At 38.2% G+C, this 279617-nt stretch overlaps 6 protein-coding genes across 11 annotated transcripts in view; 2 read left to right on the top strand and 4 right to left on the bottom strand.

Annotated features, from left to right (window-relative positions):
• Window positions 1-21794: 21794 nt before the first annotated feature.
• Window positions 21795-73403, top strand: BEST3 (bestrophin 3). Of its 3 annotated transcripts, XM_081309472.1 has the most exons (10): window positions 21795-22033; window positions 23732-23900; window positions 27232-27326; window positions 27782-28015; window positions 39790-39944; window positions 41238-41315; window positions 41422-41574; window positions 45177-45257; window positions 46505-46656; window positions 58193-73402. In XM_081309472.1, the coding sequence occupies exons 2-10, from the start codon at window positions 23749-23751 to the stop codon at window positions 59103-59105; spliced, it is 2013 nt and encodes a 670-aa protein (XP_081165598.1). In that variant the 5' UTR covers window positions 21795-22033; window positions 23732-23748; the 3' UTR covers window positions 59106-73402. The 3 variants fall into 3 exon arrangements, with proteins under 3 accessions (XP_081165598.1, XP_081165599.1, XP_081165600.1); XM_081309473.1 differs by lacking the exons at window positions 21795-22033; window positions 27232-27326 and having other exon boundaries at window positions 23763-23900; XM_081309474.1 differs by lacking the exons at window positions 21795-22033; window positions 23732-23900; window positions 27232-27326 and adding an exon at window positions 30999-31137 and having other exon boundaries at window positions 27898-28015; window positions 58193-73403.
• A 28908-nt stretch (window positions 73404-102311) lies between these two features.
• On the top strand, window positions 102312-111907 carry LRRC10 (leucine rich repeat containing 10). The gene has a single exon (XM_081311795.1). It carries the CDS (start codon window positions 108159-108161, stop codon window positions 108993-108995), a length of 837 nt encoding a protein of 278 aa, XP_081167921.1. The 5' UTR covers window positions 102312-108158; the 3' UTR covers window positions 108996-111907.
• A 1239-nt stretch (window positions 111908-113146) lies between these two features.
• On the bottom strand, window positions 113147-132932 carry CCT2 (chaperonin containing TCP1 subunit 2). The gene is made up of 16 exons (XM_081311794.1): window positions 132750-132932; window positions 131827-131901; window positions 131672-131737; window positions 130876-130987; window positions 130283-130359; window positions 130068-130180; window positions 128874-129076; window positions 125634-125734; window positions 125150-125277; window positions 123486-123589; window positions 119518-119637; window positions 118902-119030; window positions 118405-118508; window positions 117892-117991; window positions 116005-116146; window positions 113147-113419 (listed from the first exon to the last, which is right to left on the bottom strand). The coding sequence occupies exons 1-16, from the start codon at window positions 132750-132752 to the stop codon at window positions 113389-113391; spliced, it is 1608 nt and encodes a 535-aa protein (XP_081167920.1). The 5' UTR covers window positions 132753-132932; the 3' UTR covers window positions 113147-113388.
• An 8624-nt stretch (window positions 132933-141556) lies between these two features.
• FRS2 (fibroblast growth factor receptor substrate 2) lies at window positions 141557-270042 on the bottom strand. Of its 2 annotated transcripts, none has more exons than XM_081309161.1 (8): window positions 191384-191478; window positions 189909-189951; window positions 157727-157821; window positions 153796-153887; window positions 150631-150817; window positions 149700-149858; window positions 149190-149353; window positions 141557-147399 (listed from the first exon to the last, which is right to left on the bottom strand). In XM_081309161.1, exons 4-8 carry the CDS (start codon window positions 153859-153861, stop codon window positions 146449-146451), a joined length of 1527 nt encoding a protein of 508 aa, XP_081165287.1. In that variant the 5' UTR covers window positions 153862-153887; window positions 157727-157821; window positions 189909-189951; window positions 191384-191478; the 3' UTR covers window positions 141557-146448. The 2 variants fall into 2 exon arrangements, with proteins under 2 accessions (XP_081165287.1, XP_081165286.1); XM_081309160.1 differs by lacking the exon at window positions 157727-157821 and adding an exon at window positions 269667-270042 and having other exon boundaries at window positions 141558-147399; window positions 191384-191479.
• Window positions 245153-245640, bottom strand: LOC308658929 (non-histone chromosomal protein HMG-17). The gene has a single exon (XM_081311877.1). It carries the CDS (start codon window positions 245561-245563, stop codon window positions 245291-245293), a length of 273 nt encoding a protein of 90 aa, XP_081168003.1. The 5' UTR covers window positions 245564-245640; the 3' UTR covers window positions 245153-245290.
• Window positions 270043-278562: 8520 nt separating the features above from the next.
• YEATS4 (YEATS domain containing 4) overlaps window positions 278563-279617 on the bottom strand; it is a 108544-nt gene continuing 107489 nt past the window's right edge. The window contains exon 8 of one of the 3 annotated variants that reach the window (XM_081311813.1): window positions 278563-278777. In XM_081311813.1, the coding sequence (XP_081167939.1) occupies window positions 278703-278777 (75 nt within the window). In that variant the 3' untranslated portion in view covers window positions 278563-278702. The remainder of the gene's footprint in view (window positions 278778-279617) is intronic. The other 2 variants (XM_081311811.1, XM_081311809.1) reach the window with 2 other exon arrangements.

Raw genomic sequence — 279617 nt, 5'->3', positions numbered from 1 at the left:
TAGATATAACCAATTAAACATGACTTAAAAAATAATTCTGTTCTTGGTAGGGAAATCCTACTGCTTGAAAAGAAGAGTACCAACAAGATAATTAAAGCTTGTCACCAGAATTTAACAAGTCCACCAACAAAGAATTGTCAGGTGGTGGTGGTAGAAGTTGCATTTGCTACAAGTGAAAGCCACTATTTTGTGACCTAGAACAAAGCCTTGTATTCTAAACTTGTCTAACTTTCCCCTAAAGTAGTTCAGAATCAGAATAACAAAACTTAGCCAACTTTTATTGCAAGTGTGAAGGAGGAAAAGAGTTGACATAGGCAAATGATATGTATTTGTGTAATATTTATTATCCTGGTATTATGTACCAAAAATGTTCTAAGTGCTGGAAATTCAGTAGTGAAGTAAAGAGACAAAAATCTTCTCCCACATGGAGTTTATTTTCTAGAATTGGGGAGGAGTGGGTTGGGAGAAATAGTAACCAAAAATATCAGAAAATCATTTTATCCCTTAATTTTCCAGCAGGGCCATCTCTGAAAAAACTTGTCAAAGCAATAGAGTTCTGTCATTTTCTTCCCCCATCATTCTTTCTAGCTCCCTCTGGTTCCTTTTGCATTGTATTTAGCAACTTCCCTTTACATCCCTCCCCAAATGACTTACTCTGTACCATGTGTGTGGTCAACTGAATCTCCATTTTTTCTCAAAAGCTCTCCAGATGAGTCTGATGATCAACAAACCTGCTTTAGTCCAGTTCTCCTCATAACCATCAGTTGGTGTCATTTTCCCAAGACTTGCTCACTGTGTTCAATTTTAATTTATTTTCAGAACATTTAATTCTAATAACAGTTGTGATGGAAATCCTGGGCTCCAGAGAAGGCTGGTAGAAAAGATCTCCTGGGATTTTCTCCTCCCCACCCTCTGAAGATGTGATCATTTGTAATGTACTTATTTTAAAAAAAAAGTATATACACATATCTTTTGAAGGTTGAAAGGAAAATAGTACCTTATATTCTTTATCATATCACTTCTTGTAAGTGTTTAATATATTCCTGTTTATTTTTCTATGTTCTGTTTTGTAGCCTTAAAAAGTGTTTCAAATATATCTGAATGTACAAAATAAGAGTAAATGCCCTACATGGGGTGATGCTGCATTATATATAAAACTACATGCATATATTTTTAAAAAAGGAAAAGAAAATATCTCCTGGGCAGATGTGCCTTGGGTATCTTAAATTAACTGGATAGCTTTCTTTTTCCCCTTCAGGTAGAATCATTATCAAGTAATAGATATGTGACTGATTAGATCAAGTAAAACAGCCCACAGACCTGTGTTTATAGGCAGCCAGGGTACTTTCTGTCCCTTTCAGTGCAGATGCTAGCTCCTTCTGTCTGCCTGTTGGCTGCCCCCACCCTGCCCCACTCCTAGTCACACCTCCGCTCAAGAGTGAGCTTCCAGATCCTACCACTGGCTCCTGATATTGGTAGGGTGACCATATAATTTATTGACTGAACCAGATCAAATCTGAAAGAAAAAAGGGTGGCACTTTGAATAACTATACCAGGATAACAGGTGTAAACCAAAACAGTCCCAAATAAACCAGAACCCTTCTTATGACCCTAAAATAAAAGATGAAAATTGAAAAAGCTGAATTGTACTTTGTTATCTTTCCTGGTGCACTCCAGATCAAGTTGCCAGCATGTACAAATGTATCCTACTTCACACAGAAGAAATCCCAAAAAGTTGCTTGTTATGTAAATAACATTTCAGATACAGAGTTAGCTAAGGAAACTGCATAAGGAAAGCTAAGGACATGTAAAAGGAGAGAGAGAGAGAAAGAAAAGAAAGAAATCTTGTCACAAAACACCTTCCCCTCTCTTATGTGAGATTGTAAAACATAAATTTTCTGTAATGCTTTCTTTTAAATGGCAATATAACATTGGCCACTGTTACATACAGTAGAACATTTAATTATTGTAGAAACCCTGTGAAGGGTTAAAATATAGAGCACACCCAGATGGTATCTGCCCCATTAAGGTATCGTACTAGAATAGATAGAAATGCCCACACTAGCAGCATTGAATATTAGTCTTTATTCATATCAAGGTTGTTTTGTTTTTTATCATTTGTAAAACAACATATGCTCATTGTGAAGAAAAAGCCTGAAAAATATAGAAAAGTAAAAAACAAGGGAAAAAAACATAATCACCTCACCAATAACCATCATTAGGATTCTGGTTTATTTGTTTTTCCAAATAGTTGTATTGTTTTTTATGTTTTTTTGTTAATGAGTTTAATTTATATCACTATTTGCGGACGACATGATTCTATACCTAGAAGACCCAAAAGGGTCTACAAAGAAACTACTAGAACTAATAAATGAATTCAGCAAAGTGGCAGGATATAAAATCAACACGCATAAATCAAAGGCATTTCTGTATATCAGCGACAAAACTTCTGAAACAGAAATGAGGAAAAACACTCCATTCACAATATCCTCAAAAAAAAAAATACTTGGGAATCAACCTAACAAAAGAGGTGAAAGATTTATACAATGAAAACTACAGAACCCTAAAGAGAGAAGTAGAAGAAGATCTTAGAAGATGGAAAAATATACCTTGTTCCTGGATAGGCAGAACTAACATTATCAAAATGGCGATATTACCAAAAGTTCTCTATAGGTTTAATGCAATGCCAATCAAAATCCCAACGTCATTTCTTGTAGAAATAGATAAAGCAATCATGAAATTCATATGGAAAAATAAAAGACCCAGAATAGCAAAAGCAATTCCAAGCAGGAAGTGTGAATCAAGCAGTATAGCGATACCAGATTTCAAACTATATTACAGAGCAATAGTGACAAAAACAGCATGGTACTGGTACCAAAACAGGCAGGTGGACCAATGGTATAGAATAGAGGACACAGAGACTAATCCACAAAGTTACAACTATCTTATATTTGATAAAGGGGCCAAAAGCATGCAACGGAGGAAGGATAGCATCTTCAACAAATGGTGTTGGGAAAACTGGAAATCCATATGCAACAAAATAAAACTGAATCCCTTTCTCTCGCCATGCACAAAAGTTAACTCAAAATGGATCAAGGAGCTTGATATCAAATCAGAGACTCTGCGTCTGATAGAAGAAAAAGTTGGCTCCGATCTACATATTGTGGGGTCGGGCTCCAAATTCCTTAATAGGACACCCATAGCACAAGAGTTAATAACAAGAATCAACAAATGGGACTTACTTAAACTAAAAAGTTTTTTCTCAGCAAGAGAAACAATAAGAGAGGTAAATAGGGAGCCTACATCCTGGGAACAAATTTTTACTCCTCACACTTCAGATAGAGCCCTAATATCCAGAGTATACAAAGAACTCAAAAAATTAGACAATAAGATAACAAATAACCCAATCAACAAATGGGCCAAGGACCTGAACAGACACTTCTCAGAGGAGGACATACAATCAATCAACAAGTACATGAAAAAATGCTCACCATCTCTAGCAGTCAGAGAAATGCAAATCAAAACCACCCTAAGATACCATCTCACTCCAGTAAGATTGGCAGCCACTATGAAGTCAAACAACAACAAGTGCTGGCGAGGATGTGGAGAAAAGGGTACACTTGTACATTGCTGGTGGGACTGTAAATTGGTACGGCCAATTTGGAAAGCAGTATGGAGATTCCTGGGAAAGCTGGGAATGGAACCACCATTTGACCCTGCTATTGCCCTTCTCGGACTATTCCCTGAAGACCTTAAAAGAGCATGCTACAGGGATACTGCCACATCGATGTTCATAGCAGCACAATTCACAATAGCTAGACTGTGGAACCAACCCAGATGCCCTTCAATAGATGAATGGATAAAAAAAATGTGGCATTTATACATCATGGAATATTACGCAGCACTAAAAAATGACAAAATCATGTAATTTGCAGGGAAATGGATGGCACTAGAGCAGATTATGCTTAGTGAAGCTAGCCAATCCCTAAAAAAAATACCAAATGTCTTCTTTGATATAATGAGAGCAACTATGAACAGAGCAGGGAGGAAGAGCAGGAAGAAAAGATTAACATTAAACAGAGACATGAGATGGGAGGGAAAGGGAGAGAAAAGGGAAATTGCATGGAAATGAAGGGAGACCCTCATTGCTATACAAAATTACATATAAGAGGTTGTGAGGGGAATGGGAAAATAAATAAGGAGAGAAATGAATTACAGTAGATGAGGTAGAGAGAGAAGATGTGAGGGAAGAGGCGGGGGGATAGTAGGGGATAGGAAAGGTAGCTGAATACAACAATTACTAATAGGGCATTATGTAAAATTGTGGATGTGTAACCGATGTGATTCTGCAATCTGCATTTGGGGTAAAATTGGGAGTTCATAACCCACTTCAATCTAATGTATGAAATATGATATGTCAAGAGCTTTGTAATGTTGTGAACAACCAATAAAAAAATGAGTTTAATTTAAAATTTGGTATAACTATTTTATACTTGATTATAATCATACTACTTATAAATTTAAATTATATTACATGTATTTCCCCATATCATTATAAATTATTTATAAGCATCGTTTTAAATAACTGTATGTAATATACTGTGTGGGGAACATCTTGTCTACTTAACAACTATTCCCTAGTTTATAGGGCAGTTAGGTTGTTTTCACATTCTTATTATTACAAACAGTGTCACAATGAACACTTTGTACTAAAAGCATTTTCTGTAGCTCATATTGTTTCTTTTATTTTTTAAAGAGAGAGAGAGAGAATTTTTTAATATTTATTTTTTAGTTTTCGGTGGACACAACATCTTTATTTTTATTTTTATGTGGTGCTGAGGATCGAACCCAGCGCCCTGCACATGCCAGGCAAGCATGCTACCACTTGAGCCACATCCCCAGTCCAGCTCATATTGTTTCTTGAAGCTAGGTTGCAAAAACTGAAATTTCTCTTAAAACATATGAACATATTTAACGTACCTGTTACATATTAAAAATTGCCTTCCAACAAGTTTTTTAATACAGTTTACATATCTATCAACAAGGAAAATGACCCTTGTTAGAACTGAATATTTGCATAGAAACATGATATTTGTTTTTTTTTTTGTTTTGCATTTCTTGATTTATCTAGAGAAGCTTAGCTGTTCCCATATAATGGCTAGCTAACAATATTTTCTACTGCACAAATCTTCATATCAATTGTACATAGAATTTGTTACTAAATGTACAAATTACAAATATCTATAACATACCTGAAACAATTCCTTATATTCCAACTTGACAAAAACAAATACACCCATTAAGAATTATTGCATGGAATGAAAACAATATACATTTTTTAAAAATATGTATCTTTTAGTTGTAGCTGGATCCAGTACCTTTATTTATTTAATTAATTTATTTTTTGTGTGTGGTGCTGAGGATTGAACCCAGGGCCTTGCACGTGCTAGGCGAACAAGCGCTCTACTGCTGAGCCATAACCCCAGCCCCTAATATACATTTTTTCACAGAGAGAACTTCAAACATAAGTATATAAGCAACAAAGTAATGACATTTGTGAGATCTGATATTAATTTCCACACTCCGAGCAAAGGTAAAACCCTAAGTGTTGAGGCAACTAAGGCAGAGTTCTCAGTCCTGGTCGGCATGTGTCATATTCTGTATTCATAGTGTGAGTTTCCTGAATCCCCTCCTCTGTGTTTTAATGTTATCTCATGCCTCCTATTATAGAACCTGAAGCAGATGTTACTACTATCTTTACAGATGAGAGAACAGGTTCACAGAGACATTTGACTTGCTCAAGAGTAGTAAGAAGTTGAACCCTTCCTTATTTGAAAACCTCATGTTCCTTCCACTACTGTTTTTTCCTGAAGTCATACAGATAAGGCATTCAGGCAAAGGAGGAAACAAGGGAGCTGAAAAATTAAGTTTTAGATATGCCTTAGCAGACTGTACTGAGCTCCAGTAACATAAAAGCATTTAAATTAATATAAATTAATGTAAATATCTTTAAAATTTTGGAACTTACCCTAAAGTAGAGAATCTTAATATAGAATCCATGGATCCCTAGAGGCTGAGGGTATAAATTCAATGGTAGAGTGTTGCCTAGCATGCACAAGGCCTTGGGTTTGAGCCTTAGCACCACAAATAAAATAAGATAAAGTTGCATGGATCTTTAGTAGGTTCAAGGATGAACTCGGGGCAAGGCGGGAGGCATATCTATGAACCACAGACATGGGGTATATGAATATGTGCATTTTGAAAGGGAGGTGATTTATACCTCTCATTAGATTTAGGGATTTATAATCTAACAGTAATGAAATATATAACTCCAAAAAGGTGATGATTGCGGAAGCATGAAAAGAAATATGCATACGGATGTTAATCAAAGCATTGTTCAAGAGAGTGAAAAATGGGAAATAACACAAAAGGATTTCAATAAGGGAGTATTGATGATTGTCATTCTGACTGGAGTGAGATGGAATCTCAGTGTAGTTTTAATTTGCATTTCTCTAATTACTAAAGATGGCAAACATTTTTTCATATATTTGTTAATCCATTGTATTTCCTCTGTGAAGTATCTGTTCAGTTCCTTTGCCCATTTATTGATTGGGTTATTTGTTTTTTTAGTGTTAAGTTTTTTTGAGTTCTTTATATTATCCTGGAGATTAATGCTCTATCTGAGTTGCATGTGATAAAGATTTTTTTCCCATTCTGTAGGCTTTGTCTTCACATTATTGATTGTTTCCTTTGCTGTAAAGAACATTTTTTAGTTTGATTCCATCTCATTTATTGGGTCTTGATTTTACTTCTTGCACTTTAGGAGTCTTATGAGGAAATCAGTCTCTAAGCTAACATGGTGGAGATTTGGGCCTACTTTTTCTTCTATTAGGTGCAAGGTCTCTGTTCTAGTGCCTAAGTCTTTGATCCACTTTAAGTTAATTTTTTGCAGGGTGAGAGATAGAGGTTTAATTTCATTTTGCTACATATGGATTTCCAGTTTTCTCAGCACCATTTGTTGAAGAGGCTCTTTTTCCAATGTTATGTTTTGGGCACCTTTGTCTAGTATAACTTATGTATGTGGGTTTGTCTCTGTGTCTTCTATTCTGTACCATTGGTCTACATGTCTATTTTGGTACCAATACCATGTCTTTTTTTTTTTTTTTCACTATTGCTCTGTAGTATAGTTTAAGGCCTGGTATTGTAAAGCCTCCTGCTTCACTCTTCTTGCTAAGGATTGCTTTGGCTATTCTAGGTCTTTTATTTTTCCAAATGAGTTTCATAATTGTTTTTTCTATTTCTATGAAGAATGTCATTGGGAGTATTGAGCACGTATATAAAACACATATGATATATAACATGTATAACATATTTTTGAGTAAAAAGCAGGCTGTCATACTGTATGTGTAGTATGATCTTATTTATGGAAATAATATGCATGTATTTCTAGGCATAGAAAAACAGACCAAATGTTAACAAATATTGTCAAGGACTGGAGATGTAGCTCAGTGGCAGAATGCTTACCTAGCATGTGCAAAGAAAAAGACCTGGGTTTAATCCCCAGTACCACACACAAAAAAAACTTATTGTCATGTGAGGAATTTGGGATGTTTGTCTTTCCTTTTTAGAATTTTTAATTTGTTTGAATTTTTACAGTGGGCATGTTGTCATTTTTTAAAATAATATTTTCTTTTTAATTTTTTTATTGGAACATTATAGTTATACATTGTGGTTGGGTTCATCTTGACAAATTTGTACATGGATGGAATTCTGTTCTTGTTCACGTTCCTCCTCTTTTCCCTCCCTTCTCTTTCCCCTTCCTTGTTCTCCTTCTTCCACTATTCTAGGCTTCCTTTTTGTTCATTTATTTATTCATTTCTGATTGGTTCTTTCTACTTACATATAAAGGCAAAATTTCCTGTGATATATTTATATATGTACATAGCATGATTTTTAAAAATTTATTCTGCATTTCCTTTCCTATCCTATCCCTCCTCTCTCCCTCTTGATCTCCTTCTATTCTACCAATCTTCCTTATCTCTTTATGATATCCAGTCCTTCCTCCTCATTTGCTTTATTTTGCTCTAGTTTTCATATATGAGAGAAAATATTTGACCCTTGATTTTCTATGACTAGCTTATTTCACTTAGCATGGTGTTCTCCATTTTCATCCATTTACCCACAAATGCCATAATTTCATTTTTCTTGATGGCTGAGTAACACTGCATTGTATATATAAGCCACAGTTTCTAAATCCATCCATCTATCTATTTATCCATTCATAATTTGTCTGTTGTGAATTGTGGTACTATAAACATTGAGATGGCTGTATAAATGAAGCCAGAATTAGACAGGCAGATAGGTAAGGGTCAGATCCAGAGAATGGAGGAATTGAAATATTAATTCCTTCAGAGCCCTTCCCCCACCCTTATCAAGATAACCTGCCCCTACTCCAACCGGTTGCTAAGGTAATCTGTCCCAGGAATTGTCCTTCCCTAGAGGGAGTTGTAAAAGTTGTTAATTAATGCACCCGGGTTCCCCTTCCTGCAGGGATCACTCCACCTTGGCCCCTCTGGCCCATCAGCTTCTCACCTTTTGCCCATCCCACCAGCAGGAAGGAGAGAGAGAAGGTAAACAGAGCAGGAGAAAAAAGGATGCCTAGGACATATAAAAAGGCAGAACGTGCTCACTTTATGGGACACCAGGATACCAGCTATGGCCCCCTTCTCCCTCCCAGGAGAAGTCTATGTTACCCCTTTTTAAATAAACCCTGCTTTATATGCTTGCCTCAGCGTGCTTCTCTAATGTTACTCTTCAACATGTGGGGAAGCAGGACTTATCACTGGTAACTGATGGTATCATGGCTATAGTATGCTGATTTTAGGTCAGCATACTATAAATACTAAGGAGTTAGAAAACTGGGTCAGAATGGTGGCTCCATTCTTAGTTTTTTGAGGAATCTCCTTACTGCTTTCCCAAGTAGTTGTACAAGTCTTCAGTCTCACCAGCAATGTAGAAGTGTCTCTTTTCCCCACATCCTTGCCAGCATTTATTGTTTGTGTTCTTGGTAATTATCATTCTAATTGGAATGAGATGAATCTTAGTATAGTTTTGATTTGCATTTCCCTGATTACTAGAGATGATGAACATTTTTCATATTTTTGTTGGCCATTTGTGTTTCTTCTTTTGAGAAACATCTGTTTAATTCTTTTGTCCATTTATTGATTGGGTTATTTAGTTTTTTGGTGTTAAGGTTTTTCAGGGCTTTTTTGTTGTTGTTGTTGTTGTTTATTCTGGATAGTAATCCTCTGTTAGAGAAGCAGCTGGCAAAGATTTTCTTCCGTTCTGTAGACTCTTTCTTCATACCCTTAATTGTTTCCTTTGCTGTGCAGAATCTTTTTAATTTGATGGTATCACACTTATTGATTTTTGGTTTTATTTTTTGAGCTTTAGGGGTCTTATTGAGGAAGTTGGTGCCAGCACTAATATGATAGAGTACTGACTTTATGTTTTCATGTAGCAGTTTCAAAGTTTCTTGCCTAATTCCTTTGTCTTTGATCCATGTTGAGTTGAGTTTCACACAGGGTGAGAGATGGAGATCTAGTTTCAATGTGATAGTGTTTTCAATAATCTAAATAATAGTATTTAGAGAACCGTATGGAAGGCGGAACCATAATTGGCAATGAATAGTAACTTGAAAGTTATTAACCTTGAGGTTGGCATCATGAAGGCGCTGCAGCTCTCCAACTAGACAACAGAGTGGGAGGAATCTTAAATAAGGCTGACCCAGAGTAGCAATTCCTGTGTCCTAGTTTAAACATGTTCAAAGGAAAGTGATAACTGGTCTTGGAAGCTTCTGGTTCCATCTAGCTCATTGTGAATTAGTTTGTCTGTGAAGATGCAGAGGTCTGTACAAGAATAAAACCACATGTCTAAGAGTAGAGACAATTGCATATTATCACTCGTGGGTGTGCCAGTCAGCCTGGTATGCAGCACAACCAGTTCCTGGAAAAGCTTAAGGCTCATCATCTGAATCAGATTAAAATCTTCTTTCTCCTTAAGTGGACAAAACCCCACTTTCCACCTTATGTTTAAAATGTGAAATGTTCATTCAAGGAATTCACGCCCTTCTGAGAAAGATTATGTACACATACATTTGCCAGGAGAAGTGCTACTCTTTCTATATCTCTTAATGGAAGCTCTCTGGTGTGCTATCAAAGGAATCTGCCTCAAAAACTGCATTTTGGGGCTGGGGTTGTAGCTCAGTAGTAGAGTACTTGTCTTGAACACGTGAGGCCCTGGGTTCGATCCTAAGCACCACATAAAATAAGTCAATAAAAATAAAGACATTGTGTCCATCTACAACTTAAAAAAAAAAAAACTTCTGCATTTTTTTTTAAGAGAGAGTGAGAGAGGAGAGAGAGAGAGAGAAAGAATTTTTAATATTTATTTTTTTAGTTCTCGGCGGACACAACATCTTTGTTGGTATGTGGTGCTGAGGATCGAACCCGGGCCGCACGCATGCCAGGCGAGCGCGCTACCGCTTGAGCCACATCCCCAGCCCAACTTCTGCATTTTCAAAAGGCCCCTTTGTTTGGTGCCCCAAAAGTTTGATGCCCTGAGTTAGGTAAGTTGAATGCAAGACATACCTTTCTTTTATCAAGTAGGAGAAGGACAATTATGAATGGTAAAGCAGATTAATTCTAGGAGAGAGCATATAAAAGGAATTTATGGGTCTGGAAACTTATTCTCTTAAAATTATCCATACTCATATACCTTCTATGCTTACCCAGAGATATGTGTACACAAATTTGAATAACATTTCTTTAGACACCCCCATTCCTCACAGATACGGAAACTGAAGCCTAGTGTAGTGACCCGGGCAAGACTAGAGCCTAGGTCTTCCAACTTGCAAACCAATGAGTTTTCAACTCTACCATACTTCTATTGTGACCTTGTGTTAAATAATTTTACTTCTTAGAGCCTTATTTTTCTCATTTACAAAATAAGAGGGGTGGAATAGGTGATCTCCATGCTGAATACTTTTCCTTCACTCATCCAGATCTACTAAAATTCCCCACCCTACACTAGACCCATACAAGTGAATATGTTTAAACTACAATAACAGGCTTCCTTGATCTCTGGCTTCTGATTAGGTATAGTCAATCACGGAGTCCCCAGCAAGAGCTTAGAAGGCAGAAGGGGAATAAAATTGAACTATTTATTAACTAGCTCCCTTGCTTGGATACTATGGATTAGTAATGTCCTGTCCTGAAGTCACAGAGCCTGTCTGGCATTCTTTTCACTCAACTGCCCTTTCTAGGTTTCGGTAACTTCTCACTCCCCTCTCCCATTCAGACATGGGGTGGTAACATTTTTTCAGATAATTCCACCCCAGTGAATCCATACTGGATCCTCCCATGCACTTCCAGTCCTGCCATTTCCCTGTTTATCTTTTCTCTGTGAAGGGGGGAGGACCACAGGCAGTTCCACATTCTCAAAGTCCTTCCTTAAGCCCTTAAAATTCTTTTGAAAGAAACAGTAATGTCACTGTAAATATATTTTCAGAATCTTGGCCCAGTCACATATCAATGCAAATAAAATAAACAAAAAATTTTTAAGTGGAACCCCTTGTTACATTTTTACTTTTATTTTGAAAATTTTTAGACAAAAATGTTGGAAAAATAGTAGAGTTTCCATATACCCTCGCCTAGCTTCTTCTAATGTTAATATCTCACCTAACCTTAGTACCACCATCAAAGCTAGGAAGTTAGCATTGACACACTACCACTTTTTTGTTTGTTTGGCAGTGCTGAGGCTCAAACCTAGGGCCTCACCCATGCTAGCACAGAGCTATAACCCCAACACTGATACAGCATTACTAATTATCCAAATTTTACCAGTTGTCCTATGAATGTCCTAACTGATCCAACATACAGTTGTCATGTCCCTTTAGTCTCCTCCAATCTGTGACAGTCCTCTCCCTTTGCCTTTTATTGCCTTGACCCTTTTAAAAAGTATTGATTCGTCATTTTGTAGCCTCTCAGTTCATGTTTGTCTAGTGTTTGCTCGTGACTTGATTGAGACTATGCATTTTGGGCAACAATATCACAGTAGTGATGTGCCTGCTTAGTGTGTCAGGTTAAGGGTCCATAACATCAATATGACTTACAACTGGAAAAGTTCGCTTCGGTTGCTTGATTATGTGGGACTGGCCAAGTTTCATCTCTGTAATGTTTCTACTTTTCTCTTTGTAACTACATGTATCTTGTGGGGAGATAACTTTGAGATTATGTGACTGTCCCATTTCTCAGCAGAACTTTCACTACTTTTTAATATTTATTATGATTCCAAATGGTGATTTTTTAAAAATATCCATAAGTCTTTCTATATTTATTAACTAAAAGCTGGTCCTTCTCTCCATTTATTTGTTCACATCAGCATAGACTCAAAAATATTTACTTTATTATCTGGCTATAAGCCATTACTACCATTACTTATTATTGAGCTCAACTTGCCCTAAATTTCCTTGGGAGCTCCTTCTGTTTGACTTCTGTGTCAGCTGGACATACCCCATCATTTTTTAGTATTTTCTTACAACCATGGTCTGAATGTGTCCCCCCAAATTCACAAGTTGGAAACTTAATCCCCTCTGTAAGAGCATCAGGAGGTGGGGCCTAGTAAGAGTAGGTGGGTGGCAGAGCTTTGTGAATGGAGTTGTCCTAGTGGGAGTAGATTAGTTATCATGAATGCTAGTTGCTGCAAAAGCAAGCCTGGCTCCTCATGCTGGCTCTCTCAGGCCGCTCACTTGGTGTTGACACAGTACGAAGACCCTTGTCCGATGCCAGTGCCATCCTCTTGAATTTCCCACCCTCCAGGATTATGAGCCAAGTAAATCTGTCTTTATAAATTACTCAATCTGTGATCTCTATAAAAACAACAGAAAAATAACTGAGACACCTACTTTCTGGCACGACAAAATGTTCAGGCTCATCTTATTTTTTCTAGAATCATCAATTCTCTGAAGAACCCTTATTTGCTCAATACTATTATGCATATAAAGTAGTTTCAGAATTGCTAACCCATACCTCTGGGGAAAGCAAATTCACTAACCAGAGTATACTATTTGGGTCCAGTTCTTTATGTCTTTAGCTTTGTGTTTATATAGTCAAAATACTGCTTTCCAAAGTTAGTTGGTTCTTCTCCAACTCCTTAAGTATGGTTATGATATTCATTTGTAATAGAGTTAAATCAATTTGTTACTGTTTGTGTTCTAATTAGGCTTCTTCTGCATCCTGATTGTTTTTAACTATTTTAGGGGACTGAGTATGTAAAGTATTTCTGTCATTCTAAGAGTCAGAGCTGTACAAAAAGTATATTAAGTCAATGTCACACCCTACCCCATTCCCACTTCCTCATTCTTTCCACCTGTTTCCCAAATAACCAAATTTCTTTTGCACAAGTAATCAGATATAAGTATATTTTGTGTCCCTTTTCTTTCCTGAAAAGTAGCACACTATAGGCCCTCACTCTTTTTTAAATTGACGTTCAATTTACATTAACTTAATAATTTAAAAGTGTAGAGTCCAGCACTTTAAATGTCTCCAAAATAGCATTTATCATATTCACAATGTGGCACAATTTCAGTCTAGTTCCACAACATGTTCATCATCCCAAGAGGAACTTTAAAGCCCATCAAGCTCATTTCCCCCTACCCAGAGCCTCCAGTAGTGACAAATCTGTTTCCTGTCTCTATGGATGTACCTATTCTAGATATTTAATATCAATGGAATCGTGATATATGTGACTTTTTATATCTGGTTTCTTTCACTTATCATAATGTTTTTAAGGTTCATCTACACTCTAGCATGTATAAATACCCCATTTCTTTTCTGTAGTTGAATAACTTTTATCATATGGACATATCACAATTTGTTTCCATCCATCAGTTAATGGACATCTGGATTGTTTCCAGCTTTTGGCTATTGTGAGTAGTACTGCTATGAACACTCATGTACAAGTGTTGGTTTGAATATTTTTCAGTATGTTTGGATATATACTTAGGAGTAGATTTGATGGATTATATGGCAATTTTATACTTCATTTTCTGAATAAACACTAAACCATTTTCCACAGTGGCTGCACCATTTTAAATTCTTAATAGCAGTGTGAAAGGGTTTCAGTTCTTCATATCCTTACCAACAATTGTAATTTTCTGTTTTGCTTGTTTTTATAGCTATTCTGAGTGTGATGTCACATATTATTGTCACTCTGATTTGTATTAACTTAGTAAATAATGTTGTTGAGCATATTTTCATGTGTTTATTTACTATGAGTAGTTTTTTGCACTTTTTTCACCATTAATATATCCTAGAAGTCACTCCCTATCAATTCATAAGGGTTTTTCTTGTTTCTTTTTGTAGCTGCATAGTACTCCATTTTGTGAATGTACCATAGTTGATTTAGCCACTCTCCTAAGTATAGACATTTGTGTTGTTTCCAACATTTTGAAATGACAAGCATTGTTGCAATTAATGTATTGGCACATATGTGGGTTGGTTTTCTTTGTTGTTTTTGGAGGTGTATATGAGTTGTATTCCTAGAAATGAAACTACTGGGTTAAAATATTAGTTTATATGTAATTTTGCTGCATATTAATGAAGTTAGCAAGGAAGAATTCTGATTCTCTTAAATAATGTAATGATAAATAAAAATATGGAAAAAATTCTTAAAAGGGTTTTCAAAGAGAAGCCTAAGAGAAAGAAACAACCACCTGGATTTTTACCATGAGGAAAAGAAACTTGTGTAAAACTTACTCTTTTTTTTTACCTTTTTAAGACAAGGGAATGTTTTAAATGACAAAGTAGCCTTGTCATTACTCAACAGCATCTTATGTTTCTAAAAGCAGGATTTTATGTTTTTATAGGACGGTGTAAGGTGTACTTCAAGCTGAATCCTCTGAGTGTGCTTCATGCAACTCATTTCTGTTGTTGTTGTTGTTTTAAGTTAATCTAATCATCTATGAGGAAAACAGGATGAAGGAGAACACAAGTCATCCCCAAACTATCAGAGTACATAGAGGGTAGTAAAAAGTAACAAAAGGAAGTATACATAATTCTTCATTTACTTCCATTTTTCTCTCACAGATATATTAAAATATATCAGAATGTGTTCTGAGATACCATCAAGCAGTAAATATGAACATCTGCACATCTATACTATTATTTTGCTGCTGGAAGTTGGTCATTAAAATTCCACTAAAGGACCTTTATAATTTAATCTTTACCAACTCTCTTATCCCCTCTGCTAGAAAGCATTCAAGGTCAAGAACTCTGAGGTACCTTATGAGCCATAAGAAAGTCACCACTACTTGTAAACCATCATCATTTACTGTGTCATTCTTCCGTTGACATTATTTAATGTTATCTTAAAAGGGGTGTTGGGTGCATTTGTGAAGCATCATGGGAGTGCTCAGTCTTACATCTGTAATATAGTGATGCAATGGAGTAGTGAAGAGGAAGTGAAAGGAATCAATTTATTTCTGTTTCTATCCATTTTCAGATGTTATATTGCTGTTTCCAATGCAGTAATCTCCTAGTCTTAATCTCCTAAGGACAGTAAAAGAAGAAGATGGAGAAAAGGAAAGGGAAAAAAAGAAAAGAAAGAAGGTGAGAGGCAGTATTTCAGGTGGATTGGCAGGAGAGGGCACTCATACCCCTACCCTGAATTCCCTATTTGAATTAGCAAAGGATGCAGAAACTCAGAAGAAATGTATCACAGAATGCAGGTAAAGCATTCCACGGTATGGAAAGAATGTGAAGTCGGTACTCAAGGGTCTGTCTGTCTTTTAGTTTTTCCAGAGTGCTAAAAAACCCATACCTCATAGGGAAAACATTGCCTTTTAAAAACTATTATATGAAAACAATTTATATGAAAAAGATAGTTTTAATGTCTGAATAAAAATATATGTTCACTTACTTATTCCCCAGATATTTCTGAGTGACTCTAGATGCTAAGCACTTTGCTGGACACTGGATATAAGCCATAATAACCATGGCATGTGTCCTCATGAAATTCACGTTTATGAGAAACAGTGGGAGCCTCTCTGGTCTCTTTTAAAATTTATTCACTCAATGAGGCACTATTTGAAGAACTTTATTTTCATCAGCAAACAAAACCAACAGCTCTCTACCCTCATGGAACTTCTGTCCTAGTAGAATAGAATAGGCAGACAGTAAACACGATAAATGTGCTAATCACGGGGTATATTCAAACCCCATAAGTGGTGTAGAGAAAATGCAAAAGCCAAGCAGAGTAAGGGGATCTAGAGTGCTGTTGGGAGGTGGCGGGCAGGGGCAGTATGTAGTTTTAAGTAGGGTGATCAGCTATTGAGAAGACAGTTGAGCAAGCTTGGAAGAAGTGAAGGAGACCCTCAGATATCTAGAGGAAGAACATTTCAAGCAGGAAGACCCACCATCACCAAGCCTTTAAGCTGCGACTATGCCTGATGTGTTTATGAAAAAAAAGAAAAGGACACAAGTGTAGAAGAGATTAATCCGCAGGTAAGAAAAATAGAAAATGAGAAGACCTTAAAAGAACGTACTACAGGGATACTGCCACATCGATGTTCAAAGCAGCACAATTCACAATAGCTAGACTGTGAAACCAACCCAAATGCCCCTCAATAGATGAATGGATTTAAAAATGTGGCATTTATACACAATGGAGTACTATGCAGCACTAAGAAATGACAAAATCATGGAATTTGCAGGGAAATGGATGGCGTTAGAGCAGATTATGCTAAGTAAAGCTAGTCAATCCCTAAAAAACAAATGCCAAATGTCTTCTTTGATATAATGAGAGCAACTAAGAACAGAGCAGGGAGGAAGAGCAGGAGGAAAAGATTAACATTAAACAGAGTCATGAGGTGGGAGGGAAAGGGAGAGAAAAGGGAAATTGCATGGAAATGGTAGGAGACCCTCATTGTTATACAAAATTACATATAAGAGGTTGTGAGGGGGATGGGAAAAAAATAAGGAGAGAAATGAATTACAGTAGATGGGGTAGAGAGAGAAGATGGGAGGGGAGGGGAGGGGGATAGTAGAGGATAGGAAAGGTAGCAGAATACAACAGTTACTATTATGGCATTATGTAAAAATGTGGATGTGTAACCAATGTGATTCTGAAATCTTTGTAATGTTTTGAATAACCAATAAAAAAAAGAAAAAGAAAAATAGAAAATGAGACCAGGGAGGAAATGGGAGCAAGTCACATGAGACTTGCAGGCCATTGAGGAACTTGGGCTAGTACTCTGAGAAAAACAGGAAGCCATTGAGGGGTTTCTATCAGAGGAATGACATGGCTTTCCTGGCTTACCTTTTGATAAGATCCCTCTGCTTTCATGTTAGAACAAATTGAAAAGGACAGGTGGAGAAGAAGGAAGACCTGTCAGGAAGCTACTAGAGTAACACAGGAGAACAATAATGGTGGCTCTGAAGAGGGAAGGGTAAGGGAGCTAGGGAGAAGGGTTGGTGAGGAGACAGTGTGTTTTGAAAGTGGAGCCAACAGAGTTGCTGAAAGATTGGGTTGTGGTATGAAAGGAAGAGAGGAGGTGAGGATGACCATGAGGTTTTCGGCCTTTTGGAAGGAAAAAGTTTTCATCAGGGCTGGGGATGTGGCTCAAGCGGTAGCGCGCTCGCCTGGCATGCATGCGGCCCGGGTTCGATCCTCAGCACCACATACCAACAAAGATGTTGTGTCCGCCGAGAACTAAAAAATAAATATTAAAAATTCTCTCTCTCTCTCTCCTAACTCTCTCCTCTCTCACTCTCTCTTTAAAAAAAAAAAAAAAAAGTTTTCATCAACTAAGATGGGAATAGTTGCAGGCATGTTTGAGGAAAAGGATCAGTCCAATTTGGGGCCTGCTGGGTTTGAGGTGTTCATGGAGTTAAGAGTAAGATCCAGATTGGAGGTATAAATTTGGAAGTTATGTCAAATCAAAATTTTTATTGCTGGTTCAGCCAATATGGAAATTAGTATGGAGATTCCTTGGAAAACTGGGAATAGAACCACCATTGACCCAGCTATCCCTCTCCTCATCTATACCCAAAGGACTTAAAAACAGCATACTACAGGGAGATAGCCAAATCAATCTTTATAGCAGCACAATTCACAATAGCTAAACTATGGAACCAATCTAGATGCCCTTCAGTAGATAAATGGATTTTAAAAAGTGGCATATATACACAATGGAATATTACTCAGCAATAAAAGAGAATAAAATCTGGCATTTGCAGGTAAATGGATGGAGTCGGAGAAGATAATGCTAAGTGAAGTTAGCCAATCCCAAAAAGCCAAATGCCAAATGTTTTCTCTGATATAAGGAGACTGATTCATAGTGGGATAGGGAGAGGGAGCCTGGGAAGAATAGACAAACTGTAGATAGGCCAAAGAAGTAGAAAGAGAAGGGAGGGGGCAGGGGGTTAGCTATGATGTGGAATGTGATGGACATCATTATCCAAAGTTCATGTATGAAAACATAAATTGGTGTGAATATACTTTGTATACAACCAGAGATATGAAAAATTGGGCTCTATATGTGTAATATGAATTGTAATGCATTCCACTGTCATTTATTTTTTAAAAATCAATAAAATAAAAAAAATTCATATTATTAAATATGCAGATATATTATTTTAATAATATAAAATTATGTGAAGCAAAAACTGAAGTTTCTCTTTCATTCCCTTACTCCAAACCCACTGCTGTGTCCATCAGTATCACTGTTAAGGAGCTATTATGTGTTATGAACCTAAAAAGTTGTCTGAAGAATGTTCAATGTATCATATTAGAGAACTAGAGTCAATAAGTGTTTTATTCATTTTCACATGCATTTCACTGCATAAGAAAACATGTAAAGACATCCATGTTTATGCAGAAAATTTTTATGTACCTATGTCTTCCCTTTACCCACACAATGATATAATTTCTATCACCATCTACCGTTGGTGGCAAAGTAGAATGTCACAGCTATTTTACACAATGTATTTAGTTTACAAGCTTCTTCTGTGAAATTGAATTTATATGTAATCTGTTCTATGTTGTAATATTTTTTCTTTAGCAATTTGGAATGTATTTGAGCCAAGCAGTACCATCCATTTAAGAAATGTCATTGATTATAGAGTACAGGATACACTTTCAGCTAGTAATAACTCTCTAGGCTCTAAGCTTTTATCACTAAAATAGAACAAAGTTTCCATAGCTTCCATTAGAAAAACATAACCTTCAGAATTTGAACTAATGCATTGCTGTTTTGTTGAGTTGGCAGTTACTCTATGCAAGAAAAGCAATGATGACTCCTCAAATATCCAGTCTTTTATGGGTTTAGAGCTGAAGCTATAAAACTCAATAATTCTTCTAGTCCTAGGGGTTTGCTATTTCTCCCCTGAAATCAAAGAGAGAATATTAATTGCAGAAGTGTTCTACCCTGTTTGGTTTGATATGGGGCAGAATTCTATATCCAACAACATGTATCAGAAAAACCTCCATACACCTGGGGTGCCACATGACTTATCCCAACTAGCTGCTTGTGATGTGGTTGTTAAAAAAATATGCATCATGGCAGTCAGTAAACAGAAAAACCCAAGAAATCACATAACCTGATGCTTGCTGTCAAGAAAAAATCTTGGTATCATTATTCCACAGAGCTTTGAGATTGCCTCAGGGTTTATCATGTCATTTGCTGTTAACTATAGAGATAAAATATTTTCCACAAAAGTCTAGAAGGATGAACCTTAGGCAAAATGATAACACCCCTCTATAGTGGCATGAGAGAGTATCATTCTGTTTTTTATATGTTGCTTTACTTTTTACTTTTTATAATGAGGTTACATTTAGAATCTTGAAGAAAATGTCATTTTAAATAAAAAATTTTAAAGTTTTCTTCAAAAGTTACATAAGATAAACTGCAATTTGATGTGTTGTTAGATATTTTGAAAAGATCTATAGTGGCTTGCCTCCTCTAAGGAGTTAATTTCTAAATGGCATAATTCCATATCTGTTAGAAATAGCCACAAGAGTCAAAGCTCAACAATGGGAGTTTGTCCATTCAGTTTAATTATTATTGACTAATTTGCATTCAGAATGCTCTTTTCAACCATTAATTAGTCATTCCAGAAAAACAACCTGATAGTAGAAATGAACTTAATTATGTTCGTTTAAAAATGAGATTGACAACAGTGGCTTATGGCGCCTCACAGAGGAGGCGTTCCGGGACTACCACACATCCAATAGGGGATGCAGGAGAAGGAAATATCTTACAGAATACTTCCAACATTGGAATTAGAATTTTACAAAATACTTCCAGCTATTTTGTAATCACTGAAGCTTACATTTGCTCAAAGTCCCCAATATTGATCAGTCTTAAAAGCCTTGGTAAATGTAACATCAGATCCATCCAGATCCATACTTTTCATGGCAACCCAAATAGAGGATGTGCAGCACTGTGTATATACTTTCAAAAATTCCCCCAAATGTACTAACAGAAGGAATATAGTGAGGATGTGATGATAAATAGCAAATACATATTGAATATCCATTATTTATAGGCCTCATACTGAAACCATAAACAGAGATGGGGCAAGAAATCAGACCCCTACTACTCTGTCATTGATCTAATGTACTTACAGTTTGACAAAGAAACCAGCCAAATGCATATAAAACTTAGGAATAGAAAAATAATCATATGTATTCTTGACTTTAAAACCAACATTTTACAATAAAATTTAAAAAAAAAACAACAATAAAAATTTTAAAAAAACAACATTTTATTCCAAATCTTTCTCCATGACAATAGATGTTATTTTAAAGTCATTTTCTTTTCACTTATGTGCAATGATTGGTACACACTACTTTAGAAAGTTGAAAAGGTCTCAGGAATTGGCCCTAAAATTAATTAGTCTATTATTTAAAGAATGCTGCTGAACTGTCTCTTTTAAGAAGGAAAATAGAGGCTGGGCCTGTAATCCCAGTAGCTTGGGAGGCTGAGGCAGGAAGATTGAGAGTTCAAAGCCAGCCTCAGCAACTTAGCGAGGCAATAAGCAACTCAGTGAGACTCTGACTCTAAATAAAATACAAAAAGGGGCTAGGGATATGGCTCAGTGATTAAACATCCCTGAGTTCAATCTCTGGTACCAAAAAAAGAAAAGAAAAGAAGGAAGATAGGCATGTATAATCAATCTATCAGAAAACATTTTGAATAATTTAAAAATTTCCTGGCTAACCATGGAAAGATAATAAGCATAATGAATCAGTGTGTTACTTGTTTCCATTACACTAAGCCATCACATGTGATAATTCTCTATGGTCTTTCAAGACACAGACACATTCTCATATTCATTCTCTCTCTCTCTCTCTCTCTCTCTCTCTCTCTCATATACTTATTGCTTATAATGGAGGAACATTCTCAATACCTCTCAAATTAGTGAAAATCCTGTTTATATTCTTGTCTTCACCAGTTTATGGCTTCATAAGAATGTATTCTTCATTTCAAGTACAAAAAGACTGTTCTAATTCCCCTTTTGGTTGGTAGAATCTCTTCAGAACATTTTGGGGGAAATGGACCTTTCTTCCTTGATCCCAGGATGGAGTTGAAGTGAATCTAACAGACTTAAACAACCCAACATCCTTCACGTCACCCCAGACTTCTCATTCAAAGGAGTATTTTGGGCGGCAGGTGGAGTTATAATTATAGATAGAAAAAAAGCACCATCAGCAGCTGTCACTTCTGTTTGTTCCAGCTATTACTGTCATCAGTGGGCAAATTGGCATAAACAGGCCTCCACAAGTGGAAAAACATTTAACCCTTCTGCTTGTTACACTCTGGATCCTCTCAGTAGCCAGAAAACAGAAAGAAAATCTTACTGTCCATGAGTGAAGGGTAAAACCAAGAGTGCAGCACCGACCTGAAGCATCTCTTCAGGCGGAGCCTGAAATTTGAAGATTTTCTTTCCTGTTGGAGACTCCAAATAAATAGGTTAGTGCACAGATCAACCTATGCATTTTAACTCTGATCTCAACTCTATGTGATCTTAGAGCCTAAATAGAAAGCTGAACTACTAAATGAAAGAAACATTATTTAAAACTACCATAGCTATGAGAACAAATTATGAAATGAGCTTAATGTTTTTTATGCTCCGTTCTCAATGTTGGCTGTGTTCACTTTATACAAATAGACAAGGAAAAGATGGAAAAATGAAACCAGTTTTGTGGCATGAGTCCCATCCTTTCGTAATGCCGAGTACTTAGCCAAAGACCCTGGTTCCTTTATTAAAATCAGTAATGTTGGAAATATTTGTAATTTTTTTAAAGTGCTGTGTCATTTATAGAGAAAATGGGTGAATTAGAGTTGTTTTCCCACGTCTAGATAAAGACAAAATTTCCTTGTTTATGTTGAAACATACAATGCAGCTTGCTTTATATGATAAACTGTTACAGAATTGTGTGTGTGTGTGTGTGTGTGTGTGTGTGTGTCTACTAGATACTTCTACCTGAATGCTCTATGATGTCAGTCTAAGAAGCTCTGTAATACCCTCCTCATAGATTTTCCTAAAAAAGCCAAGATTTCAGAGAAATTTCATTTTATTGCAGGGGATCCATTTAGCCAGTAGTTGAGCAGGATTTTCAAAGTTTAGCTTTTGACCATCTATCTCAAACCCTAAATATTTACCAGCTCAGTGATAAGTGTTTGAATGCCAAAGAACTCGATGAAAACTAGGCTTTGAAGCCCTATTTTCATCCAATCCACATCCATGCAACAGATCCAGGTAGAAAGAACTCCATAATAGCCTCCTTCTTTTCATCTCCAAACAGAAATTCAACCATCCTTAAGCATTTTGTGAGAATTTTCATGGGGAAAATGCATTCTCTTTTTTTTAATTTGTTTTTTAGTTGTAGGTGGACACAATAACCTTTACTTTATTTTTATGTGGTACTGAGGATCGAGCCCTGTGCCTCACGTGTGCTAGGTGAGCGCTCTACCACTGAGCCACAACCTCAGCCGAAAAATGCATTCTTCTTAATATTACGGTTGCCCAAAATTTGGGCTACCTTTGAAGTAAGCAGAGTGCTATGCACTGAAAACACCACCAGAGAGATACTGACTTGCAAATAAAGCCACCAAATTGACCCATCAATTAAGTTCCCATGAAGGCCTTGCTTCTTTTCAAAAATATATCCTGATTTCTAGGAGAGCCATAACGTCCCTGTACAAAGTTTAAGGTGAAATAAGTAGCTCTTTACATACTTTATCAGATAAAGCCCAAACAATAAGTTTGGCCACTAGTTTTGAAAATGTCAGTTAATTTAGCATATCAATACCCTAAATCCTCCTATGGATTAGGAAACTATGTTGGTAATTTTACAACATATCTCATATGCCATATTTATTGAGCAATAGCTATATAGTCTGAAAATAATATTTAGAAAGGCAATTTAAAAATTTTCTAACATAACTCTTCCCAGAGACTCCTTTCCTCCGCTTCTCCTCTAAAAGACCTATCTCTGAGCTGTTGTTTATCCTCAAGTTTCAAATTGTACAAACTAAGAAACGTGGAGGGGAAAAAAAAAGGATATGACTGGCTGGCTACTGGCTTGAGTTTCCTTTGATACACAGATTTATGCCTAATCTTAAACTTAACTTTTCACTTGTCTTTTGTCTTCTTGCTCTTCTAGAAAAAAAAGCTATCCAAGATGACTGTCACTTACTCCAGTAAAGTAGCAAATGCGACCTTTTTTGGATTTCATAGGTTACTTCTCAAGTGGAGAGGCAGCATCTACAAACTCCTATACAGGGAATTTATTGTTTTTGCTGTTCTTTACACAGCAATAAGTTTGGTGTACAGGTACTTTGCCTTGCATGTCTCCTTATGGCCATCAAATATTATGTAAGAATACAGTCTCAAAAATCCAAACCCTTTAATTGCTGCTGACTTTTGCATTATGTAACCTCTTCCTTTGCATGAACATCTTTGTTGTCTTCTCCGAAGGAAAGGGTATTTTAATCCAATACCTAACCATTTTTTAGGATGTTAAACAAACTGTAGTTGTCAGGGTCAAGGGGCTCCCATTCCAGCCCGACATTAATTGGTCATAATGTGATGTGGTACTAGTTGCACTTCAAGAGTATTATTATAGACTTAAACTGGAAGATTTATACTTAAATCCTTACTATGTGATGATTTTGAATAGGCAAAGTCCACAGAGGTATTATTATGTATGCTTCTCAATGATGTCATTCATAGTTTGACGGTGTGATTTGACAGCTTGCTGCAGTTCCATATGTAATTAACATGTCTGTGATTGTGCATATCAGGCAACTTTCCTTCCTTTTGCCTGGAAAGATGAGATCTTAACCAGGATCGTGCCCTTCAATCTTACCAGTGCCCCAACTAAAGAATTAAGGCCTAGACACTAATTTATCTTCTTTTAAAAAAATGTAGTTGTAGATGGACATCAGGCCTTTATTTTATTTATTTTTTTATGTGGTGATAAGGATTGAACTCAGTGCCTCACACTATGCTAGGCAAGCACTCTGCCAATGAGCTACAGCCCCTCCCCTAATTTGTCTTCTTTATACCTTCTGATTTCAGGGCATGTTATGTTCACAAAAGGAGGTATTTATTCTTTGTAACATCACAACCTATGTCTGTCATATTGATAGAAAATTTGAACAATGTCATGTCTAAGAAAACTTTTATGACTAAAAATTATAGCATTAATAAAATTTTATCAGAATGATAAGGGGAAGCTTTATGAGTCTTTTTTAATTAAAAATTGAATGTATACCTTTCTTCTCTGGAGGAAGCTAAAACTTGAAATGAGAAAGCTAAAGATTTTTGAGGCTGTATTTCCACCTTTTCCATATACATCAGTCTATTTTCCCTCTGCATACAGATAGACAAATTTGTGTATCATTGCTCTTATCTACATTCTTCCTTACAGCAATAAGACTCCATTTGGAGAAGAGGATATTAATTTATCTGGTTGACTATTATAAAAAGTAAAATGTGAAGAGCTATTTTGCTGTGTATCAAAACTACCATTCCAAGCAGGTGTACATATTTATGTACATGTTGGCAGAATATCTTTAGAGGGAAAGTCTTACTAAAAACCCCTAATAATTTTTTCAGATATGTTTTACATGATACTATTTTGACAATTTATTTATGTCATTTAAGCCTTCAGAATATGAAATGGTGGAAGACACAATGATGTTCCAAGATAATTATCTCATTAGTTTATTTTTACTAATGTGAGTTTATTGCTGCTGCTGCTGCTTAGAATAGAAAAGTCCTTAGAACAGTTGCAATGTCACCAGAAATGTTCATTGGGCCTCAGCTTCTCCCCCATAGCATACCTATTCCCCTCAAAATTGTATGCATATATTTTTTCCAAAGGCCAAAGAGCATATACATTTATTAACCATTAATTCAATGATTACCCTTCATTTTTTAAAGTTCAACTGTAAAAGTTTGTTAAAGTAGATTGTTTTATCTTAATCAAAAGTTTACCAAGAACTATAGGATGAGTTTGTCAAGAAAATCAAACATATCTGTAGAAAAATGTAAACATAGTTTCATTTTCATGTCTATTAATGACTTTCAGTTTTTTATGAATCCTGTTATAAGCAAATAGTTACACTTGACAAAAATTATAAGGAAGAAACAGGATTCATTGATTTGATTTTACCACTTCCTATTGTCTGAGGAAATTGGCAAAATAATCTCTATCGTATTTTCTAGCTATTTAAATTTTCTATATGACCATTATAATAAATATTTTTCTTTGGCCAGTTAGCTATAATACCAATAATTTTAAGTATGAGGCCATATGTTAAAAAGTTATTTATTTATATAATATTTTTAATTCTTATGACATCCCTGATATGTAGTATTATTATCCCCCTTTACAAATGAGAAAACTGAAAAAACTTAAAAACATGTTCAAAGTCCAAATCTATAAATGGCAGACCTGGGATTAAAACTGGGTTTTGTCTGACTCTAAAATCCATACTTTCCATATTTAAATACTCTTTGACCACTTCTACTTACATATTGGAAAATCATCTGATTGTGACTTGTTGATCATCAGTATGACCCTGATAGGCCTGTCCAACCAGTAAAAATGCCTCTCTTGTCAGCTTCACCTGACTTTAGTAATTCTGTCACCTCCTCTAAAGCCAGGACAGGAACTCCAAGCCCATCTCAAACATTTCTTCATCAATAACAGCTTCTATCAGTGTTCCACCTGCAATCTGATTGGTTTCTCACTGTTACTTCAAAACCCCTCTGCTTTCTGTTCTACTCGCCCAAAGGGGACTTTGACGGTTGTTATAATAGATTTTTCCTGGGGGTCCTTTGTCCTTTGGAACAGCTGCATTCACTGATTTATGCAAATTCACCATGTGTGTGGCTTCTCTTTCTGTATTTTGATTATTATTATTAACCTGCCTTTGGACATTTCTTCTGACTCTGAATCCCCTCCCTGCAGCATAAATATTAATAATGGTTTCATTAGATGAAATTATGTTAACAATACCAGAAAATGAGTTTGGCCAGGTTGGGTCAGATCTATAATAGCAAGGTTAAGACATTGACTAAATGTAATAATAAAAGTTTTCACCTCTGATTGTTAAATCTATTTTGTTTATATTTCAAATAATTGTGGGCTTTAAAATAAACAAATTTCAGATCCCTTGAATTACAATATATATAATCCAAAATGTGCTAAGTAGCATATTCAGGAGAAAGTAAGGTCAAGATATCAAATGTTATTACTTAATAATGATTTAACAGCTAATCCATTTAATCAATATTCTTTTTTTAAGTATTCCTGATGAATAATTGAAAGAAGGGCTATTTTATAATGTACCTTGCTCCAAATCCAGTGAGCCAATTATATAAAACTTTAAAAATATAAAATTTTTAAAATAAAATGGTTAATAAATACCACAATTTAATGGAAAATAATGTTTATGTACTAAAAACTTTAGTACTTGAAACATTAAGCAATTAAAAAGCTTTTGAGCATATCAGCTTAAGGAAAAGGAAAAAGTTACTGCTCCTTAAAAAAACTGAGAATATTTGTGCTTAATTGTTTGCACTTAATGTCACTTGCAAAGCAGGTGCAGAAGTATAATATCATAAAGGGCTGTGCATTTTATTTTTGCTCCAGATTGTTACTTACAGGAGCCCAAAAACGTTACTTTGAAAAATTATCAATTTACTGTGACAGATATGCTGAACAAATTCCAGTAACCTTTGTGCTTGGTAAGTATAGGTCACACGCAGAATGCAGCCACACAACTGTCTCCATTAGGATGACACGGATGACTCTGCATGAGAGTGTTTCTAAGCTGAGAGGCATGCCTGAAAAGCCAATGCTTGCACTAGAACCAGAATCATCCATAAAGTTTGCCTTCAGGGCTGCTTTCGCTAAATTAACACCAAGCAAGTTTGAGGTAATAATTTGCTATTGTAAGCCTTCTCTTCACTAACTCTCCATTTTTGTGATCAGTATTATAGTTCTAATACCCACTTACTGGGTGCCTGACATTACCAGGCACAAGTGACATCTTTTTCTGGAGGTCAAAATCTTAAGGTTTAGATAACTACATATTTTTGTATTCCCAACCCCTAAAAAGGCTAAAATTCTGTAAAAGCATCAGTGTCACCAATATGTCTGCTGCTAAGAAATTGCTTTATTATTTCCTCTTGTTCTACAGGGTTTTATGTTACTTTAGTAGTGAACCGATGGTGGAACCAGTTTGTGAATCTGCCCTGGCCTGACAGGCTGATGTTCCTCATCTCCAGCAGTGTCCACGGAAGTGACCAGCATGGACGCCTTCTCAGAAGGACACTGATGCGTTATGTAAATCTCACATCCCTGCTCATCTTCCGCTCTGTGAGCACGGCTGTATACAAAAGGTTTCCAACAATGGACCACGTAGTTGAAGCAGGTATTGTGAATGGCTTAACCTTCCTCAGCACTTCTCAACTGAGATAGGGTCCTCCAAAACTCTGGGAAAATCTCTTTTTCTTTCACTCAGGAAACATTCATTGTTTATCTATTTTATACCAGAAGCAATTTTTTTAATTTATTTATTTTTATTTCTTACATACATTACAATAGTGGAATTCATTGCAATCATAATTATCCATTCATAGCAATCTTTTTTAAAAAAATATATATTTTTAATCATTCATGGACACAATATCTTTTTTGGTTATTTTTATGTGGTGCTGAGGATCAAACCCAGTGCCTCACATGTGCGAGGCAAGCACTCTGCCACTGAGCCACAACCCCAGCCCCAGATTCTTTTTTTTTTTTTTTTTTTTTTTTATTGTTGGTCGTTCAAAACATTACAAAGTTCTTAATATATCATATTTCACAATTTGATTCAAGTGGGTTATGAACTCCCATTTTTACCCCGTATACCGATTGCTGTATCACATCAGTTGCACTTCCATTGATTTACATATTGCCATTCTAGTGACTGATGTATTCTGCTGTTTATCCTATTCTCTACTCTCTACTATCCCCCTTCCCCTCCCCTCCCCTCCCCTCCCCTCCCCTTTTCTCTCTCTACCCCTCTACTGTAAATCATTTCTTCACTTGTATTATTTTTCTCTTACCCCTCCTTTCATAGCAATCTTAAGAAGCAAAGATGAATGAGACATAGGCCTTGCCCTCGAAAACTTTACTTGGGAGGGGGAGGGGAGGAGGCTGCTTTAAAATAAATTTAAAATAAATGTAACAATCATCAATTTATTAAAAAAAAAACCTGTAATGCTACCATACAATTTTCCAGTACTTTATAGCTTATTTCCTTTTATAGCTATTCATTTGGACCTCTAGAAAACAGATTTGGAGAGATTATCAATTGTCCTGAATTGCACAGCTGAGTAGTGGAAGAGCCAGAATTAAAATTCAGGCCGGAAGTCTAGTTAATACTTTTCCCGAAGCATAAGTAGATTCTGGCAAGAATCAGCAATGTGGGTTTTCATCTAAGCAGATCCTAAGAAATGGCAGTGAAAGGCTGTTTCAGTGTAGATCTGTTTTCTCCTATGCTTCAAAGTAGATACAATTATTCTATCTGGGATCCTGGATACAGTATGCTGAGAACAAATTATGTTTGAGGGATGATTCTCTTTGGCGTGTAAATATTTAGCAAAGGCTCCGTTAAATCAGCCTTCAATAGGGTGAGGATTAAATTAGATAATTCTTGGCATATACAGACAATATAAGAACCATGAGATGATTGATACATTGAGTATGGTCTCAAATTAGATTGCAATCTCCAGTTTTCTTTTCTGAAATGTCCTTGAAAATAGATTTTTTGGATGAAGAATAATATTTGCATTGGCTTGTATTGTTTTGTCTTCTTTTTAAAAAAACAATTAAAATGGGCAAAATACTTTATTTTTTAATATGTATTTTTTTGTTGTAGGTGGACACAATACCTTTATTTTATTTTTTGTGTGGTGCTGAGTGCCCTCAACGTGTGCCAGGCAAGCGCTCTACCATTGAGCCACAGCCCCAGCTCATTTTGTCTTTTTTGATGGGCAACATAAGTAGAGACCAAGATCATAGTGTCAGTGTTGGAATCTTGCTAGCTATATGACCTTATGTGAGTTATATAACTTACCTGTGCCTCAGTTTCCTCATCTATAAAATGGGCTTATAGTAACTTATAATAGCACCTACCTTAAGTACCATATAGGCTAATTATGAAAATTAAATAACTTAATATTTGCAGAGTGTTCAGAACAAAGTCTGTCATTTTGTAAGTGCTGCGTTTCTTGTTACTTTACTGAAATCATCTAAAACAATAGCACCTTTGTCATTTGTGGATATGACATCCTGAGTCTTCTTGATCCACTTTGACCAGAAGGTTGCGAAAGTCAAGATGGAAGTAAAGAAGGAGGGGTGTAAATGATGTTTTTAGGAATATAGAGTGAGATGCAAGAAAGTCACAAGGTGCAAGGAGTTAATGAAGGATTTAAGTGTAGGGATGAATGGCCTGGCAAATGCATAGGTATATCATAATGTATGACTAGAAGGAACTTTTAAAAAGTTAGTTCCCCCTGTCCTCCACATTTAAAGTAGAATCCTGCTTCAGAATGATCAAGTTAAAAATGCTATTTGACAACTTAATTTTTTATCTTAATACCTAAAGAATCAAATATGTTAAGAATTACATATGGGGTTGGGGTGGTAGATCAGTGGTTGAGTGCTTGTCTCACATGCATGAGGCACTGAGTTTGATCCTCAGCACCACATTAAAAAAATAAAATAAAATATATGTGTCCATCTATAACTAAAAAAAAAAATTTTTTTAAATTACATATGGGCTTGGTCAGGTGATGCACACCTGTAACCCCGGCAATTTGGGAGACTGAGATAAGAGGATCACAAGTTTGAGGCCAGCCTTGGCAACTTAGTGAAACTGTGTTCAAATTAAAAAAAAAAAAAAAAATTAAAGAACTGTAGTACCTCAGTGGTAGAGCACTTACCTAGCCTGTGCAAGGTCTCGGGTTCAACTCCCCCAATACTGGATTTAAAAAAAAATCACCTTTAAAGAAAGACCTAAAGACAAATAAGAAAAGTCTAACCCATCCAAATTGATAAGTGTCCTTGGATGAATAAAGGTAATATTTCTCTAGTTTGGATGCATCTTTGGAACGAAGAGAGTATATTCTGACAGGAATCAGATACTGGGCCCATTTCTCAAAAGCAAATCTTAACCTTTTAGTGTCACCTTCATATACAAAGCACCTCAGGAAACCAAGACGGCTGGCAATGGAAAAGCTCTGGGGTCTAGTCAGACATGAACTCAGAAGGCTGAGCTGTGCCCTGGTCTGAGGGGCAAGTAGATAAAGGGCAGCAATTAGATAATGACATAGTTTCACTTCCTTTTGGTGTATTTTTTTTTATAACAGGGTCTACTCCTTTTAAAATGTGGATAGATGTCTGCACAGACTTGTATCCAGGCTTTTTCTCTTTTGAGGGTGCCTGGAATATTGGAATACTTCTTTCTTCCCAACTACAGAAACCCAGACTATTCCAAGGAATCTGGAAGTGAGTCATTCACTCCTTGATATACATTTTTTCCTTGATGTATATTTAAATTCATGTGTCTCAAGATTTAATCCTCTGACCCACAGACCCCTGCATCTTGACTAACCAGAGTTATTTATTTAAAATACATTTTCCTGGACCCCACTTCAGATCTGCTGGATCAGAACTATTGGATGTAGAACCTAAATACCTACATTTAAATGTACTTTCACTTAGGTTAGAGAAGTACTGAATCTTTTCTGGGATGCTTATTTTTTAAATATTTTTACTATAAATAAAAATTATAAATTTTAATTATTTATAATTTTATTTTATTTGTTTATATTTTATGTGGTGCTGAGGATCAAACCCAGTGCCTCACACATGTTAGGCAAGCACTCTACTACTGAGCCACAACCCCAGCCCCTGGGATGCTTATGTTTAAAACTCTTTCTCACTCCTTGTGCAAGACTTCAGCTTTTTATAGAAAAAAAAACCTCATTTCTAATGGCAAAGTAGTGACAATTAAGAAAGATTTAAGATTTTAACCTGGCTAGTGTCTCCAGAGTTATAAAAAGGGGATTTGGGGGCAGCAACCTGGTCAGAGGATTTGAATTAGAGATGGACTGACTGAAGGAAGAAGAGAATTGAGGGAGATGATATGATGCCAAAGCTTTTCCAGGTGCCCTTTGAGACCATCACTAATGACCTCTATAAAAAGCTTCTACTGCTATAACTCCTAAGTGTTTTCTCAAAAGCCTGAAAAAGGGTACAGGGCATAGCTTGTGCCCACAGGAATACAAGGCTTTTGTGTTAGGGAGCAGGGCAAATGTTCCAAGCCACTACTCTCTAAGCTAGGAGAGACACTTCAGAAGCCAGGTCCCTCCAAGCTGCTCCAGGGCCTGCACCCTCTGCCCATGACAACGCTGACTCACCAAACTTGCTGCTGACTCAGAGGCTGCACATGGAGTCTATTCCAAGTTCTCCCAACTGGGCACATGCCTCTGCCACTCCCTGACTGCCCTTTGCCTGTGCCAAGGTTTCTGGGAAGAATAGGAAGTTCAGGGATGGCGGAAAATGTTTGGCAGATGGCCTGACTCCAGAGCCAGGGCACCTGCTCCTGCCTGAGGGCAGAGAGGATTGGCAAATACACCACCAGGGGACCAGTAGGGTGTGGCAAAAGAGGAGTCAATGCTGGGAGCACAAAAATCCTCATCAGTTGACTCCCCTATATAAACTCACATATCAGGAAAAATATGTGTTCTCAAACTTTGGTGTGCATTACATATTGTTAAAATCAATATTGTTAAAATCAATATTTTTAAACATGTACATCCTAAGGTGCCACCCCCAAAGATTCTCAAGTGGAATCCAGGAGTTGGTATTTCTAACAAACTCCTTGGGGCTGAGATAGGTGGTCCTTTGATCACACTCTGAGAAACAATGGACCCTAAAGCAATCCAAGTTTCCCTTCAACCTCTTCTCCTTCTTACTTCAGGAAAGGTTCTTGCCTACATAGACTCAATGCTAGCCAGGAGGAAGTAAATAAGAGGGCCAGGAGAATAAGTATTAGCAGCTTCTTTTGGATCATCTGGCAGTTCCTTGATTGGAGCTAGAGAACCCAGCCACTTACCTGTTAGTCCCCAAACTTTCCTTGCTTTTAAGTTGGACAGTCAAATTAAATTTATTCTGGCAAGTAAAAAGGCCACAACACATGCTGCCAGGAAAATATGATTTACCTATAGGTGAAATTTTACAGGTTAAATTTCTCAAATGAAAAAATGAAACTTTAAAATTTTTGCTTATATAAAAGAAATGTAACAACTGAATTCAAAATAATGTCTATTATGCTGAAAAGTCCCTGAACTAATATGTTACCAATTATTTATCAGAGGGACTACAAGATAGTCTCTGTTATTTTTATCTATTGTTTACAAACCTGTTCTGGAAAATTCTAACTATTCCGATCACCTGCCTTGGAAAATGTCACTCATTCCAAGTCAAGTGCACAATTCCAGACTTCTGCTAATTCAAGTGATGACCTTAGTTGAGTGCATGAATCAAACCAAAACATTTTATCTAGTATTGCACAGGCATAAGGAAAATAAAATAATTCTCTTCAGAATTACTCACCAGAAGCACAAAGATGGATAATAGGAAATTGTATACATTCCCCTAAAAGAAACATTAGCAAAACTGATGTTAAATCTATCATGCATTGCTCATTCAACAAAACTTTACTGAATGTATACTGTATGTCAGGCACCATACTGAGCACTGGGAATACAGGCATAAACAAGAACAGGTGTGGTCCCTGTCTACAAGTTCAATAAAAACACCATAAATCTTGTCTAATAATATTAATCATTTTACAAATATATTTACAGGTGCACTGTATTTCTCCTCTTTTATATATTTATGTATGGCAATTAAACCCAGAGGCACTTTACCACTGATTTATATCCCAGCCCTTTTTATTTTATAATTTTTTTTAGACAAGATTTCCTAAGTTTCTGGGACTGGTCTCAAATTTACCATCCTCCTGCTTCAGCCTCCTGAGTTGCTGGGATTACAGGCCTGTGCCACAAACCTGACTCTACTCTTTACATCTCTACATTGCTTTATTGCCTCTAAAATGGATGATTTCCACCTATGCTTGGTAGCTTATAAGAGTGTTTAGAAGACAGTAAACTTTGAGAAAAAAAAAAGATATCTTTCCTTTTCTTAAAGTCCTAAAATCTTAACATGAAGTTCTTTGAGCTATTTTATAACTCGAGGGAACATGATGAGACTCCACTGGAATTTTTAATGACTCTCGTGATTAACAGACATACAACTAAGCAAGCCGCCCAATTGTCAAGTGGTTGTTGAATTCAAGTCCTGACTTTAGATGCATTGGCTGTAAGCCTAGCCCCATTTGATTTTTTGGCATAGATGCATCATTTAATCTGTGATTTTCTCTAAGTAAAATCAATTGAATTTTGCAGAACATTTCTGCTCTGTGGTTTGTCATTGTCTCCATTCTGCCGCCCCCTTCCACCGCCCCCTTCCACTCCATAGCCTCAGGACTTCTGGGTCTCTAAAATGTTCAACTGCTCTGTGCCATGAAAGAGATGATCAAGGGGACAGTGGAATTCACAGCTGTGCCAGTTTTTCCTGTTGGCTGAACTTTTAGAGGCTGAGTCAGTTACCTCTATAGTCTCACATGATGAGCCCGGAACAGACAGAATGTCATCCTGTGAGTGAAACTTGACTCACCTCTGTGCACTTGCTTCCCACAGGAGAGAAAGCTCAAGGCAGAACCAGCCCTCCTGGAATTCATGCCATGAATAGACAGTCTCACTTAGTCAGTGTATAGAGTTTTCCCCCCCAGTTCTGTTTTAGGAGTGACAGTTTATTCACCTAGTGTTTCTGAAAGTATGATCATTACATTATTAAGGGTGCTTATTTAAATTGCATGTTCCTAGGCAGCCTAAGGAATCTGGATCTCTGGGGTTTAGGAATCTAGGAATGCACATTTTAAACAAGTTCCAGCAGCACTGCAGGATGTTGAAATGCTCAGCACTAGAACAATTGTTCCCATACTTTGCTGCACATTGGAATCAAAGATATCTGGCTCCCACCCTAGCACTTTGGGATTCAATACCATTCTAATGTGTAGCAAAGTTTAGGAACTACAGCACTAGGGCATAGCAATTAATTCTTCCAGTTTCATCTGCAATTGCCTCAGGGCAAATGAAATTCTGGGCCAACTGCACAGGTGAGGAGTTAAAAACACTGATTTTGTGCATGCTATCTCTTGTGTGTATTGTGTAGAAGGCAGTAAACTACCAAATGGGATACTAATTTAAGTACAGGGATGACTAGAGATATTTTGCACATATCAGAAAAAATAAAGGAGTCTCTTGGTGTCCATTCAGCACTGCTACCCCAGAAACTGATTTTCTTCCTCTATATTCTCTGTGCTATGTTTCTCTGTGCTGTGAGCTGTAATTCATTGTTGGGTTAATTGTTAGTGAATGTCATGGTTAACAGACATATACAAACAAGCAAGTCCCCCAGTTGTTAAGTGGTTGTTGAGTTAAAGTCCTGACTTCAGTCAGATTCATTGTCTGGAAGCCTAGCCCCACTTGAGTTTCTGGCATAACTGTGTCATTTAATCTGAGATCTTCTATTCTCTCCCTAAGTAAAATCAATTGACTTTTGCATAATGTTTCTGCCCTGTGGTCACCTTAATGGTTTGTAACCAACATTTTTATTGGGATTGAATGGGAATACTAAAATGAATGGAATGGATTGGAATGGAAGAACACATAATTGTTTCATGGCCACATATATCTTATTGTGGGTTATGGTGGAAAACTTTTGATACACTGCCCTGCAGGATGCTGTGATTCCATCCATCTCAATCTTATTTTGCCTCTCTTTGATTTTCCCAGTCAACAGGCATTTAAAAAGTTCTCCCATTATATTTAAAGGAGATCTATAATTGAAGTGGTGGCTTTGTTGCATACATTTGGAAAACAGAGATGAAAACTAGCCAGGCACGTTGCAATCTTCCTGAACAAGTCATCCCTCTGAGAAGGGCTCAGATGCTGAATGCACAGCTTTCTTTTTCAGAAAGAACCCATTCTGCCTTCAAGTCTTGAGGTGCAGAGCTTTTAGTTCTTCTGCTAACAGAGCCTCTGCTGTAAAAGCAAAATACATCTGTCTCAGCTTCAACCAAGGAAAAATAGGCCAAGTGTACAGCAGACAAAATCTATGATGACTGGAATGTTGTTTGTCAATGTATTTAATTAGTCTTCTGCCTTGAGGGCAATAAAATTTGCCTTAAAGTAGCAAGCAGATCCTGCTCCATAAAACCACAAGTTGCAAGTCAATGCAAACATATACCTACATTGACAGATATAAATATTTTACTCTGCTTAGAAATATTAGAGGTTTTAGGGGGATAGGCAACATGAAAATCACTGAGCAGAGCTGAGCTAGCCAGAAAGAAAAGAGCTACCAAGAGAAATCTAGGCATGTGCAGTAGCAGGATAAAATAGCGATGCCAGCCAGGGCTATGGATAGGGCCTGAGGAAGCATGGCATGGAGACAGACATGTGAAGGAGACAGGGTGGTGGGAGACCAGCCAACTGATCATGCTGCCAAACTGTAGCACATCGATAACTGCAATTAACCAGCCTTAGATAATAGCCCTGTTCTGGGGGGAAAAAAGCACTGGTCTCTGGTTTAATTGACTTCAAGTGCTGATGAAAATATCATTACATTTCATAACAAATGTTCTTTGAATGGATTTGACAATCTAGAGACTTTTTTCAATTGACCAACAATTTGATTTCCAAAGATGGAATTACTTTAGATAAGATGTTTGACCCTTCAGGGAATGACCAAATTCTTCCTGCATACTCTTTAGCGATACATTAACATCTGATTCACAATCTATTTTTCTCAGTAATCAAGAATTTAGGCCAAAAACAAAACCATTAGCTTTCTTCTCTCTACATGACCCCTTCCAATCAACCGATGTCCTACATTGAGAGAAGGGCCTAACTCTTGCCTTATTGTTTGCACTAAATAAACCCTCACTCTGCATATTTGCCTAATGCTTAGAAGCCAAGAAAGGGCTTGCTTGCACAATTTGATCCATACTCCTGAATAAAAAATAACTAGAGACAAAGTAATTCTTTGGTCAAATTACAGAGATTGCAACCAACATACAAGCAGGGTCATTTTTGAAAATTAAACTATAAATCCTAAGAATATATTTGTTAGAAAATTGATATAGAATATCTGAGAATAGGCTTCCAGTTAAAGGAAGAACCGCTGCAACAAGTCTTTCAACATAAAGCCAGGCCAGGTGTGGTATGCATGCCTATTAACCCCAGCTACTCAGGAGGCTGAGGCAGGGGGATCACAAGTTCAAGACCTGCCTGAACAACTTAGCAAGATCCTGCCTCTCAAAATGAAATTTTTTAAAAAAATTGAGGTGTTGCTTATTGGTAGAGTGACTTCCTAGTATTTATGAGGCCCTGGGTTCAAAACCCAGCACCACACTAAAAAAAAAAAAAAAAAAAAGAAAAGAAAAGAAAGAAAGAAAGCATTAAGCCAAGACAGTCAAATTTAGCTGTTAACCTCTTGTAATAACATTTAATCATGCTCTGCAAGTCTTAAAAAAAAGTAGATTATCTGGATCATGTAACAACTTTGAGCTGCACTAAGAAAGAAAAGAATTTCCAAGCTTATTTTCATTTTTACCTCCAGAGAGAGTACTAATTTCTAGGCATTGGCAGAATGTTCCTAAGGTAATCTGAGTAACTTGAGTGTAATCTTAAACTTGTCTTCTGTTGGTAAATATTGTCTTTGTAATTATAACTCTGTTTATTCCAAATACTGAATAAACAGAAACTTCATTTGTTAGGACAGTGATTTTCAAACATTGCTGAATATCAGAATTTCCTGCAGAGCTTGGTAAACATATAATTGCCAAGATCCAATTCCATTAATTACCCAGAAAGACTCAAAAGAATGCTGATACCTGACCTCAGCCTAGACCATTTAAATCAGAATCTCTGAGAATAAAATTAGAATCTCTGAGAAAAGACATTGGTATTTTCTAAAAGTATCCACATGATTCTAATGTGCCAACCTAGGTTGAGAACTCCTGCTATACTGAGTGTGCTTTAGTAGGTCAAGTGGCGCCCAGCCCACTCCATGCTTAATAGGTACCTTTTGTGATTCAGAGAATCAAGTCATTTGTCTGTGGACCTTACTCCTAAAAGCATTTGCCTAGGTCAGGTCAAGGATCAATGCAACTGCACAATTCTGTGCATTGGTGACTCAAAATAGGCATATCTCATTTCTCCTTTGACATATTTTCTATTGTAATAATACCTCTTAAAACTATGTGGTAGGGAGGGATGATTATATTAAAAAAATAATCAGACTTGTAACAGTTAAAGATATGAAATGTGTTGCATTGGATGAAAAGTTGATTTTCATCTGAAGGTATTCTCAGAATTTCATAACAAAATTACATTTCTGAGACAAAAATCAAGTCAAGGTATAGGCACAAGGAGAGTCATACGGTATTATTTTTAGTAGTAAAAAACTAAAAACTATTTAAATATCTATTCAAAAAGGAAATAGAGGGCTGGGGCTGGGGTTCAGCAGTAGCCCACTTGCCTGGCATGTGTGAGGCACTGAATTTGATTCTTAGCACCACATATAAATAAATAAAATAAAGGTTTATCAAATATATATGGGAAAAGGTTATATTGCATACAATTAGCTATCATTTAATGTTACTATTAATTGAGAGAGCAGCCATTAAAAAGAATGATGCTACTTTCTATGTATTAATTTTTTAATCTCCAATAAAACTATAAAAATATACAGCCATTTGTATTAAAAAAAAAACAGGTCTATAGGAAAATCCATGAGATCTCCCTGGAAAGATACACAATAAACCATTTCCTCCAGGGAAAAAAGTGTGTGGATGGGAAATTGAGACTCACTTTCTCCATTAATATTTCTTTGGTCCTTTAGGATATCTGTAGAATTTGAATTACTCAGTCAAAATTTTTAAAACATAAAAGATTAGGAATAAACTATAAACTTTTAAAGTACATTTCTGTGTAAACAAACCCCAATATAGAGTAGACCTTAAATAAATGTTTATGAAACCTGCTACCTTATTCCTCTTCTATTATCAAATCTCTTCTTTCCTTGTGCAGGAGGGAGGAGAAGGAAAAGGCTAGCTGAAGTGTGACATAATATATTATACCTTAGCACCCACTGAGTGTTATGTATGTGCTAAGCATTATGCTAACAAACATCCCGACATATATTCATCACCTCAATTCTACAATATCCCTGTAAAGTAGATATTATCATTACTCTTTCACAGATGAGAAAACTGAGGCTCAGAGAGGTTACTGCAAGCTCAAGCAAACTGTATTTTATACACATATGCACAATTGTAGAAGCACGTTTAAAGTATATGAAAAAATACTATGGGGACTCTTTCTAAAGATATTGAAACATTTATGTATGATTACATAATGTACAATATTACTATAATACAAGCCAAGAGAGAATATTATGTGGGCACTTTACAGTGAAAAAATCTCAAGGGGAAGAATTTGGGAAAGTTTCATAGAAGAAAACATGACTATGTAGGACTTTGAAAGGAGAGGTGAAAAGGAACAGTCACATCAATCATGTGTTTAACACTGTACTAAGTGTTTTATATAAACTACCACAATGTAGTCTTTCAGTCCTAACAATTCTAAGTATTATTGTGCCAAATTTTAGATGAATAAACCAAAACCTAAAGAAGAAACTTCTCCAAATGTTCCAGTCCACATTTATTGTCTCCTTGTCACCTTCTCTATCAGAGATTGACAGCATGTGTTTGGGCACTTAAGTATGCATTGTCTGATATATGACTTGGGTGTTGTGTGCAGGCACGTGCGCATGCTCTAGTGCATGCATGCTCTCATGCACACATTCCTTATCTCTAATACAAACATAAGCTATGTGAGACAGGAACCTGTACTCTACATTCCTTTAGTGTGCCCCTTTGTTATGTTTATATCATAGACTGAAAATATGTTGATGCATAAGTGCTAAGTTTGTATAATATCACTATTGTTATTTTGCATAAAGGTTTTATGACAGCAGATGAAAGGAAAATATTTGACCACCTCAAATCTCCTCATCTGAAATACTGGGTTCCATTCATCTGGTTTGGTAATCTTGCAACTAAAGCCCGAGATGAAGGTAGAATCAGAGACAGTGTTGATCTTCAATCATTGATGACTGTAAGTACATCATAAACCATAAGTTAAAAAAAAATGCCATTTAGATCCCCTAAAGAACCTAGATATAACAAGTCAGACCAGAAAGAATCTGCTTTGTTTAATCCTGGTTCCATAAAATTAGAAACACTGGGGTAGTATCAGAAGCTACAGTGTACAGGACAGAGATAGCATACAGGTTGAATTCAGATTCTTTTAGTGGCTGTTTGGAAGCTGTGTTTCAACAGAATCCTTTGTAATAGGTTCTGTAAAAAGTGCTCCCCCACCCACCCCCAAGTGTTGGGAATCAAACCCAGGGTCTCATACATGTAGGCAAATGCTTTATCACTGAACCACACTCCCAGCCCAAAAGTGTTCCTTGATTCGTTAACCAAGGGCTGCCAAGAGACCTGAAGGATTTAGTGCCCACACAGCATATTTGCAACCCCTAGGATAAAATCTGGAGGAAAAGTAAACCTCCTAAGCCATTTCCCCAAAACTGGACTATCCCAAGCTTAAGTTAGCTTTTCAGGTGTTCCAATTATTCACCTGAAAAAGCAGTATTTTCACTACACAAAAGAGCCGTGAGTTCATCTGAGAACAAATTTACATAAGAACTGGATACATTTGTGCCACAACTGTCTCCTGCTTGGATTAGGCTGAAAGGAGTCCATAGCTTAAAAACAGCTCTCAAATTAAGATGAACTCTTCATCCCAGTCTTAGATAATAATGTATGCTCAATAGAGGAAAAGAATCGATGAAACTCAGTCCTTTCTATGCCAGTTCCTATGCCACACAAAGATGGATTTTTCTATCAATATGAGCATTCAAAAGTCTCCATTTGTAGCAAGGGGAAGATTTAGGATATATTTGCATCTCTTTTCTAAGATCTATATTAAGCATGTTTTTAAATGAGAAGGGGAAAAAATACCCTCGAAATTTGCTAACTAGAAATTACAATTTAAATATCAACCATGGCTTTCTTATCACCACTTTCACCTAATATATGTGTTGGAAATTATGGATCCTATAGAATAAGGGATATTTCTATAAAGTCCTGTCTTATTTTAATATTTTAAAGAATATGTATGTCCAGATGTTCTCACCCTTTTTGCACATTGTTCAGTGATGCTCGTTGCTTGTCATTTTCAGAACTTTCTTTTTGTAGTAGTCTTGGTAGCCAATTTATGAGCCACAGAGGCAATCCCATCACTTTACAAACCCATTTGGAAAAGACATGCCCATGTTATGAATCCCAGTTGATGTTTATTACCATACTCATCATCATATTAAATCATGTTTTGTTTCTGGCTTAGGAAATGAATCGATACCGCTCTTGGTGCAGCCTCTTATTCGGTTACGACTGGGTTGGGATTCCACTGGTTTACACACAGGTATCAAACACTTTGCATGTGATATTTTCTATTTGCCCACCTTGGCACTCTAGCTCCCTGTGGGCAGCTAGCACTGTCCTCTCACTCCAGTTTCTCTCTATTCCAGGTTGTCACTCTTGCTGTCTACACCTTCTTCTTTGCATGCCTGATTGGACGCCAGTTTTTGGATCCCACCAAAGGCTACGCGGGGCATGACTTAGATCTTTACATTCCAATCTTTACTCTCCTACAATTCTTCTTCTATGCAGGATGGCTCAAGGTAGCCATCAGTTTTGGTGCCCTAAGATCCACTCTTAATCTATCATGTTCCAAACTCCACACTGCTCCTATACTGAGTCTTTAGAAAATTATTAATCAGTGAATCAAAGGCAGATATAACATGTAACAGCTCAGATATGTGATCACTTTTCCATCAAGGATTAAAATGACAGAGATGTAGTTCAACTCTGTTGCAGCAGTCTGAAGCAGTTTGTTATGTAAAGAGATTAGAAGGACACTTTTTTATAGTTATTGATTTTTTTTAGTGTCTATTTGTTCCCATTAGGATTACAATAATGTAATTAAAGTAATAACTGTGCCTGCGTTTTTATACCACAATAAGCAACTAGGAAAAGTAAGCAAAGGCAAAGAAGCAGCTTTGGATATCAATCAGATTTAAGCATTAATTGTGTAGTAGTATCTTAGTTCGGCTCAACTCTGTAAATTATTGCTTGAAATCCTACTAGCTGTCCCACACCATTAAGTGCATCCAATTTTCAAAACCAGAACTAAGACTCAGAACTCATCGGAATCAAAATCAGAAACACCAGGATTAATGATGACATTGAGTTTGCAGGAGTTTAAAAACAGGTTAGAGCAGTAAAACAGCTTGTCTCATTGTCAGTGAAGAATTTTATTGGTTTCACCACTTCCACCACTATCGCTGCTCCTCTCAACCCTCCCCAGGTACATGTGTGTAAGGACGAGAGGCCTGATTCTTCCATCACTTTGGTGAATGTCCAAATGGGAAGTATGTGATAGGAAGAAAGTCAAAGATAATGGCATCATTAAGTCAACTGAAATCTAACAACAATTTAAAGGTGACTCATGAAATAGAATTTTCAAATGTCTGGCCTTCCAAACAGCCACATTTTCATGCCTTCAGATTGTAGCAGATTTTTTTTCCCTGCAGAAGTCTTTTCTTTCGTCAGTTTGACTTTTACCCAGGAATAATAAATATGTTAGCATTTCAAATTATACTCCAAGGACTAAAGGCTGTCCTTTACAAATGGCAAAAATATATTTTTAACCAGATGACAGTGATTGTTAATTATTTTTACTTACTTACGAGTAAGAAAGAGAAGGAGAGTTAATGGCTCTCATTTCCCATTAAAGAAAAAAGTAGACTTTGTCTTTATCAACATAAAATTCACACAGGTGGCCCAAAGGTAAATCATTCTTGTGTTTTTTGTTTGTTGTTGTTGTTGTTCTTTCCCTGAGTTTTGCTGAGCTTCTTTTTTTTATGCTTTTTTTTTATTGGTTGTTCACAACATTACAAAGCTCTTGACATATCATATTTCATACATTAGATTGAAGCTTCTTTGCTTTATGTCCATGTAAGGTGTTCAGCTGGCCCATAAAGCAGTAAATGGTTCCTTTCTTCTGATGCACTTTCTAAAATATTAACATCCTTTGCCTAAAAATATTTTTTAAAAATATGAAAAGGCATATTCATAGCTCCACTAAGAGACAAGCAAACTTAACAGAGTGAGTTTTCCCAATCCAGTGAGTTACATTTCAGTTTCTAAAGAGCTGTTCTAGCCTGACAATTCAGATATTTATAAATCTTTTCAAAATGTAGAAAACCATCTGGACCTTCTAGACATTATATTACTCAGTTACTTGCTGAAAATGGAGCCTCTAATAAAGCATATTTTTGTGAGATTGTAAATTCACAAACATAGGTATCATTTTAATAACTGTAGATTATAATAATATACACAGGACTAACACCATAAAACTGAAATTTTATATATATCAAAAATATTTTCAAGAATAAGCAGTGACTCATTTAATTTGAGAAAAACCCCAGGCAACCCTCACAACTCACAATGAAGGACTCTGACACAGCTGTCATTGAGAGACTTACTGACACAGGACACTGCCCTGCCCAGGACTGTCCCTTAGAACAAGGGAGATACACTTCTTTATGTAAGTGGATCTCAACCTGCCCATGCTTTAAAATCTCCTAGGAGTTTTACATAGTACCAATTCCTGGGCCCAGCATCACACTGGTTAAGTCAGAATATTGAGAGGAGGGACTCAGGCATTATTGTTTATTTTTTAAGAGCTCCCCAGGTGATTTTAGTGCGTAGCTAAGGTTGAAAATAACTGCTGTAAATGGTTTGACTTAAATACTAAAAACTTAAGTAAGTAAAGCTCCTATCAGTGGTCTCATTCTAAAAATCTAGATACTAATCAAATGATATATTTTATATGTTTATAAGTACATAATAAGTATGTAATATTTTAAGTATATAATAAGGAAAAAACAATGAGAGAAATAAATTACAGTAGATGGGGTAGAGAGAGAAGATGGGAGGGGAGGGGGGATAGTAGAGGATAGGAAAGGTAGCAGAATAGAACAGTTACTAATATGGCATTATGTAAAAATGTGGATGTGTAACCGATGTGATTCTGCAATCTGTATTTGGGGTAAAAATGGGAGTTCATAACCCACTTGAATCTAATGTATGAAATATGATGTGTCAAGAGCTTTGTAATGTTTTGAACAACCAATAAAAAAATAAGGAATAGGTAAATAATATTTTATATACTTCTAAGTATATGGTGATATTACAAGTATATAACTAATCAAACAATATATTTTATATACTTGTAAGTTTTTCCTATGTAGAGGATTCAATGTAAACACACACACACATTCTCTCTCTCTCTCTCCCCCCCCACCTCTTTCTCTCTCTCTCATACACATACACACACACACACACACACACACACACACAAATCAAAGTAAATTATTCAAAAAAGTAAATGACAAGCAAGTCATTTTAGACATTTAAAATCTCTCATCAAGAGGCTATAGAAGCTGGGCAAGGTGACACACACCTGTAGTCCCAGCACTCAGGAAGCTGAGGTGGGAGGATCCCGTGAGCGCAGGAGTTTTCAGACTAGCCTAGGCAACATAGCAAACCCCATCTAAAAAAAAAAAAAAAAAGCTATTCAGTTCAGGAATATGATAAGAATATTTAATATCTTTCAAACATTCTTAAATGTGATAAGAAACCACCTAAACTTTTTCAACAGGAAATCTAGCTTACTAGATAAATAAGAGCCAATCTAGAGTAAAGCTAAGTAAGCCTCAAATTCCAATTTGATGACTGACTAGCCTGCTCTTTCACTTAGTGGTTATGTCTAATAATTGTGAAACCACCTTGCACTTTCTTTAACTATGACTTAAGTCTTCCTCTGCTGTTTAACTTTGTCTTATCATCCTAGCCCTTATAAATTCCTTGAAAGCACAAGCTATATGCCACTCACATGTTGATGACTCTTCAATATGCACTGGTTTTAGTGGGTGCCTAAACAGCACAAAGCTTCTCTGTGATAGGGCCTTCACTGTCACCAGTTGAATAGACAGAGCCATGTGGAGATCATGCAAACAAAGGAGCATCATTTATGACTAGAGAATCAAGTCTAATATTCTAATAAGTATCTGTCTGGAGAACAACCCACTTCCCTCTAGGCTTTATATTATGAAAGTGACAAAATAAGGAGAGAATAAAATAGGAATCAACTTCAATCTCTGTTCTTAGTCTTCACAAGTATCATGATAGATTTATTCTGTGTTTCCAACTGCAGGTGGCTGAGCAGCTTATCAATCCTTTTGGAGAAGATGATGATGATTTTGAAACTAACTGGTGCATTGATAGAAATTTACAGGTTAGAAGAATTTTTCTTTCCTTTATAAACCTTAACAATAAATCACCTGTGATGTTTCTCATTTAAACAGATTCTGGATGCAGGCCCCTGGACTTCAGAGCATTAGCCACAAATTAAAAAATTTGACTAGGCATATATTATCCTTTTGGAGCCTCACAGGTCCTGGATCTCAGTTCCAGTGAAATTTAGGTAGAATTTCAAATCAATTTTCTCTTTAAGTTTCTCTATCAGCTTTAACCAGCCTCTTCCATCTAGAACAAAGCAGTATTTTAATTCATTTTTTATCTGTTTCACTTGGCACCCAAAGAGGTTAACAGTGACATAAAATAGCATCCAGATACAATCTGATGTGACTTGCCAAACTCACAGCTCACAGACCTCAGCAGTCAGTTGTCCAGCAGCTGGACACTGGGAGCCTGGACCACACAGGCCTGTGTCTCAAATCTGCCTGACATGCATAAAATGGACCCCCTTCTGAGTTTTCCATGAAGAACCAGCATGAGGGGAATGTTAGGCAAAACTCTCCTCAGACTATTCTCTTCTCTAAGTAAAGGCCTTCACTTTGTCCATTTGTTTCAAGCCCAACTTGGCTTTTAAACAGGTTCAGACATTTCACAGAGATTACTTTGTCAGTCTGTTAGGGGAAGAAGTGCAATGCCTGAATCATTCTGTCAAAAATTGGTTCTGAGAGAGTAATTTATTTATGTATCACTCAGTCAAAGCCAAAGGAAAAGATGATTATAGCTTCAAACAGCATAAGCTTGCTGATGTGCTTTTCTAAAAAAAACAAGAAACCAGGGATTGTAAGAAGTGATGTCAAGTAAAAAAGTGTTTATGGGGTTAGCAGAAATGAATACTGAGGCTCTCCACCTTGCTGCACTACTTGGAGTTAGGTGGTTGCTGGCAGGGCAGGCACTAAGATAATACCAGAACTGTGAACAAAGAAGGAAAAGGTGCTTTGCCTCCCTCCAGGTGAGATGCAGCTCCATCCCCGGGCATAAGGACAGAGGGTGGGCAGCTTGACAGCCTCACTTATACCACTGACCAGTGTTCTCCAGTAGTGAACAACAGGTGCAACTCTCTGCAGTAGCCCATGTTGTAGCAAATATATGCTGTAGGCATCTGTGCATCCATTCATTTGGACTATGTCCTGTTGCTCTCAAACTCCAGTCCCCCTACTGAAAATTCTTCTCTTTTTTTATATAGTTCACATCTGATCTGGCCTAACAATATGACGATGATTTTAGGTCTCTCTTTTAGCTGTGGATGAAATGCATATGAGCTTACCCAAGATGAAGAAGGACATTTACTGGGACGATTCTGCTGCTCGACCACCATACACACTGGCAGCAGCTGACTACTGCATACCCTCATTTCTAGGGTCAACAATCCAAATGGGGTAAGTGTGTGTGTGTGTGTGTGTGTGTGTGTGTGTGTGTGTGTGTGTTTAAATCTTCAGTATTTAAAAAATAATGTGATCACTGATCTTTTGACATTGGGGGGGGGGGGGCTTTTTTTCTTTTCTAACCATGCTCAATAGACAAGTCAGTCTCTATCCTTATGTACCATGAGCCGTAAATAAACAGGTTGAGGCCTGAAGTGATTCATGCATAGCTCTAGAATAAGTTTATTAAGTTCAATTTTGGAGAAATGTGTGAATGGGGGAGGGGATTTTATATATATTTGCTAACAGCAGATGCCAGTTTCTAAGAGGCTTAAAGTAAGCATAGAAAATTTAGAAAGTAATAACCCCCTGCCCCCCCCCACTCAAAAAAAAAAAAAAACTGTAAAAAGGGAAAACTTTAATGGACTTTTCATGGCAAAACTTTGGCTGTTCCCTGAAGTCAATCTAAGCAGTTTGTGGAGCAGATTCATGTCTAGTTGCCAAAGTAACCACCTTTCCTTGCTCAGGGTTCTGCTTCTTGTTTCCCTACTTACAGGATATCTAGCTTCTGTCCTACCCCTATAAAGTGTCATTCTTAGCCAAATGTCTAATCTTCAAAAATAATGATGCTTTTCCAAAGGGGTCTGCTTGAGAATCCAAAGCAAAGGGTGACAGAGTGGAATTTCAGGAGTGGTAGCAAATGAGGAAAATTATTTAGGAACTAGGAGATTTGCCTTGGTGTCCTCCAAGTACACCTCAGAGAAGGTTGCCCATGCCAGGCTAGACTTGCTTCTGCTTCTAGATGGCCTTTTAAGACTGAATCTTTTCATCCAGGGTCCTTCCAGGCCAGGTTGCTTATCCTTAGCCCAGCTTATTGCTCAGTCTATGAGTATCAATTTCCTGTTGCTGACACTTGGCAACTTGTGTAACTCCTTCTGCAGTGGCAGAGCTTCATGGACATCTGGCAATCTTCTCAATTTTGAAAATTAATAAGAGATGTTTTTTCTCTGAGTTTGTTTTTAAATAATTAAGCATGCTTTATCCTTCCCCCTACTCCCACAACTGCTGAACGCAAAAATATTTAAAGATCTAACTTGCAAAAGAAGGGAGACCAACACCATTGATAAAATCAGGGCATCATTGTGATGATTCTATTTAGACACCCTATGTTCCATTTCTAATGTCCATTAAGTTGATTTTATATAATGTTTAAAATGACTTTGAGGGATCTCAAGATTTTTATTTTGGTCTATGTATTTATACTAATCATATAATTTTCAATGCCTAACTAAATATCCATGTTCTTTAGAAAATATTAAAATAGGGGACATTGGGGACATGCCTGTAATCCCAGCAACTCAGGAGGCTGAGACAGGAGAATCACAAGGTCAAGGCCAACCTCAGCGACCTGGTGAGGCCCTAAGCAATTAAGTGAGATCCTGTCTCAAAATTGAAAAAAAAAAAAAAAGCCGGGATGTAGCTCAGTGACAAAGTGCCCTTGGATTCAATCCCAAGTAACCGCTTCCCAAAATAATAGCAAAGAAAATATTTAAATACATGTTTCTCCTGTTTGTAAACACAGAAACACATTACAGATTTATAATTTCTTAATTGTAAATTAAGAATTGTAAATTACAGAGATGATTAAACGATATTATAAACATAAAACAATCTAATATAACCATAGAGCATTATTATTATCAGCTATTCAGGTCTTTTATTTGTTGATTTCAAACTGAGGCATAGAAAGATTGAATAAACCTAAGCTTTTTCATATTAAAGTAACCTGGAAATCTGGGACAGAAAATAAAACAGTTGAGACAGAACCAGGAGATACATTAAGATTGCAGCAAAAATATATTAGCTATGAGATAGGTCTGTTTACCAGGATGACAGGGAGGAGCCCAGGTGAAGGCCAAGGTCTGTGAAGAGGTTTTATATGAGATGCCTAGCAGGACTCTGCTAGAACCAACTGACCAAAGAAGCAGTTAGGCAAAAGCTCAGTTGGTCTTGATTTTTCTATGAATGAGGAACATAAAATGGGAGGCTCACACTCCAGAGAAAGCCCTGCAGGAGCACAAATAGGAAAAGACAAGCATTCCCAGAAAGGCCTTTTGGATCCATGATTCGAGTACTCAAGAAAACTTTCTCATCACCTGTGACAGTAAAACCAATCTTAAACTAACTTAAAAGCAAAAAGGGGTTTTTGGGGGGTCATACTCAGAGGCCAGGCTCACTTTGGGCATTGCTTAAAAAAAAAAAATACAGTTAAAAAAAAAAAGCTGGATCCAGAGGCTCCCTAATGTAACCCAGCTGACCACTCCTGTCTTTCTGCTGTGCATTTCTCTCCTCTGGCTCAGTTCTCAGGCAGGTTCTTCCCTTCATGGGGCAAAACAGCAAAATGGTAGCCAGCAGCTCCAAGCTTATGGTTCAGCAGACCCTGTGCAAAGGGCACAACTCCTTCCAACTCTTAAAGCTGCAGTACTGAATTTGCTGTGATTACTGAGTTTGGCTAACATATCTATTCCCAAACTAACCACTACTGATAGGGAGGCACAACTGATTAGCCAAGGCTGGTTATATGTTCATGCTTGATAAGCATATAAAACACCCCTGCTTCTTTTTTATTTTTGGATGAGTAAATTTTTATTTTATTATTCTGTTTAGAGTATATATTCCCAACATACTTAATTCAGAAATCAAAGTCCCTTTATCTTTTTATATCAACACTTCAGATTTGTTGTCACAACTCCCATGACCCAAAAATTCTAAAATCAAGGCAATGCCCTTCAAAAATCTAGCAAAAGTACTATCCAAGGGCAACCTGAGAAGTTATTCTGCCTCATATTTAGCACACTCAGAAGTGACTTTCACATTCAGCACACTATCCATTTCTACTTAAAAAGGAAATTCCTTTGTTCTCAATATTAAGAATATGTTCAAAGCATGGCACTATTTTCTATATATTTAATAGATATATGTAACTGAAATAAAGTTATGCCCCCCTTTTTCTAATCTTAATTACAAATTTAAAATATGTTTTTGCTCATACCTTCAATTGTTTTTCAGAGTTCTACTCTGTGGTAAGTTTTATGCCAGATGCTACAGATAGGCTTAAAAAAATGAAAGAACAGAAAAAAAGCACCTCTTTCTGGGCATGGTGGTACAGGCCTCTAATCCCAGCAACTCCAGAGGCTGAGGCAGGAGGATCACAAGTCCCAGGCCAGCCTCAGCCATCATTGCTAAAAAAATACAGTAAAAAAAAAAAAAAAAAAAAAGATCCTGACCTAATCCAGATCATCATAAGTCACTTCAAAATTCATACAGTTTTTTATTTACTAGCAATTACTCATTAACACAACACTGAGAAATAGAGTACATGAAAATTAAAGACCTGAATTCTCATAACTCCCTTTAATCCTGTCTTGAAATTCAAAACAGCCAACAGTAAAGGAGCAATAATCCCTAAAAAGCATTAGAAGAACACCAACAAACTCTCCATCCATAACAACAGAGGATTCCAAATCCTAGAAAAGACAGCGGGAGGTGCTTATGAAATGGATCACTCAAGTGTGTCCTGAGTGCTTGCTGTAACTAACTGCCTGTTAATCTAAAAGCATGCTCAAGCCTGTAAGCTGTCTGTTTACTACAATCCCATTTAAAGAACATTGCTTTATTGAACTTTTCAATCACTACTCAAATATATATCAAAACCTCCTCACATTTACAGTAATCTTATGGAAGGGCTCCTTGAGGTCAATTAAGGATCCACTTAGTAAAAAGAAGAAATATTCAAAATTATAAGAGTTCCTTCTAGTTAGGAGTTGAAGAATTTATTTAAAGCTTACTTGTTATTGTAAAACTATAACAACTCTATTGGAAATAATGTCATTTACTCATCTGCTTATTCCAAAACTTCTAAGCATATGTAGCAGTAGTATAATTACTTTCTTGTAATTATACATAGATGTACCTAGGGTACACAGAGTTTTTAGAATTGTACTGTAGGTGATATTGGTTTAAATATATGAATATATATGTTGCAGCAAGCAAAGATCATATTAAAATTTGGTTTAATATACTTTTAGGTTGATTTTTTTTCTTCAGTAGTCCTTTCTTAGCCAACTATATTAAAACATTTTAGCTTTATAAGAAAATACAGTCTGATATATATTAGTGAAAGATTGTGTTATAAACTACTAAAAATATCTCAATCTCTGAATCACCAGCTTCAACAAAAATGTATTCTTAGAAAATTGATTTGGTTTTTTTTCCCCTTAACACACCAAAAAGGAAGGAGACACCTTCCAAAGAGAGGAATGTGCACTCGGCTCACAGTTGTAGAACTCCTCTGAGTCTTTCCCAGGCTGATCTGGGGTCACCACTGGTGCTCAGTTTTTACTTTTTAAATGGAATCAGAGGTGAACATAGCTTTATTTCATTTTCTAATGAAACTACCATAGAATATAATAGTATTAGGGTGAGGGTAAGTAAACCTCCACTTTTCTTCGTTTGTCAGCCAGCAAGGGCCAGAACAGTATAACCAAGGTGGTAGCATGAAGCTAGATATGCCTTTTCAAAAGCACAATTGGGGGCTGGGGTTATAGCTTAGTGGTAAAGCTCTTGCCTTGCATGCGTGAGGCACTGGGTTGATCCTCAGCACCTCACCTTGACCATTTGATAAATACTAGACAACAGCTTTGATGGTGATTCTGCACTACAGAAGGTCAAAAATAACAGTGTTCACCTCTAATGTGTTTGAAGAGTACATTTTGCTTTGCTCATATTTAAATGCTCCTCTGCCTGTGTCTCTACCCAGATAGATTCTCGGCAAAAATTATCAGCTCTCTAATTTTTAAGTACACTAGCAATTTTAAAATAATAAACCTGGGGGCTGGGGATGTGGCTCAAGCGGTAGCGCGCTCGCCTTGCAAGCATGCGGCCCGGGTTCGATCCTCAGCACCACATACAAACAAAGATGTTGTGTCCGCCGAGAACTAAAAATAAATGTTAAAAATTCTCTCTTCCTCTCTCACTCTCTCTCCTCTCTCACTCTCTCTTTAAAAAAATAATAATAATAATAATAAACCTGATATGAGAACTCATCATATTAAATATCTTTTTCCTAAATTCCTCATTTCACTTTTTTTAAAATGACCTCAATATTATTGTTTGAATTTAAATTGTCAAAACAAACCTTCAAAAGTAAAGTAGAAAAAGAAAGGCAAGCATCATAAGGTTTCTTCAAACCTTCAATCTTTTTGAAGCTCTATATTTACCTAATCACACTAGAGAAAAGGAAGTTGCTTTGCAAAAGGCTCACTTTGAGGGCTGGGGTTGTGATTTAGCAGTAGAGAGCTTGCCTAGCATGTGTGAGGAACTGGGTTTGATTCCCGGAACCGCATAAAAATAAACAAGTAAAATAAAGGTATTATGACCATCTACAACTAAAAAAAAAATCTCTAAACAAATGCATTAACTCTCTAAGTCATCAGTACTATTTTGGTCTTTCTGTATCTGACACACACCAAGAAGTGTGGAAGTGTGCTGAATATCCTCAGGAGCCAATCTCTGCGGTGGGAAATTTCCTGCACCCTGACCAGCCCAAACTTCTTAAAGAGCCCTTCACTAAACCACTGTTGCTTATGCCTTCAGCTGTTTGTCACTGGCAAGGGGGTCTCTGGGGATTATGGTTTTATTGGGAGCTCAGTGTGTATTTTGAAATGCTGGGTTTGAGTTTTTCCTTAAACATCAGGGGGAAAAAAATACAACCTAGACATCTATCTGTCCTGTAGAAATAATGCACACTGTCCCTCCTAGACCCAACTCTAAGCAACAAGTCTGACTGGCTTAACATTACCTTTTCTTTCTCTCCTTCTCTGACTCTTCTCCTCCTTTTCAAAAACAGCCCAATATATTACACAGCCTTTCTTATTCTTATGTGTCCTGTATGTCTGAAGTGATGATTTACAGTGTACAATAAATGTACACAACAGAGTTGGCAATGTCTGGCAAGTGGTGAAGGTCCACTATTTAGTCAACCCTATCGTCCTTTCCTCAAATATCTCAGCTTCTGCCAGTCCTTATATTCCTATCCATTTACCCAGGGCCCCCAACTTACTATGAAATTGCTGTTAAGTCATCCCTTGTAAGATTTTAAATGTACAGTGATTTTTTTTTTTTTTTTTTTTGGCACTGAGGATTGAACACAGGGGTGCTCTATCACTGAGCTACATCTCCAGCCCTTTCTTATTTTTTACTTTGAGACAGAGCCTCATTAAGTTGCTCAGGCTGGTCTCAAACTTGTGATTCTCCGGCCTAAGCCTCCTGAGTCAAGGGGTTACAGACACGCACCACCACACCTGGCTAAAGGACACTCTAACGGGAGAAGATGGAGTGACCTTCAGGCAGACACTGTCATTTCCTTCAACCCTGCAAGAAGTCAATAATGATTTAAAAACCACTTCTGAAAGTTTGCCAGTCATTGACAAGAGTCCTCTTTATATCTTCTACTGTCCAAAGCTTTTTGGCAGAGGTTACCCTCTTTAAACTCCCAAACAATCTGTAAGGCAAATAAAGTACGATGATCACCAGTTTACAAACTATAATACTAAGTCACAGAGAGGTTACATGAGTCTCCAAAGGTTACACAGTAAGTGTTAGCCAGGGTAGCAGCGATCCTGGCTCCCTAAGCTCTCAAAATGAATCTTTCTGTCTCACCAGAGACAATTTTCCTATTCCATCTCTAAAACGCAATGGCTGTGAGGCATTTTCCATTTATGTCCTTCTATCTCTAATTACCTACCTATCTCAATCCAAATGAGTTCCAAAACATAAAACCTTGCCTTTTTAGCTGACCATCTATAGTATATAGTAATATAATAAGGGTGCTTACATTCCATCATATAATGTTTCTGCTATAGTTGTTTAAATGGAATTATATTTGGATCTCAGAATTGAACTAACCTTTATATAAACTAAGGGCACATTTTTAAATCAAATAAGAATGAGCAGAAAGTATAAAAAAACCTAAAAGAAGTAGAGAAATGAACTACAGTAGGTGGGGTAGAGAGAGAAGATGGGAGGGGAGGGGAGGGGGGATAGTAGAGGATAGGAAAGGTAGGAGAATACAACAGTTACTAATATGGCAGTATGTAAAAATGTGGATGTGTAACCGATGTGATTCTGCAATCTGTATTTGGGGTAAAAATGGGAATTCATAACTCACTTGAATCTAATATATGAAATATGATATGTCAAGAGCTTTGTAATGTTTTGAACAACCAAAAAAAAAAAAACCTAAAAGACACAACCAAGCCCCTCAAATGGGAAATGAAGACTGCCCCTGACCCCCAGCCAAGTACTGAGGATTTAACCCAGGGGCACTTTGCCACTGAGCTACATCCCAAACCCTTTTTATTTTTGAGACAGGGTCTCACTGAGTTTTCTCATACTTGCTATCCTCCAAACTTCAGGCTCCCAAATAGCTGGGATTACAGGCATGTGCCACCATGCCTAATAAAATAAAGATTCTTTTAAAGTATTCTATTATGTGCTCTAAGCTTTAAACCATTTTGTTATCAACCACAGTTATAGTGAAAATCATAACTTTTAGAAAAATTAGGAGGTGGGCATGATGTGTTAGAGATCTTACACGGAAGTATTAAAAAGAAAGGTCCTTTGGTCATCATGCTGGAGAGTTTGACTATTGCTCTCACATGGCATAAATACCTGAAGGACACCACTTGTCACTTCTTGAGATACATTGGACACCAAGTGTTCTTCCAAAGACCCAGACTAAAAGTATAGAAAGTTTTCAAGTCATATTTCTTATCCTAAGCATTAATCAGACTACATGCTTTTCATGTAGCCTTTCCAGTTTGGACACTAATACCATGCAACTCTGTGCCCTCCATTCTCAATCCGTGGCCACCCACTGCCTCTGGAAGAAAGTCCAAATCCATTGGCCTGGCATATTGCTCTTCATAACACACTCCAGGACAATCTTTCCAGCCTATGCTTGATACTGTCCTCTGTGTCTCAAAAACTTCTTTTTTCTTCTTCTTCTTCCTTACTAACACCCTAATTCCTGCCTTATTTGCTCATCATCACTTCCACCTGGTCCCCTGTCCTTCCTTCTCCATTTATCCTATTCTGATTTAGTGGCAAAGTCCAGCTCAAAAACTTACTTTGCCCCAAATGTAATTCATATGCATGCCTTCTGCCTCCTTTTAAATTATAATTATTTAGTATCTAGCACACTAGGTATCTAGTGCAACAAATTGTTGATGGTAGATGATCAATAAATTAGGGGGGGTGTGAAATAAGCAGATAAATATCATGCATCCACAGCACACTCTCCTGAGGCAGGAAGGTGTAAGAGGGTTTCCCTAGAAGGTCTACCCCATGTCAATCAGTAGATCATTAGCGAGAACACTAGCCTCTTTGCCGTTTGTCCATTGCACTTCATTTTTCTTCAGTCTATGAATTAGGAAAGTATTTCTCTCACTGTAGTTGAATGTACATATCCACTATACCAATTTGAAAGTTTTTTCCTTTTGAGTCACAAAGTTTTGAAGTAGTAATAATATAAATTATTTTTCCTAGAAAATTGTGTCGAAGTAGTTAAGGAAGGACTGGGGTTGTGGCTCAGAGGTAGATCACTTGCATAGCATGCATGAAGCACTGGGTTCAATCCTCAGCACAACATAAAGTAAAATATTGTGTCCACCTATAATTAAAAAATAAATATGGAAGGGCTATGTTCAAAGCACAAAGTGGACCACTGCTCCAGTAAGAGTGGGCAACCTTGTCTTGTTCCTAATCTTATAGGAAAAAATATTCCCCTTTACCTTGGTATGATGTTAGCTGTGAATTGCCATATGTGTTGAGGCTGACCTCAAACTCCTGAGCTCAAGTGATCCTCCTGCCTCAGCCTCCTGAGTAACTGGATCTATGATGGGTGCACTTGATCTAAACCCAGTCTGGATCATGGGCCTACACCCTGGCAAGGGAGATAGCCCAAAGTATACATAGATTGGAGGAACTCATGAATGTTATCTCAAAAGCAACAGAACTCCCATCACCTGCAGACATTGGAATCTTCTAGTCTGGGCCCAGTATAAACATTGTTTTCACTGCTCTGCTTGCCACACATTTTAGATCTTCAACAGACTCTGGATTCTTGGCAAGTGTGACTAGAGAGACTGGTGCCAATATGTATCATAGGGCATAGAAAATGTTTAAGGATCACAGTCAAGAATAAAAGTAATACTTCTCTGTTTCCCCACCAATTTAACATAGAACACTGTCTGCTGTGCTTGAGAGACCACTTTGCTGGGGTTTTGGCTCAGATGGACTGGTGTAATTAGTATATTTATCTGTCTTATATTCCAATTAGTTAATCTCCAACTCATCACCATGTATAAACATTATGCTTGGGCTTGGGTTTTGGCTCAGCTGTACAGCGCTCGCCTAGCATGTGCGAGGCCCTGGGTTCAATCCTCAACACCACATTAAATAAATAAACAAAGGTATTATGTCTAACCAAAAAATAAATATTTGAAAAAAAGTAAAAATTAAAAAAATAAATATGTGCCGCAGTCTTGGCTGGGCACAGAATCACGAGCCACCACACAGCTTTGTAGATTCAAACAGCAATTCTTTATTCCCGAACTCACACCGGCCTCTACACACGCTCTGGGGCAATCCCAGTTCTGCTGCCATCCAATTCACCTACTCCACGAGGCTTTCTTCCCAAAGTGCTCTCTGAATCTCACGAGAACTCAACGGGAGCTCAGGCAGGAGGAACGCCCTATTTCCAGCAGCAATAATCCTCAACATCGAACTTCCCTAAAATCCAAGGTCTTAAACTGGGAACGCCCTTAACCCAAGGAGCGGGATACTTCCTCAAACTGCAGGACACACCCTAATCCTGGATCCACCCTCGTCATTGAGCAGGGTCACCTTTCTCAAACACACATGCAAGGTCAACAGCGAAATTAACATGGGGTACGCTGGCAAGGAAATTTCGATGCGTCATTCCTACTTGGTAATGGCCCTCAGCAAATATGATTGTCCTAAATTTAAAAACAAGAAGTAGTTAAGGAAAATAAATCCCAAATAAGTAGTCAGGATCCCAAATGGAGGACAGATGTGTGTCCTATAAAGAGAGATTGCCAGCTTGACCTCAAATCCCAAAGCACATCCAATGTGGCAATGTTCATAACCAACTGTGCTGTCCCTCCTCTGATGTCCTCCAAAGCTAAATGGATCCCTGTGAAATGTGACTGGAGATGTGACCTAATGAAATCCAACGAATAGGGTCACCGGGGCCACTGAAGTATGAGTCTGCGTTTCCCAAGTCGCTGTAACAGAATATGCATCTGCACAGCAGAGGGTGGGTCAGGAGGCTATCTGGTAGCCAAGAGCGCTGCTGGGGCTTTAGAGTAACAGCACGAGGCTGTAATCGAACACCATCCCAGGACACTTACCCTGCTAATCATCTCAATCATCCATCTTTTATTCATAAACACAGGGAACACATTTTCTTTGGTTGCTCCTTTTGCCCTTTCAGGTTATACCTACATTATACCATGGCATATTTTTCTGTTACGTCACATAAAATGTAGCTGGCATAAAGCATCTTGTCTATACCAACACTGGACTGGGACAGCATGATTACTGTTGATCCCAGAGATAGCATGAGTATTTGTCTTTTAAGGGCAAGGATTTAAGTAGTTCCTTGAGCACACAGAGATGTGAGACAACCATGTAATCCAAGACAGGAGTAGACCTTAGTACCAAACAGGCTTGTGTGTGCAAGTGCTTAGGTAAGATGGAAAAAGCATTACAATGTTTGTGTATGGGTCAGTATCTGCAGTTTCGGGCATCCACTGGTGGTCTTGGAATATGTCTCCACAGATAGGGGAGTGGGGCTACTATAAAGTGGAATTTTTCCAGAAACTATAAGATAGGTGATGATGTCATCACTTAGCCACTAAATAGAACATGTGTTCTACATCCTTGTGTTTTTAACATTCCTCAGTTATAATTTCAGATATAGTAAAGAGCAATAGACATAACCTAAATAAACAGGTCTCTTTGGGGTACTCAATAATATTTAAAAGTCCTCAGAGCCTGGTGCAGTGGCACAGGCCTGTAATCCCAGCAGCTTGGGAGGCTAAGGCAAGAGGATCTTGAGTTCAAAGGTAGCCTCAGCAAAAGTGAGGTGCTAGACAACTCAGTGAGACCCTGCCCCTAAATAAAATACAAAATAGGGCTGGGGATGTGGCTCAGTGGTTGAGTGTCCCTGAGTCCAATCCCCAGTACTCAACAACAAATAAATAGATAGATAGATAGATAGATAGATAGATAGATAGATAGATAGATAAAATAGTGAAAGGGCCTCAGACTAAACAGTTGGAGAACCTTGGCTAGACTATCTCAAGTTAAAGTCTCCCTTCCCTATCTCCAAAATCTGTAATGCAAAATGTCAAACCCATCTCCTAACGTCAGAGTCTGCCCCCAATGCCTTCTGTCATTGTTTCAGGCACTCTGAGTCTGACTTCCCTGGCGAGGAGTGGCTGTGGGACTATGAGAAGCACGGCCAACGGCATTCGATGATCAGGAGAGTCAAGCGGTTCCTGAGTACCCACGAGCACCCCGCCAGCCCCAAGAGGAGGAACTTTGGGAGGCAGGCCAGCGACAGCTCCATGTTATTCCCGCTCAGCCCAGCTCGCGACCTGCTGGACGTGCCCTCAAGAAACCCCCACAGAGCTTCGCCCACTCGGAAACAGTCCCCCTCCCTCGAGAGCAGTCCCAAGATGCACTCCAGCATGGGAGAGCTGTCCACAATCAGGGAGACCAGCCGGACCAGCACTCTGCAGAGCCTGACCCCGCAGTCCAGTGTGCGGGCCTCCCCCACCAAAATGCCACAGGTCCCCGAGGTACTGGTCACCAATGCTGAAGCTCCAGAGCCCTCTTACGAAGGCCACCACCATGACTCCGCTACCTCCATCTTGAGCTTAGAGTTCACCGGGGTTCAACCCAGCAGGACTGGGCAGCAGGAGGACCCAGCGGGACTCCTGGCCCCCTCCGAAAAGGGGACACTTCCTCTGGGGCCTATTCCTCAGACTGGTCCAGATAGCGACGAGAGACACCTTTTTCTGTTGGAGGAAGACCCAACTGAGGATAGGTTCCCCAAAAGGTGGAGTCTCCCAGAGTTCCGCGAGTCTAACCACACCTCCCTGGCAAACCTAGGTCCAGATCCCCTGAGCCCCGTGCCCGCTCTGTTGATCCACACGGAAACGTCCTCAGAGACCAGTGGAACCAACTATGGGGTTGGCTCTGGAGTCTCTCCTGATATGCTGTACTTAATGGAAAACCTGGACACCCAGGAAACCGATATCCTAGAATTTAACAACGAGCAAACGGGGGGAATGCCACAAAGTTCTAGGACCTAGTTCTAGCCTAGATTCGTACTTTACCAAAAGCTCAGCATTAGTCCCAGAATACCCAAGGGGCTCGTCTTTTTTTTTTTTTTTTTAAATCACACAATAAGCTACTTAGAACATTGAAGGGCATTAGGATCCTTTTTGAAAACCATGAAAATCAAACAAATTCACATCATCCCCAAATGGCTATCATGGAAGTTATGCACACCATATTGAATTATCCTAACCAATAAGGAGTCTTGTGTAAATATATATGACTTAGAAATTCACAGATTATTATCTTTGGAAAGGGCCTTATAGATCATAGTCCAATCCCCTAGATACAAAATCCAAGACAGATTCTCTCTTTCTTTTCTCTTTCTTTTTTTTTTCTTCCTTTTTTCCTTCTTTTCTTTAACTATAAAGACGGGAGATGGATCAGAATGCCAAAGGCTCTTTTGTATTTACAATATTTTGGGGCTTTCCATTGACCTCACTCCCACTTTTCTATAACTGTTATTATTAACGTTTTCCAATTCTTAAGCTCCATCCATGTTAGAAAGTTTCATTTCTCTTCAATCTTCCTTTTTTCTTTCCCTTTTATTCTGTTATTCTGTTTTTTCCTTTCCCTTTTCCTTGTCTTGCTCCTTCTCCAATGACTCACCCGTTTTACAGGTGAGAGTATTTTATAGTATTTTTTCTTTCCAGCTCTGTGGCTTGCTTGCTTCTTGCCATGGTATTCAAAATATGAGGAACTGGCAAAACATCCTACCAATTAATCAATGATGTTAACAGATCTCCCACTCTTCCAGTCTCATTGTAGAAGGGGTGTTGGAGTTGATGGTGACCATTCTCTCAAAGCCATTGCTGTTTCTTTCTTTTTCTACTCTTTGATCTTGGACACTGGAGAAACTAAAGCCAAGAGGATATGAAACTTGCATAATCAATTGCTGTGGAACCAAAGTATAACATGGCTCAAATCTGTTTAACTTGAACTCTGAAACAAAAAATCCCAATTGTGTCACAATGTGGGACCAGTTACTGTGTCTAGCAGGTAATTTGAAATGAAAGAGGATATTGGAGCTGGCTGGATAATGGGGTCCAGGACTGCATGATGGGGATTGGATATTGACTGAGTCCCTCTTTTAGGGTGGCCATGTGTTGAACCTCCCAACAAGGACTTCCTGAGGCTCACCACTCTCATTTGTTGTCTGATAAAGCCTGGCTACCTATGGTTTAAGAAATAAAATCATCCTAAGCTAAAACTTACTGGGTGCTCACAGTGTTCCAGGCAGTGGCATGCAAAGTTCACAGATAATGTCTCTAATCCCCATAGGAATCCTGTGGGATCAATATACTATTATATTCATTTTGAAGATGAAGAAGAGGTGTTGAAGAAGTGAAGTAATGTGTCTAAAATCTCACAGTCAGGAGGATCTGGCTCAAAAGCACACACTCTTAACCATTGTGCTTCCTCACTACCCTGTGCTGTCTGTAAAGCCCTGAATCTGCCTGCAGTTTGCCTGGCGTTCTACTCCAAGGGAGCTATTATGGTTTAGATATGAGGTATCCCCCAAGAGCTCATGTGTGAGACAATGTAAGAAAGTTCAGAGGTGAAATGATTGGGCTATGAGACTCTTAACCTTATCAACTCATTAACCCTTAATTGGGCAGTAATTGTAAGTAGGTAGGATGTGGCTGGAGGAAGTAGTCACTAGAGGCATGGCTTTGGGGTTTATAATTTGTCTGGTGAGTGGAGAGCTCTCTGCTTCTTGATTGCTTTCCTCTTGATTTGCTTTCCTCCACCACACCCTTCACCATGATGTTCTGCCTCATCCTGTACACAGAGAAATGGAGTCAGTCCTCTATGGACTGAGATCTCTGGAATCATGAGCGCTAAATAAACTTTTCCACCTCTAAAATTGTTCTTGTCAGGTCTTTTGTTCCCAGCAATGAAAAGCTGACTAAAACAGGAACTTTGCCCAAATTCAGTTCATGCTGAATCTCTCCAGCCTTGGAGGACTCTGTGGGTCCTGCCTGCCTAAGTCTACCTGCATCTTTCATGCATTCAAAGAGGAGAGCAACACTCCAATTTTGAACCCTAGCCACAGGCCTCTTCATTTTTCATGACAGAAGAAAGTTGTCAGGATCCTTCTCTCCCTTGCCCCACTCCTCCTAATGTGCAGTGTTATAATTAGCATGTTTTCATAAGATATCCAATCTCAGTGGGCCTTTTAAGCTACATGAGAGCAATGATTTTACTTTAACTAGCTTTTCTCAAAGAACTTAATGGAAATAATATTAGAAGAAATGCTACACATTGGTGATTCTCTATATCAGTTGATAGAGCATTGAGAGAGCACTGACATTCCCAAAACATTACTTACAAACTACGGGATCAAGCCCTAATGTGAGACTTCTAAAAGGCCAGAACCCTATGCTCCTTCCAGTCATTAGCCTCTTCATGCAATTTTCTTGAGTGTTTCAACTTATGTCCTTTCCTTCTCTTTGGCTCCATGTATTCAAATTCAAATAAATTTCCATTTAGCTGCTTTTGAAATATAATCAATTTCATTCCTAAATCCAAGGTGATAAATTATACACAAATCAAATAATATCTTTTGTGGAGGAATAGGAGAGCATTCATTTACCTCTACTTCCATCCTTGCCTTATGCATGTTCATCCAGAAAATTATTTAATTTCCTCAATATTTCTTCACAATTTGAGATGACCTCCCATTTTCTCCTTGCACAGAAAGCTGAATTATGACTTGTTCAATGAGCCCATCTGGAAGAAATCAACTATAAATTCAAGCCAGCAATTTCCCTGAGCAGATGAAGAGATTCTCTATTCATTCTAAAATAAGTTTCACCCAGCACAGACCAAGGTTGCAAAAACAAGGATTTCTTCTCATATGCCTGATTTCATTGCCTATCTAGCTCATTTTCTCCTGAGCACTGAAATGCACCTGGATGCATGGTCCCATGGCCTGGAGGCTCAGTCTTTTGGACTTGACCATTCCAAGAACAGGCTCAGCTTAACTGTAGTCTACAAGCCAGAAAATGCAGTGGGGCCCAGCCCTATTTGTTTCCTTCTCTCCCTGCTCTCCAGAGACATTGCTGCTCTGAACTGGGGTCCAAGTTCATGAAGGTAAAGGCTCACTAATGTTTTCTGTTTTCCAAGAATTTAGAGAAGACTAGTCCCTGGCAAAACAAAGACAGCCGTTCCCTTTCCTTCTTTTATTATCTGTCAGCTTCCCGACTCATCACCTCCACTACCCTGAACATCCATTTCCAACCCTGTTCATCTAAGCTATAGAAAACATTTTAAACAGAATGAGAATGGAGAATGTAAAAATTACCATAAATGCAAAGAAAAGGCTCACTTAAACATATACCTCTTTTTTTTCAATGTTTAACCCCTCTAATGTCTTTCTTCTCCAGAGAAATTGGTTCAGTCTTGAGACCTTTATAGCCATAAAATTTTGCTCACTGAGAATCTGTGCTTCCTGGGCTGCCGTGTGGTATAACGGAGTAAGTACTACACAACCTGCATGGGAATTCTGACTTGAACAAGCACCCATCCTCCTGGATTTCATATTTTTGTCTGTAAAATGTGCTGTTGTCTGGATTGTGTCCCCAGGCCATTGTGAGGCATTGTGAAAGTGGGTGGGAGAAGACAGGGACCACAGGCTGGGCTGTGTGGATGATAGGCAAGATTGGCATTGATCCCCTGGGATTCACCCTGAACTCCATTTGGCAATTTATTCTCTGAGATTCTAATCTCTTTCTTTACGAAGCTTTTCTTCTAACATTCACAGCATTAAGCTTCCAATTTATCAATCCTGTCATTCCCTTTGGGCTTCTTTTTTCTTCTAGATGCTTCCCAACTTCCATATCTTCCTTCTCTCTGGCATATTTTATCATTCCTTCACTCACCATGGTATCCCAGGCCTCATCACAGGGAGATGAATTCCTCCCTAACCAATTATGCACATCCCTCAATGAAAACGTGGAAGTAGAAAAAAATTAATTGCACTTGTTATTTCCACTATAAATCTAGAGGATTTAGAACCCTTGGTTCAAGATTAGAAGACCCTCTTAGGGATTCTAGTCTCCCTAAACCTGGTCTTCAGTCAGCTAATTAGGAATAATATCTACAACTGTTTAAAAAAAAACTCCTAAGCAAATTATAACCTAATTCCACCTGCTCTCCCCCATCACAACCATCTACATGATCAACAACAAACATTTCCTGATGTTCTGTGCTACAGATAGAGAAAGCCAAGGACTTACTCATTTCATCTAAACTGTCTCAGGTAGGTTCTCAATTCTGTCACACACTTTTTGTTTTTCTTAGTTCTATGAACTCTAATTTTTAGAAGTCTTTTCCACTGATATGGCCACTGAGTTGAAAGAACTAATTCAAGAACACCAGGATTGTTCTCTGATTACAAGTTTACAAAACCCAGAAGGATTCCAACCCATTGACAAAGCTTGAGCAGCTTGACCCCAAAGTTCACATCTCTCAACTCCCATCAGCACTCCACATGTGCAGTCAGCTAGTCTCTGGCCATGGAAAGTTGAAAATGAAGAACTTTTCCCTGTAAAATACAGTCTTGAATACCACATTTGCCCAAATATTCAACTAGACAGGAAGTTTTGTTTGTTGTATTTCTGAATTAGTTCAGAAATTGTCCTAAATCTTCCTTTTGCCACACTTGGATTTAGCCAGATAGTTCCCTGGAACCATCTTCTCTGAGCTTCTAGTTTTAGATATTTGCCTAACAGAAGAAGGAAAGAGAATTCTGCATCCTGTATCCTGAAAACAAGAACATTTCTAAACTAGATGTTATGCAAAAATGTTGGTGTTACCCTGGTTCTTTGTGGGCCAGTGGCTCTCAACTAGATGTGGCTTTGCACTCAGGAGACCTTTGGCAAAGTCTGGAGAGGTTTTGGTTGTCATACTGGGGGTGTTCCTGGCATCTGGTAGGTAGAGGCCAAGAGGGCTGCTCGATATCCTGCTGTGAGCAGGATAGACACCACAGCTGTCTGGCCCCAAACAGCAAGCTTAGGAAATCTGATTTAGGCTAAGGGAAAGTAGAAATGAGACAACTATCCAGAAGATTAATGATGGGAGATGAACTACGGAAAGAAATAGAACTTAAGAGAACAGATGAATCCAGCAGCTGCTAAATCCCTATTCCACACACAAGCTGTGCAGTAATCGCCATTTCTCTTTTGATGCTGGAGGATCTGATATCTCAAATTCAGAGAAACTGAAAGATTTGGATTTGAAACCTGAAGTTCACTCTTAGAGAATTCCTTGGATGCTGTTACCAGTAAGAGTAAGTGCCATTGCTGGCATGATAGGAATTTTTGGAGATTGTAGTTTGTTTAAAGGGTGACAATAATATATTCTGCCAAACATTATTTAAGAACCTGTACCAATGAACTTCTAGGCTATAGATAGATAAACAACTGATCCATCTTCAGCTTTTCAAAATGTCTTGTTTAGGACCAAACAAATAAACTGTATCTTCTTGACAGACAATTTGGCACTTTATTTTTTTTTTTATAGGAGGGATTTTTAGTAGAAAATAGTTACAATGGATAGGAGGGGTTTACTTCCTTCTCCTGGGCCAAACTCATAGATTCCCTGGCACATCCAAGACAGTAACATCAAGGAATCCATGAAGTCCTGGATGATGTCACCAGTTAGATCTTTATTCATAGTCTTTCATTAAGCCAATACTTAGTGTCAGGCATTCAGCTAAAGGTGGTTGCCCAGGAAGTTCCACTGCACCCAGTCTCCCTCACTGATTTGCAGGTCTAGTAATAAAATGCCTTCCAGAGTTCAATAATGTTTGCTGCTCTCTGTTTCCTTTCATCCCCAATCCTATTCCCCCTCCTTCTTATTTTAGTTTGCTTAATGTGAAATCCTCTGTATAAACTCTGACAAAGGGTATGTGTGTCATGGTTTTGTGTGTAAGTATTGGGTTTTTTTTTTTAACTATTGCTTTTATTTTATTTATTTGTTTCGTTTTTGCAGTGCTGGAGATTGAACCCAGATGTACTCTACCATTAATGTACATCCCCAACCCTTTTTATTTTTCATTTTGTAACAAGGCCTCCCTAAGTTGCTGAGCCCAGCCTTGAACTTGACATTCTCCTGCCTCAGCCTCCTGACTCGTTAGGATTACAGGTGTGTGCCACCACACCTGGTAAAGTGTTTTTAACTTACTAAATGTTTTCATATTACAGGTCAACTGTCTCTGTTTTTCATTCAGTACTAGGGTCTTAAGATCCCCCAATTGTGTACGTCTAATCCATTGCTTCTGACTGCTGCATACTCCAGGAAGTCTGATATCTTACCCACTTCCCCAATTGCCTCACGCCCTTCTACAGGAGTCTCTCTCTCTTTTTTTTTTTCCATCAATAACATTGTTTATTAATTCTGTTTTTATTTATTCTAGTTAATTATATGTGACAGAATTCCTTTTGACACATCATTCATAAATGGAACATAATTTCTCATTATTCTGGTTGTACATGATGTAGAATTACACCAGTCATGTAATCATATATGCACATAGAGTAATAGTGTCCAGATGAATAGAAAAAGAAAACGTGGTGTATATACATATGGAATATTACCATTAAAAAAGAATGAAATTATGGGATTTGCTGGTAAATGGGTGGAACTAGAGAATATCATGCTAAGCAAAATAAGCCAATCCCAAAGAACCAAAGGCCGAATGTTTTCTCTTCTTTGCAGATGATAATTCATAATAAAGGATGGGGAGGCCTAGGGAAGAATAGAGGTATTTTGGATTAGACAGGCGGGGGTAAAGGGAGGCGAGGGGATGTGGGGATAGGAAGGATAGTAGAATGAATCAGACATTATTACATGAGTCTCTTCCTAAATTCACAGAAGCATTTCTTCAGAGTGTGTAGACCTGAAAGTAGATTGGTTTCTCGAAGAAGCGCAAAAGCATCTTGCATCTTTACTCCCCACCTCAAGCTGACATCACCTCCATTTCTGATTTTTCCAGTCTAACAAGTGTAACATGACACTCACCTGTTGACTAATAGGCATTTACTTATGTGGTCACAGATGCATGTGAGGATTTCTTCCTATGCTAGTTCATTCTTTTGAGACTTCTCTTCTGAAAATACCTTTTCAAATTCTTTGCTCTTAAAAGGAATTCTATATTTTTCTTGTTGATTTTTAAGAATTCCTTTGATTTTCTAGAATGATAGCACACTTTTGTTGGGTTGATACATTGCAATGGTCTTGTCCAATCCTTTGCAGGTCTGTTATAAGCATCCATGGTGTCATTTGTTGAATAGAATCCTTCATTTGATTGAATTTTGTCAAGTTATTGTTTCATGCTTTTGAAATTTTGAATAAGAAATCCTTCCCATCCCTATTGTCATGGTATTTGCCTACAGTTTTGTTCAGTTACCTTTACAACATTAGGTAGGGAGCAGTTTTATTTTTTCCACAGAATTAACCAGTTTCTCTGCAGTCCCTCCTACTAAATGACCAGTTTATAAGTTCCATGCATTTCATGCCAATCAGAAACCCTGGTATGAAACAAATAGCCTCTGAGAGAGATGACAGACAGGATGGTATGAACGGAAAAAAGATGAGCCCTAAACCCTGCAAGCTCTGGCTCCTGCCTACCAAGTACAAACCTTCTGTCTGTTGACTGGCAACTTTTCCCCCTTCAGTGCCCAGGGTGTTTAAAGTCTTTTAACACTTATCTGCACAATAGCTCACTAAAAATAGGCCATCTCTTTTATCAGAGAGACGCTAAGCTACAACAGGAAAGCTTGATGCATAAGGAGCTGTTGCTGAACGAGAAACAGAGATAGTGTTACACAGAGAGTTCAGGATCCTTCCCCACTCAGAAGAAAGCAGGATCAGATCCAGAGACATGGAGTCCACAATCCAACTGCATTTAGACCCCAGATCAGCAAAAATTGAGGCACTACTCCAGGCCAGCACCACTGGGTCTGTTGGCTCCCATCTGCCCATAGAGCAGGGCTTTCCCACAGCCCCAGTACTTACTCTTGAAACAGGCTGTGCTCAGAGATGAGTGAATATTAGGTGTTTATTGCCTGTTCTTAAAAATCAGCTGCCATGTGGAATGGTCACAGATGGTTTCACAAGCAAACTAATCTCATCTTGCCCTCGTTCTCAGTATTCTTCATTGCCAAAGAACAAGAGTTTCTGGAAGGGGCTCTCTCCTGGCTACCACTGATATGTTTATTATTCCTTTTAGGGTCATCAGACCCTAAAAATTCCAAAGGGAAAGCACTCTTAAAGACTAGAAAACATTTTCAAACAAACAAACAAAAAAATCAGTCATTTTGTTTCCCAATTGGGTTCATTCCTGTAATCCCAGCTGCTTGGGTGGCTGAGACAGGAGGTTCACAATTTCAAAAGCAGCCTCAGCAAAGGCGAGAAACTAGTCATCTCAGTGAGACCCTGTCTCTAAATAAAATACAAAATAGGGCTGGGGATGTGGCTCAGTAGTTGATTGCCCCTGAGTTCAATCCCTGGTACAAAAAAAAAAAAAAAAATGGGTTTCAATTACTTTTGTAACTTAACCAAGTGGCAGATTTCTCAATGGTGTACTTATTCACCTCTTCAATGTAGTTTTGCTCCTACTGGTCTCAATTCAGAGACTATGTGCCTCCTGGTACTCTGCAGGGAAAGAAGTTTAGCTGGTGAGAGGCCAGGTGGGATAAGGCCATTATCGTGGGTAGAGTGGAATGCTCTCCTATCTCAGGAGGCAGCCATATCCCTTCCACTGGAATGTGAGCTCCATTCTCTAGCTCTTCCAACCAAAAAAACATTATATGAATGAATGCTTGAAGGAAAGAAAGGATAAATAAATAAAACCTAGGCTGGGATTGTAGTCAGTGGTAGAGTGCTCGTGGCACATGTGGAGGGCACTGGATTTGATCTTCAGCACCAAATAAAATAAAGATATTGTGTCCATCTACAATTAAAATAACTAACTAAATAAATAAAACCAAGTTAGCCCCAGATCCAAAGTCAAGAAACCTGAAGATCTCAATCTAATGTGACCACAGACTTCACTGTGTGGTCTCAATCAAAACTGGACTCTGGACTCCATATTTCTAAAATGAATGGTTAACTTTTGCTTTGACAGCACACCTACTACTAAAATTAGAAGTGTACAGATAAAGAAACTGGCATTTAGTAAAGTGAAATAGTGTACCTATGTCACAGAACTGATAATTAGCAGAGCTAAAATTCAAAACCTCAGGTCTTCACATAAACTATCAGGCATATATATCATTTCCTTGAAGGATAGCCCAACCCTAGAGTATAGATCTCTTTTTTCAAATATTTTTTTTAGTTGCCAATACTTTATTTATTTATATGCTGTGCTGAGAATCCAACCCAATACCTCACACATGATAGGCAAGTACTCTACCACTGAGCCACAACACCAGCCCCAAATATATCTCTTCTTATAGAAGTATTCCACACAATTACACCTGTTCTCCTTGTGACCCCTTCCTTCAGCGGCAACAACCTAAACTTCTGTGTATAACATACAACTCTACCTTGTCACTAATCAAAGCTTCTTTGGCTGCTCGAAGCAAGCCTTTGGATCCAGTGCAAGATCACTGTTCCTTCTTCTGTGTGCACATGTGAGGTTTTTAGGTCTGTGGACTACTCTCAGAACACAGAAACCACATTAAATGTGTGGTGACCTATGTGAATTCAACTGTGTGAACTTGACAAAGGAAAGAGAAACCCTTGTTCACATGCCTAAAGAAGAGACCATCTCATGTCCACCCTTCTCCCTAGGGAACATGTGCCTCAGAGTGAGTAGGAGACCACAGGTGTAAATCTGACTCAGTCAGCCCCGATTCCAGCGTGCTAAGAATGATTCTGATTTTAAAGGCACACTAGAATGTTCCAAACAACTCAACTCCTAAACCCAAGCCAATCATTTCTTCTGCTGCTCAACTGAAAAACATCTACCATTCTTTATCATCCAAGCATGTGGACATCAGAAAAAGGCACTTTATTAGCCATCAGCAGGGTACCTTCCTAAGAAAGTTTTAATGGTCATTTGCAACCTATGAGGGTTCTCATATGAGCTAACTTTTAGGGATTGATGCCTGCATAAGGTCAACATCCATCAGCCAAGGGTTTATACTGGGGGATCCCAAAGGATGCGTTTCCGTGAAGAGAAGTGTGACAGTGGAAGTACTTAAAGCAATTGTACTGAATGTGGTTTTCTTTCTTTCTTTCTTTCTTTCTTTCTTTCTTTCTTTCTTTCTTTCTTTCTTTCAACAAAATAATGTTTACTAATAAGTTTTTTACTTAGAAATCTGAGATAGATGTTCAACTTTGTGGAAAACTGGTATCTGGTGTAAATCTGATTTTCAGATAGCTCTTTTGAACCAGGATTCTCCAATTTACCACCATCTCTCCCACTCCCCATTGCCTCATACTAGGCCTGCTCCATTCACTTGTTGCCTGGGTAGCCCTAGTAGGTTTGTTTTTGTTTTGTTTTGTTTTGTTTTTGGTACCATGGATTGAGCTCAGGGACACTTTACCACTGAGCTATATCCTCAGTCCTTTTTAATATTTTACTTAGAAACCAGGGTCTCACTGAGTTGATAAGACTGGCTTTGAACTCACAATCCTCCTGCCTCAGCTTCCTGAGCTGCTGGAATTACAGGCATGCACCATGGCACCTGGCCCTTCTAGGTATCTTGAGTTTTCAATTCTTTTACTGAAGCATCACTGGCTCCACAGTGAGATCCATAAATGTGGATAGAGGAAATGTAAATGTAGAGAATTAAAGTCTCAGATCACCTTTTTACTTATTAAACTATTACTATAAACTCTTAGCAGCCCCTTCCTATCTCTCAGACATTAAATCTGTATGCTTTTTTCTTTCTGACCTGCCTCTGGTGGAATGTACAGTCTTAGTATTCTCTCTGGCTCCATGACAGTGAGAATCATCCAAGACCCAGGGACTCCCAGCACTCACCAGCCTTGCTTGATCAGCCCTTGGCACATCCCAGATGACCCAGGAATTGCATGTCATTGCTGTGTTATTTTCACCGGAGAAACCTGAGCCTCTTTGCTCAGGTTAGCATGCCCACAGCTGCTGTTCATGGTACCCAGCAGGCTGGTTGACACTTGCCATGGGGAGGGGCAGCCGGAAGCCATCCTGCTATTTCCATCCATCAGCCTCAGGACCCATCAGTCACTCTGAGGTCAGCCCTTAGGTAACTGGCACAGAGCGCTGAACGATAGGGGCAACTGCACAGTCGGGAGATGAAACGTCGTGGAATTTCTAAAATCAGCTTTAATCTCCTGAGGAAAAAGGGCAAGCCCATAGGTGAAGGAAATAGAAGCAACAAACCAGAGTTAGTGAACTCTGTTAGTGTGAAGAAGAGATGGCTGAAAAGAGGATCAAACCCACTCACTGCTGGGAAACAAAGCTTCTAAAAGTTGTGAGGGGTCAGAAGTTGATAAGACTGTCGAGAACCCCCGAGTATAAGAGGCAGGATTGTGCCTGTGTTCCTGAGCTCTCTCCCTGACAGGAAGTGGCTTTGCATTTAGCCAACACAAAGGCCAAAGTCACTTTCCTCAGAATGTACTCCTAGGGATACTCAGGGACCTCTGGGATGCACCCTGAGGTGTTTGAGAGCAAGAGCAGAAAGCCCAGCAATCTGGAAATGACCCTCTCCTTCAACTCTCTCAGCAACATCCAAATGGCCTAGCCCCAGCTTTCTGGGCAATTCTCTGCAGCTGCCCAGCCTCCACTACCCAAGGCTCAGGGTTGATGCCACCCCTGAACACAGCATCTGCATATTCCACTCGGTGTGACCCCAATTAAACACATAGTAAAATTCAAATACGAACATGGCTCCTAGGATTCAGAGCTCTCCAGAGTTGGGGAAACCTAGAACTTAAAACTGCTCGTGCACATGATTCCATCCCTCAGGGCCTCCTACAAACCACAGAGCTCACAAGGGGTTGCATCGGCATCTCTGCCACCCTGCATATGACATGCTGTGGCTGGTACCCATAAGGTTGAAGGTGATCAACAACCACAACAGTTTCCTGCCATTTTGAATATTCCAGGAGCAGAGAAAGCAGAAAGCTTTTGATTTCATTTTACTTTCCATGCTTAAAACCAGACTTCAAAGGCAGCCTAGTCCATCTTTGTCAGGAGGAAAAGGCCTTGAACACACATGATAAGAATGTGAGCTTTGGGGAGCTGGGATCATTGCCCAGTGGTAGAGCGCTTGTCTAGCATGTGTGAGGCACTGGGTTTGATTCTCAGCACAACATATAAATAAATAAATAATAACATCCATAGACAACTAAAAAGAATGTGAGCTTTAGACTCAGATTGAATGGGTCCTGGAGCACCCTTTCCTTAGTACAAGTAATTTAACCTCTCTATGACTTGGTTTCCTTACAGATAAAATGGGAATGGAGTCATATCTGTTATTGTGGGTATTAAATGAGTTCATATAGAGAACCAGGTATGGTGGCACACACCTGTAATCCCAGCAACTCAGGAGGTTGAGGCAGGAGGATTTCTAGTTCAAGGCCAACCTGAGCATCTTGAGCAACTTAGCAAGCTCCTGTCTAAAAATAAATTTAAAAAAAGACCAGGAATGTAGCTCAGTGATAAAGCATCCCTGTGCTCAAAAAGAAAAGAAATTAGTTAATACACACAAAACTCAAAGCACATTGCCTATCATATAACAAATACTTAGTAATGTTTGCTATTAACTTTATATCATCATATTATAAAGTAGTATAGTGATTAAGAGCCAAGACTCTGTGTTCTAGTCACACTCAGGGTGAAACAGTGACAAGTAACCTGATGTCCCTTAGCCACAATTTCATCAACTACAATTTGGCATTAAATTGGCCAGGACCTACCTCACTGGGTTTTTTAAGATATTAAATAAAATTATGCATATAAAAGAAATAACACAGAGTCTCATGCAAAGTTACAGCTTACTAATTGTTAACTATTGGTATTGGTTAACAAAATGGGCCTGACTTTAGAGCAAAAATAAGATTTGAGAATTAATAGTTCTTCCCTAAAGGCATGAAAATTACTATTTTGCTGAATCAAATTATATGCATAATTTCGTAAATTTCTTACCGTGGACTAATTTAGCAAAACATTGTGTAGCAAACTCCGAAAGGCAGAGGTTTCTCAGGAGGCCAGCCCCAGCCTGCCTGCAGGGGGCAGCACTTTAGCATGCTAAGCTTTTGAAACCCCAGAGCAACCCTCCAGTTAAATCCATCTGAAAACAAGGGTAGAATCATGAAATCAAGTTCATCCCTGAGGGTGACCAAAGTTTCCAGATGCATTTGACATTGCCTCTGGGGGAAATTTGGGACATAGGGCTGGGAGTAGTCAGAGCCACCCCTAGGCTTTTGGGGAAAGGGCCTCTCTCTGTAAACAATTTGAGTCAGCCCAAATCAGCATGTCCGCTCAGAAAAACCACAGTTTCACTCTCCAGGCAGGAACTTCTTGGACCAGAACCTGGCCATGGCATACAGAACAATGCCGGAAGTCTCAGGGCACCTTGACCTGACTGTGCTGCACCCCAGCCCCAGTCCCAGACACAGGGAGGGACTTGAACATGAGAAACTTAGAGAAAAAGAGCTCCAAAATCACAGAGGGGCCTGGGGTGGGAACCAATTATTTAGGGGCAGGGATCTTGCATCCTGGGTATAAGGTGATAGAGGGGAAAGTAGAGGCAGGAAGCACCTGGTGAAGCGGGGGGGGGGGGGGGGGGGGAGGGAAAGGCAAAATGGGGAGGTGGGTCCCACATGACCTCCCCTAGGCCCACTCAGCAACCCCAGTGCTCTCCTTAAATTCTGAACAGCAAGCCAAAACACCCCACTAATCCAAGGGCAGGTGTTACAGATCAGGATTAAGAACAATCCCAGCACACACACATTATTTCTTAAAACAATTGCTAATGTTTAAAAACCCTTCCAAATGGATGGCTCACCAAAGTCAGAATCCAAGAAATGGGCAGCTGAGGGTCTCATGAGGGAGGGAAAATGACGTGACAAATTTGAGCGAGTCATCTGAGATCAGGGTGTTGACACAACAATTCCCTCCTGGGTGTATCTGGGGACATTGGTCCGGTCGACAAATGTAAAGTCAAAATTTTGAGACCAAGAAATCTCTGAAATAAAGAGTTGATTGAGCTGTTACAGATGCTGGCTGAAAGATGTTGGATGGGGAGCTGGGATTGTGGCTCAGTGGTAGAGCACTTGCCTAGCATGTTCGAGGCCCTGGGTTTGGTCCTCAGCACCACATAAAAATAAAATAAAGATATTGTGTCCAACTACAACTAAAAAATAATTTTTTAAAAATATTTATTTTTAGTTGCAGTTGGACACAATACCTTTATTTGTTTGTATGTGGTGCTGAGGATCGAACCCAGGGCCTCGCGCCCGCTAGGCAAGCACGCTACCACTGAGCCACAAGGCCAGCCCAACTAAAAAATAAATATTTTTTTAAAAAAAGAAAGATGATGGATGGATGCAGTCCTGAGACAAATTCTCTAAGCCACCAGCATGGCCAGATAGAAACTGGAAAAGTATCCACTGAACCTAAAGGGTCAGGATTTTAGTAATGGAATTTGGGGGAAAAGAAACAAATTGTTTACACTGAAGAAACGGTTTATATTAGCTATGCATAAGAGAGATGGGACAGTGGGAAGCAGGAACAGGCCTGGGATAGGAAACTTGTCCATAAAGAGAGGTTTTTGCTACTTCTTGGCTGTTGGTTCCAAAAACAGAATGCAGTGTGGTACTGAAGTGCGATCTTCAGCATGCAAGAAGGGCAATGTTCAGAGTTTTTGTTTTGATGTTGGGGTTTTTGTTTTGTTTTGTTTGCATTTTCTTTGTTGAATGAAAATGAACTTCTCTTACCTCTTTCCTCTCCACAGTCTCTGACCTGTAACTTAACTCAGAACATCTCAGACTTTTCTGAGATGGACCAGGAAGGGAACAGAGAAAGTGAGGCTGCCAATAAAAGTATAACACAGCAGTAGCCTACGCAGAGACAGGGAGCTTAATACTTCATGTCCATCTGGGGCCCATCAGCTCCAGCTGGTCCTCTTATTTCAAATCAATGGGAGATGATGGGATGGAGAGCTCTTTATTTGCAGGACATCAAGGAACAGACCTCAGAGTTGCTGAGGCTCTAGGCTGTTAGAGTGAATGCTTTTGTTACCAGCAGAGTTGGGATCAGGTTCATATTCCACAGAGTCAAAGAATGAATGCCATGAACTCCATCAAGGTAAGCAAGAGCAGGAATTTTATTTAATGTGAGAAAAAGACAGAACTCCCAACACAATAGGCCTGGGAGAGGCAAATGTGCCATCTAAGTCGTGCAGTCTTTAAAAGGGACATAAGGGAAAGTTAAAAGTTCCTCTTGATTGGTTTCAATTGTCCCCTGGTGGGCAAGGGCCAGATTATGCCATTGCTCACTGTGAGATGGAGATTTGTGCACTATGAGAAACAAAAACTGTTTTAGGACATGCCAGGCATGTTAAAATAGCTGTCCCAGCCAGACACAGTGGTGTATGTGTGTAATACCAGTGGTACAGGAGGCCGAGACAGGAGGATCATGAGTTCAAAGCCAGTGTCAGCAACCGTGAGGTGCTAAGCAACTAATTGAGACCCTGTCTCTAAATAAAATACAAAATAGGGCTGGGGATGTGGCTCAATGGTTGAGTGCCCCCAAGTTCAAACTCCAGTACCCCCCTAAAAAAAGAATGGCTGTCCCCATGCCTGCCTTCTTATTGGCGTTTGCTGTCCCTTTCCTACCCTCCATTGCCTATTTTTCTTTCTCATTCCTCCCCCTCATAAGGGGAATCGGGCAATGACTGCCCTAGCTGCTTCAAGCTGAGAGAAGGTATAGAGGAGTAAAATATCCAGGTTTCCCTTTCAGGGATGATCAGGTTGATCGGGTTCATTGTAGAAGCCATCTTGGAACAACCATTCAGTAACTGCTTCCTGCTTTAAGGAGCATTGAGAAGCAGCAGCAAGGGTTTTCTGTGGCCAGGGGTCCCTGATAGATGTGAGGTTCCTTTGGTCTAAGAGGAAGAGATTTTGTTGTTGGTAAGAGACAGGTGTTTGTTTAGTGAGTGCAGTTTTGATTAATCTCTGAATGCAGCACCCTACCATGGTTAATACCCCATGCACTATGATTAAAAAGTCACCACGGTGGGGCTGAAGCTGTAGCTCAGTGGCAGAGCACTTGCCTAGCATATGGGAAGCAATGGGTTCAATCCTAAGCACCACAGAAAAATAGACAAACAAAGGCATTCTGTCTATCTACAACTACAAAAAAAAAAAAAAAAGTCACCATGGCATATCCAGCTTTGGGTTCTTCCATAGAAGAACTTCCATCCATGTACATAATGAGATCCGGATTGGATATGGGAAAACTTGAGAGGCCTCCCCCAGTTGAGTAATCTATGGCTAAGGGTTGTTGACAATCACGTTCAAGGTTTCCTTCTAGTGATTCTGGAAGAAAGGTGGCTGGGTTTTAATTTGAGCAAGTTTTTACTTGAGCCACTGGCCCTCCTAGGAGCAAGGCCTGGTATTTGAGAAGGCAACTCTCTGAGAGCTATGATCCCCCTTTAGCATTCAGAATTCCTGGAAAGTGGGCTGGGGATGTGGCTCAAGCGGTAGCGCGCTCGCCTGGCATGCGTGCGGCCCGGGTTCGATCCTCAGCACCACATACCAACAAAGATGTTGTGTCCGCCGAAAACTAAAAAATAAATATTAAAATTCTCTCTCTCTTAAAAAAAATAAATAAAAAAAAAGAATTCCTGGAAAGTGAGAAGTGCACACAATAAGATGTCTTCCTAGGGTTATCTTAATTGCCTCAGGGACCAGCAAGACTGCTGTAGTCACCACTTCAGGCAGCCATCCTTGAGATACCATATCAAGCTCTTTGCGAAAATATGCTCCTGGCTGTTGAGCTGGCTCACTCCTTTGTGTTATCACCCCTAAGGCTGTTCCTCCCCTTTTAGTCAAAAACAGATTAAATTTTTGTTCTGTAACAAGCTGAGAGCAGGAGCTTGAAGTAAGGCCTCTTTTAGGGCTTTGAAATCTTTAACCTACTCTGGGCAGCTTTAACATTAGGGCAGCTGTCCCTCAGCATTGGGTTTCTTTGAGGAGTCGATATCTCTCCATACCCAGGGATCCAATGCCTGCACTATCCAGTTATCCCCAGGAATCCTCCAAGTTGCCCTATATTCTGGGAAGAGGGTATCGTCCTATAGGTACAATCCTTTCTTCTCCTACCCTGCAGATTCCCTGAGACAATTGTAATCCTAGACATTGAATCTGTGATTGGCATACTTGGGCTTTCTTTTTTGAGGCCTTATATCCTCTGTCAGCTAAGTAATTCAAGAGCTTTGTAGTAGCCATTTGGCATTCCTTCTGGGTGGTAGCACATAGGAGGATGTCATCTACATATTGCAGGACAGTTACAGATGACCTGTCCTTGAGTTCTGCTAGGTCCTTGGTGAAGACTTGCTCATATAAATGGGGACTATATCTACCCTTGGTGTAACACTGTCCATGTCAGTTGAGATCCACTGCCTGGCTCCTCAAAAGCAAACAGGGGGCTGGGATTGTGGCTCAGCGGTAGACCGTTCGCCTCCCACGTGTGAGACCCTGGGTTTAATCCTCAGCACCACATAAAAATAAATAGGTGAAATAAAGGTATTGTGTCCAACTACAACTAAAAAAATAAATATTTTTAAAAAACAGATATTGTGACTGATTGTCCAGGGGTACACAGAAAAAGGCATCCTTTAAATCTAATACAATAAAGCAAGCAGTGGCAGCTGGGATCTCAGATAACAAAGTATAAGGATTGGGCATCACAAGATGAAGAGGGATGACTGTTTCATTAATTATCCTGAGATCTTGACTAGGCACCATCCCCCACTTGGTTTCTGGACTCCTAAAATGGATGCATTGCAGGGGCTATTACAAAGTACCAAGAGTCCCCATTGTTTAAGGCTTTGAATGATCTCCAGTAACCTCTCTGCCTTTGGGTGCAGGGGTACTGTCCCTGGTGTGGGAAGACAGAGGGGTCCTTCAAAGTTACTTTAACTGGAACTGCACTCTATGCTCACCTGATTTTGCCCTCAGTGGCCCACACTTCAGAGTTTATATCATATTTTAATAAAGGTAGGCATAAGGGGCCCTGGGGTCCCTTGGTGAAGGGATTCAAAATTCCTGGTGATGGAGGCCTGAAGTTTTGAGAGTATATCTGTTCCCAGAAAAGGAGTAGTGCACTCTGGGACTATCAGGAATGCACAAGAAAACATCACCCCATACCATTCACAACAGGGGAGCAAAATGTCTAGCGATAGGCCATCCAGACCCTCGCACAGCCATAGTATCAGAGGAAAGGAGCCCAGGGTAAGAGAGAAACATGGAGAAGTTGGCTCCAGTGTCCAGAAGGAAGCTGACCTTTTGGTTCCCTCCTGAGAAGCATACCCAGGGTTCGTGCATAATAATGGTAGTGATGGGAGGCATTAAGGTTAACCGGGACCCCTTCAGGACTTGGGGGAATCTGGCCCTATGAGCCCTCAAGGACATTCATTCCCCCAGTGATGGCCTTGAAAGATAGGACAGGGCCTTGATGGGAGTCACTCAACCTGTTGACATTCTATCGCGGTGGGCAAAAATGCGACATCTGCAGTCAAGGTAGAGATAAAGAATGTCCATGCGCTTCTGCCCTTTTCAATGTTTTATTTACTCAAATCACTTAAGACAATTTCACATTATAGGTTCTTAATCAAGGGATGACAATCCTTAATGCTGGGCATTGCAATAGACAGAATCAGTTCAAAGCAAACAATTCTAAGTTAGTTCTAAGCATTGCAAACACACTTAACATGACAGACCTATTACAGACATTCCCTCTGCATGCTAAGCTTAAGTGCTAGATTTTAAAGTCTTAAGTCTTAGATCTTAAGTCCAGCAGATGCACATTCACTCAGACCACAGTGACCAAGTCTAGAACCAATAGAGGCTTCTCCCAGGGTGGAGTTGACGGCTGGCTGAGGAGACAGTCATAAGAAGTCCTTTTCTCACCAGAGTCAAGAGGCTGCTGTAGAGTTTGAGAGAAGTGGGGACAACACAGAGAATCAGGCAAATGAGAAGAGTTGGGATGTCAGTCCAGGTCCTCACCAGGCTCTCAGGCTTGTGTGCATCAGTGTTGGCCGGCTGAATGTCTATTCATTTGCTCCAATATTTTCATTAAATCTTAGGAGCTACTGCCCACCCTTTGGGTCCCTATCAGCTATTACCAGGTTTCTTAGTGACATCTTTCATTCTTAGAATCAGGAAATGTGGTTTGATGATTTCCTCCCTGATATCACACTTCTGACTCTTATCAGACATGGGACTTCACCCTGACTCTTACCCGGGTTACGGAAAGTAACTTGCTTTTGTCAGACTATGCCTGATTGACATATTGAAGGGCTCTGTGGCTTGCCTGGTGAGACTGCAGGTTTATTTTAAAATGGAGTTACTTAGGCTAAGGTCCTTCCTAGGTTAAGGCCATTCTTACATATTCCCTTTGGTAATGTCCCTCCTTTCCACAGTTTGCTTTTGTGATTTGAGGTACATCCCAATTACCTCCTTAACACCCTGAAAGCTTGCTCCCTTTAAGGCCATGACTAGTACTTCAACCTTCCTTCTCGATCTACATTCCCTTTCCTTCCTCCCCTCCTGATCCTTTAAAGACAGATGTTGCAAGCCCAAGGATGTCACCTAAGGACTGATCAGGGTCATATGCCAATTTTTATAACTTCTTCCAAATGTCTGGGGTCAACTTAATAAAATTTATCCTTTAAAACAATGTGACCCTCTGTGGATTCAGGATTCATTGTGGTGTACTTTATCAATGCCTCCTTGAGTTTCTCCAGAAAGGTTGCAGGATTCTCCTGATGTATTTCAGATATCTTAGAGTAATTGATAGACTTCTACCTTGACCTTCTGAGATCTACAAGGACCAGAGCCTGATTTCCACTCATCCTGTTCATCTCTGAGATCCCAGTGGGAATCATTCCTAGGAACCGCCAGTGCTTTACATAGATAATTAGATTTACTCCTAGTCTGTGCTGCAGGGGCATGACTGAGATGCATATCATCTCCAAAATGCTCAGCTGCCTTTAAGACACTCTTTTTCATTAGAGGTCAAAGTTTGGTTAGGCAGTAACATAGTATATTTCCAGGTAAGACTGAACACCTGACATAAGTTTTGAAACACCTCAATGTATTTATCTAGATACTCGGAGAACTTCCCTAAGTCCACCTTTATTTGCTTCAGGTCCTGAAGGGAAAAAGGAACATAGACCTTGGTTGGCCCAAATTCCCCTCCTGATATTTCCTGAAGGGGTAGTATGTTTTGTCCTCCTCTTGGGGAGGATGATGGGGGTCCTGGGTAGGGAGGACATGAGGGAGGTTAAGTAGGGATTAGGAATTCTTGGGATTTCTCTGGGTTTTCTACCCTGGCAGGTGTCTCTTTAGATTTCTTTTCCATCATGGCAGCAATCATAGCTGGGTCTGACTTATGCTGCTGACATAATTTGGGGTTCTCCCCCAGACCAAAAAAAGGCCTGAACATAGGGGACCTCAGACCATTTTCCTCCTTCTTATAAACAAACTAAACTGCAAGAGAGTATTAAAGTTTATACTTCCCTCTGGCGGCCATGATTCTCCATTGGACAGTTTGTATTGCAGCCATGCCTGACAGCAGGAGAAAATCAGGTACTTTTCCCAAGTGTCTGTGGATCAAACTTGTCTCAGTTTTTCAGCAGGAAGCCTAGTGGTGAGTGTGGCACTGCCTTTGAGGCTGAAGCTCCCACCCGGATGAGAGAAACAACTCAGGTGCCTGTGCCAGAAGAACTGCCCCCTGTCATAGGGCTGACTCCCTGAACGAGTTTCTCCATGGTTGGCAACTCTAACTCTACATGATTTGCTGGATTTATTGCCTCCTTACCACAGGTCTTTGGTTTCACATGACAAAGACCCTGGGGACCAGACTTAGTGGACCTTACTGGTCTCCCCTGGCTACTATTAATTGACCTTCCAGATATAATGGCTGATAATTAAATGTCTGCTCACAGTGGGATGTATTCCTATATCCTACATCAACAAAATTGGTGAGCCTAGTGAGTATAAACTCTCCTTCTTTCAAGCTAGGTCTGAGGAGACTGTATAAGGTTAGGGTCATCAAGGACAAAGGATCATTCTAAAGGGGTTTTTCATCTATAATCTGAATCCCAAGAGTCCCAGAAGAACAAAAAGGACAGGTTGTCTCAAAGGACTTGCTGCCTTCCTCATGAAAAAAATTGAGGAAGAAGTTAACAGGCTATGAGCCCAATGGGCTTGGAGGTACCCAGCGGGACAAAGTGCAGCTTCCTCCAAGGGTTGGGGATGAGAATGTGTCTCCCTAGTTCCCTTAGGAGCCTCCCCTTCCCTTCAGGTAAAGAAATTGGGGAGTCCTCTGGGGGCACAGAAACAACAACAGGGAATCCTTGGCAAGTCTGCAGCCCTTCAATATGAGGAGGCAGCACAAATCCATTCCTAAAAACCATTCTGCATAGTATATGCCTCTTCTGTGAGGAGGAAAGCACTCAGGAGGATCTAGTGTGAGGGTGGAGGGGTGGGTGGCTCATATGAAGGTGCCAGCCTAGCAGAACTTTGGCTCAGCACCATGATCAACCAACTACCACGGGATTCCCCAAGGAGCTATCGGGAAATGGGGTCAGAAGAGGAGCCTTTGAGAGTCACCAAAGAGCAGTCTCGGTCAGGATCTCACAGTTACCTCCCAACTTTACCCAATCCTTGCATCCAACGGCAGGGGCAGGCCAGTAGCGGGGACCACTGTCTACTTGCTCCACGCACACCCTGAGCCAAGAAAGAAAAGTAAGAAACAGCTCCATAGAGTCCAGTGTGCCTGACCCACAGGGCAGGTGATTGGGAACTACAGAAACTGAGGAACCTGTCACCTGAGACTTGAGACTGGAAGCCACGCTAATCGCTTTGAAGTAGCTGATGGGTGCCCAGTTTTCCTCCAAAGGATAGTGAAGGCCAAGAGTGTTAGGGCCAAATAACTTACCTCTATGGAGGTTGGGGATCCCAGACGAGCCCCTAATGTTACCATCAGGAATCAGAACTCCCAACCATTTCCCAGCCTCACTTTGTTCTTTCCTTTTCTGGGCAAATATTTCCAGCCACATATTTCAGTTCTACCAATGGTAGAAAAGTAAAGCATAAATATTAGTTACTATGTGATGGTCAATTTTATGTGTCAAATAAGCTGGACCATGATGTCCAAATATCCAGTCAAATATTGATCTAATATTTATTTTCATACAACTCTTTATAGGAAAGGTAAGGAGTTAAAAAGGAAAATAGGAGGACTAAAGATGGAAACAAATTATTTTCCACTAAGATAGCACTGGCTCCAGATGGTAGAATTTATTCTACACCAAGAGCTAGGACATTTGGTAAATAAACAAAAAGATAATGTTAGTTGAAAAAGAACCAGGCAAATCAATATCATCTTGCAAACTGAATTCATAATAAAATGTTAGCAATGACTAAGGAACTCAAAGTATGTTTCATCTACTTCTCCGCATTTCAGATGATGACTCAAAGGCTCAAGGCTGAAAAGTGGCTGGCACAAGGACACACTGAGCCCTGGGAGAGCTGAGAGAGAACAAAGTTCTTCAGAATATACACCCCTGCCTCCTACAGTCTAGTCCTACAATTAACCCTACAATTTGAGTAGGTCACAACACCTGTGACGCTGCACTATTGCCCTAGTTCAGGCTGCTATAACAAAATACCAATGACTGGGAGTTGGGGAGCTTGTAAACAACAAAAATGATTTTCTTCCAGTGCTGGAGGCTAGAAAGTCCAAAACTAAGGGGCTGGCAGATTTGGTGTCTGACGAGGGACCATTTTCTGACTTGTAGACTGCATCACCTAATAGTATCACCTGGTGGACAATTTCACTGTTTTCCTTCTTTTAGAAGGGCACTAATTTCATGACAGAGGCCCCACCCTCATGGCCTCATATAACCCTAATCATCTCCCAAAGGCCCGATCTCCAAATACCAAAACACTGGGAATTAGTGTTTCAACATATGAATTTAAGAAGAAAATAAACATTCGGTCCATAGCAATTACAAATTGCAAAATTATTAACCCTCTTTCTAAAAATATGCCACTTTCCCTCTAAAAGCTGGAACAAGAAAGGGATGTGCTCTTTCACCACTTTTAGTCAATATAGTCCTAGAAACTCTAACCAGAGCAATTAGACAGAAGAAAGAAATTTAAGGGCTATGAATAGGAAAAGAAGAACTCAAACTATCCTTATTGGCAATGACATGATTCTATATTTAGAAGACCCAAAAAACTCCCTCTGAAACTTCTAGAACTCATAAATGAATTCAGGAGAGTAGCAGGATATAAGAATAACAACCATAAATCAATTGTGTTCCTCTACATCAGTGGTGAACCAACTGAAAAAGAAATTAGGAAATCTATCCCATTCACAATAGCCTCAAAAAAATTTTTTTTTTGAGTCAATCTAACAAAAGAGGTTAATGACCTCTACAATGAAAACTATAGAATGCTAAAGAAAGAAACTGACGGTATTATTAAAAGACCTTAGAAGATGGAAAGATCTCCCATGTTCTTGGATAGGCAGAATTAATATTGTCAAAATGGCCATACTACCAAAAGCACTATACAAATTTAGTGCAATTCTATTAAAATTCCAATGAAATTCTTCATAGAATTAGAAAAATCATTCATAAAATTCATCTGGAAAAATAAGAGACCCAGAATAGCCAAAGCAATCCTCAGCAAGTAAAGTAAAGCAGGAGACATCACAATACCAGACCTTAAACTATACTACAGAATCATAGTAACAAAAATGGCATGGTATTGACACCAGAATAGACACATAGACCATGTCTGTTTTGGTTCAGAAAAGAAGACATAGAGACAAACCACATAAATACAGTTATCTCATACCAGACAAACATACCAAAAACATTCACTGGAAAAATACAGCCATCTTAATTCATTTCATCACCCTTTTGGCCTCATTTTCTTTTAATATTTATTTTTTAGTTATACTTGGACACAATACCTTTATTTTATTTATTTATTTTTATGTACTTCGAGGATCAAACCCAGGGGCTCCCACATGCTAGGTGAGCGCTGTACCCCTGAGTCACAACCCCAGACCCCTTGACCTCATTTTCATTGAGGTATTATCGTTCACTTTTTGCAAGGAATCAGATTTCTAGCCTCCCTGTCATGCCCAGAATGTGCCGGCAATATGGGGGCAAGAAAACTCTACCTCCCTTTCCTAAATTCAGTGCTTTTCATGGATTATGCCAATCTAGAGAGAGGAACCCTTGGCACTGGCTGGACCAGTGGCAGGGAACCTTCCTCATGTTCTGAACAGAACCCATGCTCTGTTAGGGCAAAGCAGCAGGGCACAGAATAACAGGCCACAACTGGGCAAGCATGCTGACAGCAGTGACTCACCCCAAACTCCCATCTACCCCACACCACTCCTTCTCCTTAGGATCTTGTCCTGTGGCCTTAATGCTTCTTCCAGAGGGCAACGGCTTTCTGGAAAGACTCAGAACCAGGGGAAAAGCAGAAATTTCCTGTCGATTCAGATTGTTTGAGATATATTGTTTTGGGCTAAAGGACTCCTGCGAGAGACTCTTCCTTAGTCTCATCAGGGTTTTTAGAAAATAGGTGGGTGGGTGCCAGGACCTTGGGTCAGGGCTCAGAGATCTTGGGACTTGAGACCCACAGGCACCAAGGAGTTGAAGAGGTTACAATGTGGAATGCTAGGATTCCAAAGACACCCTACCTCCCATCAAACAACTCAGAGTGACCCGTGAGAACCAGAGGTGTGTACTGGTTCAGCCAGTGTACACACCTGGGACTGAGCGCCAGAGATGGTGCATCTGTCCTGTAGGCCATCAGCTGTGGCCAGTAACCCTGTGCTTACCTGGATTCACATCTCCTTATCCACTGGCCCCAAATGTCTTACCATGTCAGAAAAAAAAGATGTAACCACCATCTCTGCTCCCACAATGTCACCCAGCAGCAGCTGGCAGAACCAGTTGTAGTATTCTTTTGTGTGCAATGCTCAGGATAGAGCAGGACCTTTAGCTAAGCTTGATAATGATCACTCTACCTTTATTGGGCCCTTATTATGTTTTATGCATTGGAAGAGATGTGCATGCTTTGTTTTAATCAACATAGCAATCCTGAACTCAACTATCAAGTATCCCAAACATTAGTACTGCTAAATATTCATTAGTTTTACATGGTGACAGATGAATTTGGAAAATACAGATAGTCTAAACTAATATAAATTGTAATTTTCCAAGAAAGGCATTCACATGGAAGAATTTTCCAAACTTACTTAGTCATGGGGCAACTTGGAGTAACTGGGTGTTTTAATTAACACAAATTTGAAGCTTGAGCAGATGGTATACAAGTGAACCAACAGAAAACATGGTGTCCTATGAGGAGTGGTCTAAGAAGCATTTGGAAATAGGTAGAGTTTAAGCCACCATGGTGAAACTCATGCCACTGTCTTAGAAAATAAACACTCATGACATACACGCATGGCCGGTGATTCCTGAAGGTAGCTCTGGTTTCTTCTTAGAAGTGTGGCATCTACTTTAAAACTCTCCAAATAAGTCTGTGATGATATCACAGGAACAAGGAGCTTCATCTGCTTTTCACTCCCAGTCACATGTGCAAGATAGAAAGATACTGAGCCTCTGAGATGTTCCCAGGCTCCCCCTCTGCCATGTATGCCTTCTCCTAGAATATGGAAGGCTCTTCCCTGAGTGCAGCAGCCCATGAAGCCCAGGACCAAAGCCACTAGTATATTGACACCCCAGGACCCGTACAAACTGCAATCTAACCCTCCTTCTGTTTTTTGTTTTGTTTTGTTTTTTAATTTGTGTCCTAAACACACCCTTCTTTCCTTTTCTCCTTGATATCATCAAAATATTTCAGTCTGTTTTCACAGCATTTATACATCTTCTATACAACCTCACAGTCATTCCACCAAATGCCCTTTGAAGAATTCCCATTTGTGATTAAAATATTTCACATCTTTTTAAATCTCTAGTGATTCCGATCAGATTTAAATTGACCATATGTTTAGAACTTGTGACAGACGGGTCAGGTAGGAAATTTCTTTTCATATCATATAATGTAAAGGTAGCTTTAGTTAAACTTAACATTTCCTAAAAACAAGGCTGACTTTGAATATGTTGTGATAACATTATTATAAATCATCATTTATTTATTAAATTATATATACATGAATATATGCAGAATGGTGGCAAGCATGGGTCTGAGCAATATCCAACTTATTCCTTAAGTTGAGCCTTTAGTCCTGTCAGAGGGACCTACTACTGCCCACGTTTCATTTTTGTGAAGAAGAGACACAAGGAGGTTAAAGCAGGAATTATAGCTCCCACAGCATAGCTTCCAGAATCTTCAGTGTTAACAAGGAATTCTTTTACCATTTTTAGAGCTTAATTGCCATTTGTAGGACCATGGGCTTGAGAAGCATATTGCATTTTCAACTGAAATAGCATGAGGCCCATAATAGGGCTGCCTGCTTAGGAACTCTTCAAGAGATCCTTGGAAACATTTTGCTATGGACAAAAATTTATTAGTGGAGCCATGTTATTATGAGACTAAAGCTTTAAAACTGTACAACTTGGAGTTATATAGAATTCTTCCATCCCAAATCATTCTCAAATGCCACAAAAACTAAAATTCTCACAGCTACATTTTACACATTGAGAAGAATTTTTTTAAATAAAATTAACTGGAGAAAAAGGTATCAATTTCTGACCACTAAAGGGAAGGGCAGGAAGAAGCTGCCAGAGCAGTTCTGGGAGTCCCAGAGCTGCAGAGATGCCAGGGCTGGAAGGTGCAGGAAGCCTCCTGTCCTAACCTGAGCATTTCTTACTTTTTGTGTGCACCTGACCTTACAAAATTCAGTGTCAACAGAAACCCAAAGATAAGAGCAATTCCACGTGGGTGCACTATGCTTTTATGTAAGTAGCATCCCCGAGATTTCACATGTCCATTCCCCAAATCCCATGTGTTCACTCTCCGTGATTCAGGTGCAACCAGGAGGAGCTGTCATGGCTCGTCCCTGCAGGCAGGCCCGTCCCTGCCACTGGCCTAGCTCTTGCTTCCCTGCACGTGGGATTATGGAGATGAAGCCACAATACACCTTGAACTCTCCAGTGTCTTGCCAGAGGCATCTTCTCCAACAGCTGCAAACACCATCCCCACACACTTCAGGGAGGGCCCTGAAGACCAGGAAAAGGATTCCTTCTAGCCAAAGTGACCAGCTCAAAGTGAATCAAGTCTACACTGGGAGCATCTCCATCTACACTATGCCAAGGGGAACAAGTCCCCGCTACATTGGCTTAAGGCAAGTGAGTCCCCACCTACCCTGGCTCAAGGTGAGTGCGTGTACACAGTGAGCAGTAGAATGAGGCACATTGTCCAGGCCTTGGAGGGCATGGCTGCTGGGCTCTGGCCCTCACCCTGAGACCTCTCTCTCTCTCTCAAAAACAAAAACAAAACAAAACAAAAAACTGTCTTTTCATCTTTGAAAATCAGTTTTATGATACAATTTCGGGGGGGGGGGAGAGGAAAAGAAATTAAGAATAAATTTCTCCCAAAACATGGGAGAAAGGACAAAAAGCAGGACGGGGGAAGTGTCTCAGGGAAAAGTCTCCATGATGTGTCATGGGGGGGGGGCCGAGGAGACTCTTGGTGGATGCACATGAGCTGTTGCCTGGAATCCTTGCAGAGAAGCCTGAGCCCTGGGCACACCTCATCCCACACCATGTCGTCAGCCTCCAGAGAGCTCAGGGTCTTGTGGCTGTCCCTCAGTTCTGTCTGGGCATTTTCGTTGGAGCCACTCTGTTTCTGGACGCTGTCCCATGGAGGCAGGGTACACAGCACAGTTGTTGGAAGCATTTGGCAATCCTCTTCCTCACCCTCTTCCAACCCCTGCTGGGCACAGGGTCCCGCTGGGAGGCTGGGCTGGGAGGGGGTGTGTCTATGTGGAGGAAGCAAAGATGGATGGCAGGTGCTCTGGCACTTCCAGCACCCTTCTGCTGGGACTGCTCGGCCTCCTCAGGCTGCTGCTGCTCACAGGGCAAGGGAAGGGCACTCACTGGGACACTTCTTGGAGCAGACCCTGGGAAGATCCATAGGGCCTGCCCGCTGGGTTCTCCATGAGGATGAGGCAGGTGGCCATCCCATCATCAGATCTTCATCTGGCCACAGACACCCAGGTATATAGGGGTGGTGACCCATGTCAATCATGAGTTTCATAATTGTGGGAGCCGGGAGTTTGGGGAGTGCCTCACTAGAAGGACTGGGCGAAGCAGCTTCCCTGCCCTGGCTCAGCCATGTGTGCCCCATCACCTGCTCTATGGTGGGCCTCTGTGTGGGGTCCACTGTCGGGGTCCCATTGATGAGGCTCTGTGCTCCCTCAGACACATGCGGGGGATGTCATAGGTTCCCTGTGTGATCAGCTTCTTCAGCTGCTTTCTGCTGGCTGCCATGAATGGGCATCTCTATGCTCCCCAGTGAGCATAGAGAATGACCCCCAGGCTCCAGATGTCTGGGGGTGGAGGCGGGCTTTGTAGTCCTTCCCCTGGATGAGTTCAGAGGCAAAGCATAGGAGAGTGCCCCAGATCCTCTTCAGCTTCTCCCCAGCTGTGAATCTGGTGCTCAGACCAAAGTTGCTCGGTTTCACATTGCCGCTGGCATTCACCATGATATTCTCAACCTTCAAGATGCAGGATACCTTGCTTGTGGCAGTACTGCACGGCACTCAAGATCAGCCTGAACAGTCTGCAGGCCTCCTCCTCCTGCATGCCATCAGGTTACAGGATGAGATCCCATAGCTGTTCCCCACCTGTATGCTCCATGATAAGGCAGATATAGTCAACAGTCTCGATGACCTGAAAGAGCTGGATCATATTTTGGTGGTCCAAGGCCTCCATCATCTCCGGTTCAGACAGGAATGGGAAGTTCAAGGCTACTTTTGCCAGGAACTTCACCGAAACCTCTGTCCCGGTGAGCTGATGGCAGGCAAGTTTCACCTGGGCAAAGCCCCCTTCCCCAATGTCCTGCAGGACCATATAATGGCCTGTGAAGGGCAAGCTCACAGCAGGAGCTCTCCCGCTGCACCACTACACTGCTCTGACTACTCTCATAGCTCATCCTGAACTGGAACAAGGATGCTAGCTAAAAAAAAAAACTAATAATAAACCAAAAAAAAAAAAAAAAAAAAGGGAAAAACCCAAATCGAAAATCCAATATCCAAAGACCACAACCACCAGCCACCAACCACCAACCACCACCACTATCTGGGACTCTGACAAGTCACCACCAAGAGCTTCCTGTACTTACGGACAAAAACCCAGCGGCAGCCACTTGCTTATATGCCTGCTGTTTGAAATTCCCTCAAAATTGCCATTTGTGGGGTCAGAGCAAGAAATGACCTAGTTACACCTGGGTAAAACCCCCCAGTGGTCATCTCACTCTTGGGCTTCCATGACCTTTTCCACTTTCATAATAAGAATAAGAAAGAACTCTGAAAGGTCTTTTGCTTTAAAGGGTCATGCAGACTGATATGTACTTGTTTGGAAATTAAAATTTGTAGGATACTTCAGTGGTCTTTTCATTTTGGTGGGGGTGGAGGGTAGAGGCTCACTGGATTAGACAAAGGGGAATGAAGAGAAGGGAGTGGGGATGGGAGTAGGAAAGAGTAGAATGAATCAGACAGAACTTTTCTATGTTTATATATGAATACATGACCAAGGTAACTCTACCCCATGTACAACCACACAGATGGGAAGTTATACTTCCATGTATGTATGATATGTCAATAAACATTCTACTGTCATGTATCACTAAAAAGAACCAAAAAAAAGTCCCCAAAATAATAAAAAATTAAAATGTGCTACTCTTGGGCTGGGGATATAGCTCAGTTGGTAGAGCGCTTGCCTTGAATGCACAAGGCCCAGGGTTCAATCCAAAAAGATGCTAATCTTTTATTTCAAGAGCCTTGGGTTGTATTTCCAACAAATCTAATAAATGTATAATTTTGTAACCTTGGGACATGTACTTAACTTTAATATGTTTTGTTATTTTGGTTGGTTTAGGGCTTTAAAAAAAAAAGCTTTTATCTTTCACCTTTCTGTGATAGCTCAGGTTCAGTGCCATTTCTTATGGGGATACCTTGACCCAGAAATTCTTTCCATCCCAAGAAACAGTGATTCCAAGGCCCAGACTTTTCTTCATCTGCCAGATATCCAGTGAGCATGGTGTTACGGCAGTGCTGGCCTAGATGCTGGAAGTAAACAGTGAACCAAAGAGACGAAGACCCCTCACTGGTAGAGCTTGCCTTTGAGGAGGGGAATGTCAGACAGCATACACATTAATAATATAGCTTGGTAGAAGGTGATAGTGCTTGGGTGAAAAATACTACACAGTAGGTGCGAGAGAGCATAGGAAGCACAATTTTTGAAAAGATCGTAGATGACGACTTCACCATCTTTGAGCAACAATGTAAAAAACAGGAAAGCAAGTCATGCAATATGTGAGAGTGTTCCAGTAACAAAAACAGTAAATGCAAAGGTCCTGAGGTGAGGGGATCATTTTCCAGTCATCAGATGTATTTGCTCAATCTTAAAAACCTCCCTGAAAAAGGAAAAGTAGTTCCTTCACCAATTGCTGATCCTTGTTGTTAAACAAGAGAATGGCTCCCCCCATTGAGCCTGCTGGGTACTGGCCTAGCAAGCACACCACCTACTGTGTGTGCCTGAGCAAAGATCACTCAGGATCAAAGATAGCTCTAGTTCTGCACACTCTTGTTCCCTGCTGCTAATATTACCAGGTTCTTTGTGACAAAAGTCAGTGGGGGGGAAGCACAAGAAGGAAGAAGGTTGCTGGCTGCAATCAGGCTGTGGGGGAAGTTTCGGAGTTCATCTTGGTTGGGGGTTTTGATGTATAAGCTACAGCTACCAGCCATGACAATTCTATCCGGCATCAGATCCACTCACCTCCGTCCCCAAACAGGCCTCCCATAAGTGTTCACAAATTATCTGGCCCTGTCTCCCTTTCACACCTGGCAATGAACATGTGCAAGCCCTGTCCCAGGAGCAAGATATACAACACTGAAGAAGGTGGACAACACCCACCCTAATAGGGATAACAGCCAGAACCTGGCAAAAAAAAAAAAAAGAACAAGATAATTTCAAGGTGATGAATCTGAAGGGGCATCTTCCCCTTGGGTGATGGGGTTTAGGAAATTCAGAGAAGGTTCTCTGAGGAGGTGCCACTTGACTTGAAAGTTGAGTGGTAGAAAGCACCAGTCGCTGGAAGGGTTTTCTAGATAGAGGAAGGCCCTGATAGGCCCTGCCATAGGTGAACAGAAAGAGGCCAGTGTTCTGGATACAGGGCTTGGGAGGCACAAGGGAGGGAGATCCCGCAGTCCAGAGTGAGGAGATTGGATTTTATTCTAGGAGCAATATGAAGCTGTTGGGGGTTCCCATGCCCATTTCTATGTCTGATCACCTTGTTAATGGATCACTCTGACTGCTGTGTACAGCCTGTTCTGGAGACATCGGCCTGGATACAGCAGTGGAGGTAGGGAGTGGGGGATGGGGCTGGGGAACATGAAGGATACACAGCAGAGTCATTCAGTGGCTCGGATATGAGCAGGCAGGGGAAAGGAGGAATCAGGGATGACTCCTTCCCTCAAATGACTGGAGTGGTTGGGGATGCTGTTTTCTGAGATGAAAAAGATAGAAAGAACCGTAGGTTGGGGTTTGCTCAGGAAGAACAGAGTTCTTGTTTCAGGCCTATTAAACCCCATGCAAGTAGAGAAGTCAAAAGAGACAATGAGATATACAGACAATCTGGACCTTGGAGTTAGATGCCAGAGCTGGATGGGATTGTGGAGTCGTCAACTAGAAGAATGCAGCCATGGCACTTGAAAGCAAATGAAAGACAACCCAAAGGGAAAAGAAAGGGAGAGAGACCTCGACGGATGAGCAATGCTTTATTAAGCAACAGAGGGGCATATGTTCAAGAGGAAAAATGGTAACAGGCTACAATAAGGTTCTGACTTTTATAGGGTTTAGCAAGGCCAGGTCATGGGAGGAGTTGGTCAGTTACTTTTGGCAGGATTACTTTGGCTGAGTAGGGGGATTTGGGCAGATAAGGGAGACTGTGACAGGTCAGATTCCTGAGCTCCCTTTTCCTGTTTCTCTTTCTCTTTTTTGGCGGGGGTGTGTGTGGGGGGGGGTACCTAGGATTGAATTTGGGAGCACTCGACCACTGAGCCACATCCCCAGCCCTATTTTGTATTTTATTTAGAGACAGGGTCTCACTGAGTTGCTTAGTGCCTCAGCAATAGCTTTGAATTCACGATCCTCGTGTCTCAGCCTCCTGAGCTGGCTTGAGTCCCTTTTTCCCCCGAGAGTTTTTTAAGTCTCCATTTCTTTGGGCACTGGATGAACTTGCCCACACACTCAACTGACCCAGGACTCCACCCGCTTTTCACACAGCCTCCAGAGCCAGTGACTAGTCGTAAGAGAATGTCCACCTCTGCCCCACACAGCAGTGTCCTCAGGATCCCACACGGGTCCCTTCCCTATGCTCACCATCCCATTCCACGGAGGTACTGGTCCTACCCTGTATCTCTGCCCTTCTCACCCAGGGGGATATTTTATTTCTGTGGCATGTGCATTCCCAGGAGTGACAAAGTCACTGCTATGGAAAGGCAGCCACTGTGACTCTAAAGTTGGGGTCTTTCTCAACACATGGCTGGCAAGATAAGCAAGAAAGCAAGTGGCATTTCTGACTCCTCACATCTGTCTACCTATGAATCATGGTGTCCCATGAACTCCCACGGCCAGGTGTGCCCTCTGGTGGTCATAGTCACAGTGATTTTGATGATGACCACTAATGCTGACCATTTACTATGAGCCACACTTGTAATGAAAAATTTTACCCAGACTGTCCCACTGAATGCTCACACTAATTCTGTGAAGCTCTACGGTCCTTCTACTGTTTTCCCCGTCCCAGGAAGGAGAAAATTTACAGAGGAGATCGTGCTCCTAGACATCCAATCCCCTCTAACTCCTCACAGTGCACATAAGCCACTCTAGAAGGAAAGGGGGAATTTCAAAATGCTTATTTTTCACTATAAAAGCAGGCATGTTGTATGTCTTAAATGAAAATATAAATGACCAATTATCAAAATCACATTTTAACATGCTTCCTTCCAAACTTTATTTTCTCCTTTCCATATTTTTTTTTGTCCTAGTCAATATAAATATCAAATCTTCACTGTAGAATAGTCTAAAAGATTTTTTTCCTTCCACAGTACTTTCTATTCTTAAGTGTGTTGTCCACAGATTTGAGTTTCAAGGCAGCAGTATTTACTTGGGCATCCAGGGCAGTCTGACCTAGAGCCTGTGCCAGTACTTCCGTCATATGTCACATGTCTACACCACACACAGCCCAGAGATCCAAGGTTGCTATGGAGACTGAGGGCAAACTTGAAACCTCAAGACAGGTCACAGGGTCTGTCCGAGAGCACTGCACTCAGGCCAGGTGTCCCAGAGGGCACGTCTGGGAATCTGTGGCTGTCTCTCTTCCAGCAGAGGTTATTATAGAGCCTGACCTCAGGCTGAGCTTGGTGAGCCCTAGGGAAGCCATACACAAGGCCTGGGATTCTGGGGAAGTGTTACTCTGGACACCAGAGGGATGAGGCTATGTGGCAGCCTTCTCCATGAATCCTTTTCATTTTCTTGCACTGTTTCCTAAAGAATGTCTCTCCTTTGCCAGAAGCCTCTGCTTCTTCTCAATCCCACACACTCCCTGAAGGATGCAGCCCCTCCTGGCTGTGGCCTCCAGGGTCAGACAGCTTTCCAGCTCTGTCACTTACTAATTCTGTGACCTGGGCCCCACCTAGGTTCTCTGACCTGTTTCTTTATCTAAAAAAATATGGATGATGGTCGGGGTGGTAGCTTGGTGGTAGAGTGCTCGTCTCACACAAACACATGTGAAACACTGGGTTCAATCCTCTGCACCACATAAAAATAAAGGAATTATGTCCATCTACAACTAAAAAAAATTTAAAAATAAATAAGGTTGATAAACGTTCTTGCAGAGTTGCTAGGAGGATCAAAAGGACACTTTGCTGAGTACCCAACATGTTAGCAAGGGCTTAATAATGGTGGCTGTGCTAGAAATTTTCTCCATCTAGTGGGCTGGTGAGGGGAGTCACGGTGCAGCTGTTTGTGTGGCAGGTAGCTGTACCAGTCCTCTGGAATGTCCAGATTCCTACATCTCCTTAGTACTGGGAAGCATCAGGGAAACAAGGAGGCTGCCTGAGTGCCCACCTGCTCCACCTGCCTCTCTCCTTGCACCATATTCCAAGAACACAGGAAGGGCTACACCAGGAACAGTATCAATTATGTAAATGCTTGGACTAAATCCATAGGATGCCAAGCATGGTGCTGAAATGGGGTCCTGGAGCCTCCTGCATCACGAGGCTTCCTTCCCCATATGAAAATGGAGAACAATTCTGGTCTCTACCTTGCAGCCCAGTCATGGTATTTAGATGAGATAATATACAAAGCCCTCAGCAAGATAAATGGCATGAGGTTCATTCTTATTATTAAAAATAACTTTGTGGGGCTGGGGCAGTAGCTCAGTGGCAGAGTGCTTGCCTAGCATGTGTAAGGCACTGGGTTCAATCCTTAGTACCACATAAAAATAAACAAAATAAAGTCATGCTGTCCATCAACAACTACAGAAAGAAAATTTTTAAAAATTAACTTTGTGGCTAGGCATGGTGGTGCATACTTGTAATACCAGCCACTCGGGAGGGATGACTATGCAGAGTAGAGAGGACTTTCAGGGCAGTAACAATACTCTGTAGGATACTACAGTGGTGGGTACATGTCATTATATATTTATCAAAAATCATCAGCAAGATTGGACCCTAATGTACACTGGGGACTTTGGGTGATAATGATATCAATCTCCATTGATTGTAACAAATGTGCCACTCTGATTGGATTTGTTAATTGTGGGTGAGTTTGGAGTGGAAGGGATAAAGGCCATGTATGAAATCTTAGAACTTTCTGCTCAACTTTGCCACAAACCTAAAACTGCTCTTAATAATAATAAAAGTGTATTAATTTAAAACAAAATAGGCTTCAAACCCAAGAAGTCTGGCTCCAGAATACACTCCACTAACCCCTGTGCTACACCAACCTAGGCTATAATGGAAGGGAAAATCCAACTTTTGATACAATCTAGAAAAAAAAACACATATATATGAGTGAAGTGAGGAGGTTGCTGGGTTTTAGAATATGGCTGCAGTTCATCTTGCCCACCCTTCCTAATCCATCTGGTAGGCAAGGCTTGGAGGCTGACCCAGCTGTTCCTGCCTCACATGAAGCATTTGATAACAAGCACCTGACGTGTGGCGTGAGGCTGGCATCCCCAGGGCCCTTTGATCTGGAAAACAGTTGTGAGTTATCTGGGCACTGGGAGCAGCTTTATCAGCTGGCCTGTCCCAAAGCTGATGGGGAGGCTCTCCATCTGCTGGTGCAGCCGCAGCTCTAATGCGCTATTTTTAGACAGAGTCATTCCTTCCAGGACTGTTTTTCTGATGAAGGAACAAGGGACTCTGTCCTAAGACATAGGCAATGAAGATCAAGCCACTCCTTTCTGCAGATTTGTGGACCACCCTCCAAAGCATTCAACTAAAGGATTTTGGTTGCTCATTCCCCAGCTGGAGGAACCCAGCATAATAGAGCTTTATGTCCCAGTAAAGGGAACTAAAGACATTGCAAGATGTTGCTCAAAAAAGAGCATTTTGCTGACATTTCTAAGAATACCATGAAAGGTCAATAAAAAGATATTTTTGCTGTAAAGAAGAAAATATCAGCATCAGAAACTGTTAACTTCTTATGACTGTGATAAAATAGCTGTGATAAATAAACTTAAAAGAAGAAAGTTAAAAAAAGAGAGGAAAGATTTGTTTTGGCTCATGGTTTCAGGGGTTTCAGTCCATGGCTGCTTGGTCCCATTGCTTTTGGACTTGTGGTGAGGCAGAAAATTATGGCAGAAGTACATGGAGGCTGGGAAAAAAGAGCAAAAGAGGAAGAGCCCAGGGCCCAGTATTCCCTTCAAGGCCACACCCCCAATGATCTAACTTCCTCCCACTAGGCCCCACCTCCTAAAGGTTCCACCACTTTCCAGTTGTACCATAGGCTGGTGACCAAACCTTTAAAACACAAGACTTCAGGGTACAATTCAGATTCAAACTATAGCGGAGACCAAAGGAAAATGTATATTTTTATATATCATGGAGGAGGATGCAGGAAGTGGGTAGTAAACCAGAAGGGTATAGAGCCAACCCAAGCAGGTTTAGGTCTTCCTGACACCAAGCCAGGAATCTGGATAAGGCTTAGGAACAGGGAGAGACACCCCTAGAGCTAGCTGGTCCAGGCTCAGTGTCCACCAGGACTTCACAAGCATAATGAGACAAACCATTTTTTTCAAGTGCTGTCAGGGTGAGGGAGAGACTCAGGCCCAGGAACCAAGGTTCAAGGACCTGGCAATTAAGATGTGAGGCACCATGGGAATATGGGTCATCCTTTATTCAGAGGTAGCCACAGCCATTAGCCAGCTCCTTTTTGCCCCTATTTAGCTCCCGAGTCTTTTCCCTAGGCCTTTTTCATAATCAGGCCAAATAAAGAAGGCATGCTGCCAACAGGTTATATAAGAGGGTGCATGCTCACAAGCTAATGTTTCTGACCTTGAGTATACACGCTGAATCAGTGTTTCTGGCCTTGACTAACCATAACATAGCTGGTTCCCAGCCCTAGCTACACACTAAAACATAACATAAAACAGGCCACCAGAAGTCTTGATGAGGGAGCCTAACTATAGCCATTTTAGGCCTGCCCAACAAGCACCTTCTGTGTGCAAGATACTTTCAACACATTATCTTACTGACCTCAGGACAACCTCATGTCACTAATCCATTTTGGCAAGTGAGTGAACCGAAGCTCAGAGAAATTAACTCACCCCAATCAATGGCAGAGCTGATATTCAAACTCAAATTTTTGTGGCTCTAAAGCTCATGCTTTCTTGGTCTACTTATGCTGGTTCCTCTAAACATCTTGGGGGTTACAAAAGGAAGGCTGGATCAAAGTCTTTGCTAATCTTAACTTTGTGATCCAGTATTTAAATCAAAATTAAAACAATGTTTTCCTCAAGCACAACCCCTGCCCCACCTACCCCACCCTTAACCTAAATTTGCAGCTAAGAGATACAACATTTGGTGACACCAAAGTCACCCAGTGGAAAGTCCACGTTGCCAAGTTCTTAGGGACAACACTCTTGTTTCCAGATAAGAGAAAGGAGATCACGAGAAGCTAAACAACTTGCTCGATATCACATGGCAATTTAAAGAACGCAAACACAGAGCTTCAGAGTCCCAATCCAGGACCTCCCCCATGCCATCCCGACCCATCAACCTCACTCCAGCTAGGCAGGATTCAACAAGGATTCAAACAACCCTACTGTCCTACAGACCCCAGAAGTGCCATGCCATTGAATTGTTGCCATTCTTCCCTCCAAATGTAAATGAAAAATGAACAAGAGAAAGACATAGCTCATCCCAGGGCCTCCGAAAAGTCCAGGTTGGTGTGTGGCATTTCAGAGCCAGATGTAGTCAGATCCCCAAAGGACTCACAAAATCTACTCATGTAATCACATAACTGCTCTTTCATCATCCTGGCATATAAATATCCCCACCCCACCTCTGAGAGAAGCACTGTGGATGTCTCCAAGTAAAAACTTCCAGCTGGTGACATTTGTGAACTCCTCCAGGGTCCAAAAACTGGATTAAATCCTGAAAATGCAGAAGGAGGGCTGGGGATATACTCAACGGCACAGCACTTGCCTAATATGTGGAAGGGCTTGGGTTCAATCCCCATGTTTTAGTCAGATTTTTTTGCTGCCGTGACAAAAAGACCCAACCAGAACAATAGTAGAGGAGGAAACATTTATTTGCAGGCTCAAGTTTTCAGAGATCTTAGTTCATTGACAGCCAACTCCATTCCTTATGGGCTCAAGATGAGGCAGGACATCATGGCGGAAGAGTGTGGCAGAGGGAACCAGCTCATATGATCAGAAAGCAGACAGGGAGGTTTCCTGCTTGCCAGATACAAATATATACCCCAAAGCCATGCCCCCAATGTCCCACCTCCTCCAGCCACACCCCACCTGCCTCAGTTACCACTCAATTAATCCCATCAGGTTATTAAGACCCAATCATTTCTCCTCAAAACCGTCCTGCATTGTCTCACCATGAGCTTTTGGGGGACACCTCACATCCAAACTATAACACCCCAGTACCACAAAAGAAAAAATGAATGACAGAGAGGAAGCATGAGTTCATGGTATAGATCCCATTCCCCAATCTCACTTTATCTCATTCTAATGACAGTTCAGTAGTATGTGGGGAATGAGAGGTGACAATTAAGAGGAGACAGTGTCAAAAATCAAGGCTATGCCAAGGTTGTCTTATCTTCTGGCTTTGATAATCTGAAAGCACACCAGCCCAAGGTCACTTTCACTGTCCTTATTCCATGTTGTCCCTATACCACCAGATTTTTTGATGGCTCATGGTTACCAAAGTTGTAAGATTCATTCTTCAATTCCAAAAGGTTCTCAAGTGGCAGCTATTTTATTGATGCAAATGGAGCTGATCACAGACTTGGGCAAATACCTACATTCCTTAAAGGTGTGAGATGGCACCAAAGGAGGACTGACAAGAGAGAAAGTCTGGAGGGGAAAAGAATTGACATCTATTAAGTTTCTCCTGTATTTTGAGTTTTTATGGTCACTTAATCCTCATCAATAATAATACCATTATTATTATCCCCACTTAAAAATGTGGGAAGACTTTCAAAGAGATTAAGCAACTTTTCTAAAGCTGTATAGTCAAAAAGAAGAAGGAGGAGGAGGAGGAGGAGGAGGAGGAGGAGGAGAAAGAAAAGAAAAGAATAGAAGCTGGGGCTGGGGAGTAACTCAATGGTGGAATATGTGCTTAGCACACTCAAGGCTCTGAGTTTGATCTCCAGAGAGCAGAGGCGAGGCTGCGCTCCGAGCCCGGCGTCCTCCGCTGTCCGGGCACAGGGCGCTTCTCCCCGTGCACCGAGCACGCACACAAAGCCGCGGCTCACGCCAGGGAGGGATCCGGCGGGGAGTGGACCATGTGAATGGGCTTCGGAGCCTGAGCGCCGCACAGTGTTTTAAAGAAGCAGGATGCTGCCGAGTTTGATCTCCAGCATCCAAAAAAAAAAAAAAAAAGATAAAATTCCAAACTAGTTTCACCTAACTATGGACCCACATGCACCAGGCATTTGGGGGAAGGACTGTGGGTTTCCTGCCTAACCTCCTTTTCATGCTGTTAGGACCCTGGTTGTACTAAGGCAGCAATATGCTCAGCTCCAGGTGATCTGAGTTTAGTATAATCTACCATCCTCTGAAATCACCTCTAGTTAGGCTCTGATGCCTGAGCTTCCGCTCAGAATTCTTTTCCATGTAGAAACCATCTTACACACAGCAGTTGTTAATAACTGGAATCACTGGGCATCACCATATCACTGTTGCTCTAGGAATTAAGCCAACTTTGGAGGCTTGTCCAGGATTCCACCATTCATAGCATTGTTTCCAATGGAAAATGCATTGCAAGATTCACCAGCCTAGCCCCAGCCCCCAACCAGCCAAATATAAACAAGTCTTCATTCATGAGTCCTTTATAAGGCTCAGTCAATTCAAGTTTCACAGGTGCAAACCTAAAACTGCTTTCATAGTATCAATCCTTCACTTATCACAAAGTGCTAGGAATATCAAGACTTCCAAAGGAAATTCTGGAGAGTATAGTTGTGTTTGGGGGTTATTTCCATACTATTCCTGAAAGAAAATCTTCCTTTACTGGAAAAAAAAAAAATCAATTCCATTCAAGAACATAAAATGCTAGTTGTTTTATCTATTTTATGATCAGGGCAATGCAGTTAGTCCCTGTAAGAGGACTAACTGGCATCAGTACCAGGATTTCTCTGTCTTGGCTCTAGACACTTTTTGAGCTAGGTAATTCTTGGTCACGGGGGTCTTTCCTAATGCTTAACAGCATCCCTGGCCCTACTGACTAGAATCATTCTCCGGGTTATGACAGCCAAAACACCTTCACACATTGTAATCATCCCCTGAAGGGGTAAAATTGCCACTAGTTAAGAACCAATGGCAGAGGCGGATAAGTTGGGAGGACCTCTTCCAAGAGGACATTGACAGAGCCAAGAGAATACTCCAATGAAGTAGGAAGTACTGATCTGGGTTCTGAAAGAAAATCTCAGCTTTGTACAGTAGGGAGCAGAGGGTCTTTGGGCAAGGGCTATCCTCCAGGCCATTAAGAATGCTAGTTCTGGGCTGGGGATGTGGCTCAAGCGGTAACGTGCTCACCTGGCATGTGGGGGGCTCTGGGTTCGATCCTCAGCACCACATAAAAATAAAATAAAGATGTTGTGTCCACCAAAAACTGGAAAATAAATATTAAAAAATTCTCTCACTCTCTCTTCTTTCTCTAAAAAAAAAGAATGCTAGTTCTAGGGCTGGGGTTGTGGCTCGGTGGTACAGTACTCGCCTAGCACGTGACGCACTGAGTTAAACCTCAGCACCACATAGAAACAAAATAAAGGTATTGTGTCTCCTTACAACTGAAAAAAAAAAAAAAAATGCTAGTTCTAGGAAGCTAGTTCCTCTGGACTGAAGCAGAATCCCAGCAAAGCCCATTTTCCTGACCTTGGTTCCTTTTGCTCACGTTCAAGTTAAAAAAGGCTGCCTCTCCCACTTGGGCACGTTCTTTCCCTGACTGCACCCCAAGAGTTGAGAGTCAATGGAATTCCTTCAGGGTTTGTTTTCATTTCACTGTTCATTGTTGAAGCTCCTTTTCTCAGAATAATTGTCTTCACACAGTAGTTGTTATTGAACAGATTCCAGAAGTTCAACACTAAAAGAGAATCTAATTAACTTCACAGGATATTTTGGGAGACTTCTCTGATATCCAGCTTTGGATACATCCACAGAGCAGACTCAGCACACACTCATATCGGTAGGCTCAAATCTCAGGGGGAACCCCCAACTCTCCCCCCAGTGTGCGCTCTGGAAAGAATAAAATTGGAGCTTATCCCACCAGCTGCCAAGCAAACTAAATTCTATCCTGGGTTCTTCCAACATTGTATATATCTTGTTAGTGCTTCTAAATAAATTTTGAATTCTTCTAAGAACCACTCTCCTTTACCTCAGAATAATAAATAGTTTTTTAAAAGTATTTAATTCCCAGCGGCTTGGGAGGCTGAGGCAGGAGGATCATGAGTTCAAAGCCAGCTTCAGCAACTTAGCGAGGCACTTAGCAACTCAGTGAGAACCTATCTCTAAATAAAATATTTAAAAAGGGCTGGGGATGTCAGTGGTTAAATGCCCCAGATTCAGTCCCTGGTACCCCCCCCCACCAAAGTACTTATTCATAAATATACACTGTTAAGGCACTGGCTCCCAGCAATTTGAATTTAGATTAGCAAACCGAGAATAGTCGATCATTTGTTCATTCATTCATTCACTCACTCAAATGCTTTAAAAGGACAGGAAATTTTTGTCCACTGTTCAGCCTTATTTGTTGAATAGATGAAAGCCCACACTCTGAGGAACTGTCCTTAGTATTGAGAATACAACAGTGAACAGGACTGGCTCAATCCCTAGCCCCAGGGAGTTTATAGACCATCAAGGAAGCAAGAGAACTAAGAAATAAAGCAATCACAAACTGAGCTAAGAGATAAAATGAGAGAAACTGAGAAAAGAGGCAGCATGTCTAACCCATTAAGTCACAAGTTTTCAATTCTGTGAATATTTCAGTGAAACTGACAGGGATGAATTAAAATAAGTTGGAAATCATAATCTAGAGTTTATACATCTTTTATATATATTTTCACAGTATGTATGGAAACATTTTTAAATGTTCTAATCATTCATCTATTACTCTTCTCAAAAGAATAGAACTCTAAAAACATAATTTTTATTTCAAAAGTTACCATATGTGGTAATTTTGCTCAATTTAAGTTTTTATAGGTTGCCCTACATCTGGGATGATGGAACTTAACAGGTTAAATAAGGTTGCCAGACCCTCTTCAAAAAGATGCCCACTATATATACTGGAAAGTGTTTCACACACACACAAACCCACATTCTATACACACACACACACACACACACACACATATGTGCACACACCACAGGCACAAATATTTTGCTTCAAGGGAACATTTCAGGGCAGAGGGAAGAAAGGACTTCAGTATTTAAAAAATAGTTTTCTGGGTACAAATCAATGGCTACTTCACTAGCCGATTAGTATCAGATTATTTGTTCATACTTGCTGAGGACCTGCATGCACCAGGCCCTGAGCTAGAGACTGGACAATTCTGACATTAAGCCAACCCTCCCTAGAGCTCCACCCTCCTGGAGATTACAGTCTAGTAGGGAAGATGCAAAATCAAAAATTTGCAGAGAACTACTGCTGCATCTGATAAATCACAGTCTAAAGGTCAGTCTGGTGGTGCCACAGATAAGTCTTGACTTTGGCTAGTGAAGAAGGGAGGAAGGTACGGGAGCATTCCCGGCACAGGGCCTGCTGGATCGAAGCTGGGTGGGGAGGACTGCAGGAGGTTCAATGCACTGAGAGTGGGTCCAAGGGGCTAGGACCACTTCTGTCACTCCTCAGAGCCTTTGATCCCCACCTCCAGTTCTTGGCTGATCAGGCCCTGTGCTATTAAGGATCAGATCTCTCTAGGGTCTGGGCATGGAAAATTGGGTATAGGTAGTCATCCAGGTGATATCCCAGGGAGTCCCAAGAGTGATGTGTTCACAGACGTCTGTGGGCAGAGAGGTCTCTGCTCTTCCAATGATTATGAAGATGGTCACATGCATCCATGAAATACCATGGAATGTGAGGATAGGACCCTGATGACTGATAAAATCCACTAGAAGCATTGAACTGTTTTGATTTGCACAGGCTACTCCTTGGGCAGGGGAAGTGGAGGCAACCCATATGCTCAGTAAAATGCTGCTCACACGGACAGAGGGATGGATCCTTTTTGTGCCAGAAAGTAGCTTCCTAGGTAATCATGGTGATGTAACCCAGGGAAGGGAGGAAGCTCTGGAGGAGGAAACCATCACCTGAGACATGCAACTGGATGTCTGAGATTTGTCTGGACTCCTCAGTCTTGGTTGCCAGCTGGGGAGTGCTTACAAGAGGCTTCCAGTGACCTTAGGTCTCCACTATGCAAACTGAGATAATGCAGTCTGGAGAAAGGCCTGGAAGGACTACCTGAGTAATTCAAAAGAGCAGAGAGAGTTGTCTGGAGAAGAAGAGTGGCTAGAAGAGGAGACCAGGCCAGAGAGAGGCCAGACAGCATGCAAGTGGGTTGCAGATTAGGCTCCTGAAGCTGATTCCATCCCCTGCACAGTACTCTGGGAGAGGACTTTGGGGCACCCATTCTGGTTGGATGGGAGACAGAGGCAGAGAACAACAAGTAAGAAAGTCAGGAAGAGTTGCTGGAACATCATAAGAGTAACTTACATGTCATTTTCCAACTAACAGTGATAAGGATTTAAACCGAATTTGATTTTTTGGGGTGTCATATGACTTTTTTAATGCACTATCAAAACAAGGTCCCAAGTTATTTCAGCTTAATAAGCATACATGTGCCTCTCATTGAAAATGTAATACACCCTTTCCAATAATTCGCCATTTGCCAAGCACCAACTTATGTGCTGTCTGTGTTTACGCCCCACCTCAATGAAATTTTATAAAACTCCAGCTCTATTCCAATTCACAGAGAGTGGTTTGATCCTGGCACTTGCACAGTTCCCATTGTTTTCTAATGGCTAGCAGATTCCCAGCTCACTGGCTCTTAAATGAACCCAACATAAGTTAAATAGCCCTTAAGCACAACGAGAGCTCATAGTTAGCAATTCTGTCTGAGACTGTTCTAATTAAGTATAGTATCTCATTTAATCCTCAAAGAAATTCAGTGAGATGAATGATTGAGATGATCCTCATTTTAAAGATGAGGAGCCCAAGGTAAAGGAACTTTATCCAAAACCCTGAAACAAATATGTGGCAGAATCCCATTTCAAATTGTAGAATGCTATTTTACTGCATCTTTGCTCTTAACACTAAATTATACTGCCACCTCGTTAAGAAGACATGATGGTAAGAGTCTGAATTCGTAAAAATCTAAATTATAGAATATAGTAAAAATAAATTATTTTCCTTTTTACCTTTAAAAATCATGGAACCAGGTTAACCAAATGCTACCTCCTAGAAGTCTGTTTTGATGAACTGGTTTCATTTCACTTCAGTGTTTATTACTAATGGTTAATTTGACATACCTTTTCCTAAATAGTACTGTCAACTGCTGATATAGCTGTCACATTGAATGTAACTGGTTTCTTTTGAAAAGAATCTTAAGATTATAAAAATTCCATTCAAGATCTTTTAATACTTTATGATTGTTTAGAAAACCAGTCATGTCCCAGCTCTGGGAGTCATCATACATCCCATATTAATTCTGTTTTAATAAACTGTTCACAATAGTCCCATAGATCCAGGAAGAAAAATTACCTGTGCAAGGTCAGACAGCCATAAGAGGGAGTGGGAACAGGACTGCAGGTTAGTGGTGGAGGACACTCGTGATTCTTTTTGGCTGACAGTAAACAACTCATCTTCCATCTCTGGAGAATTTCTCACTATATAAATCTTGGTGGTAGACAAATCCACTTTTTTTTTTTTTTAGTTATCAATTCTAAAAACGCAACCAATGGGCCCCAGTGGGTTCCTGATTCAACTGTTGGTGATACAAAAGCAGGACATAGGCAAAATCCATTCTGAAGAGGGGCTGGCCGTGGCAGTGGCAGCACCTAGGTTCAGGGGCGATAGCCAGCATCAGTGAGAGGTACAGTGAGAGGCAGAAGCAGCAGGAGTTGGGCCCAGGGCACTGACAATGACACTCTCATAGGATGAGCTCTGATTCTGCAGCTTAGGGCGTTGACCCTAGCTATGGCACCTAAGCTCAGCTGGTTTCCCAGATTTGGATGAAAGTTTCTGCTACACTGAAATTAAGAACCACAACACTAGAACTGCACCTCGAAAAATGTGAAGATCCATCACTTAGTTCTGAACCAAAAATTGAGCAAACACCTTGGTAGCAGGGAGTCTGGGTTAAAAACCAGAAGGTGCAAATGGTCAAATGGTCTGGATGAGACAGGATTGCTTCTGGACTGTTCTCCCAGAAGGCCCAGGAAGTACAACACCACAACACAACCTGTGGGCATTCTTCTCTACATTTAGCATCATGGTCACCATGAACTTAAAGGAAAAGCAAACCACACCTCAAAGCTAACTCACTAGAAAATAAAAATTTATGTAAACCTCACCAGAGCTCACCATGCTCCCAGTTCTAGAGGTTAAACAGCATGGTGAGCTCTGGTGAGGACCTCTTGAAGGATGATATCAAGGTGGCAGCACATCAGGTGGGACGGAAAGAAAAATAACATGGAAGCCCAGGTAACAAGAGACCATTGAATTTTATAAAAACTACTGTTTAACTAATCTACTCCTAGCAGACCTGATTCGCTTCTAAGAGACACCATTAATCCATTCATGAGAGTGGAGCCCCAGTGATCCCTATGTCCCACTTAAAGATTCTCCACCTCAACACTGCCACACTAGGGACCATTTTCAGCACATGAACCTGGAGAGGACAAACCACATCCAAACCATAGCATTTAACCCTAGCTACCTGCTATCTAGGGACTGGCACTAAGGTGCTGAATTAATGTTCTACGTATGGAGGCAAAGTTTGTCAACTGGTGTGACCTAATAAGAAAGAGCTCCACTTCCCTCACCCTGGTAGAACTGGATGTTCTGTGAAAGCAGGGTTCTATTGTTAGTTATTTGATGTAAACTAAACCTCTCTGAGCCACTATTTTCTCATCTGAAAAATTGGGTAAAACATTATCTGTGATAAGAATTCACATAACATACCTACAGCACATGGCCATAGTGCTTAACATTGAGCAGATGCTCAATCAGCTGTTAGCAATATTATCATTTCTAGAGAAAATAGGGCAGCTGCTTCATGATTGTTTGTAGTTGCCATTGGACCATGCTATAAATAGAGGCAAAGCATGGTACTTGTTGAGAGGCTAGTTATTATGATACAAGTTAGCAAAGCAAGGAGAGGGCTCAATAGTCCTTGACATTCAACTTGTACAAAGCCCAAGAACATGGGTTTTGGTCTTCGTCTTGTGAGCAGAAAGTGGGTAGTGACACTGCTTCACCAAGTAGCTCTGTAGAACCACATCATTCATGTGGCTGCTCCTTGCCTATGTCTGCTAAATTTGTTATAGTAAAGACATTGGCAGAGCTTCAACAGTGCGTCCGTCTTCCCTTAAGGTCCAGACATTCTTTCCAGACAGTAGGCAGGCTGCTGGATTGTTTCCTGGACATTTACTTGTTTATGAGCAGTACTGGGAATTGAACCAGGCACACTCTACCACTGAGCTACGCCCCCAGCCCTCGTATTTTTTGTTTTGAGACATGATTTAAGTTGCCAAGGCTGGCCTTGATCCTTCTACCTCAGTCTCCTGAGTCACTGGGACTACAGGCAAGTGCCACTGCACCTAGCTACATTTAAAATAATATATGCCATTATATATATTTAAATCAAACAGTACAAAAGGGTACAAGTGAGCCAGGCGCACACCTATATAACCAGCAGCTTGAGAGGCTGAGGCAGGAAGATTTCGAGTTCAAAGCCAGCCTCAGCGAAAGTGAGATGCTAAGCAACTGTCTCTAAATAAAATACAAAATAGGGCTAGGGATGTGGCTCAGTGGTCGAGTGCCCGAGTTCAATACACACACACACACACACAAAGGGTGTAAGTGGAAAAGTCAGCATTCCTGTCACCACCAAATCTCCAGGCAGATTTCCCACAGATAATCACTGTATTTCTTGCAGATATTTTTATGCACACACAAGAACTTATGCATATTTTTCACAGATGGCAATCATAAAAAACTGTTCTGAATATTGCTTTTCTTTTCTCCCCACTTTATCCTAAATAGCTTTCCAAATCAGGATATGTAGATTTACCTCCTTATTTTTAACTACTGTATTCTTAAGGTACAGTAACAAACAAGCCCTCAGATCTCAATGACTTAAGTTTCCTTCTCATTTACCTAAATCCAATTAGTGACTGAGTGAAGGCGGGCAGGGGAAGGGAGGTGTTCTGCACCTTGCTCTTATTCAGGAATCCAGGATGACCTGAGGCCCTGCCAAATTCAACACATGCTCGGTGGCTTCTGAAGTCATCCCAGGTAGCAATATCTAGCCAAAAAGTGGGGAAAGAGTGTGGAGGAGGACAAGACTTTTTTTTCACAATGAGCCGTGTCTAGAGGTGACATCAAACATTTCTGCCCACATTTCTACTGGTCAGAATTTGAAAATCCCATTCTAGACCAGTACTAAGAAATGTTCTGACTGATCACTGCTTCCCTACAACAGGGCACTACATGAGATAGGAATTTAAACATATGACACAGTTGCACTATACGAATGAATCCTCAATTTATTTAAGCTCTAGAAAGCAAGCATTCTCCGCCCTAACCCCTGCCTTCTGCTTTTCTACTTGTCTTTTCTCAAAAGAAAATTGGATTTTGTTTTGTTTTACAGTGTTGGGGATTGAATCCAGGGCCTTGCTCACACTAGGGAAACACTCTCCACAAAGCGACATCCTCAGCCCAAAGGCAAGTTTTAAGTGTGTAAAGAGATTACCTGGTGAATGAAGAAATAAGAAAATGAGAAAAGAAATAAGAAAATAACACCTGTAGCCACTGCTTTTTTTTTTTTGGCTAGGTATGCAAATGCTCTACCACAATCCCAGCCCCTCTCTGCTTCTTGGGTATGTACCCTGATTCAGGTTTGGTGGGGATAAGAAGAATATCAATTTAAAAAACCTTTAAAGCATACATCCTGGGGCTGGGGATGTGGCTCAAGTGGTGGCGCACTCGCCCGGCATGCGTGCGGCCCGGGTTCGATCCTCAGCACCATGTACAAACGGGTGTTGTGTCTGCCAAAAAACTTAAAAAAAAAAAAAAATTAAAAAATTCTCTCTGTATCTCTTCCTTAAAAAAAAAAAAAAAAAAAGCATACATCCTTTGACCCAATATCATCTTTTTAAAAATATTTTTTTGTTGAGTTGGATACCTTTATTTTATTTATTTTTATGTGGTTCCTCACATATGCTAGGTGAGCACTATAGCTGAGCCAGATGTTTATATTTATACCTGTAGAGTAGTAATGTGGGTGTCTCCCCCACTCCCCCCCCCCTTTTTGCCCCTTAATGTAATCTCTCAGTATTTTAGCATTACAAAAAAACAGCAGTTCTTTTCAGCTTTAAATGGGTTGAGGTTTAAGTGATTAAAGGCAAGTATGTGAGTCAGACTCGGCCTCCCAGACTCTGCCAGTCTGTTAGGTCTATCACCTAACACTCAAGTTGCTATCAGGAGCACTTTTCTCTGTCAAAGTGACTGGCTTTTGTCATGCAATCCTCACTAATAAAGGGAAGGCAGGACAGCCCCAGAGCAGTCAGTAGAACAAACTGCCTTGTCAGGTGAGTCTGTGTGTAGAAGTTCGCCATGCGTCTGGCTCTACATGGGGAACACCATCAAGGCCCTTGTGGCCTTCATCCCTGGTGACCGTTGCCAGAACTATGTGGTCGGAGACCTCCAGGAGATGCCACTGGACAAGATGGTGGATCTGAGTGGGAGCCAGCTACGCCGCTTCCCTGTGCATGTGTGCTCCTTCACAGACCTGGTCAAGCTCTACCTCAGTGACAACCACCTCAATAGCCTGCCTCCAGAGCTGGAGCAGCTGCAGAACCTGCAGATCTTAGCCTTGGATTTCAACAACTTCAAGGCTTTGCCTCAAGTGGTATGTACCTTAAAACAGCTCTGCATCCTCTACCTGGGCAACAACAAACTCTGCAACCTCCCTAATGAGCTGAGGCTGCTCCAGAACCTCCGGACCCTTTGGATTGAAGCTAACTGCCTCACCCAGCTGCCGGACGTGGTCTGTGAGCTGAGTCTCCTTAAGACTTTGCATGCAGGCTCCAATGCCCTGCGTCTCCTACCCGGCCAGCTCCAGCGCCTCAGCGAGCTAAGGACCATCTGGCTCTCAGGAAACCTGTTGACTGAATTCCCCGCTGTGCTGCTTCAGATGCCTTTACTGGAGATAATTGATGTGGACCGGAACAGCATCCGTTACTTTCCCAGTCTGGCCCATTTGTCAGGTCTGAAGCTGGTTATCTATGACCATAATCCTTGCAGAAATGCGCCCAAGGTAGGGAAGGGTGTGCGCCGTGTTGGAAGATGGGCAGAGGAGACACCAGAGCCCGACCCCAGAAAAGCCAGGCGCTATGCATTGGCCAAGGAAGAAAGCCAGGAGCCACTGGCCCCTGCCCTATGTCCTTCTCTTTCTCCCAATTCTTAAGGAGCTGCAGTCCATCAATGTCAAGGACCCAACTGCATGTTCTCAAGATTTCTTCATTACAGTGGGATTATTCTGTGTCATTTGAGGGGTTGATGCAAAGCAATAAAAGAACACTAAGAAGTTTCTGACCAACAGCATCTCTTCCAAAGAAAAACTGTGTGCTATCAGTTTCCTTGGAAACCCAGAGTGCTCATAACTTCTTTGCAAGAAAAAAAAGCTTCTCCAAGCAGTTATTTTGAGCAAGAAAGGCTCACATTTGCCTCTTTCACACTCCAAAAGTGACTGATGAGGCTCATGAAATCCTCAAATAAGGTATTTGTTAAAGAACCCACTAACTGTTCAGGTGATCTAGCCCTGGCAGGACATATTTCTTTACTATGAATGACAATGAACTGTAACAAGGTATTGTTTCTAATTCAGGCCACCAAAAAAGACATTTTTATCTAGCAGATTCACACAAAAAAAGTTGTTTATTGTTACAGAGGCTCAAAACAAAACATTTCCCCTACCATTTTAGCACCTGTTGAAGATCTCAGATGGAGAATTTCTCTTGGGGTTCGTTCAGATGTTACTTTAAACTTAATAGTGTTTCATGCCGATTTCTCATTTTCCCCAAAGGTTTAACTCAAGGTCTACTACCATCTGTTTAGGGAGCTTAGATATCACCTACAAAATAGAACCTCTTTCCTTTGCCATGCAGTCTCACTGAAGTCACACCTTGGGTTATTGTTTTTTTTTTTTTTGTACCGAGGATTGAACTTGGGGGTGCTGGACAACTGAGCCACATCCACAGCCCTATTTTGTATTTTATTTAGAGACCAGGTTCTCGGTGAGTTGCTTAGTGCCTTTGGTTGTTGAGGCTGGCTTTGAACTCGTGATCCTACTGCCTCAGCCTCCTGAGCCCCTAGTATTATACACATGCACCACAGTGCCCGGCACACCTCGAATTTTTGCCCACTACTTCCCTCCCCAAAACCAGCAAAGCCCTTCTGCTTATTTACACTAAGAAACTGAGCTGAATGGAATCCTCCATCACTGGAGAAAAAGCACATCTTCAGAATCATATTAAGTTAAAGGCAATAGGTGAGAAACCTGGCATTTGAACTAAGTACTTTGAAATTTGAATTGCAGACTGTAGAATATATTGGAAGTTTGCCTCTTTTTAAAAAATTTTATTTGTTGGTGGACCTTTATTTTATTCATTTATTTATATGCAGCGCTGAAAATTGAACACCGTGCCTCTCACATGCTAGGCAAGTGCTCTACCGCTGAGCCACAACTCCAGCCCTGAAGCCTGCCTCTTTATCCTCAGTGTATCTGCTTTAGTTCCAGTTTAATTTTTGTAGATAGTTTTTCAACATTGTACAAACCTAGGTATTTGGCCATTATTTTGTTAAATATCTCAATTGCGACCTTCCCATGAATATACAAACTTAAAGAAATTGCTGTCAGTGGGTGATTTAATAAACTTTTCAGCACACTAGGTCAGTTATCTAAACTGAAGCACAATGTATTGAGCGTTTAAGGGGGAAAAAAAAAAAAGTACTTTTCCCATAAAAGCACCTTAACCCAGTAAAGGTTAGTTCTAAAATGAAATAAAAAAGACTCACATTTGCCAGAAATATTTCTTGTTACTACAGAGTTAAGTACCGTGTCACCACCTCCCATCTGTAGACCATCTACAACCCACTGATCAGTCATCCAAGGAACCCTTTTAATCATTAAATACAATAGACTTGTACTATATATAAGTTTTTAGTAATGAGTCCAGATTTCTATTAAAACAGAATTTCTCTATTTTCTTATTCCTAATAATTAAAATCAAATGTTAAAAACGTTTGTCCAACAGAATTTACCTTCTAAACTTTGTACCAGTTTATGGATTAGTTTTTTTTTTTTTTTGAGAGGGAGGGGGGATAACAGGGATTGAACCCAGGGGCACTTAATCACTGAGCCACATCCTCAGTTCTGTTTTGAGACAGGGTCTTGCTAAGTTGCTGAGGCTGGCATCAAACTTGAGAACTTCCTGCCTCAGCCTCCTGAGCAGATTGGATACAGGCATGCCCCAACACACCTAGTGCTGACTTTGTTTTGAATTGTCTTTCTCCTCCCCAGTTTAATGGGCCCACATTTTCCAGTGTAAGCTGCAAGCTACACAGTTATAAAACTGAGTGAAGTCAATTATCCATATAAAGTTCTCACTGAATGAACTTACTATTCTGAGTCAAAATGTTAAAATTATAAACATTTTGGCCTATGGTCAAGCTGTTTTGTTGTTCTAAAACAATATACAATGAATAAATATTTATCAAACTAACAGTTGTGATTTTGCTGTCCAAAAATGTTTTTAGTGTAGATTTTTCAATTTTATAAAGCATGTAACTGTTGTATAAATATAAATATACACAAATACACATACATACATACATACATTTTTCTTTGTTTGGGGGCAGGGATACTAGATATTAAACCAGTAAAGGTTAGCTCTAAAATGAAATAAGAAAGGCTCACATTTGCCAGAAATATTTCTTGTATCACTGAGCTACACTGCAGTCCTTTTTGAGACAGGGTCTCACTAAATTGCTCAGGGTGGCTTCCAACTTGTGATTCTCCTGCCTCAACCTCCAGATTACAAGCGTGCACCACGATGCCCATCTGCCTACTTGTGTTTCTACAACCCTGCTATCTTGGAGATGCTGACATCATTAGATAGTAAAGTAATGGAAAAATACTACAGCAACAAATACAACTTTTTTTATTCCTTAGTATTCATGTTATTATTAAAATGAAAATTTCACCGGGCACCGTGGCACATGCCTGTAATCCCAAGGGCTTGGGAGGCTGAGGCAGGAGGATCTTGAGTTCAAAACCAGCCTCACCAATGGTGAGGTACTAAGAAACTCAGTGAGACACTGTGTGACTCAGTGGTTGAGTGCTAGAGTTCAATCTCTGGTACCCACCCCCCGCCAGGAAAGAAAAGACTTCTTTTAGAACTATATTCTCCCCAGTGCTGGGGACGGATCCGGGGTCTCACACATGCCATGCAAATGCTCTGCCACTGAGCTACACCTTAGCTTTCTTTTAAAACTTGATAATTGGATTTTAGCTTCTGTAAGAGAGATATCAACCAACCTTTAACATACATCCCACAGAAATGAATCAGCAACCAAATTTCCTTTTTTATTTTATACTGTCATGCAACATCACTATTTGTAATTTTATGCTTAAAAAGTCAACTGAACTCAACCTTAACTAAAAGCACACGAGTGATCCAGAAACAGTATAGCATCATAGCTGTGAGCATGGTCCTTCATACCATCTGGGATCAAATCCAGGCTCTGCCCTTACTGGTCAGTTACCACCTTTGTCCCATTTCCTTATCAGAAAAACAGTTTCTATCAAATAGGGCATTGTAAGGATTAAACCAATTACTGTGTATAAAATGAACAGAACAGTGCCTGGCATGTGACAGTAAATGTTTACATACCATATTCTTTTACTAATAAGCACAACACTTAAATTTACCCTAAAATCAGTATAAATCCTTGCTTAAAGGAAAAAGTATAAACGGCTATAGACCACTCTCCACCATCAACACATTTTTCAACTATAATATCTATAGTACTAAATGTAAAAAATATAACCACAACATTGTGTCAAATTCTCCTGGTTTACCTGTATAGAACACACCTAGTTCTTAAGGAGTTCATTTTTAAATTTTAAGTGAATATTCTCTGCCCTTTCCATTATTCTAGAAATCAAAAATCATCAAAGGATTTAAAAATGTAAAAATTGCTATTAAGTTTCAAAGCCAGGCACAATGGCAAACACCTACAGTCCCAGCTATTTGAGAGGCAGATTCTAAGTTCAAAGACAATCTCAGCGACTCATGAAACTCAGCAACTTGGCAAGACCTCATCTGAAAATAAAAAAGAACTAGGAACTGGGGATGGAGCTTAGTGGTAAAACACTCCTGGATTCAATCTCCAGTTTTGTCTTTTTAGTTTTTGTGGTACTGAGGAACCAAACCCAAGGCCTCATACACACTAGGTTAATCATTAAGTGGATCAACTCTATACTGAAAATGCAATCATTCACTTCCGTTAAGCATATTTCAAATAGGTTACACAAAGATCATAAGACATAAGAACTAAGTAATTGTTCAAAATTTTAATGCACGCTACGAGAACTTTTAAATCAACTGAATTGTATGGAAAATGAAACAGCAAATAAATTAGACCCACGTTAAAACAGAAGGTCAGCTAATGTCCAAACTTAAGGATATAATGGGCACAGCCAGCCATCGATTCCACAGGTTTCTTCTAAAGGTTGAAATCTTTCGAATAGAACTTTGTTATGAACTGGTCCAGAGATCAACAGCATTTGGGAATGCTTAACAGGGATGATGATCAGGGACACGTTTCCTGTAAGGAAAAACCATACAATTAAGAAAAATGTCAAAGATGAAAAGCATGATGTTAACCAAAGTTTTATACTACATACAGATAACCAGAATTCTAATTTTATTAAAATCATTAGAACTCAAATTTCCTACAAAGGATGTTTCTACCTCTGACTAACATTCTTCAAGTAGCATGTTATTAGAGGCCATTAGAAAATCTGTGGAACGCAAAGGCCTGTGGATATATGCTATTCTCAACTTCTCATCCAAACACCCTACCTAAGATACACACTCCACACTCTGTCATGTATACCTAAAAAAACAAATTAAAACAAAAGAAGAACATTCTCGAGAAAAAAGGGTTAATCCATGTTTTTTACTAATACATCTTAGGAAATTTTACTGTATTAGATACAATTACTTTTTTGTGTGTTTTTAATAAGGTTGATGGACCTTTATTTTATTTATTTGTATGTGGTGCTGAGAATCGAATCCAGTGCCTCACACATGCTAGGCAAGTGTTCTACCACTAAGCTACAGCCCTAGCCCTAGACACAATTACTTTAACCAGAAGTCCAAAAAATGGCAGGACACTATAACAAAAATATCCCTCACAACTTTTATTCTCTAATGACCACAGAGTAAGGACATATAAGGATCTTTTGAGGAGAAAAGATGATAAGGATACAGGGAAATTTTTAACTTCATGATTCAGAAACACTCTTTCTAAAGGCACAAAAAACAGTAAAGAAAAGTAAAAGAACAGACTCAAAGAACATAGTATTAAATTTGGGTCATACAGAAATAAACACCTTCCAACTCAGTAGTTTGTGGGCAAACTAGGTTCCTAACCATGTCAAAAAAATTTATTAACCAGTTATCACTGGGCACTAATCTGAAAAGCACATTCTCTGGTGGTTAAGAAAAGAATATGGCCAGGCGCAGTGGCATGCACCTGTAATCCCATTGGCTTGGGAGGTTGAGGCAAGAGGATCTTGAGTTCAAAGCCAGCCTCAGCAAAATTGAGGTGCTAGGCAACTCAGTGAGACCCTGTCTCTGAATAAAATACAAAATAAGGCTGGGGATGTAGCTCAGTGGTGGAGCGCCCTGGTACCAAAAAAAAGAAAAAGACATATGAAAAATGAGTTTGGCAAAGCTAAAAGTAAAAGTATTCATGTTTCTTTACTGCAAAAATATACGTTTCAAATGTGGTTGAGGACACTGAGTTATTGTGAAGATTTCTATGGGTAGGTTTAGGCTATGTGATCTTGCACCTGAACCTTCTTCACTTAGTTAAGGAGATACAAATTACCTTGGTTGTCCTACTACCTAAGTGACATCCCTCCCAACCCACTTTTAAATTTTGTTATTGCAAAAAAGTTTCAAATGTAAATAAAAGTAGATTGTATAACAAATCCTCATACACCTTACCCAGGATTAATAATTTTCTACATCTGTTTATTCCTTCTTTATGTCCTCTGTTGGATGCTCTGCATCTTTCCGAACTTATAGGAGTTCTGCAGCACTCAGTTCTTAAAAACTCTTCCCTTATTTACGACATTCACTTGTAGAGACTCAAGCAGTCTCCTGGCTTGAAACCCCTATCTGCCTTCCCTCTTTCTCTCAGTCTTTGCATTTCAGACAAAAGAAATTCATTTCTTCAGGCAAAATCCTTGAAATATTTTTTAATTCTCTTTCCTCTCACACCCTGCATCCAACTCATAATTAAAACCCTACTGGTTCTACTTTCAAAATAGATCCACAGTCAATCCCTTCTCATCACCCTTACCACAATATCCTGGTCCAAACTACTATACTCTCCCATCTCCTTGAACCAATACTAATAGTAAATATGAATGACTAATAACTACTAAGAGCAAGTGAAAATCATTAACTGAATCTTCATCTTTCCCTTTAACCCTTTCCCTTTTTTTTGGGGGGGAGGGGAGAGGGCGGGGGAGCACTGAGTAGTGGGGATGAAACTCAGGGCACCCTAAATCACCAAGCTACCTCCCCAGCCCTTTTTATCTTTGAGAGAGAGTCCTCACTAAGTTGCTGACGCTGGCCTCAAATCTGCAATCCTCCTGCCTTAGCCTCCTGAGTTGCTACAATTAAAGGCATAAACCACTGGGCTCAGCTTGTCCTTAACCATTTCTATGTGAATGAGATTTTAAAAGAACTTAAGTTGCTAAAAATAAAACCTATAAAGAAACCTTATACAATGTGTGCTTAAAAATGCCTAAATAGAAGTATACCCAGGACAGAAAACAATGGAAGCTTATTCATCCTGGTTAAAAAAAACATAGGTTATAGGTTATTATAACACTCTACCCTTAGCCCCCAAGCTCCCTGATATTTAAACTTTCTAAATCTGGCTCTTTATGTGCCCTTTCAATCCTGAGAAGCTAGCATAGTTGTTCATGCTCCCTTTCCCAAAAGCTTTCCTGACTTAAAATTCTTAAGAATTGAGACTACTTTAAATAACATAGGGACTCTTTTAACTAGGCAAATATGTTTCTGTGTCTCATTAACTAAGGTATCAAGTAAAAGTGCTCCACTTGTCTCAGTGTTAGTAATTTTTTCTAGAAACTAAAAGTGCTCTGATACCTTGGTGCTGCTTTGATGATGTTGTCCACACGTAGAATCACCTCTGCTGCTTCAGCTGCACTCAAAAGAACTTGCCGCTTCACTTGGAAACTTTCTGTGATACCCAATATTGCCATATCTCCTATGGTACCTTCTTTCATATCTGAAAAGAAAAACTTGTAGTTTAACAACTGAAGTATCAAAACATCTTTAATGATTTATAATAAATAAAATGAAACCCGTTTTAAAAAAAACAGTCTAAGATTACAACACCCAACTACGTGATATAGTTAGCAAATTAGTTCATAAAAGAATTCAGGAAAGCCTTTTTAAAAATTAAAAGATCTAGGGACTGGGGTTGTGGCTCAGTGGTAGTGGGCTTGCCTAGCATGGATGAGGCACTGGGTTCAATTCTCAGCACCATATATAAATAAATAAAGGTCATCAGAAAAAAAAAAAAAATTAAAAGATCTAACCAGGCATACCCATGTTTATAGCAGCACAGTTCACAACAGTTGAATTCTGAAATCGGCCTAGGTATCCATTAACAGATGACTAGATAAAAATAATGCAGTATGTTTTACAATGGAATTTTATTCAACCATAAATAAGAATTCGCAGGTAAATGAATGGAATTTGAGAACATTATGGATGAGGCCTTTGTTCAATTTCCAGTACCACAAAAAAGGCGGCGGGGGGGGGGGGGGGGTTCCAATGTCAATTACTGCTAGGTGCAGTGGCATACACCTGTAATCTCAGTGATTCAGGAGGCCAATGCACAAGGGGTCATGTTTGAGGCCAGCTTCCACAACACAGCAAGATCCTGTCTCAATATGAAGGAAAAAAAAAAAAAAAGAACTGGGATGTAGCTCAATGGTAATGCAACTCTGACTTCAATCCCCAGTACCAAAAAAGAGGCACTTCTATTCTACTCAATTCACCTGTATTAACAGAGGGCAACAATGTCAAAGAACAATTAATTGTACAAAACACTAGGTCACTTACATTAATATTCTCTTTATCTATACCTACATATAAAATTAATGCAGAAAATTTGCTTATTGCTAACTACTATGAAGTCATACACCTGCAAGAAAATTTATAAGTCACCTATCCAACCTTTCATTGTTTCTCAGACAGATGATTAATTGGCTCTCTTATTCAATGACAGGATTATCTACTTTCTAAGATTGTTCCTATAATATGCTGCAGAGCTTATTAGAAATTTTTAATCTGAATTAAATCTGCCTGTTGGCCACTCTTATCTATGGATTAAAGATCTGCCTTCAAGAATGTCTCAATAAATTTATTATAAAATTAGGAATTAGCTAGAATGACAGTGCATGCCTGTAATCCCAGTGACTCGGGAGGCTGAGACAGAGGATCACAAGTTCAAGACCACTCTCAGCACTATTTTAAAATTAAAAAAAAAAAATGGACTAGGGATGTGGCTGAGTGATTAAGTGCCCTTAGATTAAATCCAAGGTATCCCCCGACACACCCATCAAAAAAAAGAAAAAGGAGTTTTAAGAAATCATAGTAGATGGGCTAGGGATATAGATCAGTGGTAGTGGTAGAGTACTTGCTTAATAAGGCCCTGGGTTCAATCTCCAGTATCAAAAAGAGAATAGTAGTAGCAGAATTTACACTTATTTCAGAATATGAGCATTATTTATGCATCATTATATACCAAACTAGTTACCAATCTTCTAACTGGTTTTATACTTCCTAGGTTAATGTTGAGAATATAAAGTTAAATATTTCCCCAGATAAGTTACAAAAGGAACAAAGGAATCTTATACATTTATCATGCAAACTTCTTTTTCTTCTTCCAAAAAAAAAGAAAAAACAACAAACTTGAGATAGACACTTTTGTCAACTACTACAAAAGTTGCACATATTTCTTACCCAGTCCAGCAGTTATATTGCCTTCACTGTGAGCAGCTCGGAGCTGTGCCACCAAATCTGCGCTGTCATAGCCTGCATTGTCAGCTATGATGGTTGGTAACTATGAAATGAAGGAGATAAATTAACTTTACTATACAAAACATTAACTTACTGCTATCTAGAAAGATGGCTTTTTAAAACTACATTTAGAAACAATATAAAATCTGCTTTTAGTTATTGCTCATTAAGGGTATAAAATTCAGAATCAAATTTGAAAATGGTGAATGTTCTTAAAGCCAAGGCAGGCACTGGGGTTGTGGCTCAGTGGTAGAGCACTTGTCTAGCACATGTGAAGCACTGAGTCTGATCCTTTAGCACCATATAAAAATAAATAAAGGTACTCTGTCTACAACTTAAAAAAAAAAAAAAGCCACAACAGTGACCATTTGCTGTCTAGGATGTAAAATGTACTCATTTAAAAATCATCAATAGCCACAAAATTTAAGTTGAAATTTCTCATTTTTACTAGCTTACCATTCTCAGTGCTTTAGCATAAGACTCCATTGCAACAGCTTCTTTGCCTGGTGTTCTACTGGCAAGCTGTGTCACAGCATGAGCCATCAGCATCTCAGAACAGCCTATGAATAAAAATTCCATTAAAATATTGCTAATGTTATCTTCATGGTACTGAATTATTGACTTCCCTTCAGATATTGCCAAGTGCTTTAAAATTAAGTGCAAAGACCAGGCACAACGGTGCATGCCTGTAAACCCATCTAATTCTGAAGACTAAAACTGAAGAATCACAAGTTGGAAGCCAGCCCAACACACAGAGAGGTCCCGTCTCCAAAAAAAGCAGGGATAAGGATGTAGCTCAGTAGTACAGTACCTCCGGGTTTAACTGCCAGTACTGCAAGTGGGGAGAAAAATTGTAAAAAAAAAACCCTAAATGCAAAGATAATACATTTAGTTTCTAAGAACCAAATCATACTTTTATTTCTTAAAGTGTTTAATGTTTTCCAAATTCTTACCTCCTCCATATACTGTTCTAGAATCCTTCACAGTTTGGGCAAGAACACAAAGAGCATCATGCAAAGATCTTTCTGCTTCATCTAAAATTTGTTGAGTGGCACCACGCAAAACAATGGTACAAGCCTCACCTAAAATTAAAACATAATATTCTTATATCATAGTGACAAATTAGTCATAAACACGAAAATTATGCGCTCTATGATTTATGTAGGTGTTGTTTACATTCTTGGATTTTGAAAGCTGATATATTCTGTTACGCATTTTCTTTCCTAACTTATATTCATAGTGATTCTAAAATAGAGAAAACTAAAAGCTGAATATGCACTCTTCATAAAAGGCATAATAAATATGAAGTTTACTTCAAAATATGCTTTTTCAAAACTTTAGGCTTGGGGCTGAGGATATAGCTCAGTTGGTAGAGTGCTTGCCTTGCATGCATAAGGCCCTGGGTTCAATCCTCAGCACTACACACACACACACACACACAAAAAAGATTTTAGACTAATAACATTTTCTAGTACTATAGTAACTTTTTTTTCCACTTCAATGGAGCCTAGAAAAGATTTAGGAACCATAGATACATAATAACAACATACCAAGGGCATAATAACTCACCAAGGGCAACCCCAGAAAAGTGAATGAGTTTATCTTCTCCAATCATGACTTCCTCAATAAGTTTGCAACTTCCAAGCTTCACCAGTTCTGGGTGATCAAAGGTAGAAGCAATTTCTCCACCTATGAACATAAACATTAGATGTGTACAATAGACTTATAAATAATGTATTAACTACATTTTAAAAACTGATTGCTGGGTTGGGGTTGTGGCTCAGTGGTAGAGCTCTTGCCTAGCATGTATAAGGCACTGGGTTTGATCCTCAGCACCACATAAAAGTAAATAAATTGTGTCCATCTACAATTTAAAAAAAAAAAAACTGATTGCTTACTATATATCAGTTACACTATACACTAATTCTTCACATCAACTGTATGCAACAGGTTAATTATCTGATTTGCACATTGCAAAAAAAGAGGCAGGAAGCTAGGAATGTGGTTCATGGTAGACAGATTGCCTGGCATGTGTGAGGCCCTGGTTTGATCCCCAGCACCACAAACAAAAATAAAACAAAGAAGGCATACAGGTTTAGTGATTTATGTAAAGTTACATGGCTAGTATAAACTGAAGCTGAGATTCATATCCAAGTAGTCTCGCTTAGTCCTGTATGCACGCTGTGGGATACTACTCCCCAAATGTTAAATCAAAAGTTAAAAAAAAATTTACCTTTTAAAGTCTGAACTTAAATTCTAATTCTCTTCTGAATCCAATCCAGAATACTAAATTTTATAAAACAATTTCCCAGGACACAATAAAAATATCTGACCAGATATTTCATTTATGTTAACTATTTTGGGGGACAGAGGGATACCAGGGATTGAACTCTGAGCACTCAACCACTTAGTCATATCCCCATCCCTATTTTATATTTTATTTAGAGACAGGGCCTGAGTTGCTTAGTGCCGAGCTCTTTGCTGGCGCTGGGTTTGAACTCTCAACCCTCCTGTTTCAACCGTCCAAGCTGCTGGGTAACAGATGTGCGCCACTGCACCTGACTAACTTTGACAAGAATTTCTGAACTGCTTACAATATGGGCCTTTGATAGCTCTAATTCTCACAATAACTGAAATGTCAAAAAGCCCCAGTAAGGCCTAGAAAAGGGAGAAATGCACACTGAGAATTTCCCACAGCAAAACTTACCGAGGTATAAAAAAGAGTGAATTCATTTTAGTTCTTATGTCTTATTTCAAGTTAATTTCCATCTTCCATGCTCTATAAATTTAACTTCAGCTACTTCCTTTCCTGTCCCTGATCAAAGCAAGCTAGTTTTCCATTTCAAAATCCTTTTTTAAAAATTATGTTCTTTCTCTTTTAATAATGTGGATTTCATGTATTATCAATCAAACCTTCTTTTCCTATTTTTTTTTCTTTTCTTTTAGGGCAGGGGGCTGGGGTACCAGGGATTGAACCAGGTGCATTTTACTACATCCCTAGACCATTTTACTTATTTTTTATTTTGAAACAGGGTCTTGCTAAGTTGAGGCTGACCTCTTGCCTCAACCTCCTGAATCACTGGGAAAACAGACAAGTGCCACCATGACTAGCAATTATTTTACCAAGAAGTGACAAAGAATCTGTTCTAAATTCTACAAATTTATACTCATAATCTATATAATCTTTTTACTTTTGGTTGACAATTCTTGAGACTACTTGTATTATAGATGTGAGACAATAAGTATCTGGGACATCACATCCAAAAATAATTGAACTTTTGGTAAGGTTCATTTCATCTTTCTATATCTGCTTATGAGACATTTCTTGACATTTGCAATAATCATTTTCACACACATTGATACTTAGCTCTGATTATGAGGTCAATTTCACAGCCAGAGTTGTGCTTGTTGCAGTAAATTTTCTTCTGAATATATGTGACAATTTCACGTACTAAGTCCTTATGATATCAATTTGCTCTATGAATTGTGTTATCATCCATATTTCTTATGTCTTTATTTTTTTAAAACATCAGAAATTTATTGGTTGCTCAAAACATTACATTGATCTTGACATATCATACATTTATTTCAAATGTCTTTATTTTCTTGCATTAGAAGATCAATTACATCAACATGAACATTATAGTTTTATGTGTTAACTTACACATCAAGTTTACCATGGCTTATAAAGAACTTTAAAAACAGGTAAATCCACTTCCAAGTAATTAACAAAAGGAAAATGTCTCTAGGTCAAAGGAAGATTATGCCTCTCAAATTCCTAAAAATGGCTTCATATATCATTCCGAGCCAGGCATGGTGGTGCATGCCTATAATCCCAGCTACCAGAAAGGCTTGAGGCAAAAGAACTGCTAGTTGGAGGCCAGCCCAGCAATTTAGTAATCCAGTCTCAAAATAAAAAATAAAAAACTAGGGATGCAGCTTAGTGTTAGAGCATATGCCTAGCATATATGAGGCCCTCGGTTCAATCTCCAGTGCAGGAAGGAAGGAAGAGAGGGAGGGAGGGGGAAGGTAAAACAAGAAATCATTCTGGGATGAGGTGACAAATACTTTCCAAGTTAGTACACCTAATTTCTTCTAATATTTCCAACATTCAGGTCTTCTCAATTCTCATTCCCAGATTCCAAACCAACTTTCCAACCTACTTATTGGACCCAAATGAAATTTAGATGATAAAAATAAAACTTAAGTTTTTCTAGGGCTACTTAGTGACTACTTGTAGAAATCATTATTGCAACAAGAAACAAACAAGAAAGACACAGATTACTATCTGATTTGTAAACACAATTTCTATTTGACACAATTGGGATTATATCACTCAAATCTCCACTCAAGGGTGTTAAGCATACACTTTCATCATATGTTGCTGAACTTTTTATTTCAACATTTATTACTTTCAGAAAAATTTAAAAATTAAGAAAAACTAAGTATACATACTTTACTCTAGCACAAAGTGTTCATTAAAGGTTACTACTGTAACTGTATTACATAGGGTAGAAGCATTCAACTACTCCTTAAGCAATAGTTTGCTTAGACTATATTTAGAAAATTAAACTTATAAACTGTTAAGAAAAAATTTATCTTCAGGGCTGGGGTTGTGGCTCAGTGTAGAGCACTTGCCTAGCAAGTTTGAGGCATTGGGTTTGATTCTCAGCATCACATATAAGTAAATGACTAAAACAAAGGTTAATTAACATATAAAAAAAGATTTATCTTTAAAATAGTAACACCAACAAAAAGAAATCTACAGCCATGGTGAACCTTGTATATAACTTGGCATAGCATTATGGCATTATACATTATTTTGGCTAAGCATTCCTAAATTAGCTGTAAATTCAAAATATAAACTTTTGAACATGAACACAACAGCAAAACTTTTATGTGATGGATCACAGATGCACCAAAATATTGCATAAAATTTCCTTCAGACTGAGTACAAGATGTACATAAAACAAATGACTTTCATGTTTACAACTGGGTCCCATCCTCAAGTTATCTCATTATATATATATGCAAATATTCCTAAATCAAAAAATAAAATCCAACATCTAAAGGGCTTCAAAGTCCCAATCAGACAAAAAATATTCAACCTGTATTAAAAATACTGTAACTAGTCAAGTGTGGTGGTGCACGCCTACAACCCCAGCAACTTGGGGAAGACTCTGGCTCAAAATTAAAAATAAAAAGGGCCTGGGATGCAACTCAGCAGTTAAAAGTAACTAAATTACAAACTTCCAAAAGTATAAATGAGATTTCAGAATAACTCTTCAATAAGATTTCAGAATAACTCTAAAACTCTGAACTCCTTACAGGGATTTCTTCATATTTTCAACAATGAATCACATATAGTAATGTCCAATAAATCTGAGTGACTATTATGTTTATTAGAAATCAATGCCTTTTGGGCTGGGGATATAGTTCAATTGGTAGAGTGTTTGCCTTGCATACAAAATGCCCTGGGTTCGATCCCTAGCACCATAAAAAAAACTCAAAAAGAAATTAATGCCTCTTATACATACCTGTAACAAGGGCCAGGCGCTCTACACCTGCAAAATCTGCATGCTCAATAGCCATGACACCAGCAGCACCAAAAAGCTGTTCAGGATAATTATAAATTAATTGCCTGAAAATAAAACATATAAAACATTATGCTCAAAACTGCTGTTTCGCAAAACAAGCTAAAAAGAATGCAGATATTTTTTACCAGACACACAAATTAGAACAAGTTACCATTTCTCACTTATCCCAGCAAGATGGGAGGCTAAAATAGGATTGTCAAGTTCAAAGCTAGACTTAGCAACTTATTGAGACCCTGTCTCAAAAATAAAAAGGGCTGGGAACATGGCTTAGTGGTTGGGCGCCCCTTAGTTCAATCCCCAGTACAAAACAAAACGAAAACAAAAAAAGAAAGAAAATGTGTTAATTTAGCAGAAAAGCATCAAAAACCTTATTGATGTCCATATACGTTAACTCCTGGTAATCTACAGCAATAAAATTTAAATGTTAAAGAATTTTTTATGTGATTTCATTTTTCCACACTTCAGTTATTCGTGGTCAATTGAGGCCCAAAAATAAAACCAATAGTTTGGTTCTAAATAGCCTACTAAAATCTTGCATTGTCCTTCTTTGTCTTGCCCAGAATGTGAATCACACCTTTGTCCCATGTCTCCACAATGTTTTCTACCTGTCTTTAGTCACTTAGTAGCCATCTAGGTTATTAAATCAACAATCAAGATCTCTCTATATAAGTAACCCTTACATTGCAGTCAAACATTAAGGCACAATGCCTAAGTCACTTCATCTCAAACATAAGCACTGTTATCATAAATCTCACATCATCACAAGAAAGATAAGTACAGTACAATGAGGTACTGAGAGAGGGCAATCAAGAACACCTTCACATAACATGTGAAAGTACAGTTTAACTGTCTTACTTTATTATTGTTGTATTAAGTGTTGTTAATCTCATACTGTGCCTAATTCGTAAGTTAAACTTCATCCCAAACATGTAATGAAAAAACCGAAAACCAAGAAACAGTATCTAAAGGGTTTAGTACTATCCGTAGTTTCAAGCATCCTCTAGGGGTCTATGAATATATCCAACGCCGAGCAGGGGCGACTACTGTACAATGTTCTTCATCTGTGCCACACCAAGTCAGCCAAGAAAGTAAAGATTAAATGTGAGTGACTTCTATGCCTGCTAAGAGTATGTGGAAATCACATCTAATTATGAAAATCTATAATATTAAAAAATATGTACTGTAACAAGGCACAGTACTCCTATAATCAGAGACCAAGGAGGCTGAAGCAGAAAGATACCAAGTCCAATATCAGCCTAGACAATTTTGTGAGACTCTCAGCAACTTAGGAAGAACTTGTCTCAAAATTTAAGAAAGGACTGGGGATGTAGCTCAGTGATAAGGGTTCAATTCCCAGTACCAAAAAAGATTAAAAAGTAAACATAATATGTACTAGTTTCTAAGTAACATTACTAATACAAGTAATTCAATATGAAGTACTTCCATAATTTTTGTGAGGAAAAAATCATTTTTTACATTAAAAATACCATTAATGAGCTGGGGATATAGCTCAGTTGGTAGAGTGCTTGCCTTGCATGCACTAGGCCCTGGGTTCAATCCCTAGCACCCAAAAAAAAGTATCATTAACACATACAAACACAGACCTGTTAATAAAGCAGTTTATTCCATGCTTAAGAATACGTTCAACTTTCTCCTTCATTTTTTCCTTTTCTGCATGTTCAATTTCTGCAACCTTTGCTGTAGAATCAACTCTTACCCGGGAACCAAATATCTAAGACAAAGAAACACACATCAGAACATATACACAGCATCAGTTTTATTAATCTTTTTAAGTCCCACTGCATATTTCAACATTTTTATGTACTATCAAAAACTATGTATAAACCAGGCATGGTGGTATGTATAATCCCAATGGCTCAAGAGGCTGAGGCAGGAGGATCCCAACTTCAAAGCCAGCCTCAGCAAAAGCGAGGTGCTAAGCAGCTCAGAGACACCATGTCTCTAAATACAGAAAAGTACATGTGTGTATATATTCATACACACATTTTAAGCTTTTTAATGCATCTGATTCCCAGCCTGAGTTTACAGCAACCAGCAATTACAACTTCAAGAAAAATAGTTACATACCTTTATTTTGTCTGTATCCATTCCAGTGTTTGCAATAAGAATTTTTGCATTTTCAATTCGCTTTGGTTGATTTACTCCAATTTTTTTATCTAATAGGAATCCTACAATAAACATAATAGTATTAAAAGGCTTCATTTATGAAATGATTAATTCAAAGAATTTATTCAAGTTCAATTTACCAAGCTCCTAGAACCTACAAACCATCCCATTAGAAAAATGATCAAAAAAATCAATTTAGTGGGTTATTTAAATTACAGAAAACATCAGAGCACAGCACAGACAGTAAAAGGTAAACCTAAAACTTTGAAGCTGGTAGTGAAATTTAAAAATAATGGATAAGAGATGAGTTGGATAAACTTGTCCAATCATGTCCCTGATGCATATTGATTTACGGTTAAGCATCAAGCATAAATACACATCTGTCAAATAGAAATAGAATCAGACAAAGAAATACTAGCTACTAACCTAGCTGTGGAGATTTGGTACCATCATATATATGAACTCAGTACTGCTTATCTTTCCAGGCTTCTTTGAAATGAATGCATAAGAAACTTTTCCCTTATTGAGTTTTCTGCTCTTTTCAGTCAAACTATTCACTCAATGGGTCATCATCACAAGGACTAAAGAACTACAATTCCTATTGCACTGCCTGGCAGACAACAAAGAACAGCAGGTGCTTGTGCTACTATCCCTTTTTTCCCCCTCCTTCTAACCTTGTTTTAAATAGAATTCCACTACTTATCAGGTCCTGTTAAGAAATACTAGACAATTACAGAACAAAAGTAACAAAAACAGCATGGTACTGGCACCAAAAAAGGCATGTAGACCAGTGGTACAGAACAGAAGACACAGAGACAAAATAAGTAAATACATAAATACAGTTATCTCTTACTAGACAAAGGCGCCAAAAACATACATTGAAGAAAAGATAGTCTCTTCAACAAATAGTGCTGCGAAAACTGGAAATCCATATGCAGAAAAATGAAATTAAGCCCCCATCTCTCACCATGCACAAAACTCAACTCAAAGTGGATCAAGGACCTAGGAACTAGACAAGAGACCCTGTACCTAACAGAAGAAAAAATAGACCCAAATCTTCATCATGTCTGATTAGGCCCTGACTTCCTTTACAAGTATCCTAAAGCACAAGAAATAAAAGCAAGAATCAATAAATGGTTGCATGCACAAGGTCCTGGGATGGATTCAAACTAAAAAATTGCTTCTCCACAAAAGAAACCATCAGTGAGGTGAAGAGAGAGCCTACAGAATGGGAGCAAATTTCTACCACACACACATCAGGTAGAGCACTAATCTCCAGGATATATAAAGAACTCAAAAAACTTAACACCAAAAAAACAAATAGCCCAAACAATAAATGAGCTAAGGAACTGAACAGACACTCTCAGAAGATATACAATTGATCAATAAATACATTTTAAAAAAACTCACTCCAGTCAGAATGGCAATTATCAAGAATACAAGCAACAATAACTATTGGCGAGTACGTAGGGGAAAAGGCACACTCATACATTGCTGGTGGGACTGCAAATTGGTACAATTAATTTGTAGGAGATTCCTTAGAAAACTTGTAATGGAACCACTATTTGACCCAGCTATCCACTCCTGGGTCTATACCCAAAGGACTTAAAAATAGCATACTATAACGATGCAGCCACATCAATGTTAATAGCAGCTCAATTCACAATAGCTAAATTGTGGAAGCAACCTAGATGTCCTTCAATAGATGAATAAAGAAACTGTGGTATATACATACACAATGGAATATTGCTCAGTATTAAGAGAATAAAATCATGGCATTTGCAGATAAATGGATGGAGTTAGAGAACATCATGCTAAGTGAAGTCAATCCCCAAATACCAAAGGCTGAATGTTTTCTCTGATAAGTAGATATTAATCTATAATGAGGCGGGCGGGGGAGTGCGCCCATGGGAGGAATGAAGGAACTTTGAATAGGGCAAAGGGGAGGGGGGAAAGGGGAAGCACGGGGGGTAGGAAAGATGGTGGAATGAGAAGGACATCATTACCCTAGGTACATGTATGATGACACAAATGGTGTCAACCAGATACATAAAAAATTATACTCCATTTGTGTATTATAAATCAAAATACATTCTGCGGTTATGTATAACTAATTAAAATTACAAAAAAATACTAGTCCTTACATATAAAATGCAATTTAAAAATATTTTTTATTTATTTTTATTTTTTTGATTCTTTTTTATTATTAGTTGTTCAAAACATTACAGAGCTCTTGACATATCATATTTCATACATTTGATTCAAGCAGATTATTTTTTAAAGTAATAATTTTCTTCTTCCCTGTAGGAGAATGCCTACATCTTCTATATAACATTTTGAGAAGCAAATACAACATGAAGTTGCTTTTTAACACCATGCTAAACTGTACCCTCTAGTAAGGGCAATGGCACATGCCTATAATCCTAGTCATACAGGAGGATCCCAATATAAAGGTCAGCCTCGGCAATTAGCTTAACCCTGTCTCAAAAAATAAGGACAACTGAGGATGTACCTCAGTGGTCAAGTACCCCTGGGTTGAATCCCCAGTATCAAAAATAAATAAAAAATAGATAGACAGATCTATAAATCCTATCTATCAGAACATAAACCACATAGATTTGTCAGTTAAAGGATCTTCTTAAAACAAGAAGGAACACTTCCTCAGTAACCTGCTAACTACTAAATGGTCTGACTTATCCAGATCCCTCCTGGATGACACACGTAATACTAGAAAAAGTGCTATTTGAGAGTACCTAATTTTCAGCAAAAGAAAATTACAATTACTCAGGGACTAAGGTTGTGGCTCAGTGATAGAGCGCTTGCCTAGCATGTGTGAAGCACTGGGTTCGATTCTCAGCACCACATACAAATAAATACAATAAAGGTCCATCAAAAAAATTAAAAAAGAAAAGAAAATTACAACTACTCTTCACTAGACTGCAAATAATTTCATGGTACAAAGTGAAATCTAGAAGTTATCAGAAAAATGCAGGAATGGTATAAGAAGATGACGCACACTGTCAGTATTTAACAAATAGATTAAAATGAAAAATGGTTGCAATGTATATGTTCTCAAAGTTAAGTTTTCTGGCTCTGTAAATTGTCACAAATTCCCATTAACTAAAATCAAGACTCATTCAGTATTCAGCCTCTCAGAAGCTTATCCAAACTTCTTTCCCATATTTGGACACCCATACATACCTTCATCTAAGTAAGAATCTGCCAGACTCCCTCCTAGCTTCTTGATGACATGAATCGCCTCCAGATTACCAGAACCTTTCAGTCTGAGAACAGCTTCTACAGCTAATTTGGTAAAGTGATCTTTGTGATGAGTAAGAAGTTTTGAGGACAATGTTGTTCCTGCAATATTCATTAAATCTTGACGGAACTTAACTTCATCAGAACTAAATAAAAAGCAATAAAAGAAACAAAAAGAAAACCAACCCTGTTATTAAAATGTTTGCTCACAGTAGACAACCCTATTTTACTTTTCAAAGTTTATCTAGATAGCCATAAATCCATAGATATTTTTACCCTAGCCAGGTCTCCAAAATTCACAGAGTAGTGAATTAAAGGGTAGGTTTTCTCCACCAAACTGCCCAAGGGGGCAGGAATGGAGGGAGAATCAAAAGAATATTAAATGTACTGGGTGCGGTGGCACACGCCCATAATCCCAGTGGCTCAGGAGGCTGAGATGGGGGATACTGAGTTCAAAGCCAGCCTCAGCAAAATCGAGGGGCACAGTCTCTAAATAAAATACAAGAGGGTTGGGGATGTGCCCCTTAGTTAGATCCCCAGGGCACTCACTCACTCACACTCTCACACACACACAAATCAAATGTTGCCAAGAGCATGGGGAAAAAAGCATTATCACACAATTAGTGTACTGGGAGTATAAATAAAATTTTTTGAACATTTATTTGGTAATGTACATAAAATGCCTTAAAACATGTACTCACCTTTGGACCCAGCAATTGTATAAACAAGTTCCTGGATAACAAGTCTGTCACATTATTTTATAACTAAAATTATCAAGAACACAAATCTCCAACCATAAATAGGTTAAAGAAATTCCATTAGTTCTATATGCAAATGTTTAACTCTATTAAAAGTAATATTGCAGAGATTACTAACACTTAAGAAATGTAACTGTTATCCAACTAGTTTAAAAAGATGCTAACAGACCCTCTACACGATGTATTTGGGGTTTGGGGGCATTTTTATTTTTTATTACATGTAAAAAGACTAGAAACACAAACTTTCACTTTGGTGGCTATCTCTGGAGGCTGATGTGGGTCTGACTGGTGGGTGGAGTGAAGCAGAATCATACTTGTGTATGCTTTTCAGCATTCTTTAGACTAGAATTTTAGAACTGTAGTATTTTGGTATACCAACCCGTGATCAACAGCAGAACTCAACAGAGCTTCTCTTGCAGCCTTTGTGGCTTCTCTCCAACCCGCAATAATGGTCTGTGGATGAATCTTTTTTGCAATTAAAGATTCTGCTTCCTATTAATAAACAGTTATACAAATAATAGTTACAATGGACTTAATCATTTATTCAAAACCATAGTAACAAATAACAAGGCCAGAGTTCTCAGTTGCTCTTACCCTTAGTAATTCTGCTGCTAAAACAGTAACAGAGGTAGTGCCATCACCAACTTCATCATCTTGAACCCTTGACATATCTAGAAAGAAAAGTTAAAATTATTTCTCTGTAGCTTACTAAGTTATACAAAAATACCCACTACCAATCTACTCTCACTAACATAGATTCCTCACCTGACAAATTTGGGGAAGCTTTTAGGTCTGAAATAAAAAAATTTTTACCACTGTTATGGTATGATTATGCCCCCCCTTCCCCGAGTTCATGTGTTGGAAACATAAATCCCCAATCTCTTTCTTGTGATGCTTACCAGCATGTTATATCAGAGCAGAAGGTCCAGACATGGTTCCCAGACCTTGGATTTTCTAGTCTCTAGACCCATGAGCCAAATGAAATTCTATTGTTTATAAATTACTCAATCTGTGGTTTCTGTTATAACAGCACAAAATGGACTAAGATAATCACCAACAATTACATGGCTCTTCTGAAACTGTATTTTAATAGTAACAATCAATTAAAAAGTGTTGAGTATCAGTCAACACAACCTATTAGAAAACATTTCAAAATGTTAACCAAATAGTATTATCTTCAGACTCACCAACTAAAACTTTAGCTGCTGGGTTGTCAACACCAATATTTTTCAGAATAGTGGCACCATCATTGGTTACCATGAGAGAGGCATCTCGTCCACTACTTAAAAGAATTTTGTCCTAAAAAGAACATATTTATTTCAAGTTAAGATATAAATACACCTTCAAGAATGCATGAATCAATCAGTATACTCAGCAGTATACTGCTGACATGTAAATACCTCGGATAGCTACTGGCCATCAAATGTTTCCAATGCATATACCCCACTATCATATCTTCATTATCTATCCCCAGAGGCATTAGAAACACAAGGAGAATCAGACCTCCCTAGATTTGTTTCAGCACTGTGATACAAAACAATGGAAACAACAGAAGCTTCCATCAAGTAAAGTTATAATCAAGCTACAGAATACTATTTGACAGTTAAAGAGGAGATAGTGTATCTACTTACTCTGAAAGGAATTTAAAAGAGTAATTACAGAAAAAGTACACACAAACAGCATGTATGTATGTTATGTCAGAACATAACAGGAAAATACTGAAAAAATGGACATACAAATAACACTGGTTGCCACCAGGGAAAGGCATGGAACTGGAGATAATGATCCAGGACATATTTTGTTCTTAGCAAAAAAGAACATATTTACCGCTTATAAAATTTAAGTCTTAAAAGATTTTAAAAAAAGTTACTAACTATATCTCCAATAAGAGCTTTAAAAAATATTAAAACTTAATTTGTGGCCAGCCTGGGCAAAATTTTAAGACCTTATCTCAAAACAAAAAAATTTGCTATTTTTGCTTACCATGCCCTTGGGTCCCAATGTGCTCTTCACCAAATCTCCAATGGCAATGGCACCAATAAATGATGACTGAAATGAAAATCTGAGACTGTCAGAATTTTGATCATAGAAAAAAAATACAATTGTATTTTTATAAGAACAAGGCAGAATGGGCTTACCAGACGAGCTGTCTCCGCTCTCTCTTCATCAGCTCCAGCCTTGAAGATGTTAACAGGTGCAAGGGAAAGGGATGCCTAAAAAGGAAAATCAAGAATACGGATGCTCTTTATTTTTTGGTACCAGGGTTGAACCCAGGGGCACTTAACTACTGGGTCATATCCTCAACCCTTTTTATTCTGACCAGGGTCTCCTCAAGTTTCTTAGGGTCTCTAAATTGCTTAAGATATCTTTGAACCTGTGATCCTCCTGCCTCAGCCTCCAGAGCTACTGGAATTACAGGCTTGCTCACTGCAGATGAATACCCATACTCTCTAACAATATATATTTTAGTGCCTTCCAATACATATAGAAGTAGGCATCTTAAGAGAATATTCATTTACAGTAATTTTAAAACAAATTAAGCAACCATCATCAAGGACTTACATGAGGACGCCAAGTATAAATAGTTAAGTCAGAGAAATCGAGTGTCTGGGCAAACTAGCGACAATATTAACTTAAGGACGAGTAGTGAGAGGGTGTAAGGCTACTCGTTCCACAACGGCCAGGAGGGCGCCCTCCATCTTCCACCCTAGGGCGGCTCCTTCACGGCCCTCCAGACTCCGCCTCCAGGAGGAGGGCGGCGCTGTGCGGGCACTAGAAACTTCTTCGCTAGGGATAAGACCCGAGTCTCGTAGTCCCCAGACTGTTGAAAGGCGGAACAGAAAAAGGACGCCTCATTAGGCCCATTCCTCCTTCCCGCCCGCATGGAGGAATCTACCGGCTGAACCCGCGCAGGCCTCACGCCGCGACTCGCTCCATGTGCGGTGGGCCCAGAAGACAAGGGCAGCCCGCGACTCTGAGAACACGGAGGGAGCAGCGGTGTTGCGGGGCACGGCGGGGCTGGGACAGGGGTAGGAGGTAGAGAGCAGGAGGCCAGGCTCACCATGGTTCCGAGGAGTTCGGCACACAAGCAAATCCCTCACGCGCCCGGTAGCCAGCAGGGAAAAGGAAGCAGGAAGTGACGAGGACGCTTTATCGCAGGGGGCGGGGCCCAGCTGCGCACCGCTACGGCCTGCAGCCGCTACCGCCGCCGGAGCATCTCCAAGAGTTGCCTCACCGGCCGGAAACGTAGCTCTTCAGTGGGAGGGCGGGGCATCGGCTCGCGCTCAGCCACTGCTGCGCCTACCGCTCCGGATGAGGAAGGGGCGGGACGGTTTGAGGTTGAATTTCCGAAGAACAAAGAGACGCCGCGCCACAGGGGTTGCCACAGCAAAGGAGTTCCACCTCACATCTTTAATTTTTCTATTTTAAAATTTAATCTTTAAGACGGACATTTTGGCTCGTGCCTACAATCCAGCGACTCAGGAGGTTGAGGCTGGAGGCTCGCGAGTTCTAGGCCAGCCTTGACAACTTAGCCAGGCCCTGTCTTTAAAATTTAAAAAGGACGGGGGCAGTATCTCGACGGGAAAACGCCTCTGAGGGTTCAATCTTCAGTAATGCAAAAAATATTTAATCTTTAAAATTTTGTATTAAAGTCATATGTACGGTTTCAAATATTTTATACTAATAATGAAAACAATTGAACTTATTGTTTCTTCTTCCCAGAAGCAGCCACTTTAATTTTTTTTGGGGGGGGGGTCGATATTTACGGACATATTACTAAATGATATATTTATTGTTATTTTAATTTTAAACATTATTTACTGAGTAATACTTATTTACTGAGTATTACAAGGGAGGATTTCTTTCCTTTTGTTGAGTTTTTAAATGTTGTTTCTAATTGGACCTGGATTGCCTAGTAGGACAAGGTCTTAGAACTCAGGCAAAACATTTAATTGTCTTTGCCCTTTTTCCGCATTTCAGGAGTTCGTGCGTTCATTTCTTTTCCCCTCCAACAATAGAGGTAATTCATGTTCTTACATGATGTCTTGATAGAGATCAAGATTCCAAATATTTCAGTTTACTAAAAATAGTTTTTTGCTTTCTGTGAGTTGACCCCCCTAAGATGACCAGAGAAAACTGTGCTTTAAGAATTTAGTTTTCTAGCATCTATGGATACCCACTTTTCTTCTTTTAATCACTCAGCAAGTGCCTGGATTTTGACAGTGAGAGGTTTCAATTTTTAGTTGTTTTTATCCTCAGATATATACTGGGGGTTGGCAAGCTATACAGAGGTGAATCCAACCGTTGTATTTGTATGACCCAAGAGCAAGGAATTTTTTTTTAAATATATATATTTTTTAGTTGTAGTTGGACACATATCTTTTTGTGGTGCTGAGGATTGAACCCAGGGCCTTGCACATGCTAGGTGAGCGCTCTACTGCTGAGCCACAACTCCAGCCCCTGGTTTTTATGCTTTTAAATGGTTGCAAAAAAAAAAAAAAAAAAAAAAATTTTTTCATGACACATTGAAAATTGTATGAAATTCATATTTGGGTGTTCAGAAAGCTTTGTTGGAACACAGGCATAATCATTTATTTTTAAACTGTGGCAGTAAAATGGCAGAATTACATAATGATGAGTTGAGTAGGTATGACAGATTGTAAGGGTTCATAAAACCTAAAATATTTACCATCTCATCCTGTATAGAAAAAGCTTCTCACCCTAGTTACATTATTCCTAAGGTCCAATGTGAAAAGCAGTGTTTGGGGTGGACAGATTATTATTTTAAATCTATCAAGAGTTCTCTATTCTTCGCTAGAATACTTGCTCTTCCCTCAGGCCCCTGCCCCCTTGTGTTGGAGATTGAACCCATGGTAGGCAGTCATTCAATCAGTGAGCTAATGCCCAACCCTTATTTTATTTTGAGGCAGTGTCTCACCACTTTACCTAAGCTGGCCTCAACATTTTGATCCTCCTGCTTTGGCCTCCTAAGTAGCTAGGATTACAGTTACGAGCCATTCTGCCCACCTGGAAATGAATTTTAAGGATCAGATTCCAGATGACATTTCTGGGAATGACAAGAGTCACAATAAGAAACTAAGATGCCTTGCATAGTATTAAAAAGGACTGTGGGAAAATTACATACCTGGAGATATAAATATAGTATTACATCTTGCAGGTGGCAGGTAAACCTAAGATTGTGAATGATGGGGAAATCAATGTCCCCTCCTGTTAATACTTTGGAAGAGTGGGATGAATATGGCATGAAGCACTTGGATGGCACTGGAAGGCAGGCCCTGTCATCTCACAGAACTGAGACTAAAAGCAGTCTATGATTAGACCCTTCAGAATTTGTCTTTTCTCTATTTCATCTTTCAGTTCTTCCTCTTTTCCTACTCCCCTTTCTTGATACTTATACTATTCCCAGAAGTTAAATACTCAGCTTTAGAATCAGGTCACAACTCTTTTTATATACTAGTTTTGTAATGGATTCCAGAGAGTGATCCATTAACTGAATTTACCAAGTTTACCAAAAAAAAAGTGTCTCTTAGCTTTTTATAAATTGTACAGCAATTTGTATTAGCTAGATTAAGGGGGCTGGGGATGTGGCTCAAGCGGTAGCGCGCTCGTCTGGCATGCGTGCGGCCCGGGTTCGATCCTCAGCACAAAGATGTTGTGTCTTCCGAAAACTAAAAAAATAAATATTAAAAGATTCTCTCTCCCTCTAAAAAAAATAAAATAGATTAAGGGGCTAAGGAGGTAGCGAGATATTGGAATACCATGCTTCCATGATAGACTCTTTCCTCACTTATTTCCCCTCCTCTCTGCCCCTTTGTCTCTACTTCTCTTTAACTCTCCCTTTCCCTGCCTCACAACTCTTTTCTGTCACCTTCATCCTCCTCTTCTTTCTCCTTCACAGGATACGGGCCTTCAGAGTTGACATTGGCCAGCTTCCAGTTACATCGCCTGTATTTCCTGTTGTGCAAAAGGGAGATAATAATAGTACCTATGTCACATAAATATCACCAAGACAGAATTGTTTGGAACAGTGCTTGGCCTACAATAAGCTCTCAGTTTAAGTTAGTTATTCCAATAAGCTTTGCTAAACATTGTGGCCTACTAAGTTTGGATATGCTTGGCATGATAAGGAAAGCACTATAGCATAATGTTATTTGATGGCTAGAGATGACTGGGGACCAGGAGTCATTATCCGAAGTGAAATAACTGAAGTGGCACAATAATGGCTAGAACAGTTATGGGACCTGTCAACATTTCTCAAAAACACTCAGACTATCAGGGGAGAAAAACCATATAAAGGATCTGAAGTCCACAGTCATGCTGAGTCAGAGTCCATCAGACTCTTAGGTAGTAAAGAAAAGGTTGGAAAACTTGATAAAATCCAGATATCACACAATTCTGACACTTTGTAAAGTTTGCCACTGGGAACAGGACACTTGAGTCTGAGCAAATAAGGCCAAGGTCATCTCTTAAAGGTAAACTAATGAGATGTTTGTAAAAGTGGTAATGTCAAATACCAATATAATTCAAAATTCCAATTTCTATGAAAAGAATTTACCAGTATTCAAGCAATACATTGCTCTAGATTATGTAGTTGTTGTTGTTTTTCATTGTTTATGTTATTCTAGCTTCCAGTTCCAGTCGTTCTCAGTGGGAATGGTATTGACCACGTGGTGGTGAGTGGGGAAGACATTTTCAGAAATACGTGGAACCTTTTAGGCTATCAAAATGATGGAGAATCACTACTATAATTTGTGGGGGAGGGGACCAGGGACCCTAGATATCCTACAGTACACAAAGAAATCCTTATAACAAAGATTTATTTCACATCCTATGTGAATTTTTCAGGTCCCACACAGGTTTTTATTCAGACAGCTGAACAACCTGTTCATAATGAGCCTAGAACCTAAATCTGTCTCTCACATACGCTCACACAACATAAGACTTTTAAAAAAGGTTTTATTAGAAAAGGTAATATTAAAAAATGTAAGAGAGAGCCGGGCACAGTCACACATACCTGTAATCCCAGTGGCTTGGGAGGTTGAGGCAGGGAAGATGGCTAGTTCAAAACCAGCCTCAGCAAAAGTGAGGTGCTAAGCAAAACAGTGAGCTCTTGTCTCTAAATAAAATACAAAATAGGGTTAGGAATGTGGCTCAGTGGTTGAGTGCCGCTGAATTCAATCCCCAGTACCCACCCCCCAAGTTTATAAGATACAGGTTGAAGGTAAACTATTTTATTGTTGAATAACTGCCTTTGTAGTCTGCATTTGACTGCTGCATTCATGTTGATTCCAAGTTTAAATTTAAATGTGAACACCCAAGCAACCAATTATTTTCCAATTAAGTCTAACTAAATTGCCCAGGTTGACCTCAAAACTTCCAATCCTCCTTCATCTTGCCATATTTGGCTGGGATTACAGGCATATACCACCATGCCCAACTATTTATTCTTTATATTACAAGGCATTGTATTATTTTTTGAGATTACATATAATAGGTTATATCATCAGTAGTTTTCACTTGAAGAGAATAATGTTGATTTACAAAATACTATAAAAAACTGTGGGGTCTAGTAGGACTGAGAAGCATTGAGATTAAACTTTAATGCTCCTCCATTCAGGGTAAGAAGAGAGTGAAAAAAATTACATTATGCCTCTTTCCCAAAGGGTCCTAATAATAACCATTTATTTATTTGCACAGTCCTGTATTTTCACTTTTTTTTTTTTTTTTTTTTTTTTGGTATCAGGGATTGACCTTGGGGGCATTTGACCATTGAGCCACATCCCCAGCCCTATTTTGTATTTTATTTAGAGACAGGGTCTCCATGAGTTGCTTAGGGCCTCGCTAAGTTGCTAAGACTGGCTTTGAATTTGCCATCCTCCTGCCTCAGCCCCGTGAGCCACAGGGACTACAGGCATACTCCATTTTCACAGCTTTTTGATCATAAATATTTCCTGATTCCATCCTTGGGATACAGTGCCTTCTACAAACCTGTAAATAACCTAGATGGTTCCTCAGTTCCAGATTTAGATGTCATGCAAGCCCTGGTTCTCCAGGATTTCCAAGTAAGCCCCTGACAAATATCTATGGTGAATGATTTTTTTTTAAATCCTAATTTACCTCAGACCAATAATTTTGAAATATAGTCTTCTATTTCTGTACATTGGGCCTGGCTAGTTGGACAGTTGTGGGAACTGTCATAATAAAATGGGAAACTCTTTAAGAATTGTCATAACACCTTCAAAAATTGTCTTTGAAAGGATCACTCATCTTTGTTACTGGGGAAATTGCTGTGGATAGAAAATCAGAAATCAGGGGCTGGGGATATAGCTCAGTTGGTAGAGTGCTTGCATCATATGCACAAGGCCCTAGGTTCAAACCCCAGCACACACACACAAAAAAAATCAGAAATCAACTAGATCTGGTGGTGCACACCTGTAATCACATCTACTTGGGAGACAAAGACAGGAGTATCACAAGTTCCAGGTCAGCCCAGGCAACTTAGGAAGACCCTGTCTCAAAATTAAAAAAATTTAAAAGGTGGGGTGGGCGGGTGCTGGGGATGTAGCTCATGCTGGAACACTTGCCTAGCATATGTGGGGGTCCTGAGTTCAATTCCAGTGCTGCAAAAAATTAATAACCAGAAACTATCCAACTACTAGACATCTATCTCCATGTGGGTAATCCACCACTTTCTCTCAAACCTATACCCCCGAGTGTGTGTGTGTATATGAGTGTACTGAGGATTGAACTCAGGGGCACTCGACCACTAAGCCACGTCCCCAGCCCTATTTTGTATTTTATTTAGAGCCAGGGTCTCACTGAGTTGCTTAGTGCCTTGCTATTACATGCACCTGACCCGGAGTATATTTTTAATCTCAGTGAACTGGAGCCATAAACAAACCAGTCACCCAAGCTAAAAGGCTGGGGTGGGGATTGGGGTCATCCTCGATAGCTCCATTCCTGTTTTTCTCATCAATCAAGTATTAACTCTCTGTTTTGTTCCAATTTTAGTGTACGTCCTGCTGAAACCTGCAGGTATTGATTCTCTTTCCTTAAGGCACTGTTACCTTGGTAGCTCTGAATAAACTATTTTTTTATATTCACACCTTTACATAATCCTGTCTGAGAATTCAGGTAGGATTCATAATTTCATAGAATGCAGGAGAACCGACATTGTGCCAATTCTGAGTTTAGCCTTCAAGAAAGCCTAACATACTCTACCAGAAAATTCTAGAATAAGTGAATTCAGCAAAGTAGGATATAAAATCAATATCCATAAATCAAATGCATTTATATACATCAGTGATGAATCCTCTGAAAGAGAAATTAGGAAAACAACCCATTCACATTAACCAAAAAAAAAAAAAAAAAATCCTTGAGAATCAATTTAACAAAAGAGGTGAAAGACCTCTGTAACAAAAACTACATGGGGCTGGGGCCATGGCTCAGTGGTAGAGGGCTCACATGGCACTTTTGGGGAACCAGGTTCGATCCTCAGCAAATACATGAAAATAAATAAAAGTATTGTGTCCATCTATAACTAAAAATATCTTTAAAAAAAAAGAAAAAGAAAACTACAGAACACTAAACAAAGAAACTGAAGATGACCTTAGAAGATGGAAAGATCTCTTATGCTCTTGAATAGGCAAAATTAATATTGTCAAAATGAGGCTGGGGCTGTAGCTGGCCATAGTACCCAAAGCGCTATACAGATTCAATGTGATTTCAATTAAAACCCCAACATCATGGGCTGGGGTTGTAGCTCAATGGTAGAGCACTTATTTAGCATGTGTAAGGCACTCAATTCCCAGCTCCATGTAAAAATAAATAAAGGTATTGTGTCCATCTATAACTAAAAATATTTTTTAAAAAACCAACATCATTCCTTATAGAAATAGAAAAAGCAATCATGAAATGCATTTAGAAAAATAAAGAGATCCAGAATAGCCAAAGCAATCCTTAGCAAGATTTTTCACAAGCAGGAGGCAACACAATACCAAACCTTAAATTATACTATAAAGCTATAGTAACAAAAACAGCATGGTATTGGCACCAAAATAGGCATGTAGACCAATGGTACGGAATAGAAGACACAGAGACAAACCCACATAAATATAGTTATCCTTTCATACTATACAAAGGCACCAAAAACATACACTGGAGAAAAGATAGCCTCTTCAACAAATGGTGCTGGGAAAACTGGAAAGCCATATGCAGCAAAATGAAATTAAACCCCTAATCTCTCGCCATGCACAAAACTCAACTCAAAGTGGATCAAGAACCTAGGAATTAGACCAAAGATCCTGAGCCTAATAGAGGAAAAAGTAGGCCCGTTGGATTAGGCCCCAACTTCCTTAACAAGACTCCTACTAAAGCACAATAAATAAAATCAAGAATCAATAAATGGGACAGATTCAAACTTAAAAAAAGTTTCTTAGCAAAAGAAACAATCAATGAAGTTTATATGTAGTGTCTGCCAAAAGCTCACAGGTGAGACAATGAAAGGTTTGGAGGAGAAATGATTGGGTCATAACCTTAAACTAATTAGTGAACTAATCCCTAATGGGATTGAGTGAGTGGTGACTGGGGTATGGCTGGAGGAAGTGGTTCATTGGGGGTTTGGCTATGGGGGTATATATTTTATATCTGGAGAGTGGCATCTCTCTCTTTGCTTTCTGATTACCATGTGAGCTGCTTCCCTCTACCACTGTTCTGCTGTGATGTTCTGCCTCACCTTGAGCCCTGAATGAGGCGGACCTTCTATAGACCTCTGAAGCCCTCACAGAGCCCCTAAGTAAACTTTTCCTCCTCTACAGTTGTTCTGGTTGGGTCCTTTAGTCACAGCAGTGACAAAGCTGACTAAAACAAGGATGAGTAACTGTAAATTCTTTTAAGGACAAAAGCTGTTATCTAACTAGCAGAGGATCTGGTTCATGTTCATTAAGTAAGGGCATGTGAATAGCATCTCTCCTCAAAAGAGTTTCAAAGGTAAAATACATAAATAATTCAAACAATTTTTTTTGGGGGGAGGGTGCTGGAAATTGAACTCAGGGGTAATTAGAGCCACATCTCCAGCCTTTTTTTTAAAAAAAATTTTTTTAGTTGTAGATGGATATAATACCTTTATTTTATTTATTTTTATGTGGTGCTGAGGATTGAACCCAATGCCTTACACTTGCTAGGCAAGCGCTCTACCACTGAGCCATAACCCCAGCCCCTCCAGACCTTTTTTATATTTTATTAGACAGGGTCTCACTGAGTTGCTTAGAGCCTCACTGAGGCTGGCTCTGAACTCTCAATCCTTCTGCCTCAGCCTCCAGAGCTGCTGGAAAAGCGTGCGCCACTGCACCTGGCCAAACAAATTTTTAAATTCTAAGAATGTGTTGGTTTTCTAAGATGCAATCCTTACTACCACACTGTAAACAATTCAAGCATTCTCTAGTGTGTGGCACAAAGTATAAGCACCCAATCATTTGTTAGGTTGTCTACCCCCTACATCATATAAAATTACCTCCATCTCAGAGCTGTACTCAACTAGGCTTTGCAATCTCACTCAATGGCTAAAAATCAGGTTTAGAATTCCAGAGTACAGAACCACAAGTTTGACCATAAAATGGAGACAAAACTGTGAGAAAGCACATCAAATAACCACCTATGGGCTGGGGATGTGGCTCAAGCAGTAGCGCGCTCACCTGGCATGCGTGTGGCCCGGGTTCGATCCTCAGCACCACATACAAACAAAGATGTTGTGTCCGCCAAAAACCAAAATAAATAAATATTTTAAAAAAATAACCACCTAATCTTTAACATGATATATATTTACTTTGAAAATGAAGGCAGTGATATAAGACCAAGAAATAAAACCTTTATCATAGTTTCAAGGAATGCATGAAATAGAAATACAATAAAACTTTAAATAGGTATCCAACCAAACTTTTATTGGGTTTTATTGCAATCTACTTTTGGCAAGAAGGGGAAAGTGACCATAAGAACTCAGATCAGATTTTATTCAACAAAGCAGTTTTCATGAATGCTTAAGGTCAGTGTATAGTCAGCTCAGCTTCCAGTATCAACTTGAGTACCTCATTGTGGATATTTATGCCAGAATGACAACAGTAAGGCATTGCAAGATGCTACATCATCTAAGATTAAACCACATTTTACATATTATAATTTTTAGGACAGTAAAGTCTTCTAGTACTCTACAATAAATAAGGATTTTAAAAATGTGTTGCTTAGCCCTTGTTGAACAAAATTCAATTATTAGCTTATTCTTTAAGTACTCCAGTTAATAAAGGTTTGATTGTACTTCAAGAATCTGACTTTTCCAAAGATAAAAAAATTAGTTATTTGTTATGACAAAAATTAATCTTAAAAGCACATTCACACTTGTCCTTAAAAGCATGTTTACATCATATATAACTTCTCATGTCTGATAACATGGCTTATATAGCAAAAAGTTATATGCAAAGAACAACTAGAGGGCAATCCTCCCATCCCCACTTCCTCCAAAAAGCCACACTCGGCCTCAGTGTAAAAGTTGTATTTTATTGCCATGCTACAAAATGTATGAAGTTGGCACTGATAGGGAGAAATAGAGAACAAAGGGTGGGAAGGGACAGAGGGCAAATGATGTTACATATACAACAAGGTTTTATTTAAATTAACAGTGGTTAAGTTTTGCCAAGATTAAAAATGCAAACCAAAATTTTAAATGCTGATATGAAACAGCATTAAAATACAATTTGTGCATAGTACAGTATCACTTATGTCTTTTATTAGAGAAATATGGAATGTTTTTAAAAGAAATTAATTATGGGGGAAAAATTCATATTTCATATACAATTTGGCAATGGTAGTCCCACTGTTAGACAATTTTTATAAAAGAAAAAAATAAAAATCTAATAAGCTACCTTTATACAAAGTTGCTATATTTATGCCTTTATGTAGGAAAAAAACATTTATTATGCAAATTAGGACATACAATAATCTTACAATATTATACAATGCAAATAAAAACATAACACAAAGTTTGTCCTTTATAAAACGTATATTTTGCATTTACTAATGCAAATGTGGCACACTGGTGACTACTGTACTATTGATACCAGTCTGTTTCCATGCTATATCGCCCAATTGTCATAAATTGCAACTATAATGATGCTACAAAAGAAATGTTATACCCCCCAAAAATGAGGAAGTAAGGATGGGGAACAGAGATGTAAAGAACAGGGAAAAGATAGATAGGGTGCTGGTTTGGGCAGAGTATATTGTGGTATGTCAAAAAATATTTGTTAATTTTTCAAGCCAAAAACATTTTCTATACATTCTGTAATTTCGTACCAATGCCTTTATTCAAATTTGGCAAACATCAAGGAAAAGGTAATTAGTACCACATACTTCACACATCAGAAATATGAATGAGATGCCAATACATCAGTTACTCCTGAATGATGCCTTTGATGGTATGTCTATTTCCCAAATATATATATTTATACACACATTACACATTGCACAAAACACTTAGGCATTATGGGTTAGGAACAGCACAGGGGGAAACTGGGAAGTACTTGTCAGTTTGTTAAAATCTTTAACTTGAGGCAAACACCTGATGGCACATTGTTGTAAATTATGAAAACATAAGGCCCCTGTCCCATTTTTAACAGAACATTACTGAGGTACATTTTTATATACTGTGCCAAAAAGTTTGGGAAGTGGGTAGGAAGATAAACATCAGTTTGACTTATTCTAATAACATTGAACTGGGGGCAGGGAGGGTCAACATTAATATCTATAAAAACAAAAACTGCTTGGCAAATTTTTTTAAGTCCCACATGCGATCTATTCTGGATATACTGAGAAGTGAAAAGCTTTTTACTGAGTCTTCAAGAGTAAAGTGCGTATCTCATCACTCCACAGCAGCAGTCAATAAAAGGAACTCTTTGCCAATCTTCCTGGAGAGAGGGAAGGCACCGTATTTTCATTTTTAAAAGGAAAATCAAACTGTGAAATAAAACACTAAGAAAAACATAGGTAATACCCATATCAGCTTCCAACCCTGGTCTGGGATAAATGTTGTTATGATCAATATGGATAAAAGAGGGTTCCACTAAGAAACCCAAATGAACAATGATTATATTTCCAGAGCCAAAAAGTAGAATCACATGTTCTATGAACAAAACCAAATATCTAAAATTAGATTAGTCTCAGAAAATCAGAGACATATGGCCACAATTATATGCCAATAAAATATTGCAATCTAAAATGCACCTGGTAATAGGTACATTCTTCCAGGACAGGGCTTACTACCCATTACTAGACTACTGTGAAGGACAAGTAGTATTCTAACTTACTTTTCATTAAATAGGAATACAGGTGACTTCCAGAAGACATCCAGAATTAACACCAGTTGTATATCTCTTCCTAATATTCTTATAGTACCTTAAAATCAACTTCTTAGCAGACAAATTGGTCCCATTTTCATTTTTAAAGCACACAGCATTTAAAGCATAAATTGTACTGATTATCTTAGTTACCTAAAAAAATATAAAAACTAAATTAGAATCTGGAGGAAAAAGTAAAAAAGATGAGGGAAAGAAAAATAAAGTATCCAACCTCCAAAATGAATAAACAGATCAGCCCTTTCATTTGGAGATTTATATTCTGCCTTGACTGCTTGTTTCAGAGAAAACCATGTGCATTGGTTCCATAATAATAATTCTTCCATATTACAAAAACCAGTACATAAATTTGGCACAATTAGCAAATCTACTCAGAAGAAAGGATAAAAATGGAACAACATATTAAAAATGGAATCAGGGAAACTGCACATCTATACCACTGCTTTTTAAGAGAACAGTGAACCTTTTAGTAAGCACCAAATTCACGGGGCGGGGCGGGGCGGGGCGGGGCGGGGGGGACGGGGGACGGGACAATAACAAAATTCTTGCTATGCTAATAAAATAATGGCACTGAAAATGATGAAAAAGATACCTGTAGTATTTTTTTAAATAATGGTCCCACTCTATTGTTCTGCTAATCCATTCATTCTTCTATCACTAGGTTATTTATTGGATAAATTGGATGTTATATAACTGAAATGTTTTCTTACTAAATTAACCTTAGTTACATCTGGTAGATCCAGACCACAATCTCAAACTTCCTCATATTTAGAGAAAAACAATAAAATATTTTGCAAGGTTACCCAACCTTCTTTCTACTCAATCTTCTCTTGTATTTTCTAGTGTTTTGGAATATGGAACATTGATTTTCCAAGAGTTTGACATCTGAACTCTCCTCAGTATATATAAACTTCCATTCATTTTACACTCTAAATTATGACACAATCTCATTACTACAAGACTTCCACTGTACCTGCTATGCTGGCAACAATATTAACATTCCACTGAAATCAAGGGATAATCAGAGATCTGACTACTTTCACTGAAAGGACAGCAGAGCCAAGGAAAAGCAGAGTGAGCAAGAGTACAACTGCAGCAATGTAGCTGAGGGAATTCCTGCTAAAGTGCTGAGGAGAGTGTCCACAGAGAAAACACAGTACCTTTAGGAACTTTGCATGTTGAAAGGATTTTTCTTTTTTTTCTCAGCTGCTAAAGATATCGCATATAGACAGAAGAGAAATTTAAAATTGAGAAAATGGTTTTTTTCAACTTGAAAAGTAAATAGCATATAAATAAATACTGGACAAGGGCAACCCTGTTATAGAATAACAGTAAGTTCCAAATGAACCTTCAAAACCATAATTTGACAAAAATGCAAACTAAGAAACAACACATAATCCAATTTCAAAACTATATACAAACTCAAACATTTTAAATTGATAAAGACATTAAACAACAATATATGACATCCCAAACACTAAGAAATTGAAATTAAATGGGAACCAAATGACACAAAAGCCTCCAGAAAACAATGTGTCACCAATAAGCTATAGGAGAGAAAATTCAACAGATCTTGGTTCAGATTTTCAAAAAATTTTTGGGTAAAGTGACCTGAGACTGATTCTTAAGCCTACTGTAATTCTGAGTAAGATACCCAAACATGCCCTTCAAATCACATCATGAGATGAGTAAACAGAAAATCTTATCTCCTGCCTGTCTTTCAGCACACACCAACAGCAAACTATATTCATGACACAGACTCTTTCTAGTAACACTGAAGGCAAAGGAGCTGACTGCTATCAAAGGAGGTGTGGTATTTCTGTTTCCTTTTCATATGTTTTGGCTCAAGTCAAAAAGCCTTTAACTAGTGAAATAAAGGATTCCTCAGGTTAACATGCTGGAGGCCACATACTGTGAAGTGAATCTACAAATATTACTTTCAAAGCCCTAGAGTTATGTGTTAGCAATGCACATTATCAAGAGGCTTTATAAAAAGTTTTAAATGCCAACCATGACTTAGACATGAAAGATACACGTAAGTCCAGAATGTTGAATAAAAATCAACCAGCATGTCATTCATTTCAACTCTCATTTTAAATAGGCACTGTGAAAATGGGAATGCTGCTATACAATAATGAGTAGTATATAATGAAATTAGTCTTCTTTAAGGAGTACCTGCTCTACATTAATTCCCTTTAGTTAAAGATGCACATGAAATATTCAGAAAAAATTTTTATCAGTCTATAAAAGGAGTTAGTGTAGAAATGAAAATGAAGCACTTGCATCTTCATTTTAAAAAACTTCACAAAGGTGCAAACAACATAATGCTTTCCAGGCTCACATGGGCAGATCAGTACTATTATGTCTAGTTTTCCTAGATGTACCATCATCTCGTGGCAGTGCTTTCTGCAAATTTGACATAGCAGCAGTTCTCTCGATGTCTATCACAGCATACAACTCTGTGCGCCTGGTAGGGGTTTGTGGAAGAGGAGTAGTAGGCGTTTTTGGAGTCTGAGGGTTGTCAGAGTCACTGCCACCTTCCAAGTCAACCTGTATGTAATTGAGCTGCCTGTGTTCTAAACTTGGGCGTCTGATATCAAAGTTAAAGACTGTTGGTGTACAGTCCCGACGCCTTGAATATTCTATTTTGTGAGCACTTGCCGGCACTGTTACATTCTCTGTATTTACATAGTTATGCATTGGATCTAGATTATTATGGTAGCCATTTAGAGATGGGGTCTTTGGTCCTAAGTTGTCATCTTCATCCCTACTTAGCTTGCGGGCTTCCCAAACTGGAGGCAAAGATGGTAAATTTTCATAGTTTAATAATGCAGTTCTTCTCTGAGCTGAGTTGTTGATATTCTGGGTATCTGAGGTACTGGTAGATGTCAGACGACCTCTCCTGACCCCTGAGGCACTAGGGATAGATAGCCCATTTATATTTTCATATACCAGTTTGTTAACAGAGGGTGCATCTCTTCGTTCATCACTGTCATAGCCAGTGTCCCATTCTGTGTTATTCGCACCACTTGCACTAACTTGATCTCTTCCAAGTTGCTCCAGTTTCTCCTTTTCCATTAATTGCTTCTGAACAGGGGTTGGTCCTAAAACAAATTTGACACCTTCAGGTTCCAGAAGAATCTGAGGGTCCCTGTCTTCAATACTACTTGGTTCTTCTTTTGGTGTGTTGCATTCAGCATTAGAAACTCTTGCCTCCAATGGGACATGCACGCTTGTGCGATTTTTCCGTTCTTCTTGCACACCTGTAGTGTTGACATAGGTATGTATCTAAAATGAAACAAAGTAAATCAGTAACTTATTTAAAAATAAATAACTAAAAACTTAAAAGTCTGACCCCATCACCTTACCAAAAGTTTTTTGGTACCGGGCATTGAACTCAGGGGCACTCTACCACTGAGCCACAGCCTTATTTTGTATTTTATTTATAGACAGGGTCTCACTGAGTTGCTTAGCGGCCTCACTTTTGCTGAGGCTAGCCTCAAATATGCCATCCTTCTGCCTCAGGCTCTCATGTTGCTGGGATTACCAGGCACACACCACTATGCCCAGCTCTCAAATCTACTCTTAAGACTTTTGCACCTTTTTTTTTTTTTTTAACTAATAAAAAGGCAGAGAGCCAGGCATGGTGGCTATAAGCCCAGTGACTTGGGAGGCTGAGACCTAAGCAACTTATCAAAACCCTGTCTCAAAATAAAAAATAAAAAGAAGTGGGGATGTGGCTTCTTGGTTAAGTGCCCTGGGATTCAATCCCTGGTACTACCCCCCAAAAAAACAAACAAACCAGGTAGGGAGAGAGAGGGGAGAATTATAAAAATATCTAAAATATGTTCCTACTTTGGTAAATGAATAACTACTTTAACATGCAGTGTTACACTTGATGGTGAAATATGAAAAACATTCTATTAAAAAAATCAGAAATAAAATAGGGATTATCACTTTGCTGTTGTTCTATGAATTCTTATCAGTGCATTAAAGCATGATTCAGGAATAAGAAATAACAAGTATTGAAAAGGAAAAGATAAATTTATTACTATTTATTGATTATCTGACTATTGTATAAAGAGAAAAACTCTAAAATGAAGATATAAAATAAATAACACACAGTAAGAAATCATCACTACTTTAAAAAAAGAAGGAAGGGAGGGAGGGAGGGAGGGAGGGAGGGAAGGAAGGAAGGAAGGAAGGAAGGAAGGAAGGAAGGAAGACAGACAGACTTCTTTAAAAAGCTCAATGGCATTTTGGAGAGATGATATAAAAATATTTGGAAGTCTAAAAAATTTTAAGATTTAAGAATGAAAGGCAACACTGGGGAAAAATATAATCAAAATAAACAATGTAAGAACTTGTTTACTATGTAAAGAACACAAAGAAATTTACTTTAAAAACACTAAAAATCTCTGATGCTGAAAAATCTTACGGTTTTACAAAAGGTGAGTTAATAAATAGATGATGGTCAACCAGATGTTTCATTCCACAAATGAAAATTAGAATAGTTAGAAACCTAGCTCCATAACAACATCAACAATATCTACCTTTTTACTAATAGTTCAGTGATTATAAGACTAAGATATGAAAAGCAGCATAATTTTTTTTTTCCCTTTAGTACTAGGGATTGAATCCAGGGTGCTTTACCACTGAGCCACATCCCCAATCATTTGTATATATTTTTTTGAGACAGGGTCTTGCTAAGTTGCTTAGGGACTCACTAAATTGCTGAGACTGGCTTTGAACTTGCAATCCTGCTGTCTCAGCCCCTGAGCAACTGGATTACAGACATGTGCCACCATGTCAGGCCGCATAAATTCTTGATCCATTGGAGATTATTACAATGGAAACTTACTGTTAAGTACATCTTTCTCAATCTACAGATACACCTTTTCTATGAACCCACAAACTACTACAATGCTATTTCCCTGATAACCTGTACATGTTTGAGATATGACAGCAAATACATTAATTTCCTCAACTGTTGACTGTAAAAGTAGAAAAATCTTCAAGAATTAGCATAACACTTTACATACAATCATCATCACTGTTATACAGGAGCACATGCTTACTTGTTCCTCAGCCACAAGCAAAGGATGTGTAGATTCTTCACCAACTGAAGGTAAGCGAGCACTTCCTACAGAAGGATGTCTGCTTGAAGGATGAGATGAAGCATCTCCAAATGAGGGATATCGGGGATATCCATTAGGTAAGTTCTGAGCAGCAAACCCTGGAGCTAAGTTTTGTTTATTGGTTTAAGAAGGCAGGGATATGGGGGTAGGGGCAGAGAGAATAAAAATGAATAAGAATCTAATCTGACTAAGGATTAAGAAAGAGGTTTCTTGTGAGACATATAGAAATTAGAGCAAAAACAACATTCCCCCACCCATATTTTAGATAAACATTTTTTAAACATTTAAAATGCTTATAATTATAGCTAACAGTTTTAAAAAACTGATAACCATGCTTCTATAAATAAATGGTGACTTCTAGTGCTATAAAAATATTCATAACATACAGCTTATATCTGATATTTCCCATAGTCTAATATTCAAATTATGAGAGGGAAAAATGCTACTTACTTGTAGGTGTTCGAGGTGTTCTAGGGACTTCCAATTCTGTCTGATGATTATTCCTTTCTACAACTGGCTCTTCTACCACATTTATACTATTGTTTTGCATAATCTCTTGCAACATGTTAAATAATTCTTCTGCACGGGCACACTTAAAGGCAAAGATTCCTACAAATATAAGCCCAAAGGGAAAAATGGCAACCACACCTTTAAAAAAGTTATAAGAGCATCTGTCAAAAAACAAAATTGTCAAGAAAACATTTATTTTGCCAACAGCACAAAAGGCCTTCTAAATAAATTTGATAAATTAATGATATTCCCTTTTTCAAAACATAAACCCAATAATAGAGTTCTCAGAACAGTTTTCACTTTTTTAAAAGACATGACCCAAAACAAAGCAGACAAGATGTTTACACTTACTCCACTCTGCTTTTAACAGCAGGGGGAGCTCAACTCACCATTAACAAGGTAATCCTTTACCATTTAACAAGCCCCTTGTTAAGAGTTATTTCGTTATCTTGTTTATCTGTAACATAAGTATTACCATTTCCCTTTTATAAAGTGCAGGAGAGGACAAATAACTTGCCAAGGCCATTTAAGTAGTAACAAAACAAAACAAAAAACTAAAAACAAAACAAAACAAAAAAACCTGTTCCGTTCAACTCAAAGTTTAGGTTCTTTCCCCAAATAAAAACAATACAGATACTGAGTCAATTTAACAGGAAAAATCACTTACTGGCCTACCCCTTAAAGTTAACACAAGTCAAAATTTCTGACATAGAAAATGTGCTTAATACATGCTTGATAAATACAAAGTTTGTTATATTTTTTTCTTAACAACCCACCTATTTGGGGAATTTTCTTTTAAGAGAAAAGTAAATATTAATTTCAAAACTGTATATAAAATAACTAAAAAACAATATTTCAAATATGATAATACCTTGTCCAGTTTGACACCTTCGGCCACTTTCAAAAGAAAAGAGATTCGAGTCATAGCCATAGCGTCTCAGGCAGAGGTAGTGCCATTTTACTGAATCACGTTTGCGGGTATATAGAATCAATTCTGTGTCTGTAAGTTCCATTATGCCAGAACCTAACTCATTCCCATCATCATCCACATTAATGACCTAAAAGAAGATGACAGTCATACAAACATTTCACCAATTCATCAGGAAAATGCACTGTTGCTGATTGATTCAGTTACTTGCTTGTTGTTCATTCATCAACTAATGTGTGTGTGTAGGGCAGAAATGTGTAATAGCATAATGCCTAGTTCATATCTGTTAGGAATTTACTCTCCTACTGGAGAAACAAGATACACAAGCACAAAGTTGACACTACAAAACTCTGTATTATTAATTGACAAATGAATGCAACAGAGACTATAGAAGGTAGCAACTGCCATCTGCAGTTATTGGAGAAACCTTTATATAAGAAAAGGAGGGCCTTTAGTTGGACATGGGGTAAAATTAAATTTAGACAGGAAATCAATTAAGAGGGAAAATCTGGTTGCTTAGGAGATATAGGACACAAAATGAATATGTAATGCTAAAATACAACAAAGAAGATACCTTTCAAAGAGACCAAAATAAGACTGGCACAGAGTTCAGGTAAAGAAATGTTTGTACTGCTGAGCGTGTCCAAGACTAAGAATAACAGGTAACATTTATAGAGAAGTTATTGCCCTGGGACAAGGTAAGGTGCTTTATGTATATTTTTCTCATTTAATCCTTATAACAACCCTAAACTAAAATGCAATTAAGACTTAGTGATAAAGTACTCTGCCCAAGGTTGAAACTATAAAGTAGGAGAGGTGTGACCTAAACTAGGTTAGTGTGATCCAGAGGCTATGACTTAGAGCAGAGAAGTCAGATTATGAGACACTTAATAGCTGTGGGTGCTTTCAGCTTATATGTAACAAAATACCACAGGAGTTTCAGCAAACAGGTTAATAAATGATGAAAGAAGATCAATATGATGGCAACTATAGGATGGGTCACAGGGTGATTGGAATAAAGTACAATTAAGAAATCATCTAGGTATGCATGAAAATTATAACGGAAAGGTGGTGCTACAGTTTGGATCTTTTTCTTTATATATATTTTTCTAATACAATTTCATATTGTCAGAATATATATATATATATATATATATATATATATATATATATAAAGTTGGATATCTTTATTTATTTATTTTTATGTGGTGCTGAGGATCGAACCCAGGGCCTCGAACACGCTAGGCGAGTACTCTACCGCTGGGCCACAACCCCAGCCCTACAATTTGGATCTTAAGTGTCCCCTAAAGACCTATGTGCTAAAGGCTTAGACCCAAGCCTGGGGCACAAGTGGAAAGCAGTGGAACCTTTTAAGAAGTAGAGCCTAGTGGGAGATCTTCTGGTTATAAAGGGTGTGCCCTTGAAGTAAATACTGAGATCCTCCTCCTTCTTCTTTTTGTTCTTTGCTATGAGGTGGGTAGTTGCTAGGAGCCACAAGCAAAATATATGATGTATGGCACCTTTGGTTGTAAAGCCAGCTAGCCACTGAGGTATTATTATGCTAAGATTTACATTCATATGCAAATTGGGCTCCTGCTGTTCACCTTGGCCTACTACTGGACTCATGTTACGGGGACTCATGGAGAGTTCCCATTGGTTGGGGAAGGATAGTAGGAGGAAATTCCGGGGGAGGTCCGGGGGACCCCGGGTCCGGGAGATGGCTGTTCCGGTTAGACGCCCGCGTGGGAGGACCGGTTTTTTGCTTGCTGGCGCTGAGAGTGTTGGCGGCTTTTTCAAAATAAAGTTTTGTTCCTGCTTGAGTGGCTCGTGATTCTGTGCCCAGCCAAGACTGCGGCAGGTAGTTCTGCTCCACCATGCACTCTGCCATGATGGACTGCTATCTTGTCACAATCTCAAAGCAAGGGGGCAAATAGTTCATGGATTGAAACCTCCAAAATTGTGAGCCAAAATAAACCTATTCTCTATAAGTTGATTTATCTCAAGTATTTGTTACAATAACAGGTGGTGATGAAATTGAAAGGCACTTATAAAATGACATTTTAAAGAAAGTATTACCAGAACTGTATGGTTAATTGAATACAGAAGACCAAATGAAAAATAAAAAAGGATTCCTACTATGGTTAGGATGTTGCTAGTCCCCAAGGGTTCATGTATCAGAGGCTTCATCTACAGTGTGGCAATGTTGAGATGCTCCTTAACACTGGGGCATGCCCTCAGATGGCATTAAGGTAGTTCTTGAGGGACCTCAGTTAGTCCTCAGTGACTCTTTAGATTTCAGTCTTGGAAAGTAAATTTCTTGCACACATTCCCAGCATTGTGATTATATCTGCCATGAGGTGGTATAGTCAAGTGGGCCAGAGCCAAGCCTCAAAAACTGTGAGCTGAATAAACCTCTTTTATGGTTTAGATACGAGGTATCCCCCAAAAGCTCGTGTTTGAGACAACACAAGAAAGATCAGAGGTGAAATGATTTGGTCATGACTCTTAACCTAATCAGTACATTGTAGACAGGGTGTGGCTGCAGGAGGTGGGTTAGTGGGGATGTGCCTTTAAGATATGTATTTTGTCCCTGCTCTGCAGTGTCTCTCTTTCTGCTTCCTGGAGGCCTTGTCTCGAGCTGTTTCCTCCTCCACTCTTTAGCCATGATGTTATTATGCCTCATCTCAGGTCCACAGCAATAAAATTGACTATCTATGAACTCAGACCTCTGAAACTCCAGGGGACAAACTTTTCCTCCTTTAAAATTTTTCTAGTGAACTATGTAATGTTTTGAACAACCAACAATAAAATAATTTAAAAAAAAAATTTTTCTAGTCAGGTCACAGCAGTACAAAAGTTGACTAAAACAACCTAGTTTCTTTGTAATGATTTAGCCTCAGATATTTCGTCATATTAATGAAAATTAGACTAATACAATTTCATATTGTCAGTAAGAAAATGTCATTATTTATTCACACAAAAAAAGGCAGGATGGGGGAGGGAAGCAAATGAGAGTCTGGTGATAAAAGTGAAAAGGTAACATATATTAAGTAAAAGAAGTACATCCAAGTATGTGGTGAGATATATAGCTCAACCGGTTTTACTGACCTTAAACTTATTCCGATGGTTATCTGGGACAGTGTCTTTATCTGGACAGCTACAACAGCTACCCATGGCTTCTTCAGAAGACCATGTGAGCACTACATGGAAAATAATTTGGAGAAAATTATTTGGTGAAGGATATAAAAACCACAAAACAGAAAAGGGCTTTAGAAATCATCTAACATAGCCAGGCACAGTAGCACACACCTATGATTGTAGCTATTCAGGAGGTTGAGGCAGAAGGATTATAGGTTAATATCAGCCTGGGTAACTTGGCAAAACCCTACCTCAAAATAAAAATTTTAAAAAGGACTGATGATGTAGCTCATAGTAGAGCACCAGCTTAGTATGTATGAGGCCCTGGTTTCAATCCCCAGTGCTGGGGAAAAGAAAAAAATCATCTAACACAAGCATGATATTTTTAATTATAATTATGAATGTATAAATTAATGAGTTTCACTGTCTCATTTCCATACAAAGTATAATATTTTGATACAGAAGAAAATTAAGCTCCAACAAGGTTTATGGCTGAAGCTAAATTTCAAATAACTAATTGGTCAATTGTGGGGTGGGGTTACCAGGGATTGAACTCAGGGCACCTGACCACTGAGCCATATCCCCAGCCTTATTTTTTATTATATTTAGAGATAGGGTTTCACTGAGTTGCTTAGCATCTTGCTTTTTGCTGAGGCTAGCTCTGAACTCGCAATCCTCCCGTCTCAGCCTCCTAAACCACTAGGATTATAGGTGTGTGCCACTGTGCTCGGCAAGTTGGTCAACTTTGCTTAGTGACAATAAGAACAAATTTTTGTAAAGCAGATGTGACAGAAACCTCAAATTTCCAGTTTAAGTTACAAAAGTCTGTCACATATTTTAAAATTACTTAAAGCTACATCCCCAGTCCTTTTTAAATTGTGAGACAGGGTCTCACTAAATTGCTGAGGCTGATCTTGGAACTTGTGATTCACCTGCTTTAGCCTCCCGAGTTGTTGGTATTCAGCATGTCCCACAATGCCCAGCTGCCTTTGGTTCTTATTAGTTACTATAGGCTCTCTTATATACCCTCAAGACAAAAGTTTATTAATAAGATACAATATCAATTTGGAATAGTACATTAGTAAGAGAGAAGACCAACTCAAAATTTAAGCAGTAATGTTACACAGAGAATATTGACAGAATGGATAGGTATGTCTATATAATTGTTCTTTTCCACAGAAGATTAGCAATAAAAAGTTATATAGGCAATGCTAAGTGTTCAAGAGCATTCCAAATGAACAAACAGGAAAAATTCAAAATTAACACTTCTAATTTTGGGAAAGAACCAGAATGAATATGACAACAGTTGAAAAGGGAGAGGGAGGGGAACACGGGAGCTACAAAATATAAACATAAATCTGATTGAAACTTGTTTAAAATTCTTCAGTGCTTCTCCACCACTTTCAGGATAAAATTTTAAATCTTCAGTATAGCATAAGGTCCTTCAAAATCTGGTTAAAAGGTTCAGTTTTAACTCTTCCTGCCCTCTGTTCAAGCCCTACCCTTAGTCTAATCAGACTGAACAAGCTACAGTTTACCCAGAGAATCTTTATTCTCTCACATCATTCTATAACCACTCTCTTCTGCTGCTTCTCTTTCTCAAGTTTCAGAAGCCAGTGCCTCTAGGAACTCTTTATGGCTCCAACCAACCTGGGCTTCCCATACCAAAGCACCTATCACACAATTCTTAGTAGAATTGTGACAGGCTGTTTATCTGTTGTTCTCCCGCCACAGTTGCAGAGGCAGACCTCATTTGTTCTTGCATTGCTAGTGCCAACACAATGCCTAGCACACAGTAAGTGCTTCAGTCCCTTTGTGAGCTGAACAGGGCTTTACTGAACAAAAGTGAAGAATGCCTGGCAGATTTAAGTACTAAGAAGATTAAAGGTATACTATCCAGTAAAGTTAGTTAAGATCCATGATGGTTGATATTTTACTCTTAACTAATATGACAACTAAGTATCATGATACAGCCAGGCACAGTGGTGCACGCCTATAATCCCAGCATCTTGGGAGGCTGAGGGAGAAGGATCGAAAGTTTGAAGCCAGCCTCAACAACAGCAAGGCAGTAAGCAACTCAGTGAGACCCTGTCTCTAAATAAAATACAAAATAGAGCTGGGGATGTGGCTCAGTGGTTGAGCGCCCCTGAATTCAATCCCTGGTACCAAAAAAAAAAAAAAAAAAAGTATCATGGTGCAATGATGATTAAGTCACTGCTTGTACTTCTGAAGAGCAGTAAGTCTAAATGGAGAGAAAGAGACGTAAATAGATTATGCACCATAATCAACTTTCTATTAGAATATGAGCAGAGTTCTGAGGGCCCAGGGAAGAAATAAGGATGGGTAGAGCATAAAGACAACCTGAAGCAGATAACATTTATCATCCTAAATTTCTATTGTAAAACAGAACTAAAGGTTTACAGAATGAGGGATTTATGGAGACTGGTAAGATCAGTCATCAAAGTACTACCCCCCCAAAAGGTAGCTAGACTAAGTAGGCTGTGATGAGAGCTCAGTGAAGGATAGAGATCAAGATTATGCAGTTTGCTAGCTATGCTCTACAGTCCAGGGTCAGAGATAAGAGAACAAAGAAATTAAAAGATGTTGGCAATGCATGAGTTTGAAGTGATAGATCATCTGACCGTTAGGAAAAAAAGTTGAAAGATGAGAGCTAACTAAAGAAAATGGAAAAAGAAAAAGAACACAGGCTCAGCAACTTAGCAAGACCCCGTCTCAAAATAAGAAGAACTGAGGATATAGTTTAGTGGTAAAGCACCCTACGTTTTCAAATCCCAGTACAAAAAAACAAAATCTAACAGGCTTGGTATGAGTGAGGGACTGAAACTGCTAGAATACAGGCAGTTGTCCATCTTCCAACTTCTAGAAAGAGGAACCCTCACACCCTTTTTCAAAAACTTACTTGCTAACTTACTTTATCCACTCATTATTTATTTTGCTTTTGGGGACTGAATCCAGGGGTGCTTTACTACTGAGTCACATCCTCAGCTCTCAAAAGAGATTTTTTAATGTCAAATTTATTCACTTCCCCAACTCCTCTATTTTTTTTGGGGGGGGGAGGGGGGTAGATGGACACAATGCCTTTATTTATTTATTTTTATGTGGTGCTGAGGATCAGGCCAGTGCCTCACACATACTAAACAAATGCTCTGCCACTAAACTACAACCGCAGTGCCCCCCTGCCAGATTCCTCTTGAACCATAAAATCCTAGGCAATGGGAAAGGCTAAATACTAACTATTCTGCATTTATGACCACCAGATTAATATTTGGAGACCACATCTGAGTTATTTGAGACTTAATAATATGCACTAATAGCATAAACACTTAATGAGAAACTATGTGGTCTCATCAGCATCGCTCTTCCAAGCCAATAACTCAGCAAAAATGCAAATGCTTTTGTTATGCACCCTCAAAAAAGGAACTAGGGTATATTCAAGAATAAAGATAGCTCCTATTTGGGAAGATCGATATTTCAATGAGTCTACTGAATATTTTAAATTCATATATATTTTTTTGGTTTAATTAAAACCATTTTTCTTTATTCTTTGGAGATGGAAGAGTCAGCAAATAGGAGGCAAAGTGCTTGCTTTCAAGAAAACATTGGGGAGAGGGAATGGATATAGAAAAGACAGTAGAATGAATCATACGTCACTTTCCTATGCTCAAAAATGAATACACAACCAGTGTTAACTCCACATCGTGTACAACCACAAGAATGGGAAGTTACACTCCATGTATGTATAATATGTCAAAATATACTCTATTGTCACGTATATCTAACAACAACAACAACAACAAATACATTAAATTCTCCAATTTAAAAAGAAAAATTATTAAGTTGTGGGCTTGGGCCCTTTTTTCCTAAGGTAATTTTAACTCACCTAGATCTGGCCATTAATATTCTTAGTCTCTGCTGCTGCATCAGGAGTTTAATCATACTTCAAAATACCATGTTTTATTTGTTTGCTGACTTAACCTAGAAATAGTAGAAAAAAGTTGAGAATTTCTTATTTCTTTTAAAATATTAATTTTCCTTATGAGATTTGTGTGTGTGTGTGGGGGGGGGTTTACTGGAGATGAACACAGAGGAACTTCACTACTAAGCCACATCCCCAATCCTTTTTATTTTTTATTTTGAGACAGAGTCTCACTAAGCTTGCTTAAGCCCTCACTTATTTGTTAAGGCTGGACTTAACTTTCCCCAGCTTCCCAAGTCAACTGGGATTACAGGCATGCACCACTATGCCCAACTCCTTGAGATTTCTGATAGCATTATTAGCTCAGTTAACTTATTTAAACAAACTCAAAAGTCCAAAAATTGATAGAAAATTCTTTAATAAGATAAATTTTTAAAATTAATGATTTGTACATATTAGCATTATTTTAAAAAAATGTAAAAATGCAACAGTCCAAATTCTGTGATGTGTCTGGCTTCTCCACTATAGCTAATGACACTGGATAACTCACTTCTGCATACTTATATCCTAAGCCATAAATAAGGGTTAGGTTAAACCACCTTCAAGATCCCACTCCAGCTCTAAATCCCTATATTTTAGCCAAGGGGCAGTCTAATTCTCCAACTTTTTCTAAACCTCATGTGCCATCATTTGTCTGCAAAGGAATGACTCTTTTTAGAATCCATGCTCTGTATCTTCCTATTCCACATGACCCCCTAGAACCAGAGAAGTCATTCAGAAAACAATAATAAAAAGCATGTCAGAACTGGGGATGTGGCTCAAGCGGTAGCGTGCTCGCCTGGCATGCGTGCGGCCCGGGTTCGATCCTCAGCACCACACACAAAGATGTTGTGTCCGCCGAAAACTAAAAAATAAATATTAAAAATTCTCTCTTTCTCTTTCTCTCTCTTTAAAAAAAAAAAAAGCATATCAGAGAGGCACAGCATAGTGACATTACATCAACAGATTAGTTTAAAGTTATAAGACAAGGACCTGGGTTGTGGCTCAGCGGTAGGGCACTTGCCTAGCATGCGTGAGGCACTGGGTTTGATCCCCAGCACCACATAAAAATAAATAAAATAAAGGTATTGTGTCCATCTACACTAAAAAATATATATCTCCCTTTGTTTTCCCTAATGGGCAGAATCACAGCCTCTGGGACAGGAGTCTCTTGCTCTTCTTCTTTGCTAACAAAGCAATAAACCTTCTTTAAAAAAATAAATAAATAAAAACAAAGTTATAAGACAATTCAACATAGCTTTGGAAAATTTTCAGTCAACTTATTCACTCTCTACAACAAAGAAAAACTAACCAAACTCATTCAAACACAGGCACTGAATTAGGAGTTACAGGAAGAGTCTTGCTTCAACCTACCTACTAAATAGAGTTAACAAATATGATCAATATCCGAAATGAATATTTCCAAAAATATGCACCAACATAACCAACTTTCAGCTCTGGACTTCACATACCCTATATATAAAATCAGCATGCCAGGTGCTTGCTTACACCCTCTGTGAACTGCTATTACACCTCACTTTCAGGTGCACAGCAACCTAGTACCTCTTCTATAGTATCCCCTTCTATTCTCCAAAAGTTTAAATATATATCATGCTTATAAGCCTATAATATAATTTCTCTTATGTAAATATACACCTTTTGTCCAGTTCCCTCTTGCAAAGCTGTTAGTCAACTATAATTCAAACTCAAGGAAAAGTAGAAGATTTTGAAATGAAATTAAACATATTAAAAAATCAGTGTACTAACCTATAAAGTTCTTAAAAACATTAAAATGTCCCGATTGAATCCATAAAATTTTTATTCTGACCTCTTTTTGATGTTCAACATTTATTTAGTTCATTGTTTAATTATTTTGACTATTAGCACTGCCAAAGTATTGTGGAGTGTTTGCTTGGTTAAACTGTTTTTCAGGGTAAATATCTAGCATGTCAGTTGAATCAGGATTTAAAGGACTTCCTGTGCTTTAAGGATTCTTTCTTCAAGAACACACATTCTGAGTTCCAAACTGATATAGCCAAGCACTCCTGGTATAAACATAAGTCAATGGAGCAATGGGTGTCCTGACTTGGGCTTTGATTATAGATGCCTCAGATACTCTTGCTCATCTTTGGTTCCCAAAAGGTGAAAGGGGAGAGATGGTTATAGGCACTATTTGGAGCTAAAATCTTTTTGTTTGTTTGATTTTATATTGGGGACTAAAACCAGAGGCACTTAACCACTGAGCCACATCCCAAGCTCTTTTTAAGACAGGTCTTGATACACTGCTTAGAGCCTTCCTAAATTGCTGAGGCTGGCTTTAAAACTGTAATCCTCCTGCCTCGGCCTCCTGAGTTGCTGGGATAATAGTCAAGAGCCACCGAGCCCAGCTAGAGCTTAAATCTTTTTTTTGTTTGTTTGTTTATTATTAGAGCTTTATAATTATACATATGTTGGGTTCATCCTGACAAACTCATACATGCATGGAAATCTATTTCAGTTCATGATTCCCTTCTTTTTCCTTTCCCCTTTTCCTTCCCATCCTCCCTACCCTCTCCCATTTGTTTTCCTCTACTCTTACTAGACTGCCTTTCACTTATTTATTAATTTGTATTCAACTGGTTCTTTATGTTTTCTTATCTTCCCTCCCCATTTTCTTTAGTTTAGCTTCTGCTTATGAGAGAAAACATTCAACTTTTGAGTTTCTGAATTTGGTTAATTCCCTTAGCATGATATTCTCCATTTCTATCCATTTACTGGCAAATGCATTCATAGCATTCGTTTTTATGGTTGAGTGTGTATAAATATTGCATTATATACCACGATTTCTTAATCCATTCATCTTTTGACAGGCATCTGGGTTGAGTCCATAATTTAGCTATTGTGAATTGTGCTGCTATAAATAAACATTGATGTGGCTGTGCTGCTGTGGTATGCTGGTTTTAGATCTTTGGGGAAAATACCAAGCAGTGGGATAGCTGGATGGCTTCATCCTAGTTTTTTGAAGAATTGGAGATAAAAAATCTTATTGTTGTAACAAGGATGTTTTTCTGTAAAAATAGGTATATATAACAACATCAACTATAATGTGTACTCAAAAAGAATACATGATTTTGCCAAGAAAATTATCAAGAAGTCAAGAACTACTGTCTACAACCACTATTATTTTTCTATAGCAAACTGATTTTAAAGCTCTTTAATGTATGCTGGGCATATGGTCATTCATATAGCTCATTTAATCCAAAGAACCACCTCATGAAATAGACACTATAATATTAGTGTGCTCTAAATGAGGAAATTAAGGCTTTAAAAAGTTAAGTAGTTTTCCCAAGGTCAGTAACTGATAAGAGGAAGAGCCAGGCTTAATTCCTGATCACACTCCAAAACCCTAGCAATATATATGTAAAATGAACTATATATGTAAAAAGCTTAAAATAGTGCCTAGTATATTTTAAGTATTCAGTACATATTAGCTATTGAAATAACAATAATATCATAAAACAATGCTGTAGGCCCTTGGCAGTAAGTTAACTTTTCTGTGCCTAAATTTCTTCATTCTTAAGGTTAGAACACCTAGTTCATAGCATTACTATGAAAGCCAAATAAATTTTGGATATAAGGATATTTAGGGGAAAAAAGACATTTAGAAAGACAGCATTATTGTATCACCACTCAAGGTAAAATCCTCTTGACTCACAAAGCAACCTTTAGTACTGTAAGCACCAAAAGCCTAGGAATTAAGCACGTTCCTTATAACAAGTGTTACATTAATAAATTTAGTAAAGCTGTCCTAAATTACTCTAAAAGATTTCTGTAGAATGACAAGCCAAGAACACTGAACTCTATTCACAAGTGTGATTATATATTTGGTGCTTAGAAAGGCATATTTGCTCTTTCAGTTTCACTAGCACTGAGGGTAAATTTGGCTTATACTATAGTAGTTCTGTTCAAATACAGCCAGGACAGAATATCCATAGTTATAAGGACAGAAATGTAACTTTAGATTTTGGAAGAGCTAACTGCCATGGATTTAAAATTCATAAGAATAGCACTCAAAAACTCTTTTTTTTTTTTTTGGTCTGGCTGTTTTTTTAAAACCATTGGGTAGGTCGTTTTCATTTGTATACATTAGTTTCATCTCCCCAACCCCCAATTTTTGGGGAGGTACCGGGGATTGAACTCAGGGGCACTTGCCCATTGAGCCACATCCCCAGCCCTGTTTTGTATTTTATTTAGAGACAGGGTCTTACTGAGTTGCTTAGTGCCTCATTTTTGCAGAGGCTGGCTCTGAACTCAAAATCCTCCCTGTCTTAGCTTCCCAAGCTGCTGCAATTATAGGCGTGCACAACCACACCCGGCTAGTTTTCTATTTATTCTTAATATCCATAAGTATTTATTGATATTATTCTGAAGAAGAGTTAAACAAAAAAAGCCAAGGAGAAGAGATCATTATGTGAAAACCCAGTACACATACAAAAGTTTCTGTGTTAGCTGAAATTCTAAAGTATATGCATACACACAAATTAAAGGGTAATTTTAAGCATCTATCTGTTAATATAGTTAGTTGCGTCTGCATATTCCTAAATAGACCTCCCTTCATTTACATTTTGTATTTTAAAGGCAATGTTGGTGAACCACTTTGCAATTCATAATAACCCTCCATATACCTACCTAACTTTTTTTAACTTGTGGAAAAATTAATTACATTACTTATAAATCATTTCAATATTTGGTCGTTTATTTTTTGGACACTCTTTAGGTCTAATCTAAATTTCTTGTACTGAAGTTAAACCAGATTCCTCTCATTTGTTTTCTCTGTAAGGGACAAATAAAACCAGGATGATCAAGAAAGATCAAACACAAATTTACAAATAAACTACCATCAATTCGTTTTTGGGTGGATAAATCTAAAACATTAAAGTAGTATTTCTTTATTTCAGATAAAGTTGCTTAAATGAAGATAACAAAAAGTTACTTTGTGGATAAAAGTGATTTGTAAACAATTATCAATGTTAAGGAAGGAATAAAAAAATTAATTCATTTACTTCTGCATCCACACTGCAACATTCAACAAGTATTCCCCCACACCACCCCACCCTCCTTTTTTAGCAGGGTCTTACTGTGCTGCTCAGGCTGGTATTAACTCCTCTCACCTCAGCTTCCCAATAAGCTAGAACTATGGGCATGTGCCACCTTGTCTGGCTTCTAACAGTATTTTCTGAATACTTACTTTCTGTCAGGAACAGATAAAAGACACTTTCCCTAATTCCAGGGGGCTTACTATCTAGTGAGAAAGACAAGAAAATGAATATCTGGCAGAATTGGTGACTCATGTACTGGTTCTATGAGAATATTTAACTCAGAGTACAAGGAAAGAGAAGTATCAAGGAAAACTTCCTGGGAAAGGTGATCCTTAAGTTGTGGCCCTTCCTTAGCTAACTTTCACCCATCTTTCAGAACACAACTTAAGGCGATCCTTAAGTTGTGTCCAAAATGTGTACAAAAGCACACAAGCCTTTTTTTTTTTTTTTAAATTTTTAAGGGCCTCCTCCAAGAGCAGGCAGATAATTGCAGTTCCTTAAAGCTGGAATGTATGGAAAGTACTACAAAATAGGTAGAAAGGTAGGCATGTGAACATCTCATGAAGAGTCAGGTCTGCACTACTGCGGGCAGTTCACATTTTTCCCTTACAATCTTAAAAGATATCACTAATGTCCTACCAAATATTTTTAGATTATATATATTGACAATTAACTTATAATTATTTAAGAATAAAATTAATTGTGTTGCTTTTCTTTCTGTGGTGCTCAAAGTCTAATCTTCAAGACAGAGCATCCATCTATAAACATACCACCACCCACACACATACCCCCCCCCACCTTCCCGGCCCTGCAAGCACCTAGACTTGCAATATCATCACAGATAATAACCAGAAGCTTGGAGCCTCAGATTTCCCCTCCCCTCCAAACTTAGAAAAGTAATCCATCTTAATCCTATTTTACAATAAATCTTTCACTTTCAATCATTCATTTTGGTTTTTAGGCTAGAAATACAAGAAAATAGAGATTCCTCTGTAAGTATATATGTACATGTGCATGTGTGTGTGAGGGGGATACACGTTTGTATATATATACAAGACAATTTCGTGTGTATATTTTAACAAATATTGAGAAAATACTATCACAATGGCTTGCCAAAAATAAAGTAAGAAAAAGCTAAGATGGAACATGATACAAAATATAATTTCTCTCTTTTATAATGTGGTCACAATTCAATCCTGGAGTTGTCTATAACTTTGAGGGAAACACTACTTTGCCCAGAAACACTATAATAAAATTTACAATTAAATCTGAGTACTCATAATCTCTGCCCTAAGATATATGCAAACAAGCCCAGCAAATAACTCACTCTGCCTTAGCTAATTCAATAATGTATTTGATACCAGAAGCAACAATCCCCATACTTTCAATTCCAAGAAAAAAATATCATCAACCTTTGAAACATTCAACAAAACTCTGAGTGGTTGCAATATAAAAGTTTGTATACCACAATCAAACTGTCCTCCAGCATCAAAGTGTAAGACAGATAATGTAGCTGTCACAAATTGCAACAGAAAAAACAGATGTGATTATAAAGTAGTAGTAAGAAAATAGAGGGGGATGGGGATATAGCTCAGTGGGTAGCATGCTTGCCTCACGTGCACAAAGCCCTGGGTTCAATCCCCAGCAAAACACACACACACACACAGAAAAAAAAATAGAGGCATTCTCCAGAAAGTATTTATTACTAACTCTGAAAATATGAATGAATATATTTGATGTTATAGAGACAATGCTTTAAATTTTCTGTAACTATTGTATTCGAACACCTCATGTTTATATTCTTTGACTCTGTAATGATTTCTATATATTAATTCTTACAAAGGTGTCAAATTAACAAGTGACTAATCTTCATAATGAGCAACTAGTTTATAAACTTACTAATAGTCACTAACTTCCTAGCAAGACTAAACAATAGCATAATAAAAATTTAACCTAGGATAAGTCAGACATTACACAAAATCTTTAATCCAATCAATATTTACTAAAAAATATTGTGAAATACAAACAAAACTGCTGTTTCCCAAATAAATGTCATATTCTTCTTCTTCTTTTTTAATGGTTCAAGGCTCATTTTATTTTTTTTTATTTTTTATTTTTTAAAGAGAGAGTGAGAGAGGAGAGAGAGAGAGAGAGAGAATTTTTTTTAATATTTATTTTTTAGTTGGCAGACACAACATCTTTGTTGGTATGTGCTGCTGAGGATCGAACCCGGGCCGCACGCATGCCAGGCGAGCGCGCTACCGCTTGAGCCACATCCCCAGCCCAATATTCTTCTTACTATACTCATGGAAGAAATAAAATCAACTTAGCTTATTACATTAACACACTCACATTTTTAGCTAATAAAGTTTTATTGAACTAAATGATAATAAGAGATAAAACCCCATGTATGAATTTTACAATATTTTCCTTAGCATGATACTCTTAATATTTCTTAAAAATACAAACAAAAAACATTTTACCTACGGCTTTATTCTTTAAAATAGTAAAACTATAAATGTTACTCTAATTTCAAACTTTATATTAATTGTACAAATCACTCAATATAAAAAATACATATATTTGGTAAGGGGGGTGCCAGGGGATTGAACCCAGGGGCACTTAAACACTGAGCATATCCCCATCCCTTTTTATTTTGAGACAAGTTCTTGCTAAGTTGCTTAGGGCCTCACTAAATTGCTGAGACTGGCTTTGAACTTATGATCCTCCTGCCTCAGTCTCCCGAACCTCTGGGATTCCAGGTGTATGCTACTGCGCCCAATACCCATCGACAGAATACTAAAAGATATAAGAAAATAACTAGGTATCTTCACTTTTTATATAATATACTTACCCTAGAACTAAATAAATATTAATGAAAGATAACATTAAAGTAAATAAAAAAATATTTTCCAAAAGTACATAAAGTAAAATTTACTATAAATCTGTTTTTCCAAACTTGGGGGATCATATTCATTGTTCAAAGACTACTTAATGACAAGAAAAATGTTCATGATATGGAAACAAGCAGGAAAAAAAAAGACTTGTTATTAAAACAAAACACTAAATGCAATATGGTATCCTAAGTTGGACCCTGAGACTAGAAAGGAACATTAGTTGGAAAACTGGTAAAATTCAAATACTATTGTCTGTAGTTTAGTTAACAGTACTGTACTAGTATTAATTATTAGTTTTAATAAATGTTCCATGGTTACGTAGGAGGTTAACATTAGAGGAAGCTGAGTGAAGAATATATAGGATACACGTATGGTATTTGCAACCTTTCTGTGATTCTAAATTTGTTCCAAAAAATGTTTACTTTAAGGGCTGTGGCTATGGCTATGGCTCAGCAATAGCACACCTGCCTGGCATGTGTAAGGCGATGGGTTAGATTCTCAGCACTGCATACAAATAAACAAATAAAATAAAGGCCTATCAACAACTAAAAAAAAAAAAATTAAAAATGTTTACTTTAAAAATTACTCTTCATATTCAGTAGCAAACTTTGGGGACTTTGCATTAAAGAATCACACATTTATTTTTCTCTCCCCAGCACCACCCCCATACCTAAATGGAGGAAAATAGACTTAACACACACTAAAATGTTAAATTGGTTCACTTGGTAGTAGAATAAAAAGCATTTTTTTCTGTTTATATTTTCTATAGGGTGATTACTTTCATGATCAAATCGTTAACTAAATAATATACATATCAGTATCTATTAAAGGTTTCTTTAGAAAGAAAATCTACAAATGTCTAAGCAGAGCCTAAAGGCAGACTGCACAAAACAGATTAAGACAAAGTATGAAGAACATAGCAGCCAAGAGAAATTGCCAGAAGAATTTAGGCACAATGTAATTAGTAAAATGCTGGAAACTTGCCAATATGCAGAAATGCAACATCTACTCTCAGGCTCAGGGTGCTCAGAGCCAGCAAAATTATGCTGAGTCTTCCAGGAATATCCGGAAAAAGCCCACCAATTTAAAGTTACACACACTATTTTTTGTTGTTGTTTCAAACAAAAATAATCCAGCTGAAAGCCTGATGCACAATTGCCTACTGAGAACTTTAGAAAGACTCTATAGAATCATAATGTGTTCCCTAAGTTTTTCTCTCCCTATTTCTTTTCCTAACACATTTCGTCCTCTTTTTTTTTTTTAATATTTATTTTTTAGGTGTAGATGGGCACAACACAATGCTTTTATTTTTATGTGGTGCTGAGGATAGAACCCGGGTCCTGCCCGTGCAAGCGGCAGAGCCACAATCCCAGCCCCACATTTCTACCTCTTATGCCCATTCATCAACCCTCTGGTCTAAAAATGGCAACCTGGTGTCGTTCAGCAACATGGGAAAAATTACCATAGTATTACAGATCACTGGAATTACAAAATCAAATTCTATTACAGATTGTGACACATATTTATCAGCAAACTTTTTTTCCTGACACTTTCTGGGCAAAATGTCTTAACAATTCATTACAAGGGATCAGACAGATTACACTGTGACAAAGAATCTCTTCCAAGTTGTAATGAGGGATATAGGGTGACTGATAAGGATTAATCTGTTTGCTCCTCCTGAAATAGTTCTAAAGAGTCAGTTCTGGGTTTTATGTTGTTTTTTAAAAATAGTTTTTTTAAAATACTTTTTAATTCTTTGCTTATGAGTCACCCTCATTCTCAGCTCACAGTATAGGAAGGCGTTAGAACTGCTACCAATAACCATGTATGTGCCTTCTTTTTTATTTTGAATCCTATGGACTCTAATCAGACACCCCAGCTTATTATACATAATAAGGTGCAAAAATGAAGGCCTACACTCAGAGCCAAAAGGGGTCTTACATGTTAAAGTGCTTGGTTTTTACTTCATGAGTTTTATAATAGTCTTTTTAAGCATCAGAAGCCTTTGTGTTTACTTTCCATTTTAGTCATATTTAAGAGATTACTTGAAAAGTGATTCTTGGGTATGAAGACTACTACATTACTCCTTTAAGTCCTCTTTTGTAAAATCTTTGAGCTTAATTCAAGAGTTAGATACAAAGTACTGAAGTCTCATACAATTATGTATATAAAATACTCATGCCAAAGCCTTAAGATTTTTACATTTTCCACATGCAAATTACAATTTTGAAATCCCCCAAACTATTCAACTTTCTAAATAGAAGGTACAATACCACTCAGGCAAGATTTTCATTTTAACATAACTGACCAATGGTATATATAACATGTCTATTACCTAAATGTACTTTAAATACTACACTGGAATCTAAATAAAATGATTTGTTTAAATATTCACATTTCTCCAGTAGGAGGCATTATCAATCTAATAATACCAACCTGGCAGGCAGCACAATACAGTAAAAATATAGGCTTTGGGACTAGAGATCTAAGTTCTTACTTACCCTCTCTGACTCTACATTTCCTTATAGGCAAGTTAAAAACACTTCCTACCACCCCCTTCATATGAATGTTACAGGTTTGAAAGGTGTTGTAGTAATAACCATGAGGGTCAAATTAGAGGAGTGAACAATGAAAATGGAGAAATGAGGATGAATTAGAGTTAATGCTTGGGTGCTAGCATCAATAACATCTGATGATTGATTAAACAGGGAAGAAAAGTAGATGTCAAGGAAAACACACTCAGTTTAGATAAGCATATATTCACTGAGCAAAGGAACACAAGAAAAAGACAAGGTTTAGAGAAGCACATACATGGGCTGGGAATATAGCTCAGTTGGTAGAGTGCTTGCCTCACATGCACAAGGCCCTGGGTTCAATCCCCAGCAACACACACACACACACACACACACACACACACACACACACACACAAAAAGCACATACATTCTGTTTTAAATGCACTGTGATCCCTGTGAGATATATAAATGGAGATGCTTAATGGACAAACTGAATACTAGATTGAAGGTGAGAGAAATATCTGGGAGCCATTCAGCTTACAGATTCAAGATATAAGAAAAGATGCGAGAGTGAGAAGGAAAGTAAGACTTACTGAAACTCAGAAACACTTAAGGTGGACACTCATTGTTCAAGAAGCAGGAGGGGGAGGAGATGTATCTAGTTCAATGGCAGAGCTCTTGTCTAATATGTCCTTTCCCGGTTCTGATGACAATAAGAACAACCCAGAAGCAGCACCACCAACACCCTCCCCCCAAAAAAGAAGGTGGAGAAGTGAAGAGGAGAAGAAAAAAAGCAAGAAAGAAGCAGCAAAAGGAAAACCTCCCAAGAGTGTGGTATCTGAAGACTAGGAAAGAAAGAGCAAAGGAAGAATAGGGCAAAATCAGTAAGGTAAGATTGCAGAAACCAGGCTTGGTTTGGAGAAAATAATATTTAGTATGAGTTTGGAAGAGTAGAAGAGAGAGAGAGAGAGTTGTCTTCAAATTTGTCTTATGGAATCATGGTCCTGACTTGCTCCTGAAACAGACTATTAAGAAGTACATAGAAGGGCTGGGGATATGGCTCAAGCAGTAACGTGCTCGACTGGCATGCGCGAGGCGCTGGGTTCCATCCTCAGCACCACATACAAATAAAATAAAGATGTTGTGTCCACCGAAAACTAAAAATAAATATTAAATATTAAAAAATTCTCTCTCTCTCTCTCTCCCTCCCTCCCTCTTATCTTTAAAAAAAATTTTTAAAAGAAGTAAAACAAATTTCCAACTAACAAGGATTTTATTCTCTTTTTATAAACTAACAGCTCTATGAAGTTTTAAAAATTAGTCAATTAATTCTAAATAAAGCACATAAGAAAGATAAGGCATTTATACCTCATTAGTCCAAAGTAAAATATTTAATATGATATAAAACTTTTTAAGTTTCCACCAAATTTTAGAGTGGTTTTTAATGGCATTAAAACCTACTCAATGGGGCTGGGGATGTGGCTCAAGCGGTAGCGCGCTCGTCTGGCATGTGTGCGGCCCGGGTTCGATCCTCAGCACCATATACAAACAAAGATGTTGTGTCTGCCGAGAACTAAAAAATAAATATTTAAAAAAAAAATTCTCTCTCTCTCTCTCTCTAGACTCTATCTCTCTCACTCTCTCTTTAAAAAAATGTAAATGAAGGAGTGTGGCTGTGTTCTAATAAACCTTTATTTTAAAAAAAAAAACCTACTCAACTTAGTTTTCCTAATTTTTCTACTTAAGTTTCTACATTATTTCCCGCCCCCCCCCCTTTTATTTTAAAGTTCAGGCACATAAATGTTTCTTTTAAAGTGCAGTTTAAAAGTGATTTGCAATGTGGATATTTTCTGTTTTCTCTCCAAATCCATTCTCTAACATTTTCCCTACCCTGCCCTAGGAGACCTTTGTGGGATTAGGGTAGCTCAGGTTGGGGATAGAGCATATATATGCTTGCCTACGTGGCACACAAGAAAGAGAAAATAGTGTTAATGGACACTTTTTTCTTCTTCATTTTTCTTCCCCCCAGTACTTGAGATTGAATCCAGAGGAGTTAAAATACACCTCCAGCTCTTTTTATGTTTTGTTTTGTGACAGGGTCTCATATATTGTCCAGCCTGACCTTGAATTTGTGATCCTCCAGCCTCAACCTTCCATGTCGCTGGGATTATAGCCATGCACACTGTGCTCCATTTGGACACATTTTAAATGGTAAAAATCATGATTCTCATAAAGATAGTAAAATGAACATATGCCAAAGATATTTAATTAATTTTAATGATAGAACTGGTTCAGAGGAAAATTCCAAAAAACACACATTACATGAAGAATAGGGAATTCTGGCTGGGTATGGTGGTGCACATATGTAAATTCCAGCAGCTTGGGAGGCTCAGGTGGGAGACTCTCATGTTCAAAACCAGCCTCAGCAATTTAGCTAGGCCCTAAACAACTTAGTGAGACCTTGTCTCAAAATACAAAATAAAAAGGACTGGGGAGGGGCTGAGGTTGTGGATCAGATGTAGAGTGTTCAACTGGCAAGCATGGGATACTGGGTTCGATCCTCACACCACATAAAAATAAAATATTGTGTCCACCTATAACTAAAAAAATAAATATTTAAAGGGGGGGCTGGGAATGCAGCTTATTGTGTTAAGAACCCTTCAGTTCAATCCCCAGTACTAAAGAAAAAAAAAATAGGGAATTCTGAAATGAATTTATAAACTGATGCAAAATATGTATAATCACAGGGTCAGAATTCAACTGCATTCCACTGGATACAATTTACATTTTGATTATTTCCTTTTTGTTATGGTAGTATTAAAATATATCTAACATAAAAATTACCATCTTAACCATTGTTATTAAATAAATTCATAGTGTTCTATAGCCATCACCACTATCTGCTTCTAGTACTGTTTTCCCAAATTGTACAACTGAAACTCAATACTTATTAAATAATGGTTAATTATAAATAAATTCTCCATTCTTTCCTACCCACAGCCCCTGGCAACCACACCATCCTACCTTCTGACACTGCATCTTTTTCATATAAGTGGAATCATCTTACAGTATTTGTCTTTTTGTGGCTTTTTTTTTTTTTTTTTTTTTTTTGGTGGTCCTGAGGCAATACCAGGCAAGCACTCTACTACTGACCTACACCTTCGGCTCTTTTTAAATTTTTATTTTGAGACAGGGTCTTACTAAGTTACCCGGGCTGGCATCAAACTTGTGTTCTTCCTCCCTCGGCCTCATGAGTAGCAAAGATTACAGGTATATGCCACCATGCCTAGATTGTGGTTGGTTTATTTCACTTAGCATAATATCCTCAAGATTCATCCACTTGTTAACATGTTAGATAATTTCCTTCCTTTTAAAGGCTACATATTCCATTGGTCTTTGCACCCTTGTCAAAAGTCTTCAGAAATTTAAAATTCTATTTATTTATTTTGGTACTGGGGATTGAACCCAGTGACACTTAAGCACTGAGCTACATACCCAGCCCTTTCTATTTTTTCTTTTTGAGACAAGGTCTCACTAAATTGCTGAGGCTGGCTTTGAACTTGCCATCCTGCTGCCTCAGCCTCCAGAGTCACTGGGATTACACACATATGCCACCGTGCCTAGCTGTCATCAGGATTTTTATATGAATTTTACTGAGTCTGGAGATTGCTTTGGGCAGGACTATCATATTAACAGTATTAATTCTTTCAATCCGTAAATGTGAGGTATGTTTCCATTTATTTATGTCATTAATTTCTTTCAGTAATATTCTGTAGTTTTCTTTGTATGTCTTTTACCACTTTGGTTGTTATTTCCTAAATATTTTATTCTTTTTTGATGCTATTGTAAATCACTCCCTTTTCAGAATGGGCATTGTTAGTATACGTTGACTTTGTACCCTGCTCCTTACCTAACTGTACTACTTCCAAGTTTTTTTTTTTTTAATCTTTAGAATTCACTGCAGATAAGGTATATATCATATGCAAACAGAACGATTTTACATCTCCCTTTACCATTTGAAAGGCTTTTATTTCTTTTTCTTGTTTTTCTGCTCTGGTTTAAACTTCTAATACTAAGGGCTGGGGATGTGGCTCAAGCGGTAGCGCGCTCGCCTGGCATGCGTGCGGCCCGGGTTCGATCCTCAGCACCACATACAAAGATGTTGTGTCCGCCGAAAACTAAAAATAAATATTAAAAAATTCTCTCTCTCTCTCTCTCTCTTAAAAAAAAAACAACAAACTTCTAATACTAAGATAAGTGATGAAAGCAGGAAGACTTACCTTATTCTTGTCAGATTTTCCTTTGTTTTTGTTTGGTACTACTAGAGATTAAACCCAGGGACACTACCACTGAACTATATCCCAAGTCCTTTTTTTTTTTTTTTAAGGCAAGTTCTTGCTAAGTTGCCAAGGTTGATCTTCAGTTTGCAATCCTCCTGTCTCAGTCTACTGAGTTGCTGGGATTACAGATGTGCAACACAAGGCCCATCATATTTTCCCTGTTCTTAATGACCCTGCTAACTATTCTGAGATATACCAAGTTTTTGTTGTTGTTATTGTTGTTTGTACTAGAGAGTGAATTCATGAGCACTTAACCACTGAGCCACACCCCCAGCCCTTTTTTGTATTTTACTTAGATGCAGGGTCTCACTGAGTTACTTGGGGCCTTGCTAACTTACCGAGGCTGGCTTTGAACTTGCTATTCTCTTGCCTCAGTCTTCCCAGGTGCTGGGATTACAGGCATGAGCATCACACCCAGCCCAAGCCAAGTATTTTGTAGAATATTCCTCTATTGAAATGTTTTTCTCCCAAATAGAATAGGATTACAGGTTTGGAATAAATTTCCATTTCCATCATATTATACATCTTGAAATATGCTATAAACATGACTTCTCATGGCTGATAACTCTGATCTTCTAAAGTAGTATTTGTTACTTTTCTCTCTATGAAATTACTCTTGCCCACTTTCCTTTTCCACACTGTACTCTGTGGAAGGAAGGATGTATTTGTCTTAAATGAAGATATTAAATCCATACTTTAAGGAGTGGGAGGTATGTTTCACCTTAATGAAGACAGAGTACTGACAAATTATTTGGAGTTCTTCTACATAGGAAATTGGTCTCTTCTTCATTTATTTATTTAATCATTTACTTATGCTAGTATGAACCCATGAATACTTTTTTAATATTCTGGATAATATTCAATAATATTTTACATTTTACTTATTTTCTTGCTCAAATTATTTCAATTGTGGGCACTGGGAGCTCTTTCATTTAGCTCCTATGTTTCTTCAACATTTTCCCATTAATGTTGGGAGGGTTTTTGTTTTTGTTTGGCACAATAGTATGCTCTGAATGGATCTTATAAATTTCTTTTCCCAGTTCTAGAATCAGCCATTTTCCCAAGGAATCCTGGTTCCTTTTAATGAAGAAAGACTTTAGAAACCAAGATCTAGGAGGTAGGTATGCTTTTGTTACAGGGATATAATTGCTTCTAACAAGAATATCATTGCTTCTAGGAAAAGCCTTTGCTTTTAGCTGAATTCATTTAACTTTTCTAGGAAAATGAATAATAAAATAAATTCATAAAGACCAGACTAATTACATGGAATTTTTAAATGAATACAATTGTCGATAGGGTATTCATTATCACTTTTTAATACATGTATTCTGAAAACATACCAAAAAAATATAAAAGGGACCAAGTTTTAATATACAACTAAAACATACCCTTTTTTGGAAAAAGAAAACAGTAACAAATGTATAATGTCAGGAATAAAAAAGAAACATGGTTTCTGTAAGTCAAAAAGTAGGTCACCAGCTTTTTCGTCTTTGTGCTCTTTTTACACATTTACAAAATACTTAAAATGGAGCATAATGGAACTCATCTCTTAATCCCAGCAACTTGGGAGGATAAGGCAGGAGGATGACAAACTCCAGGGCAGCCTTGGCAACTTACTGAGACTCTTGTCTCAAAATTATTAAAAAAAAAAACAGCCAGGCATGGTGATGCACATCTATCATTGCAGCAGTTTGAGAAGTTGAGGTGGGAGAATTGCCAAGTTCAGGGCCATCCGGGACAATTTAGCAAGGCCCTGTTTCAAAATAAAAAGGGCCAGGATGTAGCTCAGAGGTAAAGCACCCCTGGTTATAAATAAATAAATAAAAATTTAAGGAGTATGTAGATGTAGTTTGGTGGTAAATGCCCCTGGGTTCTGTCCCAAGTATCCCCAAAATTAAAAAAAAAAAAAAAAAAAAAAAAAAAAAAGGAAAAGAAAAGAAAGTCTACTCTAGGTGGTTTTATAGATGAATTCTGTCAAATATATGAAAGAAAAAAGTTTGCATAAAAGTATTCAGGAGGAGAATCCTTCCTTCCCCAGAAGAATTAGTATAACTTTCAATAAAGTTACACACTGATCTCCTTTGTGGTAATTCATGAAAAAAATTGTAAACTATTAGAGAACAGAATGTGAGCATACCAGAAATCAAAGGTTGGCTTAATATTAGCAAAACCAAAGTTAATTGTTCACATTAGCAGACTAAAAGGGAGAAAAATTCCATTGTTATTAATAGATTCAAAGAAAAGAAACATTTTCAGGGGTTTCTCTCAAGAGAAAAGCAGAACTATAAGCTATGTTCAAATACTCAAGTAGGACACAGCTCCCCAGATCCAAGCTGCTATGCTTACAGAGGGAAGACCTCTCTTAAATAACAAAGGTGCTTCCTAAAACACTGCTTCCAAAGGGAGAAAAAAAAAAAAAGAAAAGAAAGTCAAGGATCCTAACCAAGCTTTCCTTATATTTCATATTAAATGTAATCATACTTGGTGTGCCATCACCCATTTGTTATGACAGCTTACCAGCAGTCTTTTAACAATCTCTATATAAGACAAAGATGACCTATGATACTGCTCCCTACCCTACCACCACTAATTATCTGCATTTAAGGAGAGATGAATGGCATATGTGTTATTTTTAATCTTATTCAGAATATCTGTGTATAATTAACTCCCCCGATACCTTGTTACCACCCATGAAAGGGCTCCCTACTATAGGAAGCACTACTGTTTCCATTAGGACAGATATTAAGAAAGTTCAGTAGACTCCATCTTACTCCAATTTAAAATAGACCAGAAGTAAGTTGGTTAAAGCAGGAAATTAACACACACACACAGGCTCAGGGATGGAAGAACACGTGCTTAACATGTATGAGACACAGGGATCAATTCCAAGCATGTATGCATGCATAAGTAAATAAATAATAACACACTTCATGTGATTTAGGATAAACACATAAAAAGCAATGAATTAATCAAACTCAATCTACTGAGTTATAGAAAGAGAAATAGAAAAAATAAGAGACATTATTCAAGATCTTTCTACGGTTATTCAGACATTATCATTATCCTCAGCTGCAGGAATTTTAAAGAAACCCAAGTAAGATTACTAAATAATAATACTAACAAGAACAATGATGAAATGAGGAAAAAAAACCAACATTTTACAATGACAATAATGAATTGAGAAAAAAAAAGAACACCTTAATACAATATAAAACTGCAGAACATGAAAGGGTAAAAAAAGCTTTGAAATAAATAAAAGAGAGATTACTTACAAAGGAAGGGCAATTAAAACTTCAATAGCAATATAGGCAAAGGACCAGAAAAGACTGGGTGCACACACCTACAGTCTCAGCTCCTGAGGAAGCTCAGACAGAAGGATCACAAGTTCAATGCCAGCCTGGACAACTTAGCAGACTCTATCTCAAAATAAAAATGAGCTGGGTGCACTGGTGGTGGCACCATATATAGTGATACACACCTATAATCCCAGCAACTTGGGAGGCTAAAACTGGAAGATCACAAGTATGAAGCCAGCCTCAGCCACTTAGTGGGACCCTCATATCTATCTATCTATGTATCTCTCTCTCTCTCTCTCTCTCTCTCTCTCTCCCCCCCCCATATATCTTAATATTTATTTTTTAATTGTAGGTGGACATAATATCTTTATTTCATTTTTATGTGGTGCTGAAGATTGAACCCAGTGCATCACATGTGCTCTAGGCAAGCACTCTATCACTGAGCCACAACCCAGGCCACCCTACCCTCCACCTTCAGCTATTTAGCAAGTCACTGTCTCAAAATAAAAAGACTAAGGATGTGGCTCCATGGTAAAAGCGCCCCTGGATTCAATCCCTAGAACAAAAAAAAAAAAAGGAAAGAAAGAAAAGAAAGCAAGCAATATAATCCAACAAGTCAGGGGGCTGAGGCAGGAGGATTGCAAATTGAAAACCAGCCTCATCAACCCAATGATTCCCTAAGCAGCTTATTAAGATCCTGGCTCAAAATAAAAAGGGCTAGATTTGTAGCTCAGTGGCAAAGTATCTTTGGGTTCAATTCCCAGTACCACTCCCCACCCCACCCCCCCAAAAAAAACAGAGTAAAGAAAAAATAAGAAGGTCCTCAAAGAAAAAACAAAACAGTCTCTTTTTCACCAAAAGTTCTTTGCTGAAAGAAATTTTATGCATGTAGTTCACATAGAAAACCAAATTATCAGGGAAGGAAAGTCAAATCAAAAAGATATAGTGAGCCAAGAAAACAGTAAAGTGATTAAATAAATTTTAAAATAAAAAACTTGGTAGTGTTGGGGATTGAACCTAAGTGTCTCAAGAATGCCTAACAAGGGGCTGGGGATGTGGCTCAAGCGGTAGCGCGCTCACCTGGCATGCATGCGGCCCGGGTTTGATCCTCAGCACCACATACAAACAAAGATGTTGTGTCCGCGGAAAACTAAAAAATAAATATTAAAAAAAATTCTCTCTCTCTCTAATAATAATAATAAAAAAGAATGCCTAACAAGTATTTGATCACAGAGCTACATCTCCAGGTAAAGTAGACAAACAAATTTAAGCAAATTTTTTATTTATTTAAAACAACCATTTGTCTAGAACTTTCAATGTATGCAGAACAGTAGAGTTACTAGTTGAAACTAGGACAATCAAGAGTATTCTAAGTTACTTTATTATTCAGAGATAGTTTAAAGAAATTACTTTAAACTTTCCTAAGAAAAGTATGCATGTTAAAAGTAACTAGAATAATCACTAAAAGAATTAAAAATATATTAACTTTAAAAACAAGTTAATTTGCACACAGGGAAGATACTGAAAAATGGAATGAGGAAAAAAAATTTGCACACATAAAAGCAGCACACTCTGAATTCAATAAAGAATGATAAGAGGGCTGGGACATAGTTCAGTGAGAGAGCACTTATCTACTAGCAACTGTTAAATCCTGGGTTTGATTCCCAGCACTGGGGGGAACCGAAAACAATAGGAGGGAGGAAGAGTAAAGCAAATAGGCAACAGAAAAGGATACAAATAAATCTAAATCAATTAGTAACCACCATTGACTGAAATTCTCCAGTTACAAAATAAAGTTCAGCATTCAGAAAAAACAAACAAACAACAACAACAACAACAAAAAACAAGGCTGAGTGTGGTGGTGCACACCTGTAATCCCAGTGGCTCAGGAGGCTGAGGCAGGAAGATCACAAGTTCAAAGCCAGCCTCAGCAATTCAGTGAGGTCCTAAAAGCAACTCATCAAGACCTTGTCTCTAAATAAAATACAAAAAGGGCTGGGGATGTGGCTCAGTGGTTAAGCATCCCTGGGTTCAATCTCTGGGGCCTCTCCCCCCAAAAAAATGCAGAACAAAACCAAAATTCAACATCAGTGAGTCACAAGCCAAAGCATATAGGTACATGAAAAGCTACAGAATGAAAAAAACATTCCAAAAGAAAGCCAGAGTGACTATATTAATCCAAGAACACAATAACAATAACAACAACAAAATAGAGCCAAGATCAGTAGCACACCTGTAATCCCAGCAGCTCAGGAGGCTGAGGCAGGTGGATTGAGAGTTCAAAGTCAGCCTTAGCAATGGTGAGGTGCTAAGCAATTCAGTAAGATCCTGTCTCTAAATAAAATACAAAATAGGGCTGGGATGTGGCTCAGTAGTAGAGTACCCCCGAGTTCAATTTCCAGCAGCCTCCCCCCACCAAAAAAAATACCCAAAAGAAAAACAACATAAAAAAACATAAAGCTTAAAGTATTTTTAAAGAGATTCAGGCTGTAGCTCAGTAGTAGAGCACCTGCCTACCACCACATAAAAATAAAAATTAAAATAAAGGTATTGTGTCCATCTACAACTAAAAAATATACATTAAAAATATTTTGAGATAGAGTACCTTTTTATAACAATAAAAGTTCCAAATTGTTGTTATTTTGTTATAGTTTGTTATTAATGTCTTAATAACATAGACTGAAAAATATGTCAAGTAAAAATGAACAAATCTATAAGGAAAAACTAACTGCCAAGACTACCATCTTGGTAAGAAACACTGATGTATCTTTCTCAGGAGAGAAACCAATAGAGCCGTCAATTCCCAAAATAAAACCAAAATCAAACAAAAGACAAACACAAGATTTTACTAGAACAACCAACAAGAGCATGGATATATGTTTATATTCTTTCCAAATACACAAAGAACATTTAAGAAAACAAGCCATAAGCTAAGTCTTCAGGTTAGTCTCTACAAATTATGACACTATGGTCTCTGATAATAATAAAATAATTAAATAGTATTACAAAATATTTTATATTTAAAGAGTGGATTTGTTTACTTCTGTGGTGCTGAGAATATAACCTAGGGCCTTGAGCATGCTAAGCAAGCACTCTGCCACTGAGTTACATCCATAGCCCCCCAAAGTTACATATTTTGAAATCAATGTACACTCCTACTTCTAAATAACTCATGGGATAAAAAAGGACTATTGTAAAATTAACAAACCCAAGACTATTATATATCCAAACTTCTGGTGAGGCAACTAAAATAACACTGCAAAGCAATTTTAAGTCTGATTATAGTTTTGTTATTAATTAAAATTATTATTAAAGTTTTTAACATAGGGGGAAAAATCTAAAATATCTGATATAGGAGAAATAATAAATGACAACAGAAATTTTAAAAATAGAAAACAATAGAGATGATTGACAAAGTAAAAAAGTCACTCTTTGAGGGATGCAATGGCGAATGCATGTAATCCCAGTGCCTCAAGAGTCTGAGGCAGGAGGATTACAAATTCAAAGCCAGCCTCAGCAATTTAGCAAAACCCTGTCTCCAAATTTAAAAAAAAAAAAAAAAAAAAAAGCAGAAGGGGTTGGGTATGTGGCTCTTTGTTTAAGTGCCCCTGGTAACAAAACAAAAAAAAAATTTTATACTCTTTGAAAGAGTAATTAAAACAATAAACCAGGCTGGGGGTAGGGCTCAGTGGTAGAGTGCTTGCCCAGAATGTGTGAGACTCTGGATTTGATCCCCAGCATCACAAAAACAAAACAAAATCTAAAAAATTAAAAAGACCTCCAGAAAAACTGTTAAAAATTAACAGCAGGGCTGGGTTTGTGGCTCAGGGGTAGAGTGCTCGCCTCGCACATGCAAGACCCTGGGTTCGATTCTCAGCACCGCATAAAAATAAATAAGTGAAATAGAGGTATTGTGTCCAACTACAACAGTAATAAGAATGAAAATGGAATATAATTACAAATGTTGCAGAGATTCAACTGATAAAAGAAACAGGACAATACTTCTACAAAGCTACCATCACCAAGCATCAAGTCATCAAATATAGTACTGGCAAAATGAGAGATGTTCAGAGAGGCCACGATAAACCCATACATTTATATTTAATTTTCAATAACAAGGGTGCTAAATAACTCAATGTGAAAAAAGCAATCTATTCAACAACGGATTCTAGGACAAATGGATTTCCACATGCAAGACAACAAAGCAGGGTCCCTATTTCACCCTATACACTAAAATTAACTCAAAATGAATTAAGGTTAAGCACTAAAATTATAAAGCTCCTTGAAAAAGCATAGGAGGAAAACATTTTGAAAGTGAATTTGGCAATATCTTGTATCTAACACCAAAACCACAGGCAACAAAATTAAAAATACAAGAATTTAATTACATAGAAATTCAAAACTTCTGCACATCAAAAGAAACTATTAGCTGAACAAATGGGCAGTCTATGCAATGGAAGAAAATATTTGCAAATCACATATCTGATGCAGATGAAAAGTTTTTAAAATTCCAAAGAAATTCAAAACCACAATGATATATACATATATCTCCCCAGCCCTTTTTATTTCTTATTTTAAGATGGGGCTTGCTAAGTTGCCACAGCTATCCTTGAACCTGTGATCCTCCTCCTCAGCCTCCTGAACAGCTGGGATTTACAGGCATATGCCACTGAATTGGCCACAGTAACATTATTAATGGTGAAATATGAAAGAATTTCCTTTGAGATCAGCAACAAAACATGAAACAAAACTGAATAACTACATTTTAATATAGTAATAATGGTATGAGGTAGACAAACAGACCAATGGCAGACTCAAAAGACTATAGAAACAAAACTATCCATATATAAATCTTGATTTATGATACAAGGAGCAGATTATAGAGGAAATGAAGGCCCATTTCAATAAAAAGCTATTGGGATAACCAATTATTCATATGAAAAAAATGAAGTTGTATTACTTGCCTCTCACTTCAAAATACAAACATCAATTACTAGGAGATTTAAGTATTAAATACAAATGGTAAAACAAAGCTTTTTAATGGCCAATGTAAGGGGAAATATCTATAACTTGTGGTTACAAAAAGATGTTTTAAGATTAAACTATAAGTACACTCATACACTGCTGGCGGGACTGCAAGTTGATGCAGCCAATATGGAAAGCAGTATGGAGATTTCTTTAAAAATTGGGAATGGAACTACCATTTGACCCAGCTATCTTTTTCCTCAGTCTATACCCGAAGGACTTAAAACAGCATACTACAGGGACACAGCCACATCAATGTTTATAGCAGCACAATTCACAATAGCTAAACTATGGAATCAACCTAGATGCCCTTCATTCAATAGATGAATGAATTTAAAAAAATGTGGCATATATACATAATGGAATATTACTCAGCAATAAAAGAGAATAAAATAATGGCATTTGCAGGTAAATGGATGGAGTTAGAGAAGATAATGCTAAGTGAAGTTACCAATCCCCAAAAACCAAATGTTTTCTCTGACATAAGGAGGCCGATTCATAGTGGGATAAGGAGCAGGAGCATGGGAGGAATAGACAAATTCTAGATAGGGCAGAGGGGTTGGAGGAAAAGGAAGCAGGCATGGGGTTATAAATTATGGTGGAATGTGATGACCATTATTATCCAAAGTACATAAATGAAGACACAAATTGGTGTGAATATACTTTGTATATAATCAGAGATAAGAAAAATTGTGTTCTATATGTGTAATGAGAGTTGTAATGCATTCCACTGTCATATATAAATTTTAAAAAATATATATTAAACTATAGCCAGCACGGTGGCACATGCCTATAATCCCGGGGAGGGGGTGGGGCCCGAGACAGGAGAATTTCAAGTTCAAAGCCAGCCTCAGCAACAGCGAGACACTAAGCAACTCAGTGAGACTCTGTCTCTGAATGAAATACAAAATAGGGCTGAAGAGGTGGCTCAGTGGTCAAGTGCCTGAATTCAATCCCTAGTACCCCCCGCCAAAAAAAAAAGATTAAACTATAAAGAAAAAAACTCATGGGCTGGGATTGTGGCTCAGTAGCAGAGCACTTACCTCGAACATGTGAGGCACTGAGTTTGATCCTAAGCGCCACATAAAAATAAATAAAAATACTGTGTTCATGTATAACTAAAAAAAATTTGGAAAAAAACCTCGTATATTTAACTATATTAAAATTAAGGACTCCATGGGCTGGGGATGTGGCTCAAGCGGTAGCGAGCTCGCCTGGCATGCGTGCAGCCCAGGTTCCATCCTCAGCACCACATACAAAAGATGTTGTGTCCTCCGAAAACTAAAAATATAAATAAATATTTTTTTTTAATTCTCTTTCTCTTTCTCTCTCTCTCTGAAAAATAAAAAATAAAATAAAATTAAATTAAGGACTCCAAAAGGTAAATATATAAACTTATTATATATTTTGCTGTGTTCAGGGAAAGCGGACAAGTTATAGAGAATACCACCAAAGGTTATCATGAAGTTTAAATGAGAAATGTCAAAATAACTAACTGAATTTAAGGATCAAATTATTAACTCTTTTAATATTCCTCCATATTTTATAATAATAAAATTAATCAAGTATGAGTCTTGTTGAAGCAAGTAGATTATCTGAGAAAAAATAACTTGATGCTAATACAGGGTCGTCACTGTTTCAACTACTTCATATCTTAAATACTACACATTTGTGCCTGTAATAAATAAGATCAACACATCACTGTAGAAATTATGAAACAAAGAAAAAAAAACATGGTTCAATAAGTCTATATTACTGCCTCTATCTACATCTTACTTGAAGTATTAATAATGATGTCCATAGTCAAATCCCTATAGTGTCTCAGGTAAGTGAGATGTGGTTTTCCCTTCCCACTATCATTGAATAGTTATGTTTTAACCAAATGGGCTACTTATTTTTCAGATGTGATGCTAGAATCTGTCTTTGGATCCTTCAGGAAAGAAACAATGTATTAAGATAAGATCACCGTAAATGGATGTGGTGGCTTTTGACTACTTAGTCCCAGCTGGGAAGGCTAAGGCAAGCGGATCACTTGAGCCCAGGTATTCAAGGCCAACCTAAGTAACATAGTGAGATCCTGTTTCTTATAAATAAGTAAAAATTTAAGAAAATAATAATAAGAGGTAAGAGTTCCCTTGGAAAAAGCAGTAATTTATTTAAACAAACAAAAGAAAAGAAAAAAGAAATGGAGCAAATAGATAACATATTTTTAGGACTGAAATTACACTGCCAAAGAAATACAAAAAACACCATAGACTTGGGGAAGTATTGACACTGTATTTATTACTGAAAAGGATGAGTTAAAAAAATCAATACTTATTCCAAGAAAAACACATTTTAAAAAAATAATCACTGTACATGTCATGAAATCACATAAATTTATTCCCATTTCAACCAGCACCAAGGTGCCCTCCCCTTCACTTCAAACACACATATACATATAAGTAGGACATTTTCTTCTAAACTGTAAGTGTCTGGCTCATGTGAAAACAGAATGATTTGAAACACAAGCTCTAGCATTTAGACTTGCAGTTTCGACATGCTGCCCACACAGTACTTTGTAGCATGTGATTAGGAGTAATGATGCACAATCACACCACATTCTTTCCCTCAGCTCACACATCAAGAACTTGCCCTCTCAGCTGCATTCTTCTCCAAACAGCCATGGTCACCTTAGCAACACTATGCTCCTAATATGGACAGCTGGTCCATTTAAAGTCAGTCCTTCTTGGCAGGGAAAATGCTTGTTCTTCAAATTGGGGGAGAGAGGAGAACGTTTCCTTTCAATACACATTACAGGGGTTCATTTAACTTGACCAGAACTTTTGTTCTGGGGTAGTAATTTGTGTGGAGTTTCAACCTATTCTGAGGGTGTTTTTGTTGTTGTTGTTGTTTTTCTTTTTTTTTTTCTTTTTTTGGTGGTGGTGGTGGTGATTTATGTTTTTGTTTTGTTTTAATCTAATAGTAAGTAGCTAAAAAAAAAAAAAAAGAAAGAAATCAAACCAGCTCATATGGAACATGAAACAAAATGGTGTCTGAAATAATTATATACTTTTATAAACTATGACCTCCACATTTTGTGAATAACATTCGACTTCAGTTAAACTGAATGGTAATGTCTGACATCTTAATATATATTGAAAAACTGGAGTCAGAAGACCTGTATCAATTTCATAGCCTTTTTTTTTTAAACTATCAAAAACATTGCTAGGAGATGAATGTAGGGATGGGAAGAGGTATGGGAGTAGGAACAAATCAGACATTATTACCCTATGTGCATGTATGATTATATAACCTGTGTAACCCACATCATGTACAACCATAAAAATGAGAAGTTATACTCCATTTATGAATGATACATCAAAATGCATTCTACTGTCTTGTGTAATTAGAACAAATTAAAAAATTTAAAATAAAAAAAGGAAAACTTAGATTAAAAAAAAAACAAAAAAACACTGTTAGGGGCTAGGGATGTAGCTCAGTAGTAGAGTACTTGCCTAGCATGCATAAGGCCCTGGGCAACATCCCCACCACAGCAAAAATAAATAAATTGAGTTAAAAGTTAAACATCAAAGTCCCATACTCCAGGGCATTAAGCAGTCTAAGCAGTCTGTCATTCTTTTATTCTACCATGTGCATGTGAAATTCCTCACAATCTTTCCATAGGCTCACATGAAACAAAGTGGTTAGAATATCTGAAGATCCAGAATGACCTAGGGCAACATGAAATTACTAATAACCAATCTTGATCTCTGCTTGTATCTGGGACTGAACCAAATTAAGCTTTTTAGGATAAGAGATACCAGTTTATAATCCGGTGCACCTGATTTTCACAATATAAACAAATAATTTGGGGGGAAAGAATTGCTATATGCCAACATATATGAGACAAAATTGCTTATTTCATTACAATGAAAGGATTTGAATCTCAAATACATCAAACTAAACACCTACCTGGGCACAGTGGTGCACACACGCCTATAATGCCAGCAGCTTGAGAGGCTGAGGCAGGAGGATTTTGAATTCAAAGCCAGCCTCACCAACTCAGCGAGGCCCTGAGCAACTCAGGGAGACAGCTTTCTCAAAATAAAAAATAAAAAGGGCTGGGGATGCGGCTCAGTGGTTGAGCACTCCTGGGTTCAACCCCCAGTATCAAAAACAAAAGGAAAAAAAAAAAACTAAACCCCTAATCTTTAAGGAAAGTAAAGTAAACTAAAAATACCTAAATTTATGATAGTCACTCTAAATTGAAAATATTCATGAAATACTTCTCTATATAACAAAGTTAAACCAAATCCATATTAAATTAATAAATGCTGATTTAGTGAATCTTAATATAAGGACTACCACCTCCATTATTCGTTGCTTTCATTTTTGTTTTTAGGTGTTTTTTAAACTTCTCAGGCCATGAGACTCTTCATGGTTACAAACACTTCTCTCAATGTATCGACAGCTAGCCAGGCTGGTGACCTGAGCTGGGTTCACAAGAGCTGTCTACATCAAAAACTAAGAAAACAGTGAAAGAAGTATACAACACAAAGAAATACCTTCTGCTTGCAGGAATCAGGGATGGCTCTCAACCTTAAGGGTCCATTGGAAAGAAAGTGAGCACACCTCAAACTCTGGTTTTTATTGAAGAGAGCTGTTTGATAGAACATCCCAACCAAAAAAGGTAAAAGGGTAGTATTATAAAAGAATGTGGAGGCAGCCCACTCCCAGAGCTTCACTCCCCTGTCCAGCCAAAGCGAGATCCACTTGCTTTTGTACAGCAGAAGTCATAGCTCAAGGATAAGGGTGCTCAGCCCCTATGTGGCAGCTCCCAACATCAATATAATTACTAAACTAGCAATTACATTTGCTATATATAACAAAGTATCAATTGATAGAGTGGCAATATAGGTTAGTAAAAAGAACCTAAAGCCAACTCTACAGTTGTTTTCCTTATTTGTAAAACGCAAATATTATCTATTTTGCTTATGCTATGTGCTAATATGTCAAAGTGAAAGTCATAAAATTATTTTGCCATACAAGACTCAAAAATTAAAGCATTGGAGAAAGGGACTTGATATCTAACTCTCTAAATTGTTACATTTTTAAAAGGGTAGAAGTATTCAAGGAAGCATGAACTATGCATATGGTTTAGGGTGACAGTCTATCTTCTATATAAATTATGCATATCAATATCAACTTCAAGAGTTTCTGGTTTTCCCACCAAACATTTTACAAAAATGTGAAGACATATAAATAACTACATTCAAAAATCCTCAACCTTGACTTTATGTGAATTCCCTTCCTGCTGTTGTTTCAATGTGTTCCCTTCAACATTCAGGTGTCCAAACAATGATCAATGAGATGGTACTATGAGGTAGTCTTTAAGAGGTGATTAGGGACAGACATGGTGGCAAGTACCTATAATCCCAATTATTTGGGAGGTTAAAGCAGGAGGACTGTGGGTTCTAGGCCAGCCTAAGCAGCATAACAAAAACCCTGTCTCAAAACAACAGTGACAAGAGAGCATGAGGGCTTCTCCCTTGTAGATGGGATTAAGGCCCTTACCAAAGGGGTTTCATAAAGCCCTTTCACCTTCTACCAAATATATAGCACTCCTCTTCTGGAGAATACAGCCCTTACCAGACAATGGAACCTGCTACCAATATTTTCTTAGAATCCCCAGCCTCCAGAACTATGAGAAATTTCTATTCTCTACAAATTACCCACTGTAGTATTTTTGTCACAGCATCACAAATAGACTAAGACACTTCCCCTTCTCCATTCCACTATGAATCATTTCCACATTTCTTCCTAGACCCCAGAACTAAGTGCCCCATGACCCTCCTTCCACACCAAGAAATTGTCCTAACAAGGTGCCTTCAATTTCTTCCACAAATGGCAGCCACTCTCAGATCTGATCACTACTGTCATTATCTTCTGCTTAATGTCAAGAAAGATACCATCCTCTCACAAGAGCCCCTCCCTTTCTTTGTCTTCTTTTAACTATTATGGTAAATACTATTACCATGAACTTGGAGCTTCTACAGTACCTAATTTAATTAGGGTCTTGCTAAATTGCAGTACCCATTCTGTCAATTTCTAGCTAAAAGATCAGGGAGAATTAAATTTCTGGGGCTCACCTAGAACTTGTGATCCTCCTGCCTCATCCTCCCAAATTGCTGAGATTACAGGCATGCCCCACTTTGCCAGGGTCCATCATCCTTCACTTTGACTTATCTTCAATAGGCAGATCTTCTAAACAGATGTCTGTATTTCTTCCTCTATACATTCACTACATTTAACTCACATTCTTTTAACTTTAATATGATGAGATAAGCACAAGTTGGCCTTTTCCTAAATGCCCATTTTAGATGCCTTATACTTTTAAGGAAGTTTACATTTAACATTTTCATAAATATAACCTGGAATACAATGTAGCAGTTTGACAAAACAAACTTGATGAACACTGGGTAACAAGGCCAGTTTTGCCGGGAAGAGTAGAGCGGGATCCAAGAATAAGAGGTAATATATAATATTTCCCTTTCACATGTCAAAATATGGTTCGTAAAGTAATGCAGTGATAGAACTCTAGCCAAGCGTGCACAAGGCCCTGTGTTCAATCCCTAGTACCAGAAGAAAGGAGAGATGAAGGGAAGAAAAAGAAATGTATGAGGCTAAACCATTTCATTCTAAGGTTTGTTAAGGTCAGAAAGAGTAATTTATGCTCTATGGGTTCCTTAAGTTATATTAGGCATGGTTTAGGGTGACAGTCTATCTTCTATATAAATTACGATATAGGCACAAGGGCTGGGCTTCGTGGACATGCCTGTAATCTCGCTGACTTGGGAGGCTGAAGCACGAGGATCACAAATTTAAGACCATTCTCAGCCATTTAGTGAGACCCTGTCTCAAAAATAAAATAAAAAGGGCTAGAGATATAGCTCCAGGGTAAGACACCTAGGTTTGATCCCCAGTATCACAAAATGATAATGATAACGACAATGATGATGCCAATAATGTATACACACACTTAAAAGAACACACAAAATACACATTAAAAATATTTAAAGGTCTTATATATATGGGAAATAGACTTAAAATAAAAGAACAGTCCTTTAATGATGACAGGTATAACACAAATTGAGCAACATTATTAGAATTACTGTAACTTGATGTTAAAAACGTTACAGAGTCCTCCTCCTTCATAAGTTACCCCCAAATTTAAACAAAATTGTGTAAAATATGCTATGTGATGCAAAATTTACCATTTCAACCATTTTTTAAAGTGTATGCATAATTAACATTTTTTTAAACATTGTCACTGACCCTTTAATACCTTGCTTTCTAAGCAGGATAATACTATACAAATGTGAAGAATGACTGGTTGTGCTGGGCACATATAATCCCAGGGGCTCAGGAGGCTGAGGCAGGAGGATTGTGAGTTCAAAGCCAGCCTCAGCAAAAGCAAGGTGCTAAGCAACTCAGTGATACCCTGTCTCTAAATAAAATACAAAACAAGGCTGGGGATGTATGTGGCTCAGTGGGCGAATGCCCCTGAGTTCAATCCCTGGTGTCTTTTGAGGTGGGGGGGACAATTTTCCCTTGAAAATTTCTACCCTAAAAATAAAATTATAGCCGAGCACATGGCTGATATTCCAAACACTTGTGAGTTTGAAGCCAGACTCTGCTGGCTATAAGCAACCTGTGAGATGCTGTCTCAAAATAAAAAATAAAAAGAACTGGGGATGTGGCTCAGTGGTTAAATGCTCTTAGACTCAATCCCTGGCACCAAAAAACAAAATAAAATAAACTATAAAAACATCTGGATGCTTACAAAAATAAATATTTAACAAACACTTTATAAGAGAACCCGAAGAGTACCAGACATTATGATTCATCACCAAGGTGTATCATGCATTGTACTAATATGAAAGATTTAAATTTCATTTACCAAAAGAACAATGATAGAGATGTAACAGTAAGTTTACTGAGATTAAAGTTTTTTAAATTTGTTTTTGCTTTATGCACGGTGATACAAGGAAAGAGGTCTATATTTCTCCTGAAGTACTGCCTCTCCACCTCTGAACAGCAAAGATCAAACAGTGCTACACAAGGGTTCTATCTAGGACCTCTTCCTTTCATCTCTTAGAAGTAAGGGAAAAAATAGGAGAAAGGAGTTTCACAGGAAACTGGAAAAAATCTTGGTGATTTTCTCTCCCTTCAGCTAATGGGTCCCTTTATTTTAACTCTTTGTTTACAAACCAGTATAGAAATTGACCCAATTAACTAAAGCAGTTTAAAAATGGAGAAAAAGATATAGTTGGAAGTTTCATATACCACTCAGAACATGTGGTGAGGAAAAAAGTGAATACTAAGAAATAGTTATCAATCTCAAAAATTCACTGTAAAAGCATTTCTAATAACAGATTGAATTAATGTATCTAAAGAAGTTCCTGAGAAAATTTAAACAAAAAACTTCTTAAACCTGCCAAATACTTGATTTCAAGTTCTTGGGCACATAAGACTTTACTAACTAATCACTTAACATTTTATTCTTCATAAATCTAAAAAATAGTATAAATTTAAGTATGACTTAAAATCTACTCAAAAGGTGAGCATTTAAAGGAATTTTTAAAAGTACATACTAGATGTTAACCTTTATAATCAATCTACTAGGAAGAATTCATATTTTAAAATAAACACATTAGTTATACAATTTCCATAAATGAGAATGCAGTAGAGTTTTAAAGGTGACCATGTTTATCATACCCTTCTAATTCTAACATCAAACAAGAGGACAGTATTTTCCTAACAAATGCTGAGGGGAAAAAAAAGAATAATAAATTCATGAAAATAGTAATCAAAAAAAGATATGATATAATTATGGGAAATAGCCTACAAAAATCAAGAGCTATTAAGCCTATATACAACTACATTTATTCATATTATATTAACAATTTCTTACCTTGTGGAATTCTCTTCTGAGGAAAACAGATACAATTTTGTTCCTAGAACAATTTTAGGTAAAAAAAGTTGAGATGTTAGTTTCAAAATAGCCTCTTGAATATGAAGTTACAAAATGTTAATATACTACATTCAGAGTATTATGAATCAATACTATAAAAGCTTGAGAAAGTAGATCTCTAATACTGAAAGTTCATTTAATAAAAATACTTATTAGGGCTGGGGTTGTAACTCAGTGGTAGAGCGCTTGCCTAGCATGTATGACACATTGGGTTCGATTCTCAGCACCACATATAAATAAGTAAATAAAGGTCTATCAACAACTAAAAAAACATTTTTTTAAAATTGTGTCATTTTTTTATCTCACTTTTTAAAAACTTTTTATTTCTAATTATTACAAAAACACAATTCCATTGACTGAATATCAAATTGTTTGCTAGGTACAAAATGATTTGTGGTACATTTTTGTATTCTAAAACATCAGCAATTGAATAAATATTACTCTTTTCAGGACTTGATAGTCTAAAAGCTTTTTAAGGCATAATTCACATACATAAAATTCATCCATTTCAATAGAAATTTTTAATTTAGTAAAAGCTTCATAACCACTATCACCACCTAATTCCCCAATTTTTTTCATAACCCCAATAAGAAACCCCATAATGAAGGATGCATTTATAATTCTAGGTAGAAACATCTGAAACAAAATTTGATTTGAAGAAATATTCAAGAACCATACTCTTTACAATACTATGATCACAATTACATTTCAAAAATATGTAAAACACAAATATCTGTAATTGCAGTGACTTGGGAGGGTAAGGCAGAGAGATTGCAAGTTTGAGGTCAGCCTCAGCAATTTAGCAAAGCCTAAGCAACTTAGCAAGACCTTGTCTCAAAACAAAAAATAAAGGGCTGAGTTCAGTGATCAAGCACGCTTGGGTTCAACCCCCAAGTTAAAAAATAAATAAATAAAAATTAGCAAAAAAAAAAACCAACAAAACTGTAGAACAAAAGACTGGAAGGAAAATAAGTATCCAAAAATTATGAGTAGTTGTATTTGGATAGTAGTATTATAATGACTCTTTTCCATATATTTTCTCTAAAACTATGATTCAGGGCTGGAGTTGTGGCTCAGTGGTAGAGTGCTTGCCTAGCATGTATAAGGCACTGCGTTTAATCCTCAGCACCACATAAAAATATATAAATAAATAAACAAACAAACAAAGGAGTTGTGTCCATCTACAACTAAAAAAGATATTTTTAAGAAAAACTGTGATTCAGTGATATTACCTTTATGATTCTTAAAATGGTACAGCACAGACTTTCTAGAACTATACGATTGAAATTATACTAGAAAATATATTAAAACCAAGAAATACAACGTGATACTTTTAATGTCTACCATGTTTTTATTCAACATTTTTCATTGTAGATAAAATGCCCATAAAGTTAAAATAAATTGGTTATACTTACTAATATGGTTAAAAGGCCACAGATGCATCTTACTTTATGACAAATGGACTGTTTCATCACCTTTGTATCTGGGCATCTACTTCTTAATGGCCATTTCTGAAATAAAGGTACAGTTATTAAGAATGTGATTACTGAATATACTATAAAAATATTTAAAATCTTTAAGGACAATTATCTAAATTTTAGTGACCATAGAGAAATATCAAAATACTTCTTGAGGCCGGGCACGGTGATGTATGCCTGAATTCCCAGCGGCTTGGGAGGCTGAGGCAGGAGGATTGCGATTTCAAAGTCAGCCTCAGCAAAAGTGAGGCACTAAGCAACTCAGTGAGACCCTGTCTCTAAATAAAATACAAAATAGGGCTGGGTATGTGGCTTAGTGGTCGAGTGTCCCTGGTTCAATCCCTGGTCCCCACCCACCCCACCCCCCAAAACAAAATTCTTGAGCAACCTCCTAACAAAGTATGAAGAAGACTGAGAATGAGGTGGGAGGAATATAAAATGAACTGTTGTCCCACAGGACCAGAATACTTCAGTCCTCACTGCCTTTCACCCAGCTGGGTGATAAAATTCCTGAGTGGACTCAGGAATTAAGACACTGGAACAAGTAAAAAGGAAAATAAGGTAGACATTGATAAGGGAGTCCTTAAAATGCAGTTTTTAACACAATAAATCAACAGATTATATACATAAGCTACTTTTTTCCTATTTGTCTATTTACCCATTATACCTAGAATAAAAACCCCAGAAGGGGATTTTGTCAGTTTTATTTACTGGTATCTGAACAATGATAATCATGCCATTAAGTGCTCAGTAAATATTTACTGAAAAAATGAGTAAACTGATGAACTACTTAAGTTTAATTGATAAAATATTTAACCTAACAGTATTTTAAAATAGTAAAATCTCAGGGGCTAGGGTTGTGGCTCAGTGGTAGAGAGCTTGCCTAGCACACGAGAAGCACTGGGTTTGATACCGAGCACCACATTAAAAACAAAAAACAAACAACAACCAAAAAAACCTAAGTAAACAAAATAAAGGTATAAAAAAAAACAGTAAAATCTCAAAATGCTCTTTGTTTCTCTGTAAACCAATAATGTTAATGCCAACAATATCAATGTCAACAATGTTCCCCCGCCCCGAAAAAAAAAAATATATATATATATATATATACACACTTAAAAGATAATGATGATGTGGTCCTAAGCACGGAACCACAACAAAAGCATAAGTTACTGTGCCATGTTGTTAGGTGCACTTTTGGTAAGGACTTCTAGAAGGGGAATTACTGAATATTCAATTTTTCCAAATATTGGCAAATGTGTTGGGTGGTGGTCTTGTCCTTTTTAAACGTGTGTATTCTTTGAGGAGCTTGTTGTGGAGACAACTAAGAGGAAGTTTTATATAAAGAGTGGAAAGCTGCTCTGACAGATCTTAATGATAGTTTCCTACTTTCTATTCTATAGCTGAATGGTATTTTACAAAATGCTACTCTTTTTGTAAAAAACTTAAGGAAATTCAAATTTAAATACACATTTGCTTTTCTTCCTTTGCTTTAAAAAAAGCCACAATGGAATGATAAACTAAAACCAAGTAGCTGCTTATGCAGAAAATAGAGAGTAGGGTGAAGAGACAGGATAGAAGCAAAAATTTCTCAGATTATACCTTGTTTTTATTTAGAGACATATTTTAAGATAATCGAAAATACTACATATATATATGTGAGTGAATGAAATATATATATGAATGAATGAAACAAGTGAACAAGATATAAAGTCGATGGCATAACCACACATAATTATTTCAAGCCACTTTTAAAACACAACATTTAACCACATATTCTTAGCCAAATGTAAGAGAAAGGAAAAACAAAACCCTCAAAAACTATATCCAGTAGTCAGTCTTGTTACTACAAATGTTGGCAAATAGGTAATATCTATCATTAGGAATCAAGAATTGCAGCGTCAAAAGAAAACTAGATTCAAATATAAAAATCATGGTAAAATTCTATAATCTGAAATTTGAACTGGAGTATCAATAAACTTATGATTCATTTACCTCATAAACACCCACTACTTAGCTGAGTGCACAGGCACAAGCCTGTACTCCCAGAGACTCAGAGGCTGAGGAATGAGTGTTGCTAGTCAGAGCCCAACCTCAGCAAGTTAACAAGGTCCTAAATAACTTAGTGAGACCCTGTCTCAAAATAAAAAGGGCTGGAGGGCTGGGGTTATAGTTCAGTGGTAGAGCAATTATCTAACACGTGTGAGGCACTGGGTTCGATTCTCAGCACCACATATAATAAAATAAAGGTCAACTAAAAAATATTTTTAAATAAATAAATAAATAATAAAAAGGGCTAGAGATGTAGTTCAGAGGAAAAGCATCCCTAGGTGCAGTCCCCAGTACCAAAATAAATAAATACCCATTCATTGCTCTTTCCCTTGAAAAAGCCTTAAAACAGATATTACTCAGTCACAAACCACTCCTATTGTAAACTATGGTCTCTCCATATTATTTCCCACTTACAGTGACCAAGACTATGGGGTATTTGTTGTACTAGGAAGCTAGCTACCAAAGACTACTAGGATTATAGGAAAAAGTGACATAAAGCCAATTTGAAGGACAAAAGGTACCCACTAGCCAAAGGTGAGTCAACTTGAACATCAAAAAGATAATGACTACCACGGACTGAAACATTAAATACATTAAAAATATATTCACTTTTGGAAGTTGCTAAGGCACACACATTACTTGAACAGTACTCCAGAATAATCAAGCAGTCAATAAATGACAGGTCTTCTTTTTGGGGTCTCAAAATATCAACTGTGGAAGAAATGTTGGGATTAAAACATCACCATTTTGTAGTCCTGAGGAAATAACCAACCTAGAAAATGAGCAGTGGTTGCCAAAACCATTGGGTAAAAAGAAATATAATGCATGGATTAAGCTAAGAAAATCTGAACACAGTATTAATCTTACCATTAAAAATGACAGCCTGACCTGGGGTTGTGGCTCAGTGGTAGAGCACTTGCCTAGCAAGTGTGAGGCACTGGGTTCAATCCTCAGCACCATCAATCAATAAATAAATGTATGCTCTCAACTACATCTTTAAAAAAAATTATTTAAACAAAATGATAAACCAGGTGCTGTGTCGCACACCTGTAATTCTAGCGGCTTTGGAGGCTGAGGCAGGAGGATCGTGAGTTCAAAGCCAGCCACAGCAACTTGCTCTAAGCAACTCAATGAGAACCTTTCTCTAAATAGAATACAAAAAGAGGCTGGGGATGTGGCTCAGTGGTTGAGTGCAGCTAAGTTCAATCCCTGGAAAAAAGATAAGACAAGTAGACATTGTGTGGAGAAGTACTCATTCCAATTCATGAAGTGTTCCTCCTGGGAACTCCAATTCAAAAGATATCCATAATATTGCCACTCTTACCAGTTCTTCCATGGTCCATGCCACCTTATTCCATATCTAAACTATTATAATCATTCCCTGTCAAATATTCCAGATTCTCTCAGTAACCTTAACAAGTCAGTCAGACTTCAAGACTTTGACTTTCAAAGAATGTCAGATCATGTCACTCCTCTGCTTAAACCATCCAACTGAGTCCACCTCATTGGCACAAAAGCCAAAGCGCTTACAAAGGCCCCTAAGAACTATAATTTGACACTCACTCACCTTCCCCATTTCTCTGATTTCATATCCTACAATTCTCCTGTCTTTTGTTCATTCCATTCAAGTCACACTGGCCATAGGACTTGTTTTTCTCTCTGTCTGAAACACCAGTTCTCTCTGGCTTACTTCTCCTCTTCTCTCTTTAGGACTTGTTTTTTACAAACCATATCATCAAAGAGATCTGCCCTGGTACCCTGGGCAAGTCCACAGTATCTGCTTAGTTTTTCCTTATTTGACAGAGAAAATTATGTGGAAATTTAAGTTATAAATTTTAAGCTTTGTGAGGAAAAATAAGTTATAAATTTTGGAGAGAGTAATCTCCAAACACAACGTCATCATCATCAATTTTCAGATCTTTGTGTCTAAACATCCATAGGGCTATTATTCCTTTTAAAATATTTGTATGTTCCAAATTTAAATGAATTAATGAAGAACATATCTATCACAAATTATTTTTTGGGTTGTTTTGTCTCAACTATACTACAACTCTAGAAAGGAGTAGTAGAAGACTTTAATCAAATAAGTTTCATTTAAAAACAATTACCATCAGAAATACTTTCCCTTTCCTCCTACTTCTTTTAGGGATTTCTGTTTGTGATTACATTATAAAGTTTAAAGTAACATCAGGAAAAGTTTACTTGAAATTTATGTTACCTTTAGGTCTGTGACCACTAAAGAAAATCAAAAGAACTCACTAACTCTTAACTCACTAAACCACCTATAACATGGTAGTAATGTTTGAGCTCAAATTATTGTTATTTTAAATAAACTAACTCCCCCTAGGCTGAAGTCTACTGTGTCTTTTAAGTATTCTGTGGCTGGCAACCTTCAGAGTCTTAAGAAAGATAACCAGGGAGAAAAGAGCAGGTATGACTCAGTGATCATATGAAACAATCTTTGAAGACCAAAACAAAGATACCACTTCTGGCAAGAGATCTCTAGAACTGTCCCAAAACTAACTTATCCACATACCTTTCGTCTGAACAATATATTTTCCCTTTAAGTTCACAAAGTACTTCTTATGTGCCTATCTTTAAACCAAGACTAAAATGAAATCAATCAGCATGAGTGTCAAGAATTAGATGATGAAATTGAATGTTCAAATTTGTCTGGGGCAGGCAATGGTTTTCTCAATAGGATCCCTAAAGTTCAGGAAATAATGCCAAGAGTTAATAAATGAGATGGCATCCAATTAAAAAGCTGCACGGCAAAGGAAATAATTAAAAATGTAATGAGAGAATCTATAGAATGAGAGAAAAATCTTTCTAGTCACTCTTCTGATAGAAGATTAAAATCTAGAATATATAAAGAACTCAAGGGGGGGGGCGGGAGACTGGGTTTGTGGCTCAGTGGTAGAACGCTTGCCTAGCATGCGTGAGGCACTGGGTTCAATCCCCAGGACCACATAAAAATAAACAAATAAAATAAAGGTATTGTGCCCATCTACAACTTAAAAAATATTTTAAAAAAACTCAAAACACTTAACACTCCCCCCCCTCAAAAAAAAAAAAACACTTATAAATGGGCAAATAAATTAAACGCTTCACAAAAGAAGAACTACAACTGGGCATACCTGTAATTCCAGCAGTTTGGGAGGCTAAGGCAAGAAGATCTGGGGTTCAAAGCCAACCTTAGCAACTTAGTGAGGCACTAACCACCATAGCAAGACCCTGTCTCGAAATGAAAAATAAAAAGGATTGGGGATGTGGCTCAGCAGTTAAGTGCCCCGGGTTCAATCTCTGGTACCAAAAAAGAAAATATTGTTTAGGAACATTAAACTTAGCATTATTATTTGACATGACTACAACCTATAACACAGTAAAACAATATATCTATTCTGAAATAAAATCAAAATGATTCCTTAACTACCAGAATACATTATCCAGGAAATGTCATCAATTATTCAGAGAAAGTGAAAATTCCTTGAAATAAATTACCATAACTGAAAAAACTATGCCATTTAACATCAAGACAACTTTCTAATTTACACAAAGGAGAAACTCAACAGACTGATGAAAGTTTCCCAAAAGACTAAAAACAAATGCTAGTTCTATAAATACTTTTGTCCTGGGATTTTCAGCAAAAATAACACTTTAAAAAAAATTCCCAGGGCTGGGGATGTGGCTCAAGCGGTAGCGCGCTCGCCTGGCATGCGTGCGGCCTGGGTTCGATCCTCAGCACCACATACCAACAAAGATGTTGTGTCCTCCGAGAACTAAAAAATAAATATTAAAAATTCTCTCTCTCTCACTCTGTCTCTCCTCTCTCACTCTCTCTTTAAAAAAAAAATTCCCTCATAATCTTAATTCATTGCACTGATGGTTAAGAATGAAGAGGGAGAGAAGGGATGAGGGAGAAAGGAAGAGGACACATTCTCAAGATAACAATTATAAATAATAAAACATTATTTGTAAAAAATAATAATAATTTAGGATTTAGTGTTTCTCAGCAACAAATAACTGTGCATGGTAATTAAGATCAAATAAAGATAATGGGGGCTGGGGTTGTGGCTCAGTGGTAGAGTGCTCACCTAATAAGTATGAGGCACTGGGTTTGATCCTCAGCACCACATAAAAATAAATAAATAAATAAAAGGTTAAAAAAAGAATGCTTTTGAAAAAAGATAATGGAATGGTCTGTACGGTTTTGAAATCAATACTAGGACTATCACCTGAAGCATTTGCTTTTTTGTTTTGTAGTTGAAAGACATCAAAGTTCACAGCATACAGAATAAACAGTCTCTTAAAACTTCATTATACAGTCTCTCTACAGTCAATATCTCTTATGTCTCCCCTCCTTTTGAGCAAACTCATACACAATTACTGTCAGTTTAATACAGTGGTTAAGAGCACAAGCTTTGGAGTCACAGTTTTGAGCTTGTATTCCAATTCTACTGTGATCTTAAGCAGGCTACTTTGATGAATTTTTTAATCTGTAAAATGGAGGTAAGGAAGCTCTGAGGATACTGCTTGTAAAACATTGACATGGTGCCTAGTACACAGTAAAGGCTAAACAAGTATATTCAGAACAACAAGTGCAGTGAAAATCTTATTCTTTTTGTCTGCTTGAACTTTCCCCATCTTATAATTTCAGAAGGTCAAACACTTCATCCATCTTATGTTTTCATAAGGTTCAACACTTTCCCGTATTTCCTTTATATCTAAGACATGTGTTTTGCCAAATATAGAGCTAGCTCAGGCTAGGAATGGGCAACAAGTGAGCAGGAGAAGCAGAGAGCAGAAGGAATTTGTTTTCATACTAATTGAAAAATGGCAGTAAGGTCAAGTCCAGGGCACTGGTGGCAGCATTTAGAGTCATCTGGAGCAGTCTGTGGCGTCTGTCTGTCTCTAGATGGTACTGGCATCCTCGCAGGAATCATTGTGCAATGTGATTTTAGGCATTGTTTCTGGCTGCTTAGCCCTTACAACAATTTGTTGAGCCACTGAGTTCAACTCAATATCCTTTTAAAATACATGATATGCTTGAATTGTTTGTTTCTTCTGGTTTTTTGTTTGGTACTAGGGATTGAACCAAGGATGCTTTGCCACTGAGCTACATCCCAGTCTGTCTTTTTTTTTTTTTTTTTTTTTTGGAGATAGGATCTAAGTTGCTAAGGGTCTCACTAAATTGCCAAGGCTGACCTAGAACTTGCTGTCCTCCTGATTCTGCTTCTGGAGTCACTGGGATTATAGACATGTATCACATGGCACCACACCTACTACACCTGACCTAAATTTTTTTTGTGTCTGTGTGTTACTAAGGATTGAACCCAGGGGTACTCCACCTTGAAGCTCTACCCCAAGCCTTTTAATCGTTTTTGCTATTTTGATTTCTGAGGCAGGGTCTCACTAAATAGCTCAGACTAGCCTCAAACTTGGAATCTTCCAGCCTCAGTGTCCTGAGTTGCTGAGATTACATGTGTGCACCACCATACCTGGCTTGAATTGGTTTATACTACATCCAGGAATTCTGACAGACACAGACAGAGGTGATATCCATTCTCATTTCCCCACCCCACCAGGAAACAGGAAAAAAAAATCTATTTTCAGTTTCTCTGGAAACACACAAGAAGTTACTGTCCACTTTCAACTTATGGATTTATCCTAGGAATTCTTGGAAACCTTGTTGTCTAGGTAACTTTAGATTTATTCCAAAGGAATACTATAAAAGAGAAATGATGACACAGGAAAATGAAAATGCAAAAAGCAGCTTTCACTGAGGGAACAGAAATCATTCTTGCGTGCCTGATACCAACCTTCATATTCCCAACGTGTCTTCCCACATGGAATTCTTCACCTAATGGTTTATAACCAAGGAGACACCTGCTAAGAGTCACTAAGGTTAGCTGGGCACCTGTAATCCCAGAAATTTGGAAGGCTGAGGCAGAAGGTTACAACTACTTGTTGTTTAAGGCAAGCCACAACAATTTGGTAAGGCCCTAAACAACTTGGTGAGATCCTGTCTCAAAATACAAAATTTAAAAGGCTGGGGATATAGTTCAGAGATAGAGCACCCTGGGATTCAATCCCTAGTACTGCCAACCATAAAAACCACACACACACACACACACACACACACACACACACACACACACGTATAAATATTTTTATGCATATACAAAAATACACAAACACAAATTGAACCCCTCCCCCACCCTCACCCCGACCCCAGACATTTATCACTGAACTATATCCCCGGCCCTTTATATTCCTTATTTTGAGATGAGGTCTCACTAAATTGCTTAGGGCCTCACAAAAATTGCTAAGGTAGGTCTTGAACTTGTCATCTTCTTGCCTCAGCCTCCCCAGTTGCTGGGATTATAGGCATGCATCACCAGGCCTGGCTCCTCTCTGGTTTTAACAAATAACTCAAACAGCCTCACAGCAAAACAATTCACTTCTCTAGTAAAATAGTACCAGTAAGTCAGTGCCTGATTGTCGCTGGCTGGTACACATTCCTCTTTTTCTGCCACATTCCTCTGAAGTTCTCTTTTATAGTTTGGTAATACTTTTTCCAGTGTCTAAATGTTAAATTTTAAATCTGTTAATTTTGTTACTTGTCAGTATATGACACAAGATTTGTGGGGGAGAGTGAAACTGGGAGATTAAATCCTGTTTTTTTGGAACTCTCAGGAGTCAGTTTCCATACAGAATTGTTACCATGTAGAATTGAAACTACAGTAGTCCCCTTTATGCATGATTTCACTGTCTATGGTTTCAACTATCTGGTGAACCATGATCAGAAAATTGCAGTAATAATTTTTAAGTTTTTTTGTTTTGGGTAATAGAATCAAACCCAGGGCCTTCCATACGCTCAGAATGCATACTACCACTGAGCTATATTTCCAGCCCAACAACTTAAAAGCTTGAAATTATGTACCATTCTAAGTAGTCTGATAAGATCTGTCCCACTCAGGACATGAATCATCCCTTTATCCAGCTATCTATGCTGTATATACTATCTATTAGTAGTGGTCTCATTTACTAGACTGTCATAATATTACAGTATTTGTTTTCAAATAACCCATATTTTACTTAATAAGAACCCCAAAGCACATAGTGATGCTGGCAATTTTATTACAGTATATTGTTGTAATTGATGGATTTTATTATTAATTAATGTTGCTAATGTATTACTGTGCCCAACTTATAAATTACTTTACATAGGTACATGTGCATAGACAAAATATAGTATATAAAGGGTTGGGTACTATCCATGATTTCGAACCTGCAACATATCATATCATCTGGAGATAAGGGAAGACAGCTACTTCATGTTTTAGCAAATAAAAGAATAATTGGAACAAAATTTTTTAAAATCGCCTTCTCAGATTAAAATTTAGAAAATAGAAACAAACAAGTGTGTATGTCTAATATATACCTAACGTACTTAAAGTCAGAAGAAAAAAAGACAAACACTGACTTTTGGCAGAGATTTGGGAACAGGGACTGTCATAGAATTATAGGGTTCATGGCAATCATATATTAGAGCTTTGTTACAAGACTATAGAAAAAGTGATAAAGAAATACAAAAAACAATTTACACTGTCCATAAGTTCATTTTTTATTTAAGTCCCAGGAAGTGTCGTGAAGTAAAAAATCATTTTTGCCTAAGTGTTAAGGACTCATTCTTAAATTACCAATTTTATATTGGCTGTTATTCATACCCTCAGAACTTAACTTCTATATTAAACATTGAATTTAAATTAATGCCAATTAACAAATACAATCTGGTCACAATTCACCCACCTGTAAAAGAATGCCATTAAGCCCCATATAGAAAGTTGGTTAGCTTACACTAAACACAGCAGGATATTTTTACAAGGGAATTCACGGAAAAAGTTCACACAAAAACTACATCTTCATTAAAAATAAGACATGTCTAAGTCAGCCTTAAAAGCTAGCTATATTTGTGTTTTAAGAGCAGTCTAGAAGAAGGACTAAAAAGGACCTAAGGCTAGTCCCTGAATTACTACTCTATTATGAAGAGTAATTATGCTATGAAGAAACAACAGGAACATCTAAAACACTAAAAATAAAAACGGAGATATCAAATTCCTATCAAAATAAGGTTCAAGAACAAAAAGTACATGAAACCCGAAGAGAACAGGGAAAGAACGTGTATATAAAGAGACAAAGAAGGTTTACAGCACCAATGGCAAACCTAAGACACATGTAACTGCCACTTCCCCTCCTTCAAAACTGACAGACACAGGAAACAGGTAATAGCTCTTTGGAGTCTGGCAAAAGCTTTTAAACACTGAAAAAAATGTTGTGCTTTACCTTTCCGAGTTTGTTGGGTTTTTTTGTTTGTTGTTGTTTTTTTTTTTTTGGTTTTTTTTTTTTTTGGTTTTTTTTTTTTTTTTCATTTTAAAAGGCCTAAAAAACCTCAAGATGGCTATTACAAAGCACTGGGAATTGTCACACCAAATAACACGCCATCCCTGGTTTAGTTTGGATTAAGGCTGTGCAGAAAATCCAGTTAGGAATGAATAAGTACAAGGAAAACAGTAATAATAAGAGAAGCCAGTATAAGGAGCTGTTTTTAAAATTTATTTTTGTTACATACATTGCTTCACTAAACAAATGTTGTTTTCAGAACAAACTTCATAGCTATTGATGATGTACCCATTTGGTAGATGAAAAAAATTTTTGAAAACCTGATACTTACAGAATTTTTAACAACACGACAGAATTAAGTAATAAGTATGTAACACTATGCATATTACTTTCCAGTTTGTTATTATCTAAATGCCATAATCTATTATTGTCCCTGGAAATAATTTCATAATGTGCATATACACAGATTTCTAGCTTGATTTGTCATTTTAGCTTGATTTTCACTCACAGGTTTTAATGCTATTATAGTGGTTAATAATCCCATAAAGATGAAAAACAGATTCACTAAAAGACAATGTGGCCAGGCGTGGTACCCACACCTCTAATCCCAACGACTCCAGAGACTGAGGCAGAAAACTCACAAGAACAAGGCCTGCCTTGGCAACTTAGAGAGGTCCTGAGCAACTTAGCAAGATCCTATCTCAAAATAAAAAATAAAAAGGACTGGGTATGTGACTCAGTGGTTAAATACCCTGGGCTCAACCCCCAGAATTCTATAAAAAAAAGTACATGTAGGAAAGCATTGAGCTAACACTTCAGATGTATTCATTTAATCTCACAATATTACATAGTAATATTATTACCTCTATTTTATAGGCAAAGAAACTAAAGCACAGAGAGGTTAAGAGATTTATTTGTGTGAACCCAGGCACACCCCTGAATCACTACACAGTGTTAACTCCTAATAACAAATAAAAGCATTTAATACAGTTTTTGGCACAGCTTTCAATGGACAGTAGTGATTACAGGCAGAACAACAATACACTTGCCAGAAAAGATGTTAAATCAATCCAGATGAACTATTTATTCGTTTAGTAAATAATTATTATCTGTCATGGACCATGAACTGCTTTAGAATGCAGGCACATTCTCCAAAACATCAGAAGACAGTGTAAGAAAAAAAGATGAAGAGATAATGTAATTTAGGTATCTAGTTTAGATAGGCAAATCTAACATACAAAGAAGAAAATAGTTATTCACAGGTGTCAAGGCCCAGAAGGGGTAATTAACCCTGCCTAGGGCACTCATAGAAGTTTTACAGAAGAGAAAATACCTCAACTCCATCTTGAATAACAGACTTCTACAAAAATCAGAAAAAAAAAATACCTCGGGCTGGGGATGTGGCTCAAGCGGTAGCGCTCGCCTGGCATGCGTGCGGCCCGGGATCGATCCTCAGCACCACATACAAACAAAGATGTTGTGTCCGCCGAGAACTAAAAAATAAATATTAAAAAATTCTCTTTCTCTCTCTCTCTCTCTCTCTCTCTCTCTCTCTCTCTCTCTCTCTCTCTGTCTCTCTCTCACTCTCACTCTCACTCTCTCTATCTTTAAAAAAAAAAAAAAAATACCTCAACTCCATCTTGAATAACAGACTTCTACAAAAATCTCCGGCTAACAACTTCTCCCAAAATCCCTCCCACAGAAAGGCCAAGTGCTCACTGCTATGAAAACTACTACAGTACAGTACAAAATGTAGTTCAGCACAATAGCACCATCTTAACGTGTGCAAGGAAGGGAATGGTGCTCAAGGTTAATCAAACCCTTGCCACCACAACAGCAACTAGTGATAAAGAAGGAGTCCAGCCAGGTGCGGTGGCACACACCTGTAATCCCAGCAGTTTGGGAGGCTGAGACAGGAGAATCCTGAGTTCAAAGCCAGCCTCAGCAAATGCAAAGCACTGAGCAACTCTCTGAGACCCTGTCTCTAAATAAAATACAAAATAGGGCTAGGGATGTGACTCAGTGATTGAGTACCCCTGAGTTCAATCCCACTAACAACAATAACAACAACAAAAAAAGAGTCCATTTATCAAGCTTAACTTTACAGTTAATGTGGCTACAAAACTCCTTTTATTTGGCATACATGTTAAGTTCCAGGGATTTTGTTGTTGTTGTATAAAACAGTCTCACTATGTTGCCCAGGTGATGGACCTAGACTTCCTGGGCTCAAGCAATCCTGCTGCCTCAGTCTCCTGAGTAGCTGGGACTGCAGACATGTGCCATCACACCCAGCTGCTAATAAATTCTTAATAAAAGAAATCTAAATTAAAAAAAAAAAACAGAAAAAAGGGGGGAAGCCTTCAGTTAAGCACAAATGAATGACCTTGACTTCTTAAAACTTACTTAAAAAATTAAGAGTTTTTAAATGCATAAAAGCCATAAAGATGAAAAAAATAGAAAAAGATGTAGCAGCAAATGAGAAAAATCAATAACATTTTGGAAATAAGAAAGGAAAAAACTAACCTATCAAGACCAAGAAAACTGAAGCATAAATCTGAAAGGGAGAAGCTACCCAAAGCAAACTGATAGAGAATGAAAATAGAATAATGGTTACTAATGGCTAAGTGAGAAGAAAATAAGGAGTTGTTATATAATGGGTAGTTCCAGTTTGGGATGATGAAAAAGTTCTGGGGAAAGTCCTAGTGATGTTAGCTGCACAACATTAATATATTTAATACCACTGAACTGTAAACATTAAAATGGTTACAATTACATTATGATATTGATCTATAATAAAAAGGAAAAAAGCTGACTCATGCTAAAGAAATTCAGGTGCTAGACAGATTTGGGTATCAGAAGCCCAATGAGGATAAAATGAAGGCTGGGATTAGAAACCAGATGACTGGTTTAAAGTTCAGGATGGGACTGTAGTTCAATGTAGCATTTGTCTAGCATATATAAAGCCCTGGGTTTAATCTCCAGCAACACACACACACACACACACACACACACACACACACACACACACAAAGTCTTATTACTTAGCTGGGGTGGAGTAGAGCACACCTAAAGTCCCAGGGACTGTGGAGGCTGAGGCAAGAGGATCACAAGATTCAGGCCAGCCACAGAAACTTAGCAAGACTCTCAGCAATTTAGTAAGACCCTATTTCAAAATAAAAAAGGATTGGGGATCTAACTCAGTAGCAGAGTGCTCATGGGTTCAATACCCAGTACAAAAAAAAAAAAAAAAAACATAAAAAAATAAGGTTCATATAAGTGATCTCACAGCAAAAACCAAACTTCTCTCTCTCTCTGATAAAAGTCTGGAGTTGCTCTTCCAGAGAAAAGATACCCCAAATTTAAGAACATAAGCCACAGCTGAATAAGACAAAATGCCTACTAGAAAAACAAGAGAACTGTATCTGACAGATGACCCAAATAGGTTCAATCATATCAAAAGGTGATTTAGATCCGTCAAAGAACTGCAGATGTATTAATAATAGGCACAAAATACAAGAAATTTTAAACTGGGATAATTACCCTGAAAAAGAATAAGTTGAACAAGAAAACATATAATCACAGTGAATTTTATAACTCAACTGTAAAAAATATTTGCATAGTCTTAATAATTTGCCCGCCAAAATCTGATATCATATAAACAGAAAATGAGAAAGGGGGAAATATATATAAATATCTGCAAGTAATAGAGATTATGATTACTGACTCTTATCTTTTATAGAAGCAAGTTAGTAGGGGGCTGGGGTTGTGGCTCAATGGTAGAGCACTTGCTTAGCACATGTGAAGCCCTGGGTTCAATCCTCAGCACCACATTAGAAAAATAATAATAATTAAATAAGTAAAATAAAGTTATAAAAAATATTTTTAAGAAAGAAAGAAAGTTAGTAGCTACTGTCTAAAACAAAAAACCAAGCCAGGCATGGTGGCACACACCTGTAATCCCAGTGACTCAGACAGCTGAGGCAAGAAGATCATAAGTTCAAAGCCAGCATCAGCAATTTATCAAAGTCCTACACAACTTGATGAGGCTCTGCCTCAAAACAAAAATAAAAAGGGCTGGGGATGTGGCTCAGTGGTTAAGCACCTGCTAGGTTCAATCCCGGGTACCAATAAACAAACAAACAAAATAAACACAATCAAAAAACAATAAAATGCCGAATACTGTGGGGCCCATGTCTCATGCCTATAATCCCAGTCACTCAGGAGGCCAAAGCAGTAGGAACTCTAAATCCAAGGCCAAACTGGGCAATTGGGTGAGACCCCACCTCAAAACAAAATTTCATTTATTCTTTGGGTTTTTTTAATATTTATTTATTTATACATACATACTGGGGATTGAACCCAGGAGCACTTGACCATGAGCTACTTCCCCAAGTCCTTTATATTTTTTTATTTTGAGGTAAGGTCTTGCTAAATTGTTGAAGGTCTCACTAAGTTGTTAAGGCTGGTCTTGAACCTGTGATCCTGCTTGGTCTCACACCTCCCAAATCTCTGGGATTGCAGGTGTGTACCACTGTGCTGGACTAAAAACAAAATTTCTTTTTTTTTTTTTTTTTTTTTTGAGGGGGTAGGTAGCACCAGAGATCAAATCCAGGGCCTTGCATCTGCTAAGCAAGCCTTCTACCACTGAACCACATTCCTAGGACCCCCCTGCTCCACCACAATTTCTAAAAAGGGGCTGGGTAGCTCAGTGGTAGAATGCTTGCCTAGCATGCCCTAGGCTTTGGGGTTCAAACCCTAGTACCACTGCCGGCCCCCTTAAAGCAGAATAACTGACTTCAAAAACTGAAGACAAATACCAGAACAAATAGCTAAAAGACTATAAACTGACTGCCTCTGAAGATTGGGATTTGGAGATAAGGAGAGAAGAGATAGGGAAGCTCCTGTTTTTCTAAACCTTGTAATAAAATTTGACTTTTTAAATTATATGTATACAAATACCACCTTAGTTTTAAAATGAATTTTTAAAATCTGGAAAGGTAAAAGCACAATATTTTGTCACAGTGTTTGTTAAGAATTAGCATGTTAGAATTAAAATGTTCAGTGATTTGGGGACCAATCACACTAAATGCTTCTCTTGAAGTAGCAATTCATTAATTGATACAACATGCAATTTACAAGAGAAACAGTTTGGGTTAGGTACCAATGCTAAAGTCTAATAACTTAAAACCATTCCTCAAATATAGTATTTTATTTATTTCTCCTAATAATGTAAACTTGGGTATATTTTATAAAAGCTCATTTGCCACTCATGGACTAAATCGAAATTTTGACATTTTGAATGACTAGCATTTATAAGCACCAGTGATGGTAGATTTGAACATTATTTAAGTTTGAATGTCAAATGAAAAGCAACCTCATGGAATAATATACAAAATACTAAATTTAAAAAAAAACAGAAAATAATTTTTATCTGCAAAAACTAGCTATTTGCCACTTTTTAAAGTCACATTTCTGTAGGCATGAATTCACCAACTAAATATAATCTAATTAACATTACTTCTACACAGTCTAAACCAAGAATCTTATTCCAGAAAAAGAAAATGCTTCAAAGCAAAAAATAAAACCATGAACTACATCAGCATCCATTGATTTTTTTTTAATTAAATAAGCTCTTATAAAAGTTATAAGCCTTGATTTGCTTTTAAAGCAGTATTAATGGACTATGCTGATCTAAATATATAGCTGCTCAATTTCATCTATGGACTATAACAAACTTGCAAACAACTAAACAACTTTTAAAGGCTTAAAGGCATTAAAATCCTATTTGTTTTACACATTGTATACACAGATAATCGGACAAGAAATAGAGACAAGATCTAGCAACTAAAGAAAAACTTGAGTATCTATCACTAAACGCCTGTTATGTGAGGGAACATGAGAGAGAAATGCCTGAGACAAGAGCTCTGCATTCAAGAAGTTAAAAACTTAGCAGCCCATAAAGAGGAAGCAAGAAGTAGGTATAGCAGGGCTGCCACATCTAAGTCACAAAAACAATTCAATTCATGAACAATATAAAACAGTGAAACGACTAAGAACTAACCTATAAAATTATAAATTCAGAGAAGGGGAAGATAATAGAGGACTTGAAAGAAAGAAGTAAGCACTGAACTCAGTCTTAAAGTAGAAAAGCATATGAAGAGAAGGGAGAAAGATCAATGCCAGTCTCTCCCTCTAGATTTTGCTACCTACTTAAACATTTTCAAAATGAAAAGCTGAAGGGAAACGTATGCAAAATTAAAAAGGAAAAGTAATCTGAAAGAAAACTACCTAAAAAAGAAAAACAAGCGATGTGATAAACGAAAAATTACCCAGTTTAAAATATATACATATATAACCACCTTCAACATTTAACCAACCTTATATATCTTGTATGTCAATAAATATTCATTTTCATTAGCATCACTCCTTCATTTTAGAGAGAATAAGTTATTAAAATTTGATTTTCACAATGATAAATTGACAAAAATTCCATTTCCAGAATGATAAATTGACAAAAAGAAGTCAATCAAAACCTCACAAAGGATAGCAGCTTTCTCCTGATTCCCCATTCTGTAATATATCTATTGTAATACATGATGCTTTATAATGCTACCATATTAGACATACTAGACTTGCTCTCTTAATGAGCCTTAATTTTTTTCTTTTTTTGGTGGTACTGGAGTTGAACCCAGGACCTTGTGCATTCAAGGTAAGCACTCTACTGAGTGAACTATATCCCCTGGCCCAGACTTAATTTCTTATATCAACCAAAAATATTAGGATGTTATAAATATTATATTTCTAAAAGGTATTTATTTTTAAGTAAGTATGCTATTAAGTATTTATTTTTAAGTAAGTATGCTAACAGCCAATAGGCCTCACTTAAGATCATAAACTTTTATGACTAAAAATAGCCTTTTCAGTAAATTAAAGCATGTTATTGCCCTAGTATGTCCTCTAGTCAACAGGACATTCTAATGTTTAGAAGAGAAAAGCTTGGTGCCAGGTAGAGTTAAAGTCACAGTTCTAAGGAATTCATACGCAGAACTTTTTCAGAGTTTTATCTAAATTATTTTGGCTCTAAGTTTCATGAATAGGGATTGAAAACAAAGTAAAATGTTTCTTGTATCCAAATGAAGTGATATACAGAAGTTATACCATACAATGTTAATCTCAAATTTATTAGCATTCTCAGAAATCATGCTACTTTTTTTACAGCTAAAATAACACTTTCCCTCTTCTAAACTACTAAGATCTTATTAGCTTTCTACATGTATTTACTTATTTATTTTACATACACGACAATAGCGGAATGCATTACACTCCTTATTATACAGCACAATTTTTCATAATTCTGTATATAAAGTATGCTCACGCCAAATTATGCCATTATATATGTACTCTTTTTTTGCATTACAATTCTTAATACACATATATACCATAATTTTTCATATCTGTTTATATATAAGGTATCTTGATACCAAATTCAAATCTTCATACATGTATTTTGTATAATGATGACCATCACATTCCACCACCCTTGCTAATCCCCTTCCCACTTCCTTTCCCTCCCACCCCTCTTCCCTATCTAGAAATAATCTTTCTCCCATGCTCTCACTCCCTATCCCACTTTGAATCACCCCCCTTATATCAGAGAAAACATTCGGCATTTGTTTTTTTGGGATCGGCTAACTTCACTTAGCATTATCTTCTGTATTAATGGTATCCATGTATAGTGGTATACCCCAGACTAGATTAGTACTCACTACTAACTGGAAAACACTCTTTAGTCCAATGTCCAGAAGCTATACATAGTACCTTACATTCTTCCTTCTGCTTCCTCACAACTAAGGGCAGACAATTCTTATGTTCTTCCATTACATTTCCACCACAAACACCCCTGAATAATAGCCAGGGGCTCCTTCCTACTTCCACAGGAATCCACTAGTGAATTGACTAATACTTACTATAAGGTATAATTCAGTTTCTCATCAATTCATATTTACATGTTTAATGTACAAGAGTGGAGCAGGGAAATAAATTTTGAAAGGAAACACAAAAGTGCCAAGACTTCCCACCCGCTAAAACACTTGTGGCCTAATACAAAAAGCAATGTACTTGAAGTAGAATACCAGATTCTTAATCCCAGTCCTGCATTAATTGAATAGTACCAGTCTTTATCAATCATTTCAAATTACTACATTCAGCCCTCAAAAGCACATGCAGGAAAAGTATCTTAACTTAGAGTCCTTGATGATAAGTAGAAAAAGTAGTAGTAGTAGCAGCAGCAGCAGCAGCAGTAGTAAATGTAGAAGTAGAGGTGGTGGATGTGGTGGTAGGTGATAGTGGTAGTAATGATTATGAAATTAATAAACTTTTGTTGAAAGAAGGCTGAAACATGGAGAGCTTCCTGTGATTTTTGGTAATGACTAAGGGGAAGGGGACATGAATTGTTCTACAAATTTATTTTAAATCATAATTATTTAACCAACTTTCTATAATACTTCCTTTGCAGACCAGCAACTGCTCTAAGCACTTTACAAATTAATCTTCCTCATCACATGAGTATCATGCCTCAAGGATGAATCTACTAAAGTTACACAGCTAGGTTAAGTGGAAGGGATAGGATTCAAAACCGGGTGGTCTGACACCAAAATCCATGCTCTTCATCACTTACACTAAGCATTCATGTAGTTTTGGATGGATAATTATTTCTATTTACTTTTGGATATGTTATGTGATTTTTAAAATATACACATCATCCTGACTGTGTTTGTCTTAAATTAACATTCAAAATTATATCATCTGAACTTATCAACCTAAGGATTCCAAGAGTAAACCAAAGTTTCTAATTAGAAACTCTGATCAGAGCTTAATAACCATACTCAGAAAATCAGTAACAAATAGTAACATTCACTGAAGTACTTCACTGACCATTCAGGACTTTTTTAATTCTCTGAAAATATATCAGTATAAACACACACACACACACACACACACACACACAACTACACAGCAAGACTATACTGTATTAAATTATTAATCTGTTTCAACAATGAAAATATCTAAGACAATTAGATGCCACTGAATTTTAGCAACACTTCAGTGATTAACTCTTTTGAAAAAAAAAATACTACACAAACTTCCACAGCTTACCAAACCATATTTTTATATATTAAAAGTAAAATTTTTATTACTGGCCTCTCTCTATAAGAGATGGCCTATATTTGTCAGCTCTGACAAATAAAGTCGCGAATGTATCTCTGCCTGGTCTCCGTCTTTCATTTCTTGCTTACCTGTCTCTCGTTCCTTGCTTTCCCTTCATTTTGGTGCCAAAACTCAGGATCAGGTTCCCTGGTGTGCCCATTCCCCTCTTCTTGGGTCACTGGGCATCCCCAGGCCCTGATCTGAATTCCATCCTGGGACCAGGCCCTCTATTCTGCCCACCACCCTCTCTACACCCAACACCGGATATTTCAGGTAAGACCCTGTCTCTAGTCAACCTAAACCACCTACGGGCACGGGGAAATGACTGTTGAACATCCAGCATTCCCAGGATTACTGTGTGGTCAGGGGCACCTCCAGCCACAGCTTTCACAGCTACTGCTGATCCCTACTGTCGACAGAGTCTATAGATGGTCTTTTATTTGGGTCCTGGGTTTTGCGCTCTGTGTACCTAAACCCCAAAAAACTTATCCACATGTGCAATCAGAGCTGATCTCAATATCCTTTGGATAACAACTCTAAATGACCGATTAACGGCATGGCACTCTAGATCCCAATATTATCAGGTATCTTTTCAACTTGATTGTCAGCGTTCAGGAAAGTGGAAACAGATATCACATGTTCAGGCCTTCTCCTCTCTCTAAGCCCTCTCTCTACAACTCTTGCTCTCCCACTCAAGTCCTCTTAGCTCTCACCTCCCCTACCCAGGGGATGAGCCCCCGCCATACCACAATTCTTTCTAATGAAGCCTCCACAGCAACTGTCCCCTCAGCATCTCCGCCCTTCTCTCCTTCTGCCACATGCCCACAGGCTGTTGCTGCCCAACCAACATCTCTGTGTCCTCTATGCGAGGTGGCTGGGTAGATGGTGTAATCCAGGTTCATGTGTCTTTCTCTTTGTCAGATCTTACACAGATAGAAAAGCGGCTTGGGTCCTATACTTCAAGTCCTACCACATATATCAAAGAGTTTCAATATCTGACTCAATCATATGATTTGACCTTCCACAATATCCATATGACCTTGTCTCACACCCTCCTGCCTGAGGAACGCAGGTGAGTTTGGGAGCAAGCTAGAAATTATGCTGATGAGGTACATCAGACCTCCCCTGCCCATCTGATTGGCACTGAAGGGATTATAATTTGCCTGGAGGAATGACTAGTAGAAACCAATTCATTATTTGCCTTATGGAAGGACTTAGAAAGGCAGCCCATAAGACTATCAATTTTGAAAAGTTCCAGGAAATCACCCAAGATAAGAATGAAAACCCTTCAGCATTTTTAGATCTCTGGATCAAGACTTTATTATAATATACCAATCTGGACCCTGAGGCTCCAAATGGGAGACAACTACTAATGACCTACTTTTCTCCCAGAGTTTCCCCGATATTAGGCCAAACTAAGGCGCCTTGAAAGGGGACCCCTAATTCCCCAAGATGAGGTTCTGGGAGTGGCCTTTAAGATGTATAATGGGACAGAGAAGGCCCAGAAGCAGAAATATGTTCACTCAAGCTATCTATCTAGCCTCAGCATCTGTCCCTGGTTCCACTGGCACACGGAAGGGTCCCTTGGGACCACACGGATCCTGTTTTAAATGTGGTCAGATGGGTCACTGGGCTTGTACATGTCCCAAGCCTCATAAGCCTGCAGGCCCTTGTCCTAAATTCCATCAGGAGGGATATAGGGCCATTGAAAGTCCCCGAGCTCATAGTGGCCCCAACCATCCAACCATCCGGCCCTTCTGGTTCCCCTTTCCAACTCTTAGGATTGGAGGCCCAGGTCCCCATAACCAACCACTACCATCACTCTCCTATACCCAGGGTAACTCTGCATATTTCAGGTAGGCCTGTCTCCCTCCTCCTAGATCCTGGGGCTACATATTGTCCTCAAGGAGTTCTGGGGGCCTACTACTCTAACCTCTATTGTCAAGGTAGAGCAGAAACCTTACCAACCCTTATAGACACCTAGCCTTGTTTGTGCTTTTGGCTCTCTAATTTTTAGCCACTCCTTTTTAGTCATTCCACAGTGCCCTGTTCCCATAATCGGAAGGGACATCCTTACAAGGTTGGGGGCTACACTTTCCTTCTCCCCTCATATATGCTTCCATCCAGACTCACCTACTGCTCCCCTTACCTTAGGACCATCCCCTATTCCATCTGCCAGTGCCTTCCCATTACCCCTTCTGAGGTGAACCCTACAGTCTGAGATGTTTCAAGTCCTCTATCACCTCTCACCACTATCACATTCATATTTGTCTCAAACCCCCTCCATTTTCTGGCCCAATCACAATACTACTCTCCCTCCTTACTGCTGCTGTCCCTCTCTTTTTGCTGAGCAGCCTTGCTCACCAGCTTTACTCTCCCCTCCAGGGATTTGAAGCCTGATTTGAGTTGATTTGGGATCCTGGCCTGAGGGCCCAGGACAATTACCACACACCTTCTTCCATTCACCTAGCACTATTCTCCATCCACACACCCACACACCAGCCTCATTTGGGTATGTGACTTCTCCCTTCCCCTCCCCTCCTCCTCAAATTTCTACTCCCTAGAAATGACAAGTCTCCTCTCTAGAGACAAAAGTTAATTTAGATCTTGGCCCAGCACCAAGATTCTCGACCTTCCTGTCCCTTCCCCTTGGGAGTTCACTCTTGGGTCTTGGCAGCTCCTCAGCAGTGCTCACGAAAGCCCTGGCCAAGTAACCAAGACTCTCTATGGGCAAAGTCTGGGACTAGGGAAGCAGGAGATGATGACTCCTTTCTCTCAGTCTCAGAAAGGTTTCAGCCCCAGGACCAGTGAATTATGTGGTGAGGACCCTTTTTCACTCCTGACCCCTCTCTCACCCTGGTTTGGTCTACAGCCAGGGAGACCTGCCTCTAGCCATTCCAGCACTCCAACTCGCTGTGGGGAACTCCCAGTCCAGAATCCCATCTGACTCACCTCTCGGCTGCCTCCTTGCCCACTTAGCCCCACTTCGTTTAGCTCCTAATTCAACTTTCCACTCGGTCATGGTCCCTCTATGACTTGGACAATGGCCACCTAATGACACCTTTAATCCCAATATTTTATGGAATCTTCATAACTTTTGCAAGTGCTCAGGAAAATGGAAGGAAATCCCTTATGTGCAGGCCTTCTCCTTTTCTCCACTCTAAGGCTTCCCTTTGCTCCTCTTGCTCTCCCATCCAGCTTCCACTTGCCACTAAAGCTCTGGATTCCTCCAGAGACCCTACTTCTAGACAAACAAGGGACCCAGAACCCTTCTCCCTTCTATTGGCATAGTACATTGTAAAGCCCTAGGCAGCAATCTTCCTAGCCAAGGCCATGCTGAAGCTAACATTGAAATACAATGAACAGATTCAGCAGGCTTGATAAGAGGCCTAAGACTAAAAAAAGAAAAAGTGTCATGTTAACTTTTCCCTTGGCTACAACACATAAGAATGACTTTAAAACTTTTTTTCTCCTTCCATCTCCCTGATCTCATAAGCCCACCTCACCCTTATGTGGCTAAAAAGCAAGGATTTGCTTTAGAGGTCCTCGGACACATGCTGAGGTCAACCTTTGCCCCTATGGCTTACCTATCAAAGGGTCTTGACCCTACTTTTTGGAGGATTGGCCCCTTGCCTACAAACGGTGGCCACAGCCTCTCTACCATTAATGAGCCAAAGAAACTCACCTATGGGGCCCCCCCACTCACCATCCTGACTCCCCATCACTTAAAGGAACTCCTCACCTACAAGGATTTACATTCCTTACCCCCCTGTCACCTTTTAACTCAACAGGTTTCACTGATGGAAGATCTAAGTCTTACTTTCCACATGTGCTCACACCTTTAAACCCTGCTACTCTCCTCCCCGCTCCTCTTACCCGTTCATACATTGAAACTCTGGAGGAGCTTCTTCCACATCCCTCCCACATACAGGAAGGCCCCTTGCTCCAGGCAATATACACATGGTTCACAGATGGCTTCTCCTTCCTTTAGGAGGAAATTTGTTGGGAAGGTTATGCTATAGTCTCTCTAACCTTGGTTATGGAAGCGGCTCCCCTTCCCAATATCAGCAGGCTGAACTTGTTGCCGTCATCAGAGCCTTCACTTTGGCAAAGAGATCCTCCCTCAATGTCTACTATCCCTTGAATTACATTTAAATTGGACTAAACTCCTTCCCTTGGCTCTTCTTAGGTTATAGGCCCTCCCAAAGAAGCCACTCAACATCTGCCCTTTTGAGCTTCTATATGGACAGCCTATCTCTCTGCTCAACTCATCAGCCTCTGATTCTCCACTACCCCTTGCTCTTCATCTTTTCTGGCCCCTTCTTGCATACATTAGGAACCTTCTTTGGCAATACAGAGATGCTGTTCAGGCAAAGCCTAGTTCTGCCTCTTCACTTTCTCCCACTCTGTCTACTGGCAACCTGGTACTTTTTAACCCCATCAACAGACCCCCTTTCTCCTCTCAATTCTCCACAAAATGGACTGGATCTGGGCTGGGGTTGTGGCTCAGTGGTAGAGCACTTGCCTACCACATGCGAGGCCCTGGGTTCGATCCTCAGCACCACATTAAAAAATAAATAAATAAAATAAGGTATTGTGCCCAACTACAACTAACTAACTAAATATATATATATATATATATATATATATATATATATATATATATATTTTTTTTTTTTTTTAAATGGGCTGGACCTTATGGGGTCATTCTTAGCACTCCCTTTGCAGCCCACCTTGAGGGCATCCTATATTGGGTTCATAACTCCCATTTAAAACAGTCCCCTCCGCCCTTTTATACAGTGACACCCACAGGCCCTCTCAAGCCGTTTCTCTAAGGCCAGAAACCCCAGTCTTCCTTCGGTCTCTGAGGACCACAAGGACTCTGCAAAACCATGAGTACCATTCTTCCCTTTTTCATTTTTGCCCTCCTCTCTAATTCTGCACTCACCTCCCAGGGGTACTACTACCAGGGATTATCATTCCAAATCAAAGAGACCTACAGCAACTTGCTTAAACCATACTAACTATACAACCCCAGCTTGATTCTTTGGATTCTGCAGAACCACAGCAGCTAAAGGGCCTTGATATTCTTAAGGCCAAAAAATGTGGACTTCTTCTGTACCTACAGGAGAAATGCTATTTTTATGTCAATCTGGTATAGTAAAGGACAAGATAAAACAACTCCAACAGGACCTTGAACATCAGAAACAACAGCTCTCCTCTGCTGAAGGAATACCAATCCCTCTCCAAAACTGGGCCTACGCACAGCATTCCACCACCACTCAACTCTCAACCTCTGTCATCTTTCCAATGATTCAAATGCTGTCCCTTCCCAGCAGGCAGCAGTTATAGATGATTGACCTACATCCCTAAGGGGCCCAATTAAAAACAAAAAAAAAAAAAAGGGGGAGGAATATAAGGTCCCTGGTTATCATCTGAATGGCCATTTTAAGAAAAAAGTTTCACTTCCTGCCCAAGGGCCTTTCTGAGAAAGGCTCACCACTTCCTCATACCAACCCAACCCTTAACAGCCCAGCTTTTATTCCAGAGCCTCCTCCATGAAAGTCCCAGAAGTCAAGCCTGTTTTGCCTCTCTCTCCTAGAGAGATAGCCTTTATTTGTCAGCTTTGACAAATAAACTCTCCTATGTTAAAAAAAAAAAAAAAAAAAAATTATTACTGTCACAATGAAGTTTTATCTATAGGTGGATATAGTATTAAGTTATTAAACAGCCTTCGACTTAACATAAGCATATTTAATAGATATTAATAGCATCAATTTTATTAATATTTCTAAAGTACATATATCAGTACTTTCCAAACTTGTCAGCATAATTGTATTTGTAGTAGTATTCTAAAGTAGTGAATAAACTGGAGAAACTACAAACTGATTATAATTTTATAAAGTATCTGGGATCAAACCAATTCAAATGTCATAGAACCAAATTAAATCAATAAAATCAAATGTTATTCTTTGGGGATATAGGACAGAACAAAAAAAAAAAAAAAAAAAAAGAACACTACCAGACTTTTGAAATTCTAATTAGCATTAAGACAATAACTTAAATTTGAAAGTTCCCAGAAGTATTAATACTAGATGTGACTCTTCTCCATGAAAAGAAATTTGTGTAAAATAATCAAGTTTTACTTGCTAATTCAAACAGTGTTAAGGTGAAAATAAAAGCATATGAAGACAACTGTACTATCTCAATTTTTTAAAGCACTAGAAGATTGGGCAACTTATTGAGACCTTGTCTCAAAATAAAAAACAAGAAGGTTTAGAGATGTAGCTCAATGATACTCCACCACAGACTCAATCCCCAGTACCAAAATAAACAAAAAGAAGAAAAAAAAAACATCATGATCATCATAAAACACAAAGTCCCATCTATTCTGTTTAAAACATACTGAGTTTATATCATATTTTTCCATGCAAATTCAATAGAGTTTTCCCCATTATAAATATACATGCTTATTCTCTGCCCTAAAAAATGTTTGTACTCAATCTCACATTGGAAATAGGATTCTATCTCAAAATGCCCAGTTACTAGCACAAGCATGGCTCCATGCATAATATAACTTTTATGCTCGACTACAAGTATTTTCAATGGTATTCTTGTTTAGATGTAATTAAGAACACCTGTATGTTCAACAATATAAGTCAAAACTTATGAGACACATTGTTCACTGATAAAATGAATCAATTTTTCTTCAGTATGAGAAGTCTTGGTACTTATCATTAAACAGATGATTACTACCATTAAACAGATTCATTCATATTATGTATACCCTCTATTTTATGAAATTAATATACCAAGGTTAACTACAGAATAAATACTATTTTCCCACAACTATAAAAGCAGAGAAATGTTTCACAAAACTACACTCCCAAAATATTAAGCCAAAAACTGTCTACTATAAAAAAAAAGGTTTATAGTCTTTTTGCTTCCATGTTCTCATTTGGTAATATTAGGTATCGCATGATATCCAGTACTTTTAAGGAATAGAAAGCCAAAACATATTAAGAATTACAAGATTTCTGCAACCACATGCACATGCAAGCAACTTTAAAAGTGAGGTATTGAAGCTACTTATCTACTTATTTTCATTAGACTCAGTGAGTCTACTTTGAGGAAGGATTAAAGTTATAATAACGCATACACTAAACAAAAAAGCCATTACATTTAAGACACTATGATGTTTTATTTTTTTAAATGTAGCAGTCCCAGGCTGGGGTTGTAGCTCAGTGGTTGAGCACTTGCCTCGCATGCATGAGGCACTGGGGTTAATCCTCAGCACCACATAATAAATAAATAAAATATATTGTGTCCATCTACAACTAAAAAAAAAGTAGCAATCCCCCTTTATTTCAGTAAACCATACTGAACTATCGTCCAAAAATATTAAATGGTAAATTCCAGAAATAAATAATTTCAGTTCTAAATTGAATACCATTCTGAGTAGCCTGATAAAATATTGTACCATCCTGCTTTGTCCCACCCAGTACACGAACTGTCCCTTTGTCCAGCGTATCCATGTTATGTTGTGTAAGTTTTACAACCTTTAAGTCACTTAAGTAGCCTAAGATATCAGGTCAACTGTCATAATATCACAATATTTGTGTTAAGTAACTCTTTCTCTCTCCTTTTGTTTTTGGTGTGTGTGTGTGTGTGTGTGTGTGTGTGTTAAGTACTCTTACATAGCAGCCTAATGCTACAAAATGCCTATGGGATTCACCTCACTTCATCTCATCAGGTAGGCACCATACCATCTCACAAAGGTGAGTACAGTTCAATAAGATATTTTGAGGGAGAGTAATTATGCCCTGTAACAATATACTGTATGTTATGTTAATGTGAGCTCACAAATTTTATAACAGCATACTGTTAAAACCGTTCTATTTTATTATTGTTGTCACTCACCTACTAATTAACCTAATTTATAAACTATTCTTTATCATAGGTATGTATGCAGAAATAAAAGCACATATAGGATTCAGTACTATACAGGTCTTGGAACATATCCCCCATGGGTAAATAGGGATTACGTAAAAGTGTTTTATAATGGAATGTATATATATATGCTGAGTAAATTTAGGTTATTTTACTCTATAATTTGTATTATGTTTCATTTAGTCTTACTAAATACTTATTTCCATCCTCTAATTCTATGCTTTACATTTTCTTACACACTTTGCATGTTAGCCAGGCACAGTGGTACATATCTGTAATCCCAGCAGTTTAGGAGGCTGAGGCAGGAGGATCACAAGTTCAAAGCCAGCCACAGCAATTCAGCAAGGCCCTAAGCAATTTAACAAGAACCTGTCTCAAAATTAAGAAATAAAAAAGGCTGGGAATGTAGCTCAGCAGTGAAACACCCCTGGGTTCATCCCCTAGTACCCCTCCTCACCCTCCAAAAAACCCTAAAAAACTTAACACTAATTTTCATTTGGGGGAGAGGAGGCATTGGCCTTCTCATATCTATCTCTCAGCCTCAGGAGGAATGTGGGGCATGAGAATCTATCTATCTACTCTACTTTTTTCTCTGAGCAATCATTCCCCATCTCACTACTAGCACTTAACAGGTACATGGAGAGTAACTGCTCCACTACTTTAGCTCCCATCAACTACTTTGGCTCTATTACTGCAGCCAGTTCCTATCAACTATTTCTGCCCTAACTTCTTTGAGCAGCCCAAAGGGAAATTTATTGCTGTCACAGCAGAAGCTCAAAGTTTGTAGCCATCCGTATATGTTTGAAGGAGGACTTCTAGTGCTTCTTTTCATAGACAAACTGCAACATTTACTAGCAGCCATAAAATGGGAACTGTCTGTAACACGCACAACATTACCAATAAAGATCTCTGCTCCCTAATGTATTCACCTCCCAAAATCCCTAAGACTATGAATATGATAGTATTTCACTCCTATGATTAGGTAAATTTTAAGAAAGTTTACTTGAAGAAAGAAGGATTACTAGGCTTAGTGATATAGCTCAGTGGTAGAACACTTGTATAATGTGTTCAATCTGTAGCACAACCAAATGGAGAAAAAAAGAGAAAAGAAAGAAAAATAAAGGGGAATTAACAGGTGGGTAATCCTGAACCAAACATATAAACTCTTCAAATCTGTGTCTAGACATAAGAGACAGAGAAGTCAGAAATTGGTGGGTTGAGAGATTTAGAATAAGAGATATAGAGATGTTAAGGGGCCATACAGCAAAAAATACAAGCAGCACCTGCCGCAGTCTGGCTGGGCACAAAATAACTGAGCCAGCCGCCACGAAGCACCTGTAGGTTCAAACAGCAACTCTTTATTCCCGAACTCTACCAGCACCCCACACACGCTCCCCGGGAACACTCTCCCACTTCACCGGGCTACGCCTGCACCCTCTCGGAACCCCACCAGAACTCAACAGGAACTCCAAAGTAGCAGGCGCCCTAGGCAGCAAGAGCAGCCCTAGGCAGCAAGAGCCGCCCTAATGCCAGACAGCAAAGGTCTATATACAACTGAATACACAGCTTAACTTAACCATCATCATCTCAATGGCTCCCTGGCTCACCTCTCAACCACTCCCTTCTGGCAAAATGCCATGCATCATTCCAACTCAGCTGTGGCCCTCAACATCTCCCCCCTTCTGTTTAATTATACAAGAAGCATGTGGCTTAGGGACCCTGCCTGTCTTAGATTGTCCAATACCACATATGCTGCTTACCCGTCATCGAATGAGCTGACCTCAAGGCGTCAGCCTCCTGTCTTAGGTTGGTAACATTGCAATTGGATCTTACCCGTCATTGACTACCGGTCCAGCATACAGCCATACTTGTGGATAGGCCTTTGCACCACTGGGGGGGTGAGGTTCTTTGCCTCACCTCTGTTGGCCCCCAAATTTGGCCTTTGCTAGCAGAAGGGAGGAGGATGCAAAATGCCATGACACCAAGCCAAATGACGCCTCTTTTTGGAAAAATTGTTCCACCAATGATACCATCAGCAAAGATACCCCAGCACTACCACAATTCGCTGCACCAACAGATAGTTCACAATGCATACAAGTGATACATAGTCCAGGCAAGTTCTGCAAGCAGTTCAAAGCAGAAGAATCCATTAATAATATGTCCATTTCCTCCCAAAGTAAAACGACCTTGATTGAGCATCACTTGTTGAGTTATTATTCATTGATGCATCAGTTTATACACTTTGTTGTGATAGCTATCGTAGAAGCTGTAGTTTGGTTTTATCTTTGTCTTCACCAGCAGTGGAATGAAGATAGGAATTCTGGCAATGATGGTTAAAAAAAAAAAAATATGTAACATTCCAGCAGGCACTAAAAAAAAGCAATTTTCTAAACAATTTAGTATCCTGAATAGAATTAGATATAATGAAAAGGAAAGGTGAAAGTAAACAAACAGATCTGTTCACCTCCTTTAAAAACAATCCTCAACAGCTATTTACCTAATTTAAACTAAAACATTTAAATCACGTGAATAAAAAAATATTTGGATCCATTTTCTCACAAGTGCTCCTCATATACGATATATGGACATACACACATACAGACATACAACACAAAACAAAAGTGTGTACACATAACACAATACATACAACACATAACATAATAGTAAAAGCCTTGTAGCTTTTCACAGGTGAAATCTCCATTGCAATGTTTAAAAACTCCACAGTCAAAAAATAGAACTGATCAGAAAAACATTAACCTAGGTCTATATGAGCTCAAAAAATAAAATAGAACTTCATGATGTGGGAAAAGGCAATAATAAAATAGATATTGAAAAAGGCATCCTGGTTACCACCTGGGTTTGACTCTTCTTTGGATATCCCATCCTTTTTCCTGTAACTTGCAAAATGGGTCTGAAAGTATTCCCACAAGCAAGCCCCAAGGTTTTTTACATTTGAAATAGGCTTTAATGGTGTTCATTATTCATTAGCCTCTGGGTGTGGGAGAACCACTGTTGAAGATGTAAGGAAATCAGCTGTTATGAATTTGAGCCAAGTCATCTTTTTGGTCTATAGAAAACGCTTTAGTTAGTCTCTCTGGAATCCAAATCGGCTACTATTCTCCCTGTGGAAACACACAAACACCCCCAACTCCAGACAATCACTGCGTCAGGACCTTTCCATTGTCCTGTTAGAATATCCTTCCAAAGTACCTTGGGCTTATGTACATTTTTTGGATACAAATGTCTTTCCGCAGCACTAAGCCCTGATGAATCCAAATTTAAAAAGTTTAGAGTAAAAAGGGTTATTTTAAGTTTATCTTTGGGGGATACATACCCCTTCCCAATTCCCTCTTTTTGCTTTAATAAGTACATTTTAATAGTTTGATGAGCTCTTTCAACTATGCCTTGTCCCTGTGGATTATATGGGATTCCTGTTATATGAGTAATGCCAAATCACGAGCAAAATTATTTAAAAGAGGTAGAAGTATAACCGGGACCATTATCTGTTTTTAACTGTTTTGGAACGCCCACAGTGGCAAAATTTTGTAAGCAATGAGCTATAATATCTCTAGTTTATTCTCCGGCACAAAGGGAGCCCAACAAAAATCCGGAAGAAGTATCAACTGTAACATGCAAATATTTTAATTTTCCAAAGTCTGGCAAGTGTGTGACATCCATCTGCCAAATATGGTTAGGTAGCAGTCCTCTAGGATTGACTCCAAGATTAACTTGTGGTAAAAAGGTCACACAATTTTGACATTGTTTTATTATTTGTCTAGCTTGTTCCTTAGTTATTTTAAAAGGCTTTTGTAAAATATTAGCATTGACATGGAACCTTTTATGAAAATTTGTAGCTTCTTCTAGTATAGAGAAAATATGTATGTCATGTGTAGTTTTATCTGCTAAATCATTGCCCAAACTAAGGGCTCCAGGCAATCCTGTATGTGCCCTGATATGTCCTATAAAGAATGGATCTTTTCTGTCCCAGATTAGACTTTGTATAGCGGAAAACAAAGAGAAAACAGTAGAAGAAGGTGAAATCCTACCAGCATCTTCAAGGGATACTATAGCATTAACTACATACTCACTATCAGAAAATAAATTAAATACAGAATCTTTAAACATCATAAAAGCTTGTAATACTGCATTAAGCTCTACCTTTTGAGCTGATTGTTTGGGTACTAAAAACGTAAAAAGTTTAATCAGGGGTAACCATTGCTGCTGTAACATTATTTGACCCATCAGTGAATATATTTGGAGCATTCATGAGAGGTGTTTTTCTTGTCATTTTTGGAAAAACTACAGAATGAGAAGACCAAAAAGACAACAAAGGGTTAGATGGTAAGTGGTTATCAAATGAAACATTAGATATACACATGATTATTGCCCAAGTATTTAACTCATTAGCTAACTCATCAATTTGATCCATAGTATATGGAGTAATAATTTTATTGGGAGAAATTCCAAACACTCCCTTTGCTGCTTTTATTCCTTTGAGTATCAATTGTCCTACAGCCTCAGGATACCTAGTAAGAATAGCGTTAGGAGAATAAGATAAATGTATCCACAATAATGGACCTTCTTGCCAAAATACTCCTGTAGGAATATTTTTTGTTGGTAGTACAATAAATAATAAAGGCAAACTTATATCAATTCTATCCAAATGCATATTTTCCATATATGTTTCAATGATTTTTAATGCTTTTCTTGCTTCAGGCGTTAACATGCGGGGTGAAATTGGATCTGATGAACCTTTTAGGATATCAAATAAAGGTCCCAACTCTCCTGTTGGTATGCCTAGATAAGGCCTTATCCAATTTATGTCTCCTAATAACTTTTGAAAGTCGTTAAGTGATTTGAGTTGATCTACTCGTATTTGAATTTTTGGTGGACGGACCATGGTTGAGGATAATAGAACTCCTAAATAATTAATTGGAAGATTTAATTGTACTTTATCTATTGCTATCTCTAGATTATAATTTTTTAATAAGTTTGTAAGTGTGGCATAACATTCTAGCAATGTGTTTTTATCTTTGTGTGCTAATAATACATCATCCATATAGTGAAATATTTGTAGTTCAGGATTTTGATTTCTAAGTGCCTGGATTGCTTTGTTAACATAAATTTGACACACAGTTGGGCTGTTAGCTATCCCTTGAGGGAGTACTTTCCATTCATATCTCTGATCATGATTCAGTGCAGGGATGGTAAATGCAAAACGTGGACTATCCTCAGGATAGATTGGAATTGAAAAAAAACAATCTTTAATATCTATAGCTAAAACATACAAGGTTTTTGGCAAAGCAGACAATTGGGGAATCCCCGATTGAGCAGGTCCCATAATAACCATCTGATTATTATTATTATTATTATTTTTTAAAGAGAGAGGAAAGGGGGAGAGAGAGAGAGAGAATTTATTTATTTTTTAGTTCTCGGCGGACACAACATCTTTGTTGGTATGTGGTGCTGAGGTTCGAACCCGGGTCGCACGCATGCCAAGCGAGCGCGCTACCGCTTGAGCCACATCCCCAGCCCCACCATCTGATTATTAATGGCTCTTAAATCTTGCAATAATCTCCATTTACCAGATTTCTTTTTGATGACAAAAATGGGAGTATTATGAGGAGATACGGAAGGTTGTATATGTCCCTCCGCTAATTGTTCTTTGACCAGGTCATGGGCTGCTTGTACCTTTTCTTTAGTCAGGGGCCCTGAGGAACCCATACTGGTCTTTCTGATTTCCAAGTAATTTTTATTGTCTCAGTGACCCCTCCTGAAAACCCAATCCATGTCTGTTTCTTGATCTATTTGTATTGGTGCTGCTATACCTTGTTCTTGTTCTCCTAATCTTTTTCCTTTCCTAAAACCTTGTCTAGCCATAATATTGGGCACATTTGAATTGATGTTATTTGTTAATGTCAAACCTAATTGATTTAGAACATCTCATCCCTATAAATTTATAGGAAGATGATCCAATACATATGGCTGTATAGTTCCTTCACATCCTTCAGGATCCTTCCAATCTAATACCATTGCACTTCTATGAGGATTAGTCGCCACTCCTAGGCCTCCTAAGCGTTTGAGTGGCTTGTTGTAATGGCCAATGTTTTGGCCATTCTTGACGAGAGATGATGCTAAGGTCTGCACCTTTGTCCAGTAACCCATTAAATTCATGTCCTTGAATATTTAGTTTTAGCATTGGGCGAGAATCTAAATTTAAAGACAGCATAGCCCAATCTACACCTGTGGAGTCTAATCCCTTGGAACCTCTTTCTACATTACAACTGGAAAATTTATCATGCAGGCTGGGTATTATTAATAACTGTGCTATTCTATCTCCTGGTGAAATTACTGATTTACCTCTTGGAGAGCTAGCTATAATTTTTATTTCACCTTCATAATCGGGATCAATTACCCCAGGACTTATCATAAGTCCTTTTAGAGTAGAAGAACTGCGTCCCAATAATAAGCCTACTGTTCCTTGGGGAAGACGTCCTTTTACCCCTGTGGGAATGATTTGAACTCCCATCTATGGAGTTAGTACTGCTCTGGCAGAGGCGCAGATGTCCAACCCTGCGCTACCTCTGGTTTGTCTGATGAGAGATCTAATGGATAATGTGTCCTGGGCACTACCCTGATGGTGTTGCTGGGTTCCTCCAGTGCCCCGTATATTTGTGGTCGTGGGCCCCAGAGCATTGGGCCCCCCTGTCTGTTTTTTGGCAATGGAGCCCGATGCCTTTCTCCACGATATCGTGGGTAAACACTTGGTCCTTGTCCATTTTTTGATAACGGAGTACCCTCTATGGTGGTTTGAGAACGGCATTCATTAGTCCAATGTCTCCCTCTATGGCATCATGGGCAAATACCCGGTATTCTACCCCTTTGATACCTAGTTTTGTTAAACCCTCCTCCTATGGGGCAATTCCTTTTAAAATGCCCTGTTTGTTCACAATTGTAGCATGTTTTTGGTCTGGCATCTAAAGCCTGTTGTACTGCAGCTGCCAAGACTTGCCCTTGTTCATTAATGTCTCTACATAATTTAATATATGTGTTTAAATCTTCATGTTTCCATGGTCCAATGACCTCCCTGCTCCATTTGTTTGCTTGCTCATAGGCTAGCTGTTTCACTAATGGCATTGCTTGCTCTATATCCCCCAAAACTCTGGTAGCTGTTTGAATAAGCCTATCTACAAATTCAGCGTAAGGTTCATTAGCTCCTTGTATTACCTTAGATAATTGACCTTGTAAATCTCCATGTCCTTGTAAAGTCTTCCATGCCCTAACTGCATCTGCAGCAATTTGTGAATATATAGCAGGATCATATCTAATTTGTTGCTGCTGATCCTCATAAGGTCCCTTTCCTAACAACATATCTAGATTTCTCTGAGGATAACTGGCTGCTGCATTTCGCCTAGCCGTCTCCGTGCAAAATTCCTCATTGGCAACCTTCCATAACAGGTATTGTCCTCCATTTAGCATAGCTTTACAAATGCTAGCCCAATCTGCTGGCATCATGTCCAAGTTGGTAATAGATTCGACCATGCTTACAGTGAAGGGTGCTTGGGGACCATAGGTTGTTACAGCCTCCTTTAGCTGCTTCACTGTTTTGAAATCTAAAGCACAGTGAATTCGCTGCCCTCCTGCCTGCTCAAGTACAGGGCATGCTAATCTTTGAGGTCCTGTCTCAGGATCCCATCTATCAACTACAGGGGTTGGGGGCCCCCCAGCATATGTTGTCTCAAAGATGGAGCTGTTGGTTGGACACTTACGCCCTCTGGTGATAGAAAGGTGTTAGTAGCAGCCTCCTGTTATAACTTTTCCCGATAGCCCTTCTTTCTTTAAATTTTCTTCCTCTGTCTGACTACCTCGAGAGACTTTCTCTTTTACTTGATCTTCTACTATAGTCTGAACCTCTAACAATTTACTTAACACCCTTTTGGTTTGTTTTTTACTAATTTCTAATCTACTATAAAGATAACGCAACCCAACAAGATAACACAAAACAAAACCGAAACAGAATGAAACAAAAACAGAACAAAAAATCGTTGTATTAATTTTCCTATTGTTTTCAAATGTATATTCATGGTCTACCTTTATCTCTTCCTCAGGGCCGAACAACTTCAAACCTTGAGCCAACCATTTTTCTCAGTTTGCCTGAGAAAGTTCTAGGGACAGGCAGCTTGAAACAAAAACAAAACAAATCAAAACAAGAACACACTGTTTTTTGAAATGGTCACTCATTCTCTCGCTCTCCTTCAGGGTCGAGCAATTTTACTTACCTCCAAGCTTCAGGCGTCCTTTGCATGGGCCACCAAATGCCGCAGTCTGGCTGGGCACAAAATAACCAAGCTGCCACGAAGCAACTCTTTATTCCCAAACTCCACCAGCACCCCACACACGCTCCCCGGGAACACTCTCCTACTTTACCGGGCTACGCGTGCACCCTCTCAGAGCCCCAGGAGAACTCAACGGGAACTCCAAAGTAGCAGGCGCCTGAGGCAGCAAGAGCCGCCCTAATGCCAGACAGCAAAGGTCTATATACAACTGAATACACAGCTTAACTTAACCATCATCATCTCAATGGCTCGCTGGCATCACCTCACAACCACTCCCTTCTGGCAAAATGCCAAGCGTCATCCCGACTTGGCTGCGGCCCTCAACAAGCACCCATAAAATGGGGTGGCTCCCAGCTGATAGTCAGCAAGGAAATAGGGACCTAAATCCTACAGCTGCAAGGTACTAAATTTTGCCAATAATCTGAATGTAGATTTTCCCCCTGAAAGATTACAGACTACAGCTCCTCACTCAAAAAAAAAAAAACTAAGAACAAAAAACAAAAACAATCCTGTTGAAATCTTTATTTCAGCCAAATGATTCTCTGAACAAGAACCTAGCCACAAGCTGGGGATGTGGCTCAAGCAGTAGCGTGCTTGCCTGGCATGCGTGCAGCCCAGGTTCAATCCTCAGCACCACATACAAAGATGTTGTGTCCGCCGAAAACTAAAAAAAAATAAATATTAAAATTCTCTCTCTCTCTCTCTTAAAAAAAAAAAAAGAACCTAGCCACAATATACTCAGACTTTTTTGTTCTAATTAGTTATACATGACAGTAGAATGCATTTTGAAACATCATACATAAATGGAGTATAACTTCTCATTTGTCTGGTTATACATGATGTAAAGTTACAAAGTTCGTGTAATCATATATTTACATAGGATAATAACGTCCAATTCATTCTACTATTATTCCTACCCCATGTCCCCTACCTTCCCTTCACTCCCCTCAGTCTAGTCCAAATTAACTCTATTCTCTACTCCCCTCCCCCACCTTACTGTGAATTAGCATCCACATATCAGAGAAAATGTTTGGACTTTGGTTCTTTGGGATTGGCTTATTTCGCTTAGTGTAATATTCTCCAGTTCCTTTCATTTACTGTCAAGTGACATAATTTCATTCTTTTTTAAAGCTGTATATTCAAGACTTTTGATATAAAGAAATTCCAACTAATAAATGGCCCTTGTTTTAAGCCACTAAATTTATCGGAATTTGTTATGCAATAAAACTATTAAGGAATTCCTTGGAAGGAAAGACTATAGGCTGCTGTTGCTGTTTTAGACTTCATCTTAGCAACAGTAACTCTAAAATAGAAGACTTGAGGCAGAACATTAACCTTAAAACTAAAAAAGGGTCACCATAATGGGGTATATGCTTGAAAAGTACTCTGTTTTCATTTTCTACATATGAATCATTACCAAGCTATGTGATTTAATTTGTTTGCTGCTTGTCTCAGTCACTGGAATGAAAGCTCCATCAGTACAGGGATATGCTTCTTATTCTCTATAAATATTCAGCACCTTAAAAAATGTGGGATACACAGACATTCAATAAATATTTGCTGAATGAATGAAAGTCAATAACCAAGACACATAGTAAATTATGTTTTATATGAGGTTTCTTAGGATGGCTACCTTATCAGCTGAACAAGTTATATCCAAAGTCCATCTTAACAAATCATTTCCCTTTAATACAAACCAGATGGGTGTTTTTCTATACATAGCCGTTTTCATGAATGCTTTTATGAATGTCTACAATAATGCTGTTCATTAAAGAATGCTTGTAGCCTGATGACTATATCAACAACAACAAAATGGTGTTTTAATAAACAATAGTAAAATCCTAACATCAAACTGATTAAGACAGAGAATTTATTTTAGTTGATGCAGCCAATTCAACCCGTAACCACTCATACTCCCCAGAGTTCAAGAATTCTGATATACTTGAAGAAATTTAGAACTATAAAATCTCCAGATTGGCAATAATATACTGCTACAGAGTAAACCACATTTACATCTAGTTTCTTTGTTGTATTAAATTGAATGTTGCTCAAAATAAGCTTAAAATCCCTAATATAATGCAAAAGAAATATATTAAAAATTACACCTCCTACTAGGTAAATCAGGTACTTTCAAGAGAAGAAAATGGCAAGGGATATCAAATTATCTTTTAGTACATTTTTTCTGCCAGAACCAATTGCTGCCATATCGATTCCCAACTTAAATATAGTGTACTCCAAAATGACTGGTTGGTCAGGAAATCATGAATGCTTTTTTGCCCCACGGAATCACTGTTATAAATGGCAGTTCGGTAAAAGTACATCAAAGGTTTTGTGGCCTGGCAACTACACTATGTATTTTATCTATATCTTATCTCATTATTGTAAAAGAAGGGTTTAGGCTTTAATATGTAGCAACTTAATGATTTCTTTTTTAAGAACTCCAATTCCTAAAGGGTTTTTTTTTTTAATTGAAAAAAGTTCATTTTAAATTGGGGCAACCTAAATTGAGCTTGAAAAGTAAAGCATGGAAAGCACATATTTTCTACTTAGACATTCTTTAAAGCGAATTTTATAATTTAGAGAACAACAAAGTACTCTTATGGGTAATTCACAGAAAAGGAGAATGATTTTTAGCACCATAAAACCTAAGAGCCTCCAAAATATACTCAGAGTTTAGAGAGAAATTTTTATTTTAAGAGTAAGAAAAGTACAAGTACACTATTAATATACTCATTCCCTACACACATCCACCAAAAGTAAAAGAACTTCACTCTGTGACCAGTGTTGGTTCATACCTTTGCATATAGTCCAGAGACAAACATTCTGCACAGTAATTACTCCTCAAAGTTATACTCTATGCTCAAAGATATGTAATTGAATTTCCTCAAAATAGGATCTAAAAAATAGAAAGACCAAGACTTTGTAATTAGAACATTGGAGGATTTGAATAAAGCTATTAACTTTCTTATGACATGATTGTTTATCAAATAGATGCCACCTAAAATGTATATACATGCCTTGCTTGGGGAAATACTGAGGTAATGCTTAGAGTAATTCTTTTGCTTAGAGAAAGAGTCCATACGTAAGATGGCAGCCTAATTCATGCTTATGCCTTTATCCACAAATTTCACTTATTGAATTATTGCATGAACTAAACCTATAAATCTCAATCATAAGAATGTTGGTTACATTCTCTTTTGGTTAAAGAGGCTAGCTCAGTGGTACAACACATTCTCATAGTGCTGTACCACTTCTTCTCATTGACATGAATCTTCTCTACATCTTCATTCACTTCATTCACTCATTTATGTTGTAGACTAAACTTGCTAACACACCCAGAAACTTATCAATTTCTATATGTCAATCCAAATATATGAGAATCACAGAATCTACAATCTTCACATGTATATGTATATGTATATGTGTGTGTGTGTGTGTGTGTATATATATATATTTTAATATTTACTTTTTAGGTGTAGATGAACACAATACAATGCCTTTATTTTAATGTGGTACTGAGGATCGAACTTGGGTCCTGCCCGTGCTAGGCTAGCACTCTACCCCTAAGTCACAATCCCAGCCCCCACATGTATATTAATAGACAAGATCACATCTTCTTTTTCTTTCTTTCTTTTTAGACAGTGTCTCACTATGTTGCCCAGGCTGGTCTTAAACTTGGGAGCTCAAGTGATTATCCCACCTCAGCCTCCAAATTAGCTGGGACTACAGATGTGTACCACGTGTCCAGCCAGAATCACGTCTTTTTAGATTTCTTTTTAATTGTGAGACAGGGTTTAGCTAAGTTGCTTAGGGCCTCACTAAATAGCTGAGGATGGCCTAGAACTTGCCATCCTTCTGCCTCAACTTCCCAAGTTGCTGGGATTAGAGGTATGTACCAATACCACACCCAGAGGGCAGGATCACATATTGATGTTCAAATTATCACAATCCCTTCCTTGAATTTTCAGTAGCTTCACAGACACCTTCTTGAAACTCCCATCTCTCGAAGACTTGCACAACATTATCACTCTTTCTGGTTCTCATTTGTGTGATCACTCATTGTCTCTGCAATACCTCAATGTTTCTCCAAGGAAGGCATGTATATATATTTTAGGTGACATCTATATAATAAACAATCATGTCATAAGAAAAGTAATAGCTTTATTCAAATCCTCAAACCTAATTACAAAGGCTTGGTCTCTCTATTTTGGTTTTTAAAATGAGCAGACATAAAGGGCCTATCAACAGTAGATAAATTTAATATAATTATATTATTGTCATCATTTTAATTTTTCCATTGCCAACTATTTAAAACAAGTGATTATTAGTTTTCCATTTATGATACCAATAAATTATTTTTCTCTTTAAAACTGAACTGTCAGGGGGCTGGGGATGTGGCTCAAGCGGTAGCGCGCTTGCCTGGCATGTGTGAGGCCCGGGTTGGATTCTCAGCACCACATACAAAGATGTTGTGTCCACCGAAAACTAAAAAATAAATATTAAAAAAATTCTCTCTCTCTCTCTCTCTCTCTCAAAAAAAAAAAAAAAAAAAAAAAAAAAAAAAAAAAACTGAACTGTCAGAAACTCTACTCTGACCAAAATGATGACTCTTGCTTTCTTGTTTGTAGTGGGGACTGAATGAGGAGCACTTTACCACTGAATTATGTCCCCAGTCCTTGTCTTACTAAGTTGCGTAGAGCCTCGCTAAGCTGCTGTGGCCTCGAACCTGCCATCCGCCTGCCTCAGTCTCCTGAGTTGCTGGGATTACAGGTATGTGCCTCTGTGCCCTATTTCTAAAGAATTCTTTCTCCACATTTTCTGACTTGATGACCCCAAATTCTCAACTAACTCCATATTTCAACTTAGAAAACTAGCAATATTAATAATATTCCAAAAAAACTTATCTTCTCTTCTGAATCACCCCATCCCTACTCCACTGCTAACCTCTCAATCTAAAGTCAAGCAAGGGCTGGGGTTGTAGTAAAGTGGTAAAGTGTTTGCCTAGCATGTGTGAGACACCACATAAAAGTAAATAAAATAAAAGTCCATCAAGAACTAAAAAAAAATTTAAAAGTCAGGCAAATTCTGTGTTATAACCATTCACATAATCTCAAAGTCCAGGAGTTATCTTTGACTCATCCCTCTCTATTCACTGAATTCCAACATTTACCAATTCAATTATTCTACAAACACCTGTTAAATTCCTACTATATGAATAAAATCATGGTTGCCCCACCCCCCACCATTCTATATTGAATCCAGGGGCACTCTACCACTGAGCTCCATTCCCAGTTTTTTTATTTTTTATTTTGAGAAAGGGTCTAAGTCACTGAGACTGACCTCAAACTTATAATCCTTCTGCTTCAGCCACCCAAATCACTGGGATTATAGGTGTGTATCACCACAGCAATTACAGTTTATTAGAAAGAGTTTCTTAAAAAACTTCACACTCTGTGAGAGGAAATATGTAGCCTGGTGGATTCTTTCTCCCAAACTAGAAGGGCAGAGTACGGTACATAAGTTAGGACAGACTTGAAAAGGAATGTCCCAGAATATTAACAATGGTCATTTTTTACACAGCTAGAAATAAGGATAAGTATCATTCTTTCATTATTTTTCTGTATTTTATACATTATCTATATTTTTATAATCAGGAAAAAATTCCAAAAAAGTCCTCATCTAGACTTAATTCTCCATTCCTATTCAAGCATGCTAGTTCAGACCATTTAAGTCTTCCTACCTGACCCCTAAATTGACTTTTGTGAAGGTTAGTACCCAATAATACACATACAGTTGCCAGAATAATATTCCTGAAAAGTTCCTTTACTAGGTTACTCCTTTCATCAACAACCTTTAATGGTACTCTATGGTCTATAATCTTAGGAGTTACCTATTTCGCCAACTTTTTGGGAACTCCTATAACCTAGGCTCAATTTTACCAACATAATAGCATTTCTATAGTATGTAGGATCAAACTATTCAAATAATGGCTCCATCATTTACCAGTTGTGAGACCCTACCAAAGTGACCTCTGGATACCGCAGCTATATGCATTTATAATAATGGGGCTGGGATATAGCTCAGTGGTAGAGAACTTGCTTAATGTAGGCAAGGCCCTGAGTTTTATCTCCTGTACTACAAAAAATAATAACAGTAAATCAAAGAGGGCTAATAACACCTCATATCATTGTTATGATTATGAACTTTAGGTGTTTAATAAAGGGTCTGGTAGGAGCCCAATAAATAATGGTTCTATTATTACTTTATAATCCTATGCACAACCTCTGCTCAAGGGTAGTTTACCTACTATCACAAGCACTCCTGCCTGGCTTCACGAGTCACTTCTGCCCCCAGAATAACCTCTGCTAGTCCTCTGCTTCTTCAAACTACACAAGCTCTCAGCCCTATATAGGCCAGACTTCACATCTTCTTCCTCATGGGTTTGGTGGCAGTTGAATTAACATTCAATTCATCTCAAAACTTAGAGTTCTGTGTTTCTCTGTCTTAGCCTCTATTAGACTATAAGCAATCTCAGGATGGAAACTGCCTAATTATTTTTATCCGGAAATATTCAGTTCTTTGAAAAGAATATACAATAATTGATATAAAATAATTGTTTTTGCACATTTTAGTTTTTCCTTTTCAACTAAGTTACAATCTTCTTGTTAAAGATATCTTATTTTTCCTTGTAATCCTCAAAATACCTAGTATAATGCTACTGGCATACTATACATTCAGAAAAAACATCACATTAACTGATAAATTTCACATAAAAACATAAGAAAGAAGATATCAAATCTCTGCTGTAGAAGTTAATGTGCATATCAAAAAAAAATTTAAATAGCATGCCATGGTGGCACAAGCCTATAATCTCAGTGACCCAGGAGGCTGAGGCAGGAGGATTGCAAGTTCAAGACTAGCCTGAGCAACTTAGCTGGACCATGTCTCAAAACTTGCTGCTGCAGATGTAGCTCAGTGGTAGAGATCATCCCTGGGTACAATCTCTAGTACTAAAGGGGAAAATAAATAAATAAATAAACAGGTTTGATGATAAGTATTGGTGGAATTATCTTTTTACCCTATTAGAATGTTAATAGTTATTAATGTCATGACCACTTACTTAACTACTAAGTATATATAACTTCTGAATATAGCAGGCTTATCATATCAAGTGACTCCTGTGCTCAAAATCCTCCAATGCTTCTCTCTCTACCAAGTAAAGAGAAAGTTACTACAATAACCTAAAATACGATCTCCCTATTCCCAAGATATTTGTAGCCCTTTTTTCCTCCTTTTGGTTCCCTTAATATAATAAGAAACAAATTAGTTCAGCTAGCGATTTTGCATTTGCTTTTCTCTCTACAGATGGTTCCAATTTTGCAAATTTACAATGGTGCAAAAGCCACACACATTCCATAGAAACCACACTTCAAATTTTGAAATTTGATCTTTTCCTGAATTATGTGGTACAGGTGAGCTATAGCTTCTAGTCAGTCACACCACCACAAGGGTAAACAACTTATACTATATTGTATACTGTACTGCTAAGCTATGATGTTTGGTAGGTTAGGTATATAAATGCATTCTTGACTTATTGGTATTTTTCAATTTAGGGTGAGCTTACCTGTCATTAGCTGGGGAGCATCTATACTTGAAATGCTTCTCTCTCTCTCAAATATCCACACAGCTCATTCCAATACCCACGCCCCACCCAATCTTTCAGGCAATCTCAAAAGAAGGCCTTCTCTTACTATCTGCTATGTTCTGAATGCTGGCATTCCCCTTAAATTTATATGCTGAGGGGCTGGGGTTGTGGCTCAGTGATAGAGTGCTTGACTCACATGCATGAGGACCTTGGTTCAATCCTCAGCACCACATAAAAAAATAAAAAATAAAGATATTATGTTCATTTACAACTTAAAAAATTAAAAATAAAAATATATGCTGAGCCTAAAACCAAATTTGATGGATTAAGAGGATGGCAGCCAAGGAAAGAAAAGGAAAAAAATAAAAGAGGGGACGTGATTAATTCATAAGAGTTCTACCCTCATGAATAGGATTAGTGCCCTTATAACAAAGTTGAAGGAAGCTACCTTGCCCCTTCTGCTATGTGGACATGCATCTATACATACATAGGTACACCTCCTATGAAGCACGGGGTGAGACTTTACCAGACACTAAATCTGCTCACACCTTGATCTTGGACTTCCCAGTCTCCAAAATTGTGAACAATAAATTTCTATTATTTATAAATTATCCAACCTAAGATATTTTGTTACAGTACCCCAAACAGACAAGGATAATATCCTATATTGAATGGCATTAAGCTCACCCCACACCTAGCCTTTCACAGATCTTTCTTCACCGCACTTATTATCACCTGCGAATTACATATATGTTTATTTGTTATTGTCTCTTTTTAACCACCATAGTTAGTTTAAATAAAAAAACTAACTATGAAAGCAGGAACCTGTGTTTGTTCATTGCTATGTCAGTACAGGGAACAGTACCCAAAAGTCTGAATGAAGGTTTATTGTATAAATAAACAAATCTAGGTTAAATTAACTGACTCTAGAACATTTTAGCTTCAATTTTAAGATTGTGCCTATATTTACAATCTTCATTATATCATTGCTTTCTCATCTCCATATTCTTCAAGTTTGAGGTAATAATACCTATATCTCATTTGAGTTGTTGTAAAGACTAAGGGTGTATGTAAATAACTTAGAACGGTATCTAGCACACAGATGTTACCTATTACTAATGATTTTATCCACTTAGATTCAATTACATTCGTATATAAATGCATTGTTCTTTTTTTTAATATTTATTTTTTAGGTGTAGATGGACACAACAAAATGCCTTTATTTTTATGTGGTGCTGAGGATCGAACCCGGGTCCCACCCACGCTAGGCGAGCACTCTACCACTGAGCCAGTACCGCTGAGCCACAATTCCAACCCAAGTGCATTGTTCTTATTTGTCATTTTTTAAACAATTATTTTGTAAGCCAAAAAAAAGGCAACTAATCTTCTCTAACCAAAAGTTATGCTATGTAAAAAGCCAGACTTTAGTGTTTCCTGATAATACTTTTCACTAAAATACTGCACATAAAACTGCAAGTCACAGTACAGTTATACATTGTAATTATTATATGTGAATGGTTTGGTTTGTATATCTGCTCTGAAGCCTGTAAACGCTCTACCAAACCAAAACTATGTTGCTATTTTTACTTAAGCAAGACACTTCAGGATCCCAAGAATGAGTACCTTGTTGCCTACCCCAGTCCTAATCGTGGATAGAACCAAGAATACCGTTAAGCATCCTATAATATATAGGGCAGACCCCCACCTACAATAAAGAAGTGTTTGGTTTGAAATGCCAATAGTATACAAGTTGAGAATGTCTGATTTGAAAGGAAAGAACACTGAGTTCAAACTCCAGCTCTATAACTTATTAGCTAAGTGAGCTTCAGCAATTACATCATCTCTATGGAACAGTTTCCTCATGGATAAAAAGGATATTAGGTTTATATCGAAGGAATGTTAGGAGTAAAAACTGAGATAGAAGCCCTAAAAACATATTAGATATTTTTAAATATTAGTTACTATTCTTTTTTTTTTTTTTTTGCTGGGGTCATTGAAGATTAAGCCCAGGCAAGTGCTCTACCACTGAGCCACATCCCCAACTCTTTTTATTTTATTTTGAGAAGGGTCTTACTGAGTTGTCCAGGCTGGTCTGGAACTTTCAATCCTTCCTCATCACCCTCCTGAGTAGTTGAGATTACAGGTGTGCACCACCACTTACTACTCTTCAGAGCAAAATCTTCTCCATCAGAGACAGAGCTTTGGCCCTTTCAAAAATAATTTCAAAATATAAATGACAGATAGTAATACAACTAATTTATTTTTGGTACCTTCTATCAAAGCCCATAGACCTTGAAGACAGAGTTCTTATTTTATTGGACTTTTTTCTCAGCCTCTAGCACAAATGGGCAAATAAGCTCTTAAATTTCTACCTGCTACAGTAGAGCATCACTGTATTATAGAAAATTACCAAGGAACATAATTTATTTCTTACCCTGAAGAAATTTTAAAATATTAAGAGATACCCAAGAACAAATCAAAATATACAGATATATTTAACATAGCAGACACTCAAAAACAAGCTCATAGGGCTGGGGATGTGGCTCAAGCAGTAGCGCGCTCGCTTGGCATGCGTGCGGCCCGGGTTCGATCCTCAGCACCACATACAAACTAAGGTGTTGTGTCTGCCGAAAGCTAAAAAATAAATATTAAAAAAAAAAAAAAACAAGCTCATGGATTGTGGGGTAAAATTCACATCAACAGCTGAGGTCAAATTAAACAGTAATGGATGTAGATCAAACACAATGAAATAGACTTAATGAGAAAAAAATATCTTGAATTAACATAACCCTTTGTATGTGCAGCTAATATCTCCTAAAGGGAATGAAACAGTACACTTAAAGAACAAATGTCAAGGGCTAGAGCTGCAGCTCAATGGCAGAGCGCTTGCCTAGTATGTGTGAGGCACTGGGTTTGATCCTCAGCATAACATAAAAATAAATAAAATAAAGGCATTCTGTCCATCTACAACTACCAAAAAAAAAAAAAAAAAAGTCAAAATGACAAGTTCTATCATTTGTCATTTTAATAATACTTGGCTAGAATTTCTTAATTCAGATGATGGAAGCATATATTAACAGGTACAAATACCATTTAAAGCAATTTTTTAAAGCACATTAGATTTTAATGGAAGTTTATCAAATTCTTGACTTTCACAATCCATTTTAATTATCTTAAATAATCTGAGACAGAATAAGACCAAAGGGGCTGATGCTCAAATGTCTGAATACTTTGCAGAAAAGGCTGAGTTCAAGTATACTCAAAGTGTGTTAGAAGCAACTTTTAAAATGCACAAATGTAACAATTATTTTTAAACCAATAATTTTAGAAAAAGAGTAGTTCCTATCTAAAGCTTATATAAATATAAGACACTAAGTTTGCAAATGTCAGCAGAGTTTTAAGAGCCCTTTCTAAAGTAATAGTATCCCTCTGTTTTGCTTGGTATCTTAATTTGCCTTTAGTTTTAAAACTAAGTTTGCCAACGCTATTCCTCTCAAAACCTCAGGAATTCCATTACTAGTTTTAAGCTAAATTAAAGGAAAATAGACACATTCAACCCATGGCAAAAGCATGCACAAAGTGTTTGTTGATGCTCATAAATAGACTGAGAAATTTAGACGGGTCTGAAGGACAACGGCTGTACAGTCAACTCTGTTTTGCTCCACCACCGATCCAAATAGAAAGAATTACTGCCAACCCTTCAAGCGAGAACAGCACCAGATACCTTTAAACTAACTGAGATACAACAGACAGAACATTTTCTAATTCAGAGTTTTTGTATATGTTTTCACTTCAGGGAAGAATGGTTAGACTACCCTTTAAAAATATCCGTATGGTGCCAAGATGTTGCTGTCCTTTTCCTCAAAACAATCCTTAACATGCCTTCAATCCACTTGACTCCAAAATGTACACACATTTTTCAAAAAGAATAAATTATAAATGCTTAACATACAGATGGTTCTCTTATGCCTAGAAATATTTTCCATTCCATTCACCTTTCTCAGATTCTATAAATTTTGCTGACAATTGGAGCCATTTCCACTTTTCAATCCCTGTCACCTCCTTAAAGACCCAATTCACCTCAACTCACCAAAATCCCATGTATTGTGATTCCCTGGGTCAAAGCAGTAACATCTTTTCCCATTTCCTGATCCCTCCCTTGGCCTGCCAGTCCTAGCACAACAACCAATGGAAAAGGGGTGGGGGGGATAACACATTTATTCTATTACCATTTCATACTCTTTTATCTGTAGCTCATTCATTTTCCTTTCCAAGTATTCCAATCCTCAGGCTTCCCCCTAACTACTACTCGCTGGTCCCAGGTAATGGAATTCAAAATCAAGGTCCTAGACTTTGGGTATATCCAGTTTCCTACAACAGGACTTCAGCAGAATGAATGCATTTTACCAGTGTGATAAAATGTGGTTAGGATATAATGGGTTAAATTTTTATGGCCTGACTTGGCAAGCTAAACACCATTTTTGTATGACTTACTGGGAAAATTCCAAGTTCCTTTTCTTGTTTTAAACACCCCTCTCCTCACCCTCCCCCCAGACCTTGGCCGAATCCCCTCCTTTTTTTTTTTTTGTGGTGCTGGGGATTGAACCCAGGGCCTTATGCAATCGAGGCAAGCGATCTACCACTGAGCTATACCCCCAGCTCCCAAATTCCTTTTACACATAATTTATTCACATGACAAGAGATTACCTATGTAAAAGAGTAGAATGACAGTGACTGCTAACCTTTCTGACAAAGTAAACTGGTGAATGGCAGTTGTTTGTACAACATGAATGATCAGCACTTACAAATACATAATAAGCAGAAAATAAGTCTAGTTATAAATAGCATATAACTACATAGTGATCATATTATTTTCAAGGAGTACCTTATTAAACTAACATTCTAACTTCAAAAATGAATATGCCAAGAACAACACGGCAATATCAATCCAAATTTTAATGTATATCCACAGGCACAAAGTTCTACTTCAGAAATTTTAAGTACGGACATATTTGTGCAGGTGTAAAATATGTGTACAGTACTCACTACAGCATTACCTTAAAAATCGAAGACAAGTTTAATGTCTACCAAAGAAGGGAATTTACAACATTCTACACAATGGCTACTATGCAGCCATTAAAAACAATGAATGATTGTAAATACAGGATGAAAACTTGATATGCACAGCACTTGCCTCAGGTGGGGACCCAAGGCAAGGCAACAGAAAAACTAAAAAGAAAGTAGAAGGAAAAAGAGAATTACAATAAATCTTTTTGTGTCCTTAAATTTTATATCATGTTCATGTATTACCCTTTTGTTAAAAAGGAGAAATTTTTTAAATTGCTAATGAAATTTAGGCCAATCTCTTGAATCTGAGCATAATATTTCTGCTCCCTTATGTGTAGACAAAGTTAATTAGAACTGAAAACTATGCTACTTCAGCAGAATGAATGCATTTACCAGTGTTATAAAATGTGGTTAGGATATAATGGTTAACAACTATGGCAACTTTGTATACTTCTAGACAAAATATAAGAGATATTACCCAAAGCAACTTTTTTTGTGGGGGGTGTGGCATGGGGTCCTGGGGATTGAACTCAGGGGCACTCAACCATTGAGCCACATCCCAGCCCTATTTATTTTGAAACAGGGTCTCACTGAGTTGTTTAGCACCTCACCGTTGCTGAAGCTGGCTTTGAACTTGTGATCCTCCTGTCTCAGCTTTCCAAGCCACTGGGATTACAGGCGTGCTCCACTGCGCCTGGCATCTGTCCTGTTTTTTGTACAAAATAAACTACACTGCCCAAATATTTGTTGCCAAACCAATCAGTTTTACAGATCTAGAATATAACCTCAGTAAATTAAAGATATTAACTGGAACAACCAACAATAAAAAAAAATTTTTAAAAAAATAAATAAAGATATTAACTGGCATATAAAATAATTCAGTACATTCCTTTGCCAGATTCAACTTGGACCAATATAAAAAATGAAAAGTTTATGAGCTTATGAGAGAAAAATACACTTAAGAAAGTAGGAGGGGGAACCTGGTATGGTGGCATATACCTGTAATTTCAGCAGCCCAGGAGGCTGAGGCAGGAGGATCACAAGTTCAAAGCCAGCCACAGCAACTTAGTGAGACTCTAAGCATCCTATCAAGACCATCTCAAAATAGAAAATAAAAAGGGCTGAGGATGTGGCTCAGTGGTTAAGCACCTCTGGGTTCAATCCCAAATATCAAAATAAAAAGTAGGAAGGAGCAGCTGTAGGGGGTAGCTCCCTGTAATCTCAGTTAGGAGGCTAAGGCACAAGTTATCAAATTTGAGGCCAGCCTGGGTCAACCTAATGAAATCCTGTCTCAAAACAAAATAATAATAACAACAACAAAGGTCAAGGTCTAGGGTATAGCTCTGTGATAGAATGCCCTGGGTTCAATTCCTAGTACCTTGAGGAAAAAGAAAAAGGAAAATAAAGAAAAAAGCAAGCAGGGGGTGTAGAGCACTTGCCTAGCATTCTAGACAGGGAGCAGAAGGTAAAAGGTGACACAGAATTAATGTGTGGAGTTTACATATCTGATTTACAAAGAAAAAAACATAGACAAGGGGGTGGGCATGTGGCTCAAGTGGTATCTCGCTCACCTGGTGTGCGTGCGGCCCGGGTTCGATCCTCAGCACCACATACAAACAAAGATGTTGTGTCCGCCGAAAACTAAAAAATAAATAAAATATTTAAAAAAAAAAAAAAAACATAGACAAATTTCTTTTTTTGGATTAGAATTAAAATCTAATGTAGAGTCAGGCATGATGGCACTTGCCTGTAATCCAAGCTACTCAGGAGCCTGAAGCAGGAGGATCAAAAAAATTCAAGGCCAGCCTAGGCAATTTAGCAAGAACTTGTCTCAAAATAAAAAATAAAAGGAGCCAGGCGCGGTGGTGCACACCTGTAATCCCAGCAGCTGGGGAGGCTGAGGCAGTAGGATCATGAGTTCAAAGCCAGCCTCAGCAACTTAGCAAGGCCCTAAAGAACTCAGCAAGACTCTCTGTCTTTAAGTAAAATATAAAAATGGATGAGCATGTTGCTCAGTGGTTAAGTGTTCCTGGGTTCAATCCCCAATGCCAAAAAAATAAAAATAAAAAGGCTTGGGGATGTAACTCAGAGATAAAGCACTCCTAGATTACCAAAAAATAAAGTGGGGGTGGGTGGTGGAGGGGAAGCCTAGGGATGTGACCCAGTGGTACAGCACTTTCCTAGCATGAGTGAAAAGCCCTGGGTTCAATTCCCAGTACCATGAAAAAAAAAAAAAAAAATCAAAGTGGTGTGTAACACCAATTATATCAAAATGATCAGAAGTTTTGCTTATAGTTATAGCCCTCAGTAGTTTAAAAAAAAAATGAAAAGAAAAGAAAACCTACTTTTTGAAAAACTTTTTTGGATTCCAACATCTGAAAACTAATGGAAACAAACTAATTTACAGTCTCTATAAATGTTTTAGAAAAATGAAATGCAAAATTAGAGCTAGTGATATAGTTCAGTGGTGTGTCACTTGCCAAGATGAAGACTCTGGGTTCAATCCCCAGCACTGGAGGTTTAAAAAAAAAAAAAAATACATATTAAGCTCTAACTAATAACAAAACAGTTCATCTGGGGGAAAAAAGGCATGTCTATTTATATATATTCCTTTTCTTTAAATCCTGGTAATTCAACTGATGCTTAATTGAAATTTAAAAAAAAAAATGAATACAGAGGACATGGATTAAGATGACTGATCAGATCCCAATTGAACAAAAGAAATTTAAGGAAATTTAACAGGAGGAAGAGCAATAGTTATATCTATGTTCTCCACTCCATTTTTCCCCTTTATATTCTTATTTCACAAACCCCATCTATATGTAACACTGCAAGGTCTTAGCAAGAGCTCCCACATACCTATTGCCTATATAAATTTTAAAAATGATTATAAGCTAATTTACACCCTGAAAAGCACCTTCACTTTTTACTTAGCACAGAAGCAGCAAAAGGAAACTAGGACCCAAGATATGGGCCAGGTATAAGAAAGCTACCCCAAATGTGACCTGAGGACCACTTGAAAGCACTTAATGACTAGGTAGATCAAATGATCTGAAAGGCATTCAAAACCTACATAACTAGGTAAGAAGACATGCTACGTTTGAACCCATACAGATCTAGGTACAAATCCTGATGCACAATCACTTATTTTAACTACTTGAACTTATGGTTACTTGACTCTTTGATACTTGTTTTCTCAACTATAAAATGGAAATAAATTCTTCAAAAGACCTTTGTTATCAATTTATAGAAGTTCTCAAATCTCTCCATAAATTACTCACTGATGCCCACCAGAAGCTGACCACTTGCACCTTGTAGGGACTATTAAGTGGACTATTTTATTACTATGTCTTGACACTTCTACTCTCACCAAATGAGCTGAAAGCTTAATAAGAGCCAGCTGTTTGTTCCAAAACCAGTTTATGCCAACTGTATGTATTATTGTAATTATGTAATTTAAGATTATGTAAACTGATGAATTATGAGTGGAAAGAGGTTGTTTCTGTGAAAAGTTCAAAAAGATTCAAAGACTAATTACTTTTTAAAAATTATTATGAAATTAAGTGTATGAAAAAAACAGTTTTATAAGAACAAGGGGAAGCCAGACGCAGTGGTACATGCCTGTAATCCCAGCGGCTTGGGAGGCTGAGGCAAGAGGATCAAGAGTTCAAAGCCAGCCTTAGCAACATTGAGGTGCTAAGCAATTCAGTGAGACCCTGCCTCTAAATAAAATACAAAATAGGGCTGGCAATGTGGCTCAGTGGCCAAGTGCCCCCCCCCCAGTTCAATCCCTAGTACCAAAAACAAAACAAACAAACAAAAAAAGAACAAGGGGAAAGCATAAAACTGCAGATGAGGAAGGCACAGTGATGTGCACCTATAGTCCCAGTCCCAGGGGGATAAAGGTTGAGACAGGAGGATCACTTGAGCCCAGGAGTTCAAGGCCAGCCTGGGCATTGTAGCAAGATCCTATCTCAAAATATAAACAAATGAACAAAAAGAATACAAAAACAAATATAAAAGAGGTAGAAGGATTTTATATATTACAGTGAAAGAGCTTTCATATTCTCGGTCTTCTGTAAGAAAAAAAAAAGACACTATTAGGATACTTCATAGTAATGCCAAACTATAAATTATGCTAAAAAATAATCTATAAATCTAATCAAACAGACTGTCCACAAAGAAAAATCTTGACCCTTGGAGGGGGGGGGGGTTACATATTCAACTTAAATTTAAAAGCATGTATCGTTGACTCCCTGCTTATCAATTTTTTCAATTACCTACTCAATATATCACATGAGATCTTATATGCAGCACCTTGGAAACTTATAGGATTACTTTGTTTTTTTTTGTTTTTTTTTTTTTTTCAAACTGTATCCAGCTTTATTAAAGATACTTTTCATAAACAATCATGGTATTTCAGGCAGGACATGGGCAGACAATCGTTAACAGTATACAACAACTTTCAAACTCCCTTCTTGAATGGACTACCAAAATCAGAAAGCCACTATAAAACCCAATGAAGTCTTCATTTGATGCTCTGAATAGGGAAAGTTTAGAGTGAGGGTTGACATTTCACATTTAGCATGTTGTTTAACAACTTTTCACAAGCCGACCCTGACTTTCAGGAAATGAAAGGAAAATGGCAAAAATTATTAATCTGAAGATCCACAATCTAGAAAAGGAACTGCTGCTCTTCTGAGGGACACTATTCTCAATGACGTCACTGGAAAGTCCAGATTGCCCCACACACTGGTAAAACCAACTGTTGGGAATATCAGGTCCCAACAGGCTTAGGGGAGTTAAGTCTATGCCGATGGCAGAGAGGGACAGGAGGACATACAGATGAGTTTGAGTTTTTCCATACCACAAGGCATTTGTGCCAAGGTGGCTATGTGTGCCAACATCAGGGAATCCCTTCCTCTTAGGAACAAAGAGGAAGTCTCTCAAAACTAGAAGGGAAAGGTGTCTTCCCCCACAGCAATCCAGCTTTGGAGACATTCTACTAGTGACATATGCTCCTCCCCCCCCCCAAACAACAATGAAGTGTTCTGTGTGCTAACAACATAGCTTAAAAAAAAAAAAAGTAAAACAAAATTCTGCATTTTTATAAAACTTGATAAAAAATAGTATTTCAAACTGTACAGTCACCAGAAGTACACAGTTATCAAAAACGCACACACTTCACTTGGCATCTCCAGCACCTTCAGCTTTCTGTGCCTGGTCTGTTTTGGCATCTCCATTTTCTGCAGGGTTATTCCCATCCTTGCCAGTGTCAGCTTTTCCCTTTTTCCCTTTGGGTACCTTCTCTCCCTTCTTTGCAGGGGCCTTTTTAGGCTTGGGCTCTGGCTTTGGAGGAGCAGGTTTGGCAGACAACCTTGCAGATCTTCTCTGTGGTTCGTCTTTCACCTTGGCTTTATCTCCTTTAGCATCCCCTTCAGCCTTTCTCTTGGGCATGGTGGCGACGGCGGCGGGACGCAGGCGCTGGACGCGGGGATGCAGCGGCGCGGGGCTTTGGTCGGTCAGGGGGTCGTTCTCGCCTCCTCTTCTTCACACTGCTCCTTATAGGATTACTTTGAAGGCTAAGTAAAATAACGTACTTTTGCATAGCACATAGTAAATATTTAATCTAAAACTTGTTTTAGGGCTAGGGTACACCTCAGGGTAGGATACTTGCCTAGCATATGCAAGGCCTTGGGTTCACTCACTTTCACTGAAGAAAACAAACTTAAAAGCTCACACCTGTAATCCCAGCAGCTCAGAGGCTGAAGCAGGAGGATCTTGAGTTCAAAGCCAGCCTCAGCAATTTAGTGAGCCCCAAACAACTCGGCAAGACCCTGTCTCCAAATAAAATACAAAAAAGGGCTAGGGATGTGGCTCAGTGGTTAAGTGCCCCTAAGTCCAATTCCCATTACTAAAACAAAATAAAAAACAAACTTAAAATAATATTATGAGGGCTGGGGATGTGGCTCAAGCGGTAGCGCGCTCGCCTGGCATGCGTGCGGCCCGGGTTCGATCCTCAGCACCACATACCAACAAAGATGTTGTGTCCGCCCAGAACTAAAAAATAAATATTAAAAATTCTCTCTCTCACTCACTCTCCTCTCTCACTCTCTCTTTTAAAAAAATAATATTATGAAACTTATTTCCAAAAAAAATTTTTTTTAAAGTTTTGTTATCTTATTAACTCAATGGTCTACTACTTGGCGAACACAGTACTTTGTGTCTCCAGAAACACAAAGTTCTTATTATTTTGTATTTTTAAATTCACGTACATTACACAAACATACTTCATCTATTATTAGCCATATAACTTCTGTGGTGGCCATCAAAAAAGTGAACTCTGAAACTATTGAGAGCTCCAGGAGACTAAAGTATTCCTGGGTTACACTTAACAATAAGATTACAGTAATGCATTAACATGGCAGTGTGACCAGGCACTTGAAGCTGACAAAACCATAGGAAAAAAGGAATGAGGTGCTGGCATGGTATCAATGGAGGGAACAGCAAGTCTCTGAACACAAAACAGGGGAAAAGTTCAAGGAGATTCAGATTGCGAAGAGTAAAAAGGAGATAACAGCAGACAGCAAAGAGAAACAAGATAGAAACTGGAAATCAGTTTGCAGGTAACAAACTTTATAAACTTAAAGAGAATAATCTGGTAATTCAACCTCCCACTCAGAACTGTTCAACACTGGTACAGATATCAAAATGCTTCTCCAAATTACTTAAAAGTAAAATCACATTTTTAAAAGTTCATATCATTATGAACCCTTAAAAGCAATATTACATTTTTAAAAGTTCATATCATTAGGAACATTTTTCTTCTTCATGGAAAAACTACTAATATATGCTAAAATTAGAACAAAGAAGTACCTTTTTTCACCTATTAAGTTGGAGGGAGGAAGAGTAACACTAATATCTAATATAAAAAGGATTTAAGGAAATAGTACTAATAGTACCATTCTTTTGAGAAGGAATTTAACCAAATGTTTCAAAAAAAAAAAAAAAAACCTCATATCTTTGACTCAAAAACCATACACCTGGGAATCCCCCTTAAAAAATAATTAAAAACATGAAGAAATCTATATGCTCAAAGGAATCGTCTACAAAAACTTTTTTTCTTGGTAATGGGGACCAGCTCAAACATTTCTAATAATGATAAAAACTAAACATGATGAATAGTTACACAGAAAATACTTAAATACTGATCTGGGGGTACAGCAAGGCCTTGAGTTTAATTCCTAGCACTAGGAAAAAAAAAAAGAAAAAGGCTTAACAGAATGCTAAGCTTTTACAAAGCAGCACACAACGCTGAACATATACTACAATGATATAAAATATGCCTATGAAAAAGGCTGTAAAAACAACTCTAGGCTGGGAATAAGAATGTGGCTCAAATGGTAGTGTGCTTGCCTAGTATGCCTGAGGCACTGGGTTCTATTCTCAGCACCACATAAAAACAAAATAAAGACACTGTGTCCTCCATCTAAAACTAAAAAATAAATATTAAAAAAAAAAAAACAAACTCTAGGCTGGGGAATGTAGCTCAATGATAGTGTTTTCATAGCATGACAGGCCCTAGTTTCGATCCCTACCAAAGAGGGGAAAGGAGAGATAAACCTCCGAAATAATGACTATTTATTAGAGTGGGAGAATCAAGAATTATTTTTCTCTTTTTTAATCTTTCAGAAATTTATTTTACTTTTTAAATTAAAGCAAACATTTTAAAAACACACATCTCTAGTTAGACACTGCTGATCACAGTGGTGCATGCCTATAATCCCAGCAACTCAGAAGGCTAAATCAGAGATCAAGTTCAAGGTCAGCCTCAGCAATTTACCAAGACCCCGAAAAAAAGGTAAGATTATACACTGCCTGATTTCATCCATCTATACCATTCTCAAAATAATACAGCCCAGAACTACATATACAAGCACACACAAAGAAACGCAGCTTTTAAAGCTGGGCACTGGATGGCACTTGGTAAGGCACTCGATAATCCCAGGGGCCCTGTAATCCCAGCAACTCAAGAAACTGAAACAGGAGATAGCCAGTTCAAAGCCAGTCTCAGCAGCCTGAGGTGCTAAGTAACTCAGAGTGACTCTGTCTCTAAAAAAAAACACAAAATAGGGCTGGAGATGTGGCTCAGGAGTGCCTCTGAGTTCAATCCCTCATGGCAAAAAAGAAAAAAAAATGCAGCTTTAAAAAATGGTGAATTCTGTATCCTGTCTGTAGTCTAGTTGATAGTAAAATAAATTGTTTTCATAATTGACAGATATATAGATGTCACCACTGGGAAAACTGAATAAAGGATACATAGGGGTCTACTATTTTCGCAACTGTCTGTGAGTCTTCAAAATAAGAAATTAAAAAAACAGCCACATGTGATGGTACATGCTTGTAATTCAGGCCACTCAGGAGGCTGTGACAAGAGGATCACAAATTCAAGGCCAGCCTCACAACACAGTGAGACCCTAAGCAATTTAGCAAGACCCTGTCTCAAAAAATAAAAAGGGCTGGGGATACAGCTCAGTACCAAAAAAACTAAATAAAAAATTTTTAAAAAATAAAATATATAAATACATACACTAGCATGTATAAGATATATAACTTTTTTTTTTTTTTTGGTATTGAGGATGTAACTCAGGGGCATTCAACCACTGAGCCACATTCCCACCCCTATTTTGTATTTTTATTTAGAGACATGTCTCACTGAGTTGCTTAGCACCTCACTTTTGCTGAGGCTGGCTTTGAACTTGAGATCCTCCCACCTCAGCCTCCAGAGTCACTGCGATTGCAGGAGTGCGCCACCTCGCCCAGCAATATATAAATTTTTTGTGAAAGGGTGGGAGAAATAAGAATGTAAAATGAGCTATGTAACAAGTACTTCCAAGGTATTACTATAAACTATTCACAAGACCCCAAAGGTTGCAAATGGCAGTCTTAAGGATAAACATAATTTATTTAATTCAGGCTTTAATAAAAGGATTCCATTTAAATGAATATTAGTAAATTTTCAGAACATGCTCAAATGAATGGTTTTAAACCTCAAAGTCTATACTTACATAATCCACTAAGAACCTCAGAAGTTTCTTCCTTGACAAAAAAAGTTTCAACAGATATGAGTTTTTATATTTATTCAATTTAAATATGCAAATAACTACTTCAGACAATAAAATAGCTTACTACCTCTGGATGGTGGTGTTCCATTGATTGACAGTAGCAATCAATCACCTACACACACCTACTCCCCACTTTTCTCTCTGATTTTTATGAAATTGTGGATTGAACCTAGGTGTGCTCTAACACTGAACTACTTTTCAGCCTTCTTTTTAATTATTATTTTTTATGTTTTATTTGAGATGGGGCCTTACTAAATTGCCGTTCTGACCTCAAACTTGCAACCCCTCCTGCCTCAGCCTCCTGAAACTGGGATGTGCCACCACACCTGGCCACATGTGTGTTTTAATTCACTATTTTACCCTCAATACCTAGCCTGTGTTTTTGTTTTTTAATTTAGAGACAGGATCTTACTAAATTGCTTAGGGCCTCAGTAAGTCTGCTGAGGCTGGCTTTGAAATTGAGACACCTAGGTAGGCTCCCAATAACTAAATATTACACCAATCAGCCAATGGATGAATTTATTTTGTTTTTGTTTTTTGTGATATTGAAAATTTGATCCACAGCTTCATACATGCCAGTCAAGTGCTCACCACAGAGCTGTAGCCCCAGACAGCATCTTACCAAATTGTCCAGCCTGGCCTGGAACTTGAGAGCTTCCTGCCTCAGTCTCCCAACTAGCTCAGATAACATGTGTGCCTACACACCTGACAGAACTCATATACTAACAAAGACGCAATGCCCAAGTCCCTCCAGCTTCAACTGGAATTTATAGGTAGGAGGAAAAGGAGTGGATAGGATCTAATTTCTACCAATTCACCAGGTCAAAGGATTGATTACATTAGCCAACACTATAACCTGGTATCAGTGCAAAAGTTAACATTAGGAAAACCTTAAGTCATCTCCTCTGATTAGCCAAATCTTAAAAGCTTGTTTAATAACTAGAGAAAGAATTGAACTAGCATTTGAAACTCTGCCTCACTAATCTTTTCCCACCTGATACTTTCAGATTTTATTTGCCACGTGCAAACCAATCAACTTTTTTTTTTAAAGAGAGAGTGAGAGAGAGAGAGAGAGAAAGGGAGAATTTTAATATTTTTTTTTTTAGTTTTCGGCAGACATAACATCTTTGTATGTGGTGCTGAGGATCGAACCCGGGCCACACGCATGCCAGGCGAGCGCGATACCACTTGAGCCACATCCCCAGCCCACCAATCAACTTTTTAATATGAAAAATCTGTTATATAAAATACCAGAACTCCTTCTACATGACTCTTAAGTTCTCAATAATTATATAGAATTACATAAACATGTGTATATTTGTATATGAAAATTATATAAAAAGACATTTGCACTAGAATTACTATCTTATAAATAAGGCATTTCAGAGAGTAACTTATGTTTATAAGTTATTTATTCATTCAAGAGTACAATAATGTAACAGCGAAAAAGACAAAGACCATACCCTGAGTGTACAATCTAGCAATTTTTTTAAAGATTTCTTTTTCAGTTGTAGATGAACACAATACCTTAATTTTGCTTATTTTTTTTTAATGTGGTGCTGAGGATCGAACCCAGTGCCTCACACATGCTAGGCAAGCATTCTACCACTGAGCCAAACCACAACCCCACAATCTAGTAATTTAAAAGACAACTGCAGCTAATGAAAAGCATCTTAAGACAGCAGAGTTTGAATTCCAATACTACATCATATTAGCTACATCTCTAAGTCATAGTTTCCAGAACTATAAAATACTATTGTCATGCAGATTAAATTAAAATCACAAAATAAAAAAATACTTGGCAAACTAAAAAGCACTATACAAATTAGGTATGTTATTAGTGCACTTAGTTTTTCATTAAGATAAAAAACAAAACACTAGGATACCTCCATACACATTGTACATTAGTTGCCAAAGGGAAAACAGTAACTGGAGGCAAACCAGACAATACTTCAACCAAAATTAAAATCATAAGCCAGGAATGGTGGCGCATGCCTGAAATCCTAGCAGCTTGGGAGGCTAACACAGGAGGATTGAGAGTTCAAAGCCAGCCTCAGCAATGTGAGGCATTAAGCAACTCAGTGAGACTCTTTCTCTAAATAAAATACAACATAGGGCCAGGGATGTGGTTCAGTGATCAAGAGTCCCTGATCTCAATCCCTGGTACCTAAAATCACTAGAGACAAAGGGACATTTTATATCTTCAGATGTGATATCCTGACAGGAAACATCACTTCTACAGTTATTCAGACTTATGATAAGTAACTTGAATCAAATCACTAGGCAAATCAGATCAAACCAGATAAACCCAAATTTTTAAACTTCGTACAAAATACATACATTCTTCAATTACAAGAAAAACAAAGAAAAGGAACTCTTTCAAATTAAAGAAAACTAAAATGCATGATCAAATTTGACAAAATTAAAATACAAAGTGTAGATTAAAGTAGCATGTTAAATTTCTGGAATTTGATAATGATACTATGATTACCTAAGAGAATAAATAACTTTATGCTTAGAAAATACAGGTAAAAAGGCATAAAATTTTAAAAAGCATGTAATTCTTTAATTATTTACCAAAAAATAATGTGTATATCCTAAGCCAAATTGGCGAATATGGACAAATGGTATATAAGGTCTACTATATTATTCTTGCAAGTAAGTTTGGTAAGTTTGAAATTATTTCAAAATAAAAACTTTAGAAGAACAGGGGACTACCCCCAGAGATTTATGTATAAGCTCTAAACTATAGAATTCTGAAGTACTACTAAAATTCACTACACAAAATATAAAGTTCCAAGGCATTTCACAGTTAAAAATTACAAGACAAGGGGTTGGAGGTGTAGTTCAGTGGTAGAACACCTGCCTACCATGTTTGATGCCCTGTGTCAGACCCAACAGGGAAAAAAAAAAAAAAAAAAGAAACAAACAAACAAAGCATGACACCATGGGCAACACCAGCAAAAAAAAAAAAAAAAAAAAAAAAATCCAGCAAAATGATACATTTAGTGGCACACAACTGAAATCCCACCAGCTTAGGATCCCAGCTGAGGCAGAAGATTGCAAGATCAAGGACAGCCTCAACAATTTAGCAAGGCCCTAAGCAACTTAGCAAGACCCTGTCTCAAAAAAAAAAAAGACTGGGGATATGGCTTAGTAGTTAAGTGCCCCTGGGTTCAATCTCTGGTACCAAAAACAAAGAAACCACCTACAAAGGCTTCAGATGTTGGAATTACCAGTTCAGGAAGCTGAGGCAAGAGGATTTCAGGTTCAAAGCCAGCCTCAGGAATTTAGCAAGGCTGTAAGCAACCAAGTGAGACCCTTTCTCAAAATAAAATAAGTTAAAAAGGGTTGGGAATGTGGTTTAGTGGTTAAGCACCTCTGGGTTCAATCCCTGACACCACAATAAAATGAAGAAAATTTCAAAATATGATCGAAACAGGAATAAATATATTCCTATTTAAAACAGAGGTTTGAGGGGATGGTACCTCAGTGGTAGAGCACTTACTTAGCATGTACAAGGCCCAGCGTTCCATCTCCAAACCAAAAAAAAAAAAAAAAAAAGCAGCTTTTAAGGGACTGAATAAAACTTATAGAAATAAAAAACATAAAGTACATGAAATTTTTTTAAAAACTAATGAACATGCTACAACATAAATGGACTGAGAAGACCCTGTTAAATGAAATAAGCCAGACACAAAAGGACAACTATTATATGAGTCCACTTACATGAATCTGAATAGTCAAATTCAGAGACAAAAAGTAAAACAGTGGTTGTCAAGGTCTAGGGGAGGGGGAAATGGAGAATTATTATGCAATTGGTACAGATTTCAGTTGGTGATGAAAAAGTTCTAGAAATGACCTAGTAGTGATTACACAATGGTGAATGTATTTTATGACACTGAACTGCACACTTCAAAACAGTTAAAAAGGTAAATCCTATTATATGTATGTATGTATGTATGTATGTATGTACACCCACACATTTTACCACAGTAAAAAACTAGATACTATAGTAAAATCAAGGGAAAAATTAATTCAACACACTGGTTGAACACAGGTGAAGAGAGGACTGGCTAATTTCAAGAAAAGACACTAATTATCCTGAACAACTTAGAAGAGGAAATAAATGGAAAATAAAAGGTTAAGAGGCATGTAGGATAGAATAAGATGAACATACAAGAAATATAAGTTACAGAGATAAAGATTCTATAACTAGCCATAAAGAAACAACAGTTACCTATCAAGGAATAACAATTACAAGAGGTTATGGATTTTCTGACAGCAATAAAAGCCAGAAGAGAATGGAATAAGATCTATAATGAGCAAAGAAAAAAGTAACTGCTAATCTAGAATACACATTCAGATAAACCATCTTCAGAAAGAGATGTAGATACTTTCCAACCAATAACAAGCTCTCCAGCAGACCTTCACTGGGGGAAAAAAAAAAATGAAAGAAATCTTCCAAGCAAAAAGAAAACAACAGCTGGGCACAGTGGCACATGCCTGTAATCTCAGCGGTTTAGGAGGCTGACACAGGAGGATCTCAAGTTCAAAGCCAGCCTCAGCAATGTGAGGCACTAAGCAACTCAGTGAGACCTGTCTCTAAAAAAATACAAAAATAGGGCTGAGGATGTGGCTAGGCCAAGTGCTCCTGAGTTCAATCCCTAGTCCTGCCCCACAAAAAAAGAAAACAACCCCAGATCCCAGAGAGAGGGAATAATGATCAAAGACATTTGCAAATATATAGGTAAACCAAAGAAACAATTTATTGGGGGTTGGGGAGAACTAAAATAAAGGAAACTACATAGAGTTTAGCATTCAAATCTGAGGGAAGAAATTTGGATTTAAAAAAAAAAAATACATCCATGTAAAATTAAAAATAAAGGCAAGTTGAGTTCGATGCCACTCATCCCTAACCCCAACTACTCAAGATGCTGAGACAGAAGGATCAATTTTTTTTTTAAGAGAGAGAGAGAGAATTTTTTAATATTTATTTTTTAGTTTTTGGCGGTCATAACATCTTTGTTTGTATGTGGTGCTGAGGATCGAACCCAGCGCCGCGCGCATGCCAGGCAAGCGCGCTACCGCTTGAGCCACATCCCCAGCCCCAGAGGATCAAATGTTTAAGGCCAACCTCAGCAGCTTAGCAAGATCTTGTCTGAAAGAACAAAAAGGGCTGGGGATATATAGGTTAGTGGTAAAGCACCCCTGGGTTCAATTTCTGGTTAGGAAGGACAGAAGGAAGAAAGGCAGCCTTTTAAGTGCCTAACCTGCCTAAACCTGACCTGAGAGGAGACATGAAGATTTTTAACCTCTTCTCCCTTTTATCTAACCCTAAAGAACAGCACTGATACAGCAACCTCTAGCCACATGTGGCTACTCAAATTTTAATTAGTTAAAATGAAAAAAATTAAAAATTAAGCTCTGCTGTAACACTAGACACATCATAGATGCTAAGTAGTAGATACACCTGGATCACTCTATTAAACAGCACTGATAGAGAACATTTTTATCATTGCAGAAAGCTCTATTAGACACCCTGTTGTATTTTGTTGTAACATTACAAATAAACAAATAACCTTAAATGTAAAAGAACACTTTTTTAAAATGATTAGATACTCCCCCCAACACACATTTTTTTTAACTATACTGCCATTCGAACCCAGAACCTCACACATGTTGGCAAGTACTCTACCACTGAGCTACACACCAAGCCCTTTTTATTTTATTTTGAGATAAGATCTCTCTAAATTGCCAGGCTGGTTTCAAATATGTGATCCTCCTGCCTCAGTCTTCTGAGTCACTAGGTTTATAGGCAACAACCAGCAAGATCCCCTTTAAAGTCATTTCATTGCTAGGCATGGTGGTACATGTCTATAATCCCAGCGACTCAGGAGGAACACAAATTCAAGGTCAGCCTCAGCAATTTAGTCATTCATTGTAGAAATTACAAAATTACAGTTCCTCATTAGTATTTAAAATAAATTGTTCAGTCTTCTACGTTCTACCAGTCACCAGATACAGGAGGATTTAAAAAAGAAAAAAAGAAAAAAAGGAGGCCAAAAATAGGTTAGCACTATCCATAAAGATGAACATACCAGTTCTTAGGGCTTCAGTTTTAGTTGACAGTGAAACACTGTTTACATACATAAAATACAGCAAAATGCAAAATTCCTCCAAGTGTTAAAAATAAAACCCTACAGGCATCAAAATCTTTTCAACTGATGGGGCTGGGGTTGTGGCTCAGTGGTACAGCGCTTGCCTAGCATATGTGAGGCACTGGATTTGATTCTCAGCACCACATCTAAATAAATTAAATAATAAAGGTCCACTGACAACTAAAAAAATATTTTAAAAAAAAATCTTTTCAACTGATAGAAGGCACACTCTAAACTACATCCCTAGACTTTTAAGGGTACTCATCCAACTCACTTTTGCTACTAGGAATATCTGGTAGAAAAATTTAAACATTGTTAAAATAAATGAGTTATACATGAATTTTTTATTTACTAGAAATAATTATATACAATAATACTCTATAAACCAATATCACCTTTAATATCTAAAGCAGCAAACCTTCAGCTTTCTTTAAAATATAACAGAGGGCCCAAGATATTTCAACTTAACCTAAACATTTTGCTTTAGGCATTCTTTTTTTTTTCTTTTTTTTTAGTTGTAGTTGGACACAATACCTTTATTTTATTTATTTTTATGTGGCACTTAGGATTGAACCCAGGGCCTCCGATCTACTGCTGAGTGATCTACTGCTGAGCCACAACCCCAACCCTTGCTTTAGGCATTCTAATGCATAAATTATTAAGTATTTCTATAGCACTCCCTACTTTTTAAATTACCTAACCAAAGAATGCTCAAAGGAAACAAATGTTAAATATTTAACAGTTGTGGGCTGGGGATGTGGCTCAAGTGGTAGTGTGCTCGCCTGGCATGCGTGCGGCCCGGGTTCAATCCTCAGTACCACATACCAACAAAGATGTTGTGTCCGCCGAGAACTAAAAAATAAATATTAAAAATTCTCTCTCTCACTCTCTCTCCTCTCTCACTCTCTCTTTAAAAAAAAAAAATATTTAACAGTTGCCTTGGCTAGGTTTGTAACTTAAATTCCTATATCCCTCCCCTATTCCAAGTAAACCAGGGAGTCAATAAGTTTCTCATCCAGACAAGTGATGTAATTTCAATAAGTGCTTATGTTAATAACTGGTTGTGTCAGAAGTACTTCTGTGGCTCTACTTACATAACCTATTATACAGAGTGCTCCCCTATTCTCTATCTCTAGAAAGCATTTTGAATACTGGTATTTGTACATTTACTTGCTATTTTGAATAAAAAGACTTCTCACTCCAGCTTCAATAGTCTTTCTTATAGAAGGGGTTAAAAAAAAAAGGAAGCCAATTTCTGCTACTTTACCATGTCACAGACAAGTTATTTATCTTGTTGGCTAATAAACAAGAGTACTAACTTAAAGCAGCACCTCCAGTCAGCCCCCAGGATTCACCAGTTTTCTCCTGGGTGTCTGGTTGAGAAATACCCTTAAACAAATAATTTGAAGCAACTTTGTATGAACTCAACTGAAAAGAGTCTGAATTGCTCCTTGAAGTATGCTGTATTAAGTGTGAAACTTGACAAAACTGAATTCAATGATGGTGAGAATCACCATACAGTTCCTATAGGGTAAAAGAGGGGCAGAATGTACCCCAAACCTAACTTGAACATGCATAAACACTGGATGAACACTCTCCCAATCCCTCACTTGGATACAGTTTAAATTAAGATTTTTCAGATTTCACAGAACCATAATCTCAAAAGGATAACCAGTATAGGGTTGCCAACTTTTATTCTGCTGATGACATTTTTAAAAACCATCACCACTGTTTCATTACCATCACCACTGTTTCATAAAAGAACTAATATGCTACCACCAAAAAGGATAAAAGATAATTTTAGAAAAAATATTTAGTTTTATGAAAGCTAACTACATTCACATTTCACTCAAACAAGTGAAAACTTTTTCATAAACTAACAGTACTCTACATTGCAGCATTTAGGAACCACAGGTCTAGGTAGCCATTACCAACTTACAAAAGGAAAACAATGACATGGGACATGGCCAAACCAATCTTTTTTGGGGGGAGGGGGGGCACAAGGGATTAAACCCAGGGGCTCTTAAACACTAAGCCACATCCCCAGCCCTTTTATTGTTTATTTTGAGAAAGGATTTCACTAATTTGCTTTGATGAGGCTGGCTTTGAGTTTGTAATCCTCCTGCCTCAGCCTCCCAGCCACTGGGATTACGGTGTGCTCCACTGTGCATGGCCCAAACCAAATATTAACCTCTCCAATAATGAGGAAACAGAGGCTTGGACAAGTTTAGGGACTCTCCCAAGGCCACAAATTAACAGAGATCTGTCATAACTACACAGTCAGAGTTCTTAACCATTTGGCTAAGTTTCCTCTAATATTCCTCCAATAGTAAAAGATCTACCCACATGCAGTCACCTTTGTAAACAATGGCAACCAAGGAATTTGCAAGACAGCTGGTGGGAGTGAGAGGTGTACTCCCCGGCCATCATTCAGACAGAAGCTAAATGGAACTCTTGACCTTCACTTTGTTAATACCAGGCTCACTGAAACTAAGCCAACCGTCCTGGTAAAGCACACACAAAACCCCCTGCCTCCAACAACACTGACGCAGAACACTTTGGACAGTCTCAAGTGCTGGCGTACAGTGAAAAACATATTCCTGAAAAACAAAAGGAATTTGTATTAATTCTCAAGAAACAAGCAATTCCATGGTAACTTAGTGCTAGGAGCCACAAACAAATAATATGATGCACAGCACTTTCGGTTGTAAGGTGACGCCAGCTAACCATTGAGATGATATGATTATGTTAAGATTTACATTCATATGGAAATTGGACTCCTGCTGTTCACCTTGGCCTGCTACGGGACTCATGTTACGGGACTCCTGGAGAGTTCCCATTGGTTGGGGAAGGATAGTAGGAGGGAATTCCGGGGGAGGCCCCCCCCCAGGAGCCCCCCCCCCCCGTTCTGGTAGACGCGCGCATGGGTGGACCGGTTTTTGGCTTGCCGGCGTGTACGGAGTATTGGCGGCTTTTTCAAAAATAAAGTTTTGTTCCTGCTTGAGTGGCTCGTGATTCTGTGCCCAGCCAGACTGAGGCAATTGGTGGCCTGGACGGGGAACACCTGAAACTTAGAGGTGAGTAAAATTGCTCGCCCCTGAGGGAAGGCGACAGAATGGGTGACCATTTCAAAAAACAATGTGTTCTTGTTTTGATTTATTTTGTTTTTATTTCAAGCTCCCTAGCCCTAGAATTTTCTCAGGAGAACTGGGAAAAATGGTTGGCTCAAGGTTTGAAGTTATTCAGCCCTGAGAAAGAGAAAATTGATATAACCATTCTCTGCTCCGTTTTTGTTTCATTCTGCTTCGGCTTTGTTTTATCCTATCTTATTGGGTTACGTTACCTTTATAGTAGATTAGAATCTAGTAAAAAACAAACCGAAAAACTGTTAAGTAAATTGTTAGAGGTCCAAACTATGGTAGAAAAAACGCTAGGTCAAGCAAAAGAGAGGGTCTCTCAAGCTAGTCAGACAGAGGAAAATTTAAAGAAAGAAAGCTTAGAGGAAAAACAGCCAACAGGTGGAGAATTACAACAGGAGGCTGCTACTAACTCCGTTCTCTCACCAGAGGGCGTAATTCAACCAACAGCTCCATCTACAGCTGAGTTGATGGATGGAATTCTGAGGCAGGACCCCAAAGATTAGCATGCCCTGTACTTGAGCAGGCAGGAGGGCAACGAATTCACCGTGCTTTAGATTTCAAAACCAGTAAAACAATTAAAGGAGGCTGTAACAACCTATGGGCCGCAAGCTCCCTTCACGGTAAGCATGGTCGAATATGTTACCAACTTGGACATGACACCAGCAGATTGGGCTAACATGTGTCGATCTGTGCTAAATGGAGGACAATAGTTGTTATGGAAGGTTGCCAATGAGGAATTTTGCATGGAGACAGCTAGGCGAAATGCAGAAGCCGGTTACCCTCAAAGAAATCTAGATATGTTATTAGGAAAGGGACCTTATGAGGGTCAAAGACAGCAAATTGAATATGACCCTGGCGTATACGCACAAATTGCTGTAGATGCAGTTAGGGCATGGAAAACTTTACAGGGGCATGGAGATTTACAAGGTCAATTATCTAAGGTAATACAAGGAATTCATGAACCTTACGCTGAATTTGTAGATAGGCTTATTCAGACAGCCTCTAGAATATTTGGAAATACAGAACAGGCAATGCCATTTATAAAACAACTGGCTTATGACCAAGCAAATCGTTGCTGCAGAGAGGTCATTAGACCATGGAGACATGAAGATTTAAACACATATATTAAATTATGTAGAGACATTAATGAACAAGGGCAAGTCTTAGCAGCAGTACAACAGGCTTTAGATGCCAGGCCAAAAACATGCTATAATTGTAATCAAACAGGACATTTTAAAAGGAGTTGCCCCATAAGAGGAGGGTTTAACAAAACTAGGTATCAAAGGAATAGAATACCGGGTATTTGCCCACGATGCCATAGAGGGAAACATTGGGCTAATGAATGCCGTTCTCAAACCACCATAGAGGGTATTCCGTTATCAAAAAACGGACAAGGACCAAGTGTTTACCCACAATATCGTGGAGAAAGGTATCAGGCTCCATTGCCAAAAAACGGACTAGAGGGCCCAATGCCCCGGGGCCCAAAACCACAAATATACGGGGCAATGGAGGAACCCAGCAGCACCATCAAGGTAGTGCCCAGGACGCATTATCCATTAAATCCCTCATCAGACAAACTAGAGGGAGCGCAGGGTTGGACATCTGCGCCTCTGCCAGAGCAGTACTAACTCCACAGATGGGAGTTCAAATCATTCCCACAGGAGTAAAAGGACCTCTTCCCCAGGGAACAGTAGGCTTATTATTGGGACGCAGTTCTTCTACACTAAAAGGACTTATGATAAGTCCTGGGGTAATTGATCCCGATTATGAGGGTGAAATAAAAATTATAGCTAGTTCTCCAAGAGGTATATCAGTAATTTCACCAGGAGATAGAATAGCACAGTTATTAATAATACCCAGCCTGCATGATAAATTTTCCAGTTGTAATGTAGAAAGAGGTTCCAAGGGATTAGACTCCACAGGTGTAGATTGGGCTATGCTGTCTTTAAATTTAGATTCTCGCCCAATGCTAAAATTAAATATTCAAGGACATGACTTTAATGGGCTGCTGGACACAGGTGCTAACCTCAGCATCATATCTCGTCAAGAATGGCCAAAACATTGGCCATTACAACAAGCCACTCAAACGCTTCGAGGCCTAGGAGTGGCAACAAATCCCCATAGAAGTGCTATGGTATTAGATTGGAGGGATCCTGAAGGATGTGAAGGAACTATACAACCCTATGTATTGGATCATCTTCCCGTAAATTTATGGGGACGAAATGTCCTAGATCAATTAGGATTGACATTAACAAATAACATCAATCCTAACGCGCCCACCACTAGGGATAAACAAGGCTTTAGGAAAGAAAAAAGATTAAGAGAACAAGAACAAGGTATGACAGCACCTATTCAAATAGATCAAGAAATAAATAGACATGGATTGGGTTTTCAGAAAGGGCCACTGAGACAATCAAAATTACTTGGAAATCAGAAAGACCAATGTGGGTTCCTCAGTGGCCCCTGACTAAAGAAAAGATACAAGTAGCCCATGACTTGGTCAGACAACAATTAGCAGAAGGACATATACAACCTTCCGTATCCCCCCATAATACTCCCATTTTTGTCATTAAAAAGAAATCTGGTAAATGGAGATTATTACAAGATTTAAGAGTCATTAATAATGAGATGGTTATTATGGGACCTGCTCAATCAGGGATTCCCCAATTGTCTGCTTTACCAAAAACCTGGCATGTTTTAGCTATAGATATTAAAGATTGTTTCTTTTCAATTCCAATTCATCCCGAGGATAGTCCACATTTTGCATTTACTATCCCTGCACTGAATCATGAAGGTCCTGATCAGAGATACGAATGGAAAGTACTCCCTCAAGGGATGGCTAACAGCCCAACTATGTGTCAAATTTATGTTAATAAAGCAATCCAGCCACTTAGAAATCAAAATCCTGAACTACAAATATTTCACTATATGGATGATGTGTTATTGGCACATAAAGATAAAAACACATTGCTAGAATGTTATGCCACACTTACAAACTTATTGAAAAATTATAATCTAGAGATAGCAATAGATAAAGTACAATTAAATCTTCCAATTAATTATTTAGGAGTTCTATTATCCTCAACCATGGTCCGTCCACCAAAAATTCAAATACGAGTAGATCAACTCAATCACTTAATGACTTTCAAAAGTTATTGGGAGACATAAATTGGATAAGGCCTTATCTAGGCATACCAACAGGAGAGTTGGGACCTTTATTTGATATTCTAAAAGGTCCATCAGATCCAAATTCACCCCGCATGTTAACGCCTGAAGCAAGAAAAGCATTAAAAATCACTGAAACATATATGGAAAATATGCATTTGGATAGAATTGATATAAGTTTGCCTTTATTATTTATTGTACTACCAACAAAAAATATTCCTACATGAGTATTTTGGCAAGACGGTCCATTATTGTGGATACATTTATCTTATTCTCCTAACGCTATTCTTACTAGGTATCCTGAGGCTGTAGGACAATTAATACTCAAAGGAATAAGAGCAGCAAAGGGAGTGTTTGGAATTTCTCCCAATAAAATTATTACTCCATATACTATGGATCAAATTGATGAGTTAGCTAATGAGTTAAATACTTGGGCAATAATCATGTGTAAAACTAGTGTTTCATTTGATAATCACTTACCATCTAATCCTTTGTTGTCTTTTTGGTCTAAGCATCCTGTAGTTTTTCCAAAAATGACAAGAAAACCCCTATCATAAATGCTCCAAATATATTCACTGATGGGTCAAACAATGGTACAGCAGCAGTAGTTACTCCTGATCAAACTTTTATATTTTTAGTACCCAAACAATCAGCTCAAAAGGTAGAGCTTAATGCAGTATTACAAGCTTTTATGATGTTTAAAGATTCTGTATTTAATTTATTTTCTGATAGTGAGTATGTAGTTAATGCTATAGTATCCCTTGAAGATGCTGGTAGGATTTCACCTTCTTCTACTGATTTCTCTTTGTTTTCCGCTATACAAAGTCTAATCTGGGACAGAAAAGATCCATTCTTTATAGGACATATCAGGGCACATACAGGATTGCCTGGAGCCCTTAGTATGGGCAATGAACTAGCAGATAAATCTACACATGACATACATATTTTCTCCACAATAGAAGAAGCTATAAATTTTCATAAAAGGTTCCATGTCAATGCTAATACTTTACAAAAGCGTTTTAAAATAACTAAAGAACAAGCCAGACATATAATAAAACAATGTCAAAATTGTGTGACCTTTTTACCACAAGTTAATCTTGGAGTCAATCCTAGAGGACTGATACCTAACCATATTTGGCAGATGGACATCACACACTTGCCAGAATTTGGAAAATTAAAATATTTACATGTTACAGTTGATACTTCTTCCGGATTTTTAATGGGCTCCCTTCATGCCGGAGAAAAAACTAAAGATGTTATAGCTCATTGCTTACAAAATTTTGCCACTGTGGGCGTTCCAAAACAGTTAAAAACGGACAATGGTCCTGGTTATACTTCCACCTCTTTTAAACAATTTTGCTCATCATTTGGCATTACTCACATAACAGGAATTCCATACAATCCACAAGGACAAGGCATAGTTGAAAGAGCTCATCAAACTATTAAAATGTACTTATTAAAACAAAAGGAGGGAATTGGAAAGGGGTATATATCCCCCAAAGATAAACTTAAAATAACCCTTTTTACTCTAAACTTTTTAAATTTGGATTCATCGGGACTTAGTGCTGCGGAAAGACATTTGTATCCAAAAAATGTACATAAGCCTAAGGTACTTTGGAAAGATATTCTAACAGGACAATGGAAAGGTCTGAATCCAGTGATAGTCTGGAGTCGGGGCTCTGTCTGTGTTTTTCCACAGGAGGAACAGCAGCCGATTTGGATTCCGGAGAGATTAACCAAAACAATTTCTACAGAAAAAGAAGATGATTTGACTCAAATCCATAACAGCTGATATCCAGAACTCCAGCTTGGCTATTCTTACATCTTCAACAGTGATCAACCAGGATGCTTTTTTCAATATCTATTTTATTATTGCTTTTCCCACATCATAAAGTTCCATTTTATTTTTGAGCTCATACAGACATAAATTAATGTTTTTCTGATCAGTTTTATTTTTTGACTATGGAGTTTTTAAACATTGCTATGGAGATTTCACCCAGGTAATCTACAAGGCCTTTACTATTGTCTTATATGTTGTATGTTACATGTGCACATTTCTGTTTTGTGTTGTATGTCTGTATGTGCGTATGTCCATATATCATATATGAGGAGCGCTCATAAAAATATGGATCCCAAATTTTTTTTATTATTCACGTGATTTTAATGGTTTAATTTAATTTGGGTAAACAGCTGTTGAAGACTGTTTTAATATGTGTACAAATAAGCAGGTTAACAGATCTGTTTGTTTACTTTCACCTTTCCTTTTCATTATATTTAATAATTCTGTTCAGGATAATGTAAATTGTTCTAAAAATTGTTTTCTTAATACCTGTTGAAATGTTACATTTATTTTTCTCTTTTCTTAACATCATTGTCAATCCCTATTTTCATCCCAGTGCCGGTGAAGGCAAAGATGAAACCAAACTACAACTTCTTCAATAATTATCACAACAAACTGTATAAACTGATGCATCAATGAATAATAACTCAACAAGTAATGCTCAATCACTGAGTCGATTTATTTTGGGAGGAAATGGACATATTGATAGATTCCTCCACTTTGAACTGCTTACAAAACTTGCCTGGACTATGTATCACTTGTATGCATTGTGCTCTATCTGTTGATGCAGCGAATTATGGTAGTGCTGGCGTATCTTTGCTGATGTGTCACCAGTGGTGCAATTTTTCCTAAAGAGCCGTCTATTGACTTGATGTCGTGGCATTTCTGTATCCTCCTCCCTTCTACTAGTGATGGTCTAATTTTGGGGGCCAACTGTGGTGAGGCAAAGAACTTCACCCCCCCACTGGCACCAGGTCAAATTTGGGGGCCGACAGAGGTGAGGCAAAGAACCTCACCCCCCACACTGGTGCATAGGCCTATCCACAGGTATGGCTATATACTGGACCGGTAGTCAGTGACGGGTATGATTCAGTTGCAATGGTATCAACCTAAGACAGGAGGCTGACCCCTAGAGGTCAGTTTTCCGATGACGGGTAAGAACCATATGTTGAATTGGACATACCTAACAGGCACGGTCCCTAGCCACATTGCCTGTTGCTTAATTAAACAGAAGGGGGCAGATGCTAGGAGCCACAAGCAAATAATATGATGCATGGCACTTTCGGTTGTAAGGTGACGCCAGCTAGCCATTGAGATGATGTGATTATGTTAAGATTTACATTCATATGGAAACTGGACTCCTGCTGTTCACCTTGGCCTGCTACGGGACTCATGTTACGGGACTCCTGGAGAGTTCCCATTGGTTGGGGAAGGATAGTAGGAGGGAATTCTGGGGGAGGTCCGGGCCCCCGGGTTCCGGTAGACACGTGCGTGGGTGGACCGGTTTTTGGCTTGCTGGCGCGTACGGAGTATTGGCGGCTTTTTCAAAAATAAAGTTTTGTTCCTGCTTGAGTGGCTCGTGATTCTGTGCCCAGCCAGACTGAGGCAACTTAGTCTAAAAATAATAAACTGTATTTAAAAAGTTATCTCTCTAAGCCTCATTTTGCAAACTATTACAGTCTTTTACATTTTAATACACAAATTCCCCTTATTTAAATATCTAAACAGAAAACATAAAATTCTATAAATTGATAGTTCTTAAACATAAAACATAATTTTCACATATGTATCATTACATCATAGATAAAAGTATCTTAAGCTGGGTGGGGATGTAGCTCAGTGATACAATGCTTGCCTAGCATGCATGAAGCCCTGGGTTTGATCCCCAGCGTTCACTCCCACACCCAGAAAGTACCTTATTCTATCCCAGTAGAGTAATCAGAACATTAGAGATAAAACTACTTACTTTAATCAAAAATACTTACAAAAGAGAGTTGGAAGAAAAATATGTAATTAAATACCATTTTCTATAAAAGGCAATATTAACAACTGGCTATAATAAGAGGCACAAGTATTATCTGTGAATATTCAGAGATTCTTGATATCCAAACCAAAATCAAAATCATGCAAACAAATAAATGGAATACAATATCAGAGATTTACTTTTAAATCCTCACATATCACTTGCCAAGCAAATGTTCAAAAGAAATAACCAAACATAGCTTTTAAGTAACCAAAAACTGACTTGTCCTCCTTGAAATAGGATAATGATAGGATAGTATTCTTACTAGCAAGGGCAAAAAAATTTATTTCCCAACTGGATTTTTAATGATCAGATTCCTTCTACTCCATCTGAATCTGCAATGTGAAGAAGTTGTATACATACTATCAAATTTTTTATCCATTGCATAAAATAGAATACTTAGTGTCTTTTCCTTCTGTTTTAAACAGATGCTATCTAAAATACAGGGTTTTAGTTTGTGTTTTTTTCTTTCCCCTCAGCACTTTCCCTTGGAATGTTCATCTCCTTAAGTGGACTCTACAAGTATTTTTATTTGCATTATTCTCTACACCATATTTAATATATGCCTAACCCTGACCTCTCTCCTAAACTGCAAACTCACACTTCCAAAAGCCTCTGGGCATTTCCAGTGTTTGTCAAGTACATAAAAAAACAAACATATCCAAAACTGATCTCATTACACAACTCCTTGCCCATATTTCTAGTAACAGTATCACCATCAACATATCCCACATTTAAAAAATGTAACTTCCAGCTTCCATCTTCTCCAAACCTTTCCTACCAATCCCTCCCTCTACCCAACTACTAAATCAATTGTCAGGTCCAGTCAAGCCTTCATTTTCATCCATTACTATTACCTTTACCCAGTATTTACAGTACTATATTGAAACTCAGGAGGCTGAGGCAGGAAGATCACAAGTTTGAGGCTGGCCTCAGCAAATTAGGGAAGCCCAGAGCAATTTCATGAGACCTGTCTCAAAACAAAGAAACAAAAAGGCTGGGGATGTAGGTCAGTGGTAACAGGTTCAATCCCCAGTATTATAAAAAAAAAAAAAAAAAAAAACCTGAGAGAGAGAGAGAGAGAGAGAAAGCTAGCTTGCCACAGCAAATCATTCTGCATACTACACTATTAAATCTTAGTCACTCTTCATTACCTTCCAAATGTCAAACTTCTAAATACAGCATTTTAAACATGCTCAACAATTCAAACCAATTTAAATTTGACAACCTTAACACCAGTTCCCAAATGTGAATGTTATATTCTAGGTAACCTGGTCAACTAACTTCTCTGAGTACACAATTAACTTTACTACCTCCAACCTTCCACTAATATTATTCTCTTAATTTGAAAGGCCTTCATCCACCTTATCCTAAACCCTGAATCTTTGTTTTAGAAAACTTTTACCCTGTGAATATTGAATTGAGGTACCAGTTTACTGGGAGATAACAGTTTATTGGGAATAGTGGAAACACACAGACTTTGACACCAGACAAATCTGAATGCAAACTGGGGCTATTACTTGCTAGCCACAGAGCCTGGGCAAATTATCTAACATATTAGAGTCCCCATTAAGAAAGATGATTGTGGGCTGGGGATGAGGCTCAAGCGGTAGCGCGCTAGCCTGGAATGCTTACGGCCCAGGTTCGATCCTCAGCACCACATACAAAGATGTTGTGTCCGCCGAAACCTAAAAAATAAATACTAAAATTCTCAAAAAAAATTAAAAAAAAGAAAGATGATTGTATGTTGTTGAAAAGCTTAGAAAATGTACATGAAGCAACTAGCATACAGCCTGGTACTCAGTAAATTTTCAATAAAAAACACCACTGAACTATCTTTGTAAGTATTTACTATACCTCCACTACTTTCCATGATTACTTAAGCCAAAAAATGAACACTTTCTCATTTTAAACAACTCTAAATTTTAGGCCAGTCCAACCATGTGGTTAAATTTTTACATGTATTTCTTTATGCCGTAAATTTTTGTGCAAATATCTTACATTCCTCACTACATTCAATTCCTAAAGGCCAAAGACAACCTTTGTATCCTGTAATACCTAACAAAGTGATTTCGTGAAGCACTTAACATCTACCCTCAATGTTAAATCCCAATTCAAAAAAAAAAAAAAATTTAGAATGCCTAAATAATAAAATTTATTCATGATTTTGAACAACCTTAGAAAATTATTGCCAAAATATGAATTTTGGTTATTGTGGCTTTATCTTTATTTGCTCCTACATGGCTTCCTAACATGCTTGATCCATAGTAAATGATCTATATCATTGAATTGACTTGAATAATGCAATTTACAGTACCTGCAAGTATACAATTTTCCCCCATTTCCTTTTTCTGCTCTTATCATTCCTGTAACAGTTTCCTTCAAAACACATTATCATATCTATAATACAAATCCATAACTAAATCTAATTTGACTGCTTTTCCAGATTTTCTCAATTCCAATATTCCAAACTTACGCTCTCAACAAACACTTTGAATGTCTAAAAATCTAGCTTCTACTTAAATCTAAAAGTTGTGCAACTAATCTTCCGTCCAGAATTTTTTCTTTAAAAATCATCTACCCTTTAAAAATCACCTACCCTTTGCCTGTTCAAGATCAACAACCCTGAAATAAATGTTCCTTTACATAGGAGAGCTCACTAAACTTGTTACTTAAGTCTATTTTTCCTAATCATGATATTACCTCCCCTTCCAGTGGTGGGAAGGGAGAATGACATACTCAAAAAACTACAGAGTAATTCCTAATATAAGCGTAAAATGAGAAGTGCAGATATGTCGCTGGTTTCATGAAGATGATCTGTGTATACTTTACATTGCAAAAACAATGATTACCTGTTAAAAAATAAAGTAAATGTATTTCTTATGATCAAAAATTTTTTTAAAAATCACCATTCAATGTGAAAAAAAAATCCATTTTTTCCTACAAATCTTCCTCAGGAGTTTATTGCCTAAAAACGGTTCACTAAAAGAACTACATATATCACTTTCTCCTCTAGCAAATTATCAATTCAACGGAAGTGAATACTTCATGTTATAAGTTTAAAATTTTACAAAACACCTCTGCCCGCCTGCGAGAACCTCTCTGCACTGTAGCGGCAACTCTAAGTATAAGGAACCTTTCAAGAGTAACCGAGAACCATTTTTCTTTAAAAGTTAAGGAAAATGACAGTCCCAAATATGAAAGTAAACAAACTTTGGGAGAAAGGGGATATAGTAATTCTCCCACCCTCTGCAATCAATTCATGCAATAACCTGTGACTGCACTCATCATACAACTGGGACTTCGGAAAGCCACAGAAGTTAGGAGTGCAGATCCGGGAATAGCATTTTTTTTTTTTTACGTCAGCAAGAAAATAGGGGAATTTATGTGCACTACCGATTTTCCATAATAAGTTTTTTTTTTTTTTAACTTGACTCCAGCAACAGCTTCAGCAAGCTTCCAATTGAGTGAAGTGCATCGGAGGCACGCCGATGCCTCAGTGACCTACGTCTCTAGACCCAGTTCCGAGCGCTACCCAAACCGACCCAAGGCTACCCAGAAGCGGGCTCGGAGGAGAAGCCTAGCAAAAGATCCTAGGCATCTACACAGGCAGCGCCCCACCCTGGAGCTGAAGAGACGACACCCCCGGGATACTAGCTAATTGAGCCCGGGGGTGGGCAGACCCAGAGGAGACGAAAAGTCGGGCACAGGAGCCCAGATTTGAATCGGGTGTCCTAGAGTCCTAAAGCCAGGTCCAACACAGAAAAATCAAAGCGGGGAGGCGGCGAGAGGACTTGGGGGAGCAGAAACGAGGGGGACGCGCGGACCGAGGCCCAGCCCGTCCCCACCTCCGAGTCCCAACAGCAACAACAGCTCCGGGATCCCCCTCCCCGGCCCCGCCCCGCCCACCCCACAGCCCCGCAGCCCGTTTCTTCTCGCCCCGCCGGCTAGGCGAAGACCGCGGCGGTCAACAACCCCCTTCCCCAGACTCCGACAGCTGAGTCCGCTGCCTGCTGCCCGGAGCCCGGAGCGGACCGCCGGGGCCCGAGAGCGCCAGCCCCAACCCAGGCCTGAGGCCGGCCCAGTCCGTTTCCCCGTCCACTCACCGTCCGCCCGGGCGCTGGAAGGTCAGGGGCGCGGGTGGGTGGCCATGGACCTCCAAACTCTGACCCGGGTTGGAGCCCCTGCTCCGAGTCCACGGAGCCGAAGGAGCCTCTGCGGCTGTGCCTACCAGGCCTCTCTCCGGCCCGAACCTTAGAAAAGCACTTCCGGAGGAGCGGGAGAGGGAAGGGTTTTGGCACCGGAACTGCTCGCGAGCTGGAGCTGCCAGAGCCTCCCGGGCGGGGCCTCTCCCGCCCGGCTCCCGCAAATCCTCCTCCCCGGGCTCCTGGCTAACCCTTTCGGCCCCACCAGTCGGTCGGTTCCCCAGGCTACAGCTTTGCACTCGGCAACTGTTGTTAGGGCTGTTCCCGCTCCAGCCACTTGGTTTTACAGACAAGGAAACCGAGGCTCGAAGAATTTAGTTGCCAGAGCTCAGCGCACTCATCCAGCTTACCGACTGTCTCCAGCGCAATCTCCATTCCAATCGTCTCCCTTAAAAATTAACATTAACTGAACGCTTACTACGTGGTAGGCATTGTATTAAGCGCTTCGGGTACATGAACTCTTTTAATCACGTGCAAACCCCTTGAGATTGGTGCTAATTCTCTACATCTTGCAGCAGAGGAAACCCGTCAAAGATACCAAATTCTATACTTGGCTCTTGATTTTACTTTAACCAGTGCTGTGTGTATAATCTCATATACACCTAACAAGATCTTTAAATTCTTTAAGGAGAGGAACTAAATAATATTCCTATATTACATCATCACTTGCAACTTCAACAAAAGCAGTGCGGGCCAGACTGTCCAGAATCTTATTGCCTGGATCCTATTATTTCACTTTTTTATCCTGGAGGATGACTCCTTCAGCCTCAGTTTTGTGTGTGAGTGGGATCGTCTCTGGATTGTTGTAGAAATTCAAAATGATATTTCGAAGTATCTAGCACCAAATAAAAGCTAACAATTCTTATACCTCACCAGCAATAAGAAAGGCCTATATATGGATACTTGCAACAGCTCCGAAACAGTAGGAGGACTCACAGAGTCAGATGTCAGACAAGGGAAAGAGAGAGGGGAAAAAAAGAGCATTCCTCAGCCACAAAATCCAAAAGACACTAAATATCAGGGTCAGAAGCTGTATCCTAGGCCAGATTCAGGAGGAAGTTAATAAAAAAACTTCTTCACATGCATATCTCAAAACATACTAAGAAAAAGATTCTTAAAACTTCCAACTAAGAAAGTCAAGGGAAATAGAAATATTTGAGAACCCCTTATTATAAACATAAAAGGCTGGATTTGTGGCTAGGCGGCAGAGCTCTTGTCTAGTATGCATTGAGGCCCTCCGGTTAAATCCCCAGTACCATAAAAAAAGAAAAAAGTTAAGATGCAAACAATGCCACCACTACTGATTTATTTATTTAAAGTGCTGTGTTGTTGTTGTTTGGTTGGTTGGTTGGTTGGTTGGTTTTTATTTATTTTATTTATTTATTTTGTGTGTGTGTGTGTGTGTGTGTGTGATTGCAGAAGTATTTTTAAATACTTCCATATTACCTAAATTAAGAAGCCTTTCATGCCTCTTGAGTATGAAGTGAAAAACAGCCTGCCCTTGGCAAAACTTACTAAGGCCTTCTCTTTCTACCAAGGCCTAAAGGGCTAAGAAGAGAAATTCTGACACAGACATTGCTAGGTTCTGTGGAAGATGCAGAGGAGCTAGCCTTTGGTTATTTAAACTGGTCACCTAATTGATAAATCCTACAGTCAGGATTTGAAAGGGAGTCTAGTTTTTGTTTTGTTTTTAATTAATTTATTTGTTTAGGGAGTCTGTTTTCTCAGACACTTTACAGAACTATGCCAGCAGTTCTCAAACTTGAGAGTGATACAGAATCACCCTGAAGGACTTGTTAAACAAATTGCTGGACCCCATCCCCAACATTTCCCAGAAGCATCTAAGGCTTCTCAAGGTGTAGTCCCTGGGCTAGCAGCTCAGCATCACCTGGGAACTTATTACAGATGCAAATTACTGGGCTCTACCCCAGACCTTGTGAGCCAGAAACTCTGGGGTGGAACCCAGCAATCTGTTTTAACAGGTCCCCCAGGTTTGAGAACCACTGCACTCAAATAGAGCTATGTATTCCTTTTTGTTTTTCTACTTACAGGAATAACTCTACTGAAGCAAAAATGCTTCCCAATAATTCAATGACATATTGGTGGTTTTTTTTTTTTTTTATGCTTTGCTCTCTGTGGAAGATAAGGCTAGAAAAACAATCAGATTTAATGGAAGATTATTTTTTATGACTTTAAATTTGTATTGAAATTTAACCAGATAATACTAAGTTGGAAATATTTAAAATTGCTCTATGCCAAAGCTTTACATGCATTTGCTAAATTAATCTTCACTATACTGCTATGAGGTTTTATGGTCTTATTTTACAGATAAGAATAACCAAGACTTAGGTGAAGTAATGGACTAAAGACCACATTCTTGTTAAGGGGCAGAAACAGGATCATTCAAAGATCCCTTTAATTGCAAAACTCACATTTTTTCCACTTTGGCTGGAGCTTGGAGAACCAAATTCCAGTGTGGGCTCTACCACCCCAGCTATGCAACCTTGAGTAAGTGATTTAATCTCTATTTTCAATTTCTCCTTCTATAAATAATGTTATCATAAATCTGCCCCTCCCACACTGGAATGTCAGGGGAGAAAATAAAAGTATAAGCACTCTCAGCTTTTTGAAGAAAAAAAGCAAGTTATTGTGATGTTGTATGTTTAGGCAAGTGTTGCTCTATGAGCCTGAGCATAGAAGTCTTTGCTGGTACCTCCTGAATTACACAAAAGTCTGACCCCCCAAAATGTTATATGACTTTTAACTGCCAGTGTCTCCTGGAGGTTAAAGAAGATAACTAAAGATTTTATGCATCTCATTTAAAAATTCTGAGGGGCTGGGATGTAGCTCAGTGGTAGGAGGTATGCTTAGCATATGCAATTCCCTGAGTTCCATCCCCAACAACTAATAAATACATACCTGGATAAATAAAGTAATAATATTACCAGAAATTTCTCACCCAGTTCATAGGCTCCAGGTTGTTGTTAAATTGTTGACCCATCCTAATTCTAAAGACACCTTTTCTCCAAACCCTTTTTTTTTTTTTTTTTTCTCCATTCCAGGACCTTTCACCCTGGCCTTCATCCTCTAGGGAAGACTTAAAATCCCTGTTATTTTATTATGTAGAAGGATTTAGTTCTCAATCCCCACCTAAGGACAGACTCCAGGCCACCTTTATTGACACAATCACCAATCACCAGGTTGCACAATTCCAGGGGGTACCATTCATAAAGAATTCAATATGAATGTTGCTCCAGGGGGTGCCAGTTGCACAGACCCCAAGCCTCCAAGGATCTTGCCTGGCTGTGGCCCTGTCTATGCATAGCTCCTACTCCCAAAATCCATTAAGGCATTTTGTTAAACAAAAGAGGCATCTACTTGGGTGTCCACGCTTTCCCAAGAATTGAAATAATGGGGCTTTTTGTTTATTCTTTGTTTGTTCTAACATAGACCTGATCCTTTACCAGGAGCTTAAGTCTTAGTTTCCACACTTTATTGTGGAATTTTTCACTCGGTTTTGTGATATTGTTGCATATTTCCCCAGACCTGACAGTTTTTTTTAAGACTATCATATTTTTTCTTCCTCGCCTTTTATCCCTTCTTTGACACAGTGCTTGAAAAACGTTTGCTTTGAATAACAGCACAGTGTACCAGAATAGAATATGTTTTAGTTGTAAGTATATATGGCAAAGATCTGAAAAATAGCCCTCAAATGTATTGTTTAACTCAGAGTTTTTTTTTTTTTTTAAAGAGAGAGTGAGAGAGGGGAGAGAGAGAGAGAGAGAGAGAGAGAGAGAGAGAGAGAGAGAGAGAGAGAGAATTTTTTTAATATTTATTTTTTAGTTCTCGGCGGACACAACATCTTTGTTTGTATGTGGTGCTGAGGATCGAACCCGGGCTGCACGCATGCCAGGCGAGCGCGCTACTGCTTGAGCCACATCCCCAGCCCCTAACTCAGAGTTTTAAACCAAAAAAATATATTTTGTTGTTGTCGTTGGTAGTAGGGATTTAACCCAGGGGTGCTCTACCACTGAGTTACATCCCTAGTTATTTTTGTTTGCCACAATGCCCAGCCAGAAATTGGGATTTTCTTAAACATGACATTTCTCAATTTAAAAAATTTGAGTCACTCGCTATAGCACACACCTGTAATCCCAGCAACTCGAAAGGCTGGGGATCACAAGTCTGAGGCCAATCTCAGCAATTTAGCAAGATTCTGTCTCAAAAAAATAAAAAGGGCTGGGGATTTAGCTCAATGGTAAACCACCCCTGGGGTTTAATCCCCAACGCTAAAATAAATAAATAAATAAAAATAAATTAATTTGCCTTATAGATTTTTCATGTGTTTACAACTATTTATTCCAATGTATTCTGAGATGATTTTAAATTGTTTTTCTTAGCAGCATGTGAAGTATGATGTACCATTTCAAAACAAGCAAGGCAGGTGCAGGCATCATATCATAAATGTCTTTACCACTGACAGTTTTAATATAGTTGAAGCTAATATTTTTCAACTACCTTAGAAATAGAAAATATAATAGTACATACTTAGATAAATTTTACAAAAACCAACTCTATGAGGTATGATCCCCCTCCTTTTTTCTCCTTTGCTTTGGATGGAGGTACACAAACTCAGCTAGTTAAAGGTAGTTAGCAAGTGATAGAACCAGGATTAGAGCCCAGACAATCTGTCTCCAGAGACACACTCTTAACCACTAAACTAATATTTATTGAGCCTTTCCCATGTGCCACAGCCATGACTGCCTCCCACCTGAAAGACCCCCAATTTATAGAGGAATGCATACATCTTCTCCAGACCTTTTATAGGGGCTGTAATAAACCCACACAGATCCTTCTGTCTCCCTCCCCATTCCACCTCAAGTCACAGTGACATGTTTATCACATTCATTTTTGAAGTGTACAAACTGTCATACATCTAACACTCTATCATTCCCATATAATCTTGGCATGAAGTTTGAATTTATTGAAGGTTTTCATGAAGGCTGGGTACGGTGGTGCACGCCTGTAGCCTGTAATCTCAGCTATTCTGGAGACTGAGGCAGAAGGATCACAAATTTAAGGCCAGCCTTGGCAATTCACCAAGACTGTGTCTCAAAATAAAAAAGACTTGTTATATAGATCAGTAGAGCATTCCTGGGTTCAATCCCCAGTAACAAAAAAAGAAAAGAAGCAGTTATCATGAAGAGTGCTAAGCATGTGGTGAACAGAGGCATTTTTCACAGACAATGAAAGCAAACTGAAGCAATATAATATTGACACTGGAAACCAAAATCTATGGTCAAATTGTGCTGGCATGGAGAAATAGGAGATAGCAAGGTTGAATTTGAACAAAAATAGCCCATGGACACAAATGCGGTGAAAGCTCAAAAGTAGAAGACCTAAAAGGGAATGGTCATCAATTTTTACCATCTTTTCCATTGAATTTGTAATTAAATTTCAAAAAAAGTATTAGAACTGATGCCTATCCTCTAAAAGTCATAAACTAATTAAACTTGTGTTGTCCAGATTGAGCTATTTGGTGAGTGTCAGGAATTTAAGGGGTTGCATTTCACCTTCACTCTTTTTATGTATCAAAATGGCAGCCCATCTTACCGTGCCTCAGCTTCTCTTTCTGCAAAATGCCCATGATAAATGCATCTTTATACCATAGAGAAGTTGTGAGACATAGCTAATAAATGATTATAAAGCACAGTTCTTTGAAGTATAAAGCACTGCATAATTACTAAATACTATAATAATCATCCTTATAATAATAGTAATTTTCAACCAACACATCAACCAGACTCAGATGCGTTTAGTCACCTCCCAATTAGACAAAAGTGTATATGCCAATGATGAAATACAGTAAAAATCCTAAACCACAGACCAGTTCCACTCCCTTCCCCCTTTCTATGCAGAATCTGCAGTTAGACTGCTGGAGAGAGATTTCAGTTCCACCACAGGTTAGCTGGGTGACTTTGCTGGCCTCTATTTCTCTAACTATGAAATGGTCAACCATGCAGATATAACCACTGTAAATGATCAGATGCTCTGCTTATCAGACCTTTATCTGTGCATTTACATTCACATATACAAAGCCTAATATGTAGATAAGATAACTGCTTAAGGCACTGGCAAACCAGGACATCCCTGACCCCAATTTTTTTTTCCAGAACTTATGATTAAACCCAGGGCTTCATACATACTAGGCAAGTGCTCTACCAATCCAGGACTTTTTTTTTTTTTTTTTTTTGACAGTACTGGGAATTGTACCCGGGGCTTTTTACCACTGAGCTACATATGTACAAAATGTGTACATCCATATTCATATTGTTTTACAAATGCCTTTATTTTGAGTGTTTTTATCTTTTTAAAGTTTTAATTTAACATAGTGTATATCTTTGTGTGGTACAGTGTGATATTTAAATACATGTATACAATGTGTAATGATTGGATTAGGGTCATTGGTATATCTGTTGCCTCAAACATTTATCACTTTTTTGTGTTAAGAATATTCAAATTTGGGGCTGGGGATGTGGCTCAAGGGGCTGGGGATGTGGCTCAAGCGGTAGCGCGCTGGCCTGGCATGTGTGCGGCCCGGTTCGATCCCCAGCACCACATACAAAACAAAGATATTGTGTCCGCCGATAACTAAAAAATAAATATTAAAATTCTCTCTCTCTCTCTCTCTCTCTCTCTCTCTCTCTCTCTCCCTCTCTCACTCTCTCTTAAAAAAAAAAAAAAGAATATTCAAATTTTTCTCTACTAGCTATTTTGAAATGTAAAATTAACTGTTGGGCCAGGGGTGTAACTGTGTAATAGAGTGCTTGCCTACCATGCTTAAGACCCTGATTTAATCCCCAGTACCACATAATTATTAAAAAAAATTAAAAATAATTTTTGTCAACCATAGTTACCCTACTGTGCTATAGAACATTAGAATTCCTCTGACCCAGTTGCACCCCCCCCCCCGTACCTTTTAAAGTGTGAGTGATTTTAAACATTGTGATATTTACTTAGTGACAGTCTAAATAAGGAACTTACACCATATCTGACATTTTTACTTCACTAGAAACTATCCCTGTGTAAGGGTCCTAGTAGAATAATTTGAGTTTCAAAAGCTTCCTTTCTTGGTAAAGCAAATTTCATTTCCATCACATTTTCAAGCCCAGTGTAATACAATCCTTTTCTAATCTCCACAGAGTATATGATGGAGAAAAATTCTGCAGACCAAGAGCTTTTTAAATGGTGACTATGGAGAGATGCCAAGGAAATAGAACGGTGCCAAATGCAGAATCCTCAAGTTGCTCCCTAAACCAACAGAAATGCACTTGGAAAAATGGATTTCACTGAAGCAGGAGGTATTTCACCTACAAAGGTAGAGCACAAGAGGAAGTCCTATTTGGAACCAGGGAATAAAAAAGAAAAAAAAAAGCTACATTGTTCAGGAGACAATAAGAAAAGAACATTCTCTGAAAAAAATACCAATAACCTTTGGTGAAGGAAGAAATAATGTTTAAGCAATAGTTGGTAATTACATATATTTAAAATGTTTTTTTTTACAATCAATTAATTGTTGAATTTTTATTATTTCTACAACAAGCACTTAGAAGATAACAAACATATGTAGAGATCCAGAGTTATTTCACATTTTAAAAAGCATGTTTATTTGAAGTATTCCTGGATTTAAACCACTACAAGTGTTTATTGCATGCTTATTGTGAACAAGGAACAGGACGTCACGGGGAATACCAAGAACTCAAAGTCCCAGAACAGATCCTTTGAGAATAAAAATGCCAGTTGGGAAGATAAGTTACTTGTTCATAGAAAGAAAAAAAAAGAACCATAATAATGCAAAGTATCCTGTGCTAAATGCTGAATGAATAACAATCATTAGTTTTTGGAGACCCTTTCCATCATTCATGTTCTTAAGAACAAGTATCAGATGGAACTTAATGTTTTAGGGAATTTGTACAAATTATAGGAAAAGTGGGATATAAAAGGATCCCAGCCTTCAAAAAAGTCTAGATGTATAGAGTATATTTAGGAGACCTTGAGCAGATCAGATCAGATTCATTTAATTGAAACAAAGAGTTTGTGTCAAGTAGGAGAAAACTTTGAGTAAGTAGGTTGGTTATGTAATCAGAAGGGTCTTGACTACTAAATTAAGATCTTTAAAAATTATACTTTTAATCAATTAAAAAAAATCAAAACTGGTTTCCTGATTGTAAAGCAACACAATTAAAGAATGTTTTTTGAAGAATGGGGCCCTGGGTTTGATCCCAGCACCACAAACAAAAAAATAAAATATGCTTTTAAAAATGCTTTTTTTTTTAATGCAAAACACAGATCAAAACAAACATAATAATCACTTGGAAACCCTCATCCAGAAATATTTAAACTTTTGATGGATAAACATATAGCATTTTTTCCAGTTTTTTTTTTGTGTGTGTGTGTGTATGTTGTATGTGGATAAATTGGATTGTCCTATTCAGTCAACATTATTCCTCAACATGATTTTTAATAACTATATCATATGTCATCATAGAAATGAAATATACTATACTTATCCAATTTTATTCAATTTTTTTGCTTTTCATCCAGGCACAAATGACTAAGATTAATCCAAGGTTAACCTGAACAATATATGAAATGAATTATGAATTGACATAAGGATAAACTGAGGGGAGGAGCACCAATTGAGAAACTATTTTTTTTTTATTGGTTGTTCACAACATTACAAAGCTCTTGACATATCATATTTCATACATTAGATTGAAGTGGGTTATGAACCCCCAATTTTACCCCAAATGCAGATTGCAGAATCACGTCGGTTACACATCCACAATGAGAAACTATTAAAGTTGGGTAATCCAGCAATTTGGGAGGCTGAAGCAGGAAGAATGCAAGTTTGAGGTCAGCCTGAGTAATATAGCATCACTGAAGGATGTGGCTCAGTGATAGAGTACCTGCCTGCATTTTCGAATGTGCTGAAGGCCATGAGTTCAGTTCCTAGTATCACCAAAAAAAATAAAGAAAGAAAGAAAAGAAAAACCAGAAGTTATTAATAGAGAACTGCTTGAATAAATTAAGGACTGTTTATACACCAGAAAAGTTTATAAATATTATATTATAACTATTATTTCAAAGAATGATGCTGCTCCTTATTTGCTGTTACAAAGTGATTTCCAAGAAATGTTTTTCTGGTTTTCTCCTCTTTTCCTTAATATCTTAAATTTGGAGTGCTCTAGAATTCTGTTCTTGCTCTTCTCCTCCATCTACATTTCCTCCCTTGGGGATCTCATCCAGTCTGGCAGATTTAAATATTGTCTTTACAGTAACCTGTGGTTACAGGTTTTCTAAAAAAGAATTCAACATTTTAAGTTGAAAATGTCTGTTCCATTCCAATGCTGTCCGGCAGAATAAATCACAAGTACAAAATGTTGGGGCATTACCCTGGAAGGGGTGCTTGCAAGGGAGGGACCTTAAAGCTGAGTGTGTGGTACAGCTTAAGCAAAAGCCTGGGGACAGGAGCAGAATGAAGGAATCAAAAACTTCAAGTGAGGGGCTGGGATTGTGGCTCAGCGGTAGAGCGCTCACCTAGCAAGTGTGAGGCCCTGGGTTCGATCCTCAGCACCACATAAAATAAGTAAATAAAATAAAGATATTGTGTCCAACTACAACTAAAAAATAAGTATTAAAAAAAATTAAAAAAAAAAAAAACTTCAAGTGAGAGGATGGGGTAGGTGGACAAAAATCACTTTGGGAAATTTTCTCTTTGACCTCTACTCATGCCAATGTTTGCAGAATAATAACTGAAACCATCCTTTGATTGGGGATTCTAATAAATGA

The sequence above is a fragment of the Spermophilus citellus genome (genome assembly GCF_964194105.1).
Source record: "Spermophilus citellus genome assembly, chromosome: 10".
Lineage (NCBI taxonomy): Eukaryota > Metazoa > Chordata > Mammalia > Rodentia > Sciuridae > Spermophilus > Spermophilus citellus.
This window is presented reverse-complemented; position numbering and strand designations above follow the sequence as displayed.

What these genes read in the sequence shown, in the direction of transcription:
- LRRC10 (XM_081311795.1), top strand. Translation starts at nt 108,159, where the DNA reads ATGGGGAACACCATCAAGGCCCTTGTGGCCTTCATCCCTGGTGACCGT.
- LOC308658929 (XM_081311877.1), bottom strand. Translation starts at nt 245,563, where the DNA reads ATGCCCAAGAGAAAGGCTGAAGGGGATGCTAAAGGAGATAAAGCCAAG.
- FRS2 (XM_081309160.1), bottom strand. Translation starts at nt 191,440, where the DNA reads ATGAAACAGTCCATTTGTCATAAAGTAAGATGCATCTGTGGCCTTTTA. An exon ending in AAGGTGTCAAACTGGACAAG is followed by an intron (nt 149,859 to 150,630) that starts GTATTATCATAT and finishes TTATATTTGTAG; the next exon opens with GAATCTTTGCCTTTAAGTGT. An exon ending in TGCTTGTGGCTGAGGAACAA is followed by an intron (nt 147,400 to 149,189) that starts GTAAGCATGTGC and finishes GTTTCATTTTAG; the next exon opens with ATACATACCTATGTCAACAC.
- BEST3 (XM_081309472.1), top strand. Translation starts at nt 23,749, where the DNA reads ATGACTGTCACTTACTCCAGTAAAGTAGCAAATGCGACCTTTTTTGGA. An exon ending in TCCAGTAACCTTTGTGCTTG is followed by an intron (nt 27,327 to 27,781) that starts GTAAGTATAGGT and finishes CTTGTTCTACAG; the next exon opens with GGTTTTATGTTACTTTAGTA. An exon ending in GCATTGATAGAAATTTACAG is followed by an intron (nt 45,258 to 46,504) that starts GTTAGAAGAATT and finishes CGATGATTTTAG; the next exon opens with GTCTCTCTTTTAGCTGTGGA.
- CCT2 (XM_081311794.1), bottom strand. An exon ending in CATTGGGACCCAAGGGCATG is followed by an intron (nt 130,988 to 131,671) that starts GTAAGCAAAAAT and finishes TGTTCTTTTTAG; the next exon opens with GACAAAATTCTTTTAAGTAG. An exon ending in AGCAGCTAAAGTTTTAGTTG is followed by an intron (nt 130,360 to 130,875) that starts GTGAGTCTGAAG and finishes TTTTCTTTCTAG; the next exon opens with ATATGTCAAGGGTTCAAGAT.